The 244,680-nt window shown below is 39.3% G+C and overlaps 18 protein-coding genes, 4 long non-coding RNA genes and 2 pseudogenes across 27 annotated transcripts in view; 12 read left to right on the top strand and 12 right to left on the bottom strand.

Moving 5' to 3' along the window:
• LOC144628669 (uncharacterized) overlaps positions 1-1,060 on the bottom strand; it is a 4,043-nt gene extending 2,983 nt beyond the window's left edge. Inside the window, exons 1-4 of the mRNA XM_078486805.1 lie at positions 1,052-1,060; positions 817-900; positions 350-529; positions 1-44 (exon numbers count right to left, since the gene is read on the bottom strand). The exon at positions 1-44 is cut by the window's left edge and continues 52 nt beyond it. Coding sequence (XP_078342931.1) covers positions 1-44; positions 350-529; positions 817-900; positions 1,052-1,060 — 317 coding nt within the window. The remainder of the gene's footprint in view (positions 45-349; positions 530-816; positions 901-1,051) is intronic.
• Positions 1-1,352, bottom strand: part of LOC144628635 (uncharacterized) — a 33,292-nt gene extending 31,940 nt beyond the window's left edge. Inside the window, exon 1 of the mRNA XM_078486777.1 lies at positions 1,211-1,352. Coding sequence (XP_078342903.1) covers positions 1,211-1,213 — 3 coding nt within the window. The 5' untranslated portion in view covers positions 1,214-1,352. The remainder of the gene's footprint in view (positions 1-1,210) is intronic.
• LOC144628640 (uncharacterized) overlaps positions 1-36,028 on the bottom strand; it is a 47,125-nt gene extending 11,097 nt beyond the window's left edge. Inside the window, exon 1 of the mRNA XM_078486784.1 lies at positions 36,019-36,028. The gene's annotated coding sequence lies outside the window, so the exon portion shown is untranslated. The remainder of the gene's footprint in view (positions 1-36,018) is intronic.
• Positions 6,801-8,632, top strand: LOC144628929 (uncharacterized). The gene is made up of 5 exons (XM_078487053.1): positions 6,801-6,852; positions 7,140-7,226; positions 7,670-7,849; positions 8,124-8,219; positions 8,429-8,632. Exons 1-5 carry the CDS (start codon positions 6,850-6,852, stop codon positions 8,630-8,632), a joined length of 570 nt encoding a protein of 189 aa, XP_078343179.1. The 5' UTR covers positions 6,801-6,849.
• LOC144628645 (cilia- and flagella-associated protein 54-like) lies at positions 11,740-61,793 on the top strand. Its single transcript, XM_078486788.1, has 59 exons — positions 11,740-11,929; positions 12,527-12,656; positions 13,701-13,806; positions 14,385-14,543; positions 18,427-18,495; positions 18,719-18,821; positions 19,074-19,132; positions 19,266-19,625; positions 20,040-20,343; positions 21,066-21,320; positions 23,050-23,126; positions 23,763-23,906; positions 24,769-24,984; positions 25,661-25,900; positions 26,716-26,866; positions 27,344-27,378; positions 27,576-27,749; positions 28,665-28,853; positions 29,595-29,687; positions 30,288-30,473; positions 31,101-31,243; positions 32,044-32,191; positions 32,738-32,893; positions 33,054-33,176; positions 33,873-34,197; positions 34,690-34,788; positions 37,787-37,913; positions 38,695-38,812; positions 39,357-39,512; positions 39,795-39,842; positions 40,054-40,158; positions 40,364-40,467; positions 40,790-40,951; positions 41,733-41,835; positions 42,297-42,557; positions 43,280-43,515; positions 44,246-44,619; positions 45,408-45,596; positions 46,110-46,197; positions 46,564-46,746; positions 47,289-47,355; positions 47,460-47,660; positions 48,427-48,513; positions 48,992-49,114; positions 49,363-49,419; positions 49,844-49,995; positions 50,231-50,346; positions 51,112-51,197; positions 52,497-52,587; positions 53,459-53,627; positions 54,295-54,533; positions 55,268-55,386; positions 56,074-56,253; positions 57,318-57,591; positions 58,298-58,406; positions 58,745-59,541; positions 60,123-60,458; positions 60,943-61,160; positions 61,630-61,793. The coding sequence occupies exons 1-59, from the start codon at positions 11,827-11,829 to the stop codon at positions 61,756-61,758; spliced, it is 9,951 nt and encodes a 3,316-aa protein (XP_078342914.1). The 5' UTR covers positions 11,740-11,826; the 3' UTR covers positions 61,759-61,793.
• A 12,209-nt stretch (positions 61,794-74,002) lies between these two features.
• On the bottom strand, positions 74,003-103,376 carry LOC144628600 (complex I assembly factor ACAD9, mitochondrial-like). The gene is made up of 20 exons (XM_078486719.1): positions 103,158-103,376; positions 102,188-102,284; positions 101,979-102,080; positions 101,535-101,638; positions 101,176-101,276; positions 98,669-98,747; positions 98,202-98,273; positions 97,521-97,623; positions 97,271-97,344; positions 95,904-95,979; positions 80,293-80,363; positions 79,961-80,077; positions 78,874-78,931; positions 78,391-78,461; positions 77,843-77,922; positions 76,901-77,027; positions 75,996-76,073; positions 75,699-75,827; positions 74,941-75,013; positions 74,003-74,299 (listed from the first exon to the last, which is right to left on the bottom strand). Exons 1-20 carry the CDS (start codon positions 103,293-103,295, stop codon positions 74,205-74,207), a joined length of 1,845 nt encoding a protein of 614 aa, XP_078342845.1. The 5' UTR covers positions 103,296-103,376; the 3' UTR covers positions 74,003-74,204.
• Positions 96,803-97,209, bottom strand: LOC144628653 (uncharacterized). Its single transcript, XR_013566281.1, has 2 exons — positions 97,095-97,209; positions 96,803-97,009 (listed from the first exon to the last, which is right to left on the bottom strand). It is a non-coding gene; the product is annotated as an uncharacterized LOC144628653 (long non-coding RNA).
• Positions 103,377-107,291: 3,915 nt separating the features above from the next.
• On the bottom strand, positions 107,292-109,098 carry LOC144628821 (uncharacterized). The gene is made up of 3 exons (XM_078486935.1): positions 109,085-109,098; positions 108,352-108,457; positions 107,292-108,166 (listed from the first exon to the last, which is right to left on the bottom strand). Exons 1-3 carry the CDS (start codon positions 109,096-109,098, stop codon positions 107,636-107,638), a joined length of 651 nt encoding a protein of 216 aa, XP_078343061.1. The 3' UTR covers positions 107,292-107,635.
• Positions 109,099-109,797: 699 nt separating this feature from the next.
• Positions 109,798-114,017, bottom strand: LOC144628637 (large ribosomal subunit protein eL20-like). The gene is made up of 5 exons (XM_078486779.1): positions 113,967-114,017; positions 112,629-112,808; positions 111,664-111,793; positions 110,637-110,746; positions 109,798-109,947 (listed from the first exon to the last, which is right to left on the bottom strand). Exons 1-5 carry the CDS (start codon positions 113,982-113,984, stop codon positions 109,855-109,857), a joined length of 531 nt encoding a protein of 176 aa, XP_078342905.1. The 5' UTR covers positions 113,985-114,017; the 3' UTR covers positions 109,798-109,854.
• A 2,103-nt stretch (positions 114,018-116,120) lies between these two features.
• Positions 116,121-119,289, bottom strand: LOC144628636 (N-acetylaspartate synthetase-like). Its single transcript, XM_078486778.1, has 2 exons — positions 118,813-119,289; positions 116,121-116,719 (listed from the first exon to the last, which is right to left on the bottom strand). The coding sequence occupies exons 1-2, from the start codon at positions 119,179-119,181 to the stop codon at positions 116,405-116,407; spliced, it is 684 nt and encodes a 227-aa protein (XP_078342904.1). The 5' UTR covers positions 119,182-119,289; the 3' UTR covers positions 116,121-116,404.
• Positions 119,290-123,396: 4,107 nt separating this feature from the next.
• LOC144628198 (synaptophysin-like protein 1) lies at positions 123,397-130,695 on the top strand. The gene is made up of 4 exons (XM_078486262.1): positions 123,397-123,545; positions 125,538-125,912; positions 129,734-129,931; positions 130,506-130,695. Exons 1-4 carry the CDS (start codon positions 123,480-123,482, stop codon positions 130,665-130,667), a joined length of 801 nt encoding a protein of 266 aa, XP_078342388.1. The 5' UTR covers positions 123,397-123,479; the 3' UTR covers positions 130,668-130,695.
• A 2,403-nt stretch (positions 130,696-133,098) lies between these two features.
• Positions 133,099-133,711, top strand: LOC144628180 (uncharacterized). The gene is made up of 2 exons (XR_013566219.1): positions 133,099-133,448; positions 133,480-133,711. It is a non-coding gene; the product is annotated as an uncharacterized LOC144628180 (long non-coding RNA).
• A 2,416-nt stretch (positions 133,712-136,127) lies between these two features.
• LOC144628585 (uncharacterized) lies at positions 136,128-156,460 on the top strand. Its single transcript, XM_078486697.1, has 22 exons — positions 136,128-136,266; positions 138,004-138,143; positions 140,671-141,129; positions 143,181-143,312; positions 144,159-144,713; positions 145,324-145,710; positions 146,003-146,083; positions 146,407-146,454; positions 146,547-146,661; positions 147,180-147,514; positions 147,944-148,005; positions 148,389-148,452; positions 148,562-148,646; positions 149,323-149,421; positions 149,653-149,744; positions 150,036-150,088; positions 150,688-150,801; positions 151,731-151,836; positions 152,174-152,233; positions 152,661-152,748; positions 154,505-154,569; positions 155,003-156,460. Exons 2-22 carry the CDS (start codon positions 138,045-138,047, stop codon positions 155,609-155,611), a joined length of 3,708 nt encoding a protein of 1,235 aa, XP_078342823.1. The 5' UTR covers positions 136,128-136,266; positions 138,004-138,044; the 3' UTR covers positions 155,612-156,460.
• Positions 148,373-155,080, bottom strand: LOC144628651 (uncharacterized). The gene is made up of 4 exons (XR_013566279.1): positions 154,954-155,080; positions 153,029-153,110; positions 151,706-151,847; positions 148,373-148,473 (listed from the first exon to the last, which is right to left on the bottom strand). It is a non-coding gene; the product is annotated as an uncharacterized LOC144628651 (long non-coding RNA).
• Positions 156,461-158,461: 2,001 nt separating the features above from the next.
• LOC144628597 (copine-8-like) lies at positions 158,462-188,055 on the bottom strand. 3 transcript variants are annotated; one of them, XM_078486716.1, is made up of 25 exons: positions 187,717-188,055; positions 187,512-187,552; positions 186,123-186,169; positions 185,512-185,615; positions 182,769-182,808; positions 182,253-182,329; positions 181,957-181,991; positions 173,124-173,152; positions 172,601-172,704; positions 171,913-172,017; positions 171,192-171,233; positions 169,689-169,758; positions 169,478-169,531; positions 169,062-169,123; positions 168,262-168,308; positions 167,286-167,391; positions 166,947-167,022; positions 166,374-166,461; positions 165,909-165,948; positions 165,492-165,530; positions 165,239-165,311; positions 164,653-164,710; positions 163,496-163,569; positions 161,268-161,576; positions 159,980-160,117 (listed from the first exon to the last, which is right to left on the bottom strand). In XM_078486716.1, exons 1-24 carry the CDS (start codon positions 187,824-187,826, stop codon positions 161,268-161,270), a joined length of 1,830 nt encoding a protein of 609 aa, XP_078342842.1. In that variant the 5' UTR covers positions 187,827-188,055; the 3' UTR covers positions 159,980-160,117. The 3 variants fall into 3 exon arrangements, with proteins under 3 accessions (XP_078342843.1, XP_078342841.1, XP_078342842.1); XM_078486717.1 differs by lacking the exons at positions 159,980-160,117; positions 161,268-161,576 and adding an exon at positions 158,462-158,633; XM_078486715.1 differs by lacking the exon at positions 161,268-161,576 and having other exon boundaries at positions 159,721-160,117.
• LOC144628670 (uncharacterized) lies at positions 161,738-163,223 on the top strand (annotated as a pseudogene).
• A 580-nt stretch (positions 188,056-188,635) lies between the features above and the next one.
• Positions 188,636-228,780, bottom strand: LOC144628429 (uncharacterized). 3 transcript variants are annotated; one of them, XR_013566254.1, is made up of 3 exons: positions 228,668-228,780; positions 228,389-228,439; positions 188,636-188,731 (listed from the first exon to the last, which is right to left on the bottom strand). It is a non-coding gene; the product is annotated as an uncharacterized LOC144628429 (long non-coding RNA). The 3 variants fall into 3 exon arrangements; XR_013566253.1 differs by lacking the exon at positions 188,636-188,731 and adding an exon at positions 203,602-203,677; XR_013566255.1 differs by lacking the exon at positions 188,636-188,731 and adding an exon at positions 220,494-220,540.
• On the top strand, positions 190,487-203,034 carry LOC144628428 (uncharacterized). The gene is given in 9 exon segments (XM_078486518.1): positions 190,487-192,292; positions 192,294-194,593; positions 195,257-195,434; positions 195,701-195,986; positions 196,158-196,408; positions 197,158-197,386; positions 198,005-199,278; positions 199,865-200,983; positions 201,314-203,034. Coding segments are annotated over 9 exon segments (8,373 nt in total). The 5' UTR covers positions 190,487-190,558; the 3' UTR covers positions 202,316-203,034.
• On the top strand, positions 209,466-210,618 carry LOC144627974 (uncharacterized). Its single transcript, XM_078486005.1, has one exon. It carries the CDS (start codon positions 209,489-209,491, stop codon positions 210,509-210,511), a length of 1,023 nt encoding a protein of 340 aa, XP_078342131.1. The 5' UTR covers positions 209,466-209,488; the 3' UTR covers positions 210,512-210,618.
• Positions 211,442-212,809, top strand: LOC144628671 (uncharacterized). The gene has a single exon (XM_078486806.1). It carries the CDS (start codon positions 211,682-211,684, stop codon positions 212,807-212,809), a length of 1,128 nt encoding a protein of 375 aa, XP_078342932.1. The 5' UTR covers positions 211,442-211,681.
• Positions 216,096-219,331, top strand: LOC144628672 (uncharacterized; annotated as a pseudogene).
• Positions 221,944-223,442, top strand: LOC144628673 (uncharacterized). Its single transcript, XM_078486807.1, has one exon. The coding sequence runs from the start codon at positions 222,312-222,314 to the stop codon at positions 223,440-223,442; it is 1,131 nt and encodes a 376-aa protein (XP_078342933.1). The 5' UTR covers positions 221,944-222,311.
• LOC144628753 (uncharacterized) lies at positions 223,507-227,177 on the top strand. Its single transcript, XM_078486873.1, has 4 exons — positions 223,507-223,733; positions 224,200-224,361; positions 225,545-225,963; positions 226,558-227,177. Exons 1-4 carry the CDS (start codon positions 223,526-223,528, stop codon positions 226,798-226,800), a joined length of 1,032 nt encoding a protein of 343 aa, XP_078342999.1. The 5' UTR covers positions 223,507-223,525; the 3' UTR covers positions 226,801-227,177.
• Positions 228,781-234,972: 6,192 nt separating the features above from the next.
• Positions 234,973-243,112, bottom strand: LOC144628019 (uncharacterized). 2 transcript variants are annotated; one of them, XM_078486071.1, is made up of 7 exons: positions 242,950-243,112; positions 242,503-242,579; positions 238,718-239,424; positions 237,863-237,890; positions 237,219-237,274; positions 236,570-236,840; positions 234,973-235,878 (listed from the first exon to the last, which is right to left on the bottom strand). In XM_078486071.1, the coding sequence occupies exons 1-7, from the start codon at positions 242,982-242,984 to the stop codon at positions 235,292-235,294; spliced, it is 1,761 nt and encodes a 586-aa protein (XP_078342197.1). In that variant the 5' UTR covers positions 242,985-243,112; the 3' UTR covers positions 234,973-235,291. The 2 variants fall into 2 exon arrangements, with proteins under 2 accessions (XP_078342197.1, XP_078342196.1); XM_078486070.1 differs by having other exon boundaries at positions 237,192-237,274; positions 242,950-243,111.
• Between the last annotated feature and the right edge of the window lie 1,568 nt (positions 243,113-244,680).

The following is a 244,680-nucleotide window of genomic DNA, read 5'->3' on the forward strand; positions in this document are numbered from 1 at the left end:
AGAAAGCACTTCTTGGCCTCTGGCATACGGACCATCATACGATTCTGCAGAGTTCAAATACATTGTTTGAATGAGTTTACAAACGTTTCTGCACTAAAGTAAAATTTCATAAGGTCATGATGTTGAATCAATTTGGGTTCTAGTTGACATAATGAAATGATTTTGAAGACCTCATTGCACTCAAAATGGTATTGATACATGTGCTAATTAACTGTTAGCTCCAAATCAGATCCTTATACAACCCCCCTCCCATCTCCCTACCTTCCCTTCCCCCGCCCTCCCCACTTATGCCCCCCCCCCCACCCCCAATAATAGCAAACTTAAAGTTATAGGAACATGCGTCACTTACCTTTTTAAAGTCAAACACTATGTCTGCCTCTTGTTTATCAGGAGAAGTCTTTGGTACATGGAATGTCTCGGTTTCCTTCTCAGTGTCAATTTCAACTTCTTCGTCATAATCCTTCCCATCTTCTGTCTTCAACTTTAAGTTGTATTTTTCCACTGGATCACTAGCAGAATCCTGCAAAGGCTGAAGGAAAAAATATATCTTAGCTCTCTGATTAAACTGTTAGAGATTGAAGGCACTATCCTCTTAAATGGTTAGTTAGAAAAGAGCCTTTCCCGCTTTTAGTGTCACAATGACATGCAATTGTTATAGTCGTATATAACTTGGCTGATTTGCACTTGGATCCGAACACTTACTTTTGCAAGAAATAAGAACTAGGAGAGATTTTTTGTTGTGTGAGTGCTACTGTTAAACTTAATACAATATTGGATTAGTAAAGACAGTTAAATTAAGCCTTTGTTTCAGCTAACCTGTTCTGAGCCGCATTTGCAGATGGTCGAGGCAGAAACGGTGACAGCCAAAAGAGCAAGGGACAAAATGAACAACTTGAAACCCTGGTGAAGAAAATCAAGATAGATTGATAAAGTTTACTAAACTCCCGATCACAGCACGTAATTTTTTAAGTTGGAAAAAAACTGACGAAAATGAATGAAAACAAGTACAATTGTCAACAAAGTAAAATGTTACATGAAAAACGTTTTAAACATAACTCATTGAGATGAAATTTATCGAACTGGCCTGTCTGCCCCATTAAAATCTCTATTTAATCGTTAAACAGTCTGCAAAGTTTTCATTGCATAGAAGGTGTATGAACCTACGATGGATTTTAAATGACAAATAAAAATATTTTCATATAACACTTACCATCTTTCTTTTGTAAAAGAAAATTGTCAGTTCTTCGTTCTTTTTCTAGCAGATGTAAAGGACTAAAACCTTTTCCACTGAGTATGGATACAGGCTCATGACCGAACCGTTTTTATACCATCTGAAGCCATGCCCAAAGTTTCCTCATTCTTAACTTGATATCACGGATGTATGATATTTTACACCTGAATTTGACCTGATGTACCTTGTTTCAGTGCATTGCTGGCAGTCCCTTCAATCTTTCCTGGAAAATCGGGAAGAAACGCTGAAACGCTTTCCTTATTTGCTAATTTTTCTAGGAAAGAATAAAGGGGCTCGGCTCCTTTGTTTTCGCACTTATTTTAGTTATAAACTTACTAAAGCATACCTAAGACGGAATCTAAACCAAAGCGGGAGAACTGAAAATTCGAGTCCGGGACTAAAGATCTTAATATGACAACAAAATTTGGCTGACTTTTAAAATTACAAAGTCGTGCACGGAAAAATAAAAAAAAGATGAGGCTCGTTAGCAGAGTATTGTTTCAGCTCTACATATATGCCCTCGTTTAAGCACTTCCTTAAGCTAGGTTACTACTACGCATGACACAACTGATCGTCCAAAATTGCAGAGTCGCTTCGATCTTTCCTGGAAACTCGCCTTTTTTTATCCCAATCTTTCTAGGAAAGATTGAAGTGAAACTACTTTTTTACTAACCCACCGCACCGTAGACAGATTCTGAACCCAAACAGAGGAAAAAAATTGAGTTCAGGACTACAGAAATATTTTTGACAGGAAAATTTCGCTGACTTGCAAAATTACAGACATACGCAGAGCTTGGAAATGAATTTACCATTTGATGTATTTAATAACGTGGCTCACAATAGATTTTTCTAGTAACGGCGTGACATTACAGTAGAGAAAAGAAAATCCAAACGTCCGGGTTCAAGTTATAATTTAGTAACGAGTCTTCAGGTAACTGGGAGGAAAATCCAACATAATCAATTAAGCAGTTATGATTCTGAGGCTACAAAGCGGAGTTAAATGGGACCAGGAAAAATCTGCAATTTCTATGAATTTGCTCCCTAAGTCAGAAGATCTTAATATTCCATATCTGCTCCAGAACATGACCTCTCACACTATGTGAACATTACTTCGGGAGATTTTCCTAGAAAAATGTTTCAGCTACCCTGCTATAGTTGGGTCGCCTCGATCTTTCCTAGAAAAACCGGAAAGAGGAAGGAAAGATGCAAGTGACTGCGTTAGTAGGGTTTTGTTTCAGTTCTACGTATATGACATATATGTCATGTATGATTCCGTTTTAGCACTTCCTTCAGCTATAATACTACTGCGCATGACACAACAACTGACAGTGCAATGTTGCAGAATCGCTTCGATCTTTCCTGGAAATTCGCCTTCCTTAATCTCGATTTTTCTGGGAATGTTGGTGGTGAATGTTGCCCTTGTTTAGGCGGTTCCTTATGTTATGGCCTCACCCGCCCCACCGTAGACAGATTCTAACCCAAAGCAGGAGCTAGAAAACTTTGCGTCCTGAACTAGAGACCCTTTAGCGTGACCTGACAGTAAGAGGAAATAAAAGAAAACAAAAAAATTCTGGGACTAGGGTATATCCAAGCTAGGATGGAAGAAAAATGAGTTCTAATTAGGCCGTGATGATTCTGATGCCAGAAAGAGAAGTCAAATAAGACGGTGAAAATTCCGCATTTTCTAATAATTTCCTTTTAAATCAGAAGTTCTTAGTATTTCACATCTGGTGTATAACCTGATATCTCACACTGTATCAGTGAGACTTGCGTGAGATTTTCTCAGAATAATATTTCAGCTGTGACGCTTTCTCAGAAAAACCGGAAGGAAGGAAGGAAAGATCGCGCAAGCGACTAGGTAAAATCCTAAGAAAAACATACTGATTCAAAAGGATTGTAAATCTTCAGTTCAGCTTTAATTAACTTTTTTTCAGTAGCAAAAAGATGAAAAAACCTCCGGGACTAGTTTATCGAAATTTTAAGCCGTTTGTTTCTTATGCTACAAAGAGGAGAAACAAAAAGAGTAAAGGAATCTACATAGTTTTGTGCGAGTTTTCTTCATCTGCTGTATACCCTGACCTCACACGCTGCATGCGTAATACTTCCGTGAGATTTTCCCAGAATAATGTTTCAGCTACGCCGCCATAGTAGGGGCGCTTCGATCTTTCCAAAAAAAACCCTAAACGAGGAAGAAAACGGAAGTAACTTAGCTATCAGGGGTATGAAACAATAATTTTTTCAGCTCCACATATATGACCTCGTTTTAGCACTTCCTTAAGCTATGGTACTACTGCGCATGACACAACAACTGATAGTCCAATGTTGCAGAAGCGCTTCGATCAATCCTGGAAAGTCGCCTTCCTTAATCTCGATTTTTCTGGGAAAGTTCATGGTTACTGTTGCCCTTGATTTGGCACTTCATTCAGTTATGGACTCCCCCCACCCCACCCTAGACAGATTCTGAACCCAAGCGGGAGAAGTGAAAATTTGAGAACTGGACAAAAGAAATATTTTCTACAGGATCATTTGCTTGTTTTTTAAAATTACAAAGACGTGTGCAGATCCGGGCAGTGACTTAATCTTTGATGTACCGTAAAATTGGAAAAAAAACTGGGCTTAAGTTTTCTCAATGCCCTTTCAGGTGGGCTTATTTTCGGGAAGTCTTATATCCGGGGGGGAGACCGGGAGGGGGTATTTTCATATGGAAATCTTAATACTGTGTCTGACAATTGTTTCGGTGCATACAAGAATACCACACTGCCCCATGATAAAACTTTCTAAACATAATAATAAACCATCTGAATGCAATGGTCACACTACACATCTCCACGGTCTGAAACCCAAAACAAGTCCTACATTCGTCAAACCAACATTTTAGGTCCCTAAGCATTCTCGAACATGGTAAAATACAAATCAAGATCTGCAATAAAGCATTATAATGGAAAATGTTTGATTTTTCCTTAAGAACTATATGGCTAAATATAAGCCTCATATTCGGAACGGCTTATTTAAGGACAGATTTTTCCGTCTGAAATCTTAGGGGCTAATTTATGTTAAAAAAAATTGTGTGGGGGGGGGGGCTTACTTCTGAATTTTACGGTATTTCATTACACTGGTTACAGAGGAAGGCAAAATAAAGGTTGTATCAAAACTATGGTAGGAGAATTACAAATGGGACCTTTTTCAGCCGTAATGATTCTGAGGCCACAAAAAGAAGTTAAACAGGACGGTGAAAATTCCGCAATTTTCATAATTTCCGTTTTAGGTCAGTAGATCTGCACGAGCAATACTTTCATAGCTCTGTATAACCTGACCTCTCTATATATGAGAAATACTTCCCGGTTGATTTTCCCAGAATGGCGTTTCAGCTACCTGCAATAGCAGGCTTGCATTGATCTAGAAAAACCGGAAAGAGGAAGGAAAGATTGAAATGTCTCGGCGGCTAGCCGGGTATTGTTTTAGCTCCACATGTATGCCCTCGTGTTAGCACTTCCTTCAGCTAAGGTACTACTGCGCATGGCAAGTATATGTATAACATCTGTTAGTACAAAATGGTTCTGAGATAAAGTATAGATATTTTTACGGTTTTGATCTGAAATAGAATAATAACTGTGCAGTCTGTTTAGCATTAGGTGATCAGTTTTACTTTTATTATTCCGCTCTTGAGAAGTGCGGTTTAATTGACATCGGAAAATCGAAGCCCTTCTCAAATGCTTAAGCAAACCGAAGCAGTACTGAGTAGTTTCTTTGGTAAGGTATCGAATTTTAGGTAAGATGGGTCACATTTTAATCTTTTATAGCGTAACAGTTCGAAGGAACGCGCAGTGCATCCCACCAAAGTCCTCGGGGAGTATCCCCCCCCCCCCCACCTCGAAGTAAGGTCAAGTGTTAAGGACAGTGGGGATATTCTCTATTTATTTTAAGCTGTTTTGCTCACCAAAATAAATTTATGTGTGCCATCAATTATAGCCTTAGATACGTAACTACTTAGCTAGGTTCTTTTTCCTTCCACGCCGGCCATTGTCCTCATTATTGACAAACAGCTTTTTCATCTGATTCTGGTCATAAAGGCCTGTTTGAAACGCGGCCTGGGAAGTTCTGGGATATTCGTTTCAGGAACAACCATAAACAGTTTTAACTACAATGTTTTCGGGCGTTTAATACTCTGATTCTAGACTTCATTAGCAGTGCAGTGGGCAGTGCTCCTCTTTGCAAATTGTGGTACCGAAGAAAACGATGGTGAAAACGGCTGAAGCGTTCTTAAGAAAGCACACACTGAAATGGCGTTACATGATCTTGATTTAGTATAAGGGTCGTATTATTATCATTATGGGGATTTGGGAATTTCTTTTTAGCAAGATTTTTTTCAAGGCTTCGGGTCTTGCGAGACTTCTTTGGCTTGTTTAATATTCTTTTCATGGGACGCTTTTTAGTTTCTTATTCTTTTTCAAGATTTTTTTTTTGCGTTATTACCAGAAGTTCATGATCATGTACTTCTGTTATTACCCAACTGTTCAATTTGTCGGTTCATTATCCATTTTCTCAGTTCTGCCCCCGGTACTGGTTTTAAATCTGTCTACCGTGGGGAGAAGGGGGAGTTTAGAAACTGTACTAAAAGTTGTTGTGTCATGCGCAGTAGTATCGTAGCTGAAGGAAGTGCTAAAACGGGGCCATACATGGCAGATATGTGGAGCTGAAACAAGACCCTGCTAGCCGAACCGCATCGATCGATCTTTCCTTCCGCTTTCCGGTTTTTCCAGGAAAAATCAAAGCGATCCAACTAAGCGGAGTAGCTGAAACATTTTTCTGAGAAAATCTACCGACGTAACGCTCACATATATAGTGTGAGAGGTCATGTTATACAGAAACGGTTTATTAAGATCTTCTGTCTTAGGAAGCAAATTCACAGAAATTGCAAATTTTTCCCCTTTCCTCTCTGTAGCCTCAGAATCATTATGGTTTAATTATAGGTCAGATTTTCCTTCTAGTAACCGGAAGCCTCGTTAATTAAAACTTGGACCTGGAGGTTTGGTTTTTCTTTCTCAGTCTACTGTAATGTCACGCTACTACTAGAAAAATCTTTTGTGACAGAGCCATATCAATGAACGCATCGAATGATGAATTCATTGTCAGGATCTTTTCACGTCTTTGTAAATTTAAAAACCAGTCAGACTTTTCCGTCGTAAATAGTTCTTTAGTTCAGATCTCCAATTTTAAGTTTTTTTCATTTGGTTCAGAAACTGTCTTTGCTAGGGTAGGGTGAGACTATATCTGACGGGAGTACTAAACCAAGGGTGGCAGAATCGCTAGGATCTTTCCTAGAAAATTCAGGCATAAGGTAGGCGCTTCAGCGCTTCTTCCCGATTTTCCAGGAAAGATCAAAGAGCCACTCCCAGCAACGAACTGAAACAAGGTACAACAGGTCAAATTCAGGTGTAAAATATCTTATATTGATGATATCAAGTTAAGAATGAGGAAACATTGGTCATGCCTTCAGATGGTATTAAAAAGGCTCGCTCATATGAACCTGTATTCATTCTCATTGGAAAAAGTTTGAAGTCCTTTGCATCTGCTATAAGAAGAGCGAAGAACTGACAATTTTCTTTTACAAAAGAAAGATGGTAAGTTTTATTTGACAATATTTTTATTTGACATTTAAAATCCATTTATAGTACATACATATGCTCTATGCAGTGCAAGCTTTGTATGTGTCCCGTTTTTTTTTTTTACTCTCAGATTAAACAAAGTTTATTCATTAATTTTGATGGAGGAGGCAGGTCCTTTCGTTACAAATCTCACCGTTTTGACGATAGTAGCCTTTTTTAATTCATTTTATTCATCAGTTTTTGTTTTTACTGAAAAGTTTCACGATATTTAAAAAGTTAATTTATCTCATTTTCTTCACCAGGGTTTCAAGTTGTTCATTTTGTGCCTTGCCCTTTTGGCTTTCGCCGTTTCTGCATCGTCCATCTGCAAATGTGGCCAAGAAGAAAAGGTTAGCTGAAGTATAACAGCCGAAGTTTTTTATTTTTTTAGGAGTTTTTTCAGTTTTTCCTTCAACTTATTAAAGCAAGTCTTCGTATCGGCAATTGCATTGTCATCTAGGGAATATAAATTGTATAGCGACTTATTGTATGTGTAACATCGATTGAGAGAAAGGTCCTTTTTGGAAATATAATGTTTATTTTTTTTACTAACCTTTCAAGAGGACTGTGCCCAATCCCCTCACTGTGTAATAAGAGAGCTGAGGTATTTTTCTATTTAGATTTTCTCAAAGTCGTTTGCTTCGGATCGGGTGAGCTCGACTTGTAGGCAAGTCTAACAATTATTGCAAAAGTTCCTTCTTTTTAAAAAAGAGGACTGGGTAAATGCTGCCCCCTCCTATCCCTCAAAGTCAAGTTAGAGGGCTGAAATTTAAGTTTTAAATTTCTTTTCCAGCCTTTGCAGGATTCTGCTAGTGATTCAGTGGAAAAATACAAATTAAAGTTGAAGACTGAAGACGGGAAGAATTATGACGAAGAGGTTGAAATTGACACTAAGAAGGAAACGGAGACTTTCCATGTACCAAAGACTTCTCCTGATAAACAAGAGGCTGACATAGTGTTTGACTTTAAAAAGGTTAGTGACTTATAGTACTACTATTCATTAACTTTAATTTAATTCGCTTCCGAGAAGAGATGAGGAGGAGAGGGGAGGGGATGGGATATGGGGTAGGGTGAGATCTACTACTAAAACCATTTTGACTGGTGTGCAAAATAAGTTCTTTGGAAACTTATTTCATTGTGTCAACTAGAACCCAAATTTATTCAATATTATGACCCGTGAGAGATGCTATTTAAGCATAGAAGCATTTGTAAACTCATTCAAATTGTGTATTTGATATTTTCTGCAGAATTTAATGATGGTCCGTATGCCAGAGGCCAAGTCATGCTTTCTGAGTGAATCGACTGAAAATGTCCCAAAACCGGCTGACCTTAAGCGACTTCTGGTAAGCCTGTAAAACTGATTATGATCAGTCGTTGTAAAGTAAAGGCATCGGAAATATTGTATTCGCCCACATCGACTTTTATAGTTATGGTCATGAATTGGAGGTTTATATATCTGACCCATCACGTCGTTTTCCAGTCGTATTATCCTATACATTGCAGGTAAATAACAACAGTAGTTAAGAGATATATGTTGTTTTTTGTCCATTAGGAAAGCAAAGATGGCGTTACGGTGCCCAAAAATCGAACTGAACAAAAATATGAGGTTGCCGGCACTATTGATGATCGTTCCAGTCTGAATGACGAAATGGCGCAGTTGTGTGCCAAGCTACCCATTTACCTTGTTGTCAAGGTGGACAAGGCTCCGACAGACATGGACGAACCTATGGACAGAGCATCTGCAAAGCGTGAGTGAAACACTTGGGCATTGATGAATTAAGACAAAACTCTCTCTTCTTTCTATGTTAAGCGAATTATAAAACAGCGCAAGACACAAATCTACTTACATCAAGTGATTAATGTTGACAATGAATTCGCATTCATGTAAAGCTTTTCGTTTTAACACATTGAGCCCAAATTAACTGTTACTAAGGACATTTGACCCTATTCCAGTTAGCCTTTTTATTCACCATTATCTCACATTTCACACCACTGAAGCTCGTTCCTATGTATATCTGTTTTCCTATTGATGAGTAAGGTCCGCTGGAGCGGGTACGAAAATGCGATTGCCCTGAATCAGTAAAGGTGTGAGTGTCACTAGACCCAGTCTTCGGTCCTGAAGTTTGCATGAAGTCACCAGGAGAAAACCCCCTGAATAAAATTCTAGTCCACCACAGGCAGCATGTCACATATTTTTCACGTTACCCTAACAAATCACCGGTTATACTTCAGCTGGGTAGAGAAAAAAAAGGAACTGTGAGTCCAAAGTGTCTTGCCCGAGACAACGATCCAGGCCAGGGCTAGCAACAACAACAACAACAACAAGCTTTATTTGCATGACTGTAAATTTGTTACAATATTGCAAAAGCGTAAACTCATTAAGTAATAATAATAATAAAAATAATAAAATAATAACATAGTAAAAAAACAAAACAAAATGATTACATATAAAATTAATTACATTGATAGTATTTTGTTACGTAAATCAAAACAAGATGATATAAATTTAATCAATTGCATGGTCACAAAATAATCGGAAGAATTCATTAATTCTAAAATCAAGTCAGGCACTGGTAGCCGGCTGACATTTAAGATGATAGGCTGTATTTTCTTGTAAAAGTTATCTCTTATTGTTGTATATTTGGAACAATAAAAGAGAAAATGAATTTCATCTTCGGTTTTATTACAATCACAGACCGGGCAGAGCCTAGTATGTCTGGGCGTATTGTTATATCTGCCTAGTTCGATCATTAACTTATGATTACTAATACGTAATTTAGCTAATGTTCTCCTACCAGAAACTCTCCTAGTTAACTCTAGATAATTGGAGGTAGCATATTCGTTCTTAAAAGATCTGTAAAATTCTAGTTTTTGAGAATGCTGTGAACCCAGTACTTTTACGCCACTGCCAGCTGCCTTCTGTTAGCGTTTCAGTTCATAACTGAAATTTTAACAATTTTTTTGTTATTGTTTTAGGTACCAAGCGCCATGGCTCTTGTCTCCGGGTTTGTTACGTTGAGAGTTACAGCTGTTGCTTTCTGTTTTTCTGCCGTACCCATTATAGAAGGGTGTGCTATAGGTCTTGTAGCGTTTAAGAGCGATCCGCTTTGCCCTATTACTGATCGAGTCGCACTTGACGAACTAAATAGACAACTTTAGAGCAGTTTTCAATTGAGTGTCGTAGAATCAAAACTTAAGAAATTACTCTAGCCAATCACAAAGAACACAGACAATCCAGTAAACCAATCAAAACGCGAAGCAAATACATGTAGGCGGCACAAAGCGCGGGAAAACATGTGCAAGCGAGTCACGATTGGCTTTGGTTTTAGTTCTGATTGGCTGAGAAAGTGACGCGAGATCTTAAAACTAATCACTAAGCGTAGTAATGCAAAACCAATTCAAACGCGAATTACTTTCAACACTCAAGTGAAAACCGCTCTATTACCCAGACCAATTTTCATTTGCTATCGACTATAATTATCTTCAAGTTAAATGTAGAAATTAAATACAATAAAATAGTGTTACAAAAACATTGTCTTATTTTTTTTTGGAGTAAAGAATTTATTTCATTTCTAAAACACTGGCAACATCGTTTCTTTTTAGTTTCAATGTATCTTTTATTAAACTTGTTATTATAGGGATAGCTGTATAAACGTTCTTTAAAATATATACATATATCATGTGTGTTAATTACATGGTTAAGCAGAGTAAATAAAGCCTGCTAATGTGTCACATAAAATAGCTTCAGTTGTCTCTTTTTTGTTATTATCTAGTCCCTGTACTGTAATTTATAAGTCTACAGCATACAAAAAGTTAATTAAAAAGCTCTTTTAGTTCTTTCAATGTCAGTTTGAGGCTGCTGTTTGAGAAAATTCAAACCTAAAAATTTGCGAAAACGGACTTTTTCGAGAAAATAAAGGGACTTAAGAATAGTAGAATTCCAACAGTAGCCGACCCCCTGTAAATAGCCACCGACCGACCGATATTTCGGCTCCCTACTACAGCTGTGAAACCATGAAATAACAAAGTGACAAGAAACTGGAAAAAAGGGTTCATTATAACGGAGTTCATAGCGCTACCAAACGTTTACAATAGCATTAAGAATTTATAGACTCATTAAGAATGCTCTAGAGACTATTGTTGCACTCGGAAAGTTCATTTAGTTTTTATCACACATTTTTTACATATTTTAACAGGACGCCGTTGAACATTTGCATTTTTTATCCTGCTGAAGAAGGCAACAGTAGTGGCCGAAACGTCCAAAAACTATATTTTTAGCCAGTGTCAACTTTTTAATTCCTTTTTTACAAAATTTTTTAACATGCCTGGCTACACACCGAACATTTTGAGTTCTGTTCTGTTACATTTTACTGTTAGTAACTTGCCGGGTTGAAGAACTATACAGTCAACTCTCTCTAAAACGGACACCGTCGTGACCTGCTCCAACTGTCCGTCTTAGAGAGGTGTCCGTCTTATAGGGAGTTTTGTTACAGTAAAATGACTGAAAAACGGCTGGGACGGGACCAACACCAGGTGTCCGTCTTATAGAGGTGTCCGTTAAGAGAGAGTTGACTATGACTGTATACCCCGGACTTCGTTATTCCCCCTCCTCCCCACCCATGGTGGCTTGCTCGCATCAGTGCGGGTTTTCTTTTCCCGGACATTTACTTGAAATAAAATAAAAAATAAAATAAAAATTGCAGAACAGAACAAGCAACCTCATTCCCAGGGGTTTTCCATTGGTAGTTTGGAACGGGCGGGAAATTACCAGTGTCAAGTTGAATTACAGTCTTACCCGACCCCCGGACAGAAAAATAATTTACTAGCAGGAGAGGTTACTTAGTCCTTAGAAACGCGCGCGGTGTTCCAAGATGGCGTCTTGTCAACACACAAAACTCAGCTGAAAAACCAAGTTGTGATAACGTTATTTGAGCTGGATTTTGTTATAATATGGAACAATCAGCGTCAGGAAAAAGCGAAGCAGACTTGAAAAAGTCTTTTTCTAGTGGAAACGCTCGAAATGTCCTACAGTCTGCTGGAACGAGTGCCGGCGGTGAGTTCAGACTTCTAGCTAGCTTCTGTCGAGCTAGCTACAGTTGTACTACAATGTAGAAGTGTACAGAAAAGGGAACTGTTATCCGACCTTACCCTGTATGTTTATAACGTACGGAGGTTTTATTTTAAATTTAATCATCGGTTGTTGAAATTTCTCTATTTTTTTATGAATGGTGCTAAATATTTGAGACAACCCAACATAATTGACCGTAAGCATTAAGTTATCTTTGAAAATAAGTGGAGAAGTGGTCGCAAGTCAAATAAAACCGAGGAAAAAAGATTTTTCCGAGTAAGAACCCAGTATATATGACCTCGCTCACCATGAGTCCCCCATAGCTCAGTGGTTAGAGCGTCCAACCGGTATTCTGGACGGTCATGGGTTCGACTCCTGTTGGGGAACTCGGAAAATCTTTTTTCCGAGTATTTGACTTGCTACCACTTCTCCACTTATTTTCACTTTAATCCAAGTCACCACTTATCATGTAAGTTATCTTTAGTTAAGTCTTATCGATGTGAGAATCACTTAGATTAGAATTTGAGCTCTACTTATGTATTCAAAAGCTATTCCTCTTTCTTGATCCATGCACAATTTCAGATAACAAGCAGATCAGCCCTGTGTTGGTAGCATTTGAACAAGAACTTTCCAGATTTATCAAATACATTAAGAAGAAATCAGAGACTGGACTCAAGATTAAGAAAAATGATGAAGAACCTCTGGCACGAGGGTATGTTGGAATTATTACTTTAAAGGCATAACTACAGAATACAGGACACGTTTAAACATGGATATATTTGGTGGGTCGTTTGGCTCGGTAGTCACTGCTGAGGCAAAAGAGCCACTTAATCAACACACCGAATACTTCCATTGCCGAGCCAAATGAGCCACTAAATCTACACTAAGACTTCCACGGCCGAGCCAAACAAGCCACTTAATCTACACACCGTTCAAGACATACATGTAGTGCACATTACAATATTTTCTTGTTCTTTACATGTACATCCACTGCCGAGCGAAACGACCCACCGGATACACCGTCTTCAAAAGTGACCCTGCATTCTGCAGTTGCTCCCGTTTAAAAGCATTATAAAATATTCAAAAGAATTGTGTGCAGTGGGATTGGTTAATTCAGGTTCATTACACAAATGCATAAAGCATGCACCTGAGTGTGTAATGGGCATGCTTTATCAGGTTATATTCACACAAAAAAAGTTATATTCACAACCTTTTTCGCAAGTTTAAGTGCACACAATTTCTTGCATATTTTGTAATGAGAATTGAGAGTGAACTTGCCTTTGTGCGTTGTTGAGTTACATTGTGAAATTTTAAGAACTGAGAAATGCAAGACGCACTCAACTGTATATTATTTTTCTCCATGCACTTCTCTCATGTTCCTTAAAATTCACAAGTGCAGGGATGTTGCTAGCTGCCAGCTAATTTCACTGGCTGAAAGAGAGCTTAAATCCGGCTGAAATTTAGTTTGAAAACAAAGGTACGGTTTTAGAGCTGCCAAGGCCAGAAAGGTCAGCTAGGCTTGATGATGAGCTGGCTTAGTGTTTTCTTAGCTATATCCCTGCAAGTGCACTTGATTGTGTTAAACTATTCTCTTATAAACAAAATAGACAGTATACTTGTATAAAATGTGGATGTACATTATACCTTCTGTACATAAAAATAACAGTTTTTAAAATATCTTGCACCAATCTATCATGTACATTATTCATGAATGTTTGTTTAAATTAATGTTATTTTTTTGTTATTTTTATCAAAGGTCAAACACTTTGTTCTCTATGTGGAACACTTATGAAAGTCGTCTCCCACAATCTTACTACCAAGAAAAGCTATTGAATACTGGAGACTTCCTGTTTTCTGTCAAGGTACAATAATGTTTATTATTGTTGCTTTATGTAATATTACTAGTCATCATCATCATCATCATCATATTTATTTTACTAAAGCCAATAAGGCAACACACCAACTGTTCAGCGAATAGAAAGTAAGTACCTGTACATGTATTATGATTTAGGTGTTACAAAGAGTATTGTTTTATTGCGCCTTACCGATGGCAATATGTAACAGTTCAAGATTACCCATCCCAATTCTTATAGTTTGCGACATACATGTATGGGCTGTAAACTAAGCAGGGTTTTCAAAACAAGGTGGTGACTGCCAGAGTTCTGCCGGCTATTTGATCATATGTCACCGGTTACTCTGGTCATACATGTAGCAATCAGCTCACCCCGGAAAGAGCTTATTATAGCACCCCAAATTATACCATACACTGAGTACTCTTACTAGTCACTTGATGTTACAGAAACTAATATGCTTTTCTAATATCTGGGATTGATACAGAAATTATGTTTGTACATGGATGTGCAGTATTTATTTCATTCATTAAATGACTACCAGTATATGGTTTTTAATACAAGTTTTCATTTTTTTCCTCAACCTGAAGGAATACAAACTTGCACAGTTCCACTGCTATGGTAGATATCTGACAAAACACATTCAGAGGGGACTCACACTTGGAGAAGCTGCTGAACTGGATGCAGATACCTTTTACAAGATACATTTGACAAATGGCTTTGATGAAATGACTTCTGCTACTATGGTGGTAGGTACACACTGTACATGTTTATTTACCAGGTACTATTAATAGTAGACATGATTTATCCCATATAGATTTATTGTTGTTTTATATTCATTGTCAAACCAGGGTTCTCTCTAGGATTTATTGTTTGGGGGAGAAATCCTGAGTAGTCAAAGGCCACAGGCTTCCTTTGGGGCTCCAGGGGCATACCCCTCCCCCCAGAAATTTTTTGAAGTGAATATGCACTGAGATGCAATCTGGTGCATTTTTTTTAGACAAAATTAACATTCTAAGACAGGGGATACCTACAGTACTTCATGTACACTAACCTTGTCGCGTCTGGATGAATTTTCCGATATATAGAGGATAATACATGGTTGCGTGAAATTTATTTTCAAGTGTTGAAATCGATGTCTTACGAGTGAGCGCAAACCTTCTAATTGAAGGCGTGAGCGCAAGAAATGCACTTTGAGTTTTGGCCAAATTGAAAATTGTCACAAACAACCCCAAATTTCGCACGCAAGTTCGTTTACGTGTGCTTAACATTGATCTGTATTCAAATTCGCTGGGTCTAGCTTCGTTTTTTAGAAATTATGTAATGCAAAAAAAAAGGCATTTTGCAAGCTTACGTTCTCCCAGTCAGCTAGCAGTCTGAGTTTTCCAACGCATTGCGTGTACATCTTTCCCTGTAGAGTATTCTAAGCGTCTACGGAAGGCGAGAAACCATTTAACAAGCATGTCTTCGACTCGCTGCGCATGTTTTTCTTGTTGAGTTGAGTTGAGTAGAGTAGGACTGGATACTGCATTGTGACGTAAGGTCACATGTTAGAGGCGGAGGAGTTTGAATTGAGCGAAATGGCGCCTGCGAAAGTAAAACGAAGAAGTTCATAGTTTTAGCTCAAGTGCGGCTGCCAGGTGGTTGAAGGACATCATTAAGTCTGAATACCCGTAAGTTTACAGCATCGCTCGAAGAACTGAGTGATGTTTCTGCCTTTGTTTTGTACAACAGCGCTGTTTAGCGCTTCGGAAAAAACGTTGCCCAAAACAAGGTAGTTTAGAGCCTGGCCGCATAGAAGGCCTAAAAACCCGCTTGGGTTCTGCCGCGACAAAGTTGCCGAGAAGTGACCTGGTTCTTTATAGGTTTGGCAGGGGACCTCCCCTTGCAAAATTTTTTTCTGTGCCTCATTAAATATTCATCAATCAATAAATCAATCAATCGATTCGTGCCTTAGTTTATCTTGTTTTCGCGGGATTTTGTAGATGTGTGATGATGTAAGGAGTGGAGATAGAAGTGAGAGCAAGCTGGCGGCACTTAACTGAAAGCAAAACTAGTATAATGTGACAACACGAGCAAACGTATTCAATCAACAAACAGTCTTTATTTCACTTTCACCTCGGCAAATTACAGCTAATGGTAACAGAGTAAAATAGTCTTGCCCGAAACAACAGAAACTAGCTAACCGCAAGCAGACGGCAGAAAAAGCTAGCTGCAAGCAAACTGGCGTGAAAGCTTACTGCATTAAAAGCGCGATCTAAAGGTTGAGGCTGACTCTGATCCTGAACTTAACTTGAAACGGCTTAACCCTAATCCCTTGGGGTTAGTGTTAAGTTTTTTTTGTTTTGTTTTTTGCGTTAGGGCTAGGCTTTTGCGTTAGGGCTAAGTCTGTAACCCTAATCTGAAACTCTAACCCCGACCCTACGGCCTTGGGGTTACCTTTTGCGTTAGGGCAAGGACTGGAACCCTAAAAATTTAGCTGACTTCATCGTCTTGAGAAACAAAAGGTTTCCTTTGTTTATCGTTTGTAAAAGAAAAGTCAAAAGACACCGCGCCAGCAAAAACCTTGTCTTTTTGCATGTGTTATTTTTCGAAAACGAAGGAAAGACCAGCAAAATTAAATACAGGGCAGTGTTGAGCACACGTAAACGAACTTGCGTGCGAAATTTGGAGTTGTTTGTGACAATTTTCAATTTGGCCAAAACTCAAAGTGCGTTTCTTGCGCTCATGCCTTCAATTACAATGTTTTTGATGATTTTCCGAAGATTTCCAACAATTTTCCGAAGATTTTAAAAATTTTGTCCGTAGGTCGTACGAATGTTTCCGAACATTTTCCGAAAATTTCCGAAGATTGCCGAGGAAGATCCGAAGATGTTTCAACTTAATATCGATGAACTTTGGCTCATAGAGCATTCAAACATGGCAAACTCTGCGAGCTGATTGGTCAAAAATGCTATCACATGTGTGCAGGATATCATTTTTATCCACACATGTGTGATACCATTTTTACCGAATGGTAATGAAGGTGTAGTGATCATTCTTGAAGTGACGTGTTTCCCTCACTCGACCACTCGCTCACTCCATTCTGATATTAAACCGCAATTAATTCATGCATTTAACGGTGAACGTGCTGACAGAAAGGTTCTATAAAAACGCCATTCAATGCATGTTTAAACAAATTATTCTCCAACCTCGTTCCCAGGGTCTCTCTCTTTCAGGGAACTAAATTGAATTTTCACAAAACAAATCGAAAGAGGATCAGTTACACGTATCCTCTGGTGATAAAAGAGAATAGAATCCGCTCTACGAAGCCTCAGAGCATAGGACTCATAGGCTATCAATGACCCATTCACGTAAGAAAACATTCAAAGACGCGTTTTAGTAAACACAACATTCATGCACGTTTTTGTTTCGCGTCACATCATCTTCGTGTCACGTCATCCGTTCTTCATTTTTTTGAGTCGTGCAGAAACGCGCATCTTTCTCTCAAATTTTATTCGCTGCTCAAAATAACGCTATACGTACTGGCAGAAAAGTAAACATATTCACAAAACAAATTTACTTAACGCTAAAAAGGATCAAAGGTTACACTTTAATATTTTTGTGATGAAATAGAATTCGCGCTACGAAGCCTGAGGGCACGAACTATCATGACGCAATTCCCATGGAAAAATAAAACATTCACAGGGAAATAAAGTGAGACTGTGTTACATTATTGAACGCTTATTTAAAGAAAAAAGCTATCAATGAATCTATCAATGACCCATTCACGCAAGAAAAAAATTAAAGGCAAATTAAGTGAGATTGTGACATTACTGAAAGCAGCTATGAACTACATATAGTTACGCTTAAATTGTTATAAAAAATTCTTACGCTCGCCATGCGACGTGTTTTAGTTAACACCACATCAACGGCACGTTTTTGTTTCGCGTCACGCCACCTCGTGTCACGTAATCCGTTTTTCATCTTTTTGAGTCGAGCAGATACACGAAGTGCTCGGGCGTATCTTTTCTCTCAAATTTTATCCGCTGCTCAAAAATAACGCTATACGTGCTGACAGAAAAGTAAACATATTCACAAAAACAAAAGGATCAAAGATAATACACTGACCGGTAAATATTTTAGTTGTGAAAACTGAATAGCGCTACGACGCCTGAGAGCAGGAGTCATCAATGACGCAACTCACGTGGAAAAATAAAGCAAAGTGAGATTGCTTTTATTAGTTTATTGGACACTTATTTAGAAAAAAATACGGAGGTCGGCACTTCATTCATCGAATTACCATGAGGTTGCTCGAAGAGCCTTTGATTATCAATTTGCTACCACTCGCTATACCACTGCAGTTTATATAATAAAGTTACTTAATATACATGTACACTGTAATGTAAACAATAATTTTTGGGGGGAAGCTAGGCATTTTTTTGGGGGGGGGGGAGGGGGCTTCTAACCCTCAAATACCCTAGATAGAACCCTGCAAACATTACCATACACCAGAACAAAGGAAAATACCAAATTGTACCAAGGGTAAAATGGAACCACAGCATAAGCACCTCCCTCCCCCTCCTCCCTTCTAAGCACACACAGAATGCGTATTTTAGGCTGGCTAAAAGTTTGTTTATTTGGTGGTTACAGCTGAGGTCAGCTCTTGGTGAAGCAATTTGTTTTTATCATGTAAGCAGTGCTGAGGATCCTAAACTACAGGCAAGTACAACAATATTTAAACTACATGAGTTGTTTTTTTGTTATTTTTATAAACTTGTTATGTAAATTATTAATATTTCAACCTATACATGTAAACCTGTTTTAGTGTTGGCCTTTCATGATATGTTTCCTAAGGTTCATACAGTAATAATTTGTTTGGTCTTTTTAGCTCAATACTGTGCCCTTAGCTTTGTGTAACTAGATCTCTTTTTTTCTACTTTAGAATCCTGATGTTGTATCTTGCTGTGTGGCAGCTTTGAAAGTTTTACGCTTGACAACTCAAACATCGCTTCACAAAGAGGAATTGTGCTGGCTGGTCTTTAATGGTAACTATGATTATTGTTTTGAATTGAGCTACAAAAACATGTACACCTGTACAGCATACATGTATCTATATCTTTGTTGGAAAAGGTACAATGACTGCTACATTGCATAGTACATGTAAGTTGTAAGTTGCATTAAAGACACCTAAAAATCGAGCTGTGCATTTCTTTTGAAATACATCAATTACATGTATGCTGTACCTGTAAGTTAGTTCATTAACTTGTCATGTGAATAATTATGCTGGGTTTTTCCAGGCACGGTGCATATTTACTCCATCTGCAGACATCTAATGGCTTGTGGACACAGTAGTAAGGTGAGAATCAGTGACCATCTTAGTTTCTTGCCCCCGGGTGGGGGATAGGGCTAGGAGGAGCAGTGACCAGTTACCAGCAATTCTACCATTTAACCAACAATATTTATTTTTGTTGTTTTTTTTATTTCATCAGGCTTTGGAGTTCCTTCTTTGGGCTTGCATGTGTCTAGAATCCTCCATCCCTCTTCTCACTGTAAAATACCTGACATGGCGCAGCACCTTATACACGGCTGTGTGCCAGTGTTACTTTGACCTTAAGGTGCCTATACATGCCGAAGCATTTGCCAAAAGAGGCCTGACAAAGGTAAATGAGCTGAGTGACATTGAGAAGATGAGTACATCAGAGGCAACTCCAGAGACTGAAGCAGCATTTCGTCAGGCCAAGACGAAGATGCAAGTCATGATATTCAAGAGGGTGGTGTTTGAAACTCGTAAGAGACCCAAGGGTCTGCTGAGACCTAAAACTAAACCCAACCTCAAGGATTTTGCTCATGTAAGTATGAAGTAAAGGAGTAGTACATGTAAAGTAGTTGATTATACGTCAGGGCAATACATGTACATGGAACACAAAGTACATTTGCAATCATGTTCAAGTAAAAATAGGTCAGGGGTAGAAACAACAGCTGTTAAATTTTGTCACCAATCAATTTTTTCAGCCAAAAATAAAATAAAATAGCAATAAATTAAAGGAAGAGGAAGGGGCCTTTTGGAAAATACTTTCTGTCTTAGAAAACAATTTCCCCTAGTTTCATCCTTGGTATATGGAGATCATGCCGTCATGCATTACAAACCATTATACACTGTGAAACAAACCCAGAGTAGTCTCCAAGGGAAGAAGGGTTCTTATACATGTATAGTGTTTTCCAAAACAATTAACTAAATCTTTCTCTTTCCCTTGTGTTTGCAGCATGCATGGCCACGAACACCCACTGAACGTCTTATGACAGACCTGCAAGGCACAGCTGCCAAGTTTTTGGCAATATTAGAAGCCCTCAGTGAGACACACAGACGCACACTTCACTGTGAAGCGCCAGCTCCAGATGCAGAGGACACAGCTATTGATGTGTGTGCAGAGCTGTTTTTTGCAGGGATGGAAATTATTGCTGGTGGTGGAGGAACAAAACAGTCTCATGTGGTAAAACATGAGGGAGGAATTCACCCTTCTGTCTGGGAACTGCAGAACACTTCACTGATGGAGCTTGTGGCCAAAGGTACTCTATGATACATTCAATATTTGTTTTATTAAAATCTTCCCAAAATGTTTTGTCTATCTCAGTAGAAGTTACTGAGTTTTAAAAAGTATTCTTATCTCAAGACATGCCCAATACGTTTTGTGAGATTAAATGTCGATTTTGTTTTTCCTCCTCCTCCTTCTCCTTCTCCTCCTCCTCTCCTCCTTTTCTCATCCTACCTCCTCTCCCCTCTCCTGAGTTGCCGTGCTTATCATCCTCCTCCTTGACCCTCCACCCTTCTCCTGTCTCATTTTTCCTCCCTTATGCTGGATTTCCACTGACACGTAATTTTTTACGTGCATTTACGTGCGTGAAAAAAATTAGAGACAATGTATGAAGAACTTGCATTCACATTTACCCAAGTCCTTCATACATTGTCTCTAATTTTTTCATGCACATAAACGCACATAAAAAATTACGCGTCAGTGGAAATCCACCTTTAAGCTTGTTGTGGTATGGCCCTATTCTCCCAGAGGAGACTTAGGATTCAGATGAAGCTTGTTGTTGTCATTGTGATCATTGTCATGATCACCGTCATCATTGTCATCATCATCATCTTCATCATCATCGTCATCATTATCGTCATCATCATCGACAACAACAACGTGGCCACATGCATGCATACTCAGTATTAGTAATAAAGTAACAAAGGACATCACCACGCAAGTAACTGTCTCATTTACATGTATATTGCTTTATAGGTGAGAATGGTGTGCCTCTTCCTGCTCTTGTCAAATTTGTCAAGTATGCTTTCAGTTATGAACAGTGGGAGCCATTTGGCATCCTCATTGAGCCCACACTTCAGCTTCTTCAGGAACAGAGTGACATTAATAGCTTAGTGGACATTAAAACTCTGCAGCTGATGCTGGCTTTGGAGCCATTTTACAACAATGTAAAGAAACCAAAGAAAACACCAGCTCACACGGATGAAGGGGAGACAGCTGCCCACACACATGGTGGGTGTAACAGAATAATAATATGCAGTATTTTTAGGCGGTGACGCCTATATGTTATGGCCCGGTGGACGGGTTTACGATTACTCCAACCGAGTAGCACTGGGAACTAGGCACTTTGTTGTTTACTCAGTTTCGGTTCGCCATCTTTGATTGTCAATGAGTATGAATCAACTTTAAGAGCATCCATCGGCAAAACGCGTTTGATTTCTAACGTACAGTTAAACGGAGTTTTGGGGTCAGGGGAGAATGATGTACTGGATAATTGTGAGCTCGCTTAAAGAACTTTTTTACCGTTGTACGTGTATTCGAAGTCGGCATACGTGATGGCAGACTAAGTTGACTGATGTCGAATTTGGCGAGTGAAGGCCGGTTAGTGTCATAACTTTTGAAACCTTTCCAAAAGAGAGACCGATGGCAGCAGTATCTTGATTAGATTGCAGTGGTGAGCTATCTGAAATCATTGTTTTGACGTGCATTGTTGTCGATAATATTTAACTTTTCCCTTCGTTGATAATATTTATTCGGGTATTTATCTCAAGCCATTAAAAATAACACAGTGACGGTATCCATATTCCTATTTGTACGAGAAGCCAGAGTTCAGAAAGAACTTCTACCCTATTGCTGATTTAGCTGATCTAAAATGTTTTGTTTGATAAGTTGCATAAATGCATGTAAGTGATTCTAGTAAGCGGTGTTGACTTCATTACATTTCAGACCATTTCAATACGGAAATGTCACACAATCTTCAGTATCGATTAGGTGTGGAAATCAATCCTGGGCCTTTCTGTTGCTAAATGACGAAGTTCATAATGATTTAATGTATTTATCTTATCATACTGTAGGTTTGTAATGTATTGGAGGTTCGTTTTGTAGTCAAGGCAAATAAAAATTAAAATCAATAAGAAAAATGCAATTTCTGGGATCATTGTAAAGCGTCATCGCCTGTGCATGCATGTATGCGTGCCGGTTATTTAAAAAAACCATAACGATGTGTTGTTCCAGAAAATATCCATACCTCCCCCACAGAAGGTTTTTTTGGTTTGATCCTCCTGACCCCTCTGGAAATTCCAGTTTAGCTTGTTCATACAGTACTTTCCTTTAAAAGTTTTGGCTTTTGAGACCCCACAACCCCTTGGAATTTCCAATAACCTTCCGTGGTGGGGTATGGATATTTTCTGAAACCACACAATATAAAAAAGTTATCATAATCCCGTAGGTGACACAGGGTGCAATTGGGGCCTTAAGTACTTGGTTAAATTGTCTGCAGGCCACTTCCCTATACAAGACAAGTACACTTAGCCGGTGACTCTCTGAGTGCTTCTCTCTACCCCTAGGGGCATAAATGTAGATTATTTACAGTTATTGGAGTGCTGTAATTTACCTTTCTTTATTTTTCTCAGTATAACATACATGTATGTAACTTAGTACTGTTTTCAAATATTGCTTAGTTTCTTACTCTTAAATTATTTTCAAATTAATTGAATATGGAGGTACATAACTAGAAATGTTTATGTTCAGAATGTGCAGAAATAATGACTGGCACCTATCACGCAGTTATGAATGCCTGTGATGCACACAGAGAGCTATCTAGCTGTACATAGCCTTTTGTATGCTCTGTGGGCGCACATAATTGATGCTAATCAATAATATAAACCTACAGTACTTTATTTTGTAATTTTTCAAACTATAAGCTAAAATATTTACATAGTCAATGAACATTTCTTCACAGGGAAGAGTGGTAGTGCACTTGAAGAGCTGACTCATCTGGCTGATGTTATTCAGTCCTGCTCTGAAGAACCTTTTAAGGTTAGTTCTTAATTTTTCTGGAGTATTTAATTTTCAAACCTTGAGCCTTCTTTCAATTGTAGGTCAGCATGCATATGGTAGTTCAGTGGTTAGTGCACTGGACTTCAGTTACTCTCTCAAACTAGGAGTGTTAAGGATAGCATTTAAATTCCAACTTTTTACTTCAGTAATTACTTACCAATAGTTTCAAAAAGTACATGTAGTAAGCTACAGTGGAACCCTGATTTAACCAACCCCTCAATAACAAGTCCTCAGTATAACAAACAATCGTTATGGTCTTTGCCCAGTTATAGCAAATTTAATGTATGGAAAAGAGCCTTGATTTAACAAAACCCCTTTATAATGAGCAAATGTTGCCTGAGTTTCTTGGCCCTTCGCTATACATTTGAGGTTTACTGTAACAAGTTGGAGGATAGAAATTAAGATATACATGTAAAGGACTGCCATCTGATGATAATGTAAACCCTGGAATGCTAATCTAGACCAGATGATGCCAGTTTAGAAAAGAATTTAAAGGTTACTTTTGCACAGCAGGTTAAATGATATAAAGATATAAAATGTAAGTTCACAAAGAAAACTCAGACAGAGAAAAATCTTCCATTCTAATTATCGGTACATTGCATCTTCTTTTCTCAGTCGGCTATCCTTATGAAAGACAATGACATGATGGTGGATGCTGCTCTGTTTCTCTGGTCAAAGTGCAAGCCTCATTTTCAAAGAATCATGTCCTCATCTTTGGAGAACTGCAAACAGCTGTTAAATGATGTCTTTGTAAATCGGGTAAGTTCACTTGATAACTTGTAAACAAATTACAGAACTTAATTTACCTTAAGCTTTCTACTGTTGCCCAAGTCATGTAGCTACTTGTGGACTGTGGTTATACAGAGGGCTGATGCAAAAAACACATGTATTTCAGCCAAGGTTGTGCTTAACCTGCAAAGAGAACTTCCTACAATGTATCCCAATAAGGAACCTAGGCCTGTTCACCAGGCTACACTGTAGGTCATGCTATTCAGACCTGTATTTTTTAAATACAATTTTATTATGTCATGTCAAACTGAGTGATAAATACATGTATGTACATGTACCATTATGAACCAAAGGTTGTACAGTTAAGCTTGACTTGGGTGCATTTATTGTCCAAGACAGGGTGGTTGGTCGGGTGGGTGAGTGGCATCAGGGTGGTGCATCAACATTGTAGAAGTACACTTTTTAGACTAAATATCTTATGGTAAGCAATTGAGTTTGCATTTTAAACCTTTTTCTACCCAAAGTAATGGGTATTTTTATTGGAAGGGCAGGGAGGGATGGAGGTTAAAGGCACGATTGATTGGCATCCCAATTTAAAGAAGTACATGTACTTACGTACTACTGCTACTCCCAATTTCCTGATGGTTATCCTGGCCTCTACCCTTATGTTAACTTGTTACTCTCACAGTGCCAGTCCCAGGTGTATATTAAATGCATGTACAACCTGTAGTTCCCTGCAAAAAAAATTAAAGGGATAGCCTGCCGTGATCTTCTATTCATCCATGGGAAGAAATAACAGTCCTAGTTTTTTGTTATATGAGAAACTATGTCATGTTCGTTAAACTCACCCACATGAATCACTCAAATCGTGGCCATTTCTCTTCCTTTCCAGTGGCTGTACATTCTGACCGTGGTGCACACAGCTCTCTCCTGGAGTAATGCTTCCAGTTTTGATCCCATCCTTAGTGCTGAAGTGACGCTGAAGTTCTCCTTACTGTTGGAATGTAAAGCCCGTCTCACTGATCACTCCAGGGCTGGCAGTGCAGACATACATTTCGCAGAAACACCAGCAGCGACTGTCTCCCCAGAGCATGTGGACACTAAACAGGTTGGAAGCTTGTCCATAGTGAAATGTCTGCCATCGTGATACATTTTGCAGCATTTCCACTAACTATTAAAATGTTATAAATTGCTCCCTTAATTCACCAAACCGTGTCTTATCCAGTGGCGGATCTACCTTATCCTTTGGACAAACTAGGACCTGAAGGGCCTTAGTTTGTTATCTGCCACCAGCTATCATACATAAATTGTTGTGTAAAAGCTGCTAAGCAAATAATTTATTAATAATAATATAAATTGTATTATTTATTCATCACTTTTTGGAAACTTTTACACATACATGTAATGCTGTCATGAAAAACTTCTGCTGAACTCTCAAATGATAATCGAACTGTTTTGAAATGGTCAATGATGCAAGAATCCATGACTGAAACTATCGACCAATTTGCAGGAAGAGTTGAAACACTCATTTAAGACATTTTCAAATAGCTACCTGTGGAGTCCATTATTTATGTTGTCTGAATTTCGGAGTACATTCAAACCTGTAAGCAACAACTTTGAAAGGGGGGAGGGATCAGGATAAAATTATTTGTTTAGTTCATCCAATAAGGACATCGTTTTTCTTTTTTGCCAAAAAATGTTATTTATTTTGCAAGTTGTTGTTACAATACTCTGGACTTGCAAAACATCAGTAAATTTACTTATTTTTGTTTCCAATTGTGTAGGAGAAAACTGAAGCAGAGGCACCAGAGAAGCCTGCTACTGGAGCTGGGCCTCTGAGAAGTCTGTTTACAGATTACAGCAAACAGATGACTGTCGCCATGGGCGGGGTCAGTTCAGGGGCAAGAGAGGTGTTGAATAAGGTGCTGGACATTCTGGAGCAGGGGCTCAGAGATATTGCCAGGGCACGTGATACGGTGATTGATACAGGCAAGAGGAACATTGCTGACGTCAGCTGGATTAAGGTAAAGGGCTAAATGGTATTTAGCAGTTAGTCTACAAGCTGTACCTTTCTATAGTCAGGGTTGCCACAGGTCAGGAAATGGTCAGGGAAAAATAAATTTCTTCAAGGTCAGGGAAAAGTCAGGGAATTTTATGTTGAATCAGGGAAAATTGACATACATGTATTGAAGAAAATTAAGTCAGAGAAAATTGAAATTATATTGCTGCTGATGTAATACCATTGAAGGCTGGAAGAAAATAATATTTCAGGTCAGTGTGATCTCAGGGATGTTTTTCTCTTGGAAATGGAGGCCAGATGCTGCAACTATATCTAACAATTTGCATTTTTTGGTAAGGGAAATATGATTTTTATCAGGGAAAAGTCAGGGAATTTTGAAAACTGATGTCTGTGGCAACCATGCTAGTCCATTGAGCGTGAATGAGAAAGAGCACATCAAAAAATGGCCATAGTTTTGTTGTACATGTAGATGTATTTTGATTTAACTTCACGTCAGAATTTATTGCGCGAAATTTAAAATTGAGAAACTGGTGTACAGAATACAATAATTAATTACAGTAGAATCCCGACTTCTCTAACCTCCAGGGGAAACGAAAATTACTTTGAGAAATCAGGAGCTTTGATAAATCGGGTGTAAAATTACAGAAACATACAGTCAACGGAAACTTAAATTGGTTTGAGAAATCAAAGGTCTTGAGAAACCCAGGGTTCTTGAAAGAAATCGGGATTCTACTGTATTGTAAACTTATTGGTATTGAGCAAAAGGCTATAAACATACAAGCATCAACTTTTAAATGTTTTTGTTGCTTTTTTTCTCAGCCTTCTTCAAGTGTAAACAAACCCAAGACTGATGACGAGGTTACAGAATCCCAGGATCCCAGCCTGTTGGAGAGGATGATTGAAGCTTTGCACATGGAGTTGTTGTTTGTTCGGCACAGAATTGCTGTGAAGTTGGCCAATCTTGGACAAGGTAATATACAATCAACATCTCACACAAGTTACAATGCTGGGTAGGGAAGCTAAGGGATTAGACATAGACAGGCAAAAGTAAAAATAAATTCATAGGGAAGGTAAAGTCTGTAATTTACCTCTAGAAAGTGGGGCACTGAAGGGTGGCTCTTTAATTAACCATGTTTACCCCAACAGTTTTTACCTTAGTGTGGAGGGGACAGTAGGGTAGGAGCCCAAGCGAATAGGGGGTGGGGGTGGGGGAAGAGAGAGTCGGAAGCAACATTCCATTATATTTTGCAGTAGAAATAACACAAAGGCGGGAACCACTAAGAAAAGGGAAGGAACCAGAAGTAAAAAGGACGGGAAGCGGGAAGTACAGAACGCCATGATATCCCCCCCCCCCCCACTTTAGTGTGCAGCTCTACTTTAAATATGCTATTGGCAAAAGGGACATGTATTGTCTCAACTTACTCATTAATTAATTTTATTATAACAGAACCACTTGAATCAAAGAAGTCAGCTAAAAAGCAGGTGACAGTGTAAATTTGATCTTAGTCAGTTGTAGGTACCTTATCATAAAATTCTGTAAACCATTACTTTTTAAATTTGCATTTATTTTTAAATGGTTACGATTTGCTCAAAAGTCTTTTTTTGAAGAACAGTCCACCAAATAAATGCTTTGCAATGTTGTTTAGCAGCTTCAATGTTTTATTTTCCTTACTCAACAGGACAAGTTAAAAACTACCACCAGTTCCTTGCAGTTTAGTGAAGTAGAAAATGAACTGCAATCTGAGTGCAACAGGAATCCGCTGTCCAAAGCTCTACTGCTAATGCATATGGCGGGACAGTCTGTAAAGTCAAGGAGTCACGTGGGAACTGAAAGACAAGCACAGCTTCTTCAGGTATAAATGTCATTTACCTGCATTACTTTCTTGCTCCTGTCACGCATTCACTGCTTCTTTTTCTGTATCACGCATTCTTGATTTTGCATCACACTGTTGTGCTTATGTGATTGTCATGCATTCTTCTTTTTGTGTCACACATTCTTCCTTTTATGTCACATCCTTTTCACATCCTGTCTTTCACAACATTATATAATAGCACATAAAATTGTATGCTTTTCAGTTTTGTGTCACGCTCTTTTGCATCACACGTTCTTTCTTTTGTGTAGCATTCTTCGCCATCGATCCTCACACTCTTACTATAATTTGCGTTACAGATTACTGCTTTTATGTCATACATTCTTGTTTCTGCATTACTCATTCTTGCTTAAAAATGTCACACACTCTTACTTTATGTCACACTTCCTTGCTTTTTGCATTACACATTCTAACCCTTGTTTCACACAATCTTACTTTATTCAATCTCACCCTTTCTTGCTTATGAGGTCACACATTCTTGCTTTTTGCATGACACATTCTTACCTTTGTGTCACACAATCTTGCTTTATTTAATGCCACCCAATTTTTGCTTTTAAGGTCTCACATTCTTGCTTTGCATGACACATTCTTACCTTTGTGTCACACAATCTTGCTTTATTTAATGTCCACCTTTCTTGCTTTTAAGGTCACACATTCTTGCTTTTTGCATGACACATTCTTACCTTTGTGTCACACAATCTTGCTTCATTTAATCTCACCTATTCTTGCTTTTAAGGTCATACATCCTTGCTTTGCATTTCACTTTCTTACCTTTGTGTCACACAATCTTACTTTATTTAATCTCACCCTTTCTTGCTTTTAAGGTCACGCATTCTTTCTCTGTCACGCAATCTTGCAGTCATTCTGATACTTCATACATGTACACTTCCATTGCAGGAGAGCCAAGAGTCGATTGTCAAGTGCCAGCAGCAGGAAAGGAAGGTGTCTAGTTGGAACAGACAGGCAGATGATACAAGTGATGACACACCACCCTCAGATGTGCCTCCAGCTCCTCTTCTTCTTTATCGTAGTTCTTCTGTGCTGGTGTTCAAACCAGCTCCTTTTAAACCCAAAAGTGGAGAAAAGGTAAGGTTCCTATCACTTAAAAGGTTCATCTAACTAATAATTTGCTTTTTATTTCTTCTAAAGTAGTTTTCAACTGAGTGTCGTAAAACTAAAACCATTGAAGTAATCACACTGGCCAATAAAATAGATCGCAGACAATCCAGTGAACCAGTCAAAACTTGAAGCAAATACATGCAAACGTGTGTGGGCGAGCCACGATTGGTTTTGGTTTTACTCCTGATTGGTTGAGAAAGTGGCGCGAGTTTTTTAAACCAATCTCTAAGCGTAGTAATGTAGAACCGAAGGAAACCCAAATTGCTTTTGGCACTCAAGTGAAAACCGCTCTTATGGCTTACAATATCAAGACAGGAAACGAAAACCAATCAATCAATAAAGCCTGCTTTAGAAATGCGATGGAAACACAAACACAAGCTTGTTCTCGTGTACAAACATGGGCAAATGCAAGCGAAACAATGCCCACATGTGCATTAATAAAGCACTTTTCAAAGATGGCAAATTGGACTTTGTCATTTCCCTCTTTTATTTTGCTTGTTGACACTTGAAGAAAATGGTGATGCAAACCCAAAAGGATGCAAAACTTTCCATTAAACCGCAATTGTGTTTTTGTTTTTAATTTTAAAGCATTCTTATTTGCATTGTGTTTTACGAGTAGACTAATGTATCATTTTGTACTTATCCTCTTGAAACACTGATAGTGGCAAGTGTCATTAATTATTTTTGATTTCTTGTACTTGCTTTCAGGTGGCCTGGTATCGACTCTTTGCAAGGTCAGCCAGCGGTAATAACGTGAAAGTCAGGCTCAATGACTATCAGCTCCCGGGGACTGGAGAAGAGGTACATGGTACCCTTTGTGTTATCTAAGGCATTAGGTCTTTGCTGATGAAGAGCCGCAAACAACCGTCTTTTCAATAGAATTGCCATGAACATTTTGTTGGTGTTGCCAGATGGCCGTTATATCCAAGTTATGCGAATAACAATCTATACTTGCCACTTTTCTAAGTCAAATACGTGAGATTGCCGTCTCCACATTACTCAGATTTCCGAAGATGTTCCGACTATTTTCGACAATTTCCGAAGTTGTTCTGACTATTTCCAAAGTTTTCCGACTATTTTCGAAAATTTCTGAAGATGTTCCGACTATTTTCGAAAATTTCCGAAGATGTTCCGACTATTTCCAAAGATTTGCGACTATTTTTGAAAATTTCTGAAGATGTTCCGACTATTTCCGAAGATTTCCAAAGAGTACCGAAAATGTTTATGATATGATCCAAACGGTGGGCTCGCTGTGAAGATCGTGTCTTTTCTCATCAGATAGAATAATTATGAAACAATTTCCCGGAACCAAGCGAATCTGATGTAAGATTAGAATCTACAAACGTTGACTACAGTAACTGTAGTCTAACTGTTAGTCATTTATTTGGTTGTTTACTTCAGATTCCAGCCACTGCTGACATCCAGTTTTATGTGCGTGGGCTCAAAGCTGATGAGAAGTACATGGCAGCTGTGGCAGCTTACAATGAACACGGTAAGCTGATTGGTGGAAGTATTGGCCTCACTTGCCGTCCGGTACTCGCTGCTCATCCACTGCCAACTCTTATGGCGTGGGGCTACTTGGCTCAGGTATGTAACAAGTTACAGCGTGACAGTTTACTTTACTTCTTAAAACATCCTTTAAAGCAAACTGTATGGGCGCACATTATTGTACATGTATATAGTTCGATTTCAAAGGTTTCTGTTTCTTTTTCAAGCTAAGGACATTTTTTTCAGAATTCTGCCAAACAAAAATATTTTTAGCCTGGCGTAATTGTGTATAGTTACTGTACGTACATATGTAATTAGCTTCTCTTACACTGTTCAACATCATGGTTGTCACAGGTCAAGAAAGGGTCAGGGAAAAAGTTAAAGGCATCTTTGGTGGGAATTATTCTTTGAAAAGGGCTCGGCAAGGCACAAGTGAAAATTAACTCATTGCATTTTGTTGCTATCTTTAAGTGTAATAAAATCTAGCTATAATCTTGAGAGTAGCGGAAACTAAATCAGTGTATGTGGTCATTTGTCGGCGAGTTACAGGGCTACAGAGATCTAGTTTTCGCAGAAGGGGGCATTTTTCAAATGTTAATAGTCGTACCTGTTATGGTTTGTGTCAGAGTAACATGATGCATAAAAACACACAGGAGGGCACTAAAAAACCCTGTCTCAAGTATTAACTACAAATTTAGATTGTGTTCTTTGTTACATAATTTTCAGCTCGCCTTTTCCTCTGGTGTATTACCTGTTGCAAAATCGGCTGCTTCCGTTTTGTGGAATCATTATGTGAAGGAACCAGAAAAAAGTGAAGAGAACACTAATATCCAAACAGCTAGTTCTGATTTGTGCATCTCTTTGCAAAGGTTTGTTATCCTCATCTTGATCTTCATTACTAAGTATAACCCTTAAATTCATACATTTAAAGCAGACAGGTCAGGAGAATAATGAAAATAATCAACTTAATCAAAACTATAACAAAATTATCGAACGTGATTGGTTATCAGCAGCCCGATTTGAGCACTAATAGGACAGTGTACGCGTCATGCCTGTAATTGAACATTGTAATAGGACAGTTTACGCGTCATGCCTGTGTAATTGGACAGTACGTGTCATTTTGCGTGCGCTGTTGTTGTGCATTTTGTTGAGTAAACTGTTATGTTTTTTAGTATTCACAAAGACTTTAAACCATTTCACCGGGAAAGTTTGTTTGTTTCTCAAAGTTTGTCATAGTTTTGACTAATTGGTAACTGGACATCGTGTCGTCCGATTTCGTTGATCACTCGTATGATTACAGACCGAATTGGACTCCACTCAGTCCTATTACCATTATATATTATAAGGGATGTTGTCTTGATGTACAAGCCTGCGAACAGGCTCCCAAGTAGAGCTGGGCGTACCACCAAATTCTTAAAACTAACGTAACCATCAATAAGGAGAATTTTAATCCCAAACAGCGAGTTGAGGGTAGTCCTCAATACGATTGTTGTAATGTTGGTGATTGATGTCTCGAGCAGATGTCATCTTCAGACTCAAGTGAAAAGGCAGATTTCTTGTCAACCATTTTTCTTGTTTGGCTTCGGCTTTACATGGTCAAATTTTGTACATGCTATACTTCGATATACTAGCCCATAGTGAAAGTTATTATTTTGTCTTATTTTGCCAGAGTTGATGAAGACAGGCTGCGTGAATCGTCACCTGTGTTAGCAAGACTTTTTCTCCAGAGCATCTTCATCTCTGTGGATATCAGGATACGAGAGGGTCATCTGTTCTGTGACTGCCTGTGTGACAGTGGACCTCTTTACAGTGGGCAGGTAAACAAGGTCTTTTCTACCAGACAATGCAAAGTTTGCTTTTCATTGGCTTTGAAGATGGTTTTTATTTAGCAAGAGGCTTTGTAAATTAGTTTTAGCATCTCTGGAGGTAGCAAATTAGTACGTTCTGTTTGGATATCCTACCAAAAGTCAGCGGTTTTGTTGTATTCTCGGGACTGGCGTTTGCCCAAGAAAGTACTTATACCCTTGCATAGTTGCTGTTATTGCTTTCAGCTTTGTTTTTTGTCAATAAACAGAGGAAATTTTAGATGATAATAAAACAGCAAACTTAACTCGTAGTCCTGCTTCTAATTCGCTCAAATGATCGCGTTTGAAATTCGTGTAAAGAAACGGTCTCGCGCTAGTACAGATCCCTTTTGAAACGCCTCATGTTGTGTTCTGTCACTAACACACAATTATACCGCTCTAGAATTCTGGGAAGAATTGCGCTGATAATGTTTATCAAGAAATGTGTTTGCATTCATGGCTTCTACATCTATTTACACACTAAGTCAACATTAGTTATTTGCCTTCTTTTCACTTTAGGTTGCTCGGCTTGAGGAATGTGAGCGACTCCTGCTTGCCATCCAAGTTGCCGGCTGGTTGAACGACACTGCACTGTGTTTACAGGCTGTTGTTCAGTGTTACGGCTTGCTTGCTCCTCTTATTCACCAGAAGATTCCTGCTAAACCCGTTGTACAGGTTTGTAGATCAAATGTTAAGAAATATCATGTGCTAAAAATTCAGATCGAACAGCCTTTATTTGTCAATTTTTTTTTCAACTATCTTAAGAGTTGTTATAGAAAATTTTGTAATTTTTTTATCATAACGTTGGAACTTATTATTATTACATTTTTTTTAGGTTTTACTGCGATGTCACGCTGTTCTCCAAGAGGTCCCTTCATTAACGCGTCACAGAAAGTCCTCTTCTACATCAGATAGTTTGTCACACATGATCGCTACCGTGACGTATTACATAGCAAAGGTAACGCAATCCACCACTTTTTTGCGGTTCTTTGATTACGTCAAGTACTGTCACGCCTTGCGTTTTTATATCTTTGTTACCATCTGTTTTTCTCTTCAATTTTGTAAATTGTCCACAAACCTTCCCTCTCTGTGGTTACCGTATTTACTCGAATAAGCGCCGCGGCGCTTATTTAATTTTTCGCTCCTCAAGTGCGGCGCTTATTCGAGGGCGGCGCTTATTTGAGGGCGGCGCTTATTTAAAATTTGGACGCCACAAAGAATCTTATATTTTGCAGTTATCAAAAATAACGTCTTCTGATTGTCAGTATTCGTCTCTTGCTGAAGAGAGAAGTAGCGCTAGCTGTCCTTGCAAAGTTCGCGGCCTTCACAACATTTGCAGAACTACGTATTGTAAGAATGTTGGATAGAAAACTAATGGGCGAGCAGTAAAACCATCACTGTGAACTGCAAAGCATCGCTCTCGATGAAGAGAAATTTTAAGTTTGTTTTAGAGCTGCTTTGAAGTGCAGTTTTTAGTAAAACGGAATTCCTTGAATAAGCGCCGCATTGGGACTGCGGCGCTTATTCGGGGGCGGCGCTTATTAACTTTTTTGTCCAAAATGCGGCGTTTATTCGAGGGCGGCGCTTATTCGGGGGCGGCGCTTATTCGAGTAAATACGGTAAGTGTTAAATTTTTGCATGTAAAACAATTCAGATTTTACAGATGTGGAACGAACAAGGAGTAGCCGGTGCCATTATTGAGCTCGGCAAGAAAATGTTAAACCTTGAAACTGCCCCTGACAGTGCTGGTACCATGACAACCATGCAAGCAGCAGCTGCCATGGCAACCGCCACTCTGGGTGGACCCCCGCCAAGTAAGTCCACAAAGAAGAAGCCTGGGGCGACTAAGAAGCCTAAAGGTGGCGGAGGCAAAGGAGGACTGGGGAAACTAGAGAAGGAAGCCGCTGCCTTCACTGCAGATGCACAGAACGAAGAATTGAAGGCTTTGGAAGCTTATATCTTAAAACTTAGCCAACAAGGTGAGCTTTCTAAGGGAGTCGGTATATCACTAGTTTAACCCTTAGTTATAAGGGTGACTTCTTAAGGTTTTGCATTCCGTTTGTGACAGACGCTATTAGAAAGAGAAACACATATATTTGCCATAACCTTTGGGTCACAAAGTTACGCTTGAAGTATACTATAGGGTATACTACGTAGCTTTTTTTCCTCGTGTTTTCACTTTGCCAGCGTGTGATTCATGATTTATAGAAGGAAAAATAAATTTCTGCTTTGTCTGTTGACATGTATTTCTCCCCTCACGTCCCGGGCCTCACGCTTGGAAACAAGCTACAGTGGATGTCTAGTATGATGATTTTGGCGTCCCGTTTTTTTAGTTAGGTCAGAGGCAAATCGCTGAGATTTGATGTGATTATTGTGTATTTGAGGTATCCATTCTAATTTTTTTCAAAGTTGGTGGAGCTATTTATAACAGTTTTATTATGCTGTTGTGATAATTCTTACGTCTTGCTTAGCTTTGAACCGTGATGATGAGGAGTTAACTGGCTCTGAGGATCCGTCTGTTCTTCACTCAGTTGTGGCCAATCTCCCGGCACAGCAAGCATACAAAGAAGGTAAGAAAATTTTTAAGAGGAGACCTCAGATGGAGAAAGGATTGTGGGGGTGGGTGAATTACGGATGATAATGAAGTCCTGTAGCTGAAGGTGTAGGGTGAGGATTCTCGTGGAGCGAGGGGAAAAGCCAGTATACCAGAATCAATTTAAATAAGGTTAAATGCGTTTAATATAAATAATGTAACAAAATTGGATCAGAATTCTAGAAGAAGATAAAGGCCTGTCATGTTAAGCAGCAGAAGCTAAACAAGAGTCTCTTTTTATCTAAGACTATCAACAAAAAGCATCGTGACTTTGCTTACGTGTGTTTTAGAACTTGGTACTAGTTGCATCTCATCTCACACTTAGCTAGCCAGCAGTGTAGTAGCTCTCGGAAGCTTGTGCATAATTCTACTGGTCCTCTTGTGAAACAGATGCTATTGTTTGTGAGAGGGGGGCTAGGGGCATTGTTCCTGTTGTTTGTTCTATTGTTTTCTCGAAGAGAACGGAGTCATTTGTGTGAGACCTTGTGAAAGCAGAATTGTAGCAGCTCTTGTAAATTTTAATTCCACTGGTCCTGTAGTGTAGTAGTTGCTATTGTTTGGGGGCTAGGAACATTGTTCCTGTTGTTTGTTCTATTGTTCTCTTGAAGGGTAGCGAGCCATTCATATGAGACCTTGCAAAAGCTGCTACCCTACCTCACACCGCTAGCATGATTTTGCTTCAAATTCTGATTGGTTCTTACTTTATCTACGCTTGTTGTGATTGGACAAATGTTTCAGCTGTCTTTAGAGACATCTCTGTGTGAGACGGGCATGCATGGTGATGCATGTACACGTACTTTGTCTGACAGTAAAGTATATCTTTTCTTTTGAAGACTGGGATATTGACTGGTATCTTGGCCTTGACGAAGATTCCTCTGACTGCTCAGCAGAGGAAACTGCTTCAGAAGCGTCTTTCATCTCTTCTACTCTTGACTGACTCAGTAAGGCTTCCTACTCCTGATCTGTTATCTCTGCTCTCTCTAAAATTGTTCCATGACATAGCCGTTTTCTAAACAACCGTCTGTGCTTTTTAAAATGGTGCACTCTTAATCAATTACGTCACGAAAAACGCTTTATCTGTTCGCATTGTGCTCTCCCTTTTTACTCTCAACCTCACTTGCTTAGCGTTTAACTTTCGTATGAACTGCAACTTTACAAGGGTAAAGTGATCACCTTTGCTTCGAAGCTTAAAATGTCAAATTTCCACTCTGATTTTCTCATGTTAATTTTAAAGTTCTGAGAATTGGGTGGTCTTCTGAGTATTTTCTTTGCATTTTAATGCCTTTTTTGTTTATTAACTTTTTTCTTTGTCAGGTTCTCTCTTTAACACAGGACTGCTATATTCACACTACCTCCACTGGATACCTGACTTTTCTCGATGCGATCTTTCTTTTCTTCCACTTCAATCTGTTTGTCTACTGTGAAAATCCATCTTGGCTTCCACTACTGAACTCCAAGCAGTTGTCAGAAATGTGCTGATATTCTAGTTCTTTCTTTTACCTCTTTCCCTCATAGTATCATAACTTGAAAAATGAAACATTGCTATGATCGTGACAGAACTTGAGAAACTATGTAAACCACTTGCGTGACAGACATCTGAGTCACAGCCTGACTACATCAGTGTGATTCCTTGTGGTGTACTGTTTTGTCACATAGTAATTGTACCTTTCATTTCACATGTATTCGTCTCATTTTAGATTCCTGTACGCATAATAAAAACAGTACTAATTCACTCTCTACTGTTGTCACGTACTTTCTCTCTTGTCTGCATTTAAATTTAAGTCTCTTCTCTGTATTGCTTTATTCGGATGTGTGTAGTTTCTATTGCTCCCGATCTGTCATTTACTTGTTTAACCTCACTTTTGGAAAAAGTACTGGAAGATCTCTGTTATCTCTAAATCTTTCATCTTTAAATCACAATGTTTCCACAAATTTATTATCACTGAAGTCGTTTTCTTCAGTGAACAAATATAATAAGGCCTAGTCTACCTTTGAAATTCATTCTAATGTGAAGAATAATCCATTAATGGTGCACTGTTCCAGTTGTTCTCAGAAGAGTTGTACGAGTTTATTAAACTCCCCCCCCCCCCCCCCATTGGCAAATACCTTCTTTCCACTTCTCGTAGCGACGTTCTCACTGAATTAAGGGAACTGTTACTCTTATAACACACTGATGTGCCCTCCTCCATCCTGGTCGAGAAAAATAACATATCTCATTGAAAATGTTATCTTCTTATCTTATAAACAAATTGAACCCTCGGTTTTTGACACGTTTGTCGCTAAGCAACATAAAATATCCATGTGACGCCAAACTGGCGTGACCACCTTTATATTATTGTCACACAACGTTACCCCTCGATGCGTGACGATCCATGTAACAGCTGCGACAGGGACAAAACAAAAGGTACTGATTTTCTTATTTCCTTAACTTTCTTGTCAGTGGTTATCTTTTAGCGTACTTCGTACTATGTGAGGCTTTGATTCATAAGACAAATTATGGTGCTTAAGTACATATTTTTGCCTTTCAAAAATGTGGCTTGTAGGAAGACCTCTCCTTTCCTCCTCTTCCTCCTCCTCTTACAAAATCCTTTGCAAGGACGTATGCACGCAGGCTTCTTGCTTTATTACACTGAAAAGGCAGTAACGTTGCAAAGACGTTTTTTGTGAGAAAACCTGCAGATTAGATCATTAACATCTATCGACTGTACACCAAATTTCCCACAACGTAGGAGCAAGGGAGACATGCCCTTACTGCTAGAATAAACTGAGAAGTACTAGCATCCCATCCAGTGGGGAGAAGCAATACTCCCAGTCACTTCATGCTACACAAATTGTAGATAAGTTATGTCTCTATCCATCACCATATTCCAAGAATTGAAAAGGAATTTACTTGCCGTGCTGTAATCCTGGTTTCTTGATGCACGTCTGCTTGTTTGTGAGATACCCACGCTTTTATATTTTTGTTCTGTCGACAGTGCTCAAATTCAAGCGGCGAACCCGTTTCCTGGGATTTTATGTCCAAGTGTTGGCCAAGGCCCTTCAGGAGGGTCTGACAGAAACAGCACTGGACTGGACTAACGACACTATGACTTGGATCATAAGGTGAGTCACTGTTGTGACTGTTTTAGGGGGGGGAGGGCGGAGGGGGGGGTCCATGTTTCCTTGTTCCCAAAGAAATTTCCCTTGTGTTTCCTTGTTCCCTACTACCATTTGTGTTCATCCATAAAGCATGACGAATTTAACGCGATGTTTTACTTTTAAAACCTCAACGGTGTTGTCTGTAACGTGTCACTTTTGACCAATGAAACGTTTGCGGTCAGGTCGCGAAATTGACAACGTTTTGGCGCCATACGATCATGTTTGCTTTATGATCTACCAATATTTTCAAGATTTGCCCGCTTACTTCGATGAAAGTCTGCTCAGAAAATATTATTACAATGGAGACGAGAAAAGATGACAAGTTTGGAACGAATTATCGTTCAGGAGTCACTTTAGAACAAGATTTTCAATGCTTGATTCATTTGTCCGAAGTGTCACGTTTTCAGATAAAACCGTTAACGTTTTAAAAGTAAAACAACGCGCTAAATTTGTTACGCTTCATGGATGAACGCAAATGGTAGTAAAAGTATTTTGTTGATTTTTGTGATCCCTGTTCCCTAAAATATCAGAAACACAGCTTTTATTCCGGTGTTCCAAGGTTTATTTTCCTTTTGTTTCCTTGTTCCCAATTATTTTATGAGCATGTTCCTATGTTCCCTGAAACCCCTGAGAGGGGCTTAATAGTGTATGTTGCTGTGGTAGTTTGTCCAGAATAATTTCACACAAATAATCCAAAGCAGTTTCAAATCACAGCACGTAAAATGTGTTTCATTTCTTGTTTCAGGAGAAACGAAATGCTGCTGGCTAACAAGCCTACAATAGTACGGCAGGCGGCCGCTACAGCTGGACCTGAAGATGAGAAAATTAAGAAGTTTGCGACCGCTATTGTCGAGTTTAGTAAGGTAAAGACAAAAACAATTCTTTTATTTGAGTTGTAGCTAACAATTAGAGGAGCTCTGTCACGGATTTAAACAGATTTTTGAACTGCCAAAATTTATATTTGTGTTGTAGGAAACCAATAATGGCCCATTTTTATTAAAAATTCAGTGCTATATTAACGCAATGAAATAATTAAAAAGCATTTTTGGCTGCGGATGGGTAGGATGAAAATGGATTGCATTTGAAAAATTAAGGCTGAACTTTTCAAAGTTGTTTCCGCGTGTCATCGAATAGTCTATATTTATGGCCGAAGTTTGATTAATACCTACAAATTTAGGCGTTTTTCAAGGGTTAAGCTGCCTACCACTAATTTCAGAATAGACCAAAAATCTGCGAAATTCTCGTAACGTAGCTCCTTTAATCTCCTACGAGAGAGACTTCTTTGTCCCACACCCACCCCTTCTGGTTAGTCTAGAGAAGATATCAGCTTCATTGACAGCTAGCTTGTTCTTTCTTTTTATAGCGTCTTTGCTTCTTGTAACATTACCTTTTAAATTTCTTCTCCAGCCCCCAACAAGAAGTCCGCAGAAGACTCGCCAGGGAGAGACTGGGAACGGAGAGAAAGAAGAAGCAGAGATTGCTGTACGTAACAAACAGGAGAACACGTCCAGACCTCCACCGTCACAGAAAAAATCAATAGTACCCAGTACCGTGTCGAGAAGGGTAATGTTATTTTCGTTTCTTATTTATCAAAAGACGTTTAAAAACGTCATGTGCACACACTCTGTTGTTATTATTACATGTTGGTATTATCATTGAAAAGGGTAAGAGCGTATTTCGTGATCAGGGCTTTATCGGCACTTAAATGGGTTTACTTGAAAAATATATGTTTTCGTTTGATTCTTTCTGCATCTTTATCGAAAAATTCTGGTTTATTTTCTTCATAAGGTATTGGTTTGGCAAGTTATTGCAACCTAATGAAAACCGTATTTTCTTTACTGAAAGGCTCGAAGATTCAAAGGACGAACGGCTGAAGAAATCGACATTTTCAATGTGAGTATGATGTCAAGACAAGAAGGGGAAAAAAAGCAGCAAAAGTCTTTATAAAGTATTTTTGTTGTTTGTCGTGCATTGCTTTTTTGTGTGTTTTGTTCTGTTTTTCTTGTCTTTGAATTCTGTTGAGCCTTGTTAGAAGAGACTCTTCTTATTCTTTTCACGATCACTTATGTTCTTACTTGTTTGTTTGTTTGTTTTTTGTCTCAAGGCGATTGACCGGCTTCAGAGTGTTTTGCCTGAATACTGGAGATCCTCACAAAGACGAAAGAAGCTGAGAGCTGTAAGCTGTGAAGAACTGCCCTGGAGAGCACAGGTACTGCTTTTGTTAAGTATTTTTTGATTTCTTTCTTTCTGTTTAGTCAGTAGGCTGGAGGGTAAACTAAGAGTTTACTTTAACCAAGAAATCAACACAGTGACGGGCCACTCGATCTGGAGTACAACGTGCTAAATATCCGGCTACCGCGTCTTTCACTATGCTTATTAGATATATCTTTTTGATTTTTTTTTTTTCATTTTAGATGGGAATTCTCCTCGCTGGTGCAAACTTCGACTTATTCCTTGACAAGGTGGAAAGCGGGCAGCGTCTTGCCGACGCAGGAGACGCAGAAAATCCGTTATACAGGTTTGTGAGAAACATGTTTGACTAGTTTTAATCTGTTTTTCCTTGGGGTGTCTGTGATGCTTACAAATATCAGTGTCAAACCTACACAAGACCAGTATGCGCTCTTTCTGGACACTGGAAACAAACTTGTTTTCTGTGCATTATATGTTGGCTAAAGAACAATTTTTTTGACCTGCTACCATCTTAATTCTCAATTCGACAATGTATTGGTATTGTATGGAGAAGTTAATCCAGCTGATTATAACCGACTTGGGAATTCTGCTGCTGTAATGGTTTAGCACTTAGTTATATTTTTTTCCATTTTCGTTCCCATTCCTTGCAGGCCATCGTTCATGGATCCTGATTGGTTCGGCTATGCTACATCCGGGACCTTAATAGTCTCGTGGGCCGGTGCGTCAAGAAGGGTCTCACCAGAGCCCCCCGCGGGATTTAGTGGCTCCGCTCTGGATACGCCATTTTCTCAGCAAGCTCTAACAGGGGCTAGGTAAGTTGTGAGATGTGTGGACTCCCTTTACCCTCTCCCCTACTGAAATGATTGCTTGCGAATTAAAGTCAAGGTCCATTAACAAATCTACAGTTTTTGTGAAATCCAATGTGCCGAAGCCAAGAACGCGTTTGAATATCGAGAATAACTTGACATCACGATCACGATCCTTGTCAGTCGCCCGCCATTTTAAAAATAAATAAGTGGCGGACGACTGACAAGGATCGTAGATCGAAAAATATATCGGACTCCCGCAAGAATTACGTTTTTATTAAGTGAACTGTTCAAGAACAACTATTTTACAGCTTTTTTAAGTTGGCTAAGTGCGTCGAACGTGTACAGAAGACATGTCTAGTTGTTCTCGAAATCTACAGTTTCAAATTTGAAAGAATCTGTGACTGACTGACTGACTCACTGACTCATTGTAATTTCATTGTTTGTTATAAAGTAATTTGTTAGCATAGTTGCTATAACACCTTTATTGTAACTAGACCAATACCTCCCTTTGGAGTGTAAGGCACAATAAAGATTTACTGTTACTGTTACTGTTACTGACTGGGTGACTGACTCACTGACTCGCTGACTGACTGACTGACTCACTGACTCACTGACTGACTGACTAACTGACTGACTGACTGACTAACTGACTGACTCACTGGCTAACTGACTCACTCACTCACTGGCTGAGTGGCTGGCTGACTTACTAACTCACCGACTGACTTTGGTTGACAATGGAATATTGACTAATTGTTAAACTTTGTTTGACGTTTTGATTGGACAGGTCCGGAAGCCGAGTGACAGGAGTCACTGCAAGTGAAAGCTCCATAAGCAGGTCGCCCATGTTCTTTCTGCTCTCTGCACTGGAACATTTATCACGAGCCATTGTATGTAACAGCAGTGAATTGTTTTAAAATACTCAGAGACACAAATATCTTTTACAGTCTGGACCGTGACACAGACCGCAGTTTTTAGAGAGCGTGTTGCTAAGTGGGCATAAACAAAAGAGAAGAAATTTAATATAGTACACAATGTTCTTAGAGTATCACCGTTTGTTTTAACTTATTTTGAATATAAAATCTTAGTTTGTTTTTACACTCGTTTTATTTCAACGGTTATTTTTTGAATTGTAATCTTTTTATGTTCAGACTTGGTTTTTTAAATTGTAACGATTATTATTTAAGTTGTTCATTCCCTGATGAAGTCAGGCCGTGCCTGACGAAATATTGGGAGGAAAATATATAAGTTTAATCTGCCTACCGTAATGTCAGTCTTTCTGTTTTCTAAGTTTGTATTTGGTTAAATCTCGCAAAGACATAATTTAAAGAGTTTAGTTTACTTTTTGTAGGTGCTGGCATATCGTGGTAAGTTCTGGACCATGCTCCAAAACGCCTGCCGGACCCTGTGGAACATGACACAGACGGTGCTCACGCGAGTAGTGGCAGGAACGCTCCATCTCGCTGAGGACCCTTTGGCTGAAGGAAGTACTGATATTGATGCGCTGAGAAAGGTCCTGTGGCAAAAGTTCTATTTTGGAGCCGACAGATTATTGGACATGGTGGTTTTAGTTCAGGAGCAGATCAAGACAGAATCTGAACAGAATAAAAAGGTATAAAGTATTTTCTACATCGCTTGTCATTTTAGAGGGTCTCAATGGGGTTAACCATTAGCCATAAAACAGCTAAAAATTTTACCGTTAAGCGTAAAAACTGAAAAATTTTAACCGTTCGCCGTTAAAACAATTTAGCTGAAGAAAAGTTCTAGCCATAAAAGTGAAAGTCTCAAGATTTCTTGTCAAGACTTTTATGTTCCTTTTTAAACCGGAAGAGTCGGACATGTCTGCTGAATGTGTCGTGGACGAGTTGATAGACGTTTTGTAAGCTGTGACTGTAGCTCTGACTATTGTACCAGCCTTGCAATCAATCTGGTTTTATAAGCATTTAGAGTGACGTCTGGTACGAGCATTTCTTGAACAAGAGATCCGGCAGCAGACAAGCCAAGCAGTTTTTTTCTTCGTTGCGTGGTCCCCTGCATCCAAACTGTTTCTGATTATTGTTAGACCATATTAAGCTCTTTCCACCCTCCAACAAAACTCATCAACACGACAATCAAAATTAATTATAATTTTTTTAAAAAAACAATGAAAACTTTTTGAAGAATTTTTGTAGAATTTTCTAATAGGAAATTAACCGTTGGCCGTAAAAAAAAAAACAGAACTTTAACTGTTATAAACCGTAAAAGCTACCACCTCATTGAGATCCTCATTTTATAGTGTTTCATAACGTTCTTTGCATTCTAAGCTATTGCGTGACTACGTGACGTCTTTTTCAGCGTGACAAGGTGAAGAAGGGAGACCTGGTCATAAATGAACAGCAAGGCATCATGGGAGGAGTAGAAGATGAGAGAGGTGGGGCGAGTCTGCTGTTTGAAATACCGCTGGACAACACAAACGTGGCGGACACGCGCTGGCTCAAGCGATTCATTCTGTATACAGTGGAAATGTTGTTCTACGAGCGAAAATGGGAGAGGACTGTTAGCATTATCCTGCGATTCAATGCGTTGACAAGGTGAGAACAAACAGAGGACTAAGTACTACTAAGATGAAAGTCTCTCTGAGCCCGTGTTCGCCAGAGGACAGGTTGCTAAGCACTTAACGAACGACACTGTTGCTTTTAAATAGAGCGGTTTTCACCTGAGTCTCGAAAGTAATGCAGAATTGCTTTGGTTATGCTTTACCATGCTCTGTGATCGACTTTAAAAACTCGCGCCACCGTCTCTACCAATCAGACGCAAAACCAACACCAATCACGACTTAGTCACGTGTGTTTTCCCGCGCTTGGCGGCGCCGGCTTCTTGCTTGCTTCGAGTTCGTATTGGTTTATTGTGTTGCTTATGTTCGCTATGATTGGCTCTGTCATTGCTTTGGCTTTGTTTCTACGATACTCAGCTGAAAACTGTGCTTATTTTTTCTGATTCATGGCTTTTCAATTTTAACAACAGTTTTGTTAATGTAACATGTCCGCCCAAAATAGCGTAGCCTAAGGAAAGCGTGACCTACCTACGAGTTATGCCATGGAGTCACGCCCTTTATCTGAGCATTTTAAAGCAAAGGAAAGCTTGACCTCGCAGTAAGAAAAGCATGACCTACCTACGAGTTATTCCATGGAGTCACGGCCTTTATCTGAGCTTTTTATAAGCTAAGGAAAGAGTGACCTAGTAGTAATGAAAGCGTGACCTTCCTATGGGTTATGCTATGGAGTCACGCACTCTATCTGAGCTTTTCCATTTTGTTTGCAGGAGTCGTTATGCAGAGTCACTACTGCCCTTACTTATTGTCGCTCAGCGAAATCTTCGGCAACAAATCGAAGCTCATGGCGGCCCCTCCAAAAGCCAACCTATCATCACCGTCTCGAAGGAAACGGGAATCGCTGAAGAGTTCTTTATAAAACCGGTTGATTACATGTCGATTGAGCCGGCGGTACATATCGATCCTAAAGGCCATGACGTGTACAGCGGTAGCTTGGATGCGCTAAGACTGGTCTCAGTCCCTCTCGATGTCAATAAAAGCTTGCAGACTCTACACCAGGCTCTTGATTTGAAGCATCACACGGCGCGGTCGCTAGAGCACAGTCGACAGCTTTTGCTGTGTTATCTCGCGGGTCAACAAGAAGGTAAGGGAACTGGGCAACATTCTGTTTCCTTGGTTACCGTTATGTTATTACAGTGATATTATAAATTGGTAGCCTTAACTATACGTTGGATTGCTTGTTTAAATATTTTGTTTTTGGAAGAAAAACTTGAAACCCTTTAAAACAAAAATCAAAAAATGGAAATCAAACAAAAAACGATGGATTTCTAGGGAGATTATAATTAAAGAAGACATGTATTATTTTTCGATGATTTCGTTTCATAGTATGTTTTATAATATCAGGGAGGTTTATCGGTAGGGGCGTTATCATAAGCATTTTCACTTCATGGTGGATTTCGTTGTATTAGGAGGTTAAGAAAGACTTTGACGAAAAGACTTTGAGAAAAATTTTGGCACACTACTACAGCTCACGCAAAGTGCGTCACGCACGCAAACCTCGGACTTGCGTGTTACTCAAGTGATTGTTTTTCTAAAGGTTGTTTTTTGCTTCACCGCGCCTTTCCTTTCAAGGCAAGGAAGTCCTAAAACATTAATCGCCTGGTTTTAAACTTCTTCAAGCTTCTTGTTGTATCGGGTGTTTAGTTAAAAACGGTGTCGGTCTATTGGGGACTCGGTGACACTGGGAGATTCTTTATACCAGGAGCTTATTTTATCGGAGGGGTTCGTGATGTCGGGGATTTTGTATTGAGGGAATTTCGTTATATCGGGATTTTCGCCGTTATTATTATGGTTCGGGGGTTACACCTTTCTACTGGAACAAACCTGTTCTCCATTTCACAAGTGTGTTTCCTTGATGTTGTTTCCAAACAGGCGGGTCGAGTACCCGTTTACAGCGCGGGTCATCCCGTGTCGGGTTCTTACCAAGTCAAGTGAAGCCTCCAACAGATGTACCAGTGGATTTAACAAAAGAATTGTTTGACGCTGTGGAGGATGTGCAAACTTTCACTCTACAACCCTCGCAGCTGGCTGTGGTTATTGCTTCCTATGACAAGACGATTGGTAGGGTTCACTTTCGTATTTATTCAGAAACGTATTACAGCATGATTAACAGTACCACATGAAAGAACTGCTCAATAGCATTCAATTAAATAGTCACACACTAGGGATTCATCCACAGGCTTAAAAGTTAGAACCACCTTGTACAGCATAATGAACAGCAACACATGAAAGTACTGCTCAATAGCTTTCATTTGAATGGTCACACACTTGGGTTTCATCCACAGACTTAAAATTTAGAACCACCTTGTACAGCATAATAAACAGTACCACATAAAAGAACTGCTTAATAGCATTCAATTGAATAGTCGAACACTAGGGATTCATCCACAGACTTAAAAAGTTAGAACCACCTTGTTCAGCATAATGAACAGTACCACATAAAAGTACTGCGGTAGAGCTTTTATTTGAATGGTCCCACACTAGGGTTTTATGTGCAGACGAAGAGGTTAAAACGACATTAGTACAAATTTGACTCTGAGTGAAAGGATTAAAAATGATTGTTACTCTCAACAGAAATGTTACAGTTTCGCAAACAGAAAAGTCTTGCCGCTCAAGCTATGCACGAACTGGGAAACATTATGTTTCACAGTGGAAATATCAGGTGTGTGCATGAGTTCCTGTTTGTGTAGCCTGCGACTGCAGCTGTCCTAGGCCTGTTGTTAACCATTCAGGGAAAATATTTACTTTTGCAATAAATTAGAAGGAAAGCCAAAAATAGTCATGGCTTACGCGCGTTTTCGCACACCGACTGCATGTTTTCCCGCGCTTGACGCTGGTTACCCGTTTTCCCGCGCTTGGCACATCAAGTTTTGATTGGTTCGTTTCGTTCTTGTAACAGTTATTAAAAAACCGCTTTGCTGGTAAAATATTTAACTTTTTTAGCGGGGGTAAAGGAAGAACGCAAAATATAAGCAACGAATGATTGTATTCTCCTTATTTTCTCTGTTTTGTTTGAAACCCAATCCAGGGCTGCTTACAAGTGGTGGGCAGAATCTCTCGACACAGTTCTCAACACAACAGACTCGCTGAAAACGTGGCGTGATCTGACGTCATCCTCTGACACGTCACTCAGACCTGCTGCCGTTCTTCTTCAGAGATGCGGTTTGTGGGGATGTCTGCTGGGAGGAGTTTTGGCTGCTGATATCGCCCAGTAAGTCAAAAATGAAGTAGATCTTCTGCTAGCTAACGCATTGAAAAGGTGGTCCTATTTTTCAACACGCGCCGAGTTTTCTCTCTAGAGCAATACCACTGCAGCTGAAAAGGAGCAATTGAGTTTTTAGTCGAAATGATTGAGCCCGCGGTCTTCGTCATAGACGTTGCTAGGGAAACGTTGCTAGGTACTTTGATATATCGCTATTGCGTCATGTCAACGTGACAAATTTCTCAGCGCTCTCGAAGTACTAACACAATAAAGGAAATTCAATCACATCAATTAACGTGTCATCTAAAAACGATTTGTAACGCAATGTTATTTTGCTAAATAAGGTGGCGAAGTTTTTTAACGCAATATATTTTGTGGCAACATGTTCCACTTTTTTTCCAAGCAACTTCAAAAGAACAACTGTTGCCTAAATTTTGTTGTTGTCGCTCCGTGTTGTGTTAAATATCGTCCTGTGTAACTATCACATACACCAACACCCCCATATTTTCTGATGAAACTTTATGGAACTACACTTTTTATTGCTTTCACAGATACATTCACACGTCGAACCTTGGTCTTCGCTTGGAATGTTGCCTACTTTCCGCTACATTCTTCAAGGTTAGACAACTTCCTTCTGTTTCGTTTTCTGCCCAGTTAGTAGTTAACGTTTTCCCATTCAGAATTTAAGTTTTTTCTTTTACCTCATTTCTTTTTCCTCGTAGGCCTTGTTCTGTTCCTCCCTGCCCCACCCCACTGCGGACAAAGATTATGCTTTGTACGAGGTTGGGACTGGGTGCGAGGTGGCCGAGCTGATACCTGGGATAGATCTCCTGTCCGAGGCTTTTAGAAGTAATGGACGGTCAGTTGTGGCCGCGTTAAGATGGATTACCGAGGAACTGGCCCGAGCAAGATACCTTATCGCGGTAAGACATTTATCTCAATTTAATGAACTTTTTGGATAAAAAAGAAACGCGCAATCAAACGATTCCCCCCCCCCCCCCTCCGATGAAAATAACATTCCAAATAAAAATACCATTCCAAATTTAACCTACTAAGCCTTACTTATTTAAGAGTCAAACGTTTTGGGATTGGCCATTTCAAAATGTATTGCCTGGTCTAAAAGAAACTATAGTGAATCCCGCTTATAGAAAAAGAAACATATTTCATTCTTCCAGAAAGACGCTGGAAGTGAGGTTCACATTTTTCCCTTGGAAAATCCTTGAAAAGTATCTTCTCAAACTCACCTATGAACCGTGATTGTGGTTTGCATATGTGATCTTAATTAGCACAGGTTTTTTACGATTTTATTTCTCCGTTTTCTCCGTAGTTTTAGTTTTGATTAAAAAGTTATATCAAGCACTCCAGATAAGAGAGTGTTTCATAACATTTTCAAATACCTCAAAGTTCGTCAAAAATACTCCGCTGCACGTCGTATTTTCAGGTCTCTTCTCGGTGTTTGAAATGTGATGAAACACTCTCTCTCGTCTTTGATGTATTATCTAACAATACTACGTCGCCCAGCTACAACCTAGTTGCAAATCCTCTATGTATTTTGGCAAACACCTTTCCCAGGGTCTCTCATTTCTTCCCAAGCCTAGTGTTCTACTCTATTTCCAACTGAGAATACGAACAACCTTCTCTGATTTGTTTCATGCAATTGATGTTGTGTCGGTTTTGTTGTCTTACAAGGTTCTACCGCTGATCACACTGTGCCTGTACTTCTCGACTCATGTGTCACGTGACCTTCAACGATCGGTGGATGTCAGAATTCTCAAGGTGAGAAATTGCTTCAGTTTGAGCACGTAAGGGGCTGATTTCAAGTTTAGTTTAATCTAATTAAGAATCTACCCTATTAAAAGAAGGAAAAATAAAATAAAAACTAGAGACTTTTCAGGAGTAGAGACGCTAATATAGACTTGAAGTTATGTTTAAAAGAACACAACAATAATTATCCAACCTAAGATCACCTACCTTTGTAACGTTACTACGGGGACGAACGAACAAACGAACGAACGAACGGACGGACGATCGAACAAACGAGCTGGCAACGAACGAACGAACGAACGAAAAAACGAAAAAACGAAGGGACGGACAGAAAAAGGGCGGACGGACGGACAAAAGAACGCACGAACGAAGGGAAAAAAGAACGAACGGACGGACAAATGAACGAACGAACGTATTTACTTTAAGTGCATTTCCCATTATATCCTCTTGGTGTGAAAGAGTTTATGTGTTTTTGACATTTTGTACACAGGTGCGTGTTCTCACCGATCTTGGAATGTTCTCAGAAGCGACAAAAGTTTTAACAGCTTTACTGCTTGGCGAGAAACTTCCTAAGATTTCTGATGTTGGCTTCAGAACAGTGGAAAACAAAACGGTATGGTCTCTTCACCTTTTTTTTTCAACTCTTGTTGTACTTGTTTTTGAATCTGGACTGCCAGCAAGTGTCTGTTTTTGTGTTAAGACATGCACCTAAGGTTTTGGAGTAAATGGGGAATATGTAACTCATTCTGATAAAAATTTTCTTACACATCAAATGGAAAAGTTTTAAGGGGTGTTGGTTTAAGATCCGATATTGTGTACATTTTACAACGTAACGATTTACAAGGTATTACTTTTTCCCAGACCCCACCACCGGTGTTCAGCAACAAGGAGTCTCTTATGAGTGCAGGAAACTTAGCGGTAAGTAGCCTATTATGTATTTCTCAAGGAAAACTATCATATATTTTAGCACAATTTCTAGAAGCTTAAAAATGCCTAGCTAGACCGTAAGAACCTCGCTATATTGGTATAATTTTGTAGAGCAGTACTTGAGGGTGAGAACATTAATATTATTACATTTCCCTTTACCACGCTTACGATTCTCGCGCCTCGTTGCTTCGCCGCTGTCGCTCTGCGCTCGTTTCGGCGATCCACTCATGGCTTTATTTGTAACTGATAACAAGATAGGAACTGCTAAGAATCTAATACCTATAACTTTGAAGGCTTGATTGACCAACAACTGCCCATGTAGTTTCCTATACATCTGATACAATTGCCAACGTTAAGGATAGTTCCTATGTGATCCTTATGTCAACCTTATACGAATGTTTCCATGACCGTCTAGGTGTTAAACTATCTGTTGGATCATCGACTGCAACCTTCCCTAACAGTTCTCTACGGTCCACAACTGACGGGTCAGCTGACCATAGCGCATGCGCACTTGATGATCGCTTTTGCAGCTACAGTTTACGCCATACCAGCTGACTGCCATCAAGAGTAAGTTATACAATGCTGTTTTTACTAAACAGTAACAATACTGAAAAATTCTGATAACAGTCCCCTTCAGTTTAAATAGAAATGAGTCCCAAAGTCTTACACGTAAAAGGCTCTCCAACAAAAAGGCCACGGGCTTACATTTAGTTTTAAAGAACGAGATATTTTCTTTCAATATTAGTAAGCGAACTTGTATAGAAATTCGATTGAAAATGTTAGTTTCCTGCTCTTAAAACAGGCTTGCTCGTTATCTGGAATCCAAGGAGGAAGAGGAAGCTATGTCCGAGTTACCAGTTCCCCCTCCGCCGTCTCAGTCTCAACTCGGAAAGAAAAACAGCAAGAAAAAAGTCAGCGGTGAGTACTAAGAAAATAGTATTGGAAAGCGACGAGAACATTGTATATACTTTAACATGAATTTAAAGGGACCGTGTCATATTTAGGCATAGGAAATGACCTTCAAGTATTCGTTTTAAATTATAAAATAACCTCTTAAAACAGTGAAGGAATGTTTAAATAATTCACTAAATGCAAAGAAGGTATGGATGGCAAAAAGTGTCGAAGATTGAAACGGATTGCGATATGGGTTTTTGATATATGGTCCGGCGGAACAGTTTTCAAAGTTAATCTTGTCTGCTTGTAACTTTAAAACGCCCGGGAGACACATTTGGCTGCAATGAAGCTATGGTTTTGTCATTTAGAATCATAGAATTAATTTCTTTGCAAACATTTAGTTTCATAGCAATATTTGACAAAAAGTAACAACATAAAATTAACTTAGCCGTCACACAGTACCTTTAATATATTCACATACTAATTCTCCTGAGTGTTCTCCGTACGTTTTCTTAGAGTATTAGTTGAAGTATTTCTTAAAAGATCAACGCAATTTCCCTTTGGTGATAATTTTATTAATTCACAAAACCGTTTCTCTTGATGAAGTATTGATATTGCGAGGAAAAGTTTGAGAGGGTTGAACAAAAACCAACACTTCCAAATTTCAATACGATCGGGAGTACACAGCCCCACAAGCTTCTAGCTTTAAACACTACCGTGTATAAATAAAGGTAATTTATTAATTTTGTGTAATTATCCATTAATTTTTACTTTTAACCATTCTTACAGAAGAAGCGATGAGCTTAATGAGCAGTCAAGTCGCTCAAAGAAAGCAATTAATTGACGCGGCAACAGCTTCCCCAGAACTCATCAAGGTACAGCAAATCTTGTTAATGTACTTTATTACCAGTTTGATAGTTACTTACCATTTCATTGTGGATTAATCGTATGGTAACAATGAAATAACCGCGTGAAGGCAGTTGGAAGTTTGATATTTAGTCTGACAAAGACACTGAGTTTTATCTACTGCAGTGGCGGCCTGATTCCAAACACCCCAAAACATTTGAGTGTGTAGTATCGCTGTATGTTTATACGAGTCTTGCAGTATTTTGGCGAGCTCGTTTGCGTCGGGCTCCTCAAAACCTATGCAGCGATACTGCACACTATTTTTTTATTTATTTCTTTTATTTAACCCAAAAGTAAGACTCTCGACAAAATAATTTACTACTTAGCGCTGCCCTCCGCTAAAACCCCTTTTTCATTTCCCTTCCTCCCATTCTCCTATCCCCGCTTTATCCCCCCGGGACATCCAACGTCCCCCTCTCATTATTTTTCTCGTCCCTATTTCTCCAATTACCTCCACCACTCCACTAATTTTTCCACCCGCACTGCCACTTGTTGTCCTCCAAGGACTCCCCCCGGTTGACATCCAAAGTCACCTTCCCCCTCGTTTCTTCCCTTGTCCCTATCGCTCCTATTACCGCCACCACTCCACTTCTTTTTTCAACCCCAACGCCCCTGTTGCCCTCCAAGGACTCTCCCCCTTCCGAATTCTTCCAAGTCCCCTCCCCCTTATTTCCCTTTATTTTCTTTTTTTCGTCAGTACTTAATTACTTAATTCTTTTATCTTCCCCACCAAGCCTTGAACCTGCGACCTCCCGCTCTAAAGCCCATCCCCTTATCCACTACACCACGCCACTCGCTGTTGAAAACATACAATTCATTTTCTGGTATTATAACTTATCGGTCCCAGGCTCAACTCGGCCAAATGTCTGAACGTAATTTTTTGATATTTCCAAATCGAGTGCGAGTGTTTCATCAAGAGTAAGTTGTGCGTGTGTTACACTCTGACACTGGCAGGGCAAAAGAGTTTTTCGTAAGGCTTCTACAAAATCAATTAACGGACTAAACAAACTTTAAATGCAGGGCTGATCAAACAGCAAGGGACTGATGTTGTTTGATCAGCCCTACATTTAAAGTTTGTTTATTAAGTCTACTGCTGATCCTGATCTACATCAAGATCCGGCTACAGTTTGCTCCTGTTTGTCAGAGTGGTCCTTGCATAGTTACAGAATTAACGGACTGTTTACGTAAGGGCCCTAATCCAGTTGGACCTTACGGTTAAATTCAAGTGACTTTTACTAGCCTCATACTTTATATTTTAATCTCTGCAGGGTTTCTTGCTGGCTACAGCAGAGTTAATTTTGACTAATTTATGTGACTCTCTGTCGGACGCTCCAGATCAAGCCAGTTTGGAGGAAGAACGTAAGAATCTAATGTCTTTGTAACTCTGCGTATCCGAGGCGTTCACGATTTTTATTAAGCAATGAGAAATGTGCGAACTCTGGCGAACACAAGTCAGGAAATGGTCAGGGATAACTTAAATTCTTTAAGGCCAGGAAAAAATCAGACAATTTTATTTTTTGACATTTTGAAGAAAAGTCAGGGAAAGTTGAAATTTTAACGCCTCTGATTTAATACCATTGACGGCTGGAAGAAACATTTCAGGTCAGCATGATCTGAAAACTGATGTCTATGGCAACCGTGATGAGACCCTGATAAAGCCTCTATTCCTTTTTGAATTGTCACTCACTTCAGTTCTACTAATTTCATACCAAACTTGGCAATCACTCGCCGACATAACCCCTACACTGTAAGCTCACAGGAATGAAACATAGGCCCCGTCCACACTGGCCCGGGTAAATTTGAAAACGCATCTTTTTTTCCCGGTTAGGCCAACCGTCCACACTGAAACGGCGTTTTCGGTCATCGAAAACGCATCTTTTCAAAAACGCTCACCAGTGAAGCGTATCATTTTCAAATTTACCCAGGTTAATGTGGACGGAAAACATTTAACGCGGCGTTTTCAAATTCCTCCGTTTTCAAATTTACCCGGGTCGTGTGGACAGGGCCATAGTGTATAAAGAAACACTGTCCCGGCTGATTACTGAAAGTTCTCTTTCCTAATGTTCATATTGTATTGCCAAATGCCACCAAATATACAAATAAATAAGATAAAAAGATTTTACAGAGCAAAATAGAACGAGTATTTTGGGGAAGAAGTACAGGATTACGAGGATGGAAGCAGATTGCAATTCATCAAATTTATTTAACATTTATTTTGTCATATTTCCAGCTCAAAGCTTATCATCAGTGGATTTGGAACAGGTCTGCCTTTCTCGATTAGAGCTGGCAGAAATAGCCAGTCAGCGGCATCATGCACTCACCAGTGGCAACATCGTGTATGCGTGCATGAGAGCGTTGGAAGACGCTGCGATTTTGAATGAACTGGACTTGGAAAAACGGTATGGGGTCAAATAATTTAAAAGACGTTTAGACGGCATTTTACTAGTAAAAAAGTTGTGTTTTTTGTAGTCATAGTTGTTACACCACTCAGGTGTTCTATTGCGGTATTCATAACTGCGACTTATCCTCCTTCGCGGTATACAGTTTAGCCTCTGCCTAGTCACGGCCACCGAAAATCAGAATCCATGTAAACCTCAGTTGCGTGACATTTAAAGCGTTGTGTGACGTCCCAAGGACGGCGTCATATTTCAGGAGGGGTGGTTTGATTGATTGTCATATCGTCATCCATTAAAACCAAGCGCCAGTTTCTCAAGACCATTGGAACAGATAAACTTGGATGTGTCATCTTGACTACAGAGTTGTTGTTGTTTTTTTTTTTATCGTGGTTATTTGTTAAACGAGTTGTGTCACGCTGTTTTCATTTGAAGGTTATCTTCAAATTAACATGATTCTAAGACGGTCCAAGATTGCTTTCTTTCACTCCCTTCTCAGTGAGAGCGAGCAACCTCGAACCCTCTGTGAATCAGGCTACCTTCAAATGGGAGGGAACCTAAAAATAATAGTTTATTTAGGGAGAAAAATATAATAAACCACAGAATAAGGAAAGATGGAAAAGATTAATATAGAACACGAGCAACGCCTTATTTCATGTTTTTTTTTCTGTAGTGCCCATTCCCTGATGTCAAGCCAAGTCAGATCCGCACCCAGTACCGTGTCCGGGTGGGGTGGGGATCACTATCTCCACAACCAAGCACGGTCTAGACTGGACGCTAGACTGTGGCTCACGTGCAGACTGGCTCTGGCTCGTGGACTCGCGGAAGAGGACGGTGGAATGGGCAAGCTTGGAGGCTCAGCAAGAAGTGTTACCAGCGCTATAGGGTCCTGTCTTCATCACTGTCAACAGGGTAATTCGCAATCAACTTTCAATCTTCCTGTGTGTCATCTATAGAAATATGAATCAGATTTTACTGCCCTAGGGTACAGTAGCTGTTACTACAGAGGCAACTTGGTCTTTTTGCTCTGCCTTGACCGTAGTGTTGACCTTTTGCATGCCTTCTTAAGAATATATGATCGCAGGCTCAACTGCAATAACCGCTATTGCAATTCAATGTTGAGTCACCCAGTACTAACATGAGACAAGCTGAAGATCAGAAAAATAAAACCAGGGGCGGATCTGAGATGACCTGCCGCTTTCTAATACAACTGGTATTCTGCAAAAAAGTCAGTTATGCCATTCCTTAGTGGTGCACCCCCTCCTAAGAACAATCCTGGATCCGCCCCAGAAAATTGTAATTATTTAGAATGCTGGAAAATAACCCGTGAATTTCCTTCTGCACCTTATTCCTAGAAAAGAAATTTGGGAGCACACGAGGCGAAAATATAATCATTTGATCAGACTTCTTTTTACGTATTTATGTATAGCAATGCCAGACTTGGAGCAAATAACTTTTCTTTGCCTCAACGTAACAATTTTCTGTACTTTTTTTTTAACTTTGATTCATTGAACGAACTTGAAACTCTGTCCAACAGTATACTACAGACAATGTTGCCTTGATGGACCGCTAAGCTCTCAATACTAACATTTAAAGAAATGCTTGGCAATAAGTATGGAGAATTTATATATCGATATTCATTGCAGGTCTGGACGAGGCTGAAGCATTCGGTGACATTGAGCTCATGGCGGAATTTTCTCTCCTGAGTATGGTGCAGAATTTACAGCGAGGAAAAATGGGAACTGACTTGCTGGACACACTAGAGGTAATATGTTGTTCAAACAAAGAAACGTTATAAGTACGTTTAACTTCATTTTAGCAGGTTTTTGTCTTTTTGCGGGGTGAGCAAGACTTTTACCAATTTAGACTGCATCAAAGAAAAACTAGTGAAAAATAAACGCGCGATTATTTTCAGTTGTTTTCAAAGACAATATGAGTATATATTGTAAATTGCTTAGCTGCCATAACACATTGTGCCTTCCGTTATTTTATTAACATTCTGTTTAACTTAGCGTCACATTCAAAATCTGACACAAGTTTCTGAAAGAAGTGCTTTCATTACGCTTTCCCTCCAGAATGGGAAATACGAGACAAACATTTTCAAGTTTGTCCATATTATAATCCATTTCCATCCTCGGCATCGTTAGTCATCTTCACTTCCTAATGAGCTCCTGTCCTTTGCCAAGTACTGTTCTACAAAATCAAACCATTATTGTTGGGTTTCCTACTGGCAAGCCTCGCGTTTTCGTTAACTGTCCATATTGTATTGCATTTCCATCCTCGCCATCGTCACTCATCCTTACTTGCTAATGGGCCCCTGTCATTTCTTGTATGCTGTTGAGTGTTCCACAAAATCAAACCATATTGTTGGATTTCCAAAATCTGGTATGTGTTTTAGCATTTTCGAAATCATACTAAAACAGCTGTTTTTTCTCCCTCTTTCTTTCTGTAGAATATTATTTTGCAGTTGGAGCAAAGTCCAGCACTGTCCTTCTCAGGCAGACTGTTATTAGTTCTATCAATCATTCAACATGCTGATATCAGACCTCCATCACACGAATCCTCCACGGTGCCTTATCTGAACGACTCTCTTTCCGCGTACAAACGAGCGATGGATCATCTACTTGATCAGGTAATCAGGCCTTATTACGATTTACGCCGCCATCTTGGGTCGCCATATTGCGCTGCCATCTTGGGTCGCCATTTTGCGCCCGCATCTTAGGTCGCCATCTTGCGCAGCCATCTTGGGTCGCACTTTTGCGCCGCCATCTTGGGTCGCACTTTTGCGCAGCCATCTTGGGTCGCCATTTTGCCCCGCCATCTTAGGTCGCCATCTTGGCCGCCATCATGTTGCAGTACGCATGCATGATACATATTTAGTGTTTGTGTGCGAATGTAGTAAAAAATATTTTCGCCAGAATATAGTCTCCTGTAGACGCTATTTACAGCAACGCAAAAAAGCTAGCAAATTATTTGGAGGAGTTATATCACGGACGACACATCAAATATAAGCCACAATCTTCACCATGTCTTAAAAATACGAGCAGCATTTAACTTATCTCGCAACATTGTTGCATTGTAAGTTGTAAAGTGTTGTTGCGCGTATTACCTCCCGAATTGCAAGTTGCAGCAACAGGCATGTTGCACAAAGTTTAACTCATGTTCGCGCATTACGGGAGGTAATACGCGCAACAACGCTCTACAACTTGCAATGCAACAATGTTGCGAGACATATTGAAGGAAAATGTTTGCCGTATATATAACTGGACTTTGAAGGAACACTATTACGGGGATTTGAATGCTTTTCGGTAAAAAGTACATAAAATTGGCGAATAGGTCTTCCCGTACATGAAATGCACCTAGTACATCAAGATGGAGATATAAGTAAAGGAAGAGGGTAGCCTTAATAATTTTTAGGTGTTTTTCCAGTCCACAAGGACAAACTTGAAAAAATCAGCCTGACTTTTTCAAGTTGAGATCTTAAGTTCCTGATGGAAACACAATAATATCACTTGCTTATCGCTTCAGTACACTTGCATTGTGATTTTTAACAAAATTGAAACACAATTCGTAGTTTTCATATGTCTTTAGGCTCTTGAGTTTTGTTGTTGTTGTTGTTTATCAGTTCATTGACGCCTTTTTTTTTTTTTTTTTTTTTTTTTTTAAAAATTGTTTTCTTTCTTTTCCTCTTGTTAGTTGACTCAGCTGGGAAGCGATGTAAATCTCGTGGAAATGTCGCCAGTCAGCCCGCTACATAACATCTACTTTCAACAACTTCAACCTCTTATTGACTTGAAACTTCGTGTCGGTCGCGCGCTTACAAAGCAGGTTACACTGACTAAACGAGACTCAAACGTCATTCCAGCCGAGTGGCAGACTGCAGTCAGAGAACTGGAACTAGGGCTTGAGCTGGCGAGGACGACGGCTTGTCAGCGGAAACCTGTCGAAGCGCAGCTGTTGTTGACTCTTGGTAAGTCTGTGCAGTTGCCAATCAACACCAACAATGGTGTGTGGACTAGTCTCCTTCGCAGCCGTTGTCTGGCTCGTCACGCAACGTTCAGGGCGAGAAGCATTGCCTGACGACTTAAATAACGGCTGCATAGGAGACAAACACCAACCAAACCTAATGTAATAACGTTTCAGTTAGAAACCCTTTTTGGTTTCTTTTTCTTGCCTGGACAATCCTAGACTCCCTCGCTCGTCACGCAACACACCCTCTCCCAAGAGTTGCGTGACTACTGAAATAACGGCTGCGAAGTAGACTAGGACAATCCAAACACCCAAAAATAAACGTGACTGAAGAGAGAAATTGTGTTACACAACTGATCCTTCTGAATTTTTGATATTGTGTGCGAAGTGCAATCTTTCGTTCACAACAATTTCTTTCGTGCGTAAATTTAAATGTTCCGAGTGTAATTTTTCAATGGTGATGCTCGAACAACGATCAAGAAGCGTGAGAAAAACAACAATTTGAAATAACAAATAAATAGGTAACAAAAATTTACTTTTCAAGTTTGTCAAAATTGCATTCTATTTAAATCGTAAGTTGTCTTTACTTCCTGATTGCTTTACTGCCCAGTTCTGTTCAACAAAATCAAAATCATCGCTACATGTAATAGGGTTTTTGGAAATTATGTTGCACTAAACACTAGTTTTTGCTGTTGCGCTGTTAACAGGCCAGATTCAAAGACAGATGCTCCAGGGCGGCCAGTTAACTCCCAGTAGAGTAGTCAACACACTAGTAGAAGCTGTACAGTGCACCTTTATCTCTGATCACGACCTTGGGTAAGTTTGTTTGTTTAATTCTTTACGAGTTATCCGGCCTCACCATGTACTGTACAAGCCCCTATGACAGCCATTCATGATCTCACCCCACCCACCCATTCCATGAATACTTTTGAAAAGGCTGGCCCCAACACCGGGAACTTAAGATTGTGTGAGAAGCCGAAATAACGTCTGCGTAGAAGGCTACGGGACTGGACGGGACGGGAACTTCGGGACCTTGCTCTTTTCAAAAATCTTTGCCGCTGACATTCCAAATGAATTACTTGTCTTCTTTGTTTTCATTTTTTAAACTCCCGTTGCATCTCCTGAAATTTCCCCTTGTTTTCTTTATTCGCTAGTTTAATGAAGCAAGCGTATCTGGAAATGGCAATGGTCCTCATCAGAAACGCCAACACACTCAAACCTCCTAAAATACCGGACCAGGCTCCCCGCACGCCAGAATCAACTCCCTCAGGCGCGAGAGAAGGCCGTAAGCTTAGCAAGAAAGGTAGTGCTAAGGAAAAGGATCGCAAGGACAAGGAGACGAGAGAGAAAAACAAAGAACTCGAGAAGGAGATGAGAACGGCTTGGGCTGCTATTCGAGCTGCGGGCGTGGTGTCTTCGGCTCAGTATAAAATCGGGATTTTCACGGGTGATCCCGAAATAACTGCGTTAAAACTCTCCGAAAAGGCTGCGAGCGCCGTCCCAGGCCTCGCGCTGTTTGACCTTCTGGGTACTGATGACGTCATTAAAAACTCGGAGGATGGAGCGCTGGTTGCTCAGGATGGGATCGTTACCATGGGAACCACCATCAACAATTCCAACCGCGTGCAAGTCACTTGGCTTCATCTCCTCGGCTATCTGTCGGTGCTTCGTCGGCAATGTTCGTACGCGGCGCTCGGAGTGCATTCGGAAGACGAAGAGATGTCGAAGAAGGGAAGCGCTGCAGTGTTACCCTTGTTCAGTGCTAAGAAGGCTCTGAAACTCTCCAAGATGCATTCGTTTCTAAAGAACGAGCTGGATCCGTATGCGGCGGAGTGCTGTGGTGTTTACCCTCCTGAAGTGCTGTCCAATTATGGACCTTCAAATGGGCCCCAGACTATGGTGACCCAACCTTCACAAATGGACCTAGCGGGAGAAACCTCAAAGAAGACTGGTGAGAACATTATGGTTTTTGTTGTGTTATGGGGAGGGCAGGGAGGAGAGAAAAAGACGCATTTTACATGGTTTATTGTGAGCTGTTAACAGAACTTGCACTCAACAGCACATATACAGCTTAGAACGCTTAGAAACAAGACTTTAGTCAAAAATCTTCGAATGATGTATGTGAAGACATATGCCAGCCCTCTTTAACAAAACAGCAGTGGAAAGTTCTTTTTACTGTTGATTGTTTGTTTTGTTTTGTTTTTCGAGCCTTACATCTCCTCCATACTATTTCTGTTTTGTATTTTAACTTATTTGTAATAAAAATCGGCGCAAGTCAAAATTTGGTGTTTCGAATTATATGTTTCATATTGAATACAAAGCTAGTGCATTCACTTACCTTCAAAGCACGACTTCCATAAGAAATTTCTCCGATAAACCGCTAACGCTGGAAATGTCAGCCAGTTTTAGTTTAAACAGAACTAAGTTTAGCTTTTAATCTTATTACTGAGAGATTCTGCAAGGGCCTAACTTCCAGACTGTCATATAAAGTGATTTGACTCTCATTGTTTTTTATTATTTTATTTTCCACAGATTTCGTAGACAAGTCCACCAAAGCAGGCGACTTTGAGATGTGTGTCCAATGGTTTCAGCCAGAACTCGACTGTGTGTCCGTGGAAGATCCTGTAGACACCCAGTCACAGCGCTGTAGAGCTATGTGTATCTTGTACGCCTTCAACAACAAGGCACTTGACTTGACCCTGAACCCAGTCTCCTGCCAAGTCAAGGCCGGACTCTGTCACGTGATAGAGTCTGGGGCTCAGGCCCTTCACGAGAAGCTTATGTCGACGTTGGAAACTGCCGAGAATGATCTGGCGCCCCCTGTGCAGACTTCACAGGCGGTGATTGGAACTACTGAACAGAGTAGAGGTATTATTGGCATTTAGAGAGCTGTGCACCCAGTTTGGCTTATATTTACATTGGAAAATGCATCCTACACCGTTTACAGAAGAGAACAAAATTACTAAATTCTGATTGGTCAGTACAGAAGGCAAAATTACTCCGAGGATTTGCTTTGATTTTTTGGGGGCGTACAAGGGACTACGAAGATTGCCGAACAAGAGTCGCAGTTGTCCGAAGAGGACCCGAGAACTTTCCGAAGATTTTCGAAAACCATCGTCAGGTCGCCAAATATTTCCGATTTTCTACGAAAATTGCCAATGATAGCCCGATGTCTTATCCCTATGGGATTACCTGTACAATTCCGTCAGTCGATCGGAATTTCAATTCTCCTTACTGATTGCCATACATTTCTTTTAATGTAAGTTTTGAGAATTTGGTTTAACATCAAGAAAAAATCCTGTTGTTAATAATTTTCTATATTTTCATCACCTCTGTGCTTGACACAATTCAGGTCGTCCTTCAAGAACAGATCCCGCCCAGCTAACAGTCCCTGGGAACGTGGAACAGAAAGCGTCCTCAACAGGAGCCACCGCACGTAAGAAGAAGAGTATTGGGATAAGGGCCTTGTCAGCCAAGCTGAGAAAGGACGACAACATAAGGGCCCTGCTGAAAGAGCACCTGAGTGAAATACGTGCCTTGCTACGGCATGAAGTACCTGCCCCAGTTGAGGTAAGGGCGCGTTGTCAAGTTTTGATGGTTGTTTGGGTGTGAAGGTGTTTTAGCACAAGGCAGTCACACTTTGCTTGACCTGTGGGTTGTCTGTATTTAAGCAAAGGAAATTACAGTAAATCGGGATTAACTCTAGCTTTTCGCCTTAGAGAGGTGTCCACCTTAAAGAGAGTTCAGTTGAAAACAAACAAGTGAAATTTGACACCAGGACCAGCCAGGCAACCGTCTTTGCCTTAGGAAGATGTCCGCTTTGAGAGATTTGACTTTACCTTGATAATTCCTAAGAATATAAATCTAGGCTTAAGGCTCTTTACACATCCATTTAAAGAGAGACAACTAAATTGATGTAAAGAATTTAACAGAGGTAGTAAACAGTATAGTTATTTACACCTTGAAAAACAAAAACCTACTTCTACACTTCGGGAAATTTCCATCCTCTCAGTTTTTACTATTCCCTTTTGTGTTACAGGAAGTTCCATTTGAGGTTAGCCTTCAGAACGTTGCCTGCTTAGAAGCCATGTTTGATCCAAGCCGTGGAAATATTGGAAAAACAACGGAAGCGTTTTATACTTGGCTTTCATCCCTCATGGAAAATTAACTTTGGCATTTTCACTTGTAGTTATCGAACAAGATATTGTGCATATTTTGCAAAAGGGCACAGTCAGCAAGCTCTAAACTGTTTTCTTGAAAGTAGTTTTTGATAAATTTTCATGTTTGAGAGTTCTTTGCAGAAGTAACTATAAACTTCAAGTAAGGTTTTTAGCGTTGGGTAGCAGACTTGTCTAACACGTTTGAAGCTTGTAAAGCCTGCTGGACCTGCACTAAGTTTAAAAGAAAGATTGCAAACAACGGTGTTCTATAAAATAGTGTGCAATTTGAATTATTTATTTCATGTAAACCACATAAGCGTATTGAAATACATTTTGAGATTTCACTTTGTGTAGACTGATTTTTTTAGGTTAAGAAAGCTAAGACACTGTAAGGTGCACTAGAGCCCGTTACAACTTGGTTTTCCTGTGCGTTCCCTCGTCTATTTCCTCGTAAGTTCCCCATTGCGTCCTTCCTTGGGTTACCTGTGGGTCCTCTACTACGTTCATCGTGCATTCGCTGTAAGATTATCCTAGATATACCGTAAACCGTCATGTAATTCCTCGCGTGTCTCTTGTCCTTTCCCGGTGCGTTCATTTTCGTTCATTTTCGTTTCCGTACGTACGCGTTCCCCGTGTGTGAAGCTTGATTTACACTGACGCATAATTTTTTACGTGCGTGAAAAAATTTAGAGACAATTTATGAACGACGCGTGTAAACGTGTACGCAAGTCGTTCATACATTGTCTCTATTTTTTTTCAAGCACGTAAACGCACGTAAAAAAATTACGCGTCAGTGAAAATCCACCTTTACGCTATACGCAACCCTGTGTACTTTCCCATAGGATCCCGCTGTTCTTTAATGCTCTTTAGGCATTGGTTGTGAGTTCTTAAAGGCGTTTCCTTGTCTGTTTTACCGTGCGTTCCCTCGTGTCTCCTTCCACGCCCCTCCCCCGATGCGTTTCTTGTGCACTTCTTTCCATTTCATTAAAGTTATGCCTTACGTTCCCCAGTTCTGCCATACGCAGCATTCCATGCGTTCCGGGGTGGAGAGGGGTTTTCTCCCACGTTTCCTGCGCATTTGTTGTGTAGTCTTAATTCTGTTTCCTCTTCCGTTTTACCGTATGTTTTCTGTGCGCTCGCTGGGTGCAGTCCCGCGCGTTCCTCCTGCGTTCGTGGTGAGTTCCGTCCTATGCTACCTGTGGGTTCCCCTGAAATGCTTTTCTTCATGCTCAAATCATACGTCCATTTGTCCCCTTGCCTCGCAATCAATCAATCAAGCTGAGAACCTAAGAAATGCCGAAATCTCAATTGATACCCCTTTGAAGGTCAATACGTAGGGTGACAGTCGTATTTATTCAAATCTATTTGTCAACTTGTTGTTCCCAATCTTTTTCATCGTCACTCAAAATTTGAATTTGCATTGCAAATATTTTACCCTTATTGACTATTCATGTTCTTCACCATCTTTGCACGAGGAGTTTTGAAGTTTGGCTTCTTGCTTCAACTTCGCTTAATAATGCTTCTACGTTAGAAGAATCGCTGCCTAACATGTCCCAGACGGAAACTTCTATTAGTACAACTTTCTGGAGTTAAATTAGACGGCATGCGGGTCTTTAAGGCCAAAAACAGCAAGGCAATAAGAAGATTTGAGGTGCAGACACAAGCTCTCTTGACGTGTCACGGTATGTAATCCAAACGTTACGTTTTATTCTCCACTTTAGTAAATGTACGGTTAAAATAATTTCGTATACTTTAAGACATTTTTTTCGACTCAGAATTGTTTGCCCGTTGGAGTCCTATTCTTGTTGATAATTTCTTTGCACCAAGAGAGCGTTACATTACGTTACGTTACGTTATCATTTTGTTACGTTACTGTAAAAGGGAACTATAATCAGTTATAATTTGCTCATCAAATTATCTTTTTGTATTTCTCATCAGGCAGACTAGAAGTACGTAAAATGACAAATCGGAACATTACGTGAAAGAGCAGTCAAGTACATCTATGGCAGGTTAGTTAATGTTTCTTCTCTTAATCTTGAATGGAAATACAAGAGTGTATTATATCCAGTACGGGGAGGAGAAATTCCTATTCTTGTTTATATTTCTTTCCATTAAAAGAGTACGTCTTTATGTTACTGATGTTGTGTTATGTTACGGTAAAAGAGAACTATCACCAGTAATAGTTTTCTAGCAATTTGCTCATCAAATTGTTTTTTCATATTTCAGCCTGAGCAGGCAGACATGAAGTACATAATGTCGATTTCGTTGGAACATTGAAAGATCAGCAATGGAGTAAAAGACATATGTTGCAGGTCAGTTCAATTTTCTTTTAATCTTAAATGGAATTTTAAAGTGAACACTCAGTACGGTTGTCAATTCGGTTGTTGCTAAGTAACAAGAGGTATCGTCATGGCGACAGGATGACGTAATATTTTTTCGGGAATTCTAGTTCTATTTCTGATTGGACAAAAAGAATCAAAAAAAATTTCGGATACGTTTACGAAAATTTGCCAAAACGTAAAGTTGACTACTCAATGTTAAAAACTAAGCCAATGTATACCAAACCGCATATTTAAAACATGCTGTCTTTTACAACTGACCCTAGATCGAACTATTGATTCTCCACAATGATTACAATGTTTATTTCATTATTAGTTTTGAGAATTTTGTTGTTCACCAAAACAGAACTGAAAGACTATTTGATAACTTCATTTGTTTTCATCACATTGTTCTTTTATCACTGTATTTATATTGTAAGGGTGAATTTAATTTCAATCACATTTTTTAAAATTTTTTAAAAAGCAAACATGGCAAAACAATTACACCCACATCGTGTCAATAACTGATAACTGTTGGACGTTAAACTAAATTGAAACGCTTAAGACAGTTTCCTTTGTTTCACCCCTTTTTTCTCTCCGAATTGTAAAAAGATCGAAAGAAGGTAGTGGAACAATTCATGATAAATCATGTTTCGATTTCAACATCCTTACTGACAACTGACATATGGCTCAAAATTAACTGACCAATCATGACCAACTTTGACAGATGGCTTAAAATTTTAACCGTGTTTCGATCTTAAATTCCTTTTTTGACAGTGGTCAGATTGCTTAATTTTTTAACTGGCAAATCATGTTTCGATCTCAGCATCACATCCTTATTGACATCTGACAAATTTCTTGAAATCTTAACTGAGAAATCATGTCTCGATCTCCACATCCTAATTGACAACTGTCAGATTGCTTGTTAAACTGCTCTTTCGATCTCAAATTCATTTTTGACAACTGAAATATGTTTGAATTTTTAACTGACAAATCATGCTTAGATTGGACTTCCTTACTGACAAATGACAGACCGCTTAAAATTTTAATTGACAAATCACTGAGAAATCACTCAAATTTGACGGGTGACTTGAAATTATAACTGACAAATAATGTTTTATTCTCAACATCCTTACTTACAACTGGAAGATGGCTTGGAATCTAAATTGAAAAATCATGCTTCGATCTTAAATTCCTTATTTGATCCTAAAAGACATCTGACATATAACATAAATTTTAACTGAAAAACCATCTTTCGATTACTGACAGCTGACAGATGAAGTGAAATTTGTTTCGATCTCAAAATCCTTACTGACAAATGACATGAAATTTTTACTGACAAGTCATGTTTTGATCCCAACATCCTTACTGACAAAAATGACAAATACGTAACTGACAAATGACAGATGATTTGAAATGTTTGATTGACAAATCATGTTTTAATCTTAAACTCCTTATTGACATCTGACAGATTACTTAACATTTTAACTGATAAATCGTGTTTTGATTGCTGACAACTGACAGATGACGTGAAATAATGATTGGCAAACAATGTTTCGATCTCAACATTCTTACTGACAAATTCTTTAATTGAAATTTCATTACTTGAAATTCTACCGAACAAATCATGATTCGATTTCAACAACATCCTAACTGGCTTGAAATTTTGCAAAAAAATCATGTTTTGATCTTAACATTCTCTTTGACAATTGACAGATTACTAGCCTACGAATACAGCCGCCTCTCATTCGCGTCCCTCAACGAAGAGCGAAACGCGAGTCTCTCTTCGCGTTTCGCTCTTCGTTTCGGGACGCGAATGAGAAGCGGCCGTATTCGCAGGCTAACAGATTACTTGATATTTTCACTTACAAATCAGTTCGATTTCAGCAAACTAACTCGCTTGAATATTGACAGATAGCTTGAAATTTTAACCGACAATGTTTCGATCTCAACATCATTTCGACATCTTACACGTGACTTTAAACTTAAACTGACAAATTATGTTTCGATGTCAACATCCTTACTGTCAACTAACTAATGACAGATATGCTTTGTTTAAAGGACGACAGATTTGTGATTTTTAATTGTCACATCGATACTTCGCTCGTGTTGATATTTTAGTCAAGATTCTTACAAACTAATTCCTTATGAGAAAATACACTTATTAAAATGTCGAGCAGATCAGTCAGTTGCTTTTCAAACCTGCAATTTTCAATAGTGATCCACACCTAATTTCTCCCAACAATATCAATACATTGTCAAGCAAACATGTGATGAGAATAAAGAAAATCATTAACTGGGGAGGTATCCAAACAACCATCATTGAGGAGAATCAATGAACGAAAAAATCAAAATCCTGATCGTAAAACTATTTTTTCAAAATTCTTCATTCGTGCAAGACGTGGCTTTTTTACTGAGAAAGCACGATCTTCAAAAAATGTGTTTAAATTGTTTTGCCTTTAACTTATATAGGCAAAGGAACAATTAGAGAAGGTTTGTTAAATTCGACATTTGTATTTCTTTCAGGATTACAATCAAGACAAGGAAAGGACGAAACAAGACAAGACAAGAGAAGAAAATCGTTCTTCTGAAGGGAACACAAGACAGTGGAACACATCAAGGCGGATTTGAAGAATTGAATGCAATCAACAGTATGTATCGTTATTAGACGCCATTAGAAAAACCTGACATGTGACTCAACTTATCAATGAGATGCAAGCCCAGAGAAATTTACATTTTGTTGTTGTTGTTGTTTCTTGTTTTCGTTTTCGTTTTTGTTTTCTGTTTTTCTTTTACCTTAACCATTTTACTTTTTAAAATCAGTCAATTTGACTTTAAATTTGGAACGGGACATTGACATTTATCTCGACAAATTCTCGTTCGAACGTAATCTAACGCGCTTGCATCTCACTGAATATTTTGAGTTAACATTGTTAGGTATTAGTAACTTTTTTCGGCGACATTTTAGGATGGCAAAAACTTTTCTTCCAATTAGATAATAAAAAAGGGTAAACAAAAAGGCTGACTAGGAATCGGGCTGCTCTAAAAAAATTTTACGAAGTAGTTTTTGGTTCATTCTATTTTTGTCACAATGTGATTGCGGCGTGCGTGACTCTTGAGAATTAGCGGTGTTGCGTTATATTGTCGACCGTTGTGAATATATTAAGCACATTTTGTACGGAAATTATTCAAAAACTCGTGCGCGAAATGTTGCGTTATTTCAACAATAATTCAGTAAGTCGAGAATATAAACTAGCTTTTGGTTTTTTGTTGCCTTGTTCAGAAAGACGACAAAATATCAAAAGTCGGTTTATATTCTTTATTTGCTGAATTAAAAGTTGAAATGCCGCAACATCTTTGATTTAGAACATGAATATATTTTCTCTGCGGCCGATAGCGTAACGCAACATTGCTTATTCTTAAAAGTCACGCGCGCCTTGATCATAATTTTCAATTTTATTTTGCAAGTCAACTTTGTTTTACTCTGGCAAGGCCAATTTTTAGTTAGCCTTCGCGTTTAACTCAGGCCGCAAGAATTTTTACTGATGAATTTCAGAATGAATTGTCTGTTTGCCAAATTTGCAGCCAAAACTTATTTTCAAAGGCAAATTGCTTAAATTCGGTAAAAACATAGTGAAATTGTCTAGAATATAAGCTAATTACTTCAAGTTTGTATTGAACAAAATCAAAATTTTCTCATCTGCAAAAATGTTTTGTAGACATTGTCTTGAAAAGCCATAATTTCTTTACATGTAAATTTCGATGAAAACATTTTGATATAAGCTTAATTGCTTTGCGTTTATGTCGTACAAAATTAGAATAAAAGTTTTCTTTATTAAATGGAACTTTTTTTGCCAAAACTTTGCTTACAAGGTAACCCTTGTCAAAATTTTGAATTTTCCCGCCAAAAAACTTAGAAAAATAAGGGCGCTTAAAATACGCATGCGCCGTTTTTTATTTTTTCTTCCTTTGAATCACTGTCAGTAAATCCTTGTTGAAAATTTTAATTTTCCCACCAAAAATTACGGGCGCCTAAAATACGCATGCGCCTTTTTATTTTTCATGTTAATATTTCTAATTGCTGTGTAATTACATGTTACTTTGATTCACACAATAAAATGAATAATACTCAAAGTCGTGTGTCTTCTTTTGTCTCTTTTATTGATCTCAACAATACTTAAACTAAATAAATACAAAGTCAATTGTTCACAAATAAACTTTAATTAGTTTATTGAAATTCAATTAAAGTAATTACAAAGGTGTGAAGAAAAAATTCTTCCTATATATACTAAGACTTTTGGCGGGAAAATTTGAAAAAATTTGCACAGCGTTTCCCCTGACAGCTTTCCTGACAAAAATTTTAAGGTGGTACCCCCTTGAACTTTTCCCGCCAAAAAATTACAACATACCCCATCTTATACACAAACTGGTTGAAAAATTTTGATGCCAAATGTAAAAGCTTTTGCAAACGATACGATTTTTGAATCCAATCTCTTGTTTATGTACAAGATGGTGTATTTCATGATGATATCTTGTTAAATAGTCAGCCCTAAAACGACGAGCAGCTAGAAATAAATTTACGGAAATGAAACGAAAAGGTTAAAATTTGTACAACTGCAACGTTCTGCACAACTTTGAGAGGGTGAAAGCACTTTTAAATCGAAATATTTAAGAAAATTTATAACGCCGGGTAATTTGCACCCCAACTACATAAACTCTCTTAACTATAGCGATTCAAAAATGTCCCCACCTTTTCAATGTTCAAACAAGTGTGCTGAAACTTTACATTTGTAGTAATTTTAACCTGCTCGTCTCATTTCTGTAAATATATTTCTAGCTGCCCGTCGTTCAAGGCATTACTATTTAACGTGATATCATCACGAAGTATATTTCAAGAATGTAGCAGTGGCAAGCCATGAGTACGAAGGAAAGGAAAAATTAAGTCCGCGTAAATTTTAAAAATATTTTATCTAACACACGAGTAAATTCCGTAACTTCCGTACACTTTCAGCCGATAAAAAAATAAACATTTCCGAATAATTTTTAGCCAATTTGAATTGTGTTTGTGGCTTACCAAGTTATCTTCAAGAAATAAATTGAGCCATATCAAAACCATTTGTTTCGGTTTGCTACACAGAAGACGAACACGAAGCAAAAACTATCATCGCAAAATCCAGAGAAATTTAGGCGCGACTTGAATTTAGTGCAAGAAATTTCACAAAAACACAAAAAAACATGTTTCGAGTTATTTAAACAGAATTCAAAATCTCGATCGTAAACTTCCGCGCTTCCTAATTTCACTGTTTGTCTCGTGTAGCAATCAGAAACTGGTTTTGACAAAAGCTCGGATACATTCAGTGAGGCTCTAAAGATAAATGTCTGGTTATCAAGAAACACTTCAAAATGTATCGCTATTCTATACCGTACGTAAATATTTTGGATAAAAATGTTTGCCAATTACGAACGAAGGCGAACGAATTATTTGAATAAAGAAACAATTCCGTTTTTTTAACACGAAGGCGCACAATAAAAGGGACTTGACCCCTCCCATCTTCAACACTCAAATTTGCATTACAGTTTTGCACGTGGAGGTAGAACTTTGCAAAAAAAAATGTTTTGTCCTCTTCAAATCTCCTTTTGACATAAAAAAAACTTAAAACTTTTTAAATGTTCTCAAGGCTTGTTCCGTTTGTCCTCGACAAGATGAAAATTTATTTTTTTTAGAAAAGATACTTGTTTAAATTATTTACTTCAAATGTGAACTTTGAACGAGTTTGAATTAAGGCCAGTAAACACAACTTAATTTGGTAATGTCGTGTTAAAATTCCACCTTCTTAAATGTTCTCAAGGCCTTTTTCCGTTTGTTCTCGACAAGATGTAAATTGAAACTTTTAGAAAAGAAACTTGTTTAAATTGTATGCTTCAAATGTGAACTTTGAACGAGTTTGAATTTGGGCCAGTAAACACAATTTAATATGGTAATGTCGTGTCAAAATTTTAACTTGTTTTGCCCGTTGCAGATGTTTGTTGTAAACGAAAATAATTCAAGAAAATGTTAAGAAAGGTTTGGTTTCTTGATGTAGCTAGAATGTTTATTAAAGAAAAATGACAAACTTTGTTAAAATGATAAATTTTCAGCTGAGTTTAGTTTGCTTATGACTGACAATTGAGCCCTTTTGTTCCCTGGTATGACCCATGTTAGAGTGCGCTTCGAGTTAAAAAATAAATAGATCGAGATATTATTCGTAGTTCGACGTTTTTGCTATTTTCCAAACTAAAACCAGACATAATTCGTTACAGCCTCACCAAAAATTACAAGAGAACATATTGGGTTTCTGATTGATGTTTCATGTATACTTCCCTCCCAAACAACAACTGTCATCCAAAACGATTCCGTATCGAAAAACATTTGAATGAAATATTCTGCCGTTACAGTTATTTTTAGTATATGAACATCATTTCAGAAACCCGATATCTCTCAACATTATTTTAAGGTGGCTCTGCAAGTCGAGTGTAGGTGTGCGCCGTCCAGCACTTAGGTGCAGCAAACAAAAATCAAAAAGGAAATTTTATATTGCGATCATGTCAACTATTGTTCAAAATATTAAGATTTACCGAAGTAAGTTTTAATGAGAAATCACCTTGAAGGAATTTGCAAACAAAATAATTTGGAAATTAATCATACAATCCAAAGCTTGGTTTCTTGGTCTGTAATGTTTGAAGATTTGAGATGAAGAAAAGTAGAAAAAAATGTTATCAGTTTTTATCGTAATAATCCTTCAAAAACATTATGTGTTTGATAGTTGCAACAAATTCAACGCGATCATTTTTCTAAATTAATTTTGAGCAAGGAAATTGCTCTCCAACAAATAAAATTCATATCTCAGTAATTAAAAATATGCTGTCGGAAAAGTTTTTTTTCTAAGTTGGCTTGTTGGGTACAAAATAAAACGTTCAATGTTGACGTGCTTTTAATTTAGATCTCCAAGTCAATTATATCCAAACATAAATTGTTTTGATTGACATGATCACGTAACCAATAGTAACAAAAAGCCATTTGCCACGACGGTTTGATTTCAACATGCAGTGCCACCTTAAAATACTCTGCTATTGCCTTGTCACATGTTTTCAGAGCTTAGGAATATTGTAGTTTCAGTCGAAAAAAAAAAAAAAGAAGGAAAACAAGAAGCTAAACAAATGTGTTTGAAATATTCAATTTCATGAAGAAAGTTGAAAGCTTTTACCCGTGAAATAGATACTAGACAACACATTCTGACTGTTGAATTTTTCATCCACGGGTTTTGTGAAATTGTTACTGATACGGTTCGCTCAAAAAAGCTTCTGAAAACATGTAAAGACAAAACATCTTAAAACCTTTCCGATAAATATGACAGAATTTAAATTCAATACTGTTTTTGTCCGCGTTTAAATTCCTCTCAAATGAAAGTAATAATTCAGTCAAAAAAACATATATCCAATTGGCCTACAATAATTTTAGATATCGAGCCCAATTCTATCACACAAAACTGCCATTTCTTATCGGAGAGATTTAAGCGTTACTTAATTCTCAAATGATATTCTTAACTTTGTGTTATTCACTCCAGCGTCGGACTTTTACTTGCTTGAATTCTTTCACCTCCCCTTTTTTGCTGATATTGCTTTCTTCAAGACTTTCTCGTTCTGAAAGTTAAAGAGGTTAAGAAGATATTAGGAACAAACCCAAGTGTGTAAACTCTCGAGGACCAGACATGTCTTTCAGGAATGAAAACAGGTCTTAATAAAAGAAATAGTACAAGCACGCCGCCTAGACAAACTTTGATAAAGAAATATTTTCATGAAAGAAGGCAAACTCTAGTTTGTCGAGATGATGAAGGTTTCAAAGTTAAAGCTTCCAATTGTAATTTGTAATTTGCAAAAGCACCGAAGCATTTTACAAGAGCTTCGACACGAAACGTAAACCGAGTCAGTAAGCGCACGTGTTAAGACTTGAAGCAACATTTACCTAGCAAAAATTTTATACTTCGCTCTAAATTTAAGTAAAATTCCAAGAACTCACCATTGATAAGAGCAGTGTGGTGCTATGTTCCTCCAACCGGCGTCAGCATTTCTTCTCCAAAGTTTCTTCTCGTCAAGGAGGGAGCGCTTCACATCTTACCCCGTCCGCGAATTTCTCTGACTGACAAACAATCACCTCGGATCTGCGTGGTCATGAATATGGAAAATAAGATTGGACCAATGGTTAGCAAACAAGTCACATAGCGGCAACGTCTCTGCATGCTTGCACTTTCTTGTGCTACATTTTTGCATATGCATTGTTATGGAAACTACCTAAAGCCACAATAAAACATGCGCTTTCTTTTGCAACTTTTAAGCGACATGTACTCCTAGGCTGTTTTTTAATTCCTTTTGACTGTAGAATAAGATCTTCGATATATCAAGAGAAATGTAAAAGAAAGGAGACCTTATTGCACTAATTTCCCACAGGGTTGAAATCATTTGTGGATTTGCGCAATAAAAAAAATTGAAAAGAAGTCATTAAAATATATCCTCTTTAAATCTCTACTCAATTTGTGAAATTACTCACATCATTTGAAGCCAAAGTGCCTTTGTGTGCATTTCTTCAAAACTTTTGTTTCACTTGTTTGCTCCACGTCTCTTGTAAGCTACACGCCCCCACCCCCCACCCCCCACCCCCCCAGCCCATCACCATTTCCAAAGGTATTAAGCCAAGACAGTTTATTAAGGTAGTTAAAGGTTCTTACTTTTTATTGTTACTTTTTTAAAGACGTGTTATTGAACAGAAATAAACCTCAAACAGTCTACTTTGTCTATTTTCATGTGCGCTGATTTATTCATAATTGTATACGAGCTTCGCTTTAGTTGAACTGTCCCCCATTCCGATTAAGACCCCCTTATCCACAGTATATAAGGCATAAAAGTCTGAAGAGTTGATGCTGTCAAAAATGGTCTTTTGAAATTATGCTCTGAACGTAGCTCAAAAGTTGCAAAAAAAGTTGTCAGAAACAAGAGAGGATCAACTACTTCATCCTCTCTTGTCAGAAATTTGAATGCGTTCGCTCGTCTGTTGCCGAACGTTTCTTGTGCGTTTCCAACCAGGTCTGCACCGAATTAGGACATTGTATCATGCCGCTAAGGTGCTGAAAATGAATCTTTTCTCATCGTCTCTCGTGCCGAGACCTCCCGACTAAGAAACACCAAAGGTCCTGGGAGCCAACATGGCGGTGACGGGTAAAATTGGCAATAAGTTCACTTGTGTTTCGTCAAAACTCTGATAATTTACAAGCCTAAAGGGCGATGGAAAATTTAACTATTGTGGTAAAATGCAACCCACAAAGCACCGGTGTAATGTTGGGAGTCATCCCAGTGTTGTGTGCCAGCCAGGATTGGGTGTTGGACCTCTCTCCTCCGCAGAGGCCTCTTTCGTGTTTCGCACGGGCTGGGAAATAGGGAGAGGTGAAAAGAAAGCGCGCGGAGCCTGCAGAGAATCGAAACGAAAGAGCGCGGGGGCGCTCCTCCTATTTTTCATTTTTCGCCTTCCTCCCACCGTGTTTTAAGCCTTCCCACACTAAAGGAGCCTCTGCGGAGGAGAGAAGTGTTGGACTTAGTTGGATGTCGGTTGGGACAAGGTTCAGGTTACGGAAGAAAAAGGGGTCGCAAGGAGAACGCCAAGGGAATACCTGGCAAAATAGACGCGGGGAAACGTCCTGGATTGTGTGTCGGCCTATTGTTACGCTCGCTATCTGCACAAGCTATGATTGCATTCTTAAGCTTTAGATATAAGCGTACTGATGAACCGATGAATATACTGTTGTTTTTGTACCAGTCAGCTTCACAAGTAGTTTTAAATAGGTGTAAAGTAAAATTTAGGCCAAGAGATAAAAGTTTAAATGTTTATTTTATAAACAAAACGAGATATACAAGATGTGCTTTTGTTCTAATGAAGGGATACGTATTACCGCCTTTTTCTCAACTATATTCTTCCATTCTTGCAAGAAAAACTGCTTCTTTCATTCGCTATTTTCACTTTAAAAGTGTTTTTCAAGTTTGCTTCGCTCCAACATGAATCTTTAATTTATTTACATAATTATGTACATCTCAAATAAATTATGCGGCCGTCATACATTCAAGGTGTGTGGTGCTACACACCCGCCGTGGTTAAATATATCCTCAGCGATTTTCTTCAATTCTTCGTCTCCGTTTTTCTTTGAACCTGATGGATCAGAAGGAAAAAGTCTTATAAGCGTTTTTGCACATTACACTGTTCACACGAATAAATTTTAAATTTTCACATGAAAAGTGCATGTGTAGATAACTTGAGCCTGACACATTGCCTGTTCCCGCCTTTGTCAAAATATGCGTTGGCCTGGTTCCGATGTCATGTGCATTATTACACATTTTATGAGAAAATATGCGATTAGTTGTTTATAGCATAACGGGAGCTAGTGTGATCAAGCCAGAAAGTTATCTTAGGCAATCTTCGGGATCCCTTCGGAAATATTTGCCGACCTCCCTATAACGATCGAAAATCGAAAATCTTTGGAAGACTTTGGGTGACTTTCTGAAGTCTCGGAGTTTGAAATCTTTGAGTGAACTCGTATAACCTTGAGAGTAATTTCAACTTTGAGATACAAATATTAGCGAAAACAGCCCTGTCTAAACAAACAGAGTTCAGTAAATTTGTCCTCTATAATAACGCATGGTGTTGTCAAGTTCTTTGTGGTCTGATAAAAGAACTATAAGTTGATGATTATCTTTATTCTCATCAGTTGTCTCCTTGACAATGTATAGATACTGTAAGGAGAAATTAGAATTTAGTCACTCTGGGAAATTAATACTTAACTCGTTCCTTACCTGATTTGACTTCTTGGAAGAGAGCATTGTTGGCGTGGTATTTTTCTTTACATATTGTATCTACAAGCAGTGCCTGCAGAAGGAATGAACAAAACATGTAACTACTGACGCTTTTTATTTTCAATAGCTGATAACAGTCATGGCAAAAATTTAAAAATACGTAATACAAAAGGCAACCGTTCAGGGCGTAAATTAGTCCAACTAAACTGATCTTTACTAAAGCTAAAACAGGCCATTGGTTGAACACAGGCACATAAAATAGCAACAGTCAGTCAGTCAGTCAGTCAGTCGGTAAGTTGGTTAGGCAGTCAGGGTGACAGACAGACAGACGGTCAGTTACTCAGTCGGTCAGAGAGTAAGTTAGTGAGTCCTCCAGTCATTCAGTCACTTAGTCAGTCAGTCAGTCAGTCAGTCAGTCAGTCAGTCAGTCAGTAAGTCAGTCAGTCAGTCAGTCAGTAAGTTGGTTAGGCAGTCAGTTAGATAGACAGACAGACAGACAGACAGACAGACAGACAGACGGTCAGTTACTCAGTCGGTCAGAGGGTAAGTAAGTGAGTCCTCCAGTCATTCAGTCACTTAGTCAGTCAGTCAGTCAGTCAGTCAGTAAGTCATTCGGTCAGTCAGTCAGTCAGTCAGTAAGTCATTCGGTCAGTCAGTCCGTCAGTCAGTCAGTCAGTAAGTCATTCGGTCAGTCAGTCCGTCAGTCCGTCAGTCAGTCAGTCAGTCAGTCACGTGCCAGACGAACTACTGTCACACACCTCATGACTGGCGCTTGGTAATCCCTGGTTGATGGATCTTGTTGCTCTGGATATCACAGCAGTCATGCCATACAAGTTGATTGACACATCAGCCATTCTCTTCAGCAGCAACTGTTCTTCAATGATTTTCTACAAAGAAAAAAAATGTACAATCAAAAATTTGTCAAACGTTAAGCACAACAAGGGCTTTTATCCCACCTTATTCACTTTGGTTTTGCTTTTCAAGATTGTCATAAGAAAACTGCTTCAGAAATGGAAATTACGCAACAGAAAGATTTCTTTTCAATAGGAGTCTACCTTTCCAAACTTGGACAGCAACTTTTCAGATATCCTTCCAAAGTCGGCAACATTCTCTTCCAACTTTTTAACACTCTCCTGTAAAATTGAAGGTCTAGGTCAAACTGTTTACAAATACCATAACCTGTTGAATAGCTTTTAAGCTGTGGCATGGATACTCAGCATGTTCTACTGGAGATTTACGAATCTCATGGCTCTCTTAACGTTGTCTATTTTAAAATTATTCCACGTGCGTTGGATATGAGTTGGCTCTAGCTATCCCATGTCCAACAACAACGAGTGGAATAATCGTTTTAAAAAACACCAAAAGAATTGCAATATTTGAGCTCCCCGGCTGTTTTTGCTGATGCGTACACTTACCATATTTGTGGTCCATGGTACAAAAGCTTATATATCTTGGGCTGTAAACCAATCAAAACGTAGGAATTGCGGTTTTCACTTGAGTGCCAAAAGTAATTCGCGTTTGCACTGGTTTTGCATTGCTACGCTTAGTGATTGGTTTAAAACTCTCGCTTCACTTTCTAAGCCAATCAGAAGTAAAACCAAAACCAATCGTGACTCGCTCACACACGTTTTCCCGCGCTTCGTGCCGGCTACATGTGTTTGCTTCGAGTTTTAATTGGTTTACTGGATTGTCTGTGTTCTTTGTGATTGGCTAGAGTGATTACTTTGGTTTTGGTTTTACGACACTCAATTGAAAACTGCTCTATACCATGGCTAGTTTTTAACAATCGCTGCTAGAACACGATCACGTACTCGTTTTCCTTGAAAAAGTAAATTGATCTTGATTTTTGGCTTAAAAATTCCAAACATTGTAGGTTTCGTACTGTTATTCTTTGTAGTGTCTTACTCTACTAACCTCAAATTAAAACTGATCGTTGTTTATTTGTTAATTTAATACTCACTGCTAATTGAGGATGTGTAACGCTTGCAATTTCTTGAAGGTTTCCCTTCAGCCCTAAGGCATAAAGAGCTCTCTTGGTAAGGAACTCTGTCATAAACTCTATATTACCAAAAGGGTTCTTGATATACCTGACAAAAAAAGGATGAAGATAAAACAATGTGAATTGAAGATTGCCACAGTACATCCAAGTTCAGTCACACCCTTTCGATCAAAATATTAGCTCTCCAAATAGATTCTTATATTTGTTTTGCTGTTAGTTCTGAGAATTTAGTTAGCCTAGTGGCCCATCAGGCTGAAGCTTATCCAAGTTTCCTTAGCATGCATGAAGCGACTAGGAGTATTTCAACTCCCCCGAATGGGATGCAAGTCCATTGCAGGGTTACCCCTAGCAGTAAATTCGCCAGCACTTATACAACTGGGTGGAGAGAGAAAAGGCACTGTGAGAATAAAGTGTCTTGCCCAAGAACACAACACAGTGACCCAGTCAGGGCTTGAACCCGGACCGATTGATCCAGAGTCTAACGCACTAACCATTAGGTCACCACGCCTCCCACAGAATTTGGCAAAATCAAGGCAAAATACTTGGTTGATGATTTTCTCTATTCTCATTACCTGTCTACTTGAAAATGTATTGAAATGTAAGAAGAAATTACATGTAGATATTGAGAACTAAAAAGAGTTATGGAAGCCATGTTGGGCATCTTTTGGATATCAGAAGCAACCTCAGCAAATTTGTTAGCAAAACAGATACCGGGTAAACTGTAAACTCAAAAGGGCACAGAAAGAAAACAAAATAGATTTGAAGTTGAATAGGTATTCATGGCTTTGTTAGAAATAACCAACCTATTTCATAAAGAGGTAAAATCAATCAATTTTTTTAGAGCCCTATCTAGAGAATTGCTTTTAAAGATAAATATTTTTTTGTCTGTTTTTAATCACTTACTTCACCATTTCTTGCAACTGTTTTCCTGCGTGCTGCATCCCTGCTAGTGCAATGTACATTCTGAGGATCTCATTTGTGCCCTGTGAAATAAGAATACCGTAAAATTGTGGTTATAAGCCCCCCTGGTTATAGGCCCATCTAACTAAAGACCAAAAAATACATCCAGTTATAAGCCCCTCCAGATAAAAACCCCCCTCTTTAGAATGACAGTACTAAACAGCGTAAATATTTCTTTATTTTGACTTTTTAACTTAAAAACGTATTTCAATTGACACTGCTGTGGCTTGTTTCGATACCATATTTTTATTCCACTTAAAAGCCCCCCCCCCCCCACCGGATATAAGCCCCTCCATTTATAAGCCCACCCAAAAACCCCAACGAAGTTCTTTAACCCCAGGGATTATAACCAGAATTTTACGGTATCCAAAAACGTTTTTTTAATGGAATTAATATAATCATGCACATTAAGCTATATTTCTACATTTATCGCACCATGCCGGATACAATGCAATTCAACAAAACAAAAGTACATTTTGATAATCACTAACCTCAAATATCAGTAAGATTCTTGAATCTCTCATCACTCTTTCATATGGATACTCTTTCATGTATCCAAGTCCTGAAACAACACATCCACATAAACCTCAAAAAACTTGAAACATGTATAGCATAGAAGGCACTGCTCAGTAGCTTACAGGTAAATGGTTATGCACTTTATTATTAAACATTAGCCATGATATATTGCAATCCGTGTGTTTTGATTGGTTTACAGGCCATGGTATATGAGCTCATCTATCATGGACCACAAATGTGGTAGGCATACACATCAGCGAGAACAGGCGGGGAGCTCAACAAATCTTTGGGTGTTTTTAATAAAACAATTATTCCACTTACAAATGCATGTTGGATATGAGATGGTTATAGCCAACTCGGAACCACGCACCTAGTTGGCTATCTACCATCTCATATCCAACATACGTTCATGGAATAATTGTTAAATACTCAGTAAAGAAGTCTATCATGTGAAATACCTCCTAATATCTGCAGGGCTTCATTTACTCCAACCCACAAACCTTCTGAACCATACACCTAAAATAATAAGAAAATTAAAAATAAAAACATTAAACAATCTATGTGAATACATAGCCTTTTGCAAGCATTGCTTTCTCTGCATGCGTTGCGTTCCTATAATGAAAGGTCAATATTATAGGACTGCAGAGCGTGCAAATGATGTTATGCTAAAATTATGCTGAATATGATGTTAAGGTTGCAGTACTCTGTACTAAGGTTATCTATAGATGGTTCCATACATTCTGAGCATTGTTCTGGCAATTTGTTAAAAAATGATGTGTTATGTTCCTTAAGTGCTGTCAGGAGTATCTTTTGATTATTGGCAAAAACTAGTTGCTCTCTGGAAACAGCCTTTCTTCAAAAGCAAAGCGCGCGAGGTCTAAAAATAGAATGCAAATGAATTAACCCCCAGCACGAGGCACAGAAAACATCAGCGTGTTTTGAGAGATATAGAGGGAATCTGGGCAAAGTTTTTGTTTTAATAAAGTGTTTTAGAAACACCGGCTGTTTTAGAAAATGTTTAAGGAAAATCGTCCGCCATTCTGGTTTGTTTGTCTGAGTCTTGTCTGAGTCATGACGTCACTTCCGCGCTTTGCTATAAGATTTGTCACACCTAGTTGATCATTCAAAATAAGCATCCTGCTCAGTCAATAGGAGTTTTATCACCTGACTCTTACTAGTAAATGGGTCTGTTTTCTACTGAAGGACCTGTGTCAGTGACCTTACCAGCACTTTACAATGGTGACCTTATGGTTAGTGTGTTGGACTCTTGATCGAGTGGTCCAGGTTTGAACCCTGGCTGGGGTCACTGTGTTGTTTTCCAAGACACTTTACTCTCACAATGCCTCTCTCCACCCAGGTGTGTAAATGTATACTGGTGAATTTAGTGTTGGGTGTAACCCTACGATGAACTAGCATCCTATATCCAGGGGGGAGTAGCAATACTCCTAGTCGCTTCAAGCTACTGAAACTGGGAAAAGCTCCGGCCTGATGGGCCACTAGGCTGAAACGCAGACTTTTCAGCATATCCAGAGTATATCAACTTACTTTACACATTGCAGCCTCAACAGATGCATCTTCTTCACCACAGTCCAACATTCCTGTTGTCAAGTACGACATGGATTCTATGGTGTACTGCTTCAATGTCATGCGAGCAAATTTCTCCTGATTGAGGCAATAATGTATTTAAAATAAACAACAATAAATAAATAAATATGTTGCTGCTTAGAATTGCACTGAACATTATACTGTAAGGTTGCTCAAGAAAGTTTTTATTTTTTATAAATTTACTGGCTTGATGTGTTGCAAGATTTTTAATGAGTGCATTTCTTGGAGCAAGGATGGAATTTTTATGTATCAGAACTGGCCCATTATAATACCTGAATCTGTCCAAATTCTGATAAATTCCTGTTGAACTGTTTCCTTGATGTGGCGTGCTCTGTAGCTGCCTCTGAAATAAAAACATGTGGCACTGTTAATGACTGTTTGAAGTTATACTCAATGAAGGAGCGAGTAGTATAGAGGGAGTCACACAAATACCACCTCGAATTAGACGCTTTATCGCAGCTGGAGTTTGTTTTTTGGCAAGTTTTAATGAGTCACGGTAAATTTCCCGACTTTGTTTACCCACGCGGAAAAAAACAAAATTTGCATACCATGTTTATGGGGGCGCATTTTTTTTTTCGACAACCAATTTTTCGACAACCATTTTTAGAGAAAGGACACATCTTAATTGAGCGAGCGGCGGAATGTTAGCCGTCATGCAAGTGACATCAAAAAAGCGCGTGACTGTCACGCCACGCGACGCTTTTTAGACAGGTGGCGATGAGTCATGATATTACAACGTCTAAAAATATTATTCGGGGAAACCCCCGACACCCACGCACAAATTTGCATGTCAATTGAACATTTGTGCTTTTTAGTTACATGGCTTTCAGCAAGACCTTGTTGACCGCGAACAAAGCAAGTCAATTTGACGAGTTTGTTGAGCAACAAATTGAGCGAATGCCTCAAATATCGGGCCCACTTCGTGAAGTTGTCCGTAATATACTGGATGAACCGATCCCGCTTGAAGTGCAAAAGCGTTTGCTAAAACCGATGCTTTCCCAAAAGTATCACCCAAAACCCCCTCAGCGACTTCGTCGCAAGGAAAAGAAGGAGCAAAAAAGGAAGAACATTCAAAATGAATTTGATCCTTTTGTACCACACGAAAATCGGGTGGTTACAAATTATCAGAATGAGATTTTAAACCTTCTGGATGTCGCGGAATACGAGGGGGAGGAAAATAGTGGCCGGCGTTTTATTCGATGGCGCTTTATCAGAGGTTTGGAAAAAGACCTTACACCAAACTTTATGGAAAAAATTCGAGAAAATGTAAACACAGCGTTTTATATCAGGCATACTTACGCGTATCGGTTGCGCAACATTGATGATGATACGGTCATTGTTTACTACATTAACAAAGGCTCACCTTGGATTAATAAGCTTTCTGCAGCGGAAAAATGGTTGACCGAACAGGAGACAAAACGCCTAGCGCCTGACAATATTAAAAGACCTTCTACAAAGTGGAAGTTTGAAAGCTTTTTTAATGTTGATGTAAAGGTTGTGCTTGACCGACCACCGCTGTTAGGCACAGGCCCCTTACCAGACTGGCTTCGCAACCTTGCGCATGGCCGGTCGATGGTTGCGCTTGATACCTATCTTGATAATTTGTGTCTATGGCGTTGTATTGCTGTGCACCAAGGAGCGCGTATTGATCGAAGCACAGCAGCAGCTCGAGGTCTCGCAAAGAGTTTCTTCAAACTCAAAACTGTGCCGATTGACTGTCCAAAAACATCTCTTGATGAATTAGATAAAGTTGAAAGGCATCTGAATCAGGGTGCCGCTTTTTCTGATTGGCTCGGCATCCGAGTTTATGAGCCAGAGGTTATCTGTACATTTGTGCCTGTAAATATAAGTGGAATTGACAATGAGATGAAAGAAAAAAGAGAATTAGTATGGCACCTAAAAAGAAACCCTCCAGCTATGCTGAAGAACATTCTGACAATCGGCACTTTCGAAGGGCACGCGTTTGTCATTAAGGATATTGAAAAGTTGGCAAAAATCTTTTCTTGCACCCATTGCAACGCGAGATTTACAAAAGTTTGTAACCTTAAACGCCATTATCAAACTTGCAGCCAAGGAAAAACAATAATTGATTGCCCGGGCAAAAAGGTTGAAGAACCGCAGACAAGCTTTGAGAAGGCTTTCTATCCAAGCAATCAAGCTTCCAAAGAATCGCTTCGGTGGCTTGAACGAGAAGCCAAGCGGTGGAAAATTCACATACACCACGCGATGTGCGGGCATGGTGGCGAGCGTTGGGTTGAGCGCGCACCTGTCGACGGGTACGAGCCTATTTCAAAAACTGTATTTCAATACCACGGCTGCCACTGGCACGGGTGTCGAAAATGTTACCCGCAAGATCGTAACAAAATCATTGACCGCAACGACCAAACACGCGAAGACAGGTTTAAAGCCACAATGAAACGTACAAGATTGCTACGAAGTGCCGGCTACCGCGTGATCGAGGCTTGGGCGTGCGAAGTAAGGGAAATCGTTGTTGATCCACCGCGGGCGCAAACAAAAAGCTACCCGCACGCGATCTTGTACGATTTCGAGGCGTATGGCGACAATAATCAGCGAAAGGAACCGACGCCAACACTCACGATCGAAAACGCACATGTGCCAATCTCGGTAAGCATCGGTGACACCCTTGAAAGAGAGCCCACCCACATCTGTGAAAGAGACCCCGCGGAGCTGGTCCGCAAGTTTATGGAAGAGCTGGAGAGACGCGGAAAAAACATCCGGGTTCAAGTAAGAGCGGAATTTATGCCAAAAGACGTTGGCCTGCTTCTAAAAGCGCAGCGACAAAAAATTGAGGAATGGTGCAACCAGGTTCCTGTAGTTGGGTTCAACTCTGGCAGTTACGATCTGAATCTGATCAAAAATAACTTCGTGGACCGCCTTGCTGCCACAACGGGCAAAGTCAGAGTGGCAAAAAACTGTAACAAAATCATGTTCTTGCTCACTCAGGGCTTCCGTTTCCTTGACATTATCAACTACCTTGGGCCAGGAACAAGCTATGAAAAGTGGGTTAAGGCATACGGATGCGAGGCTACGAAATCGTGGTTTCCTTATGAGTGGTTTGACTCCCCCGAGAAGCTTGACTACCCAGGGTTGCCGGATTATCTTGCTTGGTATTCAAGGTTGAAAAACTCCTTTGTGCTTAAACTTTCAGAATGGCGAACCTGCAAGAAGCTGTTCCGAGAAAAGGGTATGCGCACCTTCGCAGATTGGCTTTGCTATTACAACAACCTTGATGTCGCGCCAGGCCTGGAAGCGTTAGAAAAGATGAAAGCCTTTTATACAGAAAAGGGTATCGACATTTTTAAAGATGCCGTAAGCATTCCAGGTGTTAGCTTGCATTACCTGATGCGAGGATCGATTGAGAGAGGAGCAGATTTGTATTCTCCGAGTAAAGAGGCTTATGATATGTTGAAAGGGGCGGTTGTTGGTGGCCCAAGCATTGTTTTTACAAGATACCACGAAGCTGGTGTCACAAAGATAAGAGACCACCAGATTGAAAACCCGAAGCTTTGTAAAAACATAGTTGGTTACGATGCAAACGCTCTTTATTTATCAACAATGTTAGAAGAAATGCCGTGTGGAAATGAACAAGTTCTTAACTTTTTTGGACATGAAGAAGAAGAGGCCGTTTCACTTACAAAAGATCTAAAAGGTGATTGCAGCTGGTTTGGCTTTGCAGAAGTTGATATTGAGATTCCAGAAAAATTATGGAAAAAGTTTGAAGAGATGCCTCCTTTCTTTTATAACAAAGAGGTGCCCGTTGAAGCAGTTCCTGACCACATGCTTGAATACTTGAAAAAAACACAAAGAAATAGAGGTGATGGAAAAAAGTTAGTCGGTGCGCTTTCTGCCAAAATGATTCTTTTGTATGCACCTCTTTTAAGGTGGTATGTAAAACAAGGAGCCGTGATAAAAGCTGTTTACAGTAAGATTAACTACCAACCGAAAAAGATCTTCCCATGGTTTGTGGAACAAGTGACAGAGGCGCGGAGAACAGGCGATGTTGATAAGAGCAAGGCCTTGCTGGCTGACGTGTTTAAGCTGTTAGGAAACAGTGCTTACGGGAAGCTGATCGAGGCTCTAGAAAGGCAAACAAACGTAATTTATACAAAAGACGAAAAAGTGGTTGACCGAGCCCTGCGAAGCGCATATTTCAGCGACTTAGATGAAATCGGGCAAGCGTACGAGTTGGAAAGCCGCAAGCCCCGGATAACTATTAGCAGGCCTTTTCAAGTTGGGATCGCGGTTTACCAGTTAGCAAAGCTGCGCATGCTCAAGTTTTACTACGACTTTTTAGACAAGTATTTTGATCGAAAAGACTTTGAGCTCATTCAGATGGACACGGACAGCTGTTACATGGCCATTTCTGCTTCGAAGCTTGAGGACATCGTAAAACCTGAGCTGAAACAAGAATTCGAGGCCCAAAAAAAACAATGGCTGGCTTGGGACAAGTGGAGCGGCCGCACCCCTGGTCTTTTTAAGCTTGAGTGTACGGGCAGCCGGATGATTGCGCTTTGCTCAAAGTGTTATTTTATCGAGGAACCAGAAGGTGAAAAAAAGAAGTTTAGCACCAAGGGGGTATCTAAGGCGCAAAACGAAATAAGATGGCAAGGATTTAAGGCCGCTCTGAATGGTCATAAGGACATGGCAACAAACAGAGGCTTCCGTATGAAGGAAGGAAAAATGGTAACTTACGAGCAGGAAAAACTGGGTTTGAGCGCCTATTACGACAAACGTTGGGTGCTTGAAGATGGAATACATACCGAACCGATTGAATATCACGTTTAGCTGGCATTGACTGGTGGAAGAGCGGTATCAGGAGGTACTACGAGCAGCTCCTCGCGCACAAAGCCACGCTTGGGGCCGTCTTGCAAGTAATACAAAACAGGTTCGTTCGGGTTCATTACAGCTCTTTCAAGCGAAAAGACTTTTAAAGACCAGATTGGATCGGTGGCACGTTTTCCGCCACCTTCTAACTCACCCGGCTGGTACAAATATCTAACATTCACGGAGGAGGGGAGCTTTTTTTCGCTCTTACCAACAGGCCTCAAATAAGGAGTCGACGGCTTGGCAGCAACGGCTTTTAATTTAATAGCTTCTGAGGGTTTTTTGCCCGTCAGCCGTGTAACTTCGTTGTTTAGAGCGGCAATAACTTCGGGTAGCCTCTTTACCCACGCTGTCGACCGCTGGCCAGATGGCAGGGTCAACTCGACACTGTACTGATAACCAAACAGGCGCTCTGCCAGTGTGCGGTTGAAACGTTCAACAATGGCCTGATCTCTGTGAATGTTAACACGCCCGCGTCGAATAGCTGTTTTTCGATTTTCCATTTCTTTGGTAACAGCGCCCATGAATTCGCGCCCGGGGTCAACTTGCAGCATCTGGGGCCATTTCAGTGCACTACGCCTGTAAATTGCCTGAAAACCTTTTGCAACCTCAGTTGAATCTTTGGAGGTCAAAGGCTCGGCCTCTTTGTAACGGCTGGCAACGTCAACAACAGTCAACGCGTATTTGTAAACTTTTCGCCCTCGCGGCAATCTGTCATGAGGAAGAAAAAGAAGGTCCGCCTGGTGGACCGCGTTAGGAGAAGATACATCAAACTTTGGACGAGGAACGTATCGTGGTGCGGGAAGGTAGATTTGCCAAAAAGCTTGTTTTCCGAGCCACCTTTTTGCAGTATCTTCGGAAACCTTTGCGGCTTTGGCTAATTTTTTTATTGCAGAAATTCCTTTCCAGTATCCTTGCGGGCTGTAGTAACGTGACTCCAATTTATTATTTTCCATTTGAACTTTTAAGACTCAATATAACATGGAAGAAAAAAAATATTTTGGCGATGACCCTGTTTTCCTTGCGGACGTGGAAGAAAAAAAATATTTTGGCGATGACACTTGTTTCCTTGCAGGCTTTAGTAATAATAGGATTACGATTTATTATAACTTTGTTGAATCTTTAAGACTCAAGTGGCTAAAAGACAAAAAAAAATTTGGCGATGACCCTTATGGTCTGGGCGTTAAATTAACAAAAAAAGATATCCAAGATTTCTTTTTTGTTGCGGAAAAAAGACCTTTCGAACCAATTGTTTTTCAAGAATGCCAAGATTTCAAAGAACAGGAAGAGACAGAAAAAAGATCGATTCCTCCGGTGGCGAACTTGTCATATTTGAAAACAGTTTTGAAAAAAAACGGCATTTCTTGGCAGGATTTTGAGCCGGCAAGGCTGCGTTCTTTGGCAAATGTGTTAAAAGAATACAAAAGGCATGCAAAAAACGTTAACTACGCTTGTTTTTTATATGATTTTTTTAACAAAGTTTCAGAAAAAAATTGGCCAGGAAAAAAAGAAATAATTTTTCGGCTTGCGCAAAAAAGACCAAAGATGCGAAATGCAACAAAAATAAAATCAAAGCACAATTTTAGCGAATGGTGGTATTCGGAGCAACGACAGCAGGAGAAACTCCGTCAGTGTGATTTGAGTAACGCAGTTTCGTTTTTTTCGTAGAGAAGGCACTGTACTTTCCGACGATCTCTTGATATTCGTCGTCAGAAATTTTGCCGTCTTCCAAGGCGGCTGACGTGAGAGAATTGATTGCTATCAGAGTTTCTTCGGCAAGTAAAAGTAATTTTTGGTGTTTTTTCGCTTTTTGCAAGAAAAACTTTACAGTTACGCTCAAAGACGTTGCAGCGAGAGAAAAAAGGGTTGCTGTCGCAATCAAAGGCCCTCCAACAACAATACCAACAGCGGAAAGAGAAGCCGCGAGACCGGAGCCGGTAAGGATTGTGGCGGCACCCCCTGTGAAAGCACATGCGGTTTGGCCGCGAGTATGCCAACGCTTAAATTTAGCAGATGTTTTGTCGTAGTGGTCCCGTTGCTTTTCCAAGGTCAGTTTCATTGCCTTGATTTCGGCTTGTCTGTATTGGGTAGCGGTCGCCATTATACTTAGGGCAAAAATTTTCAGATTTAATCGCAATAATGGTTAACCCATTTTCCTGTTTTTTTGTTATAAACTGTGGCTGAGCAAGAAGGGTCTTGGTTTTCTGAAGGGTGAGTCCAAAACTTTTTGCTGAACAAACCTGTTTTGGTGTTAAAAGCGCCCTTGGCTATGTCTCCTGACCAATATTTTTCAAGAAGCTTTTTATCTCCGCCAACGGCTCCTGTAATCATCATAGCAAGATCTTGCGCCTGCTGAAAACCAGGAATTTTTTCTCCGATTTTTTTGTTTACGGTTTCTCCAACCCCTAAGCCAACCTTCTGCTTTGATGCAATTACGTTTCTTGCCAAAGTGTGCCCCCACTGGCGCTTGTTTTTGGGAACTGCGTCAAGCGCTTTTACCATTTTTTTGTCTGCAGCGTGTTTACAACTTTTTTCATCCTTTTTACCAGCACAAACAGCGTAATCGACGTCGTGTTGCATTGCGACCGCGTCTGTCGCCCCCGTCGGTTGCTGTTTGATTTTCAAAATCTTTCCGGTTTTGGGGTCGTAAGTCAGCTGCTTTTCAAGAGGATTGTAAGGCCCGGTGTAGTTGTGCCCCGGCAGCGTCCACCCTTTTTTCGGTTTCGGTAGCTTGCCAATGGCTTTGTGGATGTCAAGGCCTGCACCATTTTTATTGGAAACAAATCGAGTTTTAGTAATACCGCAACTTGCGCAGGTAACTTTTAACATTTTTCGGCCGTTTTTTGTTGTTTCCACCCTTTCTGTTTCAGGCACATTGGGAGTAAACTTCCTTTCTTTTACGCAATAGACCTCCATCCTATACCTGTTTAAAAAATTTTTGTTTTTTGTTTGGCTTTCCAAGCGTCTTTGGCAGTCCAAAAACCTTTTACCGGATCGAAAACAACGATCTTTGTTATACCGCAACTGTTACATTTGGCTTCAAGTATTTTTTGGCCATCGATGTTTATCGAGGTTTTTTTGCTGTCAGGCTCGTTGTAAGTGCAACGCCTTTCTTTCACGCAGTAAACTTTTTGACTTTCCATTTAAGTTTTTATTTTTTTGTTCAATTATGTGCTTCGAAAATATGCAACATTGTCGCTTACTCCTTTGAATGCTTGCCCCGCAAGTTTGGCGGCCGCTGTCGCAAACGTGGGCGAGGGGCCAGACAAAAACATGCTTGCGCCCTCGGCGATTTTGTCAACCAAGCGTGGCTTGTGTCTCGCTAAAGCTCCTCCTTGGCTCTGGCTTTTTGCAAGAAACCGCGTCTTTGTGATACCGCAACTGGTGCATTTGACTTTTAACATTTTTCGTCCGTTTTTTGTTGTTTCAACCCTTTCTGTGTCAGGCACATTGGGAGTGAACTTTCTTTCTTTCACACAATACACCTTCATTTTATACCTGACTGAAAAATTTTAGCCCAATAGAACATTTGTTCATTTCATTAAAGAATGATTGCCTGCGCTCATCTTGTCGTTTACGTTGTGATTGAATATTTTACACCAGAGTGGCAAAAAAATATTCGAGTCATCACTAAAGAGGTTGTTGATTGTCTGAACAACATTTGAGGCTGTCGTTCCATTCTATACCTGACGCAAAAAATAATGTTTGACCACGGCCTCATTTTTTAACAAATCGTCAGAAAACATTTCAAGAATTTTGTTAAACGACCGCCCTTTGTTTCGTTCATTCAAAAAAAGCAAACAGTAGTAGCCGCACCGGACGCTAAGTTCCCACTGAAGCTGGTTGTCGTTTCGCAAAAAGCTCTTTTTTTCCCTTAAGAACAAGATCATTTTCCCATTCCACGGGAGGCGGCAAGCCGAAAGAGTCAAAGTACTCGTATCTTTCTCTTTCTTTAAAGCAGCATACCCAATGGGTGCCGGGTCCGCCCAAGTCGTCCATGTTAATTATGCAAGGGGAGTGATTTTTTGGTAAAAATTCGTTTCTTGAAAAAATGCCTTTTATCGGTATTTTTAGATAATCGCACCAGGCAAGCAGGTCAAAATCCGTTAAAGGAACGTCCTCAAAACTCATTTTTTTTCTCCCCAAGTTCCAATAAATGGGGGCGGCCGCCGCATCACGTCTGCAGGACGGACCCTCATGCCATTGCCACCTTTTGGTTTTACCTGCAACCCTTTACCAAGAACCGCGGCCTTGACAAGCTTGAGTGAGTTTCTGATCTGTGTTTCGCTCATTTTTAGATCGACTCCCCTTTTGTCGCTAACGGCTTGCTTTATTTTTTTGATTTGACGCGCTGTTAGATGCAAAGTGTTTCCATCTCCTTTTGCAATGTCTTCGTACTTCAGCCTTAGTGTAATTGCTGTTTTATTCGAAAACGCCTTGGCGAGGCTTTCTTTTTGTCCCTCAGACAGCACGACCTTACGTGAGTGGTAAGAAGTCATCGCGTATATATTTTGTGAAAAAATTTAGACCACAACCAATTCGTTACCCACCTCCCTCAAAACCATTTCGCTTTCGTACAGAATGGCTGCGAATATTGTGTAATCCTGGGCATTTGCCGCTTCATTGAGCCTGTAGTGAAAAACCATCTGCTTCGGATCGTTTGTCAAGTTATCTTTGTTTTCTCGAAGGTCGAAGTAAAGAAAAGGGTAAAGTGTGCTAAAGTTGCTTGTCTGCAGCTGAACTCCTGTATTGTAATCATTCTTTCGGTAACGGTAATTCATTACGTCGTTGAGGATTCGCAGCTTGAAATTTTCGTCATACTCCAGGTCAGGATAAAAGTTGGAAGCACCGTACTCCAGCCTGCAAGTGGCGAGCTTTGCTGAGTTATCTCCGTCAATGTCAAAAGTGTCAAAAAAGTACGGGTTCTGGGTGAGAGCGTTTACTTTTCGGGTCTGCTGGATGAAGATGAAAACGTGCTTTGCGTCTTTAATTCCAGGATTTATCTGCCAAGTTCCAAAAGCCGCACGTCGGCTGCTGCTGGGCTGCACCATTTCTCTCATGTAAGTCCACTTTCTTGGTTTTAAAAAGTCTTCATTCGCAAGCACTTGCCCTTCGCTCGTAAACCGAAGCTTTGGAACCCACAGCTCAAGGGCTCTTACAACAATTCGCCTGTTTGTGCCGTCGTTCTGCCAAATCATTTCTGCGTCAGACTGAAGTTCTATTTCAAGCTCAAGCTGCATTGGTGGCAATAGCTTGTCACTGAGCTCTTCGAAAAAAGAGTACCTGTTCAGAGGAATAATAGTGTTGACCGTTGCACCCGCGTGGGCCAACAACCCCCTTTGCCGGATTCCGAGGTTTGTTGCAGCATCTGCTGTAATAGTGGTGTCATCTGTATCAAGATACCAAAACTGGCTTTTTGCCACACTTCTGGAGAAGTCATCAGAATAATCCAACAAGTTTTTGATAAATATCAGCTTGTGAATGTTGTCAACGTTATAGAGAGGTTTTCCTGCAGATTTTACCACAAGTTTGTTTAACAAAGAAAAAGATCCATTGATAGGAGCGGAACGAGTGTCTCCTGCAACCGCGGCCCCATCTGCGGTCGCTTCAAAAGTGAAATCGGCTCGAAGGTAAGCGTTGTACCAGTCGTACCAGTTGTTTCTGTCGGTTACAGAAAATTTGTAGCCAGTTTTTGTCTGGTGCTGATTGTTTCCAGGAAGGCTTATTGGCGTGGAAAGACCAAACCGCACAAACTCAGTTTTTTCCAAAAACTTTCCGCTTCTGAACATCGTTCCCAAAGCAGGGTATATATAACTGCAAAAAAAATTTAATTTTCTGAAACGATTCGGTTCACCTTCAACCTTGCTTCTTTTGTTCTTAAAATGTTTTTAAGCTTTTGTCTCGACGTTTGGTTGAGTCCTTTTTTTCCCGTCAACTCTTCAAGCTTTTTTTGTGACTCAGGTAAGAGACTTTTTTTTCTTTTCAGAACTTGCTGAATTTTTTCCGCGCCACGCTCAACAACTTTTTTTGTGGTTTCGACCGTTTTTTCAAGAGCTTTTTCAGCTGCTTTCTCAGCTGCTTTTTTGGCAGCCTCTTCTGCCCTTTTTTTTCCGCTTTTTGCGAATCGTTTTCCGATTGCCATTAAAGTATCTCTGACAACCCCTGTTCCTTTGTGCCGATATCTGTATCGACCTCTGTCGTAAAACCTCGTCCACTCGCTTGGGTGATTCATCCTATATACTTTTTTCAAAAATTATTCTTCCTCTTCGATAAAAATGCTCAAAGCGACCGGTTGATCGTTCAGAAAAAGGTCATTTCCATTTCCATCACTGATTCTGATTCTTATCGAGTTAATTCGGTTTTTGTTAACCGGATGCCACAAAAGTCGGCGAGGCTCTTTCGAAAATGGGTAAGAGATTTCAAGAGTCGATGTTGACAGCGTGTACAAAACATCGTCTGCAATATTGTCAACAGCTCTTGAAATAAGGTCGCAATGAATATAAATCCAGTCTACCCCTCTTGTCAAGTTCGGAACACGATCACCAACGTTGTTCATGTCGTTTAAGATTTTTTTGTTGAATCCAATGAGCTCTGACAAATTGCCTTCCCTCAAATCAAGCTCGTAATCGTTTGCGATGAGAATTATGACCCTGTAGGTCGTAGTGTGAAAATAAAGTTTAAAAATGTCTTTCGAATCATCCGTTTTTCCTGTGTGAGCTTGAAAAGTGTCGTTTAGGTCTTTGTAATCATACATTCCGTCAGGAATGGTAACAGTGATCCACTCTGAGTCACTTTTCTTCTTCCATTTAAATTTGTTGTTGTTATATTTTTCTGAAACATTATACCAAGAATAGCTCATTGTTACAAGCTCGTTCAGAGCAGCTTTGTACCTTTTTGAAGAGTCTAAATTAATTGAGGGCTCAAAGTTGATTTGAAAGTCGTGAGGTTCATTTCTTGCATCTTTCTTTTTTGCAATCGAGGAGTTGAGCAAAAGGTTAAGATGTTTCATCGTATATTATACTTATGTAAAATTTTTTTTGCTTCTTCTGTTGACAGCACTTTCTGTTTCGTTAACATTTGTAACAATATCGCTACTTGTCTTTGCAACTTTTTTGAAGTGTTTCCTGCCTTAATGGAACCGATGCTTATATAAAGTCTGTCAACAAGATCGTTCACATCAACAACACCACTCCCCTCTTGATCTGGTGGTTCTTTTTCAAAAAATAAAGAAGATTTTGCTTTCTTTTCTCCCCTTCTTTCTAAAATTTCGTCTCGCGCTTTTTTTATGTCTGAAAGAGTGTAACCGTAAAATTTTGATTTCGGACTTTTCACGACATAGTTGGGATTGTTCACATTTTTCGTCAACATGCTGTTTAGCACCTGCAGGTCTGTTGATTCTGATCCCTCGATTTCTGGTTTTTGTGGTGTTCCCCATTTGGCCCGTTCAACTGACTGAGACAAGTCGTGTGACGGCGTTGCTCCATCATCACCTTTTGCTGTATCACCCCCTTCTGCATCATCATCATCATCATCATCATCTTCCTTTTCCGCAAGAGGTGGGACTGGTGATGATGATGATGTTGGAGTTTCCTCTTCGAAATCTTGGTCAGATTCAACCATCGAATAGTCAGGTACTTCTGGTGACGGCGGCGGAGTTGGTGGGGGTGTTTCCACATCTGGCCTGAAATCTTCACCAAATGGGTTGTTAAGATCGAAATCATCCAGGTTATAGTTTGGGCCTTCTTCAGCATCGGTTTTTATTTGCTTGGTAAAGGCGCGGTCAAGCCTTCGTGTCAGCGGTTTAAATACCTCCTCACCTGAAAGCTGTCCGAATTCTTTTTCAATCGCTTTGTTTTTCATTGCGGCAAGTATTTTGTCATTTTGCTGCTCAACAGCGGCCTTTTTTTCAGCAAGTGTTTGCCATTTTTTCATCGACATCTTTTCGCGTATATATATAAACAACTAAAAAAATGAAGATTCCGAATTACGATCCTGAGTTTTATTCGCAAAGTGCTTTCAAACAAGGACATCCAAGCATGCCCTCTGACACCTTTCGAATGCTTATTTGTGGCCCGAGCAACTCTGGCAAAACAAACATTCTTTTACACATGCTTTATGAGCTTTTAGTTTACGACAAGATTTATCTTTGCGCAAAAAACCTTCATCAAGAAAAGTACCAGTTGATTCTTGACGATTTTGAAAAAAGAGTTAATCCTGAAACTGGTTATGAAGTTATCGAAGCTTCTGACAACGTCATTCCGCTTGACGAACTTACAGACGATAACCAAAAAATCGTCATATTTGACGACATGGTTTGCGAAAGCAATCAAAACGAAATCATCAATTACTTCATAAACGGAAGGCATAGGCAATGCAGCGTCATTTATCTTTCTCAATGTTTTTTCAAAGTACCCAAAAATATTCGTGATAATTGCAGCCATTTTTGCATTTTTTCCTTTCTCCCAAGAGAAAATAACCGTATAGCGGATGAGCTTGGAATAAACAGAAATCTGCTTGATCTTGCAACAAAAACAAAATTCTCTTTCTTGTATCATGACAGACCAAAAAAAATAACAAAAAAAAATTTTGACGAATATATATAATGGGTGCTTTCAACGGAGATACAGGTCATCCTTCAGACAGCTCATCAACAACTGGCCCTCCCGGCCCCCCTGGTCCAAGAGGTTCGCCCGGCCCCGCTGGTCATAAAGGCGACACTGGTCCCCAAGGTCCGCAAGGTCCTACTGGTCCTGCAGGTCCTCAAGGTTCTCGCGGTCCTACTGGACCCGCTGGCCCAAAAGGCGACACTGGTCCACAAGGCCCCCAAGGCCCAACTGGCTCAAGAGGTTTCGTTGGTCAAAAAGGAGATAAAGGTGACAGCGGTCCAACTGGCTCTACTGGCCCTGCTGGTCCTCAAGGGCCCCAAGGTGCAACTGGCTCTGCTGGCCCCGTCGGTGCAACTGGTCCTGCTGGCCCGGCTGGTCCAAAAGGAGAAACAGGTCCAACTGGCCCCGCTGGTGCCACAGGGCCTGCTGGGCATACTGGCCCTGCTGGAACAAAAGGGCCAAAAGGAGATGCTGGACCAACTGGCCCTGCTGGCCCACAAGGTCCCGCTGGGGCAAAAGGCGACCCTGGACAAATGGGTGTTGTTAATCAAAATTTGGTAATGAACGACCATTCAATCAAACAGCTTGCAAATCCTGTTGGTGACCAAGACGCTGTAAACTTAACATCAATGAAAAAATATGTTGGAACACACACAATTTCTTCAGGAACAAAAGAAAATCTGTTTTCTCATTTGTTTTTTTCAGCATCTTCTTTTACAGGAGTCACAAATTTTGATTCATTAACAACTGTTAACAATTTTAACTCTGGTGTTCACTTAGTTAACAGAAACGCTTTTCGTTTTAATTTACTAAAATCAGGAGACAGTTTCAATTCAAGATTTAAAATCGGCCTCACCGGATTGTTGCCTGGTGATTATACTCTTTGTGTTGAATTTTTCTTTCCTGAAAGTAATCTTAACTGGAGTTTAAGCGCTTCGTCACCTTTTGGAGGAAATACTGTTAATTATAATACAAAACGATTCAACAGTCACAACCCAAAATACATGCGAACAATTATTCACTCACAAAAAGCTGCTTCAAGCAGTGACGATAAACTTTTTATTGATATAACCAATCCTGGTTACTTTGGGTCAAACACAAGTGAGCAAGCTTATTTAATTGCTTATGGTGTAAAAGGTTATCAGGCAGATGTGTCAAGCGATGCTTTTGATAACCCTTTCATTCTTTCTAGTGGTGACCTCGTATTAGAAACAAATCTTGATCTGAATGGATACGAGTTAAAAAACTATTTTCTAAAAAAAGACAAAAATTTTGTCATAAACGGTTTTTATGATGGAACAGATGGTACAACTACTCTTGGAGGTGGTTTTGGCTCAAGTTCTGTTGTTTTTTATTTGGTTAAATTTAATTTTAATTTAAATTACTTCATTATGCCCGTTGATGGAATAATTGAAGAATGGCAGTTTTTTATTGAAAGTAAAAAAGATGATAATATTGTAAATGATAAAGTACAGGTGTTTATTAAGGTTCAAAAAAAAGATGGTGGAAGGGGGGCAGCCACAGTCAGTCAAAGCGTTTCTGATTTCCAAAAACACGACGTTTCATTAGAAGCATCAAAAGGAGACAAAATTTTGGCCGCAATTGCAAATAGAAACGGAGCAATAAATACAAAAACAGGTTTGTTAAATTTAATAATTTCTAGTAAATATTAAGACGTACAAAAGAGTCAATTTCCTGTCAAGAGGTTTGCGACAAGCCCTTTGTCAAAAGTTTTCAACTGCGCGATCGCCTCTTCTGACAATAAAATCCTTGGTTGTAAAGCATCCTTTGCGATTTTTTCGTGTTTAAAGATTTCTGATGGTGGACCGATAAAATTTTTCAAGTTTTTTTTTCCACTTAAAAGACAAAGTCCACGTCTTCCTCGACCCATCTTAGTGTATATTCCAATGGCCGCAAATGTTCAATTGACATGCAAATTTGTGCGTGGGTGTCGGGGGTTTCCCCGAATAATATTTTTAGACGTTGTAATATCATGACTCATCGCCACCTGTCTAAAAAGCGTCGCGTGGCGTGACAGTCACGCGCTTTTTTGATGTCACTTGCATGACGGCTAACATTCCGCCGCTCGCTCAATTAAGATGTGTCCTTTCTCTAAAAATGGTTGTCGAAAAATTGGTTGTCGAAAAAAAAAATGCGCCCCCATAAACATGGTATGCAAATTTTGTTTTTTTCCGCGTGGGTAAACAAAGTCGGGAAATTTACCGTGACTCATTAAAACTTGCCAAAAAACAAACTCCAGCTGCGATAAAGCGTCTAATTCGAGGTGGTATTTGTGTGACTCCCTCTATACTACTGAGCGAATGAAGGGAGAATGTAATAAAGGAGACAAATAAACGTCTTTAGAAAAATTAATTTGATAATAAATATTTGAATCAAAAACCGTGCAGTTCCATACATAATTTGTACATTACCTATCAATCTTCTTAGTCCTCCTCCAGCCCCTGCACCAATACCAAACCTGCCACTGTTTAGAATGTTCATCGCAACCTTTTCAAAGAAACAAAGATAATTTAACTAGAAAAATTGTCCTTTTGTTTACTTATAATGGGGTTACATTGGCGGGGGGAGGGGGGACTCATCAAATTTTTAGCTGGGGTGTGCCGCTGTTACTCTGAGACTCACCCTTAACCTATATACTAGACCGTGTTCAGCTGCATTTTGAAACCCTATTCTAGACTAAACATGAAAACCCCTACCCTATCCAAGAGCTATATCAACACTTTCTTTGTTATTAATAATAACAATAATAATAATAATAATAATAATAATAATAATAAATAATAAATAATATTTTAAGAGAAGGCCTCCAATCACCTAGGGGGTGGTTTTCAGGAGGGTCCTCTGAGAAAATAAATGTTAAACCTTAAAATACATTAAAATCTAAAATACAATAAAAAAAAGAGACAATATTGTCAATACAATATGAGGGGTTAGTAATGTTGCAGTACCACACGCCATACCGATTGTGAAATGTAATCTGCCAGGAATTTCTGTCTAGACTAAATTCTTTAAGCAACTGATTAGTTTCACGGAAAATGACACCCTAGTTTAGACCAAAACTCTTAAATTACTATAACTTATCCCAGACTAAACTGCCTGATAATCACACCCTTCACAGCGGCACATATCTATATACTCACATATGGGAGTACCCCTAACACCTGTTGGTGTAGAGTAAGTTGTAATGATATTGTCAAACATTTCTTCTGTTTGGCAAAAACTTGGAGTGAGTTATAAAGTACCTCACCACTCAGTTGATGTCGTGAGACTTCTTCTTTTTTCATATATGAAGTATAAATTAAGTTAAAAAAATTTGAGACCAAGAGGATTTAAACCCGGGTAGCTGGCATGCTGAGCGGGAGCGATATCCACTAGGTTACCGATGACCAGCTGCCAGGATACTGATTTTTTTAGATAGAAATCCTAACCCTATTATAAAAGCTAACCGTAAGCAACCCAAGCTAAAGTAGGCTAACCGGAGTGCTATTTAGGCTAACCGGAGTGCTATTTAGGCTAACTGGAGTGCTAGTTAGGCTAACCGGAGTGCTATTTAGGCTAACTGCAGTGCTAGTTAGGCTAACCGGAGTGCTAGTTAGGCTAACCGGAGTGCTATTTAGGCTAACAGGAGTGCTAGTTAGGCTAACCGCAGTGCTGTTTAGTCAGTAGTATTCTACATGAACTGAGTGTTACGTGGTATAAATATGTCATGAGATGTCTTGTTATTGTCTCACAAAATCAACTGAGTGCAGAATAGTTAGTCCCAATGTAACATATGTACCTTGAATCCTCCACCAACATTTCCAAGAACATTTTCAACAGGAATGGGAGTGTTATCAAAATGAATTTCACAGGCTGAAAGTAGAGAAAGGAATTTAGCCCTTTGTATGGCTTTTGCATGCTTAATGTTAACAATTGTCTCACTCTCTACACATATTGCAGACCAATGATGCTGGACCTTCATGGTAAATGTGGTAGCATTTTTTTCTGAAGCATTTGTCAACACAAAACTGATATAATTTTTTTCTTACTGCTTGAGCCTCTGATTCCAAGCTTGTCCTCTGGTTTGCCACTAGTCACACCTCCAAATTCTCTTTCCACAATAAACGCTGTTATTTTGTCTTGCTTTTCCCCCTGTTTAAATGATTAATACCTGCGTCAATCTACACTAGTACTAAATTAAATCTAGTCTGAGTTAAAAGTTAAAGGTAGAAGTCTGCTGACGAGCCAGGTGGCCCATCAGGCCAGAGCTTATCCCAGTTTCTGTAGCATTAAGAGACTAGAAGTATTTCTACTCTCCCTGGACAGAATGCTAGTCCATCGTAGCGTTACAACGCACATAGTGACCTAGCCAGGGATCAAGCCCAGATTGCTTGACCCCCGGAGTCCAGCACACAAACCATTTGGTCAGGGCACCTCCCACAGTACAAGTTAAATTAAGACATCAATCTATAATTTATTCAGAACAAAAATTTGGTCACAATAAAAAAATTAGGCCACCATGGGTAGTTACATAATTTTAGAGAAACAAAATTTAGTACCTGATTGCCCCACAAAATCTGTTCTGATATAATTATGTACATCTAAAAAGGCCATTAATTTTTTTTGGCACAGAGGACTTTTGGAAAATAAGACATCTGCATCCAGGCAAATCTGATTCATTTATAATAAATGTTTTTTACAGCTTCTGAACTGTAAACATAGCATGTTACCTTGTCATCTGTGTAATAAGTCCTGGCAAAGACAGTCATTATATCAGCCCAACCACCATTAGAGATCCAGATCTTAATAACAAAAAATATGCAAAATTGAATATACAAAACAAAGGTCACTACAACCAACAATGACAATGCCTCCCTTGATATAATGGGGGGCAGGGATGACGCAGTGGTGAGAGCGCTTGCCTCCCACCAGCAAATGTGGCCTGGGTTCAATTCCCGGACGCGGCGTCATATGTGGGTTTTTCTCTGGATCCTCGGGTCTTCCTCCCTCCACAAAAACCAACACTTTAAAATTCTTCTCTCCCCCCCCCCCTTTCAGGACTCCTATGCTATGTAGGTCATATTTATCTATTAAATAAGTTTTTATCTTTGAAGGGCTGCCATAAGAAAGTTATTTAAAAAATAGTGGACAAGTTTTTACATGTAATTAATTGATATAAAACTAAAACAACACAGACCTTCGATCCATTAAGAAAAAAGTGTTTTCCATCATCACTTAGTGTAGCTCTGGTCTGGATAGATGCAGCGTCACTTCCACTACAAGTAACAAATAAAAAATTAGTTGTAAGAATTCAGGGTTACATCAAGACAACATATAAACTAGGTTCAGTCGGGGGAACAAGTGCCTGTTGATGGCAACATCACTTCTCCGAGAAGTGAGTGAGCTTGCGGATTTCGTCCCAGAAGTTGCTAAGCAACATGAAACATGGGAGTGAGGTTGGGTGTGGACAAAGAGCAGGGCTCAAAAAGTGCCATAAGTTTGGTCGTCCAGCACAAGTAGATTTTTCTGCCAGACAAGTAACTTCTCATGGTTACTCCCTAGGCAAGTGACATATTAAACTGCTGTCTAAATCATACTGAAAAGAAAGCTGTCCACAGTAAGCAAACTGCTGCTTGGGAAAAAAGCTGGGATTCAAAAGGGAAGGGAAAGGGAGAGGGAGATATATGGAACATTTTTCGTCGCTCAATTTTATGAACATGCAAACTATAACATACATTTATAATTATAGCGGAGCTCCCACGCGCCGAAGGCGCGTGAGCGGAGCATCCATAGGCAGGCAAATGGTATCCTATCGAACCGAGAAATTTTGGGAGTCGCCTACGTCCGTACGTACGTACGTACGCATGTACGCACGGATTAGGCCTGGGGACGAGGTTGCCCGCGCGTGGCTAAAGAAAAGTAAGGAAATTACAAACAGCAAATAAAGCTCGCAAGGCAAGACAAAATGTACACAAGGGGTAAAATTACACAGCAATACTACACAGCAAAATATCTGAGAGGTTTATTATCCAACTGCTCTTTTTTGTTAGTCTTTTTTCGTGTGTGAGTGTTATGTATCGAAGCCTTTATGCCAAAAAAACAATATGGCTCGATGGCTCTCGTTCGATCGCTACACGGTTAAATTCAATTTATTGGTCTCTGGTCGCATTTTTCGTAACCGTAAAACGAGCAATTGACGTTATCTTCTATCGACTGGATGATGTGGACGTTTCAGTTTGATCTAAACGAAGTAATGTTATGAAAACGCGGGAAAATGTGTTGCACGGTGTTCACTGTGTAGGCGATGTGTAGGCTGAATGAAACCGAGGGTATAAAAAGAGCGACAGAGAATCGAGAGCTTTCTTACCGTAATATTTCTCGCACGATGTCCTCAAAAGTCACCTATATTCCGTGAAATTGTAGATAAAGAAAGAGGTGTACGATGAGACCCGGAATAATTGCGAATGATATTCCTTGTGCACGTCCAGTTTGCTAGTTTCTGTTGTTTGCGGATGAATCTTCGGCCGTCAACATCAAGAATACAACAACTTTAGCAATGATCGTGTAAAAACGAAGCTAAACACTGCTTGCATCAAGTCCGCTGAAGAAAGATACAGGAACCTGATGCAAGGTAACAACCTGTACTGAATTGCTGAGCCTGATTTTATGACAGAAAATTTCATGATGTTTATAAACTTAAGCTTACTTTCTAAGCGCAGTTTCGATAGATTCTGTGTCAGTAAAGTTTAGATCTTTCCTTAACTTAAGCAATATACTATAACTTGTAGTACATTTAAGCTTACGCTTACATGTCAGTTCATTTTTTTGTTCCCCTGAGTTGGTTTTATTTGCTATGGATTAACCGATTATCTATTGCCGTAAGTTGATTTTCTTTGGCCGTCAATAAAGTCCCTTGCCGTGAGAGTTTATTTCTTATTGCTGTGAGTTTATTCCGACTTTCAGCCTACATTTTCTCGGCGGAAGAAATTCATACAGTATAAGTGACGTTTTTCGAAGTGCTAAACGACGACAAAGCAAAAAGCTCGAACAAAATAAATTTATTTAAACTAAACTTGCTCTGAAAAACATGTTTACCCCATCTCACACTCAGGCTCGAGCGCGAGGTGAAAAATATAAACTGACTCATATTTTTTTAAAGTAGTTCAAACATTTTTTTTTGCTTTAGTGTAGTCCACTTTTACACTGAATAATTACACTGAATAGAGATGATTTAGTGTACGTTTAAATTTGTTTAAATTTTGCACACGGTAAGAAATAAAAGATAAGTTTTAAATTTGCGTACGTGACTGAGCAACCCTTTTCAGTACGCCGATGTTAAGACAAATACAGAAAGAAAAGCAAGACGGGAATATGCCTGCTATTTTCTATTCTTAGAAAGCAGACAATAAACTCTTAATTAATTTTTAGGCCATGAAGTTGTATTAAAGCAAAACGATAAGAGGATCGTAAAATTATTTACTATTCTTTAGAAAGGAGAGAATAAACTCTTAATTATTTTTTTGTCCATTAGTTGTTCTGCCTCGAGATTATGATGGATTTATATTTGTCTTGCATCTATGGGCCAGTGTATACATAAAAGCTTTGACCGCATATTTATCAAAATGAAAACATTGTAACTCCAGCAAAGATTAAATAAATTAAAGGGAAGCTCCGCTTTTAGGCTTGCCTAAATCTATATATTACCTTGAGGGTTCTGTCAGACAAAATGCAGCGATATGTTCACCAGAAGCCAGCCTTGGTAAGTATTTCATTTTCTGTTCTTCATTTCCACAAAGAAGAATGCCCTGGTAAAGAACACACAACAATTTGAATTCCCATCTTACAGCCTTATTGACTGACCAGCTCTCAAAGGAGAAATTTGAGCCAAAAATTCCATCTAGTGATTTAAAAATAATGTGGCTCAGCAGGAATATTGTACATCACTGTTTAAGTATGTATAAGTTTTGGCTCAAACTGCACTGTCTCTTATGTGAAAATCAAAAAATAAAACGGAAAAAAATTAAAATTAAATGGAACATTAAAATTAGATATTAAGTAATTACCTTGAGGCCAATAGACTGATGAGCCATCAGAGTGACAGCTATGCTAGCGTCAGAGAAAGCTTCTGTAACTCGGGCATAGTTTGTGTTTAGAAGACCAAGGCCACCTGAAAGTTTGTAAAATTTTACAGAAGCGTCAGCTAAAATCCAACTTAATAAATATTTATTTTAATTCAACCCCTCCCCCACCCCCTTGGCAAGTTAAGGTTTTGTAACTTTTCCAATGACTGGTTCAGTGTGACTGTGCCTCTTGAGGTGGCTGCTTGCAGGGTTGCCATGGATACCTCCTTCTTCATGGCTGATTGCTGCCCGGCTTCACCAACCCTTAAAGTACTAGCTAGCTCTCAAGCTCATCCCTTGTTGACGAGTTTAATCTCATACAACTGTTTTTGACACTGCTGAAACCATTAGTTTCTAAATCAGAGGAATATAGTCTGGCCGGCTTACCATACTTTTCAGGGATGATAAGACCAAACAATCCAAGATCTCTCAGTCCTTCCATGACATCCTCTGGAATTTTGGCAGTCTTATCAATCTGGGCAGAATCAACTGTGGATTAAATCAATATATATATTTAAATTAAAGCAGAGGAGTGAACAACATAGTCCATACTTGATCATACATGTATATAACATGTACATGTTTAATGGATGTACCTTTTTCTTCAAAATACTTCTCAACAGGTTCAACAAGCATGGTAAGTGTCTCTCGCTGCTCTTCATTCAGTGGATCAGGAAATGGAAAAACTTTCTCCTACAAATGGAGACAAAAAAATGAGAGTCATAGTCAACAAGAGTTGAGAAAAAGGGGAAGCTAGTTGTACAAGTTTCTTGCAACCCTTCTCAATAATCTGTACACTTTTTCAATATTATTATTGACTTATCCATTGACTGATTGACTGATTGACTGACTGACTGACTGACTGACTGACTGACTGACTGACTGACTAAAAAAAGTTCAAATGTTAGTTGTTTACAATTCACTATATTCGTGAACGATTGATTGATTCATTCATTCATTTATTCATTCATTCATTCAAGAATAAACTTTGGCTCACATATTTAACCTTTCACTTTACATGTATATAATTTTATGAGGAAATGTTATAATTATTAGTAATAGTTAAAACAATTTCCTTTACAGCACTCTAGATTAGCATAAGGCAGTAAGTCATTCAACATTTTAGAGATGCTCACTCAAGTTCTCTGTTCTCGTGACTTTCATTCATCGCGTGTTTAGCACAAAATATCAACAGTACGGCATGTTTCATGTACTGCTTTCAATTTATGCCCATATTTATTTTGCACCCTTAACTTTTTGTCGAGAAATTTACGTAAGACTTCACTAAATCTACGCAGTGAAGATTACAGGCTCAAAACACTTGATCTTTGGCAAATATCTTATTAGCCACGTGAGATTATTGAGCTTTACCACAAAACAACTTCTGAAAACACAAAAGATTACATAACTTTAACTCAAATTCAAGATTATATCGTAGTATTTAGCTAAGTAAATAACTTTCTTTTTATCTTATCCCATTAAAAATTATAGTGGTGATATAAACCTACAACACAAGACAATTGTGAAAGCCTTATAAAGACCCGGTAAAATAGAAATCCACCATACCTTGTTGAAACGTCCAAGAAAGAGATCTTTGGCAAAAGTTGAAGTTGGTTTCGACGTATGAAGTAAACACCGAATCAATGTCGTGTTCACAAGTTTACAAGCGCCTAAAACTTGCTTACCAGCTCTTAACGACAGCATATTTGCAGGGGTTTACGTCGAATTCGGTCAAAATATTCAAAATTATTTACATCGCGGCATAAAATACAAATACAAGTCACATTGAACGACCTTCATTAAAAACTTTACCCCAGTCTTTACTGTTTGTGCGCGGTTACTCAAGTCGCCAAATATGGTTGTCACATTGAATGACCTTCATGAAAACTTTGGACCCTCCCCAGTCACTCCCCTTTCTGCGCGGTCACACAAAATGTGAAGGCGAGAAACTGTTGTCGATTCACTAAAATGAAAGATAGGTGAATAAAGTTCCCAAATAATGTGCCAAAAAAATACAAAATTAAAATCAAGGATTTCTAAGCAAATTTGTAGCGTACAATTTTATATTCTAGGAACACATTTCATTTTGACTCACTGGTTCCCAGGCTCTTGGTGATTAAATTTGACATATTTTAAAATCTTTCAGTAGATTTACAAAGCTGGACATATTTGTTAGCATGAATATATTTGGTTCTCAGTTTTGAATCCTCCAGTAAGATTTGCATTTATATTTTGTTCTTAGGTTTTTGCTTTTGACTGATGTTTAACTCCACAAAACATTGGCAGCAACGAACACTTTTGTGCAAAAGAAATTTAAACTTTGATTGACTGTTAGTTAGCATTCTCTTTCCTCCAGAGGTCTCTTTCACGCTGCCATGGCCCCTGACAGATTAGAGGCTGCACAAAACCCACACACCCTCCTTCTCCCCCTTTCTATGTATAGCTTGGTCATTGATTCTAGCTCAGAGATGCTATCATCCCTACTTTGACCCGCATGTTAGCATGGTTAAAAAAAGTCAGTAAGCTCACCTCCAATGGCCACTGACTCAGACTAAGCAATACCGTCACTTGCATCTAAGCGTAAACACTCCACGCCGAAACATGATCTAAGTGGGTATTAAACTTGGCATGATTCGCCATCAAACATTGAAGTTTAGCAGACCGTAATGGCAACATTCACGCTCAAAATTCTCACCAAAAACACTGAGTAGAGGAGAAATATTACACTGGAAGTGATTTAAGTGAACCCGCAAATGCATATTGACACAGATCAGGATAAATTTTTTTGAAGAAGTCTTCATATCCAAGCTTTCCGCCATTTCGAAACCAGAATCTGTTGAACTTTCGGTGCAAAAGATGCCGTTATGGCCTGCCAAACTTTAATGTTTGATTACTTACCATGCCATGTTTAATACCCAATTAGATCATGTTTCGGTGGCAAGTGTTCACGCTTAGATGCAAGCGACGGTAAAAGTCTAGCTATGGTGATGGAAGAAGGGGGAGGGTAGGGATGAAGAAACACAGCTATAAATTCAAAAGAAACTGTTGTGCTGTGAGTTGACAGGCAGGTGAAACATTTAGCTGATTATCAACTGTAGGTTGAAAGGTAAATTACCGTAATGATTCGATTAAGCGCCCTCCTTCCAATAAGCGCCCCCTTCCAAATAAACGCCCCCTTTCGAATGTGTTTTTGTCAATAAGCGCCCCTATTCCAATAAGCCCCCCCCCCCCCCCCCATTCTAATAAGCACCCCATTCATATAAGCGCCACTATTGTGGATAACTGCCCCTACTGAAGTCATCGACGCCGACTAGATAATCTCATGAACTTTCACCGTACTGTACATGTATATAAAAACTGCTGAAATGAGCAATTCTTTTAGAAGTAACCTGAACTTTCAACAATTTGTTATTGTTACAGTTTCTATTATTGTTAGTTATTTTAATGGTTATTAAAATTGAAGAGCTCCCGACAAAAACGTCCCCTGGACTTTCTGACTAAATCGAACGTTATCGAAACAGCTCCAAATTGCGCATGCAGGTTTGTTTACGTGTGCTTAACACTGTCCTGTCTTTCATTTCACTGGTCTTTGTTTCGTTTTTGAAAAATTACACATGCAAAAAGACAAGGTTTTTGCTCGCGCGGCTTCTTTTGTCTTTTCTTTTACAAACGATAAACAAAGGAAACCTTTTGTTTCTCAAAACGATGAAGTCAGCTAAAGTTTTGGGATTACAGGCCTAGCCCTAACCCCTTAGCTTAACCCTAGCGAAAAAAGCTTAACCCTAAACCCCAAGGGTTAGGGTTAGGGTCTGACGCTAGGGTTTCATTTCAAATTTAGGGTTAAAAAGCTAAACGGGTTAGCGTTAGCGTTTCAAGCGGCTAGCTTTCACTGCAGTCTGCTTGCGGTTAGCTGCTTTTTGTTGTTTCGGGCAAGACTATTGTAATCTGTTACCGTTAGCTGTAATTTTGAGGTGAAAGTGAAATAAAGACTGATTGTTGATTGAATACGTTTGCTCGTGTTGTCACATTATACTAGTTTTGCTTTCAGTTAAGTGCCGCCGGCTTGCTCTCACTTCTATCTCCACTACTTACATCATCACACATCTACAAAATCCCGCGAAAACAAGATAAACTAAGGCACGAATCGATTGATTGATTTATTGATTGATGAATATTTAATGAGGCACGGAAAAAATGCGCAATTTGGAGTTGTTTTGATAACGTTCGATTTAGCCAGAAAGTTCAGGGGACGTTTTTGTCGGGAGCTCTTCAATTGTGTTTTGAACATTTGGCTGTTTCTCAAAAAAATAAATAAGCGCCCTGTCCCAAATAAGCGCCCTGTCTGTATAAGCGCCCTCCCTTGAGGTGCCAAAAGTAAATAAGCGCCCCCGGCACTAAATCGAATCATTACGGTACATGTAAATGTCATGATGAAATTGGAAAGCTTATGCTTCAAGCAATAGTCCTTAGACAGAGTAAAGTGACACTGACTAAAGGCCATCACTCCAAACATGGTATCCGCGGGTTTCGCCCAGAACGAGTTTCGCCCAGAACGTGTTTCGCCCAGATAGAGAATCGTTTCGCCCAGACATAGACTCGTTTCGCCCAGACCGAGACTCAGAGATTGTCGAGACTAAGGTCCTATTCAGATGAACCCGGTAACCAGGACGAATTTTGTTTTCTGTTCATATGTGGGAAATTTTGAGAGTCCGAACTGAAAATGGATTATGGACGACCGAAAAACTCCCTCCCAGGCCTCTGGCCTATTTTCTTGGAAAAGCCAGGCTGCTAAGCTTTACGAACACGAACGATTTTCTATTCTCCTTGCAAGCGCTAGCAAAGGCAAAATCTCTAGAAAACAATAACATTCCGACTGCAAAACAAGTAAATGTTTGATATAAAAAATATATCTTTTTCACGTGTACTTTTACTTTTAAGCTTATAACGAAATGAAAAAGCACAAACGTTTTAAAGAATAAAATTTTATTCTTAGGACTAAAACCTAACTTTACAATAAATATCTTTATCAATAAATAGAAATGCTTGTTATACTTAAGACGGAATCCACTAGGAAGTCGAGTAATATTTATTAAAGTTGGACAAAAATCAATTTCCAGAATAATTTAAATCCTATTGCGTTATTTCCTACCCTTAATAAAAGGTAAAGATGTAAGTAATTATCCGTGATAACACCAACAACAATTTCTTATCAGAGTCTGAGAAAATGAATTTCAAAGTTCACAAGGTATGGGCAAAATCTCACGTGTAGCCATTTTGTAAATTCGTCTTAAGCGATTCAGTGGAGTTCAGCGGAACTTCAAAATGTGTTTTCGATGTGTGGTGTTGTTAGAAAAGATTTCTTTTGATAAGATATTTGAAGCAGTAACAAAAAAGTTTGCAATAAGGTGGAAATAATTCTGGTACAACAATTTCTTATCAGAGTCTGAGAAAATGATATTTAAAGTTCACAAGCTATGGGCAAAAGCTTACATCTTTTAAGCGATTCAGTGGAATTCAGCGGAACTTCAAAATGTGTTTTCGACGTGTGGTGTTGTTAGAAAAGATTTCTTTCGATAAGATATTTGAAGCAGTAACACAAAAGCTTGCAATCAGGTGTAAATAGTTTTGGTATATAATTTTGTCCAATAACTACTCGAAGTCCTGGCGGATTTCCTCTTAATCCCTTATCCTACAACTTTCTTAACTCATATTTTTAGCCTACATTTGAATTCTCAACTCCTCAACTCATAATTCCTTATCCTTATTAACAATTCCTTTTCCTACAGATGAAAAAGTACAAACGTTTTAAAGAATGCAATTTTAATCTTAGGGCTAAAACCTAACTTTACAATAAATAACTTATCGATAAAAACAAATGCTCGGTATACTTAATCCCTTATCCTACAACTTACTTAACTCATATTTTTATCCTACATTTTAATTCTCAACTCCTAAACTCATAATTCCTTATCATACAACTTCATTACAACTTAATTCTTCCTACATTTGTATTCTCTTAACCGACATTAATCCTCCTATCCTATTTAATTTTTAACTATTGGTCCATTGACATGGGAACAAGCCTTGAGAAGCTGAACTGCTGACCTTTGGTGGTTGGCGTACTGTTCCCAGTAACTTAATATTTTCGCTTGCACGGAGCGATACTTTTTCTTTTGTAGTTTTGTAAGTTTTCCTTCTGAAACTAATCTAATTTGAAGGGCCACAAGGCAGGCTTCCTTGTGCAGTAAGTGAATCAGCATGTAAAGAGGCATCTGGGCTCTACCTGAGGCACGTCTGTTTAGGCCATTATGCCATCCTTCGACGTCATTATTCGTCCGGATCTGCTTCTTGTATACACTCCAGCAGGAGGGAGGCCAGGTAGTGCTCTGAATCCACGTGTTGTCGACGTACTCCACGAACTTCTGCAGGGGTTCAGTGGTGGCTTCCACCTTAAGACGGGTGAACATTGCTGGGATTTCACTTGCAGGCAGGAATGGTAAGGCCATTATTTTTCGGAGATACTTGAAGGTGCCATCATCTGATTGGTATGATGCTTGAAGCCCAAGGTCTTGAATCTGTAATGAAAAAAACAAAATGGTAAGCAAATGCTCAAAAAGATTGGACACACCTTCCAGCTTCAACTACCAATTTGATATAGTTGAATTTATCATGGGTTAGGTAACCAAGTCTCAGGGGTGTAATATTTGTGATTATATTCGGTTAAGCGGGAGCGAATTAGAATATAGCTTATTTTACTGACCTTTCTCCACAGAGCTTGTGTCCAATGGAACACACAGCCTTTCACTGTCACGTCTGGCAGGACTTCTTTGAGGCAGTTCCACAGTGCTTTTTCAAAGTAAATCAGTCTGGAATGTTGATTTACAAAACGGTCAGAATGAAATAAACGTGGCGGTCAAAAAGCTCGTAACTGATTCTTGCGTTCTTCTGTTTTATGTGCTTCAACTGTATAAAGGCAAGCGCGTTTTGAATAAAGCTTTTGTGTCTAGCGAAGGTGAGATTTTTTTTCATCATGGCATCTTCTGTGTTTTAATGCTAAGGCACGCGCGTTTTAAACTGACCTATTTAGAGTTTCGAGTAAATCAGTCTGGAATGTTGATTTACAAAACGGTCAGAATGAAATAAACGTGGCGGTCAAAAAACCTCGTAAGCTCATAGTAGGAATGTTTAGTTTGATTGAATGCAAATTGTCGAGAACTCCGAACTATGTTTTGATTTATAACTTGTTGAATACCACAGTTCATGCATTCCTCCACACATAAGCTTATGTTCTTTTTAGTTGACTTCACTGCCTTTCTTTAAATACTTTTTTTAGCTTCACTATTAAGATCGATGCTGATTTTAGTTTGATTCAACTTAATATTCATTAAAGCCAATCGATTAGCTTTTTCGTGTAAATGAAACTACGGTTTTCAGGTTTGTGAAAGCCTGGGTTCCACTGTTTCGTATTCAATATGGCGACCGTGCTTTAATACGATTGAAGATTCATGTATTGCATTTCATTTTGTCGAAAAGGAGTATTAGCAACTAAAGCAGAGTATAAGAGGAAGAAGAGTTACAAGAATAAGGTAGTTCGTGCTCCATCGTCCGTGAAACTGATATTATGTTCGTTTCAACAGTGAAAGTGATAACTTGTTCGTTTCAACAGTGAAGTGATAACTTGTTCGTTTCAACATTTCATGGTCTCAGGTCAAAAAACTTCATTATGTTACGGACGTTTAATATTTAGGTTGAAGTTTTTTGAGTTAGATTCTAGACGTTTAAATTCTGGGCGAAACCATTCACATTCTGGACGAAACGAGTCTATGTCTGGGCGAAACGATATGGGCGAAACACGTTCTGGGCGAAACTCGCTATATCCCCAAACATCAGCCTTCTAATTACCTTTATAAACTCACAGTCAAGATAATTAGCTAAGGATGTAAAAGACTGTCAAGCAAAAATTTACTTTCCCACAATACAATATCCAAGAGATTCAAGCTAAAAAAATCCACACTAATGGCATGGCACTACAGCGATATGAGATGCACCTCTGAATATGCATAGCACATCAAAACAAAATAACAATCAGAAAAACTTCATAAATCTCTGAAGTGCTATTTCATATAAAATTTTTGGGGTCTTGTATCTCTAGCCATTTAAAGAGAACGACAGCGAATATGCAACAAGAAAATCAACACAAATAAAGTACAGTGTTATGAGATCAATTTTATTTTTTGCTTCCCAGTGTCATTTTTCATCATCTTTAAAAGAACGTATTGGGACGCTTGGCCACAAACTTGGACTTAAAGTGAGACTTAATGATACGATGCGGCAGGGGAAACTTGATCTTTGAATTCTGTAAACAAAAACAACAAAAACATGAAATGAACAACAAACTTTTGTCCGGCTGTGGATTATTTTGATGTGAAATCTACTCTAGCTGGAATCATAAAATTAATCATAATTCTAAGGAGGTTGTATTTTGATTTTGATATCACAATAATTTTGCAGTAAATGGACACTATGCTGTGGTCCCAAAAAAGCCTCTTCTACAGTTTCTGTTATGTGACATTAAAGCTGGTTTATTCATGGAAGTTGAAGAATAAATTACATGCCCCGGGTTACTTGAGGTGCCCTCAAGAAATGTTCTTTATTTGGTTTTATCCCCCCTTTCGGGAAATTCCAGTTGAGGTTCATACTTTCCTTTTAAAACTTTGGGCTTTTGAGCTCCCCCCCCCCCCCAACTGCCTTCACCTACCTAAAAACCCCATCAGAATTTTTGATGGATATTTTTTTGGGTATGGATATTTTCTGGAACTACACAATTTAGAATTTCAATAACACTGTACAATTAGATGCAGTGAATGTCAATAGGCAGTTTCTGAGTTCATTTGCCTCTGTTTCAAAACATTTCACATGAAAATGAGTTTGAATTGGATTAAAGTGAAGGTGCATGAAGAACACATTTTCATATGAATGTTTTGACACTGAGGCAAAAAACAACTCGAGAAAGGTCTATTAATTAACAAGCTAATATAAGCTTACATGCAGCTGCTTCACATGAGGCCTTCTGCACTTGCTGGCTGGGATCTCATCAACTTTCATGATCTGAATGCTTGACCCTCGTGCACGGTGACGAGCAGCCATATCCCGGTCTGTGCATTAAAAAAATAATGATCAGAAGGTTATTACAGTAACTTGTTATAAATCAAAAGCTTGATTATTAAGGTAAGGTGATTTACACATCTCATATTAGCTGGATTGGTAAAGGATAGAAGCATGTCTAATATATATGGGGTCAGCTTGACATTAAACAACTTTTGACTGTAAAAAGTTAAGACTGCTACCTTTTTAGTGCTAATGGTTTGCAGGGTTGTCAAAATAAGCCAGCAAGCGGCGCATTTTACTGGCCATTCCGAATACTGCGCCGGCTTACTTGGAATATTAAAAGGTCAGTTCTGAGTGTGTGTTATCAACCCACTGACAACCCTGGGTTTGAGATTTTATATTATTTCTAGCCCCCCGCACACAATTCAACCTCACTGTGGACCCCTTACACTGATATGATGATAATGGTTGTTTTAAGAACTAAGAATATTAATTTTAGTCCTCGTATCCAATGTTTGAGAGTGACTGTTGGTCCTTTTGCAAAGCCAGTATTTAACATTGGAAACTGCACTGAATGCACTGAAATCTCTTCAAATTACATTTTTACTCAAATGTGTTCTTGAATAAAGAATTTTTGCATTTATGAATCCATTTGTGCATGGATAACACCCGTGGAACAACTACCTTATTGTTACTTATTTTCCGCGGGAACTTAATTTTGCGAAAATGAAACGGGCATACCGTCGCTTGCATCTAAGCGTGAACACGAGCCGCCGAAACATGATCTAATTGGGTAATTTAGACGTCCTGTGTTTTGACCTCTCTTTGTCCACATCCCACAAGTGACTAAATAAACTTGACTTTTTAGTCAGTCTCTTACAGGGGGTTGGACTGAAAGCTTATGTGAATGCTTGCAGAAGGTTCAACTGTATTTTCAGCTTGGGACTTGAATACTCAAACTTACAGCAGGATGTGACAGCACTAGCCACTGTCAAGTCACGGTACTCCCTGTACATGTTGTGAGTTCCACTGCGAGAGTCGTAACGCAGCCAAACACCAAAGTTCTTGATCCTCAGAGGTTTCTTCTCAAAAACCTATTTAGAAGAAGTGTAGAGGTTTGAGACAAAGTTAGTTAACGTAGCTAAGAGATTTTTCAAGGACATAACTTATACAACAAACAGCTATTTTTGTAAGATAAGGAAGACTTTTGTAAGAAATACATAGACCGTATTTACTTGAATACTGGTAAGCGCTGTGGCGCATATTAAAGTTTTTGCGCTCCAAGTGTGGCGCTTATTGCTCGCCACAAAGAATCTAATCTTTTACAGTAATTGAAATTAGTGTCTTCTGATTGTCAGTATTCGTCTCTTGATGAAGAGAGAAGTCGCGCTAGCTCTGCTGGCAAAGTTCCAGCCTTCACAACATTTACAGAACTATGTATTGTAAGAATGTTGGATAGAAAAACTAATGGGCGAGCAGTGAAACAATCCCTTTGAACTGCAAAACATAGCTTTTGATGGAAAGAAATGTCCAAGTTTGTTTTAAAGTTGCTTTGAAGTGCTGTTTTTAATTCCTCAAATAAGCACCATATCGGGACTGCGGCGCTTATTCAGGGGCGGCGCTTATTGGGAGGCGGCACTTATTCGAGCAAATACAGTACAGAGTACAGGCATATCCTGAAAAATGTTCTAAATTGGCAAGAAACATGTCCTACCAAAATGTTATTTTCTTCATGCAATCATATTATAAACCTCGTCAGAATAACAGCTATAGTCAGCTGTACATGAAAGCAAACAGACCTCATATGAAAAATACACGAGGTGTGATACTGGTACATGTACGTGTACGTGTACACCACATTAATAACCGAATACAGTACGATAATCACAAAATCAAGCTGCATTGGCAGAATTATCACAGCGCACAAACCTGTTTGCAGGAAACAACTTCTCCATGCGACTTCTTGATTTTCTTCAACTTGGCAACAAAATACCAGTATTTTGATTTGGCTACAACCTCGTCTGGTGCAAAAATCCTCATTTTGAAGAGGGGTGGGGAGGGGTTCTTTTCAGAGGGCAGTGCCCTGCCAATGATTTCATATTCTTTAACCTGGAAAAGATGAAAAGTTAACAGAAAACATCAGAAGAGCAGAAAACATTTCTCATGTCTTCTTCTTTTCACGGTACAGTGAATCCCTATAACCCCATCCCTAAATATTATAACTCGAACTCCCCACTAATTCGAACCTTTACCAATTCCCCTCCAGGTTGTTTTCCTACTAATTTCACCCCTGATAACTCGAAACCCAGATATCTTGAACCTTTTACGATTTCCCTTTAAGGTTTGAGTTATCGGGATTCAACTGTATAAATTCCGCGGCCTTACAGCGTTTACCAAATCTGTAAAATAGGGCAAAAATAACTCAATTACTGCTTAGGCAGCCCATTATTCTACCAGAATGCTATCATATCTACAATTACCCACTTGAACACCTCAGCCCAGTTGTTCAAAGAATGATTTATGCTGTCAACTATATAAATCGCTGTCCAGTGGATAGCATAAATTATTAGTTTTGTTGACACTCATTCACTGGGTAGCGATTATTCCAGAGTATAGCTTTATGCAGCCTCCAAGGCAAATTACTTCTAATCTTTCCCTTTACAATTTTGTATATACCAAGACTTTTATAGGTTAACAAAAATGATTAAGTATGTGTTATATTAAGCTTAAGTTGCATGTAATTATTTAGAGATTGTATGTACTGTCTGAGGAATTATGAAAGTACCCAAGACTGCACTGACATTCAATGGTAGAAGAACTAATTTTGACAAAGAATAGCACGTTCCAGAACTTAAAATCTATATTGTTAACTAACACAACTAACGCCTCAAAGAAACTTAAACTGTAAAATGCCAAATTATGTGCAAGTTTGTGTTGAAATGGCTCTGTATAAAAGTCACTACTTGTTAAGGAATTTACGTCAGGGGTAAGGGTTTGGCTGAGATCTATTTGCGAGGCTCTTGTAAAGCACAAATGCAGAAATGAAAATAAATCAAAGAAATATTAAGGATCGTAACGTGTCGCCATAAACAGACAAAATCCCTACATCGAAAAGGGTACAACTATCATAGGGCTAAAAACAAGGAATTTAGCGTGAATCCGCGATATTATAACAGCATTAGGTTTTCTATGGTTTACTCTTGATATGAAAGATTGAATTTATTTGCTATAAAACAAACTAAGCCGGCTAAATTCAATCTTCATTACCTCTCCGCGGATTTTCATTTTGAACACGAGGGAAGAAGAGAAAGAACTCGGCGCTGCTGGGGGTAATATGGCGTCGCGCAAGGCTTGCTGGTACCAGACTCGTACCCAGTCGTTACCGCTACGTTCGAAGAGGTTGATGGGAAGGACGTAGAAAAAATACCGTATTTTCTCGATTAAACGCCGGGCCCCGAATAAACGCCGGGTCTCCGAGCTAGAGTTTTAAGTAAGCCTTCCAGGCATTTATTTGAGGTGTAATATGCTTTAGGTATGATGGCAAATTACGTTTATGTCACAAATAATGATTTAAAACCCTTCTTTTATAAACATTTTGCTCCAGTAAACTGCACCATTCAAATAAACGCCGGATCCACGGAGCCAAGTTTGAAATAAACGCCGGGGGCGTTTAAATGAGAAAATACGGTAAGTTCGTCCTTCCCTTGATGCCTTGCGCGCTGCTGAACAAGCAAGAGAAGCGACTGGGTACGAGTCTGTGCTGGTACTTCGTTACCAATCTCTCTCGTTTTCTAGCACAGGACAACCAGGCGAAAGAATCCTTCGAAACCGCAGCACAGAATTTACTTAATAACGGAGTCTGAAAAATGAAATATAAACACTGAAAATTATGATCATGATCATAAGAATCATTTACCACCAAAAGACATCAATTAAAGCTTTCTACAAACCTGTCTCATGCCTTTTCAGTTAGTTTTCACTTACTCAAACCGGGCAAGGATCTCATAAAGAAATAACAATAGCAAATTAAGCTAGATCTTTGCGAATACAGGTGTGAAATAGCAGGATCAGCAATGAATTTAACAAACAAATGTTGATCAAACAGCCGAGGTCTTTTTCTTTTCAGTTTTTTTTAAGGCACAGTGTTTCGGTTGGGCTGAAAACTTTCCTTCATCAAATGCTACTAAACGGCTGAGTGACGAAGGTTACACTTAAAGTTAGTTTTCACTGGCCTAGGCCTGCGAATATTGCCACGTGATGACTTTAGAGACACTTGGTCCAAACGTACGAGAGGGTTGGTGCCTCAGCAGGATGGCGTCCGAATCGGGAGGTCAACACACCTAAGTGAGTTCCACGCTTCCTTTTAGGGAAATAGGAGACATGTAACTGTGTAACGCTAGGGGACCGGGAGAAACAAGACTGTCTATTTTTCTTGTTGACTACCCATTAAAACAACGCAAAAAATAATAAGTCGTACTAGGTCAATTTTTGAGAGCTCGGAAAACTGCTGGTAACTTGCGCGCAAACAGGTTTCCATGCTAAGGGTCCCTGGCTCGATATATATCAATACGCATTAACTGCTTCAACGGCCTCTATCAAACTGTACATGGTACCGTTACCCAGCGTACTTAGCGGTCTAATAAATTACACAAACTTGACGAACCGTATTTCAAATGATTTATTTACAAACTGTTTTCTATTTACACAAGTTTTTATTTCACATAAGATTTTTTCAAATAAAAGCTAGAATAGATTCTGGTTTGGAGTTTCAGCTTTATACTTTTCCTTCCCCTTTTAAGTCAGGGATGAGGAAGATTAAAGGTAGGTATGGTCTTGGAGAATTCGGAGCGAATATAAGACTAAAGAGAAAACTCAAAACTCAGATACCTGTTTTAATTTGTTGTTTTTTTTTCCATTTCTTGACTGCGAATTTGTTTTAACCAACAGCACTAGTCGGAATGACCAAATTTCCTTCTCCCTTTCATTGTTCAGTTCATATCTATACGCTATGGTATTTAAAACGAAATCTCTTCCCTGAAACTTAACTTAACTCGTGCATAATTAGAAAGCGATTGTATTACTGCAATATTGGGCGCAATGCTGTGCGTAACATTTTTAAAGGTAGGCGCCTCTCCTCATTTAATACAACTTATATACAGTTTGTCGTATTTAAAACAAGCTTACTTTGTGACCTTAGCTTAACAGAATTAATAACATGGCGGGAGCATTAGTTTGGTTGTACGTTTGAGTTATGTGATTGGCTTACAAAAATTTCGTGCAAAAGTTGTCAACCAATCAGACAGAGCGAAGGTATTGTCTTCTCGGGCCAATCAGACGCACGACCAAATCCAGACGTGATTTGGATTACCTGAATTTTCCCGCGCTTGCAACCTGTGCGTCTCTGCTCCCTGACTACTTGTTTGTCTTTTGCAGGTAAGAGTAATCTACATTACATTATGGATGGATATAAATATGACCTCGTGGTATAAGACACACACGACTGTCTTTATAGTTCTGCTTAGATGTACTCCGAACAGAATCCTCCAAGCGCTAAGCAAGCCACTTGACTGTAACGAGATGACGTCGCGATACTTAAGAGGCAGGGTCACGCATCTCTCTTATGACGTCAAAAGATCACGCCGCACGTAAGTGCGTGATGTCCCTGTCTTTTGCTTTCGTGATGTTTTTCAAGTTTATGATGATTCTTAAGCTTGTCGCGCAACAACGAATTCTTGTCTTGTCGGCTTCACGTCACATCGACGTAATCTGTGGGTTTTTGTCTTGCTTGTTCCAGGGAATTCCACGACTAAATCTTCGTAGCCGCATTCTTGGCAAAACCTAAATGCCTCTTGCAAAAGTCTGGTAGCAATGTGTTTTCTTTTTCCTCTGAAGCATGTGTCCACAGACATTCTTGTCACGGCTGCCACTGTTTCAGATTTTTGATCAACAGCGATGAATCCGACAATTGAGCTGTCGAATTCCGCCACAAGGAAATTGCACTTTGCCTTGGAAAGGTAATACTGCAATTAAACAAATAAACAAAAAACATGTTGATAAACGATTCAATAGATTTAAAACCGCAATACATTCTTTAAAAGCCAGAACTAATCTTTTAATTGTATGTACTTCAGTCTTTTTGAGATCCGACAGATAACATTCACGTCCAGCTGAAGTCAAGATTTTGACTCTTTAGCTAAACAGTACTTTTACTTTTCGTTTTGGACTTGTTCCCAAGCGCAAATTAAAGAAAATATGTCAGATTTGTACTTTGGTCACCCTTATAAAGGTTAAGGGTAAAGGGTTATAATAAAAGTGAATTTATAAGGTGCACCATATTCAGAGAGAAAAAAATCTATCGTCTTTTTTTTGGAAAAAGAGAAAACAAATCTGCCTTTTTCTTTGTAACTGCAAAACGAGAAATTACAGTGGGGGGTTCTTGTGCTTTGAAACAAAAACCGTGCTGGCATGTCAATTACACACCTATGCTTAACGAAAACTCGCGTTTTCTTTCACGCGCAGAACATCTATTTTTAGTTTGACACACGTTTCTTTCCCTTAGTGTGCGTTTTTCGACGCGTGACACGTTTTCACGTGAATTTAAAAGTGACGCGTGCCAGTTAATAAATGTCCTTTGTAAAACAATTGCAATGTGAGGAATTTTTATTACCGAATGTTCTCGATCTGAGCAGGATAAGCGTGCAAAGGAAGCGGAAATTATACCACTTTAGAGCGGCGATTGTACACGAAAACACGCGAATATGGGAACTAACTTCCCGCTTTTGTTTCTAGAAATCTCTAAACCACAGCGTTTTGGTTGCTCTCCAATTGTTTGAGGGCTGAAGAATGAACATTGAAATACTCTTGAAACAGTTCGACATTTCAAATAATCTCACGCAAGGCAAACATTTTAGGAATGCTAGGTCTAGACAGAATTGAAAGAAACGATGTTTAGTAGATTTTTTGGCAAAAAGACAGTTTTCATTAAGGCAAATCGTCTTATATAACCCTTTTAATCTCGGCTACAAAAAAACGTGAATCTTTCATCAAAGTAGCGGTTACAGTTGCGTTCGTTTCGAATTAGCGATAATCACGCTGACATTACATAACATTTTTTAAAGATTATAATCACATGTCATATAATCACATTATTTGGATCACAATAAACGCACAATAGGACAGACAGCGTAGGTGGGGACCAAGGGAAAGAGAGGAGGAATCCCTTAATTATATTGCGGGAAGAATGAATTGAAGAATTTGATGTCGCTCCTGCAAGACGTTTTACACTCGACCGTAAGATAAATCACGAAAAAAAAGAACTAAACCGCTAAATAAGTATAGAGCGTGAATATGAATAAACGGGCAACCCTGTTATCACAACTTGTTGAAGTGTTGTCGTTCTATGCACAGTTTGATATAGTATGTCACTGCTCGAAAATTTAAGTTATGAAACAAAATGTTTTTACTGCGAGAAACTTTATACTTCAAATGGATTCTCCAAAGTTTCAAAGGTTTGTTTTCCGGTTTGAGTGTTTTTTGAACAAACAAAAATGGAAAATCTCGTATTTTGCAGCTTCCCTTCTTTTCCTGAACGAAAGAATAGACCTAAAATCAAGTTCTCGGAACTGTATCGATTATTTTGTGCTACTAATTTCACTAACACTTCTCCTTACTTAAGTTTTGTCATGTTCTGCAGAAGAACAGCGATTCTAGTTTTTGAGGTGATGGGCAAAAAAAAAAAAAAACGAGAAAACAATAAACGCTCGAGGAAATTGTAATGATTGTGTCCTAGACAACTAAATGGTTTTCAGTGCATTGTAATGATTCAGTGATTGATTTACTAAAGGCGCGGCCGGCTTTCAGTATTTTGGAAAGCCTCTGTGTAGCTTTGAAACCGTGGCTTCCAATTGCATTTTGTTGGCTTCCAGCTGCATTATATGTTTGCTTTCAGTCGCATTATGTTGGCTTTCAGTTACATTATGTTGGCTTCCAATAGCAGTTCTAATAGCAATGTGTTGGTTCACTTTAGGCGCGGCAGGTTTACAGTAGCCTATGTGTGGATTTGAAAAGATGGCACTAACCAAAACTGTAATTTATTAGATTGAAAAACACTTACTTGTGAAATGTTGGCCAAGTCGCCTTTCAATGAACTGGTCAAGTATTGATAAAACCATCGGTAAATGTAAACGAAAATGGCACAGGCGACCAAGATCACACCAAAGAGGGCAAAAACACAGGACCTTGTGAGCGTCACCCCAACCACCATAAAAAATAAATGGAAAAAAATCGCTGGTGGGCTTCGGATGGTCTGCGCGAACATAGGCCAGACTAAGCACCTTGTCTCCTCTAAGAATAAGTTGTGGATTCGCCGCGTATCGCCGCGTTGAAATCGACGGACGCGTAAGTCGTTATCCAAGGTCGGGATTCGGCGATGCGGCGCGGATTGCTTGGCAGTGCTCTGACATTCATATTCGGAGTCCGCCATCGTGTGTTTAGTCCAGTCAACTATTTCAAGCAATTGTTGAAATCTAACTGATCTTAGCGTAGATCGAACGTTGTTTGCGTGTTATTCTGTGTGTAATTATTGGCAGGCGAGACTGATCGACTTTGCGCGCTCTCTATCACTGTTATACCCGATCATCACGTACTTGGTGATTGACAAACGAGACATACGTGCTAAATTTAGCCCAGCCCAGCTCAAATAAGGAATCGCAGGTCACAGTGTCATACCCTACATCAATCCGCGTATGGAGAGCTCTGTCGAAACGTGAAACAAAAAACTAAGTCTATCATTTGTGGAAGAAAAGCCCGTAAACTAAACTTAAACCTGGAGAGATTTCAAACTGAAAGAGGTCGACAGTCAAAAGCTATTACTACATTCTTTGTCCCAGCGGCGGTGCAGTGAGGCCAGAGGGAGGGGGAGAGGGTGGATAGTTATACTGTGGCACTAACTAGGGTGGGGTAGTTTTATTTTTCGGGGGTAGTTTTAGTTTTAGCACCAAACTAGGACATCATCTGTTTTTTTAAATCACGCGTATTGCTTTTGTCTGTCAATCAGATCAGTCGAATTAGTTACTCGGATCGTACCAACGGTTCCTTATTTGGTGTAATGCCCTAAGGGCCCAAGTGCAACATGTCCGCTGTTTTGGCGACGAGGCTAACGACGAACCCCCAGAAAAGAGTCAGAAAAGATGGGTTTTTGCGGTTTCAGTTCTCAGAAATTTGGGAACGAACCCTGACCAGAATTTTTTACGCTCAAAACTTTGAATATCAGAGCTGGCTAAACAGCGCACGTATCCAGCCAAACATAATGCGAAAATCTTGCGACATATCATGCCCAGCTCGGAGTTCTGATCACGTAGCATATAAAAGTATAAAGGCTTCGTAAACACTCGAAAGTGACCTCTTTTGTCGTCTGTCTGGAACAGAAACCTCTACGGGGCAGGGGGGCGGGGCTGGGTACTCACTTACATTAACATTATGGGTAGGTGTGTGCGGTCCAAAAGTGTATGGGTTTTGATTCATTCTCTTGCCTGAAATTGGTTATAAATTTTGCCTTTTGTTATGTATAATATCAAAAGGTGTGTCTTTCAATAAGATCGTAGAAAAATATTATTTCTCTTGATAATATGGAAGCTTATTCTTCACTAGAAAATATGAGACACAAATAATTCTTGGCCAAAACTTAGATCTGCAACGGAGTATGAATACTATGGTTTAGAGATCATGTTAGTGTTATTTTTTTTTAAAATTAAAAGACCAATCCCTTCCCCCCTCACACACTGCTCAGGTACAGACACAAACGGTTTGCGCAGGGGGGGTGGATGTTTGTTTTCGCCTCGGGGCGTTCGACGAGCATATAGTGGCCATATATCCAGAGGCTGCTGTAAGCTCCGACCTTTGCCTTAGGATCATAAATGCGTCGCACATATGTTATGTTTTCGCTTCAAGTTCTGGTCGTTTTATGGTGGGCGCAATTAAATTGGATGGGGGGAACTACTTTTCAGACAAGATATTCTACGTAATCTTCATTATCGCTGCTAAAAAACTGTGAAAATAACAGTCAATGTTCAGAGAGTTAGAACTGCCCTTATAGGCGGTGAAAACTCGAGTTTTCTTCAAAACGGGAGTTCGTCCCCGAGTTTATCCCGTCACCTTCAGTTTGGGAGTCCCCCCACCCTACCCCTTTCCCCACCCCCCGGTTAAGGATTTCGTGAGATTAATTACTTGGCTTTACTTTCTATGGGGATAATAATTGCAAATCCGCTTTCTACATTAATACACGGCAACAAATAACACGCATGATACCATTCTCAAAAACGCAAGCACGTTCAGCGCATTTTACGTGACAAAATAGAAAAATATTGCCCGATTTTCCTTCAACACGCTCACAAAACCACACTTACGCAATCCGTAAGCAACGCAGCGGGACCTGTCTGGGTTCGGCAAAAAATGACGCACCACGTACGCGAAAACCTCTATTTTTTTTTCGTTGGTAATCCGTCTTAATCCCCCTCTTTGTTCCTTTGCGGTTTAATGTTGCGTCTTTGGTGTTCTCCCACCAACGCGGAATGGAATACCATTATTTTGAGGTGTTCTTCAATTTGTAACGTTCCAAAACCGATAATAGCGACCTTCAGATTTAACTCACGAGTACGAGATCGAGTGCGAGTACGACTTTGGAATTTCGACACAATTATATCCCCCAAACTATAACTCTTCCCTGTTGCTGACTAACACATAAATAAACGTTAGGGATAAGATTGGTGTGATAAGTGATTGTAGGAGACACACGAATTTGGTTTGAAAACTCGTACTCGTACTCGATCGTCCCGTCAGTACTCGTAGTCCAACTGAAGGTCGCATATATATTAGGGCACCAGGACAAAAACTTCTAGGGCCATCCCCTCTTTGCAGCCTTGAATTTGAATGTAGTTGAGCAGAAAAAAATGACTTAAAATATTGTGATAGCTGTTAAAGTCATCTTTCTGATTAATTCTAAATCGAAGGATAACTCAAAATAATAGTTTTCTAACGTAGAAAAACACCATAAGTAATAAAAACTCGAAAATAAACAAGGATGGTTTCCCGACGGATGAGATTATGAACGGCAAACTTGAAAACACTTTCCAATTTATTCAAGATGCGTTGTCCGGGACGTAGCTCCTTTAAACTCAAAGGAAAGTCAAAAAGAGGATGTTTACTTAAAAATATTTCTAACTGAGAGGCTCCGCCTCGAGTCCCAAACCCTAACCCTTTTATCTATCTTTATACACCGTTTAAAAAAAAACAGTAACCAACTTTCATACCGTCGATAGAAAATGGTAACACTAAATTCACATTCCTATCGTAGGGGTACTGCAACTCTTTTCTAAACTTTTTACTTGAATAACAACTTAAAATATTAAGATGAATCGACTGCTCAGACTGTTCAGTGAGTCTCTGCGAGATATTCTGGAAGCTCCTTTTAAATACAGAAAAGACAGTTTTTCCCCTTTTCTAGCCTTCCTGTGTTGTCCGCTGCAGGGAGTACCCCCTCCCTCTAAGATGGTACCCTTTCTGTCCACTACTTAAGCATAAAACAGTCAAAACAGTTTAAGTAAATAAAGTCTCTTTCAAAGAATGATCGACATGCTATATGCCGTATAATTTCTACCTACCGTATGAGTACATTGTGGAAGAAGGGAGAATAGAGGATAATCATAATGTCGTGATGAGTCACCTTAAATGTTCGAAACCCTTTCCCGTTTCCCGAAGACTTTAAAGGAAGTTTTGAAGATGTTTGAACTCCTCATGAGACGGGATATCTTGACAAACCAACTTTACGCCGCGCTCGCGCGATATTTTCGACACCAAAACGTGGGGGGCTACAGCCCCCCTGCCCTCCCCCCCCCTGCTCCGCCGCCTATGAAGACGATAACCCTAGCACTAGGATCATTCTATCTGAGATGAGGGATGATCCGCTAGCGCTAGGATGATCCTAGCGTTAGGGCCAAATACAAGGTTGAAAACATATGGTGCTCGGATGATCCTAGCACTAGGGTCCATTCTATTTTCATGTAAAGAGAATCATGATCCTAGTGCTAGGATCATCCCCTTTTCAGTAGCGGCGTGATAGGCCGCACAATCTCTACCGGTGTGAAACATTTGAGAACTTTTTATATTTTTGCTCTAACGAGCATATCTTTAAAAGGACTTTCCTTTCTTGAAAGATATGATAGGTGGATCTTTGAAGATTTGTTTGAGTAGTGGTTGTTCCTCTACGATGTGCCATTTTTTCATTAAAACTTGTTTGATGTTTGGAACTTAAGCCTTTTCAGCTCTAACGAGGCCCTGTCTCCCGTCTTAAAAAAAATGGTTTTTTAGATAAATTCAGTGGTTAAAGGGTTAAACAGTTATTTGAAGAATGAAAAAGTTATTTGAAGAATGAAAGAAATTTTGGCAGATTTCCTTTATCGTAGTCTGTTTGATCAGCCATGCAATTTCTTTTTTTAAAAAAAAGGTTTATTCCACTTCTGATCCAGTTCTGCACGAAGTCCCAGCTCCTGCTTCTGTTTCAACCTTATTTTAATAGCTAAATCTTGCTATCCCGCGGGAACCCACGAATATTCTCATTCCGGACCCGCGTGACCCGACTTCCAGAAATAACTAATGAGGTCATTGCGGCCGGGCTGCTAAGCTTGCAAGGCGCGCGGGAAGGAGCGGTGCAGAAGGCAGGTGTGTGTCGTGCAGTGTGTCCGTTCGCTTGTACATATTTGATAATTGTTTCTTCTTCCGTTCAAAATGAACAAAAAACCGAACATCGAGATACTAAAGGAACCTAAAGGATTCATCAAAGGCATCGAACTGGTAAGTTCACTGTACAATTGTGTTGTTAAAGCGTGATATTTGATCATTGATTCGCCCCGGTTAGAGCTGCCCACTGCTTTCCAATGTTTCATATTTGCAAGTTGCTACTATAAAATCTGGGGCCTAATTAGACTCTGTTTAAAATCGCTTTTGTCTCCTTGACGGCAAACATACAGCGTTTATTCCTCTTCAGCCTAAAGGCTCTTGTAGTGCAACTTTTCAAGTTTCCAATCGATAATGATTGCATGCCGAAAATACATGCAAAAATTTCAACTATAATCTTTATGCAGGCCAAATTTTTTACAATATTTGACTGTTTTAGTCCGGAATATCGTTTTATTTTGATGATCAAGAACAGGTTTCAGTGTAAAACTGAATGGTCGAATGATTTCGCTATTTATAAGTTACCTCTGCATTATGTAAAAGCTAAATTAGTACATGAAAACATGTTTTAGAAAAAGATTAACATATTGAGGTTATTAAGTGATCAAACATCGTTTTTGCACAACCAGTATCACAATTGAATTAGCACATGGATACTGTAAGATTAACTGATATTTAGTCAATAAAGGTTTCATAAAGCAAGTGTAAATACAAAGATCAATACTGAACTATCTATTTAAAACCTTCAGTGACATGAAAATATTTTAAATTCTCCCAACAAAAAATATAGACTGAAATGACTAAAATTTGTAACAAGAATTTGGATGTGAAGGGATAGAATGTGAATGGAAGACAGTGTGAATGGAAGACTGCATTTTGGTGTTTCTTGGCATTTTGGTGTTAGTAGTTACACTGTACATGTATAGGGTACCCCTTTATCCATAAAACCTCACTCCCCATGTATGTGTACACTTGACCTGCGATCAGGTTTCTCTTAAATAACTCCTGCGGTATAAATAAGAATGCCTGATCGCAGGTTAGCATACACTAAAAAAGATCACAGAATGTCGTTTCTCTCCCAAGATTGTGATCTTTATCAGAGTATAGAGCCAAAAACTGTTTTGTTCTACAAAAATATAACAAGATACTTACATGAAAGGTGAGGTGAGAACAAGTTTTTATCAGATTTTTTACACTATCAGGGATGTAGCTAAATTCAGGTACTGATAAAGTTCACCAGCTAAAAGACAGCTTAACAAAATGTCACCATAAAGCAACGACGTGGGAGAATTTTGAAGGTTCACAGACCAGAAAAACCATCTGAGCTTGTTAATAAGCCTGTTTAGTTTTTTTTTTCTTAGGTACAATATATGTACATATCTGATTCTTAGCTGCTTATTTGATGAGCTTATAGGCAAGAGACTCAATTCTCACACTGCTCTCTGCCCAGGGCAATAAATAGGTACCGGTGAATAAATATTAGGACAAGTAAAGAGGGGGGTGAATAGGGGTACACAAATTCACCGATCCGTGTTATTTTTTTTAACCAAATGCGTCAATCTGACACTATAGTAAGTAAGCCTTTATTTCAACAGGGTAACTATCAGCTTTACAATTAAAACTGTTATCAATAGAGGCCCTAGTAAAAAATTAAAAAGTCGCAAAAAGCCTTACAGTATACCATCTACTCTCCGTTGCAGTGAAACTATACCACACAAAGTTTTCAAGCAATGCGGTAGATGCTGTTTTTTATACCAATTTTATAAGAAGTTTCGTTTATTGCTTGTTTTTGAGACAATTTCGCGAACATACCGACAAAGATCGACCAAGGTGATCTGAACTCTGTTTACTATCCACTATCAGAACTTCTCGACATGAAGAGTCCAGAATCCGCACTAAAATTCTTAGTAAACAAACTGATGGGGGTTGCCTGTAGCTACAATGAGTGGACTAGCATCCCAACTATAAACTGTAGCATGACTCTAAACACTTCATTCTGTTGAAGCAGGAGGGAAACCTCAGCACCAGTAAGCCATCTACCCTCTCTGTTCTGTAAGATTCTAACAAACTTAAACTGATTAACTCCTGTATTTTTTCTTTTTGATTCAGTTCATCACCATCTTTGCATTTGCAACAGTGGCAGGCTTTGTGGGGCACTTTGAATTTACCGTCAACTGCCAAGTCATACTATCAAAGTCGTCAGTAACATCACGTGTAGTCAAAGGTGATTTCTTCTACCCATTCAATGACATAAAGTCGTATCCATTTGCTTCAAAAGACAACCTTTGCGATAATGAGACGGAGGACATTGCTTCAAAAGTGAACCTAGACATCAACTACAAGTCTGAGGCAGAATACTTTGTCTTCACGGGTGTGGTCTCTATGCTGTTTGTCATAGTTGCTCTTGTTTATTACGTCCTCTTTGAGGATCGTGCAAAAGAGGCAACTTCAACTGATGTTGGTCTGTTTTCTTTCCCAGTTGTGGTAAGTTTGTTGTTTATTTTTGTCACCCAATCAATAAACAACAATTACGTGATACAATGTCAGTAGTTTTGTAAGTCAAGTTTTACACTCTAGCTACTGATCAATTAACAACAGATTTTTGAATTTTTTGTGCTTCCAAGGATAAGAAAATAAAATAAAAGAACTTCCACACAATAATATAAAGGTAGCCTCAGAAAATGGCTATTCTTCAGTTCCATCCCCATGAAATTGATGTCAGTTATTTAAGGGGACTCCCTATAATGAGGCCTTTCAAGAGGATTAGCCGTGTCACAATGCCGCATGTTTCTGAGAGCTGATGTCGCCTAGCCAACAGCTATAAATGTCGCTGTCGTTTTTCTCCCTATTGTTTTGCTGTCGCACTGTGTTGCTGTCGCATTCAAGTGCAGTAATGATGTCACTTGTTGCTGTTAAAATGTTCCTGTGTCGCCAGTATTCAGGGTCATGTCGCTTGTCGCTTTTACCCCTTGGAAGGCCTCTATAATGGACTATATGGGGAGGCACATGGGAAAAGGGTGCTTGTTTTCAGGCTGGGGCTATGTAAAAGGGTAGGGATTTCATGAGTTGGAGTTTAAAAAAAAAGGTAGGGAAACTGCCATTTAGGTATTTACAAGGGACTTTCAAAATATCTCGAACAGGCCAACCAAATGGTTGATTCATCTTGTATTTAAGGTCGCGCAGGACCCTTGCAATCATTATGTATGTATTTATTTAAAGAGTATGCACGAACTGCGACGACTGAAGCCGACAACAAACGAAATATTCATGAGAATTTTTTTCTTAAAGTTCTTTGTACAAGTAATTACTAGTTATTGTTCTCAGCTTTGTGCCCCGTGCACTGGAACAAAGCGAATTATCATAATAAGATCAAGGCTGCTGCCTAAGGAAATTTTTAAGGAGCCCTTTGGGCTCCTAACATCAAAATTTAGGAGCCCGAGCCATTATGTTAGGAGCCCAGCTTAAAAGTTGCTGAAGACAAATCTGGGGTGGGGGTGGGGGGGGGGGGGGGGTTACTCAGGCAAATATCCCCTAACATTATTGCTATAATATACATGTACCCGAATGTCCCCTAGGGGGTACTCCCTATAGTGGACTATACGGGGAGGCTTTGCCCAACAGGGATACCTTTTTCAAGCTGTAGGTATATAAAAGCTAGGGATTTTACGAGTTGGAGTATACAAAACGGGTGGGGGGGGACTGGTTTTTAATTAAGTGAAAAATAAGAAAAAAGATGTAGTATTCCTTCTGTTGGTATGTGAAAGGGGTGCCATCTTCATTAGGGGGTATATGGTTTCTAAAAGGTTAAGGGTCACTTTCACATACCCCAAAAATGGCAACCTCGTTCATGAGATCCTGGGAAAGAAGTTACAGAAATGGTTCATGAAAGGGTAAGGGTACCCTCCCCATAAAACTGTTTTTTACTCTGCAGCAACCTCAGAGACCCAGAGGTAAGAAGTTGGACAAGTCATCAATATCAGCAATATCTTTCCCCCCCCGTGTGGGTTAAATCACTAGCTGGGCTCCCGGCTGGGAGAAATAAACCAACAATGAAAACTAACATGCATTTAGTTGAGAGCGTGAAGGGTTAATTCATTTGTTAAACCAGTGCCAGAATGAATGCATTTCATGTACTTTCATATGTTTTTCACTTAGAAAACCAATGTACATGAAGCAGGAAAATCCAGTTCAATTAATATTTTAGTAATCAAGGTTAAAAAAGAAGCAATAATTAAGCAGGTCTATTTTTCCTAGGTTTAGAAAAAGGTAATAAGAAGTCAAAAACACCTGTGTAAACACTTTAATTAAGTTATGATCTTATCTTTGTTACATGATAACCAGTTGACAAAAATAGAACAGAAAAATTAAGTTGTGAAAACACTTCAAATTACTAATCTTATCAAATAAGTTGTTTATAAAATAAATGTAGTAACAAAAGCAATATATTTTAATCAAACTGAATATCTGAGCAGGCAAAAGGACTGAGGTTTCTAGCACAAAAATTTGCTAGTCACGGATCAATGCCCGAGAATGCTCAGGACTGCTTAAACGTGAAAACATGAAACAGTTCGTTGAAAATAACAACCTAAGTCCACAAAAAATCGGCAGCAGATATGAAATGTCACATGAAAAGAAAGAGGCATACATTTTATGTTCCTACTAAAGATAAGCGTTCAATGCTTTATAGATTAAGCTGAATTACATGTTAAACGCGCCACGTAAGTTTGTGTACACTTCACGATATTTGGCACGTTGTTTTACGTAAGTTTAAGCCTGTCGGAAAGGTTTTTGTATCAAGCTTTTGCAGATTAAAATTATTTCAGACCTGATTCATGACTGTAGTAGCAAACAGATTGATTTCACTTTTGTATCCGTAAATATTTCTTCAGATTCACTTCGAAAATTCTCCGAAACGTCAACGAAGCAAATGAAACGTAAACCAGAACATAAAACATTATTCCATTATTTGGAAGTTAGGCCCAGTCCTAAACACTTGAAAACGAATGGTTTTCGAAGTTGCTGAATTTTGCGAAGACACGTTACGTTATACTTAATACGCCAAATGCAAACAATTTCAGCGTTTCCGTTTGAAAATGAAGCAGTTGTTGTTTTTAATGGGATTTTTTATGCCAATGAAACAAGGTTACAAGGAAATTGAAGTCAAAAGATGGGAGTGGAAGATCAATGTTTAGGTGCCCATGCGGGCTCCTTAAACAAAAATTTAGTCGCCCACGCTCGTAACTTAGACGCCTCTGGCGACCGGGCGCCCGTTAGGCAGCAGCCTTGAAGATTCACAGCTTTAAATTTAGCACACGTTATTGTAAACATTGACTCGGAACTTCTTCGGAAGCGTAAAAACCTGCAATTTTGTGTCCAAGTTTTCTCCGCCAATATAGAATTTCAGGAGTTGATTCTTGAGGAACATAAACTTGGTGTACTCTATTGTGTTCTGACAAGAGCGAATTTTGAAACGTCCTTCTCAAAATGAAGACAGAACGCTTCAAAGTTAAGATTTAACATTTTTACTATCTTAGGAGCCATTATCTTCTAGTAGTTTTTGAAATCGAAAATTTCGTTCTTGTCAGAACACAAAAGAGGTTATGATTTATCTCTAGGTTATAAAATCATTTAGTTCGGTGCGCTGTTCTTGCTGAAAACTTGGACACAAAGTCGCATTATCTGCAGTTAAACTTTTAAGAGCTTGTAACATCACAGTAAACGGTCATCTCTCAGTAAAAGGACAATCATGATGTAATTCTATCATCCCCTAATATCCTTGATTATTTTTAGAGGAATCGATGTTCAAAATGCAGCGAATTAAAGCATTACAAGATAGCACATCGGCAAGAAATTTGGCTAATGAATTTATTAATGAGCAAGGGTTGTGCGCGACCTTAAAAGAGTTGTTCAAGTGAAAAGTTTAGAAAATAGATGCAGTATCCCTTCTGTTGGTTCAGGTATACGAAAAGGTTTTCATTTACTATTGGTGATATGGAGCCTCCCCATATTAAGGTGGCTGAATACAGTTTCTCACACTCTTTAGATTCAGTGCTTACGCGAGTCCCAGCGCACACGTTCAAGGCTTTGTGAATAGCAAAATTTAAATGCTGCGTGTGCACAGTTGATCAAAAAGTTGCATTCGGGTGTTTTTTTGTCCTAGCAAAAAGACACAATTTCTAGCAAACCAGTCATTAGATTTTTATGAAATTTTGCAATGTTGTATTTTAGAAAGCAAGAAAACTGCCCCTTCCCTCTGCACGCTGATTTATACTAATCTGACTTCTTGTCTGCCTTTACCATGATAGGATTTTGTTGTTACCATCGTCCTGGTCATTTTTTGGTTTACAAGTGCCATAGCATGGGCTTCTGGTTTGTCTGGTCTGAAAGATGCTACTAATAAAGATAGCATACTTAAGGGCTACCTGGCAACCTGTCAAAATACAAAGATCACTACATGTGGATCATTTGACGGTGCTAAATATGGTGCTGCGACTGTTTCTGTGGTAGGTCATTAGTTTCAAGTTTATCTTTTTACTCTCCAAGTTAAAATTTTTTATTTTCTTTGACAGTCAAAATGATGCAAACATTCCTCGGAAGGGTGTATTGATGGATTTGTTAATGGGAATTTGGTTTTTTCCTTTCACTTCAATTTTCCATTCTTAAGATGAATATTTCAATGTTCAAACAACGAGTTGATTCAAAACTCAAATGTTGATTTCGTAATGCCTGAAAAATATCCCTGATTTGTATAAAAATGAAAAACATGTTTTCCCATTTTCTTTTTCAGTAGTTGTAGTTTTTAGCACACCAAAAAATTTACCCTCAGCTCTCTTTTGGTATTCTGGACAAACTCTTACATGCCTGTTGAGTAAAAATTAATCCAATCACATTGGAGATTTGAAACAAGTCACCATTTAAAAACATTGAATTACTGGTACTCATTTGAAGAATGGAATATTGAAGCAAAGAATGAAATCAAAATTCCATTAATGATTTCAATAGTTCCCCCTTGTGAGGAAATGGTTATAAATGGTTTTCAGTGTTAGTTCTGAGTCTAATTCATTCTTTGTTTTTCAGGTCTTTGGATTCCTTAACTTTTTTGTTTGGGGTGGAAACTTATGGTTCTTGTTCAAAGAAACACCATGGCACAGTCCCAAAAATGGTGGAGCCAGAGGAGGACAAGAAAGTGTGCCTCAGGAGCCCCCACGACAAGATACTCCCCCTGCGTCGGCAATTTGAGCTCTTTTTATTGGCTTGGAAGGTATACTGACTTGCTGATTTTGTACTTTATTGCACTTTGTCAGGGATGTAGCTTAAAGAGCCAGCTGCTGGCTAATTTCACTAACTGAAAGAGAGCTTATCATTGGCAATTTTTTTTCTCACAGAAGACTTGGTATAATTTTGAAGGAATAAAGCCCGGGCCAAACGGGTATGAGAGTTGATGAGAGTTCAAACTCTTGAACTCGTTTGGCATGGAACTCTCATGCACTCTTATCGACTCTCGTGCGCTCTTGTCAATTTTTCACAAGAGTCAATGGGAGTTTGATGGACTCTCGTTCTCGTTTGGCCCGAGTTGATGATAGTCAATGAGAGTTGACGCAAACTCTCATGAGAGTCAACTCTCATCGACTCTCATCCTTGTTTGGCCCGGGCTTAAAGACCAGAAAAGCCAGCTGAACTTGTTAATGAGCCAGCTTACTTTTTTCTTAGCTACATCCCTGATTTGTTGTTTAAATGGGTTCATTGCATTGTTGGGCAAGACACTACTCTTACAAATGCTTCTTTCCGTCCAGGTGTACAAACAGTTGAGTGCCCTGACAAAAATTTGAAGATGTTGCAATAATAAATAAAATCATAATGATACAAAACACAAGATTCAAAAAACGTGTTGTCCGATTGAATTTAGGCATTCCTCATATTTTTTCTTTTCGTTTTTGTTGCAGGTAAACTGTCTCCATGGATCATTGTTGTCAATCAGTATTTAGTATTATTTGTTAAAAAAGTACTTATAAAATTTATATGTTTTTTTTTGGTAAGGGGTTAATATTGATTTTACATGACTGTTTGGTTTAATTCACTTCAGCCCTTGAAGCCCTAAGATTGGAGTGAATTCTTATCAGGACGTCAATACATAGTTAGGAGATGCATACATTAGGAGATGCATAATACATTAGGAGAATAAGAGAATGATCACCAACTGAGGACAAATTCTCCCAACACTGGAGCACAGTATTCCAGTTGGTGTAACAATGAATTGAGAGCCAGTGACCAGTAATCAGGATACATGTGTGTAAGTTGACATAAGGGCTTCAAGGGCTTATCAACAGATTCTCCGAGCTAGTATGATAAGAAATGTATGTTGACCAAAGAGGAGAATTTATATATTGGAAATAAGAAAACCTGAGTAAAAAAATAAATTCTTGGATTAGTGGATCTTCTTGAAGTTAGCAATCTACTGATCTTCATATGAGCCAAATGCAGTACCTCACAAGACTAAGAAGCAAAGAAAAGCAAAAGTTTTCTCTTTGGGCTCAACAAACTTGCATGTCCTTGTTGACCTTGGTTTACTGAAACCAAAGAAAAAAAGATTGCCTTCAATTGGCAAGTAGAGAAAACCTGTTTTACATGCATCCAACACCTCAGTAACATGGAGTGTGAAGAGTTTTTTAATTCCTGTGGTGCTTGTAAAAAGTGTTAACATCCATTCTTGTGTCAGTCTAGTTCCCATCTGTAATTTGAGTCATTACTGAAGCATCCCTCTAGTGATGACCCAAATGATGACTGTAGATTAGACTATTAATAGTGTGTCAGAATGTGGCACTTCACAACTCAAAGAATTCTTGTATTCTGTTTGGTGAATGAAACACTTGGTGTATTTAAGTGTGTTGTTGGGACTTGCTGGCACATTATTATTACAAGGAATTGTGGTGGTATTCTGAAAGTAAACAAAGCAGTTAAGAATAAAATTTGATTATTTTCACTTTTATAAAGTAATACTATAAGATTGAAGTAAAATTCATTACCAGGAGCGTAGATTCAATACTAAATTTCACTTAAATATCAACATCTCACAGGTTTTTGTTGGGCGTAGGGGCAGAGAGTTCAGAGATGGATTTAAACACCTGGTCAGCACTGCCTTCAAGCAGTGTAACTTTTTACCTGTTCTGTGGTATACTGAAGGAGTGTTTATGAGTCAATTTTACTGGAATAACATTCATAGAGAGTAGCTTCTCTGTGACTTACTTTATTCATTCTCCCTGGCTGGGGAATAAGTTAAGCACCATGGCGCTGATCTGTTACAGTATTTGAGCAGTTTTCAAATGACTTGTAAAGACAAAGCTTGAATAACCCCAACTAGCCAATAACAGTAGTATTATTTGCATTTGCTTTGGTTTTGCATTACATGTACTGCATTCAGTGAGTGGTTTAAAAACTCGCCAGTTTCTGAACTTAATGAGTGAAATAAAATTTTAACTTGAACTTTGGTTCGCTGGCTTGTCTGCATCCTTTGTGATTGGTCGCAGTGATTAACTTTGATGTTGGTTTTATCACACTCAATTGAAAAATTGCTCTAAAACAATTTTGCCATTTTGATGAATTACCAGCCTTGAAATCAATTTGTTTTGTTATTTTTTAATATTACTTATTATTATATAAATTGAACTTTTTAAGGTTAATTTATATGTTTTTTTGTTTAAGAAGTAGCATTTGTTTTAATAGTAGCATTAGTTAACAGATAAACATAAGTTTCATCAGTAAATTGAAAACTGCTCTATACTACTAACAAATTTATTTTACATATTGAATATGAATTTTCAAGATAACATTAATTTCAGTAATATTGTTTTTGTTTTTAAGTATAAATTTTCATGAATAACTTAATATTTCTGATATTGATCTTGTTCAGAAAATACCGGTAGTGTTTTGTTTTGATAATAGTTTTAGATTCGAATCATGTTAAAATTCGCTTTTCCCCAGTATTATAAAATGAAGTCTCCCACAAAACGGGTTATTTGAGTCGTCACGCACGTCACGCAACGATAATGGAGAGCGTTGCGTGACGACTCAAATAACGGCTGCGGAGGAGACTGCTGTAAATGTAACCTGCAGGCGCGAATATAAAGAACGCCTGATTTAAGGTTACTGTAAATGGATATGATACAGTCATTAATTAACCATGGCTCAGTATTTTTGAAGCTTTTGCCTTGTTTAGAGCCTTCTGAATAGTCACTGGTTATGTATGTTGACTATGTGTATTCAAATATATTCATGCGCTTTAACAATGTGATGGTGTAATATCTTGTGTGTTACAGTTTTTGTCTCGTTTAGCCATTACTACAATAAACCCAAACCACAATTAACAACAAAAACCAATAATTTTTAAAAAATGTACAACAACTTTTAGTTTGCAAGACATGTTTCGATCGTTCCAACGATCATCTTCAGTTGTGGGATCGTTTACAGTTGAAGTTGAATTTTTTACAAGCAATGGCGTAACATGCGTGATACGCAACATTCGTGATACATTTTAAATTTAACGTGCAGCATTTAAATGCGCGAGACATGGAACAATGCGCGCGAGTATAAATACACGGCAAAGAAATTAAAGCCTCGATCAAACGGTCGCGATAGTTGGTGATAGTTCGCTGCTTCAAACTATCATTCACTATCATATAGACTATCATGTTTGCGATCAAACGCTTCATGATAGTTGACGATAGTTTGTCGAAATCACGCAATGTGCTAATGTGCTCGCGCATTTCATTTTTTGCTTTTCTCTTTCTCAGCTCCACTATATCACTTGGTGCTGAAATGTTTTCATGTTTTTTCCTTGTTTTCGATACTTTCGCGCTATCTCTTGCTTCTAGCAGTGATATTTTCAGTGCTAACTCTGCGATATTTTTACTCTAGATCTTCTTCCCACTCACTTTCTCGTTCTCAGCTTCACTGACGTCCAAATATTGATCTAAATTTCGATTTTCTTCTTCACCGAACGATAGAATTTCCTCTGCGGCAGCCATGAATCTTGGATTGAGCCCGTCTTTGGCTAAACCACTGACCAATAAACTATCATGCACTATCATCCCCGCGATCAAACGGTAAAAACTATCATCAACTATCATGTCGAATTTGAACACGTCCAAACTGCATGATAGTTGGTGATAGTTGATGATAGTGCATGATAGTTTGTGTTCAAACGCGCGTGATAGTTGGAACTCTCATCAACTATCATCAACTATCATGACCGTTTGATCGGGGCTTAAACAGTAAAAATAACTAAGTAAATTACAATTATTACACAAAATGATGCAAATAAATTAAATTAAATTAAACGACACTTATTTATAAGAAAATAACATAATACTAAAATGAAGAGTTAAGTCAGCATGTTTGAGCTGCTTATTTAACGTGGGATTTTCCCAGCGGATGTGGACAGCCTCTTTTAAAATTAGCTGTAGTCTATTGGGTGCGGAATCTACAATAGAAAAGCAGTTCTTAGATGCAAGCCTACGGCATGCCTCAGACTGCTGCAGATGTTGGTAAATGTGTGAGTTCCTGTCCCTACTCAGATGCTCACGAATGCGCGTTGAAAGATGACGGCTAGTTTCGCCGATGTAACAGGCATTACATCCTGCACAAGAAAATTTGTAGACAACGCGCGAACGGAGATCGGTCTACAAAATCAACAATTCCTGGTTGGGTTTTCATGATGATATTAAGAACCTCACTCGTATCCTACGTAAAAACCTTTTCCCTGTTCACATTATAGATAAGGTTGTCAACCAATACGTAAGCAGAGCTCAAGTCCGCCCATCAGATAGCTCTCGGGTTCAACAACCCGTTTCATCTTATTATTTTAAGTTACCTTATGTAGGATCCTTTTCTTCAGAAGCTCAGAAGAGATTGCGTAAACTTGTCCACCGTTATTGTACTAACATTGAAATTAAGTTAGTTTTTTCGTCTTTTAAAGTGAGTAGTATGTTCAGTGTGAAGGATCCTGTTCCTCTCGATCTCCGTTTGCGCGTCCAGACCAAAAACCAATAACTCAAAAACAAACGTTTGGTAACCCATCTAAGCCTAGTCGTGATTCTTGGGTGTTTGGTTTTTCTTCTCTTATTTGTTAAAAAGGAGGTGCTCTGATTGGCTAGAGGACAATTAAACCTTGCTCGCCCCAACCTTCCTTTTCCTAGATCCCGCTTTTTCTCTTTGGCGCCCAGAAACTTGCTACTACTTTGAATGAACAGCTGTGAATTACAGGAACTGAGAGAACTTGGCAGGTTGTGATAACTTAACAGATACATTAGTGCTGAGAAGCGAGAAGTCGCGTTTTTATTTTTCTGTCCATTTTGTTTTTCAAATCATTGTGCTGATTTTAGACTGTAAAACAATGAGTTTGTTGGTCTAAACGTGAATCCAGAAAAGAACAAATTGCGAGTGGGTTTGGGGAGAAAACTAATGCATAAAGTGGAAAAGAGAGTTAACAACGAAAAAAGTTGTTTTGCGAGCCGATTTCTTGCATTCTGCTTTGTATACATGTATACAGTGAAAATTGAAATTGTTTCTTTACTGATGTCCATTTTCTAACGCCATATTCGGGTTCGGATTCAGAAATTGGCTTTCACTCGTAATGCGTTACGTCACAGATGAGGTGCGACGTCACAACATAAATTATTCGACCAAACAGTCATTCGGGCGCGTTGAAATTATTTTTCGCATCGAAAGGAAATAATTATTGCTTTCAACGGTAAATATTTTCAGGCGATTAGCCAACTGAGGCCAAGTTGTATTGGAAGCAAGAAGTAGACTTAATGTAGTCGTTAACATATCCGCGCGCATGGTAAGTACAACTTTGTTGACTTTTAAATCTATTATTCTTGAGGAAAAATAGAATACAAGTAATAGGTCGAGTCGTCCATTGCAGTCGCTAATTCCCCGCGCGCATGTTTGTTCTCTTAAACTCGGCGATTTATACTGCTAGTAATAACAGTCTAGCGGTGGATTTTGTAATTTCAATATTTCCAGATTTACTGTTTCTCCTGTCCTTGTTATCGCGTGTGGATAATGTAATATCAAAAGTCAAAATATCAACATGAATATAGTTGTCGTAAATTTGTAGTCTCTAGCAAAATCTGCTTAAAAAATTGAGCTCGCGAAGATTTCAAGGTTATTAATCGTTAGTTTCGATGAAAACAAAGTCATCAAGAAATTGTTCTTAAATCTAAAAGAACGCTTTCGACCACCTCTCTGTTTTCTACAAGATGATTTTTACTTGTACTACAGTCGATTTAATCAGTAATATTATATTCTAAATTGAGGTTGCACCGTTCTTGTAAGAAACATGCAGCAAATAAAAGAAACATTGAGCAAATTATATTTACTCCAGTCGCTTCGACTCTGATAGCTCCGAAAAACAAACAGATATTTACATGTCGGCTTTAATGTTGCTTACTAAATCAACGGAGGGATGTTGGCGATTCAAATACTGCTTTGATTAGGGTCTTTGAATAAAGCGAGCAGGTGAAATCTTCAAAGGTATCGATTTATAATTGAGGGTTGTGTGTCATAATTCGATACGATACCATTTAGTTGTCCGAAAAAGTTAAATATCGTTAACTTTTACTGTAAAAATAAAATAAACAGAAATACATAATTATCCACTTGACAAAACTCGAACACGCGTATTGGGCATTTATTTCAATCTGAATTTAAATTGAAATCTTAATATGTGGCTTTGAATATTGATTGTTAGAAACACGCTAACTTTTATTCTTACCAAATCACGTCGGTCAAAATTAATTGATTTGACAATTTGGAAATAAGTTGATTTTGAAATTTGCATAAAGTATATATGCACAGAGCGTCGGAGAAATTTTTGCTTGGAATAAAATATTCCGATCAGCGCTTTGTAGATGTATTAGTAAAACATGCAAAATTCTAGAATCATCCACGATTCGAAAGCATTGTAACTAGAAAACGGTGAGATTAAACAATGATTCATAATGTAAGAATTTTCTTGATTTAACCTTTCTTCAATCCCCAAAAAGCCCCCAAAAAAGACCCTGTTGTGCTGTGAGGTTTTCGTTAAAAAAATCTTCGAGAAAAATCAGCCCATTGTGCTGTTTGCAGTGTAATTTGAGATTTGAAAAGTTTATTTAAAGTAGTTGCTAAACAAAGTGAGCTGGCTTTGTTATTTAATGCAATACAAAAAAACTGCTTGCGTCTTCTTTTCTTTTCGTTGTATCTTGGTTACTTGGGTGCCTTTGGAGACCTGATACGAAAGCGGCTTATCAAGTGCGTAACTCTCAAAAAGCCAGTTCGAAAAATCTCTTTTGCATACCTCTACACACCAAACGAAAGACAGTATAGGTATAGAAAGCAACATCGGAACATTTTTTATTTTTAAATAACCCACGATTTCTGAAAGGCTTGTGTTTTTTGATAGGAATTTTTAAAGCTTGAAAACCCTTAAAAAAAACCTTTCTGGTGTTACAAACAGGGAGGTGTCATATGATCTTGTAAGCAAACGAGTGAGACATTCTACACTCTCATGTGCAATATTTCATCTTTTTCTCAGATTCTTTTTCGACACAGCTACAGTTTACAAACTGTTTATAGATGCAACATGTTTTGGTGAAGTTTCCTTTCGGACCGACAACTCGCCGAGTACATTGGGTACCACCGCTCGTAGATTGCAAGGAGCAGCGATTTAACCTGGTAAGTTGATTAACTTGAATTGGTTAAGATTTCTTCCATTTTCTCACCCTGAAAAAAAGAAAGAAGAAAAACCCATCTCTTTTACGCTGCGCGAGTGCGCGCGCGCTCATTTCCATTTTTGCACGGGCGCGAGCCAACCTCAATCTCAGGTTCAGGAGGCGGTTCGGGAGGAATAGGAGAGCGCGGCGGCTTGGATAAATTTCAGCAGTGCTTGTAAAAAGTTGCCTATTCTGCTCGAAATTCTGACGGACCATGGGTTTCCTGCTCGTAATATGCTGGATGAATTTAAGGCTACGTTTACACGGACACGGTTATCAATCAACACGGTTTCATGACCTCGAAACCGCATCGAAAACGACACGGTTTCAAAGTGTTTACACGGAACCTATTTAACCATTTTCCGACTGTTTTCAAATGTGATTGTATAAGCAAGCGCTGCTCTCTATGCGTGTTTCACCATGTTTACCCTTCGTGAGCCAGCCAATTTGTGCCAAAATACGTTGCCGTTTTCAAATCGATGCGGTTTCGTCGTTTTTGACCGTTTACACGACCAATGAAACCGTATCGTTTTGAAAACGCTCCACTTTTGACAGCGTTTTCAAAACGACCCGGTTTCAGTAGTGGGCTCGATCGGCGCCGTGTAAACGAAAGGCGTAACCGCATTGAAAGCGATGCGGTTACAAATGAAACCGTGTCCGTGTAAACAGTGCCTAAAGCTTGGTGAACAGAAATTCTGCCAACCGAATATGGAGCATGCAGAAGAAGCCAAAAAAATGCATTTTATTAATAAGATGACATTAATACTTGCAAACTACTCATGGAGTCGAAGATAGTAACAAGAGAACCGCTGACACTTACATGAAGGTTCGGCTAATTAGGACGAATATTTAGCGAGCAGATCAACGGTCCAGTAAGATTCCAATAACAATGAACAAAACAGAACAAGTAACCAGACGCCTTATTTAATTATGCCTTGTTCTAATTAGTTATAGTCAAAATTCTTTGTTAAAGCCATGCAAGCAGATAATTAATTAAAAGTACTTCGTTTCCCCGACATGTCACGCGACCTTACATCGTGTTCAAAGTCACGGTGACTCTTTTTAAAATTTACCCATTGTCCTAAGTTTTCTTTGTGATATCATTATAATGCTGTAAAAGTTAGACCACCCTCCTGCAGAAAAAAAACCCGAGAGTGATGCAAAATTTGATATTAAAATGATTGGTTTATCGTCCAAGTTGGTTTTACTTGTTCTACAAAAACTAAAAAACAAATTCTAACAATAGCGACAGTTTTGAAAATGTTCGTTTGATACGTTTCGTTTCCTGAACGCAAGCAGATTTACTTTGACCGAAGAGTTGGAAACGAACGAGCGGAAGTTGAGTTCAGATCATCTGAAACTTTGGCTCGATTTCCGCCGCTTTCTCAAATCCGGTATTTGTGCGTTGTTTACTGCGTATTACCACCCGTTTTGGAAGTTGCGGCAACATGTTGCACACAGTTGATGCTGTCGCTTTTTGGACACGGGTGGTAACAGCCGCAACAATGCTTTTCAACTTGAATGTAACAATGTTGTGCAACATGTCAATGTCTGGGAATCGAAAACTTTTCGTTTTTCGGAACAGATATCATCTGTGGAGTAACATCCGCAGATGTGTTATATAGGCTTTTCGCGCAAAAATGCAAATTATTTTTGCTGGTTTTTATTAATTTTACATACTGTATTTTTCTGAGGTCAGTTTCTTTTTCAATACTCAACATTGAAGTTCATCGAAGTTCAAGACGAACAGTTTGTTTGATTCGATTTACTTTTTCTAAATGACAAAAAAAGAAAAAAAGTGGGAAGAATCAATGTCCTTGTGGGCCTCGGCAATTTCTTCTATATTTTTTAAAGCCAATTTCCAAATCTGACAGTTAAACACTTGTATAGAATGTGCCAAAAGCTGGCACAAATCGGTGTTTTTTTTGAGGGGCAAGTAAAACCCACAAAGAACTACAAACTCCAAATCAAAACCACTAAAGGCGCTAACAACATCTATTATTCGTGAGGTTTTGAATCAACTGTGCTAATTAAAATTAACATAGTGGGTTGCTGTTTATATGCAAACAAGCTTTTTGTCTTGAAATTAAAATTTTGAGTCAGTTCTCAACATTTTACACGGAAACTATTTGATGCTTTCAGATTTGATTGTGTTAAATTTAATAACCATTATTTACATTGTTAAAACCCTTGCTTGCTAACTCGTGACACTAAAACCCCGTAAATTAATAATACTTTTAAAGAACAAACAATAAATGTCTTTTTAAAAACACAAAAGGCGCTCTAAAGCTCTCCTAGTGTGGGGGTATATTATCAGCGCTTTGCTATTGTTGCTATGGTAACATATTCCAAAATGGCGTTCCAAAACGGCTGATAGATATAGGGAGGTCTAATTCCTCCTAAAAATGGATATGTTAGATTACTGCAAGACCTATAATATGGTAAAAAGTAGTTATGCTAACCAAGAATCTACCGATCTAACTTCTCAGGAAGTTCGGCAGCCATCGACTTCGCAAAATAATGGCGAATTTGTGGTCGAAGCTGTGGAGAGTTCATGTTTATCAACAAAACCTGGAGATTTGTCACTTTACCGTTCAGCTACACAGCTCAACAATAACGAAAACGATACAGGCGAGAAGAAGCTTAGCCCCTTAAAAGAAGCAGCGAGAAACAAAGGAATGATTTCCACGCTAAACGCGAAGACTCAACAAAGAGTGAACTTCGAATGCGAGCTGACTTTTGCTCCGAAGCTTAACGCCCTAAGCATAAAGCTGGCTAAAGAACGAGGCGAAAAGCTTCGCTCAGGAACAGAAAAAAGGATCGCTAACTCATCAGCTGAATTTACGTTTAAACCCAAAGTTAGTTCAAACAGCGTGAAAATCGTGCAACAGTTGAAGACGACATTTATGGACCGACAACAAATGCATGTGGAAAAACAGAAGCGATATGTAAGTCCCGACGTTACTAATCGAACCAAATCGAACGTTCGATTAATCGAACTTACTCGAACTGAATCGAACTGTAATCACGCGATTAGGTTCGATTAAGTTCGGTAATCGAACAGAATCGAACTCTCACAAAAAATTTTGAGTAATCGAACTAAATCGAACGTTCGATTAAGTTCGATTAGGCTCGATTAAGTTCGACTGGGTTCGATTTGAAAATCATGGAAAATGGATGTTGATTAAAAAACAACGGTCGTAAAATTCACGGTCTAATTACATTTGGCTGCAAATGGCGGTATGTTCCCAATAAACGGGTGTGAATACGAGTGTCACAGGCGCGGTTGTTTAGCCCAGAACAACGAATAAATAAACAGAAAGGAAATTGATGTCAATTTTATTACTGTTTGTCGCTTATTTCTTCACATTCTTTCAACGTGTTTTGTACTCCAATTTGATCCAATTTGTTTGCTTGCAAGCGACCATAACACAGGAATTCACAGAACAGCAAACATTGAGCGAAGAAGACAGACTAGGAAACGACCTAGCTGATGGCTCAGAGAAGTTGCTCAACAGTGTCCTTAGAACAGAATGCCGTTTTCAAGTTATTTATTTTGATTCTAGACGGCATCGCTTGCTAAAGATATTGATCATTATATTGTTTTTTCTAGCCACCTCTGTAGATGTGAACATGTTTAAGTTCATTGAAGGATTTTTTGCATGTGTTAAGCTGTTGAGCGACCTTTTATGTGCTGAAATCGCTGAATTTTTTTTAGAGATTGCCATACTGTTAACGACTCTGTTGCTAATTTTAATTGCTTTCCTTGCAAATATGGCGGTTTCATTTATCGCACGTTATCTAGATCTCATAATCTTAAGTAACGAATTCCGCTTTCAAGGACGGGTTTTTTGCAGTTAGGTTAACTTATGTCAAATAACTTGAAAACAGTTTTTTAGCATTGTTTCAGTTTATAATATTTTGCTTGGGTTATAGTGTGCGCAGCTGACGGTTTTGTTGGGGAGCGAGTGAGCGGCAAGGTCGCTAGAAACAATCGGCAAAGTGAAAGAAGGCGAGTCTTCGCAGTAATCTCCCACGCGTGCTTTCCGACGAAATCGCCAGCTACGCAGACTACTTGGGACTCCATAGGTTGATAACATGAAATAGAACTAGAGTGAAGGAGGATTTATTTTCTATTGTCTGTTGAACTTTGCGTTTCGGGTTTTTTTGCCGAAAGTCCATAAATAAAAAATTTATTCATTTATTACTGTTACTTAGACAGACTGTTCAATTATCTGGTTGTATGAGGGTGAATTTAAGATTTGTCTTTTGTGTTCGATTAAGTTCGATTTGGTTCGATTAGTTCGGAAATCGAACGGAATCGAACTCTCTCACACAAAGTTTTGGGTTCGATTCTGTTCGATTATCGAACTAATCGAACCGAATCGTTCGATTAAGTTCGATTCAGTTCGATCAAGTTCGATTACCGAACTGTTCGATTAGTAACGTCGGGGTAAGTTCATCACACTTGACTTTTACATCAATTGAAACCTTTATTGGAAACCTTTTAGTTTTTATTTATATCAAGTCATTCACGAAATTAGTATACTCGCGATAAATTGAATCTCGCAAAAGGCATTCAGATTGATTAAAATTTTGTTGTACATTTGTAAAGCCAAAACAAGGGCGACATATTTTAATTACTCGTAATATGCAAACAATCAATGTCTCGTTTTCGCTCATCATTTTGACAATCTATAAGTACATTGTCATGTGGAGTTGTCAAACAAGGCATACACGGAACAATACTTTAAAGTGCGCTGGTCTCAGACGGAAATTGTTTTCTTGGAACTGTGTTTTACGTTTGGCCGATACGTACCGTATTTATTCGATTAAACGCCGCGACGTTTATTAAATTTGTCGTGATTTGAGTGCGGCGATTATTCGAGGGAGGCGTTAAATCGAACAAACTACTTCAAGCCAACGCTATATGTTCATCATAAAAACAATAATATAAATTAAATAATAATAATTATATTGATTTATCATTTGCTCACAGATCGAAGCAACAATTAATAACTCAAATCAAACTAAAGGCAAGTTCAGCCCTGTACCAGCTGCATCCAGCCGTTCACCAACCCGGCTGAAAAAGATTGCAAAAATCAAAGAATCAGGCAACAGAACCAGAGAGGTTAGTTGGAAAACTTTGCTGTTTATCTATATCTCTTTCTTTCATATTGATCCACTAGCTTGCCATGACAATGTGACAACTTATATGTGTGGTTCCAGAAAATGTCCATACCCCCCCCCCCCACAGAAGGGATTGGAAATTCCTGGGAGTGGGAGGGGTCTCAAAGGCCAAAAACATTAAAGAAATGTATGAAGCTCAATTGGAATTTCCAAAGAGGTGGGGTACTGTCCTAGGAAAAATCCCTTCCGTGGGGGAGGTATGTATAATTTATGGATATACACAATGTATTGTAACTTTAGGAGGGTGCTGGTGAAAACTTGTCTCCCAGTATGACTTGGGGACCAAGCAGTTCTTTAAGAGCCTTTGATGTTTTATTGTCATAAGTGTGTGCTTTATATATTTTTTATGGGAGGGGGGGGGGGAGAGGTGAACAGACATACGGATCTCAAATTTTGATTCACTTAGGGACCAGTCATTATTTAGAGGGGGGAGGGCTGGTGCAAATAGAGGAAGAGTCAATGATTGTTATGCAGGGAAAATGTGGGTATGTTAACTTATGCATCATATTGAATAGTCAATTAAAGGAGTAGGTAAAGGGGAGGGGGGAGGGTGAGCAAAAAACTCTGCTTCACGTAGGGTAGGGTCAGGAGAATTTGAAAATGGCCCCCCTCAATTTGCACAAATCTATTTGCCCTCCAAATTATTACCAGTCCCCTAATTTTCATGAATTTTCAATTGATATCTACTTACGAATTATTTGTTTGTTTAATTTTTTTTGTTCAATATATTTTGATGCATTTAATATTTTTTTATTCACTTATGTAATATTTATTTATTTATTTACAGGAAGATGATCAGAAGTTATTTGAAGAGAGTTCACCCATCTCTCCAGAAGTGTTGGCCACAACCTCAGCACCTGAATTACTAACAACAACTGTAACAGACAAATCTGACAACAGTGACTTGAAAAGTTCACTGCACCAATCAAATGAAATATCTGATTTAAAATCGTCATCTTATGATATTAAAAAGACTAAATCTCATGGAAAAATCTCAGAGACTGCTGTAAACAGGGCAAGTGCGGCTTATCAAAAAATGCAGGAAACAAGCCCTTACAACCAGTCAATTGAAAACTTGTACATGAAAAAGGGCAAGCGAGTTATAAAGGCTCACAAAAGGACAGCGACACACCCACCGGCAAAAACTGTTGTGGTAGAAAACGATAACAGTAAATCTAACTGGGATGACAGCACAAAAGTTGAGAATCCTGGAAAACAGAAGACAACTCACTCTAGAAGTCACTCTCAACCCAGTTCACAGCCTGTGGGGAAATTGAAATACGATGATCCGTTGTTTGACAAAGTTAGGCATGCAAAAAAAGTAGCTGAAAGTGCTATTAAGGTAAGTTTTTGAAATTGTATCTACAATCCTAGACAAAAATCCATGGGACACTTGAAGAAATAGTGCTCAGTGACCATTCCCTTTGCATTAAGAACTCATTGTTTGATTTTCAGAGCCCCCCTTTCCCCCCAAAACAATGTTGAGATATTGTCCCACGGTATGATGGATAGAAACCAACATTGAATTGGGGGTGGGGAGGGGGAGGTCAATACAATGTCAATTTTTCGTCGAATTGGTTAAGTGTCCCAGGACTTTTGTCTAGGATTGTACGTAGGTTTTAGATTGTTGTTGAGCTGTGGCTGATTTGGTTGGAGCATTTGATAACTGGTCTCTGTTGCATGAATTAGTAGTGGGGGAGCACAGGAGATCCAAACTTCCCTCTCCCTGTACCCTTTTTCTGGTCCCCCGCCCCATTCCTTAGTCACTCTGGCCTCTGCTTTATTTATTGCAAAAGGGCTGCAATGTTGCAATCTGCCAGTTCTATCTCTCTTAGACTCCTCCTACCCACCCTTTACTCTACAACCTCCTATGCCCCCTTGTCCCTTGCCCCCCCCCCCCAATTTTCTCTCCATTTAATTTGTACATTTTCCTCAACTTTTTTTATTTACAGCAAAAGAAAGTATTTATTTGCCATGGCCCTTACCCAATAGTCCGAGCTGTACTACGGAAGCGAGGATATGTAGAGAAACACTACAAAGGAAACCTGTTGCCATCAAAGAACAAAAAAAATGACAGCGATGGTAGTGATGACGATTCTTGTGATAGTGGAGATGATTCTGATAGTGAAAATTTGCCACAAAGCAAAAAAGGTTCTAGTAATCTTGCAGCAAAATCAAGAAGAGCATCAAAAACAAAGACCAGAACTATTAACGTCAGCAAGAACAAGGATGACGATGACGGCAGTGCTTGTGACGACAGTGATGATGATAGTATGGACAACGAAGATTGGAATGCGGGATATGAGGGAAATGGTCCTGACTGTGAATTCAGTCTAATGGTAATTAATTTTCTGCTTGGTATACTTTCATCAAATAGCTTCAAAACAGGTCTAGCCAGTTCCGTTTACCAGATTAATATTAATGCATAAATTTAATTTTGTATTTGAAAAACTAGATCAGAAAACAGTCAAATCTCTGCTTTGCACCTGGGGTGGGGGGTAGTGTACCTTTCATATTAGTACCTAGGTTTCAATTAAAATTTACCAGTAAGCAACAAACAGTCAACACCACTTGCAATGTGCAATATTCAGTAAAATATTAATAACTTTGTTAATCACTGTCCCTGTACAGTCAAGATCTGTGCGCAATGCTGTGGCTTCTTTCATATGGACAACCAAACGTGATGATGTGGATTTCAAGTTCTTGAGAAAGGTGAGAGAAAAAAATTATCTATCAGACATTACAAACTCAGTAGCTTAATTGCTGAGAAAACACAGACACCCAGGGCTATTTTTCCCCAGTCTCTTAAAACTGGCTGTTTCTCGGTTATAATTTTCTCCTTAAACGTAACAACTGGCACGTCATCAGTTAATGGAACTTTTTGGTTGAATCTCAGATGCCTGTCTCACAGGGGATAGAAATAATGCATTACCAGGCTATTAACAACTTGGTGTCACTGAATGGTGCACTTATCACCTTTTGTGAATGACATTCATTGGTTAATTTTAACCTGACCTTTTTTGATTTGTTCTCAGGACCAAATCGTCAATCATTACTGCAAAGCTGGTTCTTTCACGACCAAGGTCAGTGTTATAATAATGTTTCTTGGTTAGAAATTGGAAAATTTCTGGGTTATAAAATAAGATTTCACATAAAATGTATTCTTTGTCTTCAGGTTGGTCTCACTACCAACATACAAAACTTGAAATGGTATGAAGAAGCAGATCACCTTTCATTCTTCCCTCGTTCATATTTGCTTGGCTCAGATGATGAAAAGATGGAATTTATAGGTATTTGACTGTTCCCCCTTGTTTTTACATAACTGGTTGATGCAGCTCCCTTGTGTTTTCTGCCAGGCAGAATCTGCTGGATTTCCTCTCACGTTTGGGTCTGCAGTTACATCGTAAGCACAAAAACTTTTAGCTTAAACTTGTTGCCATGTGAATAACAGTGTCTGTAAGTTCATGAATATTCAGTGCCATTTGCTGTGCATTAATATTCTGCCATTTGGATATTGATACCATTCAAAGGGGAAGTCAAAGTTAAGGGTCCAGGGATCGAAGTTGCAGTGGGGATCTTATTATTAGTTCCAAACTACACTCCAGACCAAAAATTGGTCAAGGACTGGAAATGAATATTGCAAGGACTTTTCAAATCATGTGATTAAATTATGTTAAACATTGAAAACTCTTCATGAAGATTTCAGAAAGGAAGAGCCACCAAGCCAGAGTATAAGGTTTAACAGGTCCCAACCCGGACTAAAGAACTCAAAATCATGATGTTGTTTTTATTTACTCTTCATTTTCAGATGATTATCGCCTGACTGCTGCCATAAGTATAGTGAAGTGGGTAGTCCAGAGATATGAGAATGGTAACACTGATGAAAAGCCTCATTCCAACAAGGAGCCATCACCTGACCCAGGGCGTGGCACTCCTAAAACTGCATCAACTACACGACTCAGAGACTCTGCTGCGTCCAGAACTGCTCCCAGGGACTCTGCGGCATCCAGAGCAGTATCCAGAGCTTCCTCTCGCACGACCTCCAATGTAATACCAGTGAAGGCTCTAACGCTTGCACTGGAAGCATGCCATGATTTCCTTCGATATAAGGAGCACTTGGATATCGATGAACCAATAAATAAGGTCAGTTTTTTCAGACGTTGTGTTCACTCACTGTGTTGAGTCCTATGATTTCAGTTTCTATGGCAACAATTTTTTTGACCCCATTGGGTTGCAATGTCAATGCTCAACACTCCTCCTGTGAATGGTAAAGAACCATGTGAAGTTGTACAAAATGTAAGACATGATGATATTCACTCAATAGTGGCTTATTTAAAGTAGATTACTTTCTCCTGATGCAATAACGTCTTGCATGCAAATCAAAGCTTTTTTGGTTCTTCCTTTTGGACTAAATTGACAAACTGTTACAAATTTCCATTTCTGTGAGAATTCTTCTACACACTTTGGTGGCCATTAACTCCACCATTTTTGCACCATGCCACAGTTGTCTTTGCTTTTTCCTGAAATGAATAAGCATTGATTGTGAATTGTCTATTACTAAATTATTTTCAGGCTCCAGCTATCTCAGAAGATTCATGGAAGCTTCTTGTTGACTATTATTACCAGGTTAAATGGTAAGCTAATCTCTCTTGATTAACAGACAGGTGGTTTCATTTCTTTTCTTCTACATGTTTAAAACTAATTACAATGACTGGCAGGGCCGTAACCAAACCTTTGCCATAGATGAGGAAAGATCTTTGATAGTGGGTTCTGGGGGCATGCTCTCTAGAAAATTTTGAAAATCTAGAAGCTATGAACCTCTTTCAGAGACATTTTTCATGAGGTATTTCTTGAGAAAAATCATTCTTGTTCAACTGGGGATTATTTTCTCAACAAAAGATATTTTGTTTTTAATGTTGAGTAAAAATTTAGATGAGGCAAGTACCTTGTCTTGCCTCTTGCTAGTTACAGCCCTGACTGGGTGTTAATTTTGAGGACTTGTTATGCTCTATTTCAGCCATGATGCTGTCATTGCTACTGCTTATCCTTTCCTCAAAGAGTGTCAGAACACATTGAAACAGGTATGTTTAGCACAACAAATGCTAATAAAAAAAAACAAACAAACATGCACACATTTTGACAGCCCGTATTTAAAATAATTCACAAATTCAAAACTAATCTCTTTTGTAGATGAGGGAACACCTTCCTCAAGTAGACATTGACGGCATGAAGAACATTTGGATTGTTAAACCTGGAGCAAAGTCAAGAGGCAGAGGTAAGGTTAATAAAATAACATGCTAACTTATAATATCTATGACACAGCGATCCTTATTTATTGCTATTGCTAGAAATCCAGTCGGAAAAATTTTTAAAAACTAATTAACTGTTAGAAACTAATTGGACTGCTTAAGCAGGGCAAGGAAATATTAAGTGTGCAAAAGACTAAGTAGGGGGGTCAACTACCACCAAACCGGAAACGAGAAGTGAATGACTTTTAGAAAGTCTAAAGACCAGGAAGCTACACGCTCTGTATGCATTACATGCCTATAATAGGCATGCAATGTGTGCAAAGGGCTATGAAGCTATAACCTCTGCACTCATTTCATGCATGTGAGGTTTTCTTGACTTATAAAAAATTGGTACTGCAAGTTTCCACATGCACTCTTCTCCACATTGCCCCCCCCCCCCCCACCAACCCTTGTAGCCATTTTCTATTGACATAATCTTAGTGTTTCCCATATTTGTAATGGAATGCGCAGGTATCACGTGTCAGATCGGAATAAAGTGATAGCATGTTGTTGTTATTGAAGTTCTATTCGCATTTTGACTATATTTTACCCGCTGTACACCCTTGCATTATTTGTACGTGTATTTTCAAGGTTTTTCTCCAAGGACATAAATCTTTAAATGCCTGGATTTACTTATTTTGTCCTTTATTTTTCTCTTTCTAGGCATCATGTGTATGGATCGCCTTGATGAAATTGTGAAGCTTGTTGGCAGTAATGCTGTTGGCAAAAAGGAAGGTCACTTGGTGGTCCAGAAATATATAGGTAACGTATGGCTGACAATGTCTATATACAACAGGGATATAGAAGTATGCAAAATTTGAGAACAGCTATGACTCTGAGGTACACTGTTCCATCCAATTTGCAACTGTAGAATCCTAAGAGGAAACATTTTACTCCATATCCCAGCTAGGCCTCCCTTTGCAATCAGTTTTAATTTCCATGAGTTAGGTTTTTGAAATCTCTAATTCTTTTCTTGACCATATTTGTTTACAGAAAGGCCATTGTTGATCTACAGTGTGAAATTTGACATCAGACAGTGGTTTCTTGTCACCGACTGGAATCCTCTGACATTGTGGTTCTATAAGGTAATTTTGATTTTGATAATACAAATGTCTAACAGTGGGCCCAAGCCCAGAAGTTGGGGGGAAGGTTGTTATGCATTTTGGTAGGGTTGTGCCACTAGACTTAAACACGTCGCAGCCAAAGCATTGTTTCTTTCAGACTTGACCTAAAAAAGCTTTACCAGCTATCTTATAGCTATCCATTCCAGGACAACTTTCCATTCTGTATGAAATAATTCACATGAGCACTTTATGTTCCATCTGAAACTTTAAGTCATTATCAGTGAAGTTTGCTAATATTTATTCTCTTTCCAGGATTGCTACATTAGATTCTGCAGCCAGAACTTTTCTCTGGATGACTACCACGTGTAAGTTTAAATTGCAGCTTGGGTTTTTGCAGTACAGACTAGATGGAGGGGGACATGGGGATTTGTGGTATACGTATTACTTATTTCTAACGGGTGTTGCGGTAAATAAAATCCCATCTTGCGGTGATGTGGTGATCTCAAAAAACTATGGTGTGTGATGTTTGTGTTTTTAAACCTTCGGTGTTCGGTGAACTGAACAAAATTATAAGCGGTGTTATGTAACTAAATTAAGCTCTAAAAACTTCGTTAAGTTTCACTTTGATGTACCACCAAATACTCGGAACGTATATGAAAGAATTAAAAGGCAGTTGGCAAGGAGAAGTATGATTTCAATCTAGCAAATGGTTTGAACCCAGAAGTAACAGTGGCTCATACAGTTTGGTCATCTGGGTAGCCTGTATCGCAGATGAACTAAATCCCGATCTAGGGTGAGAGTAGCTCCAAAAATAACTGTTGTTGGTGACTAATGTTTCAAAAACCTGGCCAGAAGCCATCTCCAGAGTCAACAGATTTCAATTGATGAGTATATGATTTCAAACTCGGCTCTGCAAGTGTTACAGAGAATGCTGACATGATTTTTATTTCTTCTGCATCTATAGAAGCATTCACTTGGCTAACAATTCCATTCAAAAACACTATGAGAATGGAGTTCGTGACAAACGTATCCCTGATGAGAACATGTGGAGTAGTGATGATTTGAAGGCTTACCTCAAGTAAGTAAATGATTTTTTTTTATAGAGCTAAGAGAGGCTCTAACAGTTTATTATATAAACTAGTGTGAATAACCAGGATTTCTCTCGCTGAGAAAAATCATATCTTCACATGTGAAAGATATCATATCTTTCACAAGTGAAGATATCGATTTCGAAACATTTTCTGACAAGTTTGCCCTGTTTCAATGCTGAATGAGCCAAAGTAAATCGATATTAAGTCGAAACATCTTCTGATCTTCCTCGGCAATCTTCGGCAATCTTCGGAAATTTTCGGAAAAGTTCGGAAACATTCGTACGACCTTCGGACAACATTTTGCAAATCTTCGGAAAATGGTCGGCAATCTTCGGATAATCGTCAAAAACATCGTAATTAGTAGGTTTATATAATAAACAGAATATTACATGGTTGCTTGGAGATATGAAATTTATCTTCGAGTGTTCAAATCGATATCCCACTCGTTCGCTGCGCTCACTCGTGAGATATCGATTTGAACACTCGAAGATAAATTTCATATCTCCGCGCAACCATGTAATATCCTCTATATATGAAGTCGTTTTTGGCAACATATTAGTTTTGCATTGACCGAAATGTCAAAGAACAGTTAACTAAACTGGATAACAAACGGTGATGAACCAAAAACGAATAAGGATGGTTACAATGGGGAAGATTCAGATGGATTGCAAATGAACTACCTGTTGCATGGGGCTGGATATGCTTTCAGGTGTTATTACTATGGCTAGGGTGTCCAGTGCAGAAGTGATATAGGATCGAATTGCACAAATCCCCATCATAATATCATAGTGTCATGATTGTAATGTATAAAAAACAGTATATCGTATTTTAATAGAGGTTATTGTAATGCAATTATTTTTTTTACTGCTTTTTAACAGTAAAAATACTTACAGCTAAAACAATGCTGTCGTTGTAGGAAGCGTGGTGTGGGTGAGATGTGGGAAGATGTGATCTATCCTGGAATGAAAAAAGCTGTCATCTCTGCTGTACAATCCTGTCAGGAGATTGTGGAGTATCGCAAGGTAATCCTATCCTGTAACAACACAACGTTAACAATGATGACAATAATGGTATCGAACCTGCTCTATTAAACAGACACTTCACTCAAAGGGTCGGAAAGTAGCTCTCGCAAAGTCTATCATGAATTGTTTGCTACCCTTTGAGAGAATAGAACAAACAACAGTTACAAAATGCCACTAGCCCCCAAAACAGTAGCAACTGCTATACTAGAGGACCAGGAGCCAGTAGTGGAAAATTACAAGCTTACAAAAGCTGCTACACTACTCAGTACACGTAAGCAAACACAGTGAATCACACAGCCATTAATGGTGATTGTAATTATGTTATTTCTTTTTTCAGAATTCATTTGAGTTGTATGGTGCTGATTTCATCATAAGTGAGGACTACAAGCCATGGTTGGTAAGTATAATTTACCATCCTGAGCGATGTAGCAAAACAACCATCAAAATAAACCGTCTTTTGAATGCTATAGCTTTAATTGAAGTTGTCATTAATTTTAAGCTGTAACATGCAGAATTGCCCTAAACAGAAAGAAACTTCAACATAATCTAGATTTACTTAGTAAAGGGTAAAAAAAGAAACAGGTCACCGTGATAAAAAGCCATAAAGGAACATGGTTGGTTGAGATTTGCTGAGGGACGATTGTGGTGAATTTGATCTTGAAACCAATCTGACAATGTTTCAGCTACACTTGTAGAAAAGTTTGCTCTGGTATGCATATGTGCTTTCTATTTCACAGCCACTTTAAGGCGTCAGTGAACTTCCCTTGGGATTTAATCTTGAATTTTTTCGCAATCTCTTTACCTGACATTTTTTCGTCTCTTAGCTGGAAATAAATTGCAGTCCTACCATGGGACCAAGCACAGCTGTCACAAAAAAGCTGTGTGCTCAGGTGTTGGAAGACACCATGAAAGGTATGAGATCACTGTGTTTTATGTTATGGGCAGTTAATGGGACTGTGTCACTGCTAAAACTAAGTTTATTTCATCAAGTTTTGCCAAATACTCGCTATGAAACTTAATGATTGCAAAAAAATTACTTCTATGGATCCAAAATACAAAACCATAGCTTCGTTGCAACCAATTTAAAGTTACAAGCAAACAAGATTTACTTTGAAAACTGTTCAGCCCAACAGTATTTTAAAATTCATAACGCAATCCGTTTCAGTCTCCTTCACTATTGGGCCATCCGTACCTTCTTTAGCGGTTATTTTTATATATCACCGTATTTGATAGCCATTTCCCATTTTGCTGAAATCTGATAAAGTTCCTTTTTCCTACAAAAAAATAATAACCACAGTTCATCCACTAAGACTTCCTAAAGGCTGTTCCTGAAAGGATTGTTTCTTTTCATCTCCTCAAAGTAAAAGAGTTACCTTACTCTGATCTTAGAATTGTAGTTTGTACTAAAAGGTAGCTTGTGATTAAGATTGGTAACATCCACTCTAGTCCTGAAACTATTACTTGTGGAATACCACAGGGATCAACTTTGGGTCCTCTTCTATTCCTGCTTTATATTAATGACTTACCTAACTGCTCAAAAAAACTATCCTTTCGTATATTTGCTGATGATACAAATATGTTTTATACAAGTGATAATCTGCATCATCTTGAGTATGTATGAACGAGGAATAAATTATTTTCAAATATTGTATCATCAACAAACTATCTATAAATCTACTAAGACTAATTACATGATAATTTCATCTACAAGACTAAGACCTTATATACATATTCCTAATATTGAACATAAAAGTCAGATTAAGTATCTAGGTATTTATATGGATCAAAACTTACAATGGGCACCGCAGATCCAGCACATTAACAATAAATTAGCAAAAAATATAGCAATTATTCATAAATTAAGATATTTTGTTGATTTTCATACATTGAAACAATTATACTATTCTTTCATATATCCATACCTATCCTATGCTATAATAAGTTGGGGCAGTGCTTGTAAAACCAATTTACGTAAAGTTATAACTAAGCAGAATAAATGTGTCCGAAGCATTTTCTTTGCTTATAGCAGGGAAAATGCTACACCATACTTCAATCTTTTAGGAATTCTCAAATTTGAAAATGTGCACAAATTTAAAGTGGCTCTTTTTATTCATAAAATTTTAAATGACTCAATAAACATTCCAACAATATTCCATAGAACACTTACTCAGGCCTCTGAAGTTCATACCCATCCATATCGTATTGAACTTTAAGACCGAGAGAATAATAACTACGGGACCTCTACCTTCTCTTTTTTTCATCAAAATTTGGAAACTATTCCAACTGATTTGAAAAAACTGCCTTATACTTCCTTTTACAAGCACTATAAAATTTATCTCTTAAATAACCAATCCTACTTTGTATATTTATTTTTTCTATATTAGTTTATATTTAGTTTATTTATTCATCTTTTAAATATTTATTCTACATACGTTTGTTATTCATTTTATTATTTTAGTAATTTATTTTTGTTTTTTTGAAGTGTCAGTGACCAACACGATAGCTTATGCTTCTTTGGTCACTGAGCACATTTTATTTTGGTTTTGTATCTATTGTATATTTTCCTTATTTTATTATTGCATTTTCTGTAAATAGTGTTAATATTGTTTAATTGTTGTAAATAGTGTGAAATAATAAAAATCTGAAATCTGAATCTGATTCTTTGCAGTGGTTCTTGACCGGCGAGAGGACAAGAATTGTGAAACAGGAAGATATGAATTGGCTTTTAAACAGGTAAATGTACCACATTACTTTGCTATTTGCCATTTACTTGCCTTGTTATTTTGCCATAATCTTTACGCTACAACTACTCAACTTTGTTTATCCCTTGTTTGTTTGTATGGAATGATGCTTACAGAAATGAGTAGGTCAAAATCTACACACATGTTAAAGTTTCTATGTGTTAGGTTGGAAAATGGGAACAACTGCTAAATTTAAGAGTTTGTAGGACCAGGTTGTAAAATTTTTAGAGTAGCTGTGATATCCTTACACAAGGGATAAGTTATTATTAGAGATAATCTCTGAAGCCTAGAGTTCTCTACAGTCCTTGCTGAACGTTTATATGTCATAAAATAAGGCACAGACACATCTGAAGTCAATAACTTTATATTGATGTACCTGAAAACCACAATAACCATATTGAGGTTAGTTGTCTGTCTCTCTTCAGCCTCTTGTGTCAGCTCCTCCATACATCGGCATGAACATGGCAGTGGAAGGCCAGGGAATACGAAAACCAACAGTAAATACAAGGAAACAAAGCGACGTTACTTCTCCTAGAGTGGTGCCCATCCCCAAAGCCAAGGACACCCCTGCAGAAGGCAGTGCTGGCAAGCCTGCATCTGTGTCTCGGCACAAAGAACTGTCTCCTGATGGTATTAATGCTAGGATTGCGTCTCTCTCCCGTCCAAAAGAAACACGGAATATTTTGGCAAATACTTCAGGAGAGAGACTAGTGAGCACAGACTCTAAGCGTCTAGTGGACGCGAAAAAGAAGCCCGAAGGTTCTTGGGCAATCGGTTGTATGTGTGCACCGCAGTCCATTCCTATTGCTACAACATTTTGTACTACAGATGATGGAAAGTTAAAAGGACTCATTGCAAGGAGCAAAACGCAATATTCTGAGGCCAATGTTGCACCTGATATGCAACAGAGAGCCCCCAGGCCAATGCAAATACCCAAGGCAGTGCTGAAGTACTCTACCGACACAACAAGTATGAGACAGCGAGCACCACTGCCAATATCAATAGGCCCTGACAGTAATGCGAAACACTTCTAATCTTCCCCTAGGGAAGCTTGTATAAGGGGGTAGTCCAGGTGTCACGCTGACAGGCCTAGTGTGGGCAATTTCAGCATTGTGTGACAGTATTATCACGGATTATGTGACAATCATCGGTGTGCCGTCAAGCAGAATCTGATTGTGGTGGATATAGGCTTAATTTTTCAGATCACCCATAGACGTCTATGTAAAAAGTTCAATTATTGAGAGAAATGGAATTGTATATAGAGTTCAAAACTTTATTTTTATTGCAAATAACTATGCACTTCCACAATACTTTTAATCCAAGAAAACATCTCGAGTAAATTCCTTACTATGTCACGTCGTTTTACGAAAAAGGATATGTGTATTAAGCGTTAAGAAAATAGTGTAAAATAGCTAATTTATCCTAATTACATGCAGAATGCTTGTAATATTTATTATCCTAGCTGTGATCAGAGTAAAAGGAAAATTGTATTTTGAATACCTACAAGTCATATTTCTAAATGTATACGTTACACCAACCAATTATGCAGCATTATGTTGCATTATCAAAACTTAAGAAAACTTAAGTTTACAAAAGATTAGTAAATATAAGTTTCTTCAAGTCTAGTAAATTCTTGTGAAAACCTACTCTCCTATTCTATCTACTGACTTTCCTACTTCCTAAACTGTTTAGTTTGTGGTGCAGTTTTGCCTCAACAACAAAATAAAGCTGTAAGTTACAGTTGTATTATCTGGTAAATCTGTCATTATTCTGGTGCAAACTTTTCTCCTACCTTTTAAGCCAAGTCAGTAGTCTGTTTTTGACAATCCTTAAGGATCTTCCCGTTTTGCACCACAAACACAATAAAACCGTAAGTTACAGTATTATCTGGTGAAATTGTCATTCTGTTGCAAACCTATTCTCCTATACTACTCTCCTACCTTCTAAACTGTAGTCAATAGTCTGTTTCTGACAATCTTTGAGGATCTTCCTGTTTTACACTACAAACAAAATAAAGAGAATTCAATCACAGCAGATTACTGAAAAGCAATAAAAACAATCCTATACCTTTCGTAGTTTGTAGCAACAAATGTGTCACTGCCGTTAAGTAACGAAATCTACTTTTACCTTTTCATAGAAATTTTAAGGGACTACTTTTGTAACAACACAAACCGCAATCACTGCACCACAACTACTTGCTACGGACGATTGATTGCTGGTCAAAGTGAAGAAAATTGCACTTAATATAAATGTAGAGTATTACACCTCGAGTATTTTATGTACACATTGATGTATATATCAAATGGAATGTTGAATATTTTAATAAAAATACACCCACCTAGCAAATTCAATTTGTCATTAATTTTTATTATTACCCTTAGATTTTTTTCAAGGAATATGCCTCTTTTTGTTAGTAGACACGTTCTGCACATCACAGGACGGCCCGTTTTTCGTAATTCACACAAATAACTGCTTTTAGTCATTTAAACTAATAGGCTAAATAGATTTAACTACATCGAGAAAAACAAAAAAATCCGGGATTCCTGCAGGACCATCCCGTGATGTGCAAAACATGTGCGCGTTAACAAAAGGATATATTGTCTTTGAATCGGGTGCCAGCCCTCGCAAGTTCTTCCATTAATGGCTCGCTCCCCTTATAAACAAACAAGAGGAACAGTGCCCCTAACCCCAAAAACAATTAGCAACCGCTACATAAGAGGACAAGCAGTAGAATTACAAGCTTACCAGAGCTGCTACACTACTGCTGATACAGTCAAACCCTGGACAATATAGACACTTTATAGTTGGACACTGCAAACTGTGTCTCTACTCAACTGTACGGGTGAATAGCCTCTCCATTATGCATTTTTAGCAGTGTAAAATGGTATCAAACGACGACAAACATTAACGCGTCATTAACGCTCCACTTCCAGTTAAGTAACTGTGAAAAGTAGTTCTTAAAAATGTGTTTCTTTTTCAGTTAATATAACATGAATTTCTATAATTATTTTCCATTATTTAAAATGACATGTAATATACATTCAATTGCAGTGCACCCTCTTTATAATCTTTTGGGTGCTCAAAAATCTAAGTAAGCCCAGCAATTTGTAGAATACTTGGGGCTAACTTTTTACTTGTGGTTAAATACTTTAGCTCTACAGCGTTGACTATTATCTCAAAATATGCCAACTTTTCTTGAAAACTATCAGAACAATTTTCTTAACTATATTGACTTTACAAAAGCCTAAACGTTTTGCATTTTTATTATCATAATATTAATGGGTACATACAGTTTCATGCAAACTGCTACTAACAATTTGTAGCAGCTTGCATATAACTGTGCCTACTAGTATTGGCTTCTACTGCAATCTACTCACAAGCAAAACCATAGGCGAATCTTTGCTGTCGTCAATGTTTGCATTTTGCCTCAATAGCATATGACTTTGCGCAGAGAAAGCATCGTGCTACATACGATCCTCTAAAGAGTGTCTCCAAGTGTTCAAAGATTTTACAAGACTAAGTAATCGGAAAAGTTTTCATCTCTTCGGTGTAATATTGAAGGAGAAATTGGCTAATTGCTAGGTTGCAAAAGCGCTCATTGGCCCATACATTTTTGAGTTTTTAAACCCGCGTCACACAAAAACTATGAAATGCATTGGGCTCAAATTTCTACAGGTGGTTGCTCGTACTATGGCTTTCTTATATTCAGAATGGATATTTTTGTAGCTCAATCAGACTTATGAGGCAGTTATTCAGATGATTGTAAACAAAGATTCGTCTGTGGCAAAATTATTATGACATATTTTACTGATACTGAGCAACGGACCTCTGAACTGAACTTCCCCATTATGTTTACCATTATCCTCTCCAAATAGCACCCCCTTCTTACACCATAGCCATGGCAGAAACGTTGTACTGAGGAGGCCTTGGTTTGAAGTTTCGTTTTTTCATGTAATCAAGAAACTGATCTGGAAGTTCTTCCAGTACATCCTTTGCCAATCTTGCCCCGCTAATGACATTACCAGCTTGGCCAATGTAGTCACGGAAAGGGACAAACTAAGATTCACAAGGACATATTATCAACTTCTCAAAGCTGTGTCAATTTACAGTTATGTCTAAGGTCGCGTTTCACTGGGAACAACCATTCTCGGCCGACGCTGGGGGGAGGGGGAGGGGAGCGGGATAGTGGACGTTTTTTTTGTTTTCTATTGGGTTGGTTGTCTTGGTTGGTTTTGTTTTCAGACTCGGTTAAAATTTATTTTTAAGTTGAAATTATTGACCTCTTAACCTAACCGGTATTGAATGAAAATGGTTGGATAACTAAATTTTTTCCAAAAGAACACAAGAAACCCATCCAACCAAACCAAGTGAAAACTGTTTATCGCAATACAATACATCCAAACAATTATGGCCTGTTTCAATCAAATACCGTTGCAAAATCGTTCTATTAAGACAATTCCACCAATTTAACCAACATTGGTCCTGGTCGGAATGGTTGCTCCAAAAGAACACAACCTGAAAGTCCTTGACAGTGACAGGGGGAGGAGGCAATTTGTATTTCCCGTAAATCCTTTATCAAGTCACCTAAGAACTATCTTGCTATGAACGTCAGTAATAGAAAAGAAGATTAATAAATAATAAATCTGCTGGGGCCGTGTAGTTCTTTTAAAAGTTAAATAATATAAGATCAAATTACGGATACCAGTAATTATTAAAAACTAGCAATGGTATATTGCAATTCCTGCGTTTTGATTGGTTAACAGGCAATTGTATATGAGCTCATATACCATTGACACAAATATGGTAGCCGATTCGCGTCAACGAAAACAGCTGGGGAGCTCAAACATTGCAATTATTTGGGCGTTTTTAATAAAACAGTTATTCCACTCGTGCTTGTTGGATTTGAGATCGTTATACTACGCGCCTTGTTGACTATCTACCATCTCATATCCAACGCGCGCTCGTGGAATAATTGTTAAATATCAAATAGAGGGGGGAAGGTGGCATTCATGCAACTTGTCATTGAATCATTGGGTGTCAATTTGAATGCGGTCTGTTGCGGTATACACCTATGCAACTATGCAATGTATTGTTAAAATATTTTCTAAACGCTAATTGAAATATTTGTAATCGCAATAATATTATTAACCTGAGATGTTTAAATAACATTACTCAGTTAAAACGTGTATGGTTGGCTTTGCCGACTGCCTAGTTGGTCGGGTAAGGAGGCCCCTGATTGGTTGGATAAGGTGTGCTCTGATTGGTTGGATAAGGTGTGTTCTGATTGGTTGGATAGAAGGTGCACTTGGATTGACTGGATATGGGGCACCTTGATTGGATGAAAATGGGGCAGTTTGATTGGCTGAATGAGGCATGATTGGCACTATGTTGTCAACTGAGATTGGTCGAGGTGGCTTTGGTTTAATCATGCGTGTTGACATGAAGGATAGAAGTTGATCCGGCAGCTCAGCCAACACTTCTTTAGTGAGCAAATCCTGAGCTAATGCACCGTGCGTTTGGAAATCTCGGAATGGGACAAACTGAAAGAGAAGTGGGAAGAAACTCTCAACCTTTTTGTTGGCTACCAACACTTTCCATCACACAGTGTGAATCCACAACAAAATAGTTTGTTTCTCCTCTTGCCAACTACAATTTCACACAAATTTTCTTAGCTGTGTTGCAAAGCCAAATTTGGGTTGTTCCCCGTAACTGACTGTCAATAGTTTATCGGATGACTGTCGGTTGCCTCTTGGTAGCCTGTTGGTAACCTGTCGGTGGTGTGTCGGCAAACAGTTGGCCGACAGTCAGTTACGGGGAGTTGTTGTTCACAATCAACCAAATTTTGTGATCTTGGGCAAAATTTGTAATGCTTATTCCTTGAAATAAGAGAGGGAAGTTTTAAATACGAGCATAAAAAAGTATTCTTACGCCCTGTAAAATCCACCTGGGCTACTAGCTTTGCAAATGAAATTTAATGGGGTTTTTTCGTCCTCCGTGATTGGGTAAAGAAATTTTTCATTTCACATAAGCATACAAGCATATGAAGTAGCAACAGTGGTGGTGGTTGTGATGACGAAATAATTCTTGTATCTTGCCAACGTGACTGTAAATTTCACAGTTAAAATAGAACTTTGACATGACGCAGTTCACGTGTGGCGGTATTAACTGTAGATTGGGATTGCTTTTGTTTGAAATATAACATTAATAGTAAATTCAACAACAGGACTAATTGATTTATTCTTAAGTTATCACAGTTCGAGGTTACAGGGTTAAATAAGGTTAACATTACAATATGGGAATCCACAAACTGTTTGAAACAGGGAAGATTTCAAGATAACCGAGTTCGGGATAACAAGATAAGCTTACAGCAAATGACTTTTTAGAAAATGACCGTTTGTTCGAGGTAGAGGAGTTATAGAGGAGTATAAGTGAGTTCGAGATAGCGGGGTATTGCTGTATTCCATTAAGTTAATGAGCCCAAAAGAACTTATTTTAAAGTTACAGTGGAACCTCGATATAACGAAGGGCCAAGGGACTGGCAAAATATGTTCGCTATAACGAGGTTTCGTTATATCGAGGTTCTTTTCCATATATTTTACTATTACTGGGGCTAAGAATATCGAGGACTTCGCTATATAAAGGTTCGTTTAATCGAGGTTCCACTGTATAATAATTTTAGAAACTCACTACCTAATTGGTTGGGTAGGGTGGTCCCTGATTGGCTGGATAAGGAATGCTGTGATTGGTTGGAAATGGAGGTGCACTGGGATCGACTGGATATGGTGTGCTCTGATTGGTTACAAATGGAGCAGTTTGATTGGCTGAATGAGGCATGATTGGCATAATGTTCTCAACTGTGATTGGTCGAGGTGGCTTTGGTTTTATGGAATTTTTTGTCATGAAGGATAACAGTTGATCCGGGACCTCAGCCAACACTTCTTTTGTGAGCAAATCTGATGCGAGTGTGCCATGTGTTTGGAAATCTCGGAATGGGACAAACTGAAAGAAAAATGGGAAGAAACTTTCAGCTGAGAGTAACCAACCCTTGTCTACCAATCACAGCACAAGTCCACAAGAAAAAACCTTGCTTCGTTTTTGTATTAACTATCTTTTGACATTTTTTCCATGTGGGAACAGCAGGAGGTAGACGGGGGTGAGGAGTTGGTGGTGGGAAAGGGGTAGAAGGAGGGAAGGAAGAAGAAAAGGAGGAGGAAAAGGAGGAGCAGGAGCAGGAACAGGAGCAGCAGCAGCAGCAGCAGCAGGAGCAGGCGCAGGAGCAGGAGCACAAGCAGGAGCAGCAGCAGGAGCAGCAGCACAAGCAGGAGTAGGAGCAGCAGGAGCAGGAGCAGCAGCACAAGCAGGAGCAGGAGTACAAGCAGGAGCAGCAGGAGCAGGAGCAGCAGCACAAGCAGGAGCAGGAGGAGCAGCAGTACAAGCAGGAGCAGGAGTACAAGCAGGAGCAGCAGCACAAGCAGGAGCAGGAGTACAAGCAGGAGCAGCAGCAGGAGCAGGAGTACAAGCAGGAGCAGCAGCAGGAGCAGGAGTACAAGCAGAAGCAGCAGCAGGAGCAGGAGCAGGAGCAGGAGTACAAGCAGGAGCAGCAGCAGGAGCAGGAGCAGGAGCAGCAGCACAAGCAGGAGCAGGAGCAGGAGCAGCAGCACAAGCAGAAGCAGGAGTACAAGCAGGAGCAGGAGCAGCAGCACAAGCAGGAGCAGGAGCACAAGCAGGAGCAGCAGCAGGAGCAGGAGTACAAGCAGGAGCAGGAGCAGGAGTACAAGCAGGAGCAGCAGCAGGAGCAGGAGTACAAGCAGGAGCAGCAGCAGGAGCAGCAGCACAAGCAGGAGCAGGAGCAGGAGCAGCAGCACAAGCAGGAGCAGGAGCAGAAGCAGGAGCAGCAGCAGGAGCAGGAGTACAAGCAGGAGCAGGAGCAGGAGCAGGAGCAGGAGCAGGAGCACAAGCAGGAGCAGCAGCAGGAGCAGGAGTACAAGCAGGAGCAGCAGCAGGAGCAGGAGCAGGAGTACAAGCAGGAGCAGCAGCAGGAGCAGGAGCAGGAGCAGCAGCAGGAAGCAGCAGCAGGAGCAGGAGCAGGAGCAGGAGCAGGAGCACAAGCAGGAGCAGGAGCAGCAGCAGGAGCAGCAGCAGCACAAGCAGGAGCAGAAGCAGCAGGAGGAGCAGCAGGAGCAGCAGAAGCAGGAGCAGAAGCAGCAGAAGCAGGAGCAGCAGGAGCAGCAGCAGGAGTACAGCAGCAGCAGCAGCAGCACAAGCAGGAGCAGAAGCAGCAGCAGGAGCAGCAGAAGCAGGAGCAGCAGCAGTAGCAGCAGAAGCAGGAGCAGGAGCAGCAGCAGCAGCAGCAGCAGGAGCAGCACGAGTAGGAGCAGAAGCAGGGGTAGGAGAAGAAGCAGAAGCATGAGTAGGAAGAGGAGGAGGATATATCATAGTTATACAACATGCAACATTAAATGCCCTGGAAATTATTACCAATTAACAATGAGAATAAACCGAGCTGGCGGTTGAAAACAGAGAAACTGCATGATAACAAGGCATAAATGTATCATTATGGTGCAAGTTTATGCCGAATTTTTGTGATTGAGTGCATTTGCTGTTACGTTCGGATTGGCAAACGTTTTTATATTCTTCAGGTACTGATACAAGGATTTGAAAATAAAAAGATCACACTTGGGCAGTGCAAAGAAACATGGATTAAAAAAAACAGACAACAAGAACGACAACTCAGAGTTTGCTCACAAAAGAAGCTCAGCTAAGTGTGCCGAAAAAAAAGCATTTCCTCAAAATGTTTCCTTTAAAAAATATATATATGCAGCCGTGTCCGTCACAAAACGTACCAGTATCACATGTAGGTGTGCAGTAATAATGTTATATAATATTAATTTAAGCATAAAAATTGATAATTATCTTACCTGCACGATGTCCCTTTCTGCATATCTCCCACGTGACGACAGACGGACGGTGTCACCATCTAGTTCTTCCATGGCTGTCATGGAACACGTAATAGAATACCAACAACAATTAAATATTATCGACAATAACCAAGAAATCAGTTTAAGTGAGTGCTTAAACCGTCAACAAGGCAATTAGTTAAAACCCTTGTGAAGTTACATCTGCACTGTGCACCTTGTTTAGACAATGCACAACACAATTATTTATTTACTGCAAAAGAGGAAAGCTTGGGATAGGCAGGCGCGTAGCTGAGGTTTTTGGAAGGGTGTTCGTATTGACAAGACTATTTATTAAGGGGAGTTATTAAACACAAGCGCCGAAGGCGCGACCCCTCTAGGGGGGGTCAGGGGGCATGCCCCCCCCCCCAGAATATTTTGAAATCTAGAGGCCCGGAAATGTTATTTTCAGCATTGTGTGCGTCAATATTTCAAACAAGATGGAGTGTAAAATAACAGGTATTTTTAGCCATAACAACAATATTTTAGGCGTTTTGTCAACTTGATACATTCATACATACATACCAGCTTAGTACACTAAACGTTTCACAAAAGCTTGACGTGTGCTGCAAAGGCATCTCAAGGTAAAAGGTTAAGCCCCCCACCCCCGGCCCCACCGACAATGTACTAAAAGCAGCATCAAAGCGTCAATATGTACTAAATACACGTATCACCTGGGTCCCCCGAAATTGTATTCCCCGCCTTTCGTCTATTATTTTCAACGATGGGATTATTTTGACTACATATAATACTGGGTCACTAGGATCCATTCTCCTAACAATTTAATACTTTCCCGATTACTTTTAGCGTTTTCTTGCAGGGTAATTTAAAAGCTGCAACACCCAAAATTTGTTTTCCATTCCCCCACTATTTGCTAAAAGGTGAAAATCAACAGTTTGTGTTTTCAGTCCTCCATTATTGACCTCCAAAGGGGGTTCGTTCGAACCCCTCGAACCCCCCCTCCTACGCGCCTGATAGGTTACAGTATCATTTTGCTATATAGTTAGTAGTGTTTTATGAAAAGTGTTCATCGTTTAAAACAATGAAACAGTGAACACTTTTCAGGTAAGACTCTTTTATTGATTGTCAAATAAATGGTGAACTTTTGATTATGAACCTACCATCAAATTCCGCTGGTCCAACGCCGACAATAATAATAGAGATTGGAAGAGAGGCTGCCTACAAAGACGAGGAAAAACACATTTTAATCTGAAGCCACAGCTTGTGAGCAGGCCTCCGCAGGGAAGGAAAGAAGTAAAAAATAACTGAGGCTATCATTTTTCTTCAAATCATATTTCACTTTCTTGTAATCATGTGATTGGAAAGATGCAAGAAAACTGGCGGTGGGATTTCACCCATGACCAGAATAGCTCAAATAGACCAAATAGCTCCCACTCTTGCCAATGATTTCTGAAAATTCTGTTTCTGTCATGAAACTTTAGATTGCTAAGTTTTCCGCGGCATTGTCCATGGGGCATTTCTTGGCTTGTTTATTCCATGCATGTTTCTTGTTATACTGCTTAGCTCCCTTTTTATCATTTCTTTACCCCATAAAGAGAATACAAGTTTGAACTCTTCAAACCACCATGTGTCACCATTTTGTTTTATTACACATTGTAATTACTTGAAACAACCCAGAGCAGAATATCTAGGAACATACAGGTATTATAAGGGATTAAAGCTGAAAAACAAATAACCCAAACGTACTGTAACAATAGCCTCTTTTGTTTGTGCCATGTCAGAAATGATTCCATCAGTTAACATCAGTAGAACAAAATACCTACAGAGGACCAAAACAAAATAATGCTCAAGAGACATGAAGTGACAAAATAGCATTTTTAAGCTGCATTCTGCCTTTGTTTTAAAATGAGACACACTTCTTTTAACTACCACCATAAGAAATACAGGCCACATGCATGATCAGATATTCTCATAATATAGTTTAGAACACTGTACTTACTCTTCTCCAGGCCTCTCTCTATGTGATGCACTTGCTATTCTATAAAAAAAAAATAGCAATTAAAATCAGAAGTTAAGGTCTCACATGAATGACTTGCTACCCTTCGAGAGAACAATAGAACAAACAACAGGAACAATGCTCCTGGCGCTCAAACAATAGCAACTGCTACACTAGAATTACAAGCTTACGAGAACTGCAACACTACTGATCATAGTCCAGTACTTTTAGTGGGGAAAGAAGGTTAGCTTCCCATCAGATCATGATCAAACAGTAAGGGAAGACAAAAATGTTTTCTATTTTCCTGCAACACCAATAGTCTTGGAGTTTTGCACAGATGGTTTGCTTGAAGAGATTAAAAACCATTCTGGCGATATCATAGCTGAGGAGCATGAGAAACAGAAATTGTAAAAAGCTTACCTTGTAATTTGATTTATTATTGGTGCAAAGTTGGTGGGACCTACAAAGCAAAACATCATTCATTCACATGTTAAATAATCATAATTTATAACCTCCATTTGTAACATCAGCGCAGAACATGTGAACTAATATCCAAATTTACTAACCCAGAGACTATTGATTCAGGCTAAAAGGTGTAATTCCCTGATTTGATTAGTGTGGTAAACATGTGCTTGTAGATTTACAATGTTACTATCCCAATGGCTATTGATTCAGGCTAAGAGACAACTACATACCTACTTTGACCAGTAAATAACTATAAACTAAAGTGTACTAAATGTGGCCCACTAGATTACAACGTTGAAAGCTTATTCTGTGATCCACTACATTATTTTAAGTATTGGGTGATACAACTTAAAAGAAACGTATATTTATTGACAGGAAGAGCTCTAAAGATTGATAATTTAATTTATGTAGTCTAATTACCATAGAGCTGAACTCTCTGTATACTGTGATAGTAAGCTGCTGTTACTCCATCTATTCCTTCACACATTGGATTTTGAGGATTACCATTCTGAAAAATAATCATCAAAATTATTATAGTGTTCTTCATGTGTCATAGTGATTTTTCACACAATCAAATTAGTTCTATGAGCCCACATTGTGTGTATAACAAAAAATAAAAAAAAATAAAAATGAGTAATGAAAAAGATGTCAATTGGTAAGTGATACAAGAAAATATTAATAAAAATCCTGCCTTCTCTCAACAGAAGTCAAACTGATAATCTTCCACACAAGTCAGCGAGCTACAGAAGACATGTTCTATAGAGAGGCCATACTGCTCATACAACTAGGTTCAAATGTTCAAGCAATTATCATTAATTTTTGAAAAGTCAACAAATGTCTGCAGCCCAAGAGTTCAACAATCACACTATTTAGCAGAAGCCATATTGTTCTCAAACAGTTTTTTTATGTGTTGTTTCCTACTGCATTTATCACAATAAGCAAACAAAGGCAAGTTAAGGAGCAAAGATAAGTAAGGAGCATCTTGGCACTCACCAAGGGAAACTCGTGAGAGATTTGCCAGGCTGGAGGAAGGCGTGCTCCAAATCCAAATGCTGGAAACAGCTTATCTCTAGATAAAACATAACAACACAAATCAACATTACCTTCTGGTGATCTACAAGTCCGGATATTGTGGATTTGGTTCATCATTATCTTGCATCGTCGGTCTATAAATGTGTGCACTGTAACCCTTTGCACACATTGCGGGCCTATCATACTAGCATTATAGGCATGCAATGTGTGCAGAGGGCTTTGTAGCCGTGGCCTTCTGTACACATTGCAGGTCTATCTAACTTGGAAATTTTATGGCAATAAAAATAAGACAGTACTCACGTGTCATAATCCTGACAAATTCTTCCAACAGCTGTTAAGGCCTTTACATACTGATTCTGTTCATATGGGTTGATATAATGCAGAGAGTTGGCATTCCTAGGGTCACCTTTAAACAAATACAAGTTTGAGTCAAAAGGGAACTTTAGATGGAAGTATGAGTCCAAGATTGAGTACAAAATCCATTGCAGCATGTCAATAATACCATTTACATCAATATTTCTTTAGTACTACCTTGTAAAAGATTTGTTGTTATGTTGGTTCCCAAAATTTTGTGAGTTTCCAGGGCCGTAGCCAGACTTTTGTCACGGACAAGGCAACATCTACGATCGCAAAAGGGACGAGCCGCTAGGGGGATAAAGAAGCTCTAAAATACTCTTTTCAGCATTTTTCATAAGTAATTTCTTCAGAAAAATCAATCTTGTTCAACTATATACTAGTTATGCAACGCTTTCGAGTGGTATACTATGGAATATCCCACGAGTCACTTGTATTTTCTCGGTATACACACGAGCCTTTAGGCGAGTGTGTATGCCAAGAAAATACAATTGACAAGTGGGATATTCCATAGTATACCACGAGAAAGTGTTGTGTAACTATTTTATACCATGTCATAGAAAATACGCTCACTAAATTTCGTCGAGAATACAGTCGCAGCGCACTATGGGAAGGTTGGGTTGAATACCGTCGAATATACAACGGCTTTCCTGTATTCTGATTGGCTGTATTTTCTATGGCATGGTATAAAGATTATTATCCCAACTAAAGGTATTTTGTTTTTAATTTTGGTGAAAATCTAGGCGAGGCAAGTGCCTCATCTTGCCTCTTGCTAGCCACGGCCCTGGAATCAAAAGATCCTTGAGTTGATGATTTTCTTTATTATTTCACTTCTCTGCCGGTAATTGACAGTCTATTACCACTGATCTTGTAAGGAGAAATATTTAATGCTGACTGCAGAAATATGAACTAAACATCTTACCATTTGAAGCTGTGAAGTCGATGGCTACTGTAAAGTTAATCTGAGTTCTGTAACAAATCAAATTTGCATGTATGAAAATCAGGACAAACGTGGATAAACAGCAATAAATTATTGTTGTTGGAGGTAAGTAAGGCATAAGCCTGGTTTTCACACAGTTGACAAAATCCCAGATGATCCGGAACTCTGTTGTTTCCTGACTATTTCAGACATTACATGGCTATCATGATGTAGTTTTCTGTGAAGTTTAGGACAGTCAGGAATATATTCAGAGAAAATCAGAAGCATTTCTCACTGACAATTATTGATTTAAAAGGGCAACTGCAATAATTAACAATTATTCACCAAAGTGGAGGTAAATATCCACCACATTCACCGACACTGAGATGAATAATTGTTTTAGTATATACCACACAAGTTGAAAGCAGACCAAAACATCACAAAGCAACACGCAAAGGCAGTTTGTTTCTCTTTATCTGCTCGGAGATGAATAGTACTTTGTTTATCACCTCCAAGTTAACAAATCAGCACACGCGAATTTAAGCGCTATTCCCTTGTGTGGTATATACTAATTATGCTTAGCACTGTACCCAGCCTATATGCTTGGTTCACAAGTAGCTTTCAAATCAAACTAGTGTCCCCTATAGCACAAGCTTAGTGCACATTGCCCACAAAGTTGACATTTTTATCACTGACAAACAACTGGTAAATTGGCAGGAAAAACAAAAAAAACCCTGATCATCCAGGAATTTCCTAGCAAGTGAACCATGATAAAGTGAAAGGTTCTAAGATGACATCCTTACCCTCCTCTGATGAAATCTAAAAATGAAGGTTGCTGCTCCAGTCTGCATTGCATAAGAGAAATCTTAAAAAAAAAATGATAAAGTTTTAAGTGTCAGGCTTTAAAAGTGGGTTGTCCAAATTGAGGACAGTATTCTGTTGTTGTTGTTGTTGTTGTTGTTGTTATTTTTGATCACACTAAGGAGTTGTTGCCTTAAAAATTTTAATTAAACTCCTAAAGGAGACTAATCTGGGTATGTCACAAGCTTTTTTACCCTTAAAAGATACCAGATTTTGTCACCTTTTTGGCGGGCTCTTAGATTATTATTTTAGCCCAGAGGTCCCGATCCCTGGCACAGACCAGAAGGATAGTGGCCTCTGGGAACGAAATTGATTGCTAATAATGTAACCAAATCACATTTCTATGTACAACACTGACCGTGCCTGAGTGTTTGTATCCTTTCTTTTTTGCCTGTTTCTTTGGATTGATGACCTAAGAAAGACAGAAAGTGAAGAGTTGGCAAATAAAATGCTTAAGACATGTAACAATTGGTTTCATTTTACTGGTAATGTAAATGCATTTTACACAAATTACTCAAACAATAATTTCCACTGACAAAACTATACCACCAAAGCCTGCAGCTTCTCACCTCAAATGTCATACCAGAAGTTGAGTTTAGTTCATTGATAGTTGTGGAAAAAATTCCTATTAGATCATGCCTAAAAACAACAAAATTGTTAATCAAGAGCTGCCAGAGAAGTCTTTCCTTCAAATACGACAAGGGTTACCCTGGCGTGCACCCCGCTGATAATTTGCAGAGAAATACACAATGAATTATTACCACTTGATCATGGTGGGGAATCATTTATTAATAAAAAGTTTTCTACTCCTTTGCTCTGCAGTCAGCTTCAAAATGAACAGCTGATGATATCAGTAATACAACATAACACAGGGTTCCTCTATTATCTAGAACATTTATCTTTTGGGTGATCTTGTCAATATTCTTGTGATATATCAGGAAATAAACTTCCTGATAGAAACAGGGTTGTTACTACTCAACAATGATGGTATTTGGGAGTTTTCCAAAGAACCATAATAAAAATTCTAGAACCCAGAACTCAGACTTTTCAAGGTGTAAATGTCTAAAAGTTAAATGATAATGCATTTCAAGCAACTGACTTATCAAATGTTTGTGGAAGAGGTTATGACAGGAATTTAATTTGCTTTTTTTAATAATTTATTGTTAAAAGCTATTTAATTTCAGGGGCCTTACAAGGGTAGGTGAAAAAAGAAGATTTCCAAGGAGTTTTCCAGGATCCTGGAAGTTTTAATAACTAAAGGAGGTTTCCAAGAATTCCATTACGGAAATGCGCCCATTGATAAGCGTCGCACGGGAAAATGCAAATAAGCTCAAAATTAAACACAGAGCATGCGTAACGTACTGTCAATCAAGTAATCCCCTGTGTAGGTCGATCTCTCAACCATTGTTTTTGCTAAGACGGCGGAAATAATAGACGGTAATTTGTGGTTAGTCCCGGGAGACAAATGTAATTGTCAGTCGCCACTTGTAGACAATTTAGCGATCAGAAATTTGTTGTTTATACCATTGCTCGGTGAAAATTTTCGTTCTGTCGATTGCCCTTTCTCTAAACAGTTGTTATCTTTCTTGTGAAAATGATTTCCTATCGGTTTAAATAAGGTTTCCCGATAAAATGAAAGTAAATAACACATGCGGCAAATTATAGCGGCAACTTGTTTACAACGCATGCCGAAGAGGCGAGATGTGTACGGCGCTTCGAATTCTGGTCGTGAAATATTACTCACGAGGTTTTGCATAAACTCTTCGATAAAAAGAGCTTGCCGACACTTCCAAACAATGCCAATAATTCCTTCACTTCCATCAGCATTGTCCTCTAAAGGACTCAGGGGTATAGCGTTCAACTCCCTTTTGGGAATTTGTCACTTCAGGATCTAACGAAACCGAAACTGTCGGCAGCTTTTGCAGTCTCGTTTCCAAGGCTTGGTGCCCGCAAAACGTCATGGGTACCCCACTTTTCCTGGGCGACACGTTTCAATGGGCGCCGATCCGTAATGCTCCGGAGGCAGCTTTGTGCAAACCCAGGAATGAGTGTTTTAAACATAACCAGCTCACCCTCCATCTCTGTCCCAGTCATAGCATTCCACTCTGATGGACCTAAGGAACAATACAAACCAGAAATATGCATTGATCAACTTACAGATATTGTATTGATGTACCACAAAAATCTCAAACATTGTGCCAGTTAACAATGATCCCAGCTAAGGAGATCAAGAATCCGCTAGTTGAAAAAGAGGGATAAGGAAATTTTAGAGCATGAATTTGATAAAAATGCACAGCAATGATGAAAAGGCAGCAAATGAAACCAGAAGTTAGATGCCCCTACCAAACCCATTTTTAGGAAGACCTGCAATTATTACACTGCAATAAGCCAATTGAACCCCTTTAAGTTTAATCTGCATACGAGTCTAGTGGCCCATCAGGCTGGAGCTTATCCTGGTTTCAGTAGCATAAAGCAAATAGGAGTATTTTTACCCCTCCCCCCTGGAATTGAATGCTAGTCCATCGCAGGGTTACCCCCCAGCATTAATTTTGCTGGTACCCATTTATACAACTGGGTAAAGAGAGGCCCTATGAGAGTAAAGTGCCCAAGAACGCATCACAGTGCTTGGGCCAGGGCTAGAACCCAAACCGTTTGATCCAGAGTCCAGCCCATTAACCATACATACTAACCGCACTAACCAGGGAACCCCTTTATCCTGGTAAAACTTCCAAAAATAAAATAATAGTAATTCATTTATAAAATTATTGCATAAATATATGAATAGTACTGTACCTATCATAATCTCCATTGCAAAGTGCCCTGGCATGTATGGTAAATGGTTTCCACGTTGGATTCAGGGTGTTCTTGATAACCTCTGTTCTATGAACTGCAGTATAGCTGGAAAGAGTAAAAAAATTGAATTGAATATATACACACCAGAAATGTCTGTTTTGTTTTTTAGATGTATTGTTCTACTAAGCACTAAATGCAGATGTTTTAAAGGGAGTGATCTGGTAAACTCAATGACTTTTATTTACAGTTTGCACAGCTTATAACAATGTTTACTTTCACCGCTTTTGATCTGCTTGGCAATACAACTTTGAACACAGAGAACACATTGAACATGAGTGGCGCAAGAGTCTCATGATACCCGGGGGAACTACAAGTCTGGAATGTCTGGTTTTCTGCACAGACTACCGCTGTGGGTATAGCGGCCTGTAACAGGGAGCTACAGCATGGTGGGGGGGGGGACAGGGGGTCTGAACTTCCCACTTCCTGTACCTTTAACTCCTCTACCCCCTCTATTCTACTTGGCAACTACCCCCATTATCCATTTCCTCAGTCATAGATAGAGTCATGAAACTGGGACTACCGTATATTTGTTGATTTGATTTATCCTGTTGTTTGGCATATTTTTTTTAAAAGTTCACTGAAATGGGGTTGACAGCCTTTCATTCACTTTTCTTATTTAGTAACCAACCTGTTATCCTCATTACATCTGTAAAATACTAAGAAAGGATCAGATTTTCCAAAAAAGTCTTTCTTGTCGAGTTTGTGCCCTTTAAACTGAAGTGTTACTACATCCTGTAGGTGGAAAAAAAAATTAATGCTATGATTAAATGTTCTGTTGAACCCTGAAGAGAATGAAAAGATGAGAAGAAATTTCAACAAGTTACTACAGAGCCATTTTCACTTGAGTGTCAAGGCAATTATTTATGGTTGCCTTGGTTTTTCTTGCCCTGTTTTTCAACAAAAGAAGTATTAAAACCAAACCACTCGCTTACACGTGCTTTCCTGCACTTTGTGGTGATGGTTTGAGTTTTGATTGGATTACTTGATTGAATGACTGTGTCCTTTATGTTGACTGGCCAGAGTCAGAAATAAATATTAGCGGTACTTGGGTTTTGGTTTTATGACACTCAATCAAAAATTGCTATAATCTGGATTTGCCTCATACAGTAAAACAAAGCTTGATAAGGAAAAATCAATTGAAGACAACTTACTTTGCAGTCGCTAAGTTCTTCAGCAGACACTGTCAAAACAAACACAAAACAAAAAAGAAAATTAATTCACATATACATCTACCCTCTAAATTTCTAGGAATTGCAGTGGCCTATTTATTTAGTAGGCTCAGACTCTGGATAAAAATTTGTAGGACTTTCAGGAGGCAGCGTGGTCAAGGGGTTTAGGGCACTGGTGTTGTATTTCAGAGGTCCCAGGTTTAAACCCTCCACCCTGCCACTAGCTGGATTTTTTTTGATTCATCCTGAGTTTAAATCCTTTGTCACACTTTGTATACAGCCAATTGGTCTGCCTCCTGCTTGTTCGGATTTTTAACTATGTAATGTTCATTTAAAACATTTGTTTCATCTGTTTCAGCATAACAAGCCAGAGGTTGCTTCTTAGTGCAAAAGGCGCCGTTGAACGGCGGAGTTCCAGAAATATTTGTGGGGGATTAGCAACGCGCTTGGTGTGAATCTATTCTTTCGAGCGAAGACTATATCTTCACCAAGAGAGCTGGAAACATGTCTTGTAGCTGTCAACACTTTAAGTTTTAATGACTTTTCTTTCAACCTCAAGAAAATATCCTTTTAAATCATAATTAATGAAAAATAACTATAACAGCGAGTAAAAGAACAGCTACTTATACGCTACGATTTGTCGGGCTGATTTGCTCTTTTGAAGCAATTCGCAGCGATTCGTTGGTTCGATTTTCTTTTCCTATTTAAATTGAAGGATGAAAATCGGCTTGATTTCTAAATCTGGTCCAAATCGAGCGGACAAATCAGTCATACTGTATAAACGGGCTTTTAGTCGATTCGCATATACACGGTCTCTGAAATTCATTTTATGCGCGACTCGTGATATTTTCTATTTTGCGTTACCGATCGATTTGCCGACGGAAAAATAAATGTAGGAGTATAGAATAGTCCTTGAAATACAGCGAGTATAGACAGTATCGGCAAATTTAAAGCTAGTCTCAAACCTTGGCTTCGCAAACCAGCATCTACGAATCTTAATAATTTTTAAAAATTATTTCAAGTGCTTCATCAGTTCAATGGTCAGCTTCGGACATTTTCGGATTGGTCGCAAGCAGTTGTTAGCAATGTTCTTGATGGCAGGGATGTCAAACCTTCCAACTTCTAATGCCCGTGATATAAGTTCACTGACTTGACGTGGTCTGCCTTTCCCTGCTATGTAACACAGGCGCGACTTGAGGGTAGAGCCGTGATGCTTCCTTAGGGTTAAGCTCTGGCTTCAGAAACTTTGCTTTTTCAATTTAACGACTTTTTCCGAAGTCAATTAAAAAAGGGCAAAGGTCATAACCTCTTTTATCGGATTTTCAACATCACTCCCTTTCCTGATGGCCTAGTGAGGTTAAAGCAGTCATATAGAGAAGAAGTTGAAGGTGTGGAGAGTCAGGACCCAGTGGATGACCTTGAAGCTGCCAAGAGTCGTAGCTACTGAAGCGTCAAAGTTCAACTTGTTAAGAGAGCTGATTACAAGGCATTATTGGAAGTCGGTCGAGGAGAAAAAGAAAAACACTCGAGAAATTTAATGGATTTGGTGGCCTGACCTTTCCCCTAAAAAGGAACCATGGAAAACCGGCAATAAGATTCTTGATAAAGAAGGTAGTCATGAAAATAAACTCATTAACTGTTAGAAACAAAGCATGTATAGTAAAACAAAAAAAACGTTTAAGCTTCAGGTTATAACTACTGTTAGTTACGAGTTTTAGAAAACCTTTTTAGAATACTTCAGACATTAAAATAAGTGGATTTCATCACCAAAGAAGCTTGGGCGCGCCGCCTGAAAACTTCAGAGGGAGAGGAAACCCCTAAATTCCTAATAATACTTCAAACAATTTCAGATGTTTTAGACGATTTTTTAAGTCCTTTTTTAGAATACTTCAAACATTAAAATAAGTGGATTTCATCACCAAAGAAGCTTGGGCACGCCGCCTGAAAACTTCAGAGGGAGAGGAAACCCCTAAATTCCTAATAATACTTCAAACAATTTCAGATGTTTTAAGCGATTTTTAGTCCTTTTTTAGAATACTTCAAACATTAAAATAAGTGGATTTCATCACCAGAGAAGCTTGGGCGCGCTGCCTGAAAACTTCAGAGGGAGAGGAAACCCCTAAATTCCTAATAATACTTCAAAAAAAAATTTTTTAATTTTTTTAAGATGTTGTAAGAATTTTTAGAAGACTTTTTTAAACATAAAATAAATGAATTTCATCACCAAGGAAGCCTGGGCGCGCCGCCTGAAAGCTTCAGAGAGAGAGAAAACCGTTTAAATTCCTGATAATACTTAATAACTTTGGTCACATTTTTTCCTTTCGATAGATTTCAACAAACCTTAAGTATTAATTTACCTTTAAACTTCACAGTATGTTTTCTTCCATTCACTGTAATGGAAAGCGTAATCAAGTCGCCCGATGGCTCCCCACGACCTTTGCATAAATTCTCGACATCGACTCATGATAGTTTCCACTTTCAGTCGTATTCTCCTCTTCTTCGTCGCTGGGGCATAACTTGCATTTGCAAAATCTGAAATTGATAAGTCCGACTTCGAGGTGATCTTGAAAGGAAGAAGTAGGAGAATGGTCTGGGACAATATTAAATTGTGGCGGGCTTCCAGTGGTTAGCGTCGAGCATTTTGGCACGCTGTTTGTTCTTGGCGGGCTTCTTGTGCTTGACGGGCAACAACTTTCATTCAGATTTTTTGTTTGTACCGAAGATGTTTCCTCCTCGTCGATCAATGGACACGATTTTGAGGAATCCTGGTCTTCTGCGTCAATGGTTCGGTCTTCGGAACTTGATTTGTGGTCCAAGACGTCGACTCGCATATTTCTCTGTTTATGGCGCATTTTCAATCAGTAATAAAAATCCATTCGATCGAAAATATTCGACTTCAGAAATATTTCTTCATGCTGAATGTCCGGCTAGCAGTGCGAAAGACGTTCTCACATAATATTCTCCGGACCTCTCCAGCTTCCTCTGCCGAACCACTCTGGTACATGCCCGCCATTTTAGTCGCGGCGATCTTCGAACTTTAATCGACGAATTTCGTCGGTGAACAGGGTTAACACACTATTTTCTCGAATTTTCTTGGTTCTTTGCCGCACAAATGATCGCTCAAGGCATACCATTTCGATTTTACGGCAAGCAATGGCCAAAAAATACGAAATAACATGGCGGAGATTCTTACCTATCGACACATTGCCGCGGACGAAAATGAAGTAAAGTGATCATGTTCGTGGTTTCCAAATTCATATCTGCCGCGAAAACTGATCTTTGGTGAAATCGACAACGCTGACAGATGATCTGACAGATTGGATTAGTGTACACACTCTAGGTGCGCAAAGGAATGTGTGAAACTAATTAGGGATTAGTTACTTGAGCTCAAAGCGTCTTCGTTTCTATGACGAAAAGGGTCCCTGGTGCGTGCACTAAGAATCGGGCTCTGGCTTCTTATGGGCATGCCTGTAAACTAGCTATCTGGAAGAGATGTGAAGCAAAGTGCATGACCACTATAAACAACTTTTTTTTTCAATAAGATTTGAAGTAGTTGGCTGCCCTTGTATGGTATTCATCAGAGAGCAATATAGGAAGCTAAACTAGTGGTACCTATCGGTAGAAATGCCAACGAGTACAACGGGAGATCGAGAGAAGAAGGGAGGATAATTGTAAATGTTTGGCTGAAAGTACGCTTTATGATTTTGGTCCGATCAATAAACATTGGGTGTTTTCTTTGAAAATCGTGAATGTTTCTGGAATAAAATGCGATTTTGTGAAGGCTAAATGAGGAAAAAGTTCTAAAATAATACCGTGAAAGTAGTGAAGATTCAGTGAGAAATCTTCTAAACTCCATGTTTTTGAGAGTTTCAAGCCATTGTTGTTCGATGCCGCTATCGCTGCTGTTTTAGCTTTTTTTAAGTCCTAAAGGTCTTAATCAAAGTTGCTATGACCCACTGAACTCGGAAAATAAATTACGAAACAAAAAGCAAACTTTTACAAAGATTTGCCGAAACAAATCATTTTAAACTTTCCACACTGCAGTTAAATCCACTCAACACGTAAGTATCCAACAAATTTGAGGTTCCATCTTTGCGGCCAAAGATGGAACAAGTTTATTTTATTTTACTACCACCGTTCTGAGAATAATTCATCACGCGCAATGCGTGACGTCTCAAATGTCACGTTAAACTGTTGTTGTTGAGACAGCTTTAAGGAAAATTCAAGGCCCGGTTGTCCGAGAAAAAAAAGCTAGACACTCCAGTAAAAAAATGAAGTATAGGGCATTTATTTTATAAATTCGAGAAACGAAAAAAAACTCTAAATAGTTCTCTTCTGATCGATAAAATCCACGACACCAAATTCGTTTCCCTGTTGTTTTCAAGCCCGACCTAACTTAATTACGCATGCAAATTTGTATGACTTCGAAATTTTCGAAGCTTTGGAAATTTTGAAGCTTTGTAATGCATTTTTTGCCTTCATCTTAAATGAAATTAAATTCTAAACAAAGTTTAATTCAAGTTTCTTTCGTATTTCAATCTCTAGTTCGGGAATTTTGGCTTTTTGAAGCGAACAGATTTGAAACCTCTTTGTTATCTGACACGCATCTTGTCTGGGAATTTTAGTTGCCAATGCATCATGCACGTGCTAAACAAATTAGTAGCGCGCTGATTGGCCAAACTACAACAAAGTGTGCACGTGCTGAACAGATTCTGCTGAACGGATTGGCTAAAAACATCGGAAATTGTGTTTTCGACAACTTCCGCCTACATCCTAATATGGTCAAAAAAATATCACTACCGGAACCGGATTACACGAAAATCGAGCTGAAAGATTCTGAGATTTTTTCCGCATAGCCCTCACATTACGCACGGCTCTATATACTGCCGCCGAGACAGGCTCGCGTTTTCGCTCGCTTGTCTCGTTGGCAAAAACATATCCCCTTTTAGCTGGCAATTTACAACAGAAAATCGCCAGAGCTCTACTTGGTGTCTTCCCTTGTAAAAATTTTACCGCGATCGCGCCGCGAATGTCGCGATCGCGCCGCGAATGTCGTAATCGCGCCGCGGTTTGTTGCAATCGCGACGCGATCATGCGCGACGCGATTGTAAGTGAGCGCGAACGCGCCGCGATTGCCGCGATAGTCGCGATCGCGGCGCGATGAGTTCGATCGCGGCGCGATTGATTACTACCGCACCGCGATTTGGGGGGCTGGAATAAATCTCGGGAAGTGTTCCCGGCGAGAACTCACTTCTCGATCACCGGGAGAAAGTCATTATGCTTTGAAATTCTCACAAATCATGCTGTGGTCGTAACGCAAATCATGACTGTATTGATGAAATAAACTTAAAGTACTAATCAAAGTAGTAATAAAACTAGTTTGATTTAAAATGTCGAAAAACATTTTAATACGTGACGGTGAGCCGTGAGGACGTCATTCCCACGAGAAAAGTTTTATTTAGTTTTAGTCTAGACGAACTGGCGCGACAAAGCGGCGCGTGATAATGAGTAAAGATAAATCAAAAGATAAGAATTTTTTATTTCTTTGCAGTCCGTTTTTTAATCTTTTCAAACACTTTGCTTCTTTCTTTTCTTATCTTTGAGGAACCTTAATACCTTTGAGCAATGCAATGACAAATTTCTGTCGGCCATTTTCTTCAAATGCAAATACAATCAGGAATTCGCTGCAATTGCGTTTTTCGCATTGAAAAATTCTCTAGATGGCATTTAATTTAATTGTGGCTCCGAAGAGGCTGTCGGAATGAGCTTTTTTTAGAGATTTATATTTACCTTCCCGTAGACCACACACATCGACGATGTCCTTAGATTATTCCCGCCTTTTCCCGCAAGGTGTCGTGAACTGAGCGTTACGATTGGCTGAGTTAGGTCACGTGGGCCATTGTACACGCCATCCCGAGCAGAAAAAAAAAATTATTTTGAGTTTATAGTTGGAATGCTTTCTCTTCACAATCAGGACTGGAAAAATTTGTTCTTTTTTGGCTGCTTCTGTCAATAACATGAGTTTAGAAGCGACTTAACTTTAGGGAAAAGCGTCTCTGTGGAAACTGCTAGAATTAGTTTGTTAATTCGAGTGACGTACAGCTTGTTAATTTCGACAGCGCTATCTTGTGGGATTCGTCACGGACTTTGTTGACTGAACTACAACTGTGATTTTTAAAAAACTGCAAAACTCGAACAGTGGAAAGAGATAAACATTTTGACGGTAAGGACCATTCAATGCGAAGTTGTACCTGTTGATGCTTGGGACTTAACTGTTGTATTATTTAAAAAAGCTTCGGGGAAAAACGCATCTTCGACGGTTCGGCTTCTTCGCAGATGCATGACCAAGAGATATATAGTTCGCTCGTTTGGTAGATCACATCATTGCATCTTCCTTCGCTTGAGCACGAAGAAAAGGTTAGTTGCCGTTATGTATGTGTTGTTCCCTTCGTGACATTTTAGAGAAGAACTGTTCACTTATTTGCTTGTAAACTAAAGGCTCACGATCTCCGGCTTGTGACCATTGCGAAATATATGTGCTTGACAGCAAAACTGGCCGTCTTTTTCTGTAACCTTCTGTAAATAAATGATGTTGTTTTGATACAGAGCCAGTGTGTTTGTTTTGTCGGTGTGCAAAACGTTAGATAATTGTTTTTAACTTCAAAGATTTAGGCGCGATCGCGGCGCGATCCAAGCCAAATCGCGGCGCGATTCCCGGCCCATCGCGCCGCGAAGTGAGAATCACGGCGGCCAAAAACGCGGCGCGATCCAAGCCCAATCGCGCCGCGATCGCGCCAATCGCGGCGGCCAAAAACGCGGCGCGATCGCGGCACGAATCGCGGCGCGATCCAAGCCCAATCGCGGCGCGATCGCGCCAATCGCGGCGGCCAAAAACGCGGCGCGAATCGCGGCGCGTTCGCGGCGCGATCGCGCCGCGATCGCGGTAAAATTTTTACAAGGGTAGTCTAATTGAAAATCCTAAAGTCTCACAGTGAAAGCTGTAAAGTAAAGATAGCCAGATGGTAGAATACTCAGCTACTTCTAGTGTACTATGTAGTAATTATAATCAGTTGCAAACTAAGTAGGGAATGCAATATTGTAATAGTCTCACTGCACACTGATTTATCACTATGCAACCACCTATTATAATGGTAAAAAATAATGGTAAGGTAAAGCATTTTGGGCTTAGTGGCCTATCAGGCCAGAAATTATCCCGCTCTCCGTAGCATGAAGCGACTACTAGAATTTCCACTCCTCCTAGGATGAGATGCTAGTTTACCACAGGGTAACCCCCAGCATTAAGTTTGCTGGTACCCATTTATACACCTGGGTGAAGAAAATTAAGTGCTATGACAGTTAAGTGTCTTGGTTAAGAACACAAGCAGTGACCCTTGCCATGGTTCAAACCTGGACCCCTCGATCCAGAGTCCAGTACATTAAGATGGTTTCCGCACAACTTTCGAGCAATACAGGCAAAAATAAAGTTACCAAAAAGACCTCTTAGCATGGCAACACTTTAAGTACAGCCAACAAAAACCTGCCAAAAATTAAGCGCTCAAGCTGACCCCGCGAGAGAAAAATGGATTTGAAGTTGTCAATATTTCAGTTAAAACGGACGTTTTGCGCCAGTTCAAAACAAAATGGCGCGCGCTTTAAATATTTTTTACGAGGTTTGACTTTAACTTTCTCTAGAATGCTTTAGAATTTAATTGCGGGGTCACTAAGACAAATGAATTTCGATAAGATCTTTTAAATAGTGTACAAAATGTTGCCGTGCTATGAGTAGATTTTTGGTACTTAATTTTCGCACTCATTGCTCGAACTTTCAGCGGAATCCGTCTTAACCATTTGGCCAGGGTCTGGAAGGGTATTTTCGGGATCTGGGATTTCACCAAAATACAGTGCGGGATTCGGGAAAACACAAGATATCTTGACGGGATTCGGGATTTGACTACTCTCTGGGAAGTGTGATTGACCGAAATTTAAGCACGGGATGCGGGATTTTTAACCTTTCTGTTGGGAAATCGGGAAGTCGTCAAGACACAAATGGACGTTCAAGCAGCGAACGCGAATCAACCGTGCGCGGTGTCTCGTTTCAGATAAAACGCGGTCAACACTGTTTCTGATAACTTCTTTAGTACTCTTTCGCCATACTGAGTTATGAAAAACTATTTTGTTTTTTGCACGCGTAAGTTCAAAATATCAATCGAGAGACCCAATCTACATCTTACATTTTCTAGCTTTGGAAAAATTAATCTTCTGTTTGATTTTTTTTTCGGGGGTGCAGGAAAGAAAAAACGGGATTCGCGATTTGCAGGATTTTCGTAAAAATGGAGCGGGAATGCGGGATCAGGACCACGCCCCTCCAGGGGGGTACTCCAGCTTATAAATGAGGGGGATGATCAAAGGATTTTTTTAAGTTTGAAATTTTCAAATGCAGGATTTTTTTGGGTTGGAAGATTTGGCAAGTATATTTTTGGGTGACTTGATTCAAATAGGATATTTTTTTGGGTATTAAAAACAAACTAAAGTGCCTTGGCGCGGCCTTGGTGTATTTATTGTATGATGAATAATCAAACTCGAGCGTTATTGCCCCTCCTGGCAATTTAGGGGTAATTTGACAAGGGATTTTTTTGGGGGGTTATTTTTGGGCCAGGGATTTTTTTGGGTAATGTTGGAAGACTTAGGGATTTTTTGGGGTCCTGAGTTTTGCCTTCATTCGATCATCCCCGTCATTTACAAGTCGGAGTACCCCCCCCCTGGGCCCCTCCCCTTCTTTGGCCACCAGCCCCATTGCATAAAAATAATGACTTACCAATTAATGTCCCAGGCTTCTTCAGTTTTGCATTTCTACAAAAAATGTGCAAGCTAATTAATAATAAGTATAAGAAATACAGTTTTAATTATTAGATACAAGTGTGTATTTAATCCTTTTGTCTTGCCCACAAACACCGCTTGATCTAGAATCCAATGCACTACCAATTAGGCCAAATTAAGACCTTATTTAGACTTGAATCATATAAGGATAGTCTACCAGTATTTAACCTCGAATCACCCTATACACAAACAGAGGAATCTTAAAAAGAAAAAACTGTAAATTATCAAACTTACACCAATTGTTTTTGAAGCCTTCCACCAAACTCTCCCACAACTGATCCTAGTGTGCATTCAGCTGCTCCAAGGAAATCCTAAAAAGGATATTAAAACAATTTTAAAATTATGTTGCACAAGTAAACCTACTTACAGAGAACATAAAATATGGAATTTGATGATTGTGAAATTTGGCTGAGCAAGTAATCATCTTGCTTTGTATGTTTGATTTATCCCGTTTGGACATAGACTTGGCCTTAAAACGTCCATACTGATAATGTTAATGTACAGTGATTGATGGTTTTAAATTTATACACTACATGCATCTCTGTAGAGCTATGGAATTTCTTAAAGTCAAATTTCAGGCAACACTCTCACAACCAAGCAAGTAAAGAGAGTTGCCTGCTTACTCAGGGTACTAATATTTCTATAGATGTGCGACTTCAATTATGCATTGATATGACAAGAAGAAATAAGATGCTGCTAATCTCTCTTGGAGATAAGTGGTTACATTAGAAGTTAAGAATGTTTACTTACATGGTCTGATAACTTTGGGGAATTTTTATCTACATCATACCTATAAAAACATTACACGCAAACAGAATAAAAATCATTATTACCAGTATCACTACAACATCAATTAAGCCTAATTCTGGGGGGAGGGAAGAGGGGGAGGGGCGGGGATGCTTGTTGTCTCACTTAGGGGTGTAAATTTTGGATTTTTGGTCTCACTTAGGGTGCTCTTGGCGAAACGCCAAATGAATATTTTTAGCCATAATGGTCTTGTTTAGAGCTGCATACGAAGAAATATACAAATAAAAATAAAACATTCTTAGTTTTTTTGGAATCTTTTAGCGGTCAAGAAAAGCTTGAGCCACACCCAGATTGGTCTCATTCAGGGGTTCTTTTTCAAAATTTCCAACAAGCATCCCTGCCCTTTAATATAGGAGTTCCCCCAGGCCTAATTCACATATGCCTGTGGTAGATTTATGACATATAGTCACTGTCAGTATAGACTTTCAGTCTCAGTGCACAACCCAGTGAAGTGGGAGGGGGAGGGGGGCCAGATTATCTGCTCCTGTGTTCCCACCTTTCTCTTTATGGTTCTCCCCACTTTGCTCTATTTCTACAATATATCACACAATGTTGCAAAATGTTCTCAATTTTTGAACCAGTTCCTGCCACCTTAAAATTATCGCTTTCTTCCCTTTCTTCTCCAGCGTTCAGTACACCTCCGCCCCTATGTGTACTCTCCTCAGCAGTCTTCTGTCTTCTCCCCACCCTACAGTGAAGACCCAGGTATACCAACAACATGCCTGCCTAATATAGTTTCAGTACATTTCATGCTGGTCATATAATGTATAGCAACTTAGATCATGCAGTTATTTGCAAGCTGTCAACAGTAGCTCAATTTATGAGACTTGCTTGATATATCCAGAGGTTTGAGCAAATCCAAATTCATTAAACTTAGGTTGTAGTATTTAATAACAAAAGCGGCCAAAAAGGCATACCGGTAGTTTTAAAATTAATTTCAAGTGAAAACTTAATGGTAAGGGATATAAAATATTATGCTTTAAAAAACTCAGAAAATACTAAAGAAAATACAAATTAAAGAAATTAATGTTTAATGAGTGTCTTTATATCTGATAAAGACACGGCTAAACTTTACGTCCAATTTTCTAGGCCAAAATAACCCTAAATCTACATATTAGTGCAAGAATGAGTTGATCTACATCAGAAGATTTTTAAGCCATTCAATAAATTCGCAGTTCGTGTTTTATCAAGTCTAAAACACTTGGCTGCACCTCGTGTTTTAAACTTGATAAAACACTGCTGCTCGTATATTAAACATTCCTTTTTTTTTTTTAATTCATTCAAAAACTTTACATACAAACATTACAGAAAATTGCACAACTACACAAAAATACATACCGTGAAGACTCGTGTATAAGCCGCACTTTTTTGCTGAACTTTTGGGTTCAAAATCGCGGGTGCGGCTTATCTACGAGACAATTGCTTTTGAGGGGTGTAAATTGCCTAGGCTGGGGTCAGAAAAAGCACTTAAAACATTGAGTAAATAATATTTAACATATTGAAACCTGCTGCTGTCGATCATTGCTTTTGGTAAAAAAGTCTGGCCCCTAAAGCAGCCGTTAATTCGTCAGTCACAAATTGTTCGTCAGTTGTTCTTTCAAAGGATTTATTTGCACCTCTTTTGAGCAGCAAAACTTGAGCTGAAATGAAGCAACAAGTTTTTATCAACACACAGCTGAAATGGTTAGAAAACGAACTTACTTTTCCATGTTGTTTACAGGACCGATCACCGATCGAACGTGACAAACGTGACTCGACCCCAGACTTCTCTCTTTAAGTGACTGTGTGGATACTAAGCAAACGTTTTGTATCGTTCTCTATCTGTTGTGCTCGTCATTTCCAGTCAAATTTCATCGTTTTCCACATTGGACTTTAGCAATAAAAACAATATATCGTCAAAAGAGTATCCTTTTTAAAAGGTATTGGGATTTCAAGTTTTTAAGTTTTTATTTTTTTCTCAAAATCAAACTTCAAAGTTGGGGGTGTGGCTTATCTACGAGTGCGGCTTATACACGAGTCTTTACGGTAACTACAAAAAAAATTAAATTTCTTCATCGCATTCAGCTTTACTACGTGAACTCCACTGGTTACCAGTGCGCTTTCGCATAGATTTTAAGATTCTTCTTATTACATTCAAGATACTTCATGGTGTAGTGCCTAGCTATCTTGAGGACCTAGTCTCTGTCTTACCGGCCTCACTTTATCAACTACGCCGTAACAATAGTGGTATATTGTTAGAAAGACCTCGGCTGAAAACGAAAAAGACTTTGGGAGATCGCGCGTTTTTGATAGCTGCCCCATTCTTATGGAACAGTCTTCCTCTGCCAATAAGACAGGAAACATCCATCGAGTCTTTTAAACGTTCTGTTAAAACATATTTATTTAGAAAGGCTTTTAGTTAGATTTGTTATTCATTTGATTTAATATTGTGATTCTTAAATTTTACTATTTACTACCTTTCACTATTACTCTGGAAATTTTAATATGTAAATATTGTAATTTTAAATTCATTTTTACTGTGTAACTTTTTTAATTTAGTTTAATAATAATTATTGTAATGCGCTTTTGAATATTTTTATAGAAAAAGCGCAATATAAGTATTAAATATTATATTAATATTATATTATTATTAAACATTACTTAATTTACACCTCTTTCAAGATTTGTATAGTACTTAATAACTTACACTTCAAATCGTAACTTCTGCATTTCTTCAAAGAAATAGTGGATGGTGAACGTCTTGACAAAGTCTGGATTGAGAGTGTTCATGATGTGCTCCGTTCGCCCCATCTGGAAAAAGACAGCATTGATAAATACAGTCAAACACTTTCAAAGGTCAAAGGCTGGTAAAAGGACCCAGTGAGAGCTACTGTTGCCACTAGGTAGCTCTCGTAAGTGCCAAGGAATGCCTACCGTCTCAAAAAGGCTCTGCCAGCAAGTCATATGTCACACCTCCACGTTTGGTGACCCTGGTAATACGATGTAGCTGAGTGACAATGGAGAAAGGCGAGCTTCCAGCGCCTTTAAATATCTGGTACCCGTGGCTAAGGGAAGGACACCCCAACAGAAAATCCCTGGTCCTCCAGGTTGGGGGTTGGGCAGGGGCCAATCACCCCATCCCATAAAAGCAATGTGATTACAGACACCAGAAAAAAGAAGAAGAAAAAATGGCCCTATCCCCCACCTGGGGGCAAGGAACTAAGCAAACACTTTCTCTTCAGTTAAAAAATACTTATAATTAGTATTTTTAAAATCTAACTGATCTTACTGCAAATGACAAACAAATGGATATGTTACCTCTCTCCATTCCTTGCTTCCCATTGCTTGAGTGAACATAACCACCACTGAGAGAAACAAACAAAAAAAACATACATGAAATTATAGATAGCCCCAGTTGCCAATAATCTGTAAATAGGATTGTAGAAATTGACTCTTCATAACTAATTAAACCATTAGACATTTTGCCTGTTGATAGTCCCCTAAAGGCTAGTAGATAGCTATAGCCCTGTAAATATTCCCTTGGTTGTCAATAATAATCCAACCCTCAGAGTTTACTTTTTTCCTTAGTGGCCATTTGGCCACCAACTACTCAAGTTTTGGTCGGCAGTGAAAAATTTTAGTCACCAAATTAAGCTGATGCTTTCAATCATTCCTCTCAATTTAGTCGCCAGGCTGGCGACCGGCAAGCGCCGCCCAAAAGCCGCCGGCGACATGGCTAACTTGGAGGGTTGTAATCTCCCTTTATACAGAGCCATTGTGAATAAGTTTTTTAATATACCGGTAGCCAATCATAAATATCCAGTGGCAGATCTAGAGGAGGGGCCAGGGGGGCCCAGGCCCCCACCTTATTTTCAGGCCAAAAACTTAAAGGCCTGAAGAGCTCAGAAAAATTATTTTTTGAGAGTGGCTGGCACCCCTCTTATTCTTGGAGTCTAGATGATCAGAGGGCTATGGGAGGTGGGAAATGAGAGGGAAACAAGCAGGATCCCAAAGTGGGGGTAACTGTAGTAGAGAAGTTGAGCAAAGTTGCAGAACATTTTATAATATTTTGCAGTTAAAAGAGCACAAAGAGGCCAGAACCCCTAAGGAAGGGGAGGGACAGGGAGTAAAAGGTACAGGAAGTGGGAAGTAGAGAACCCCTCCAACTCCCCCCCCCCCCACCTTCACACACACTTAATTCCTAGCAGGTTTTGTAGCCACCTCAGTCTTTAAATAGCTAATGAGCTGGTAGCAAGACAACATTTATAATTCAATCAAGCTTTAACATTACTTTTATTGCTTAAAAAAATAACTGCCAGATACTGTTTAAAATAAAAAAAAATGTACTCTTCTTCAACCCAAAGGCAGAATATCTTTTGCCAACAAATGACTTTAGAACTGAAGAACAAGGAGAGGCTTTTAATATTAAATGCAAGTCAATGTTGCCATAAAATATTTATGCATGTTTTCAAGTGCATTATTATTAAATATCAAAGTAATACGTCGTTGCAGAAAACATTAACACCCCTTTTAGTTTATTTACAAGTAGTACTTTGAATGGAAACAACATGGAAAATACACAAAATATGTAAAGCATTTTCAAAATTTTTCGAGTGCAACAAGCAAAATATGCACTCAGCTAGTCGGAATTCTACAAAAACAACAATCTTTTTTACTTCAGTTTTATTCTTTTGTCCATTAACTTACTTGGATCAGATTTTGAGAAGACGTCCATATCTGCCAGGTTTCTGAATAAAAGAGAGAAGCTTAGACTTTACAAAACGGAAAAATATTGATGTTGTAAACTTAAGCTTAGCTTTCATTCGTGCATTCATGCATGTTAGCTTTGTGCGACATGTTCATGCCATGGCTATTACAACTACAAAAGCATTAAATCTCAATGAAGTTTAACCTGCAAGAAACATGTAGCTCCACTTGGGTTGCTGGCACTGAACTTCTAAACGAGCTTGCTTCATCTGGAGCAACAACATCGTGATAAGCTGGAGGAGCAGAAGCCGCCATGTTGTGTTTTGAAAGGCCAGGTTACTTGAGTTTTACAACAACGCGCGCGGGAATGACGCGAAAGTAATTTTCCAAGGCTTCGAGAATGCGGATGTTTTTTTTTGTTTTTTTTTTTAAATATTCCTTTTACCGCTGGCTAATTGCCTTGGTTATTTTTTTTTATGAAAAGGAAAGCGCTCTTTATTTCAGCGACGACTTTGATTATTTTGCTAAGATAAACTCAGTTGAATATTTGTGATAAAATTAAATTGTAGTGTCACTCGCCTCGCGTGACATAGTAGCGTGACATTCAAAACTACTTTCTTTCTTGACAGGGCTTGTCACGCAAATGTTTGATATATTATGATAGGTACTGATTTTCCTAACAATTCTATGTCAAACTTTCGAACATTATTCTGAGAAGGAATTGTCAAACCAAACTACCCTGAAACGTGCCAAACATGAGCTAAATCGAGGAACGAGAAGATGGAAACGCGCGGGTAGACCCCCGGGAAGTCCCGAATGCTAATTTCTCCAGTTTTCCATAATTTTCCCGGAAGCAAATTTCTGAGAATTTTATCGTAAACAATACTGTTTTCGTGGAAATTTAAGACGAGCCAGAGTAAAGTTTTATACTTCGATCATTAGTGCGATAGTAGTTTTTCATTTTTTCAACGCTCAAATTGAACGATGCTCTCTTTGAGCTTTGATATAAACCTGAGAAAGGAAATTTGCGACAACATGAACTTTTGAGCTTTAATTTCGGCGATCGAGCAATCTTATGAAGCGGGAGATCGACGGCAAGCAAAGGTAGGATGGTGTATATATTTTCTTGCTGCTGTTGCTAAGTATTTCTTTATATTGTCCGTGATCGTTTTTCTTATATTGTTTCTCGCATTAATCTACGGGCATTTATTCTCAATAACCTGCAAAAAAAGAGACTAAAAATACAGTGTGAACCAGAGAACCGGAACACTTATTCTATCTTGCATATGTAAATTCTGTTTAAACTGCATCAAACTGCAAGAAAACAACAAATGGGCAGAGATGTCGCCAGCAGATTATTTTTCGAAATAATTTGTCAACTATTCTCTCTACGTCTTTCAAGTACAGTATGAAAGTGTTATGGTTTGTGTTTTCACTGTAATAGTTTTGTTCGATCAACAATCAACAAACCATCGAAGAGTACGATCGGATTCTAGCTATAGGTGTCATCAGAAATTTTATTGTTTATAATATTCCAAACAAATAGTCTTGATCAATGGTATGGTTAAGTTTGAAGATTTTGGAGATAAGCTTCAAAACTACAAATGCAATAGTCAATATACAAAAATTATGCGAAGCTAAATGACAAAATAAGGTTAACTACTGCGCTGCAAAACAGACATAATGGGGGGCCCGTAGCAGATTTATATTTAAACGATTCTCCATTTCACATGGTGGTTTATTTTTCTTCGTCAGTAATAGTGGGGTGTATGATTCGAATCCCGTCTGGCATGGGTCAATTCGCTTTCTCCCTGAGTAAACTGCTGGTTAGGGGAGGCGGGGGAGGTTTGCGATGGAGGAGTCAGTGTAATTCAATAGACGTCAATGTAACGTTATCACTACTACGACTAGTATATTATCAGTCATGAGGAGGGAAGGAAGAAGCCCCCACCGCAAAGGGAAGAGGGGGGGGGGGGAGATAGGGGGGAAGAGGGGGGTTGGGGGAGGGACAGGGAGAAGATGAGGAGCGAGAGGCCACGACGGAGTGTGCCTGAAGCGAGTGCGAAGAAGCGGGAGAAAAAAAAAAAACGCGGGGAGGAGGAGGGGGGAAGGGGGACCCCCCCCCGGGAGGAGAGGAGGGGGAGGGGTTGCAATCTCGCTATATATATAATAAAAGGAAGTGCACCACAAGAGTGGAGGAACATCAAAACAGTAACTTTTTTGATTAAGGGTGGTTAAGGGACAACAAACAACCCTGCCGACATGCCAATTTCAGTCAGTTGTGTGACTTGTGTCAGGGAACAACGAAATATTTTTGTCTTCTCAAATAACCCCTAAAGTTCGGCAACGTAGGATTATACCAAAATAGTATCTTAACGAACAAACGAAATGAAAATTTTTGTCGGTCCAATCTATCCTGGGATTTGTAAAACACGACAAATTTTGACGGTCCGAACTTAACAGGAAACCGTAAAAAAGCATTTTTTGAAAAGCCCCTTTGTGAGCGACCATAAAAACTCAAAATGCTTGATGTAGGACAGTGGAAAGTGACCAAATCTCTTACAGTACCAGTTAGTTTGGCATTCTTGACCATTCTTTTCACGCAGCCTAGCTTTCGAATCCGTTGAGATCTGTTGTGTTTTGAATTCATTAGTTCCAACACAGGTGAGCGAAGACTAAAATGAGCAGGTCGCGGGGGGAACCACCACCCTACCAAACCCCCCCGACTGGACGCGACTTACCCGCCCAAGACAACCATGCCCTGACCGACCCACCGCCGAGGGCGCCAGCCACCGTCTCCCGTGCGGCGCGGACCACGCAGCACACAGAAAGCACCCAGGAACAGGGACCACACCGTAAACAGCGACGCGCGGGGCCAGGCCGAGGGAAAGAACTGCAACGAATCACCACGAGCCAACAGTCCAGCGCCCGCGAAAAGAATCAGGGGTATAACTTACGCTGGTCATTGTTGTTACCGGTTTTTAGGATACTTATATCCCATCAAACTCTTGCAGTGATTTCAGGCAATTCTTGGATATGAACTAACTATGGCATACAGAGGTTGCCTATTAACTCTTTACTGCAATCACTGCAGTACAGTCCTAGCCACACCGGATATGTTAATGCTGGCTACAGTTCCACCAACACAGACACATGTGGCCATTAAAAAGGACAAAGAAGAACAAGCATACACTGAGAAAATCCGGAAAATTCCCAACCCGGACCCCAAGAGGGCTGCGTTTTGTCCTTATAAAGTTCTTTGCAAGCACTGCAATGATTACGTCGGAACCATCAGCATTGTTGAAGAGAATACGCTTATTTGCTTCAAGATTGAAAACGTTCATTTCAAACGGGGATATGAAGAAATCCGAGGGAAGAAGCTAAAGCAGATAAAAGACAAGCTCTTGCAGTATGGTTTGGAAGTTGTGAATGTTTCTCAATTGAGAGAGACAGTTTCTCAAGCTGTTAAACAAAATTACATCCCTTCAGAGCCTCTCGTATATTGCGATATCAACCTAACCACGGAGGAAATCATGTCTTTTACCAAACAGATCCCCCGCGAATATCAAAGAGAGCTCTTTCTGCACGCCTTACAAGGAAACACGCTGGTCTACCTGCCCACGGGCTCGGGCAAGACCTTGATCGCGGCAATGGTTCTTAGCTGTATGAAGAAATTGAACCCAAAGAAACTGATGGTGTTTCTTGTCGACCGCATACCACTTGTTTACCAACAGAGTGACTACATCAAGTCCCAGGTCCCTGATCTAAGAGTGGAGATTTTGGCGGGAGATATTGGGCGTTTCCCAGGAGACAAAGCTCGTTGGATAGCTACTTTACAGGCGCTAAGTGAAAATAAAATTGATCTTCTTGTTTTGACGCATCAGATTATGCTCAATTTAATGGGTGGTGATCAGCCAGTGGTGCGTATGTCGGATATCTCTGTTCTTGTTTTTGACGAGGCCCACCACTGCCTTGGAAATCACCCCTACAATCAAATCATGAGGGATTTCTACAAAGGAACAAGCAACAGATTCAAGCCTTTGGTGTTGGCGCTGACCGCATCTCCTGCAGGCCTAGATACACCACAGTCTACGTCAAACAGACTGGAAGAGCTGCTTTCGAATCTCTGCGCATGGGCGCGCATGCCTGTACGGTCAACCGATTTGGAGGTGTACTGGAACCGACCGGAAACTGCGTACGAACTGGTTCCCATGAACACAAAACAAAAGCTATTGCAAACATCTGTTGAGTCTTATCTCACTTCCTTGACTATGCAGATCGAAACGGAAGCGAAATTCCCACGTGCGCTGGATAAGCTAAACGTGCTGAAACCAAACTACCGTGGTGCTTTGCGCAAGTTGATCGAACGTTGCTATGGCGACAAGAACCGAGTGAAAGGCCTGGCACTAGGTGAGCACGCCATGCACATGCTCAGTGTGATTGAGGTGAATAACATTCTGGGCAACGAGTATGCGGTTGATTGTCTGGAAGAGTGCATCAGACAACTGCGTTAGGCTACATCTCCTATGGAACAGCTCAAAAAGAAGCTCATTGGTTCTTCGGCGCAGTTGATGGTTCTAGAATCTTCGATCGCAAACCTGAGGCGAGCGTCAAGCTTTTACTCGTCCAGTGACAGGTATCAGCACCTCACCAAAGAGCTTCGAAATTTCATCAATCAAGTTGAAAGGGATGAAACGTCCAGGGGAATCATTTTCGTGAAGATGAGAAAGACTGCGTACAAACTCTGCGAACGGCTGAGACAGGAAACTGGAATCGCTGAAAGGACTGAACCCAGCCTTCCTCGTCGGCCACGGACAGGGAAGCGATGGAATGGACTGGAGAGGAGAGCAGGAGGAAATCCTTAAGAAGTTTAGATCAGGCGAGGCAAAACTGCTTGTTAGCACGAGCGTATTGGAGGAGGGACTGGACGTTCCGGTTTGTAACCTGGTTATCCGGTTTGATAGCGCGCTGACATTACGGGCACTGGTGCAGAGCCGCGGACGTGCATCCCGCCGTCCCGACAGCCGTTTTGTGGTGATCTGCAGCGACTCTGACGAGCAAGGGAACGCTCTTGGTGCGATCACACGGGAGCAGAACATGGAGCATGCCATGAGGTTGCGACAGTATTCCAGTCGCTTAACGCAGGCAGTGTCCTTCGGATGTCAGATGAAGAAACCCGACTTGAGCCAGAGATCACGTCCAGTTGAGCCCCCGATCATGGCATGCGCGGAACAGGAACCGGAACCGGAAGCTGAGGACGATTATGATATGGAAAATGAGTACAGCGTTGAAACAATGACAATCCATGACAGAGGGGAGAGTTTAGCATCAGGGGGTCCCAGAAAAAGAAGAAAAACGAAAGTTCCTAGCGTACGCATTGCCATCCACAATGTGATCTTAGGAAGAACCAACAGCAAGGAAATTGGTGAACTGACAGAATACTTTGAGAGGTATTTCGAAGTAAAGTCATTAACGACAGAAAACGCCGAAGCTGGCGCCCCTGGGATGGGTGCTTCACCAAGCAAGGAGAACACGTCTGAGAGAAGCCTTCAGTCCAGCGTTCTTCATCTGCAGCTTGAGCCACTTGAAGATCAAAGATTCCGCTCTAAGGAGAAATTCTTCACTCATGTTGTTCAGTCTTGGTGCTCTCGCCCCAGGTCGCTTCGATCCCAAACAGAGAAGCTTTGGCTACGTCGGGATGAAACTTCGCAGAATCAAAAGTATTCCAAACCGGTGCTAGTTATCAAGCCAGACGCTATGTTCTTGGGGTACTTTTTGAACCAAGCGCATTTTTGTATCCACTGGCCTTTTAACAGCGCTAAGCTGGAGAACATTCGCGTCGCATTCGAACATGATCTTCGAACAATGCTGATTTGTTTCACGGTGCCAAATCCGTACAGTCAATGGAAAGCTGATCTATACAAGCTTCAAGTTCGCTACAGCGAGCTGCAAGAGTTCGTGTTGGTCGACAAATGGAGTTCGTCCTCGATCCATGAGATCTTCATCTCATTGCGGCATCCCCCACGCATTTTCAAAGCGAAGAATTTCATCAAGAAAGAACAGGATGATGACGAAAACGACTTTGAAGAATGGTACTTCGAGGAGAACGACTACGACTTCGATTTCGATGACATTCGTGGCTTCGACGACGAGTTCTCGAGCAATTCCGAAGACGATCAAGCAGCTACCGAAGTCAGCCGCAACAGCGCCGAGAGTTCTGCCGAAGATGATCGCGAAGCACTCCTGACAAGCTCGGACGTCGCAAATATTGATGACGTGGTGAACTGGGAGCGAGTGACTGAAATCGAAGATAGTGGAGAAGCTTTTGGTTTGTGTTGCGCATACAATTTCACGTTCAAAGCCAGCGCATGGGAAGAGATTAAAGAAGTCCTCAGAAGCATGGATAAATATGACAAGAAGTCCTTCTACCTTTCCATGCGCAAGTTTTTTAGAAGACTGCCAGAGATGGAAATTCCAAACGAACTGCCTTTTTCAGTCAAATACGCCGCGCAGTGTTTCCTGAATTCCTTTCCGTTCGTCAAGGGAAGAATCACAGCTAAGTTCGCCTCTTTGTTGGGAAGCAAACCTGAAAAAGTAACGTTGGTTGCGATAGAAAGGCTCGCTGCGGCTCTCCAGAAGAATTCGTTCTGCGATCCAGAAGCCAAACTTGAAACTCTACTTGGCGAGATGAATTTTAAACCAGGCGGAATTCCAAAACAGCTCCTTCCCGCTCAATGCGCCATGATCAAACGTATGGTCATCACACCCACTCGTTTGCTGTTCTACACACCGGAAGTCATGTCAAAGAACCGCGTACTAAGGCAGTACAGCACTGATCAATTTCTCTGCGTGAATGTACGCGATGAAGACTTCTCGAAGCTTTCTGCAGCCGGCGGGGGCATCGATCACGTGCTGGAGCGTGTGAGGCGCACTTTGGACAGCGGGGTGATCGCGGGCGGCGATCGGTTTCTTTACCTGGGGTCCTCCAATAGTCAGCTGCGTAACCACGGCTGCTGGTTTGTTCGTCCCAGTCCACATCCGGACGAGATCCGTGAATGGATGGGAGACTTCAGCAAGATAAGGTACTAAGACTAACATGGAGTGTAGTTAATCTGATACTCAGTGAAATCGTGTTTTTTCTCGAGCCTCTAAGGGAGACGCAAATTGGTAAGAAATTGAGAAATCGAGAGGGGGGGGGGGGTAAAATTGTATTGTTTGACTGAGTGAAGAAATCTAAGAGAAACGAATAATGGTTCAAGAAATCAAGGAATTTTGAAAAATTGGGATTTTACTGTAGTTAAGTCCCGGAACTCTCGCTACCAGCGAGCTCTTTATTGGGGACTATGAATCAAGGTTCTAACCTGGCCAGACATTTAAACCCCAAGGTAGGATGCAATACCGTACTTATATAAATTCCCCATAAATATCTTTTTTTGTGGGGTTTTTTTTTTTTTTTTTAGCCTGCAGATCAGGTGGTTTATTTTGGGGTTGATGACTAGGGAGGTTCGAGGGCATGATCTCAGGTTAAAAATTGACTTAAGCCCCCATGTAGGGTGTTGCTTGCGCGAAAAGTTGTAAATTTCCTTCAAGTGCCTGCTTTCCTCGGGTTACTTGTCCGTTGTACTATTTTTAAGGACTAACCACGAAATGTCTGAATGGTCTGTTTTCGGGATTACTTTCTGCTGATTATATTTATAACACGTAATAGCTTGAAATCTCTAAATATAGTAATTATTTGTCTTTAGGTGCGTAGCCACATTCATGGCCCGAATGGGACAGTGCTTTTCAACATCCCTGGACGCAGTGGGTATAGACGTGAATGAAGGGACATCCTGGGATATGGATGACGACATTAAAACCCCTGGCGGAAGTTACTGCTTTTCAGATGGCGTAGGAAGAATTTCTGAATCCCTTGCGCGTCAGGTGAGAATTTAAACTCACAACATAAAGCCAATAAAAATGCCATGATATGTCAAAACCGTGTTGACATAGCCTCGTAAATGTCACGCAAACAACTAGACAACCAATCAGAGCGCGCGATATAGATGGACAGTTTAACTCTGATATCAAACTCCTTCAGTCACCCCTCCCTACTTTCCTTCCCCTCCCTTGCATTTGCTGAAACAAATAGAGCTCAAACAATTTCCTAAAAGGACTTTTATATGTTTTCGTTTTTTTGTTTTACACAGGTTGCCAAAAAGATAGCCAAAGACTTCGTGCCTTCCGCAATCCAAGTTCGATTTGCTGGCTGCAAAGGTGTTCTGACGCAAGATCCCAGGCTTCCGGGCAATAAAGCGGTTTTTCGTCCAAGCATGCGTAAATTTGAGAGCAGCCACCGACGGCTTGAGGTGTTACAGACCTCTCGTCCCCAGGCCGTTTTCTTGAATCACCAGCTGATTATGCTGTTGTCAAACCTTGGTGTCCCGGATGATGTCTTCATGAATTTGCAGCGCAGCATGTTGGACAGACTGGCGGGTAAGAGAAAAGCCAATTCAATTTCTGTTTGTCAATCTTAAGTAGCGGTGACGTTCACGGTGACGTCACTATTTAAAAACTGCGTAGTCGGGAGGGCCTGGTAAAGGGAATAATTATCTCGTCTCCACTCCTTTTCGTACTAATTCCTTTTAATTATTATCTGTTTCTAAGGAATGCTGGTCAATGAACGCCTGGCTGCTCAGCAGATGACGTCAGGAGCCAAGACCGGCATCGCTTATATGAGCCTGTCTCGAGCAGGAATAGAGCTGACCACTGAGCCATTTTTCAAGTCACTGTTGGTGGCACTATACAAGGATCGCATGCAAAATCTACTCAGTCGAGCCCGCATTCTCCTGCCACCAGCGGAAGCGCGACTTATGATTGGTGTCATGGACGAAACAGGGAGCTTACAGCCAGGCGAGGTAAGAGTCAGAACATTCTGTGTGAAATAAGATTTACCTTGTTGTTATAAAAAAAGAATTGAAATTAAACAAGCTTATCGTTACAAACACGTCACTTGCTAATTAACATTTTAACTAACTTTTTGAGATCTCTCCGATGATCTAAATTGTCAGCATGTTGCCACTTTGATTTTCCATCTGCCAAGGTTACTTCACCTAAATTTCAACCGCCAAAGATGGCAGCGGTACCGGGGGAGGGACTCGCTTATAAAAAAGCGGGGATGTTCGTCGTCAATTTCAGGGGTGTAAAAATTGTGACTTTTAGTATATTAGTACAGACTTTTAGGACAGGACGAAACGCCAATATTTTCTTCCATCAAGCTATCTTATAGGGTAGCGGGCGAGGAAATAACGGAACCGCCATACATCGTGTTGCTGGTTCAGATCGATCAAACATGAAATCTTTAAAAGTTTTTTCATAGATTAAAAACGATTCAATGACAATGTCTCTATTGTGTAGCTCTTATTTGTCTGTCACTTTTAGAACAATTTCCCTTGGGGTCAAATAAAGCTTGAACCATGTCAACCATGCCATGTCAACTTTGGGGACATTCTTCTCCCCTTTAACATAGCAGTTCCCACTTCCTCGACAGCGGTAGAGTGATACAGTGTCAATGATTATGAAGGGGCTTATGAGCAGCTTAAGTCTAAGGAAACCTTTTTAATAAGTCAACATGCTACAAACTTATAAATTGTTAAAATAATTTTAGGTGTTTGTGCAGTATTCTGCCATTTCAAACGACCCTGATCGCGAGGGAGAATTCAGTAAAACCACAAAACATCTCCTCACAGGACCGGTGGTGGTAACCAGAAATCCATGCCTACATCCGGGAGATGTGAGGATGCTGACTGCAGTGGCTGCGCCTCGACTTGTTCATCTGGTGGACTGTATTGTGTTTCCGAGTCACGGGCCCCGTCCTCACCCTAGTGAGATGGCAGGTATGGTAGCCATTGAGCAGTTCTAATACGTCAGGGATCTGGAGTTCAAAATATGAATTCTCCTTATAGATTACCATACATTTCTCTAAATGTTAGTTTGGAGAATTAAGTGTACATCAATGCAATGTCCCCTAGTTGATAATTTCGTTATTCCATCACCTCCGCACTTGAATCTGTATTGATATTCTAAGGAGAAAATTCATCTTCATCATCTTGAACTGACCTGTCAGCTAAAAGCCGATAGTCTCGTGCCGTTTCCAGTACTGCGCCATTATCATATTTTTTAGTATTTAACTTAATGCTGTTGAGAGACCCGGTGGCCATGGTAGCGCGCTGACTCGGATCATTGCGTTGTGTTCTTGGGCAAGACACTGAACTCTAAAAGTGCCTCTCTCCACCCAGGTGTATAAATGGGTACCGGCGAATTAATGGTGGTGGGGGGGGGGACCCAACAATGGACTAGCATCTTATCCAGGGGGGAGAGAGTACTCCTAGTCGCTTCATGCTACAGAAACCGGGATAAGCTCCGGTGTTGGGCCATGCTCGACACAGACTTTTAATAGACTTTAACAATAATTGATTCAGTGTTGTAACTTATCGCGGGTTTTCTCTTATCAGGCGGAGACCTCGATGGCGATTTGTACTTTGTTTGTTGGAAGCAGGAGCTTTATCCACGCAGGAAACTCTTTCCACCAATGAACTACGAAGCTCTTCCCAAGAAGGAAGTTCTGGGAACAATTACAGTCAGTCACATGACCGAGTTTGTAGCCGAGTACATCCGGTTTGATCAGCTTGGCGTGATTGACAACGCACACAAGGCACAGGCTGATTCTCACGAGGGAGGGGTGGAATCGTCGCTTTGTCTTCAACTAGCGGAGCTTCATTCGCAAGCCGTCGACGCGCCGAAGACCGGCAAGTGGACAGAAATGCCTAAAGAAGCAAAGGTTTCAGTTTTCCCCGATTTCATGATGAAATCCGACAAACCAAGTTACCCTTCGGACAAGGTTCTAGGAAAATTGTATCGGGAGTGCCGAGCGTTTAAAGACAGCATTGCCCGAGAGATCCCTCTTAAGAAACCGCACATCGCACCCATCCTATTAGTGCCCAACTTCCAGAAGTACCAAGAAGAGGCCAAGGAGCTTTATGACGAGTATTCCAGCCAGCTCCAGACATTGATGAACCTGTATGGTATCGAAACGGAAGCTGAGCTTTTATCGGGCTGTTTTCTTAAACTCCACTCTCGCCTTGGAAGGGAGAAAGTTGAGATCGCTGACATCGTCAGCCGCGTTCTGTCCAAAATACGCGAAAATTTTCGCAGTAAGTTCTTCAGGGAGTTTGACTTGGACGAAGGCAAACGAGGGGATGACGAGGTCATTTCCGAAGAAATGCAACGAAAAGCTTCGGCCTGGTACTACGTGGCATACAGTCACAAGCAAGTGACGGATGCGGCAGAAAATGCCCCGGATGGAACCCCTTCAATGCAGTTCTTAAGCTTTCCATGGCTCGTTGATGACGTCATGTTGTCAATCAGAATAAGAAAAGCCTTTGAAGTGCAAGAGTCGCAAAGCATCGTGGCGTCGATAAGCGAGAGTGTTTTGAAGGTGTTTGAAGAGGAACGAGATGTTCTTTTGCAATGCTTTGAAGACAGGGTGCAGAAAAAGAATTTTGTATCTCGTGCGATGCCAGGACTCAGCATAGCCATGTTTGGTTCTTCAGCGACGCTTCTCTTCCGTCCAGATTCTGACCTTGACCTTTGCGTACTCGATCCCAGGCTCATGGCTATGCGCAGTCAGATGGGTCATGACGAGCAGATCGCTTTATTGAAGAAGGTACACCCAGTAATGAAGAAGCTGTTCAAACATGCGAGATTGGTGGAATTAGCCAGGATCCCGGTGAGTTTTTTTCTTGTTTTATTTTTTGTTAACTTGGAATCATTCTGCACTGATATAGTCCAGCATTCTAGCGGTTCTCTTTCAACTTTCCTGACAGAATTTTTCTCTTATAAAAAAAATCTCACAGGTCAAATAATATACAAGTATGGAAAAAAATGAAGTTCTTAAGAAGAGATTATGTAATCCACAGTAAACGCAAACTGACCCAACTACTAACCGTGGTAGAGATATGACGGAAGACTAAATTATGGCGCGTGTGTGCAACAACTTGTCTCATGCCTCTCTCATTAAAATGCCTAGTCGTATAAGTCGCCCGTAGTCGTCGAATCCCTATTATCGTAATGGACCTACAGTACAGCCATTCTCTGTAGCTTATTAACTTAGGACAATTTTGTAGCGTCTGTCATAGTGGTCAGCAGTTCAATTATTTCTAAATGCGCGCGAACGCATTATGGTTGACTCTTGTTCCTTGTATATCCGCCATTATCAAATTTCCAGCCATGTGATTGCAATTGATGATTTTAGAGTGAGCGTGGTTGTGTTGTCCTGCAGAAACATTACATTTTTTCATGAATTTTAATTTCAGGTGATTTCTTGTGACAACCCTGCCAAACGAGCTGGTCCATTGGCTAACGTAACAGGCGACCTTTCTGCCTCCTGGGACGGTCTCCTCAAAGCCATCGTGCTATCAAGCTACATCAAGTCGTACCCAGGTCTCTTGCCTGTTCTCCGACTCCTCCTCAACTGGGGTCACGTGACGGGGCTCGCGGGGCATGGTGTTGACGCAGGCATCAAGTCGAACGTGTTGGTTTTCCTGCTGCTTATATTTTGCGTCTCCAAGAGACTGGTGCAGAATTTCAACATGGAAAATGTCTGGAGTCGCTGTTTCCAAATTTCAACTGGCCAGGTGACTGACGCAGTTCTCTTTCAGGAATGGCGGGAAGTTCTAACATCTTTATCCACTGTGGAATCTTCAGAGGGTAAAAACAATGCCCCAGTAACAATCGGCGATGAACAAATTGGCGAAATTCTACTGACGTTTTTCCAAGCCTACAACGCAACCCTCGACATGGAAATCCCACAACCCTTTGCGTCATTACTGGGCGTGCCCAAACTAGCAGAACTGCTGGACTCAGAGCACCTGCGCCTGCTAAAGGAGCACATGCAGCGCGCTTTCCATCTTTTGGCTCTCTACGGAGACGTTGAAGTTCTTCTCACGGTCAGCGCATCCGAAATCGACCGTGTTATTTTCCTATCAGAGGCGTTGTCCTACACCATGGCGGGCTCAGAGAGGCACAACGCCTTCGAGTTGTCAAAAAAGACTGGTGCGAGAGTTACCATACGTCCCAGTCTCCCCGGATCAGGATTTGGCCTTGTTCTTCAAGCTATTGGTACCGAGTCCGCTGTGGCGTCAGTGGAGAGAGCGCTTAATGCCATGGCAACGCAGGCCTTACGAAACAAGGCGGCCATTATGTCGGTGTGCTTCGTGAAGGAAGCTAAACACATGGTGATGGAAGGCTGTCTTAGTGATGACGACCGCATCACCTTGGTACCGTACTACGGGAATCACCACCCCACCCATGACAGTCTGGCTTTGTACGTGCCCATGTTGGCAAACCTAAGATCTGGCCTTAGCAGAATAGGAGCAGCATTCACTCGATTTGAGTTTCTAGGCTTCAAAGAGAGGTTTCTCACTCAAGTACAGGTATAAACTAAACGTAATATAAGTATTTTTTTTTCAAGAAATACACAGATCTAGGAGATTACTTTGCCTTTGTTCCTTTTAAATCTTCCTGGTCGCTGTTTCTTCCACAAAAATTCGGAACCCAGGAACAGCCAATCAGAGGCTCTAGACGGAGATCTGAAAAACTACGTCATCATTAAAGAATTTTTCAGGTCGAATCGCGTTGCAGGCGTGGTTCTCATGGAGGGAGAGGGGAGTAAATTAGGCGCGCGAAGGAAGAGGTCTTTTTATCCAAGGGTCGGTAGAAGATCTGATTAATTTTTAAACTTTGTTTCTTCGTTTTTTTCTTAGGTGATAGAAAGAGATTTCGTCCCCTCCATTCATGGTGAAATGGAATTTGCAGTGCACTTTGGACGCATTTATGTTTTGAATGTCCCGAAATCATTCACCGAGGACACAGAATCACCGACCGTGCAAGTGTTTCAAACAAATCTATCGCGAGGCTACAAACCTCGGCCAAGCGTGCTGACGACGCCAAGAAATATCAACAAATACAGCAGAAAGAACTTCACTGCAAAAGGCCGCAATTTCAAGAAGCGAAAGGGCAACGAAGTAGGAGAAGACGGCAAAAAGGTTCCGAAAGAGAAATCATCTCGAAGCTCCTTTTTCACGGTCGTTTCCTCGCAGGAGAAAATCATGAGTTTTCTGATGCAACGCGGGTTTAAAGAAGAGCAAAGGTCGGAAGATTACTTGGTTGAAATTCACACGGATCACGAATTCATCGTTATCACGAATAAAGATTTCACGTTTCGCGAGATAAGGTATCCCAAATTGCGCTGGTGTGCGGTAGACGTGAAAAGGGCTTGGCGCGAAAATCCTGAGGATCATGACGTCACTGATTTGGACGGAATCGAGACTGATGTACGCTTCGTGTTACAGACCCGCCATGCATTGCGCCCGGATGACATACGGGGAACTAGTTACGAGCAATACCGCGATACTTTGCAGCCTCAGCTTCACTCGAAGCCTTCCCGATGTCCTTTCGTCGTAAAGCCGGAGGTCTGGAAGGACGTGGCAATGATTCGTCACAAGAAATCCCGGATGTACAAGTTGGAAGAGCACATGGTGATGGAAAGCGAGTTTAGGAAAGGGCTTCGTATCAGTGTGAACGAGGTTATTGAGTATTCTAGACCTACTAAGCACGCTTCTGCTTTCAGTAAGGTGTTCACACGCTGGGAGGTTTCTGTCAAAAGTGGTCTACCCAATAGCTGGAGTAATAGTGAAGCTGTGGAGAAGCTACTGAGAGACATCTGGGCTTTTGCCTTCGCTTTGGCCTCTCATTTGTCCGACTAGAATAAAAAGAGTAATTTTGGAATCTACAGAGCAGATTCTATCTATTAAAGCCAAAACCAAAGTAAAAGTCAATCTGGCCAATCAACAAATGCGAACAACTTAGCAACTTAAAGAATCAATCAAAACTTGAAGCAAATAAATGGATAAAGAATCAAGGGCGGGAAAACATGTCACTGTCTGGTCCCAAGTACGGAAAATCGTCCCGATTGATTTGGAGTATCGTGTTGAACCAATCACAAGACTAGTTGTAGTTCAGTGAATGAAAACCCCAAGCTGGAGTGATTTTTACGAGGAAAAGTTTCTACAATGTACCCTTGGCCCAGTTGTGCAAAGGGTGGAGAGAGCTGGCGCGATTCAACGGATAAATCACAATAGATATTAACGATATTAATGATGATATTGATGATAATGATGACGACGACGACGACGAGAGTGGTGGTGATGATGATGATGATGACGATGATGATGATGATGATGATGATGATAATGATGATGATGATGATAGAGAGGCCTAGTTTATTTTGTTGACACTTATCCACTGGATAGCGATTAGTATTCAGTTAATTACCCTTTGAACAACCCGGACCTTATCATAAGCTTAATTTTTTTATTAAATTAACAAGGCTAGTGATTAATTCCTGATTTCTATTTACTCTGTAAACAAAGTCAACTGTACATGTTTGTACAACAGAAAATCCACGACCAAACTACCGACCAACTGTGAAAGTGAATTTGGCTTCAGCTACGATTGTCCTAATTTGCATCATATATTATTATTTTATTATTTTTATTTTTATTGTTACTAAATAAGTTTACGCTACGATTGTTCTATTTTGCATCATATATTATTATTTTATTATTTTTATTATTATTATTACTAAATAAGTTTACGCTTTTGCAATATTGTAACAAATTTACAGTCATGCAAATAAAGCTTGTTGTTGTTGTTGTTGTTGCATCCGCAAAACAGTCATAAAAATGGGGGACCACGCGTAGTTTATTTTTCGTTTCGAAGTACAGTTGAAGCCCGGTAACTCGAACTCTGAAGGGAAACGAAAAACAGTTCAAGTTAACGGGGTTTTCGAGTTGACCGAGTAAAAATGACTGCATGAAAAGTGGGTCCAAGGGAAATAAAAGGTAATTCGAGTTAGTAGCGGGGTTGTTCAAGTTATCCGAGTTCGAGTTACCGGGGTTCTACTGTAAAAGACATTTGCGCTATAAACCGCTTCACCATTCTCACTCCCTTTACGTGTTGACTAAAAAACGTTTTATGATCAAAAGTACTTGTAAAGGCGTTCTTTGGTTTGCTGCCATGTGGTACATCCACGATTGCATTCTTGTTAACCTGAGTTCATGCCCTCCCTACTTAAAGAAAAAGAAAACGAAAAAACACTTGACAATGTCTTGCCAAGACATTTATTGCATGCATATGACTTAGCCTGTGAATACAGCCGTCTCACCGCGCTCCGGCTGCTTGCCGCGTTCGCGCCGCGCTCCGAAAGCGGAATTTTGGAATTTTTCTTCAATCGTTGCTTCTAATCGCATGCATTCTTTTGCGTTGAAAAATGAAGAGGCTTTGAAAGGTCTACAGAATTTACGCAATCTTAGTAATTAATACCGATCAACTCATATGGGCGTCGACCATATTATTTGCTTATCTTGACGTAAATGCTGTGGTCAAGATCAAAAGGGTTCAACTACTTTGACGTGGGTTGATTTTTCCAGCCAATGAGAGCTCGCAAATGAGCTTTTTTAAGCAAGTGATTTCTAACATTGTAAATAATGATAAGCGGAAACCCCCCTTATTACTATGCAGTGATATAAAGTTTACGCAATCTTGGGCCTCGGCTACACATATCCGCTAGCAGTTTTGCGCTCGACATGGCTCAGCTAAGTTCATCGTCTTACATCTGGAAAAATATCGAAAACCTTGAGAGCGAAGAGCAGAGGCTTTTTCTTCAATGGCAACTCCAAGCTAGAGAACCAATCCGCCGCTTTTCTGACATGAGAGCAGGCGACCATCTGGTAAGGAAAGGTTCTACCTCTTCTGGTTCGATTAAATACGAACATCATTTTCTTTGTGTCGGAATAAACGGCAAAAGAAAGCCAGTGGTAATCCACTATATCAAAAAGAAGCTTAAAGGAGTCGTACAAATGATGACATTACCGCACAAAGACTTTATTAAGAACGAAGAAGAACTGCAAGCGAAGGGAAGAGAAGTGAAAAGAGTCGTGTGGCCAGAGGAATTGAAGCGCTTTTCTGTACAAGAAATAATTGACAGAGCTTTGGATAAATCAAAAGCCCTCTGGGCTTAGTGTCTTGTGACTCTTTTCAGAGTTTAATTTATTTGAAAATAGACCGCTTTTCACGTCTATTTATTGCTTGTAAAGATATCGAAAATTAAAAAGCGTGCATCTAACATAAAGAAACATTTAGACTCCTCACCCCTAAAATTTAAACTAAAACTAAAGCTACTTTTGTCGCTCGATAAAAGTTGTGACATTCAAAACACGATATACGAAACTCTTGATTCACTTGTCAATTCAGAAACCTTTGTCCTGAATGCTTGCGCTGAACTTCACGATTTCACAGCTAAAGATAAAAACAAAGGTTTATTTCAACTACAAAAGGTTCTCACGCGAAAGGCTTAAAATCCAACTAAAAAATATATATAAGATTTGGGACCTAAAAGACAACAACACCGAATTTTCGATCAAGTGGTCCATTGTCACGAGAGCAAGAGCTTACAGGGGAAACCCGTCACGCTGCAATTTGTGTCTGACGGAGAAGCTCTGCATACTATCAGCTGACAGATACACCTTCTTGAACAAAAGATCTGAGCTTGTTACCAAGTGCAGGCACGAAAACAAGTACTACACGGCCAATCAGAGACAGGATCGTTCCAACCGTCCTCCATGAACGTAGTTTAATTTGTATTTCACCGCATCTAACGACACAGTCTGATGATCGCTTCGTGCGTGAAACTCTGAGTAACTGTCCGTGAAGTTTCTATCTTTAAAACTGGTTTAGAAATGCATCAACATGAATTGATTAGATGTAACAAAAAACTGAAATTTTACTCTACTTTCAAAACAGATGTTACTCCCTCTAACTCACTAGAACTAATTACAAATCTTAAACATCGACGGGCAGTAGCAAAACTTAGAGTAGGCAACCATAACCTACGAATTGAAACTGGTAGACATTCTTATCCTAAACTTCCTGAGCATCTGAGAATCTGTCAAAACTGCAGCTCAAATGAAATTGAAAACGAAGAACATTTTGTACTTAATTGTAGTAGATATGATACAATTAGAAAATCTCTAATAGACTACATTGTTAGTAATTATTCTGATTTTAGTTCTTTAGATGCCAATCAAAAAATTATATTTCTCTTTAATAATATAGATGCCTTTCTCTGTAAAAAATTAGGTTACTTCATTCATGAAGCTTTTGCACTAAGAAATGAATCGACAATCGCAACAATTGTCAATTAGTTGATCCTATTACTTGCCCTTACATATCTTTAGATGTAATTCGTATTATTATTATTATCATTATTTTCCTATACTTTTGCAATACCATTTGTAATTGGGAATGCAAATAAAGTGTGTTGTTGTTGTTGTTGTTGTTGTTGTATAAGATTACGTGCTTAAAGTTTTGAAATCGATGCCTTAATAGTATCCATTCCGATCACTATCACGGTAATTAAGCGTCCATCTTGATTCATACTAATTGATCGTTGCTATTTCTGTCAGGCGGATAATGTTTGTACTTATTATTGTCACGCGACTTGTTTCCGACACCTTATCAAAAGCGATTTTTCCAAGCAGCCGAAAGTAGGCTTGACTTAAATTCAAAGTACACTCCAGCATGTAGCCGTTGAACAGTTATAGGACTCCGATAACAGCACAAAAAGAATACAGACACACACAGATTCATAAGCATTTATCTGTCACAGATAATTCTTAAATATCTTAAAAAGGTCAACAAAGTCACAGATTCTCCTTTGTTGTTTTGTGTCTGTGACTGATAAGAACGTTTTCAGCCTCACGTTTCAATAAACTCACGCACACTACCAAGCAAAGTTTCATGGTTGACCTTTCGCGTGTGTCTTCGAGTAATACTCAAATTGAAGACACACAAGGAAAATAATGTCCACGGGATCAGTTGTTTTGAACTAGTTTAATCAGCACAAATTCTAACTTGCCTAAGCTAGCTAGTCAACTGAAGTAAAGGCACACATGTGGTTCGACTACTACGGTCTATTACATCTTTGAAATCGGATCTAATCAAAAATGGAAACGGCAAAAAAAGGTCTTCCTGACATATTGTCGGTCGACATACCTACAGTTGTGTAAGGCGCAATCCTGTTTAAGACATTCTTTTCCCCTATTGCTGTACCAAAATCATAAAACACATTGTTCTCACGAAACGGTAGTTATTATCAGATTGACTTATATGACTAGAATGGTGGGAATCTCGTGTGATTGCTTTTATCACTAAGAAAAACAAACAAAAAGCTTAAAAATAAACGCAACTGTCAATGTAAACAGCATCTGCAGACCTCTCAAGTCTCACGATTTTGTCCTGAGACTCACGGTTTTCACTTCAATCTCACGACGAGAAACAGAAATCTCACGAAAAAACAGAGTAACAAGTCACTTGATTAGCGCCTGGTTTTAGGACTCTTTTAGTTATTTTTGTCCGTCAGTTGATCAATCTCCCGGTTTTTACTGAAATCTCCAGATTTTTTTACCTCAATCTCTAGATTTCCAGTGCTTTGAGGTTGAGAAGTCTGCATCTGTTTTGTTTAAATCTGATGATCGCATTTTTCGGCATTTACTAAAAAAAAAAAAAATTGACATGGCGGGAAAAATATTGACATGGCGGGAAAAATATTGACATGGCGGGAAAATTCCGCGGCCTCAGAAAGCAAATACGCATGGAATGCACCTTGTCCCCTGTAGTATTATCTTGTGTCGTCATGACTACGTCATGACGTCACAAGACAAAAAGGTGAGAAGCTCTATCACCTGACGAATAACAACTGCGAGTCATTTGTCATGTCGTGTATGTGTGGTTTAAAAATCACTCTGCAAGTGACACCAGCACAAAAAGCTCGCTTTGAGATATTTGAGAATGCACCTTTCTCGGGCACAATGGGCATAATGATTGCAAGTGTTTTTTTATCTCACCCATTGCGTCAGGCCGCTCTCCTTCTGCCCTAATATCGCCCGACTTCGGCGCTTGGCAGGGAAAGCTCTTCCAAAGGAATTTACAAGGCTCTTACGAGTCAAGTATGTTAGCCGAGTTAAGAAGGAAAAGACAGTCGTGATTTAAATATTTGATGCTTTAAGTTTTCTAGTAGCCTTGTTCAGGTTGCTGTAAATTTGATAGAAAAATTTAGCGCTTACAATAGACTACGCTTACAATGCATTGTATACAATGGTATATATTGTTTGATAATAATACCACCAAGTTCCCAAGGCAACGAGACTTGTTACTCGATTCTCCTGTCGTCACTTTCAGTAGCCTTCCAGGGTCACTATGTTTAAAAACATGTACAAAACGGCCGAAAAACTGACTAATTGAGTAATAGTGTTTTATGTATATATTTTGTTAGTTCTACGAGATGTGTTTCAGTCCTCTCCAAGTTAGATGTACTCAGGTCATAATCTAAAATCAAGTTCATAGTTATAACTATCAGAGATTGCGGTGACATAACGTTAGTTCTTATTTGTCTTAAGTTACACGACCTTGTTTAAAAGTTGTGGCGTGACGTTATATCTTAAATATAAAATGAAAAAATAAGTACCTTATTACATGAAATTTTCGCGACACTTTAATTTCGCGAATTTCGCGATTGCAAAAAAATCGCGAAATTAAAGTGACGCGAACAATAAGTGTCGCGAACATAACATGACGCGAAAATTAAATGACTCACATTATGTTAGTAATCAAGAAAAAATAAGTTTAGTTCCACTGAAGGAAAGAATTTTCAATGTAAATGGATGTTGTCGTCAATTGACTCAAGAACAATAACTTATGCACGTACAAGCATGACCTACTTGTAGACATTGCGAGAACTGCTCTGTTGTTGCTATTGCCGAGAACTATAGTCCCGGCCTTGTGTTTTTGTTAATTTTGACGCTTTTTTTTCTTTGATGAAGTCGTTTTTATTTAATTCAATGGCATGTTTGGTAATATTGCCAAGGAAATTTAAATTTTGCCTTACTCAAAAACGCGAAATTAAAGTGATTCAAAACACAAAATTTTCGCAAAATCGCGAAATTTAAGTGTCGCGAAATATGCGCACCTCAAAATCGCGAAATTAACGTGTCGCGAAAATATCATGTAATAAGGTAGACCTCAGACTTAAAGTATTCCATATCTTGGCGAATTTCATCCAATCAGATGGAACTACCACAAAAGTATTTTAATTATAATCACAATTTATCTGTCTGTTTAGAAAAGTAAAATGTGAAACATACCTTGCCATAGAGTGCAGAATTAAGGTATAGTACATATAGATTTAACCTTGAAAAGTATTACAATCCTGTAAGCACGACGTTTAACTCAAAATAATCTTTAAAAACTAACAACACGGGAGTTACTCACTTTATAACAGACTTGATGAATAACTGACTCGCCGCCTGGTTTTGAAGTATACGTCATAATGATGGGTCTAGGAGGGTGAGAGGGGCGAAATAGTGGACCCCTCTTATTGCTGAAAACTAAGCTAAGAGCTAAGAACCCCCTCCCGTAGCTTTTTGTCAAAAAAGAAAGGGGCCCACTTCCACTTCCCCCTCTCCTCCCCCAACAGCCTGCTACCCCCCTCCCCCTTGGCACGGAAACGCCACTGTTGGCTCGACTCCATCGTTTGGCGTAAACAAAGCACTTGATCGCGAACCCCGCCAGCTGCTAGATCTGAATGTGTAAGCGGCAGCTAAAAGGTATTTGTTTTGCTTTTGAATTGTATTTGTTTTCGTTCAAACTCTAGCCAATAAGAGCGCTAATGTGCGCTGATAACATCGTGACTGCAATGAAAATGAAAGCGGGAAAACCCCCTTGTTATTGAATAGCATTTTAAAGCTAACAGGGGCCTTAAGGAGGCAATCGATATCTTGAGTTCTTCAGTATAAGCAGTTTTACACTAGCTAGACAGCAACATGGCACAAAGAGAACTGATAAAAACGTGGCAAGAAATTGAGAAAGACAGCCGAGAGGAACAGCGTCGTTACCTTGCAAGCAAGCTCCAAGGCAGAGAATCGATTTCTCGTTATTCCGACATAAAGTTGGGCGATCACTTAGTGACAAAAAGCGGCACCCAGGGTGTACTTGAATACGAACATCATTTCCTCTGCAGCGGATTTGACAATGAAGGAGTGCCAACTATTATCCATTCCTATGAAACAGAGCCCAAAGCTAAAGTATGGCCAATGATACTAACCAGTTACTTTGGCTCAGGTTCTTCCCTGTGGAAGAAGGGTCGGATACAGGAAGCGTCCTTACAGGACTACATCAAGGAAGACGACCTGCAGGCGAAAGGGAGAGAAGTAGAAAGGGTCGTGTGGCCAGATGACTTGTGGCGCTTTTCTGCAGAAGAAGTTGTCCGGAGGGCAAGGAAGCGGAACGACGAACAAGATTATGATCTGATGGAGAATAACTGCGAATCATTCGTCATGTGGTGTCTGTGTGATTTGAACATCAGTCTGCAGGTGACAATAACACGGAAACTCAACTATGAAATGGCTTGCGAATCGTTTCAGAAGTGGTGTTTTGTCCTTGCCAATGTGGTCATCCTCCGTGCGCTAAGGCGCATTTTGGCACAATTTACTGTCCCTGTTTCAGAAGTTCTGAAAGAACATGTCGTTAGCGTGTTTTTGGTCCTGGGATATGAGGCTGTTTCATTAGGAAAAGAAATTTACCGAAGTCACATGGATTGGAAATGCTCCAAAGCAATTGTAAAAAAAATGGCCGTTAGAGTGCTTTTGGGGCTTCTTCGAGCTGTCGGAAATTTCGCAGGTATCTATTCACATCAGCAGTTTATCTCCGCCTGTCCAACTCTTGGTATTCTTGTTGGAGTTTATCTTGGATCAAAAGTCGTCTTCCAGCATATTCTAACAGGAAGTGTCTTGGCGGTATATGATATATTACAGTCTGTTCAACGAAATCACAGTGAAACTTCCTAAAATGCTTTCTTAGAAGCATATTGTATCTAAATCTGTTAAGCTTTCCCGCCCGACAGAGTGAAAAAACTGTTTGATTTATGACGAAATAAAGGTTGTATTTATAATCATCCCTGCAGTGATACACTCCCTCTCGTCAGTGTTGACTATAAAACAATTAAGGCCGGATTTATAATTAAAAGGATTTGCGTCCTTTGATTTGCTACCATCTATTTCTGTTTTTGCGTGACTACGACATAAACATTGTTAGCAGACTGATAAACACTAAACATTGATAATTTAATTATTCATAATAATGTATGCGTCGGGCGGACCTAGGGCTTTCCACAAGTTGCTCGGCAACTTTTTGGCAACTTTTCACATTTCAAGCAACTTTTTCCCCTTCGAGCAACTTTTTTCCTCTCGAGCAACTTGTTGCATTTTGAGCAATTTTCATACCGAAGATCTCCGAAGATTATCCGAGTATTGCTCAAAGGCCACACGAACGTTTCCGAAGATTTACGAAGTTTGCCGAAGATTTTCGAGGAACAACTGAAGACGTTTCAACTTTCGGCTCCTTCTGCATTAAAACATTACAAAACTCGTCAGCAAACATGACGTCATTGATATCTTGAACGTTTTTTTTTTCAGTTAAAGAAATCCTTGATATTTAACACATTGTCCCCTAGATACTTCTTTTGCTGTTAAATCGCATGAAACTGCTAAGAAATCTTACCTTCAAAGGGAAATAAGCATATATTTAGAGAAATTCTCTTGATTAGAAGCAGCCTTTTGGATTTTTTGGAGCAACTTTTGAGCAACTTTTATTATCAGAAGCAACTTTTTTGGATTTTTGGAGCAACTTTTGAGCAACTTTTTGAGAAATTACGGGTAACTTTTTGGGAAATCTCGAGAAACTTGTGGAAAGCCCTTGGCGGACCCAGCTACAGCTGCTGTGGTCAAGAGTTCAACAAGGCCGAATTATTTTGACGTCAGTAAATTTTCCAACCAATCAGAGCCAGCAAATAAGCTTATTTTTAGCGAGTGACTTTATCGATGTAAATAAACTGAAGAGGGAAAAGCCCCTTGTTACTATGTTGTGATGTTATAAAAGTGAAAGCCATCCGGGCTTCAGGTAACAGTCTTTTAAAGTTGCAAGCATTCGCTAGCAGTTTTCGCAGTTTTAAGGTCGACATGGTTTTAAGTTCAGCGTCTTACATCTGGAGAGATATCGAGAACCTTGAGAGCGAAGAGCAGAGGCGTCTTCTTCAATGGCAACTCCAAGCCAGAGAACCAATCCACCGCTTTTCAGACATGAGAGAAGGCGACCATTTAGTAAGGAAAGGTTCTTTCTTGCCGGGTGACTTGATTCCATACGAACATCATTTCCTTTGCGTCGGATTTGACTGCGGGCAGCCAAAGATAATCCATTATTTTAACTCGGCGAGTAACGCTATCAAGCAACTGATTCCTACTGGTCTTGGCTCGGGTTCTGCACTCGAACAGCTGGGAATAGTACAAGAAATGACATTACCGTACAAAGACTTTATCAAGAACGAAGACGAACTGCAAGCGAAGGGAAGAGAAGTGGAAAGAGTCGTGTGGCCAGAGGAATTGAAGCGCTTTCCTGTACAAGAGGTCATTCGCAGGGCTCGGTCGGACGACAGGAAGAAAGAAAAGCTCTTTCACTTGACGAAGAACAACTGCGAGTCATTTGTCATGTGGTGTTTGTGTGGTTTAAACATCACTCTGCAGGCGACGCCAGTACGAAAAACCCTTTGTGAGACAGCTCGTGCCATACTAAGAGCAATTTGGCACAGCATTCAGCAAATTCCCAAGATAGGTGCTGACCTCATCGACGACTTCGCCGCAGCGATTGGCAGGGGTACAGCACGTGGCGCTGCGCGCGGTGCAACTAGGCAAGCTGCAAAAGCTCTCCCAAAGGTTGGATTCGGTGTCGGCGCGGGAGTGACTATTCTAGTCGAGGCTATTATGGCAGTATACGACATTTACCTTGCGAACAAGAAGTGGAAAGAGGGAGTCTTGATTGAATCCAGGGAGGAATTTATCAAGGAAGTGACTGATACAGTGCAACTGGCGCTTTTTCGCTCGGGCGGAAGTATCGCCGGAATGTTTGTCGGTCAGATAGTGATCCCCATTCCAATTCTTGGAGGTCTCGTTGGAGCTGTGCTTGGGCTCCTCGGTGGACATCTCATTGGAAAATTCATCTCAGAAGCAAGCTCTAAACCTCTTGCTCGGCTTATCGAGAACATAATAGCCGAAAAACTGGACAATTATTGTAGTGTAGTGGAGTGTGAGTGAGTCTTGTAAAAGTGAACTGCAGTGCAGTGCAGTTCATTATAGTTCAGTACAGTTGCGTGAAGGTCAGTGCACTGAAGTGATGAAGTGTGCTCAGACGTATGAATGCGAGAGCCAAGGATCATGTTACATTAGTTGATTGTTTTAAAGTGCTCGAGCTCATATACAATCACTCTCATACATTTATAAGTAGGTAAGCAAGCAAGCAAGCAAGCAAGAAGTCGGTTAGTCAGTAAGTACGTACGTAAGTAGGTACGTATAAAGTAAGCAGGCAGGTAGGTTTGTGGGTAGCTGTAGGTTGGTTTTTAGGTAGGTAGCTACGTGTCGAATAGGAAGGTAGGTAGGTAGGTAGGTAGGTAGGTAGGTAGGAAGGTAGGTAGGTAGGTAGGTAGGTAGGTAGGTAGGTAGGGAGGAAACGGTACAGTAGCAGGGTATGTACGTGACGACGGGATTTACATTATAATATACAAATCAGTACTGAGAAGCCTAAGTTTCAAAAAAGTACAAAGTTCAAAAATTGATGTTAATAGTTGACAATGTAATTACAGTTTATGACAATTAGACTCTTTCTTTAACAAGTCTGCCACATACCCAGTATCTAGATTTTCCTGCTTAAGGATCTGTCCGAAATCTGGCTGATGACAGTCAATATCCTCGCGTTGAAATCACTGTCAGACTACCTTTGAGTTAAAAGTAAATAAAATGATTTATCCCAAACTATGTATACTTGTTTGCAGTGTTTGCTTGCACGACATCTTCGGAGACCCCGGAACATGTATAAAACGTACGGGGAATATCTTCGTAGAACGATCGGAACCCGACGGTAAAGAAACTCACACAAGGCGAATTTTCCTTCTTCCTTGTCACGTCACGACGGAAAGGAGCATTGCCATTCGTCATGCCGGAAGTGGAAGTGAAAGAGAAAATGCACTACAAGAGTCACGCAATATATTTAAACCATGCTTTTGCGCTTTAGGTTATTAGTATTTGGTAGAAGAAGATTATACTTAGAGGGTCCTTAGGGAGGGGGTTATAAATGCCATTTCCTAGCCCAAATTTTGTCCAAATCCCATTTCCCAGCCTATTGTTTTTCCAACTTTCCCCAAATCCCGGTCCCAGTTCTATTGTCTTTTGTTTATTATTCCCAGTCCCAGTGACCCAAATCCTAATTGCCCAAATCCCAGTTCTCATTTCAACCTTCCAGGCCCCTCTAAGTTATTGTTTTTACTGAAAAAATTCCCACATGGAAATGGGGCGTTACTTTCATGAGTTTTGCCGTCGTTGTCTCTGGCTATTTTGGGTTATGTCTTGCCTGTATGTAGTGCCGTAGACACAATCTGAGAAGGGGCGTAAGTGATTATAAAAGTTGTAGACCTAGACAAGCCTTCCGCAAGAACCGCTTGTAGTGGGGTGAGGGAGTTATGCTCCCGACTTCGTGGGATATTTTTCAGATAAAGACCCTCCAATTAAAATACTTTCTACTTCACTGACTGACGATTTTGTGTGTTTCGACAGCACCTAAATCCTAACATTTCACAGCCAAGAATGGGCCAATTTTTGCTCATTGCTAAATACCTGAGTTCTCACTTGCTAGATGTGAGTGAGGCCTTGATCTGATAGCGTAAGAGTAGCTGCTTGTTTTATAATGCCATGATACGTTGACAATTGCTTTGTTCGGTCATCTTTAAAGTACTTCAGCATATATTGGTTTTCTTTTTCACATACATTTGATAAATTTGGCCCGTGCCTACCGTGTGCCACGAAACTATAGTCTAGCTCACACCCCTTCAAAGGCTGTGACTAGTGATATCTAAAAATACTCCTTTTCCGGGAAATAAGAGCTAATTTCCTTATTCTTCTTTTCAATCAGTTGCAATCTGTTCAATGACCGACAGCCAAAAGTGCTTCCGCAATTATTATTTCATTCGTGGGAAGGACGAAATTCTATGCTTTGAAAGGTTGAAGCCATTCATAGGGTTGAATTGATATAAAATTGCTGTATATCCAAGACCTCACCATCCTTGCCGTCATGTTACCGTTTATAATCATCATTCTTGATTTGTTTCCAAGTCAGTGAATCTTTTGACAATCTTTAGTATATTCTTCACTGACAAATGACTTATCGCTAAGGCTTGAAAGTGTTTCGTGTCAAGAAATTCGAAAGGTGGTTTTCCCCTAACCTTTGACCAAAGATAAGCTATATCTTCTGACAGATGTAACACAAAAACATTCGTAAGTGAATATTTTCCAGCTGACTCGAGTTTATAGCCAATAAGAGTGCCTGAAAATGAGCTATCTGATATCAATTTATAGCGAATGACTTCAACGATCTGTTTATAGATTGAACGAAGAAACCATATCGGCTTAGTAGAAGTCTTGTGATTGTGGTCTTGTGACTTGTTCAGTCAGAATTTGCAAGAAGTGTTGTGCAGACTTGGAAGCTGTTGCATGAGCTATAGGATAAGTGAAGTAAGCTGGAGTTGTCTTAAATTGCCTAAACAAGCAACGAGTGACTTTTTACCGGTGCAGCATGAACGGGAAAACACAGGCGTTGAACTCTATGCGTGTGTTTGTGTGGTCACAACTTACAAATATGAATATTCAAATCTATTCACTAATTGTTGTTTTGAATATTTAAGCTTAGAAAAATCGGCTTTTACGACTGAGTTTTTGAAATAAAATAAATAAGAAAAATTTCCGCATAGGGTGAGTTAGTTTTTATGCAGGTTTTTTGACGAATTTAAGCTTGTAAGAGCGCTTATTTGTTTAATGTTTTCGACTCGTATATATAATACAATTATTTGCATGCGGCGTGCAATTTATTATCGTCGGAGAATCCACTACTGTTTCTGGAATGTAGTCGATAAAACTTTATTTTCTCCACTCACTACTTCTCTTAACATTAGAACGTCAGATTATGACAGTAAAATAAAGAAAAGTAGCTAGTAAGAGCGGGCTAGCCCGTATTATTTCAATTTTCTTTAAAGGTTATAAGGAAAATGGCCACCTTTGGATCTTACGAGCTTCACACGAAAGAAGGGATTATCTTCCTACCCATAGTATTATACACATAGTCCCAAATGAAAATTAGCTTAGTGGTCCACATGCAGGTATACCTACCCCCAAAGGCATGAAATGGTGCTTTTTTTCGGGGAGTGACCAGGGGCTCCAAATGCAAATTAGTTTAGCATCCAGGTCTTCTTGGTTGAATAAAAGCCCGGTTACTCATGTATTGTGATCGAACAACGAAAGTAGTAAACAGAGAAGTAAAGAAAAGACTTTAGTGGTAAGATATTGGCTTTTAACTTAGAAAAACTCCACTTATTCTATAGCTCATGGCTGTTGATACCTGTCAGCAGTTTAGCTAGTTTGTAACATGGCTTCAAGTATACCAACCATATTCTGGGAATGTGTCAAGAAACTTGAAAACGAAGATCAGTCGCTATTTCTTCAAAGATTTCTTTGTGACAGAGAACCAATCCACAAATTTGCTGATATAAAATTAGGCGACCACTTAGTGAGGAAATCCACTGCGGGGAAGATTCAATACGAGCATCATTTCATCTGCATCGGAATTGAAGTAGATGAAAAAGGTGAAAGGAAGCCAAAGATCATCCACTATTACAACACCGTCTCAAGCTAGTTGGGATATGAGCTCTACTAGCAGCCTTGCCTCAGGAACAGCTTCTGGAAAGCTGGGGATAATACAAGAAATGACATTGCCGCACGAAGACTTCATCAAGGATGAAGATGAACTACAAGCGAAGGGAAGCGAAGTGGAAAGAGTCGTATGGCCAGAAGAAATAAGGCGCTATTCTGTACCGGAAGTTATACGTAGGGCTCGGGAGAGAATGGGTGAGTGCGGTGAGAAGTGCTATCATTTGACGAAGAACAATTGTGAATCATTCGTAATGTGGTGCTTGTGTGGCTTAAACATCAGTCTGCAGGTGACTCCACGACGAAAAGCTCTCTTCGAGGCATGCAATGCATTTTGTAAGCTGATTCAGCACGCGATTCTGCAAGTTTTGAAGAGCGCTGTAGCGCGTGGAACAATGCGCGGTGCAGCTAGCCGAGCTCAAAAAGATCTTCCAGAGGTTGGAGTCGTGGTCGGCGCGGCATTGACTGTGCTATTCGAGATTATTATGGTAGGAATCAAAGTTTACAAAGCGAACGAGAAATGGAACTCAGAGACTCAAAGGACAGTGCAGAATGCAATGGAGTTGACAATTGAAAGTATCATGTTTTATGTTCGTGTTTTTTTTTTTTTTTGCTTTATTTTACTTTCAACTAGACGTTGAAACACCACTTGTATTCCTTCCCTGGTTTTTCTTACGCTAATCTTTGCAAACGTAACACAACACTTTTGTGCGTTTGTACCAAGATACTTTTGTTTTCCTTGAAAATACCGTAACGTGATACATTTGTTCGTTTTTGTTTTGTTTCACGGCGACATCGATAGCATTTGTTTTCCTTTCTTTAATAAAGCCAAATATTTCATTTTAATTTAATTAATTTACGGTTTAAACTGCACGAAAGACGTTTCTCAAGAAGTAAGGAACAAATCTAATAAAAAAAAATCTCTTTCGAGAGGTTTTTCAAAACGCAGTACAGCTAGGATATTTGTTTCCTGGTTATCAGGAGTTTCAAGCCCAAAGTTTCGGTGCAAGTTTTTGCATTTCCTAATTACGAAAGCGCTTGGAAAGAATCAAAATCTAATTTAATTAATTTGCGGTTTTCACTTGGTGCCACAGAGTCTGCAGGAATCCTACCGCAAACACGCAACACAAGCAGCGTTCATGAGAGTTCCAGAAAAAACGTTGACTAAACTGCGCATGCGTTTGGTGCAAAGTACTTTGCCCTATAAAAGAGAAGTACCACAAGGAGAGCAAAGGGTTTTCTGAAACAAATATATACCTTTGAGATCTTCATATGAAAGTAACGTAGATATGCTCTAGGTTTTACCTGGGGGTACGGTAAGGTGCTCCCCACCCCCTACCCCCTTCACAGAAATAATTAATTAATTGATATTAATTAATTAATTGATTATTAAAGTTTACACCATAGCGCCTTAGCGCGTTAGAGGTTTAGGGGTTTAGCGGACGACAGCCCCAACAAACCATCACAATAGTGCATTCTGCACTAAAAAGGGAGTCTTGATTAAATCCAGGAAGGAATTCATCAAGGAAGTGATTGATACTGTGCTATTGGCGCTTACTCGTTCGGGCGGAAGTATCGTCGGAATGTTTGTCGGTGAGCTCACTAATAATAGCGGTGGAGCTGTGCTTGGGCTCTTCGGTGGACATATCATTGGAATGGTAATCCCAACAAGAACTGAATCTCTTGCTCGGCTAATCGAGAAAAAAATAGCCCAAATGCAGTGCCGTGCAGTGTGAGTAATGTGAAGTGCACTGTAGTGATGTAGTGTGCTCATACGTATGAATGCAATTCCAATGATTTTGTTACACTAATTGTTAAAAGAGACACTGTCATGGGGATTTTAATGCTTTTTGGTGAAAAGTACTAAAATTGGCGAATAGGTCTTCTCGTACATGAAATGCACTTAGTTCATCAAGATGGAGATATAATGTAAATTGTTGTTGAAGGAAGAAGGAGCCATAATAATGTTAAGGTGTTTTTCCAGTCCACAAGGACAAAACTTGAAAAAATCAGCCTGACATTTTCAAGTTGAGATCTAAAGTTCCTGATGGCATCACAATTATACGACTTGTTTATTGATTTTTAACAAATTGGACCACCATTCATAGTTTCCGTGTCTTTAGGCTCTTGAGTTTTTAAAGTGAATCTGGTAAATTGCTCGAGTTTATATACAATCAATCTCGTTATAAGTAGGTAAGTAAGTGAGCAAGCAAGAAGTCACTCAGTCAGTAAGTACGTACGTACGAAGTAGACAGGAGGTAGGTTATAGACATAGTTTATTTCACCGCGAAGAGCTCAGGAGCCGAGCGTAGCTCGTTAAAACGCTCTTGTAAAAAAAAAATTAAAAAAAAATTAAAAATTAAAAATAAAAAACGTTTTAAAAAGGTAAAAAGTGTATACATGTACAAAACTTGATTTTGAAATGAATAAAAAGAAATCTATATAAATATAACTTTAGTTAAGAAGTATTAACAATTTCAATTAAAAGCTATCTAAAATTACAATTAAAGAGGTCTTTAAAAATTACAGTCAACACAAAGAGCAACTGCAGCTGTCTTCTAAGGATGAAGAAGGTTTGTGGGTAGCTAGGGTTGGTTTTTAGGTATGAAATAAACAGTCAATGTTAATATTGATTTTTTTGACACTAAAAAGAATTTTTCTGAAATTTCTTTACTATGGTTTTTAGGTAGTTTGATAGGTAGGAAGTAAACGGTATGGTAGCAGGGTATCTACGTGGCTGGACTCTTCATTTTAAAGCGACAAAGGACAGAGGGATTTACATTATAATATACAAATCAGTACTGAGAAATCTAAGTTTCCTGATAATCGTGCTTGCCAGTGAAAAAGACGAAGTACAAAAATTGATGTGATTACAGTTTATGACAATTAGACTCCTTCTTTAAATGAGCTATGTCACGGTATTTTAAGTCATTTTTTTGATTACTTTCAAATCGAAGGAAACCTCAATTAATAGGTTTGAAGCGTAGAAAAACATCAAAGATGTAAAAAAATTCACAAGGCCGGATGGTTTCGACTGACGAAGATTAAGATTAAGACAGATTACGACCATGCCTTACGCAGTGCTGACGAGACCCAAAGAGGACGAAACAGCTGTCCACTGCTAGGCTGGTGTGTTACCTCAGTCTGGAGATGAGCAAAGTGCACATACCTGAGCGTAGTGAGTCCAGTTCACTAATAAACATAATTAAACTTGAAATAATTGCCAATTTTTTCAAGATGTGTTGTCCGTGACGAAGCTCCTTTAAGTAATTCAGGTCTACCACATACTAGTGAATTGAAACGGTAATTAAAATGTAAATGAAATGAAAAATGCGCCAGATGGTTGTAAAATGTTTCCATACGTTTCGGGGCTACTGCCCCTTCTTCAGTGGAAAATGTGAAATGCCATCTAACGGAAATCATATACACTTTTATAACCCACCCATTATTTTTTGCGCGCGCTCATTGGACAAAACGCATCACGTGGTACAAAATCGGAAGACGGGTATCAGCAAATATACCCCGTCCGATTTGATATCCGTCGCCCGATTTTGTAGGCAAGCACAAAACAAACGGATGAATTCATGTTATTCAACTCTAACTTTTAATGAAATCACAGAGTTAAAAAATCACGTAAACCATTCAACTTACATTTGTTTTTTACCACAGTTACGCCGGGTTTATTACGTAGGTTTTTTCCTATAAATTTACTGGCGATAAAGCGCGTTGTAGAAATCAATTGGAGGGTTATAAAATAAATAAACCTCTCCCTGGCTTGCTGGTATATTGGAGGATAATGCCCTTGGCTGAAGGATTGTCCTCAAAATTTCACAGTTGCCCTCGAAGCGAACTGTTCATTTTTCGACAATCTTTCAGCCTTGGGCATTATCCTTCAATATACCAGCCGCCTGAAAGGGTTTATTTACTAAGTACATACTAGTATCTAGGTTTTTCTGCTTAAGGATAGCCTGCGTCGCAGACGTACTTTAACCCCGGACTTAACCAAGGGTTTAGTTTTGGCGCAGCCGCAGGCTGATGACATTTAATATCCTCCCCTTGAAATCACTGTCAGACTACCTTTGAGTTAAAAGTAAATAAAATGATTTATCCCAAACTACCTTATTGTTACTTATTTTCGCGGGCACTTAATTTCGCGAAAATGGAACGGTCATATTTCGCGGGACTTAAATTTCGCGATTTGGCCAAAAAAATACGATTACAGGAACTAAATTTCGCGAAAATTGTCAAAATACTGGTCTACAATAACAAACAGTAAGTCTCAAAATTGGTCCAACTGATTTTAATTTTCCACTGCAACAGTTTCAAATGACACTGAACAAAACCATATAACAAAACAAAACTTTAAAAACAGTTTGACATGTTCCTTTGCAACAAAGTAGAGCTAGTTTGACGACTATACCAAGGTAATTAAGTAGTAAACTGACGGCAACGTTGAATATTTATAACGAATTATATAGAAGGGTATTATATTTCGCGTCGTTATTTTTCGCGAGAACCTTTTTTTGCGGGTCTTAAATTTCGCGATTTTTTGAAAATCGCGAAAATCGCGAAAATTAAGTCCCGCGAAAATAAGTAACAATAAGGTATGTATACTTGTTTACATGCACATCCTCGGAGAGCCAAGGGCAAGTATAATTATCAATTATACTTCATTTGCGGGAAGGAAGAAATACCATGCTTTGAAAGGTTTAAGCCATACATGAGGTTGGAATTGCAATAAAATTACTCAAAAGGAAAACAATTTTTATTGCATTAAAAATGGCCACACGCAAGCTTTTATTTGCGCCTCTCTGTTATTGCGGTGTTCAGCAACCCCAATGTCCACTTTTTTAAAACGAAAGCAGAAAACCGATTGTTTTGAAATATTAAAGCCTTACTAGAGTTTTACTACACTTACATTACAACGCAAACATCATTGGCATCTGTTTGGGTGAGGTCTTCGTCTGACCTTTTGCAATGGAAATCCATTTATATCCAAGCTGTTGCTGCTTATATTCATTTCGATTTATTTTCATGTCAGTGAATCTTTTGTCAAATATTCTTTACTGAAATCGAACGGAATCGTGGTGAGGGTGATACATTCTCGTGACTTACGTTAAAAGGCCCCACTTTAAGGCTTCAAACGTGTTTCGTGTCTGAATGGTGGTTTCTCCCTTTATCTTTTTACCTCTTCTCGTTTCACAAATTTCTCTATTTTCTCCGGTCATTGTTGACCTAAACATGATTTGTGATCAAGGCACCCGTTCTCTGATTCCGTGTGCGACAAATGCAGACTGCAGGTCTGCAGTCTTGCAACACCGGAACGTTTTTCAGGCTAACCGGAGTGTTCTACAGCCCGGAGCGCTATTCAGGCCAACCGGAGTGCAAGTCTGCACTGTCTGTGGGTCTGCGGCAGTCTGCATTTGTCGAACACCGCCTCTGATTTGCTACCATGCAGTGCATTCACATTGGATTCGTGTTCTATCGTCGCATTCGAGTCCGGTGAAAAATGTTCTCCAAATACGCAGACGTTTATCGAATGACTTAGTAGCGTGAGTAAACATTGTCGGTAGCCTGATAAACACTAAACATTGATAATTTAATTATTCATAATAATGTATGCGTCGGGCGAACCCAGCTTTTGACGTCAGTAAATTTTCAAACCAATCAGAGCCAGCAAATAAGCTTATTTTAGCTAGTGACTTTATCGATGTAAATAAACTGAAGAGGGAAACCCCCTTGTTACTATGTTGTGATGTTATATAAGTGAAAGCCACCCGAGCTTCAGGTAACAGTCTTTTAAAGTTGCAAGCATTTGCTAGCAGTTTTTTGCAATTTTACGGTCGACATGGTTTTAAGTTCAGCGCCTTACATCTGGAAAGATATCGAGAAACTTAAGAGCAAAGAGCGGAACCATCTTCTTCGATGGCATCTCCAAGCTAGTGAACCAATTCACCGTTTTTCTGACATAAGAGTAGGCGACCACCTAGTAAGGAAAGGTTCTCCCTTTGGTGGGTCAGTTCAATACGAACATCATTTCCTTTGCGTCGGATTTGACTGTGGGCGACCAAAGATCACCCACTACTACAACACAGCGAATAATGCTATAGCGCAAATGATTCCTACCGGTCTTGGCTCGGGTACCGCTGTTGAACAGTTGGGAATAGTACAAGAGATGACATTACCGCACAAAGACTTCATCAAGAACGAAGACGAACTCCAAGCGAAGGGAAGGGAAGTGGAAAGAGTCGTGTGGCCAGAGGAATTGCAACGGTATTCTATTGAAGAAATCATCGCGAGAGCCGAGGAAAGGAAAGGCGAGGATTTGTTTGACATAATCGAGAATAACTGTGAATCGTTTGTCATGTGGTGTTTATGTAATTTAAACATCACTCTGCAGGCGACGCCAGTACGAAAAACTCTTTGTGAGACAGCTCGTGCCATACTAAGGGCAATTTGGCACGGCGTACAGCAAATTCCCAAAATGTGTGCTGACCTCATCGACGACGTCGGCGTAGCGATTGGCAAGGGTACAGCGCGTGGCGCGGCGCGCGGTGCAGTAAGCCAAGCTCAAAAAGCTCTTCCAGTGGTTGGACTCGGCGTCGGCGCGGCAGTGACTGTGCTAGTTGAGGTCGTTATGGCAGGATACGGCATTTACGAGGCGAAGAAGAAAAGGAAAAGTGGAGTTATTCAAACCAGGGAGGAATTTATCAAGGAAGTGACTGATAGAGTGCTGTTGGCACTTTGTCGCTGTGGTGGGAGTATAGCGGGAATGTTTATCGGTCAGCTGGTGATACCCATTCCAATTCTTGGAGGTCTCGCTGGAGCTGTGCTTGGGCTTCTTAGTGGGCATGTTATCGCAAAATTCTTCTCAAAAACAAGCACTAAAACTCTCGCAAAGCTAATCGAGAGCATAGTAGCCAAACTGGAAAACGGTAATGGTAACGGTAACGGTAACGGTAGTGCAGTGAGGGAATAATAAAATTAATAAAAACAATATTAATTTAAGTTAACTAAACAAATATCCATTACTTTATAGTGTCTGGTAATGCCAATTTTAAAATGCAACGTACATGCCTAACGCTTTGTGGGATGACACAACCAACAACAGCAGCTCCACTCATTGTAGACAAGAATAACGTGGACAAGGGTCTGGCCTCACGCTTCTTGTGGATCTTTCCAAAGCCTGTCTTCAGCAAATTTGCTTCATTGGAAAAGTCAGCAAATGAAGAATTAAAGGAGGCATCCACAAATTTCACAATTCACCTTGGTAATTGACAGCTGCATCAACTAACAATAAATAATATAATTAACAGTCAATTGCACCTTTCAGAACTTCACAAATTATGAAGTAAGCCCAAAATAAAATGACCATTAGCGTTATCGGCACCAATTTTAACTATCAATGCAATAATAATGTATAAAGGTATCATTGTAATATATTATAAGAACTGATTCAACACTCTTCAAGGACTTTGCATAGCATGTTTTATATCTTATTTAGCTTATGGTAAACAACTTCTAACAAGTGTTTAAAATGAAAACTTTTGAACCATGGAATTCAAATTATCATAGTTTAACATCAAACAAAATAGAATAAACCTAAAATTCAATACCCATATCAAAACCAGGATTATTACAACAGATTTTAAATTGCAGGGAGTTGAGTAAACTGATGTGAAAAAGTTGGTTGCTGCTCCAACTCAAACAATGTAATTTTGTTTTCTTTCATCCAGAGGATATTATCATACAAATATTGAAGGGGTCAAAAGGAACAGCCACCCAACCAAACATCTATGAACTTGAAATTACTGATGAAAACAGAACGTACCCTACAGCATATGATCTGTGTCAAGACATCTTGGAGAAAGAGTGCTTAGACGATCCTTTCATTTGTGGTAAGTATCAAACTCAGCTTCTATAGTTTCCTGAAGGTTATTCCCTAGTAAAAGAACCCGTCGTAGATTTCTGATGAAATTTTCTACACTGAACTAATTAATCAAGTTGAAACACGTTTTTAACTTAAAAACTCAAAATAAAGCAACATTTAACCATGTTCAGACAGTACTGTTAATCAGTAGTAGGAAGGGGGCTTATAACCAGATTTGTTTCTTTGTTTCCAGTTAGATGGGCCTATAACCAGGGGGGCTTATGAAATGTATTTTTAATTTATTAACTGCGCATACAGTTCACGTTCTGCAATTAGTTTTCTTTTCTCAGTGACCAGACTGATGCCCCCGCAGGCCCGTTCATCCAGTCACGCGTCACGCAATTTTTAGAAGCTAGAAATCACCTACTAAGAAGAAACTTTATAACTCTTTGGTCTTAATTTATTTAGCATGTTTTAGCGTGGAAAGTTCTAGTTTGAAGCGTTTGCCTCAAAGAAAATAGTAAATGTTGATGCTTTGAAAGAAAAATATACTTTAGCGGGCTAAAATCTGTAACTAAATACCATTATGTTGGTGTCAAAGAATGTGTTGACATGACAAGTTTCACTTTCGATTGGCTAGACATCGCATCACGTAATGTTTTAAAGCTATTAATCGCCTACTTAAATCTTTGCGAATCGTTTGGTTTTTACTAAACAAATTTATTGTGAAACATTTCTCTATTAGCGTAATTTTTTTGGGGGGCTGTGTCATAGAAAGCATTTTGGAGATATGAAGAAAAATTCCCTTCACAATCATGCTATACGTCATTCGATAGGCTAGGGAAATTCCCAATACCATTACGTTGTTGTCAAAAAAGTGCTACCTAACATAACAACTCTCACTTTGACAATTTTGCGAATCTCTTAAGCAATGAAGATAGGATTCACAATGCAATTCCATGGAATCACTTTTTAATTAGTTAATTATTACAAAAGTAATTCATTAATACAGCTATTTAAATTAATGTGTTGCATTCAGGATTCAAGACTGAATGGTGCCATGGGTAATATTAACATCTCCCAAAGTTGATTTTGATAAATAAGACATGATTAGTACATTTTTGGTTTTTTGATATAAACAACAGTTGCCATGACAAATCTTAAATAAGCATATTACCAATATCTTTTAAAATTTATTTCATGCCATGCAGCTCTATTCTCAAAAGCCAAAGGACAGTACCTGCGCCTGGCATTGCCACTCCATGCCCTATTTCAAGAACGCCCACTGCCCGCACGTTTATCAAATCAAATTCCAGAAACAGTGCAGGAGGCATCAATCAAAATGATTGGACTCTGCATAGAACACACAGCACTACTGGCAGGGAGAGACGTAAAGGATGGCAGAATCACAGCATCTGCATCTACAACAACTTCAGCTACAACAACAGGTCTAACTGCTGACAACAGACTCCAGCAAATGGTATTGACGTACCCTGGAAAGTACGTCAGTGCTTCAAAGCTGAACAACGTCAGCAAGTTCCGTCGTGATGGTGGAAAACAAAAGGTTGTAATGGTCTTCACTGCCTTGGAAAACAAAAACCTTGGTGCAGTTCATTTCAGCAAAAGCAGAGTAAGTACAAACCAATGAATTAAACTAACAATAATCAGGGTGTTCATTAGGCATCGGAGATCGGAGAAATCTCCCGCTACTATGTAGAATTCTCTGGCTAAATTTCAAAGGCCCGTACCTATTTTTTTTTATTAACATGTGGAACCCTTTAAAAATCATCCTCCAGTTACTTCACACCATTCTCCTGCTATTACAATTCTAAATGATAACCCTGAATAATTGCCACTTGAAAAAGTAAAATATAGCCTACATAACAGCCAAGCTTTGAAGCCCATTTGACCAAAGCTTATCCCAATTTCCATAACATGAACAATTATATGCATCTAAGAAAAGTTTGTTTGATTCAGAGTGCACTAACCATGAAACATTGTGTCTCCAAGAATTATTCCTTGATAATAAAATTAAAAAAACAATGAAATGTTATCATTACACAGCGTCTAAAAGGCTTGCTGAATTATTGACATTGAACATTTTACACTCTTACTGTGGATGGGGGGGGGGGGGGCACTAGCCTAACGGATAATGTGCTGGACCCCAGATCAGGAATATCTTCTCTGAAATATTAAATTTATTTTTATCTTGATTGCATTTCAGTTGGCATTCTTCATTAAAAAGGACAGTACCATCCTCAGTGATGAAGAAATGCCAGATTTTCTCTTAAGCCTCGAACAACTTGGCATTACATTAGAGGCATATAATGGTGCTTATAACAATGACGAGCATCCTCTTGCGGTGGAATCCATGACCCATTATGAGCAAAGTCAAGGAAAGGATCATCCACCACCTAACAAGCGCCAAAGAGTGGATGATTCACAAGGCACCAGCAAAGAACATTAGTGACAATTCTTTTATTTTAAAAGGTCAACTAAAACAGGGTCCACAATTGACTTTATGATATCAACGCCAGCTGTAGCCTAAACTTAAATTTTTTTCAATTGTTCAATTTACACTTGAAGACAAAATACTTATTGTTCTAGCGTAATTTCGTCAAATTTAAAAGTTATAAACAAAAGTTCAAGTTAATGAACCACTTTTAATATGTTAAATGAATAAAAATACTTTTATTACTACCTTTAGGCAAGGAACAATTTTCAAAATATTGATTTCAAAAAACATTACCGGTATATTGATCCACACTTTGACAAAATTGTTCAATTGTTCAATTTACACTTGAAGACAAAATACTTATTGTTCTAGTGTAATTTCATCAAATTTAAAAGCTATAAACAAAAGTTCAAGTTAATGAACCAGTTTTAATATGTTAAATGAATAAAAATACTTTTATTACTACCTTTAGGCAAGGAACAATTTTCAAAATATTGATTTCAAAAAACATTACTGGTATATTGATCCACACTTTGATGAAATTGTTCAATTGTTCAATTTACACTTGAAGACAAAATACTTATTGTTCTAGTGTAATTTCATCAAATTTAAAAGCTATAAACGAAAGTTCAAGTTAATGTACCACTTTTAATATGTTAAATGAATAAAAATACTTTACTGCCTTTAGGCAAGGAACAATTTTCAAACTATATTGATTTCAAAAAACAATATATTGACCCACACTTTGACAAAATTGTGCCAAGTTGAACATTTACATCTAATTCCCTGCATTCCAAGTACCCCTCCTCCCGAACTCGATTGCCCAAATCTTAGACTTTGGCGAAATTTCGCCAAATTCGTCATTTTCGTCGAATTCGTCGTTTTCGTCGAATTCGCCGCTTTCGTGGTACCCCTCCTCTCGAGCTCGTTCGCTCAAATCTTAGACTTTGGCGAAATTTCGCCAAATTCGTCATTTTCGTCGTTGCGTGCATTTCTGGACATATCTCGCTTTTATGGCGATTACTCGTACATTAAGTTAAGTAAGTAAGTAAGTAAGTAAGTAAGTAAGTAAGGAAGGAAGGAAGGAAGGAAGGAAGGAAGAGAAGGAAGGAAGGAAGGAAGGAAGGAAGGAAGGAAGGAAGGAAGGAAGGAAGGAAGAAAGGAAGGAAGGAACGAACGAACTAAGTAAAAGGTATATCAGCAGCGTATCAACGTGGTGCGTCTTGATCTGTTACTAGCTAAAAGTATTTAATATTCCTGATTTAAAAAACTAAAATATGATTACCTTATATTACTACATGCATAATATTACTTATCTTACGATAAGTAAGTAAGAATATAAGTAATAATATAACTTATCTTATAACTACAAAGGGAAGAGTGATTTACTGATTATAATATACAAAGACTGCTGTAATTGAATAATGAAATTTCTTTTACACTGTAAGTAATCCAAGCTACCTGTTCATCGTGTTTGTTAGTGAAATAGACGAACAAAAATTGCTGTAAAAAGATTAGACAGTGTGATTACTGTAAATAAAAATAAGACTCTAAACTAAGAAATGTTTTCTTTTACTGACATCGGGCTTGCCATACATACCCAGTGTTTGTTTCCCTGCTTCGGATTCAGTAGCCTTGTCCGAAATTCCGGCTGATGAAAAGTAAAACCCTTGTGATGAAATCATCGACTACTTTTGAGTTAAAAGTCAATGTAATTTTTGATAATGTGCTGTTTATGCTTATCTATCAGTTAGCACCTCTCAAGACATGTTGAAAACAGTTTTAAACCGTGTTTAGCTACACAGTCTTAGCTTTGGTGTAAATGGATACTGTATTATAGTTTAATCGTATTTGAGAGAAAAACTATAAGCTTACCTACCTTTCGAGAACTGACCAGGAAGAGAAGGAAGCTAGAGGAATATTCGGAATTGACGAAAACCGCGTTCTTTTGGGACCTTCCGAAATAAAATTCCGTCCATTCTGCTTCCGATAAGCTTCCGATAGGTATGGAATAGTTTTGGCGGGAAATCAAACGCGGCCGGCCACCTCAACCACCCCAGGTCGTCGCGCCTGCGAAGATACAACAATTTCTCAGGTCACCTCTGCCACCAGTATTCCGTTTCCAGAATAGCGTTCTGTTATTCCTAAACCGGAAAGAAAAGAGCCAGAATAGTCCTAAGAGAATGCGCCCTGCAATAAGCGTTGTCAAATGACAAGGGTTATATCACAATTTTTCTTTCAAGAGCATGTCGGGGAAAGACTGGGGACATATACACTGCACTTTTAGTCCGGAGCACAGTGAGCACAGTAATTTTTCTGGACAAAGAACCTGGTAACCGAAAAAGGCACAACATTACACGGAGCAAACTAGGGGAAAGAAAACAAGCATAATCTATCTAGGTACAGTTTAGAAGAAGTGTTTTGCAGGTCACAGTCAAGAGAGGGTGAAAAACGTTACGATTTGACCCAAAACAACTGTGAAAATTTCGTCATGTGGTGCATTTGTGGCGCAAATTTGAGTTTGCAGGCGACCCCAGAACGTACAGCGTGCTGGGAAGTCATTAAAGCTCCATTATTTACCCTCGGCAGACATGTACCCAGGCATGTACCTATGAATATCGTCTACAACCGGATTGTTCTTGAAGAGGAAGGAAGAGTCGAAAGCCCTTGGGGTAAGCCTGGGTTGCAAAATGGTATCACTCTTTTAACGACAACTGTTGTCGAAATCAAGCATGTAGAATTTGATCTCGACTGTTGTTGGAGGGAATTGGAGGACGGTGTCATTACATGGCGAGAGTATTACGATAAAGTGTCAGAAATTCTGATATCGTCTGTGTTTCGTGTGGGCGGCGGTTACCTGGGCATGTTTATTACTGAAGAGGTTTGCCTTCATGATCAATCAGTTCTTAGATTCCTGATCGGGACTTATTCTGGTGTAGTTGGCGGTCATCTTGTCGGACAATTAGTTGTACGTTACAACTTCCTGTGGTTGAGAAACCTTTCGACCTGGACCATCAAGAATGATGTCCGAATGTTTTTACCTCGTCCGTCAACAAACAGCCAAAGAGCCAATACTTGGTGCTTTTATGTAGGACTTACCTTCTTTATAAGTGCGTGTTGTACAATTCAATGTGAGCGTCATATTCATTCAGATCCATTTGACCCGAGATTAGGAATGATGATGTTTAACTATATAACGCAAGTAACAAGAATTCATCCACTCCTAAGCCTTGGGGTATTTTTTTCAGGTTTCGTGGTCCCTAGAACTGCGAGGAAAATAATTATTTTGGCAAATTGCAGTATTATTCGATTTGCAAATTATTTTTTTGCAAAACAAAACTGAAGTAGTTCCATGTGCTGTAATTTTAGAGAGGAAATTAGGCCACTTCAACCGTAGCTGATTTTCCTTCAGGTCTAGTAACCCCAAAGGGTGGGGGACTCCTGTATGGAACAGACAGGGGGTGCTTACCATCTGTTAGAAAAAACCATGACCATTAAATAATGGTAAGGGTTTTTCTCAAAACAGCAAACCATAGTAGAGGGTCTCCTCTACTAATCATGAGCAAACCAATTTTAAAAAAGAGATGGCATCTTTCGTTGATGGGAGACTGGAACTGGGAAATCATGCAAATGGTAGGGAAATTTCCAAATTCCGAACGGATAAACAACTTGCAAATGGTAAGAGAAATTCCAGTCGGTTCGTTCCAGCCGGAATTGCAGGACAACTTCTGAAGGTTTTCCACTAGTTCCAACTGGAATTCCCGGAAAATTAACCTTACGATTTGCATTCCAACTGAAAATTCCGGTTTTCGTGGCTAAATGGTAAGCAACCCCGATGCTGGTCAGAAATTTTATAATTAAGCCCCTAATGCAGACCAAGGGCGTGGCTCAAGCTTTTTTGAACCTTAAAAGGTACAAAAATGCTTCTATATTTCTTTGCATGCAACCCTAAACGAGACCTAAACAGTTAAAAAAAGGCGTTTTCCTGGAACACCCTTGGTAACACCAAAATCCGAAATCGACACCCCTTAGGGAAAAGATGGGCATCCTCGTCTCATTTATATGGGAGTCCCCCCCTCCCCCTGTCTGGTAACAAAATATTTTCTAATGAGATTGGTTATCATCAGGTCTAGCTAAAATGGCATTTTTGGTCATTGATAAAGGAACTTTTTGAAACACTCTTCGGAGTGGATAAATTTAAAAATGCTAGCTAGGTGTATTAGTGTAGATGGCAAAGACGGAGTATTTGAGAATGCAGACATCACAACAGCCAAGTTAAGCGTGAACTCAAGTATATCATGTGCTCATGCTCCACCGTGTATTTAAGCGTTCTGGGGCGGCATTTCAGTGTGGAGGGCGTAATATTTGGAAAACGATAGGTCTTAATATTCAGTGATAATGATAAAACAAATATTATCCTTTTCAATCTTGTCCTTTTCCGCCTAATATCAGGCGACATTCAAAGTGATTCGGAAATTAATATTTAACAATTATTCTGTGAAATCGTGCATAAATTAGAACTTGGTAGTCAACAATGGTCAATGGGTAAAATAACAATCAAGCATATTTTCAGCCAGTTTCTGTAGATCTCTGAACATATAAATACTTTATTTACAAAAGTTAGGTACAAAATTGATTTAGTGTAAGTCTTTGGACAAAAGTGCATTCACCTCACATATAATAATTATTAATTCATTATTAATTAAATGTACAGGCCATCATTGAAATGTATATTCATATATTCTTAACTCACATCTTACTGTAGAACCATTCCTGGTTCAGTGAATGGTCACTGTCTTGAAAATAACAGAGGCAAACCGCTTCAAGTCCCAACGGATATCAAGATCTGTTTTCTCCTTACCATCTCTATACATTGTCAAGCTAAAAGGTTTTGAGAATATAGAAAATCATCAAGTAGCGATTACTCTTAATATACCACTAAATTCTCACAACTAACATGTTACAAATGTATAGCTACTGGTAAGGAGAAAATAGATTTTGATCTCGGGGCTACAAGAGTTGAGCAGAAAAGCAGAGTTGCCTTGACACAGTCCTTAATGAAGGACTTAGACAAGTAATATATTGTAAGTAGAAATAAATCCTTTTTCTATTCTCCAAAAATATTGTTGCAAAATAAAGTGAAATGTTTTGATTAGTTTTTCGAGTGCCGTTCCAAAGTGAAGCTTGTACCAGACAAAACTAACACTTATTGGGGATTAAAACCAGAAAAGATTCAACACGTACAGTGTTGAAAAATAAGACCACAGACCACGCCCGGCTGAACAACATAGGCAATACAATGCAAGTGCAAAGTTCTGGTGAAACAGAATTCTTAGCAGACTTGGATCTGAACACAGGATCATTTCTTTTCACTTCTGTGATAATTAAGATTCTAGTTATTCTTGGTGTGGTTAAAAGTGTTTTGATGTCTTCTGAGCTAATTTCAACACAACCTTGCATGGCTTTCAATTAGATTAGAAGATGTCCGTCCTTTGTGTAGAGTGCTGTGTAAGAAGCTGAAAACATCTCCCCTTCATGAGATGCTCGAATTTTAACCGGCGCTTCAAGGCTGGATAAATGCTGGGTCTTATTGAAAGCTCTGACCTTATATACTACCAGTGGATTTATTCATTGTAGAAGCAATAGAAAGAAGTTGGGAATGCACCTATTTCACACCAGAAGACATTCACAAAACAGAATTGTTTGAATGTTGGATAATTTTTCTACAATAAAACTTACATTTTTTGATTCCCCACAAAATATAGTATAAGCATGTTCTGTTCTGTTCATGTACAAATAATACACAATTTATAAAATGCAACTCTGGAAAATTTGAACAACTAAAATAAATTAGTTTTTGAAGTTTTTAGTGCATGTAATGTAAACACCTTGTAAGATAAATTTATGGGTAGTGCCTTGTATTCCTTCCCGCATCACGATTCACAAAAATACAAGAATTTGTCTATAAATGTTTGAAAGAGCTAATATACTTTATGTTGCCTTTGTTTTGATTTTTCTCATTGTACTTTCCGCACAGTAGAAACCCCACCTTAAACAACCTCGTAATACAATCACCTTGTTATTTTGACCCAAAGGAAAGATTGGAAAAATCAAGATTTTGGTCGCCTGTTAGTTGCAAGATTAATGGTGTTTCACCATACTTCCAAAAAAATAATAACTAAGACCTCTGTTAAGGGTTAACAGTTACTGAAGCAGCGATTTAGAAATGAATACCGAGACTTATGAACAACAAAACTTAAATCTACATTTGGCTTAAACCGGCAATACTGATGATTCATGGAATCCCTTAGGATAAGTGGAATTTAATTCATCCATACAACACAAATTCTTATACTTTGGTGAATCATGGTATAGGATGTCTAAAAGACACAAACCCACATCAAAACAGACTTGTACTGTATATTTTAATAGTATTTCCCATAATTTTGAAAAAAATAGTGTGACATTTGGTGCAAAATTTGGCTGATAGACTTTGTAATGCGAAAGAGAGGTAAATGACTGCATTGTATTAATCTAAATTACATTATTGTGCAAATTTAAATAGACATTTTAACCTTTACATTCCAAGATTGATAACATCTTAATTCTCCTAACAGGGTCAGTACAATGTCAAACAGACAGGTGACGAGAATATAGAAATTCGTCAACAGCAAGAAAAAATGACAGAAAAAAAAGATGCTGTCTTGATGGAGCACAAATTTTCATTACTCACTTAAAACAAATGTATGAAATTGAGAAAGGAGAATTAGTATTTCAAACAAAGGAATGAAAGGTTAGGAGCCTGAGGTACAATACTGTGTGGTTTGCCACCATCTAATAAAGTTTTGATTTGATTTGTGCTGAGAGTTTCTTGAGTTCTTCTAGACTTGTGTATTTTGACTTGCCCTAGGGGCCAAAAATACAGTTGAATCCTGATAACTAAAATCCTTGATAACTATAAACTCCCGCTAACTTGAACATTCTTTAATTTCCCTCCAGGTCATTTTCTTACTAACTTTACCCTTGATAACTCGACCCCACCCTGATAAGTTAAACCTTTTTTGATTCCCCAAAGGTTTGAGTTGTCTGGATTCAACTGTACAGTAAGACTCGTAAAATACACGGCCAGTGGCAACACAATCATTTGTACAATAGAATTTTAACATTTCCAATGTTTGGAGCACCAGGCAATGCAGAGACAATGAGCAAGAAACAACACACAACAAAATCAATCAATCAGTACTGGAGGCAAACCTAAAAGTATTGTAGAATCTAAACTTTACTTTGTCTCTAATATTAATTGAATGGCGACACTACCAACTAGCATATTATTCTTTCAATTCACTTAGCTGTAAGCATTGTAGATTATCTAATACCTTTAAAACTACTATCCACTTATTAAAAATCGTTTTTGGAAAAAGGTGCAAATATCCGTATTTTAAAGATTTAATTTTAAGCAAGTCTGTTGATGGAAATTCTGTTGATTTACTTACATTTGTGTTCATTGCTAACTAGCTGTCAGTGCAATGGAACAAACACTTTAAATAACACATTTCCTAAAGAAAACATACTATGTTACATCACTTTAATTTATAAATACTTTTTCCTCTTATTCACTCTTGCATGTTTTTTTTTTCTCTTTCATGTTTATACTGTTGCTTTCATATATAACTTCACAAACGTTCTGCAAAAAGTTGCCTGTCATAATTTTACAAAGCTCAGATGCTTACAACATTATATCACACACAGGGTTTGTAAGGTGGAAAATTATCTGGCCAGCAATCCACGGCAGTAGATGGTCATGTGACCTAATGCCAATCCGTTGAATAGTTGATAGCTTTAATGCTGGCTGACTTACAAGGACTAGTCAAAACTCCTCTTTCAATTTTGGCCAATAGGTTCTGTATTTCTGCTAGTCGATTCTAATGGCTAGCAGAGAAAATATAAAACCTAATAACAAAATTAATTCAAGATTGTACAAAAGCAATTTTTCTTTGAATGCCAGACACTTGGTATACTTATATAAGTATAATTTTCATGAAGAACTAAGACAGCTGATTGTAATTTTAAGCTTGCAATCTTGAAATTAAGCAAAACTTAGTGTACCTTTAGACAACCACCAATGAAAACTCGAAATGTAGATTGGAAGGTCTGTATCAATTAAAAGTACAAGCTAATCTAATGCTAACCACAAGCAACCACTGTGCTGACATCTATTCACTGGATTGGCAAGTCACATGACTATTAGCCGTAATTGATTACAAAACAGTTACCTACATGTACAGCCACACAGTGGCAAATGTCTTTGGTTCATGGCTGGTGAAAGCCACCACAATCACTTTGAAGTGAACCCCTGTACACCTAGGTTGTGATTTTTTGCCAAAGAAGCAACAGCAACAGAGACTAGCAAGTCGCACTTACCCCTTGAGCATAATTACTTCTTCACTTGCCAGATGTATAGCGTTACTGTGAGCATATTGATAATAATATAACTATTGACCAATCACACAACATTAGATTGTGGTTTTTGACAAACCGTATGCTGCATGTTTTGCCGAGGTTCTGTTGTCACAAATACTGCACTTGGTGGACTTTTGAGTGGTTCCGTAACTTTAACAATGATGTTCTGGCCTGTTAGAGGCTGTTGTGAGATGAACGATTGTGAAGGAGGCGCAGGTGCTAAGCGGGGCTGTATCGGATGTTGTTTAATGAATTGTGAGTTGATGTGTTGTTTTTGTTGTTGAAGTTGCTGTTGTTGTTGTTGCTGTTGTAATTGCTGCTGCTGTTGCTGCTGTTGTTGTTGTTGATGTATCTGTTTCTGAAGCGTTATCTGTTGTAACTGTTGTTGTTGTTGGGCGACCTGTTGCTTGAGTTGTGCAATCGGCTGTTGTGAACTTGCAATATTGTTATGATTTATAAACACCTTAGTTGGGTTTCCCTGTGGACTTGTCACAACCACAGTTTTTTGTTGCTGCGTTGTGATTGGTTGTTGAGACGGAAGTGATTGTACAACTTTAGCCTGAGATGACGGAGACGGTGCCTTTTGCATTCCTTTATGTACAGTTCCTGTCCGTACATTTCCCACTTTTCCTAAGAAGAGAGACAGTTGATTAAGGCTGAGAATGAAACATTTTTTATTTCAATCTTACTATGTATTGCTGCTAACACAATCCTGTATACAGTCGTAGCTCTCTTTACGGACACTCTCGTAAGCGGACAGCTCTACTTACGGTCGCCTTGTCTGAAACCCCGCTTTAACTCCCATACAAACTCTGTATTTTATATTCTCATAAGTGGACATTTCCGTAAGGCGCCGCAGACACTTTCAGAGATTACGACTTAGACTTTTTCTTTGTTTTTAAGCTCCCGTAAGCGGACAGCCCAAAGAAAATCCCATAAACAACCTCTGTATCTTGTTTTTATATATCAACTTCACATCGCCGTTCGTCACAATGATTTTTCAGTAATTACAGTACAATATTTCAGTGTTTGTTTTGTCGTCATCCACGTCCCTCCGGTGATTGTTAGCTGAGCAAGCTCCTGTAAGCAGCCATCTTTCCCCTACACCTCTAGTGGCCGCTTACGAGAACCATTCTGGTAAGTGGCCAGCTCCAGTTACGGACACTTTTTTCGCGTCCCGAGGGTGTCCGTTTACGAGAGCTTCGACTGTATTTAGTCTTACCTCCAACAGTTTATTTTTTTCAGAACTACCCTCACCTGGACGGTCACACTTAAGAAATTATTAAAATTATACTAGCCTATATGGAAGCTTCAAGAATACCTCTCTGATGCATGTTTGGACTCATCGGCGATGAAGGCTGCACAATAAACTGTGATTGGTGCATCCCCATGTTATTAAATATAATATTCTGTCCTTTAGTCAGATTGCCAGGTGTGGAAGTTACTCCAGTGACAGATGTTGTCACACCCTGTGTTGTCGAGTTGCCCTTAATCACAAAATTAAGGGGGTAGCCTTTGACAGTTCCTCCTGGTGGGGGTGGGGAGGGACCAGTTCCATTTGGCATGGATGTGACTTGTACAGTACCAGTACCCTGAAAGTATTTAGCATCATCAGTATTAGAAAAAAAAAATATTGTTGTGCTGCAGAGGAATTCATGAAAGACAAATATACAATCATTTACATCTAACTGAGTGCACTACTTTGTCTGAAGTTATGCATCTTTTACTTCTCATTAGATTTGCACTGTCAGCTAGCAGATGTTCAATTTAACAAATTAAGTTAACATGTTCAGGTTAATACTCTGAGAAACTGTGCAGTGATTAAAGGCCCATGTTCACCCGTTTGGCTTTGCAGTTGTGTGTTCCTTTTTTGAAGTGACAATCTTGTAGCAAAGCCAAACAAGTGGACATGGGCCTTTAATCCATAGCCTTATTATAAAAACCTTTTGTCCAATGCTCTTATTGCTGACCTGTTTGAAGAAAACTGGGCTGACCCTCTGACCAGCAGAGCTTGAGGTCACTTTCCCTGCATTAGAACAAAATGTGTCAGTTTCACCTACAACTAGCTTATTTAAAAGGAGAGATTCAGAAAAAGATTTTATCAAAAAGTTAAACGCTAAAAGGTTATTAACAAATTTCAGTCACACTATGGCGTCCAAAAAGAAACCCGAAAATTTTGGAAATGCAAATTTTGTTTTGAGAATAATCCTGCCCCTCCCCAAAAATAAGCCCACCTGAAAGGGAAATAAGCTTTGGGCTTACCGTAAAATTCCGGTTATAAGCCCCCCCCCGGTTATAAGCCCATCTACCTGGAAACAAAAAATACATCCGATTATAAGCCCCCCCGGATATAAGCCCCCCTCTACCGGATGACAGTACTGAACATGGCTAAATGTTGCTTTATTATGCGTTTTTAACTTAAAACGTATTTCGATCAACAATCCCGTGGCTCTTTTCGAAACGATTTTTTCATTCCGCTTATAAGCCCTCCCGGATATAAGCCCCTCCGCTTATAAGCCCACCCAAAACCCCTTACGAAGTTGTATAAGCCCAGGGCTTATAACCGGAATTCTACGGTATTTTAGGAATTTCAGAGTTATCTCTCAGTACATACCAGTTGATGGATCCACTTGTGCTGTAATCTGCATCAAATGGAGAAAATCAGCAAAATGTCATGATGTATATTTTAAGAAGAAACTGAATTGAAGTGATCATTAACAAGATAGTTGCAAACAAAAATCCAAACATGGAGTGGTCACTTTTGAGGAGAAATGAAAGGAGTGACTCAGACAAGAAGTTGGATAAGAAAAGACCCTGAGAAATCATGCTCAGCGGGTTCCATTTGTAAAGTTGCAACATGCTGCAAGCCATGTGCTAACTACACAAATGAAGGGTTAGTGTCCCCCTCCCCTTGAAACGTGGCAAACCAGCTCTCCCAATGTGTATGAGAATTGACCTGCCTATCATCACTCGTCTGGTAGAACTGTAACCAAGGTCTCCCTCCACTTGTACATATGACATTAACACAAAAACAGTGATTGATTTCAAAATCAACAACAAGTGTGAATGAGGACTTGAAGAGTATGATAACAAGAAATTGCAAAGTGGGAGTCAAGAAAGCACAGATGAGTTGTCCATCAAAAGTGAGAGTCCACACACTGACTGTCTTCTGGCTTAAATTTCTGGTCCAGTTGTTCAAAGGATGGACAACACTATCCACTGGATAAATCAATAACCGGTAACTAGTGTAGTTTGTTTTGATGACACTTTCAACTGTATTTACTGGGCAGTGATTTATTCAGTGGACAGTGGTATCCACCCTTTGAGCAACTGGCCCTAGTGTAGTTGGTTAAGCTTGCAGCTTCTGGGGTCCTGCAAAAAAACAATGTTACGTCCTTGATTTCTATTTACCCCCAAGCTTAGTCCGTCCAAAAAAAGCCAACACACATAAAATGAAAGTGTTACCAACCTGAACTCCTTTGTAAGCAGGTGATGACGTTGATGTTGAAGACACAGAACCAACCGCAACTTTTCCTCCTGCTACCGGAGCTGGCAAAATTTCTTTAACATTAGTAAAACCAGGTTGTATCTGACCAGTTACCGTAGTAACACCTGATATTTGAGTTCCACTAGCAGCCGACATCAAGGATGCATTTTTAGCCGTAACAAAAGTCTGTGTGGTTGATATCGATCCGTTAGGATTACCTGAATTAATCCCGAGTGCCGAGCACAGGTTTAAACTTGAGTCCAGATTAGCATTGCCGCTGACGCTTAAATTAGGCCCTGGGCCTATTGAGGGTTTTGTAACTGCTACACCTAGTGGGTGTCCAAGAGTAAGTGGATGTCCACCAGACACATTAGTCTCGATGTTCGCAACAATATTACCCATGTCACTGATAGCCTGACTACTAGCGTCAGGCTTAACGTAAGTTGATTGCGCCAAACCATTTGTGGTTGAAGACCCAATGGAGTCTAAATAAGTTCTCTTATTTTGTAATGAAGATCCTTGAAAAACAGTGTTTCTTGAGCTATTTAAACTGCTTTCCACATGGTTAATCGCCTGCCCAGAACTTCCTTGTTTGAAAGATTTATTTTTCGGTGGCGGTGGAGCCTTCAGAAAATTGTTCATGGATTTGTTTGGATGACTTTTGTATCTCTCTAGCACAGAAGACAAGCCTAAGGAGGTGATAAACAAGAATTAACAGCACTGCACATCAAAGTAACCTACCTCCCCAATTACTTTTATACCTTCTAACGAATAATGGTTGGGAGAATATGGAGATATGATCACTACTGTTAACCTACGATTGCTATGTACATTCTTTTGTCCTAATTTAATGCAAATTAAACCACACTGTTTCAAAACAGTTACTTGCAACTAATTATGCAATCAAAGGCTCTTCGAGCAACCTCATGGTAATTCGATGAATGAAGTGCCGACCTCCGCATTTTTTTCTAAATAAGTGTCCAATAAAGTAAAGCAATCTCACTTTGCTTTAGTTTTCCACGTGAGTTGCGTCATTGATGGCTCGTGCTCTCAGGGGTCGTAGCGCTATTCAGTTTTCACGACCAAAATATTTACCGGTTAGTGTATTACCTTTGATCCTTTTAAGCATTACCAGTTAATTTGTTTTGTGAATATGTTTACTTTTCTGTCAGCACGTATAGTGTTATTTTTGAACAGCGGAAAAAAATTGAGAGAAAAGATACGCCCGAGCACTTCGTGTATCTGCTCGACTCAAAAAGATGAAAAACGGATGACGTGACACGAAACAAAAACGTGCCGTGGATGTGGTGTTAACTAAAACGCGTCACATGGCGAGCGTAATAATTTTTTATAACAGTTTAAGCGTAACTATATGTAGTTCATAGGTGCTATCAGTAATGTCACAATCTCACTTAATTTGCCTTTGAATGTTTTCTTGCGTGAATGGGTCATTGATAGTTTTTTTCTTCAAATAAGCGTTCAATAATGTAACACAATCTCACTTTATTTCCTTGTAAATGTTTTATTTTTCCATGGGAATTGCGTCATGATGGTTCGCGCTCTCAGGCTTCGTAGCGCGAATTCTATTTCATCACAAAAATATTTAAGTGTAACCTTTGATCCTTTTTAGCATTAAATTTGTTTTGTGAATATGTTTACTTTTCTGCCAGCACGTATAGCGTTATTTTGAGCAGCGAATAAAATTTGAGAGAAAGATGCGCGTTTCTGCACGACTCAAAAAGATGAAGAACGGATGACGTGACACGAAGATGATGTGACGCGAAACAAAAACGTGCATGAATGTTGTGTTTACTAAAACGCGTCTTTGAATGTTTTCTTACGTGAATGGGTCATTGATAGCCTATGCTCTGAGGCTTCGTAGAGCGAATTCTATTCTCTTTTATCACCAGAGGATAAGTGTAACTGACCCATATTCGATTTGTTTTGTGAAAATTAAATTTAGTTCCCTGAAAAAGAGAGACCCTGGGAACGAGGTTGGAGAATAATTTGTTTTGCCATGTGCTGAATGGCGTTTTAAAGAACCTTTCTGCCAGCACGTTCACCGTTAAATGCATGAATTAATTGCGGTTTAATATCAGAATGGAGTGAGCGAGTGAGGGAAATTAATAAACACGTGACTTCGAGAATGATCACTACACCTTCATTACCATTCGGTAAAAAGGAAAACTTTTAGAGTTTTTTTTGAAAATGTACAGAGATGTGCAACAACTTCTGAAAGCTTATAGCTGTGTAGAGGCTGACAAATTGTAGGATAAGTGTTGCATGCGCGGACTGGCACCGAAAGAAATGAGGATGGTGATGATAACAACAATGGCCACAGCCACGGTGGTGGTGGTGAAGATGACGATGGTGATGATGACAGTAACTAGTGGTCATGATTATGATAGTTAGTATATCTGATTGATGTAATCTTCTCACTTTCAAATTAATGACATCACCACATTTGCTGTGAACGAAGACAGTTTGTCAGGATTAACGGATGTGACTCGGACACACAATCTATATCACACGGAGTACCGCAGGGGTCAGTTCTGGGACCCACATTATTCTCACTCTTCACAAACGACCTACCAAATGCAGTACACTCCGCTGAAACCTATTTGTATGCAGACGACACAACAATTTATTGTATCGCAAATAATATTGATGAACTAACAAATGCACTAAACAATGTACTAACAGAGCTCTAAAGATGGTGCCACAGGAATTCACTGGTACCACACCCAAGCAAATGCAAGGCAATGATAATGCATAGGCAACCATTTATTGGACCAATTCAAGCTTTGAATCTCGGTGACAGCATCATAAACTGGACAACCTCAGAACGACTGTTAGGGGTACAAGTGGACAACAAGACGTCCTGGTCTGATCACGCTGCAAACGTAGCGAAGTCCTTCGCGTCCAAACTAAGTTTACTCCGACGTATGCGTTTTCTTCCCCGGGAGTAACTAGAGGACTTCTATACGAAGGTCATATTGCCATCGGTCACGTACTGCCTAGTGCTCTGGGGATCGTGCAATAAGACACACCTCAGTAACCTGGAAAAACTACACACAAGGGCTGGCCGCATCGTATATGGACTACCATGGGACACCAGCGCTGAAGATGTCCTAACACGTACACGATGGGACAGTTTGGAAGAAGTATATAAGAAACGACTGTCGGAGTTCGTTTTCAAATGTATAAAAGGCCACACCGCCACAGAAGTCACGGATCTGTTTGTACAGAAGAACTCGAGCTGCGAAAGCAGAAGAAATGGAGACATCATTCTCCCAAGACCAGAAACGAACATGACTAGGAACTCCATAAAGTACCGAGGAGCAATAGCGTGGAACAGTCTACCCAGCAAGAAATCGACCGACCATTTAAACGAATTCAAGCAATTATTAACCAAATTTGACTTTACTAAAATGAATTTCGATTCCACTGCAGCCCTCATAAAACATAAAGTTAACAGTTATGAATATTATTAATAAGTTAAACTCTGAAATTCAATGAAGCATGCATATAATGTAAATATATATATAGATAAACGAAGTTTATAGTTTAGATGTATATAAATTTTATTCTGCAATTAACTAATTTAAGTACACGACCCCACCAGCTCTGCTGATTAATTTATCGTGTTTAAATAAAGTGATTCATTCATTCATTCATTCATTCATGATGTTTAAAACCCCAAATTTTGACTTTTGCATTGATAGGGTTATCACAGTACAATAATGCCTGTGCGCCAGCCTTGTTACCTTGATTTGTTGACTGTCCTACTGTTTTTATCACTGGTCTTTGAAGAATAGCAGCACTTGCTCTGTTAGACTTTTGTCTGTACAATAGAAAAAAATCAACATTTATAAAAATTCTTTGTGAATTCCACCAACAACAATTAAAAGAAAAAACAAGAATAAAAAGAAAGAAAGAAAACTGCCAGAAATGTGATCTATGCTTTTAAGTGATTTTATTTAGTTTCTAGTTGTCTTGCATAAACAGGCAGGAGAAACACTTAGTTGATAATCAGCTTGAAGTTGACAAAGGTAAATCAACTGCTAATTTGAAAAGCTTGCATTTCAAAATTATTAGCTTTTTGTTCAAAAATTTATGAAGGGAAACCTAATGCTCAAAATGCCTGTTTTCATACAGTGAGATATATTTTACAGTGACTGTTATTCAGGTGACTGGCACCTACTGTATCATACCTGGGAAGTGATGGATTAAGACACCTTTCGACCATGGAAAGAACAGCACATCTAAGATGGTCACTTCTACGGTTGAACACATGACAACCTTTTCCAACTGCTCTGCTCCCAAACCGACAAGACTGCAAAGAAGTGTAAAATTGTAATTAACACCATGCAAAAATTATAAAAGAACATGACTTGTATAGTTAATTGCTAATGTAAGTCACACTGGGGCCTATTGTAAGCATGCCCTATTGACCACCCGGGACTCCATGCCGTCAGGAGTTGTCTGTCTGTCTGTCTGTCGGTCTGTCTGTCTGTCTGTCTGTCTGTCTGTCTCTCTCTATAGTTTTAATGGGTTGCCCAGGTTCCACGATTTCTACTAGTCTGACTAGTTCATTAATTTAGAATAAAAATCAGCGAAAATAAATGACGTTTCGATGAATCGCGGTTCATCATTATCAAATTCTAAAAAGTCAGATTCTGATGAGTTCAATATATATTAAGAGTGCGTGTGAAAATCTCGTTGCATAAGATTAAAGACTATACAATGTGAATTGTATAGAGTGTTAATTACGAACTAAATAGTTTTGCTTTTATTGAGTCAGATTGGGTGTTCAGTTTCGGTTTCAATTCTTGGATAAAAAGCATTTCGAAGATCAAGCATTCGAATTTCCCGCGACATTTCTTCAAGATTGTAAATTGCTTGTTAAGATCTTTGTTACTCTGGTTGTGGGCGTCACGCAGGTGGTTTCCAATAGCTGAGTGCTTATGTTCATCAATGCATTGGAAAAGGTGTCGGCGAGTGTAGCCTACATAATCCGCATCACACGAATCACATTTAAATTTGTAAACAACACATTGTTGATTTATTAGCGGCGGTTTGGCCTCTGCTATTTTGATGTCGTCGGCAATTTTCTTGCTTGTGAAAACTGGGCGTAGATCGCTGTTTATTTTCTTGCCAAGATCGGACAGCTGTCTTAAAGATCTTAACAAGCAATTTACAATCTTGAAGAAATGTCGCGGGAAATTCGAATGCTTGATCTTCGAAATGCTTTTTATCCAAGAATTGAAACCGAAACTGAACACCCAATCTGACTCAATAAAAGCAAAACTATTTAGTTCGTAATTAACACTCTATACAATTCACATTGTATAGTCTTTAATCTTATGCAACGAGATTTTCACACGCACTCTTAATATATATTGAACTCATCAGAATCTGACTTTTTAGAATTTGATAATGATGAACCGCGATTCATCGAAACGTCATTTATTTTCGCTGATTTTTATTCTAAATTGTATAACGAAAGCCTCCGTTATTAGTTCATTAATACGTTAGTAACATCCATGTAAATTGTGCTAGTGAATGCCCAGTAAAAGGTTTATACTGCATCAAGCAAAAGTGTCTCATAGGCACCAGTGATTTTCCCGGTTTCTGAAGCATGAAGTGACAAGGACTATTTCTACTCCCCCTGGACGGGATGCTAGTCCATCACAGCCCTGTTACCCCAGCATTAAATTTGCTGGTACACTTGCAAGAGTAAAGTGTCTTGCACAAGAACACAGCATTCATATAATGGCATTGGCCAGCACTTGAACCCATAGCAATTGATCTGGAGTCCAGTGAGCTAACCAATTTGCGATAGGCCACCACGCCACCTGCCTAAAAGCTACCAGATACACACCTGGCCCTGGCTGTTTGAAGGGTGGATAACACTATCCACGGAATAAATCACTATCCAATGA

This window comes from Oculina patagonica, chromosome 10 (assembly GCF_052425735.1).
Source record: "Oculina patagonica isolate OP01 chromosome 10, crgOcupat, whole genome shotgun sequence".
In the NCBI taxonomy this organism is placed as follows: Eukaryota; Metazoa; Cnidaria; class Anthozoa; order Scleractinia; family Oculinidae; genus Oculina; species Oculina patagonica.

Bases quoted from the DNA above. Each gene is read 5' to 3' on its own strand.
- LOC144628597 (XM_078486715.1), bottom strand. From the start codon at position 187,826: ATGGCGGCTTCTGCTCCTCCAGCTTATCACGATGTTGTTGCTCCAGAT. The intron at 187,553-187,716 runs GTTAAACTTCAT...TCTTTTATTCAG, and splicing joins GAGCTACATGTTTCTTGCAG to AAACCTGGCAGATATGGACG. The intron at 165,531-165,908 runs GTAAGCTTTTTA...TTTTTTTTATAG, and splicing joins ATAATAAATCAAATTACAAG to AATAGCAAGTGCATCACATA.
- LOC144628821 (XM_078486935.1), bottom strand. The intron at 108,167-108,351 runs GTCAGTAAAATA...TTTTCATTACAG, and splicing joins CACAAGCTCTGTGGAGAAAG to ATTCAAGACCTTGGGCTTCA.
- LOC144628198 (XM_078486262.1), top strand. From the start codon at position 123,480: ATGAACAAAAAACCGAACATCGAGATACTAAAGGAACCTAAAGGATTC. The intron at 125,913-129,733 runs GTAAGTTTGTTG...TTACCATGATAG, and splicing joins TGTTTTCTTTCCCAGTTGTG to GATTTTGTTGTTACCATCGT. The intron at 129,932-130,505 runs GTAGGTCATTAG...TTTGTTTTTCAG, and splicing joins GTGCTGCGACTGTTTCTGTG to GTCTTTGGATTCCTTAACTT.
- LOC144628671 (XM_078486806.1), top strand. From the start codon at position 211,682: ATGGTTTTAAGTTCAGCGTCTTACATCTGGAGAGATATCGAGAACCTT.
- LOC144628673 (XM_078486807.1), top strand. From the start codon at position 222,312: ATGGTTTTAAGTTCAGCGCCTTACATCTGGAAAGATATCGAGAAACTT.
- LOC144628600 (XM_078486719.1), bottom strand. From the start codon at position 103,295: ATGCTGTCGTTAAGAGCTGGTAAGCAAGTTTTAGGCGCTTGTAAACTT. The intron at 102,285-103,157 runs GTATGGTGGATT...CTCCATTTGTAG, and splicing joins TTCTTGGACGTTTCAACAAG to GAGAAAGTTTTTCCATTTCC. The intron at 98,748-101,175 runs GTAATATATAGA...TGTTACTTGTAG, and splicing joins TGTCTGACAGAACCCTCAAG to TGGAAGTGACGCTGCATCTA.
- LOC144627974 (XM_078486005.1), top strand. From the start codon at position 209,489: ATGGCACAAAGAGAACTGATAAAAACGTGGCAAGAAATTGAGAAAGAC.
- LOC144628019 (XM_078486070.1), bottom strand. From the start codon at position 242,984: ATGGTCGAAAGGTGTCTTAATCCATCACTTCCCAG. The intron at 242,580-242,949 runs GTATGATACAGT...TCTATTGTACAG, and splicing joins CTTAATCCATCACTTCCCAG to ACAAAAGTCTAACAGAGCAA. The intron at 237,275-237,862 runs GTATGTACTGAG...GTTCTAATGCAG, and splicing joins ACAAGTGGATCCATCAACTG to GGAAAGTGACCTCAAGCTCT.
- LOC144628753 (XM_078486873.1), top strand. From the start codon at position 223,526: ATGCAACGTACATGCCTAACGCTTTGTGGGATGACACAACCAACAACA. The intron at 223,734-224,199 runs GTAATTGACAGC...TCTTTCATCCAG, and splicing joins AAATTTCACAATTCACCTTG to AGGATATTATCATACAAATA. The intron at 225,964-226,557 runs GTAAGTACAAAC...ATTGCATTTCAG, and splicing joins TTCATTTCAGCAAAAGCAGA to TTGGCATTCTTCATTAAAAA.
- LOC144628637 (XM_078486779.1), bottom strand. The intron at 111,794-112,628 runs GTTTGTGCGCTG...TCTTCTAAATAG, and splicing joins AAGTTGTTTCCTGCAAACAG to GTTTTTGAGAAGAAACCTCT. The intron at 109,948-110,636 runs GTAAGCTTATAT...TTTTGTTTACAG, and splicing joins CTCATGTGAAGCAGCTGCAT to AATTCAAAGATCAAGTTTCC.
- LOC144628645 (XM_078486788.1), top strand. From the start codon at position 11,827: ATGGAACAATCAGCGTCAGGAAAAAGCGAAGCAGACTTGAAAAAGTCT. The intron at 50,347-51,111 runs GTGAGTACTAAG...CCATTCTTACAG, and splicing joins CAGCAAGAAAAAAGTCAGCG to AAGAAGCGATGAGCTTAATG. The intron at 61,161-61,629 runs GTAAGGGCGCGT...TTTGTGTTACAG, and splicing joins AAGTACCTGCCCCAGTTGAG to GAAGTTCCATTTGAGGTTAG.
- LOC144628585 (XM_078486697.1), top strand. From the start codon at position 138,045: ATGCAACATGTTTTGGTGAAGTTTCCTTTCGGACCGACAACTCGCCGA. The intron at 138,144-140,670 runs GTAAGTTGATTA...CTAACTTCTCAG, and splicing joins AGGAGCAGCGATTTAACCTG to GAAGTTCGGCAGCCATCGAC. The intron at 146,084-146,406 runs GTGAGAGAAAAA...ATTTGTTCTCAG, and splicing joins ATTTCAAGTTCTTGAGAAAG to GACCAAATCGTCAATCATTA.
- LOC144628929 (XM_078487053.1), top strand. The intron at 7,227-7,669 runs GTTAGCTGAAGT...TTTCTTTTCCAG, and splicing joins AATGTGGCCAAGAAGAAAAG to CCTTTGCAGGATTCTGCTAG. The intron at 7,850-8,123 runs GTTAGTGACTTA...TATTTTCTGCAG, and splicing joins TAGTGTTTGACTTTAAAAAG to AATTTAATGATGGTCCGTAT.
- LOC144628636 (XM_078486778.1), bottom strand. From the start codon at position 119,181: ATGGCGGACTCCGAATATGAATGTCAGAGCACTGCCAAGCAATCCGCG. The intron at 116,720-118,812 runs GTAAGTGTTTTT...GTTTAATTGCAG, and splicing joins ACTTGGCCAACATTTCACAA to TATTACCTTTCCAAGGCAAA.